General features: G+C 41.4%; 5 protein-coding genes, 1 non-coding gene and 3 pseudogenes across 11 annotated transcripts; 5 read left to right on the forward strand and 4 right to left on the reverse strand.

Annotated features, from left to right (window-relative positions):
• Nucleotides 1-69,038: 69,038 nt before the first annotated feature.
• NEPRO (nucleolus and neural progenitor protein) lies at nucleotides 69,039-87,716 on the forward strand. Of its 6 annotated transcripts, none has more exons than XM_008146600.3 (9): nucleotides 69,039-69,149; nucleotides 72,430-72,584; nucleotides 75,737-75,816; nucleotides 76,253-76,384; nucleotides 76,829-76,906; nucleotides 78,861-79,222; nucleotides 79,533-79,594; nucleotides 84,341-84,600; nucleotides 87,091-87,716. In XM_008146600.3, the coding sequence occupies exons 1-9, from the start codon at nucleotides 69,047-69,049 to the stop codon at nucleotides 87,551-87,553; spliced, it is 1,695 nt and encodes a 564-aa protein (XP_008144822.2). In that variant the 5' UTR covers nucleotides 69,039-69,046; the 3' UTR covers nucleotides 87,554-87,716. The 6 variants fall into 6 exon arrangements, with proteins under 6 accessions (XP_008144822.2, XP_054569951.1, XP_054569949.1 ...); XM_054713974.1 differs by lacking the exon at nucleotides 69,039-69,149 and adding an exon at nucleotides 71,147-71,220; XM_054713976.1 differs by lacking the exons at nucleotides 72,430-72,584; nucleotides 75,737-75,816.
• On the reverse strand, nucleotides 81,473-82,315 carry LOC103290752 (myelin protein zero-like protein 1). The gene has a single exon (XM_054713978.1). The coding sequence runs from the start codon at nucleotides 82,313-82,315 to the stop codon at nucleotides 81,752-81,754; it is 564 nt and encodes a 187-aa protein (XP_054569953.1). The 3' UTR covers nucleotides 81,473-81,751.
• A 3,408-nt stretch (nucleotides 87,717-91,124) lies between the features above and the next one.
• GTPBP8 (GTP binding protein 8 (putative)) lies at nucleotides 91,125-117,657 on the reverse strand. The gene is made up of 6 exons (XM_054713977.1): nucleotides 117,319-117,657; nucleotides 112,274-112,372; nucleotides 105,259-105,389; nucleotides 104,288-104,387; nucleotides 98,971-99,089; nucleotides 91,125-93,377 (listed from the first exon to the last, which is right to left on the reverse strand). The coding sequence occupies exons 1-6, from the start codon at nucleotides 117,655-117,657 to the stop codon at nucleotides 93,302-93,304; spliced, it is 864 nt and encodes a 287-aa protein (XP_054569952.1). The 3' UTR covers nucleotides 91,125-93,301.
• An 11,640-nt stretch (nucleotides 117,658-129,297) lies between these two features.
• LOC103290786 (non-histone chromosomal protein HMG-17-like) lies at nucleotides 129,298-129,599 on the reverse strand (annotated as a pseudogene).
• A 13,897-nt stretch (nucleotides 129,600-143,496) lies between these two features.
• On the forward strand, nucleotides 143,497-194,178 carry CD200R1 (CD200 receptor 1; the record flags this gene model as incomplete). Its single annotated transcript, XM_054709712.1, has 7 exons — nucleotides 143,497-143,608; nucleotides 173,629-173,946; nucleotides 174,067-174,315; nucleotides 177,921-178,023; nucleotides 178,552-178,597; nucleotides 180,133-180,213; nucleotides 194,137-194,178. Coding segments are annotated over exons 1-7 (951 nt in total), but the record flags the coding sequence as incomplete, so codon positions are not given.
• A 9,149-nt stretch (nucleotides 194,179-203,327) lies between these two features.
• LOC103290682 (hypoxia-inducible lipid droplet-associated protein-like) lies at nucleotides 203,328-203,518 on the forward strand (annotated as a pseudogene).
• A 28,907-nt stretch (nucleotides 203,519-232,425) lies between these two features.
• On the reverse strand, nucleotides 232,426-232,554 carry LOC114233419 (small nucleolar RNA SNORA3/SNORA45 family). Its single transcript, XR_003619563.2, has one exon. It is a non-coding gene; the product is annotated as a small nucleolar RNA SNORA3/SNORA45 family (small nucleolar RNA).
• A 21,501-nt stretch (nucleotides 232,555-254,055) lies between these two features.
• On the forward strand, nucleotides 254,056-273,847 carry LOC103304933 (cell surface glycoprotein CD200 receptor 2-like). Its single transcript, XM_054709721.1, has 6 exons — nucleotides 254,056-254,122; nucleotides 254,932-254,985; nucleotides 258,316-258,633; nucleotides 258,754-259,002; nucleotides 271,959-272,082; nucleotides 273,808-273,847. Exons 1-6 carry the CDS (start codon nucleotides 254,056-254,058, stop codon nucleotides 273,845-273,847), a joined length of 852 nt encoding a protein of 283 aa, XP_054565696.1.
• LOC129147029 (nuclear transcription factor Y subunit beta-like) lies at nucleotides 262,384-262,992 on the forward strand (annotated as a pseudogene).
• Nucleotides 273,848-288,358: the final 14,511 nt, after the last annotated feature.

Genomic DNA, 288,358 nt, shown 5'->3' on the forward strand with positions numbered 1-288,358 from the left:
AAAATGCATCCTCATGTCAGAGATTAAAATGTGGAATCCAATTATGCAAATAAAAATAAACACATAGAGTAATATTTATCGCAAGAATATATTCAAATACGTATTAAACACGTTGCTTATGGGGGTGTAGAGGTGACATGGGAGTGGCTGCTAGGGCAATAAACTAACTCTCTGTCCCCCTCCCCCCTCCCCTCCCCCAGTTCAAGCAAAGCCTCTGAATGAATCAAGATTTTAATGTTTGCTTTAGTTCAAAATTACGTTTGAATAAGTAGCATTTCAGTGTTACACATTTTTTCTCTGCTCAGAATGGGATACTGTAGAAGGAACTTGAAATATAAGATAGCCTGTTTTTTCCAGTTCTATTTGGACCAAACCTTACAGTGGGATGCAGACACGTATGGACTCATCCCCTTTCTATTTTATAGGGATAGAGCAGACACCAGCCCCAAACCTGAAATCCTGTTTGTCTAAGGCAGTGGTCGGCAAACTGCGGCTTGCGAACCACATGCAGCTCCTTAGCCCCTTGAGTGTGGCTCTTCCACAAAATACCACAGCCTGGGCGCGTCTATTTTGAAGAAGTGGAGCTAGAAGAAGTTTAAGTTTTAAAAATTTGGCTCTCAAAAGAAATTTCAATCGTTGTACTGTTGATATTTGGCTCTGTTGACTAATGAGTTTGACGACCACCGGTCTAAGGAGTCTGCTACTGATGTATTGAATGGTGCTTGAGATTTAGGAGTTTCCTTTGCCAATTTAGCAACTGAAATAGGCTCCACATGAAATGCTCTGAAAATAGTGCTGTGCATAAGCTAACCACCATCTCACAAAACGGACGTGCCCACAGGAAACAGCATTTCCCAATACTTGCAAGGTGTCTGGTGTAGACAGGTATCTGAGTGGGTAGGGGGCTTTAAAGGGCAGGTGAATCTGTTGCTAAATCTCGTCCTTCTTCATCCCACCTGGAAAATCAATGATGTTCATGTGAACATCTTTGCCTGCCAGGAAGAGTAGGTAATACTGCCACTGACTCGCTAGAATGTCTTCGCTCAGTAGCTGGGACCGCGTGAAGAAGTTCCCTTTAGGATGTTTGAGCGTGAAAAGTTTACACAGTTCAAGAGAAAACCGAGCCCCTCTTATTTAGCCCCCTCATTTCTATGAGCTCTAACCATCCTTGGTCTCACTTAGATCACAAGAGGACTTAAAAATCCAAGAAGAACTTGAAAGAGATTTTTTTAAGGCCATTATTTTGTCCTTAGGTTCTGAGAAGGAGCAAGGAGGTGGGAAGAGGACCCACCGTTGAGAGTAAATTGGAAGAGAAATGCTAGTCATGACTCTTTGCTTCTCCAAGGCTATAGCTTATGCTTTTTTATTTATGTATTGAGCTATAATTCACATGCCATAAAATTCACCGTTTTCAAGTGTACAATTCAGTGGGGTTTAGTACATTCACAAGGTTGTACCACCATCGCCACTGTCTAATTCCAGAGCATGTCACTCCTCCCCTGAAGAAAATCTGCAGCAATGAGCAGTCTTGTTGGCTTGCTTGTATGTAGGCCTGCCTCCGGTATACCACAATACTCATTCATTCATTCAATCATTCATTCAACAAACACTTATCAAGCACGTACCAAGCTCCAGGCATGGGTCAATTTAGCCCTGCCCTTTGCCACAGAGGTAGGTACCCAGCCACAAAATGTGGAACATTACCTTAGGGAGCCCAGTGTCTTTTAGGGTCACAGTAAAGTCTGCAGCTGTGGGCCTGTGGCAGCGAGGGGGCTCATTTATCAGTGGCTGGTGAGGGCTGTGAGGGAGGACTTGTGATTGACAGCAAGTATACAGAGGGGTTATCCGTTCTGCAGGAAGGTTTGCTGAGGTTCCTCTTCAACGCTCTACCTCCCTAAGGAGCAGCTGGCCAGCGAACCACACCTGCACATTCCCAGACACCTAGGCCTCTGGCCGCTAGTCTGCATTTCCGGCTCAGTCCCTGTCTGGCTGCAAAACTTCTCTCCTTCTTCGACAATTCCCATTTTCTTTCACTTAGTTCTCTTTTGCATGCCTTTTCCCAATTATTCCCCCATATAAATCCCTTTTACTTTTATCGTTTTTCTTTCACTTTTCTTCCTTTTTACAAGTCTTTCCCCTCACATCCAAGGTGGGTTAGAGGTAAGACTGTCTCCTCTCCACACACACTCACACTCAGAGGACGTGTGAGCGTGGCGGGCTCCCCTTTCCTGCCATGCCTTCGTTTATCATTGCATCCATGTAAAACAGTATCACAATGGGCTCTTACTGTGAACCAGACACTGCACGAAACTCTTGTTTACTCCTTTATCTTATCTACTCCCCACAGCACTCCAATAAGGTCTGGGCTGCTAGGATCCCTGTCTAGTTTACTAATTGGAACCCCGGCCTTCGAGTCTGTGACGAGATTTGTTTAGTATCATAGGCGAGGAAATGGCAGAAAGTCACCCAGAGCCTGCTCTGTTTGAGGAGCCTGAGGTGTGAGTTTGTAATTCCCCGCTTACTTTCTGGGTTTCTATCTTTCCTCCGACCCACCTCCCACCGAAGGCAGCTCCCTCTGGCTCCCTGAAGGGCGTCTGCAGTGGGGCTGGCCTCTTTCCAGCGTCAGAGCTGCAGGATGCCTGGCAGGGGCTCAGCCCCAGCTCCATGGGGCATTGTAACTGCTGGTACCAGGGCAATAAAATCTTAACGGTCTCCAGAAAAGACGCTGTAAATTCTTCTGAGTCCCACTTTGGGTGTAAAGGTTCACGCCTCCCCCCTCCTCTTTCTTCTCCACCCCCACCCCCGGGAGCTCCCCCGGGCTCCATGAAAGGGGCCATGCATGAAAGCAAGGCGCAGAAACCCCAGCAGCCTCCAGCTGCAGCCAGGGTTGTGTTTTGTGTAAGACACGTCCTTAAAAAAAAACCACCCAAAAACTTTGGAATCAACTTTGTTCCGTATCATAGACATGTAGCTAATGCTTTGGGAAGCAACATAGAGGGGGGAAAAAAAAAAAAAGAAGCGGCAGAGGAAAAGGCCCACAGAGGACAAGAGGAGACAAATGAAGAATAACCCTGAACATGTAAGGATGATCAGAAGAACATTTTATAAAAACGACCCCCAAGGGGTTCTGGGATTTTTTTTCCTCCCTTGGTTGTTTTAATATTTGTACCTGGACCCTGACACACCAGCTGTGGTCTTTCTGAAAAATTCATTGGGCTGTTTGGGACTGAGCTGGGATATAGGTAACAGCAGAGGCCTGAGCGGGAATGAAAGCTCATTTCTTCCTCAGGGAGCAAGAGAACAGATCTCGGGAGCGGCTGGGGGCTGAGGCACGCAGGGCAACAAAGGGTCCCTTTCAGAGTCTCCTTTCTGCCCCCGCCTAACACCTGACTGGCTCCCATCTAGGGAAGGTGTGGACGTGGGACAGTGACCTAGACAAGCGACCACTGGGACAGGCAGCGTGGTGCGGCCTAAACCCAGCATCACACCAGCAGAGTCGCTTTGACTCCTGTCCCCCAAGGAGTGGCAGTCCGAGGGGGGAGGGCTGGGGGCTGAGCTCAGACCCCGAATCCATATGCTTGATGTCAAGGACCGTGAAAGCCAGGGGCCTGGGCTTGATACGCACAGCAAAAGGGTTTTATGTGAATTGTGCGATAAAACCCAAAATGTATTTGTCCAAATCCTGCTTCCCCTGCAGTCTCTAAAGCCCTGTGCATTTCACAGGAAATTAAATCTGTGCTTGTCAGATTCCTGTACCCTGACTTCATTGAAGAGAAGCTAGGTTAGAGTTGGCTAATGTACCAGGCGCTGCAAGGATTTGTTTCTGTAATGAACTTCTAATGCTCTTCTCATTAAGACTGAAGTACGGTGGCAGGGCCGCAGAAGCGAGGCCTAACCTTCCCCGGCCAGGTGAAGAGTGTGCGTGCGTGTGTGCACACGCGTGTGCATGCACACACAGGGACGTGTGTGCCGGTAAAGGAGAGGTATTGGGGGTGGACAATTTGCATTACAACTGTGTGCTCAACCCCTCGTCTCAAATCTGAGCCAAATGTTGAAAGACACGTTGGGAGTTGACTTGTTCTCCTAATTTCAGATGTCATTTTGGGAGGAATGTGCGTTTCTTTAAAAATTTCAGGCTTCAGGCTTCTTTCCCAAGTCAGACGAGACTTCCTCTCCAAAAAGTCTGAGGCCTTAATGGAGATTAAATGTGTGCTTTCTCCTGCTTTACTTAGCCAGCAGCAAAGAGAAGTTTTTCTGCTTTCTCCTGTCTTTCCTCGAGGACGTAAGACGCATTTCTGTCTCTCAAAGTCTGAAGCACAGTGCCTGGCATCCAGCAGGTGCTCAACTGTTGTTTGTGGAAGGGAAGTCGAAATCTTTAGGGAGCACTTTAGCCACCCCTTGTGCCTCCTCTCAATATCTTCTCTCCAGAGCCCCAGACGTCTCTGTTTTCTTTTTCCTGGGACTTTTGTAAAATTACCTTTATGCAGATGGCTTCCAAACTCCTTTGTTCTCGCCCCTCCAGCCGGACTCCCTCCATCTCGACCTTCTGGCTCTTTGGGGACCTTTTTGTGGGAGGAAAGTGCGAGGGAGAAGATTCCCTACTGGTATGTCAAACAGGACGGCCGAGACTGCTCTTCTGTGGCCCTCTCCTGGCAGGGCTTCCCTCTTTGCACACGTCTAGAGCAGGAGCCTCGGGCTTCTCTCGTCTGGTGACGGAGTGGGGCCGTGCCGTCTGCTCAAGTCCCAGGGGAAATGGGGCTGGGGGCACCCCTGGGCACTGGGACCTGGGGAGGGGCTGGGCATGGAGGAGAGAAGGCATCTGAGGTGGTAAGGTCTGGGACGCTGTCTGGGGCAGCACTTTGCAAACAGTGCTGCTGTACACGGCGTTTTGGTTACTGGTGAGAGTCCCACGGTCTGGTTGGACACTCCAGGCCCCTAAGTGCCTTTTCTCCCAATCCCACACTCACAACAGCGTCAGACATATTTGTCTCGGTTCCTGTATAGAGAGCTGAGTCCAACCTCTTTCTTGACCACAAACTGCTTGACCCTAAGAAGCTTCTTGCTTGCCAAGCCTCCAGCCTCCGGCCCCTAACCTCCCCCGGTGGTTCTCTAACTCAGCACTTCAGCCAGTTCAGAATCACCAGGAGGCTTGTCAAAACATAGGGTGCTGAGTCCCACCCCCAGAGTTTCTGTGCTGTAGTCCTGGGGTGAGGCCTGAGATTTTGCATTTCTAACAAGCTCTCAGGTGATCTGACGCTGGGCATGGGGGGTGAGAGGTGGGGGTGGGGGTGCAAATCAGAGCAACAGGTCCACTGGCCCATTCTTTAGAAACCACTCACCCATGGTCTCTCTCCAAGTGCGTAAGGGCTGCCATTGATTGAACGTGATTTCTGCTTAGCTTTGTAGGTGCTTTATCTCATTCAGTCCTCACAACAGCCCTGTGAAGCCGCTCCTGTTAATATTCCCAATTTTGAAGAGGAAGAGACTGAGGCACAGAGAGGGTACCAGCTCCCCGATGGAAAGGGGAGGCTGTTTCAGAGCTGGCGGTGCTGATTCTGCCGCTGGCGCATTTAATCACCCTGCCGCGCTGCCGAAGGGCCCAAGAATTTCCCCCACGCGGATGTCTTCTACCTTAGAAGCAGGGGGCTTTGCAAACAAGGTGCCCTTTCATTCTAAACCCCCGCCTCGATTGCTCTTTGCTGCTGGCTAAGTGCGGCAGGAGAAAACACACATTTAATCTCCATTAAGGCCTTCAGACTTTTTGGAGAGGAAGTCTAGTCCGACTTGGGAAAGGAGCCTGAAGCACTGACATTTTTTAAAAAGAAAGGCAGTTTTATTGCCTCCAATAGCATATGGCAATGCAAATGCGTGACTAACAGAGCATTTCCAAGAATTCCTCTTGGCCTTTTAAAATAAATAAATATGTCTCATTTGCATAAAACAACCGTATTCAAGAGCAGGGCCTGGTTACTTGAGCTCTGGTTAAAAATACATTCCGATGTTGCGGCTGATTTTTTAGAGGCTTGATATGGATTAATAACCCATGTTTTGAAACATGCAGCCTTTAAGACCATCCCACCAAAAGGTTGCTTTCCATTTGCTTCTAGATTCAGGTTTCGGTGTCTCAGGAGAGCTCTCCGGCAAACCCCACAAGCATGTAACTGTTATGTGAAGGCAAAATATGACGCATTCTGGGCAGGGCTAGGATTCGACTGTAAATAAAAATAGCTCAAACATCTTGGTGCACTGCCTCAGCAGGGGTTCTGACACTTACTGGGGGCTTGTGGAAGGTACAGATTTTTCCAGAGATCCTGCTATATGGTGTGTCAGGAGGGAGTCTGGGAATCTGCAACATAGCTAATCTCGAATTGTATTTTGTTCTTTTTTTTTTTTTTAACCCATTTTTTCCCCCGCCTTTGCAATTCTAATGCACCACCCTCGGAGAAGCACTGCCAGGCTGTGGGAGGAAATGCGGGCCTGGGAGGTTCTCAGACACTCCTGTGGTTCCAACCTGCTCATTAGACGCACTTGCAGCTCTCTTCAAAACACCAACTCCCCGGGCTCCACGCAAGACCAATTAAGGCAAAAATTTTAGGACTGGATAGTGACATGAACAAACAAACAAACAAACAAAACAAAACAAAACACTCCCTGGGTGATTCTAACGTGTGTGTGTGTGTGTGAGAGGGGGGGGGCGGGCAGTGTTGAAAACCACTGAGATACTCTGATTTGGAGCAACACTATTAAGGGTGCATTTGGCTGAGGGTCAAATGGAAACGTGGAGGACAGGATGGAGGGATGTGTATCTTTTCCAGATTGGAATGAACTCCTGTAATGAAAGACCCTAACTTAGGAAACAGGTGCTGCCCAGGTAGAAAGCCTCCGCGGGTCCTTCCTGTGCCTCCATGCCCCCCCCCCCTCTCCCTGTGGTGCGGGGCCCGGCCCAGGGCCGCCCCCGGGCCTGCCTCGGGTGCCGGTTGCCGCGGGCAGGGCCTGCTGCCCTGTGGCTAGGCCCTGCCCGCACTTGGCCCTCAGGCCTGGGCTGCTCTCAGGCTGCTCCAGTCTGGCAGCCACACAAACCCCGGCAGCCGCTGGTTTCTGAATATATCCCTTCAGCTTCAGCCCAGGGGCTCTGGCTTTTCTGTTTGTTTTCCTTTTTCTTTCTTATTTAAGAAGCCCGAGAGAACTTAAAAGCAGACCCTTGAAAGCTAAGCATTTCTAATCACATAAGGTGTCTCCGCAGGGCCCGGCCTGAAGAGGGCCTGTTTGGGGCTTTCATCTTTCTGGGTATCCCCTTCCTTCTTCAAACAATCCTTCCGGGCTCTTATCCACCCCGCTTCCTAGCTGGATGCCCACCCCCATCAAGCCCGTGTTGGGGGCCCAGAGGGAGAGGGAGCAGAGGGGGCTGGCCCGGGGCCTGCGGGGGAAGGGAGGAAGCGGTGGCCCCATGCTGGGCCCGAGGAGCCGGTGTGAGAAAGCCCCTCTCCATCTGCAGCCCTGCCCGGTGGGAGTCAATTAATTCTGAATAACCTAAACCGACAGAGGTATTTGCATTCACAACCTGACTGATGACCGTATAAAATTGATTTATGAATTAAAGTGCTTCCCCTCCCTTTATCCTGATTCAGGCTGTAATTGATTATACGTGCTGCAGCGAAATTAAATAAAAGAAAATTAAAAAGAAAAGAGAGGCCCTTGCTTGGCGGCCCAGCATTCTCAGGGCTCCCCAGGATTAGCCCTTCTATTCATCACTTATCATTTTTTATTTAAAAAGTTACTTCCCCCTTTGTCTTCATCCCCCCGCCTGCCACCCCCACCCGCCCTGCTATCGCCAGTATTCTCCTCTCCAACCTTCCCCCCACTTGCTGATCCTTTGGGATGTAAGGGGCCAGTTACCATTGTGTTCCCTGGACAGGGTGGAAGAGAAGCAAAGAGGGGCTTCTAGGTGGCACTGACTGTTACCCACAAACATTGGAAGAGCTAAGGTGTGTTTTTTTCATTGCCCCCACTACACATGCACACAATCAAAAGTTCCTCAAAGGAAGTTCTCTCATAAATATGTTCTCAGTAAGGAAAACATTAATGACAAACTTTAAAAAAAAATCCTGGGAGAGGAACCAAGATGGCGGCATAGTTAAACAACTAATCTGCTGCCTCACACAACAATTTCAAAAATACAACTAAAAGACAAGAACGTCTACCACCCAGAACCACGGGAAAGCTGGCTGAGTGGAAGATTTACAACTAAGAAGAGAAAGAGGCACAATCGCTGAAAAGCTGAGGTACGGAGGCACGCGAATCGGGCCGGCGGCGGGCGGCTGGGTGCGCGGCTTTTCTTCAACCCGCAGGGAGACAAGCTCCCGATCACTCTGAAATCCAGTTTCTGGGGACACTCGGGGGACCCAGGCACCTACGGGGAGAAGCTGGACTCTCAGCCATCGGGTCGGAAAGTGAGAGTGACTTTTTTGCAGTGGTGCGCCCAGCAATCATTGTTTACTGCGCTGGAGCGCGGGGCGCAGGGACTTGGAAACGTGGAAAGGCAGAGACGGCTGACGGCAGCCATCGTCGTTGGCCACGCCCCAGCCTAGTGACGCCCTGAGACCCCGCCCAGCCCTGAGGCCCCACCCCGCAAATTCTACAAACCCACCCGGCTCCACACAGCGGCTTTTGCATATAAATGGCCTGTTCTGAAGCAGCTTAACCAACTGCAGCTCCAGTCAGACTGCTCCAAAACCGCCCAAGCAAAGGAGGAGAAAACTAGCCCTTGCTGTAGCTCCTGCTGGGGGACACACAGTACACAAGGGTACACCAAGAGTGTCCACCTCAAGTAACTGGGAGGCTGACCCGTTGAACCAATAGGACACCTAGTACACAAAACTACCCTACCAACTTAGGGAAGCAGAGAATATGAGAAGGCAAGGAAACAGATCACAAACCAAAGAAATGGAGGAGAACAAGCGACTGGACATAGAGTTCAAAACCACGGTTATAAGGTTTTTCAAGAATTTCATGGAAAAGGCCGATAAATTCAATGAGGACCAACTAGAAATTAAACATACACTGACTGAGATAAAAAATATTATACAGAGACCCAAAAGCAGACTAGAGGATTGCAAGAATCAACTCAAAGATTTGGAATACAAGGAGGCCAAGGACACTCTTCCTGAAAAGGCCGATAAATTCCATGAGGACCAACTAGAAATTAAACATACACTGACTGAGATAAAAAATGTTATACAGAGACCCAAAAGCAGACTAGAGGATTGCAAGAATCAACTCAAAGATTTGGAATACAAAGAGGCCAAGGACACTCCTCCAGAGAAGCATGAAGAGAAGAGAATTCAGAAAGTTGAAGATAGTGTAAGAAGCCTCTGGGACAACTTCAAGCGAACCAACATCAGAATTATGGGGGTACCAGAAGAAGAGAGAGAGCAAGATGCTGAAAACCTATTTGAAGAAATAATGAACGAAAACTTCCCCCACCTGATGAAAGAAATAGACTTACAAGTCCAGGAAGCGCACAGAACCCCAAACAAAAGGAATCCAAAGAGGACCACACCAAGACACATCATAATTAAAATGCCAAGAGCATTTTGGATTAGTGTCCTACATTCGATTTGCATCTTTCCCTTACAATCGCTTTACCCTATCTCAAAGCTAAAATTATGCCATCACTCTCCTCCTAACCTTTCCCCTTTTGGTCCCCAGTTTATCTTAACCCTTTCTGCCTTTAGATTTTCCCTACTTTTTCAGTTTACTCCCTGCTAAAACTTCACCCTACTTATATATCTAATTCCCAACCCCCTGCTCCAAATCCATACAAACCTCTCTCTACGCTACCTTTAAAAAATTATTTTTCTCTCGGGCCTTTTGTTGTTGTTTGCTTGAATGTTGATTAGATTGAATTTTTATGCTTTTTTATGAGATTGTTTTGATTATTCTTTTTGTTGGTTTGGTTGGTTCTTTTGTTTGCTTTGTTTTTGTTTGTTTTTTACTTTTGTTTTCCCTTGCCTCACTTGATATTAGCTGCTGTTGCAGTTTGTATTAATCTCCAGGCTCGTGTTGCTGGAATTTGCTGGGAATAGTGGTTGTTCTAGTGGAGTTTACTCCCCATATATATAGTTTGTTCCCCTTTTCTCTCTTAGTATCATTCTTGTCTCTCTTACTTTTTTTTTTCTTTTCTGTTTTTTCTTTTCTTTCTTTCTGCTCTTTTCCCAAGTTCAGATTCACACTCTTTGTTGTTGTTTTTTTTTTTTTTTTTTTCTTCGTTGTTGTTCTTTCTTTTTACTCTCCCTCTTCCACTCCTATTCCCTAATTTGTCTTTCTCTGGTGGTTACCTTTATTGGAGGTTATTAATATCGTGAATACAATTCTGTTCAGTGCCTTGTCTGTTGTGCCTGGTTGTGTTGTATTTTATACCTTTAAATCAACGCCAGAGAGAGAAATCTATATAACCAGACATCCGGAGAAGAGAGACCATGGGGAGACAAAGAAACAGCCCAAACAGGAAAGAGAAGCAGGCATCACCAGAAAAGGAAGTAAACGATTTAGAGGCAAACAACCTATCAGAGAAAGAATTCAGAGAAATGGTCATAAAGTGGCTGAAAAGGATGGAAGACAAATTCGACAATATGAGTAAGAACCAAGAAGAAATGAAGAAGAACCAAGAAGAAATGAAAAATGACATCGCTGCTGTAAAGAACTCAATAGAAAGCATCAAGAGTAGACTAGATGAAGCAGAGGACCGCATAAGTGAGCTAGAAGACAAGATGGAAAAAAATACCCAATTACAACAGCTTCTAGAAACAAAAATTAGAAAGATGGAGGAGAGCGTAAGGGAACTTCAGGACAATACAAAACAAAACAACATCAGGATAATAGGGGTGCCAGAAGGAAAGGAATCTGAGCAAGGAATAGAAAACCTGTTTGAAGAAATAATAACAGAAAACTTCCCTGATATAGGGAAGAAAAAACCCACACAAATCCAAGAAGCTCACAGAGTTCCAAGCAAAATGAACCCCAAAAGACCGACGCCAAGGCACATTATAGTTAAGTTGGCAAACACCAACGACAAAGTAAGAATCTTACAAGCGGCCAGAGAGAGACAGACAGTTACATACAAAGGAACCCCCATCAGACTAGCAACTGATTTCTCAACAGAAACTCATCAGGCCAGAAGGGAATGGAATGAAATATACCAAGTCATGCAAAGGAAGGGTCTAAATCCAAGAATACTGTACCCAGCAAGGCTATCAATCAAAATTGAAGGTGAAATCAGGAGCTTCACAGACAAAAAAGGACTAAGGGAGTTTATCACCACCAAACCAGCAATGAAAGAAATGCTAAAGGGTCTGCTGTAAAAAAAAAAAAAGAAAGAAAGAAATAGGAAGCAAAGAAGGTACACAGGGGTATAGAATAAAAATGGCGTCAAATAAGTACCTATCAATAATAACTTTAAATGTAAATGGATTGAATGCCCCAATCAAAAGACACAGGGTAACAGACTGGATAAGAAAACAAAACCCAGATATCTGCTGTCTACAGGAAACCCACCTCAAAAAAAAGGATGCATACAGACTGAGAGTAAAGGGATGGAAAAAGGTTTTCCAGGCAAATGGAAATGAAAAAAAAGCTGGGGTTGCAATACTTATATCTGACAAATTAGATCTCAAAGTGAAGGACATAACAAGAGATAATGAAGGCCACTTCATAATACTAAAGGGAGAAATCCAACAAGAAGAAATAACTCTGGTAAACATATATGCACCCAATACAGGAGCACCAAGATACATTAAAAAACTCCTGGAAGATATCAAAGGAGAGATTGACAGTAATACAATCATAGTAGGAGACTTCAATACCCCACTATCACCATTGGACAAATCCTCTAATCAAAAAATCAGCAAAGAAACATCAATCCTAAATGACTCACTAGAACAGATGGAATTAATCGACATCTTCAGAACATTTCACCCCAAAGCCACAGAATATACATTCTTCTCAAGTGCACATGGGTCATTTTCAAAGATAGACCATATGTTAGGACATAGGCAAAGTCTCTCCAAATTCAAGAAGATAGAAATCATATCAAGTATCTTCTCAGATCACAGTGGCATAAAACTGGAAATCAACTACAATAAAAACAACCCAAAGAAATCAAACACTTGGAGACTAAACAGCATGTTATTAAACCATGACTGGGTTACCAAAGACATCAAGGAAGAAATAAAAAACATCATGGCAACAAACGACAATGAAAACACAACAATCCAAAATCTATGGGACACAATGAAAGCAGTCCTGAGAGGGAAGTTCATAGCTCTACAAGCCTACTTCAAAAAACAAGAAACAATGGTAATAAATTACCTAACCCAACAACTCAAAGAGTTAGAGAGAGAGCAACAAGATAAGCCCAGTGTAAGCAGAAGGAAAGAAATAATAAAGATCAGAGCGGAGATAAACGACATAGAGACCAAAGAAACAATACAAAAGATCAACAAAACCAAGAGCTGGTTCTTTGAAAGGATAAACAAGATTGATGGACCTCTAGCCAGGCTCACCAAGAAGCAAAGAGAGAAGACCCAAATAAACAAAATCAGAAATGAAAGAGGTGAAATAACAACAGACCCCGACGAAATACAAAGGATTGTTACAAAATACTACGAACAACTCTATTCCAACAAACTGGACAACCTAGAGGAAATCGACATATTCCTAGAAAAATACAACCTTCCAAAACTCAATCAGGAAGATTCTAAACAGCTCAACATGCCAGTAACTATGGAAGAAATTGAAGCAGTCATCAAAAAGCTTCCGGCAAACAAAAGCCCGGGGCCAGATGGCTTCACAGGAGAGTTTTATCAAACTTTCAAGGAAGAACTAAAACCTATCCTCCTCAGACTATTCCAAAAAATTCAAGAGGAAGGAACACTTCCAGGCTCCTTCTATGAAGCCAGCATCACCCTAATACCAAAACCAGATAAAGACAACTCAATGAAAGAGAATTACAGGCCAATATCCCTCATGAACATTGATGCCAAAATCCTCAACAAAATTCTAGCAAATCGGCTCCAGCAGTACATCAGAAAGATCATACACCATGACCAAGTAGGATTTATTCCAGGAATGCAAGGATGGTACAATATCCGCAAATCAATAAACGTGATACATCACATAAACAAATTGAGAGATAAAAATCACATAGTCATATCAATAGATGCAGAAAAAGCATTTGACAAAATCCAACACCCTTTCTTGATAAAAACTCTCAACAAGGTGGGAATAGAAGGCTCATACCTCAACATAATAAAAGCTATTTATGATAAACCCACAGCAAACATCATACTCAATGGGCAAAAACTAAAACCATTTCCCCTAAGAACAGGAACAAGACAGGGATGCCCACTCTCACCACTCCTGTTTGACATAGTACTGGAAGTATTAGCTATCGCAATTAGGCAAGAAGAAGAAATAAGAGGCATCCAAATTGGAAAAGAAGAAGTGAAGCTGTCCTTATTTGCAGATGACATGATATTGTACATAAAAAACCCAAAAGATTCCATCAAAAAACTAATAGACTTAATAAATGAATTCGGCAATGTAGCGGGATACAAAATTAACGCCAAGAAATCTATGGCTTTTCTATACACCAATAATGAACTTACAGAAAGAGAGACTAAAAAAGCAATCCCATTTACCATCGCACCAAAAAAATTAAGATACCTAGGAATAAACTTAACTAAGGAGGTAAAAGACCTATACGCAGAAAACTACAGGACACTGAAAAAAGAGATAGAGGAAGAAGTAAACAGATGGAAGAACATACCATGTTCCTGGATTGGTAGAATCAACATCATTAAAATGTCCATACTACCCAAAGCAATCTACAGATTCAATGCACTCCCCATCAAAATACCAACAGCATATTTCACAGACCTAGAAAGAACTCTCCAAAAATTCATCTGGAATAAAAAAAGACCCCGACTAGCCTCAGCAATCCTCAGAAAGAAGAATAAAGTAGGTGGGATCTCAATACCAGATTTCAAGCTGTATTACAAAGCCACTGTTCTCAAAACAGCCTGGTACTGGCACAAGAACAGACATATTGATCAATGGAACAGAATAGAGAACCCAGATATCGACCCAAACCACTATGCTCAATTAATATTTGACAAAGGAGGCATGAACATACAATGGAGTCAAGACAGTCTCTTCAATAAATGGTGTTGGGAAAACTGGACAGATACATGCAAAAAAATGAAACTAGATCACCAACTTACACCATACACAAAAATAAACTCAAAATGGATACAGGACTTAAACATAAGACGGGAAACCATAAAAATACTAGAGGAATCCACAGGCAACAAAATCTCAGACATATGCCACAAGAACTTCTTCACTGACACTGCCCCTAGGGCAATGGAAGCTAAAGAGAAAATTAACAAATGGGACTACATCAAAATAAAAAGCTTTTTTACAGCAAAAGAAACCATCAACAAAACAACAAGAAAGCCCACTGCATGGGAGAACATATTTGCAAATGCTATCACTGATAAAGGTTTAATCTCCAACATCTACAGGCAGCTTATGCAACTCAATAAGAGGAAGATAAATGATCCAATAAAAAAATGGGCAACAGACCTAAACAGAATATTTTCAAAAGAAGACAGAAGGAAGGCCAAGAGACACATGAAAACATGTTCAAAGTCACTTATTATCCGAGAGATGCAAATCAAAACAACAATGAGGTACCATCTCACACCTGTCAGAATGGCTATCATCAACAAATCAACAAACAACAAGTGTTGGCGAGGATGCGGAGAAAAAGGAACCCTCGTGCACTGCTGGTGGGAATGCAGACTGGTGCAGCCACTGTGGAGAACAGTATGGAGTTTCCTCAAAAAACTGAAAATGGAACTCCCATTTGACCCAGTAATCCCACTCCTGGGAATATATCCGAAGAAACTAGAAACACCAATCAGAAAGGATATATGCACCACTATGTTCATAGCAGCACAATTTACAATAGCTAAGATTTGGAAACAGCCTAGGTGCCCATCAGCAGATGACTGGATCGGAAAACTGTGGTACATCTACACAATGGAATACTATGCTGCCATAAAAAAGAAGGAATTCTCATCATTTGCAGCAACCTGGATGGAAATGGAGAACATTGTGCTAAGTGAAATAAGCCAGTCAATGAAAGAAAAATACCACATGATCTCACTCATTTAGGGATAGTAAAGAACATTATAAAGTGGTGAACAAAAAGATAGATACAGAGACAGTAAAGCATCAAACAGACTTTCAAAGTACAGGGGGAAAGTTTGGGAAAGGTGGGGGAGTTATGAAATCAAACGAAGGACTTGTATGCATGCATATAAGCATAAACAATGGACGCAAAACTCTGGGGGGGGAGGGCATGTGTGGGTGTGGGGTGGGGGGGGGTAATAGTAAGATATGTACACATATAATACCTCAATAAAAATATAAAAAAAAAAAATAAAAAATAAAAAAAAAAAAATAAAAAAAAAAAAATAAAATAAAATGCCAAGAGCAAAAGACAAAGAGAGAATCTTACAAGCAGCAAGAGAAAAACAGTTAGTTACCTACAAGGGAGCTCCCATACGATTATCAGCTAATTTCTCAACAGAAACCATGCAGGCCAGACGGGAGTGGCAAGAAATATTCAAAGTGATGAATAGCAGGAACCTACAACCAAGACTACTCTACCCAGCAAAGTTGTCATTCAGAATTGAAGGGCAGATAAAGAGCTTCACAGATAAGAAAAAGCTAAAGGAGTTCATCACCACCAAACCAGCATTATATGAAATGCTGAAAGGTATTCTTTAAAAAGAGGAAAAAGAAGAAGAAAGATAAAAATTATGAACAACAAATACATATCTATCAACAAGTGAATCTAAAAGTCAAGTGAATTAAAAATCTGAGGAACAGAATAAACTGGTGAACTTAATAGAATCAGGCATAGAATGGGAGTGGATTGATAATTCTCAGGGGGAAAGGGGTGTCTGTGTGGGGAGTATGGGAAGAGACTGGACAAAAATCATACACCTATTGATAAGGACAGCGGGGGAGGGGGAGGTAAGGGAAGAGGGGGGGTAGGAACTGGGTGGTGGGGAGATATGTGGGGAAAAAGGAGAAACAATTGTAATCTGAACAATAAAGATTCATTAAAAAAATAAATAAATAAATAAAAAATAAAAAATAAAAAAAAAAAAAAAAGAAAAAAAAATCCTCACCCAAGGATATTGATTTTAGAGAGGAATGGAGAGAGAGAGAGAGAGAAAGAGAGAGAGAGAGAGAGAGAGAGAGAGAGAGAGAGAGAGAGAGAGAGAGAGACATCAAATGGTTGGCTTCTTTACACACTGACTGGGAATCAAACCCACAACCTAGGTATGAGCCACCTGGCCAGGGCAATGATAAACTTTTTAATGGCTCATTCCTCTCAGCAGAAATTCACCAAAGAATAAAGTCTTTAGAAAAGGGAATAAATCTCTAATTGTGAAATCCCAAACTCTTACTTAGGGGACAATTGTTTTCTTAGGGGAAGGAGGGTCTTAAATAGGGGAGTAGGGGAGCTGAATTCAAATAATCTACACAGCATGAGAACAGGCTTTGGAAACAGTTAAATCAAGACTCTTGACAATTATTAGTTAAGTGTCCTTGTGCAAGTCACTTAACCTTTCTTGCTTTCCTTGATTTCTATCCTATATAATAAAAGGCTAATATGCAAATTGACCGAATGGCAGAATGACCGGTCTCTATGATGTGCACTGACCACCGGGGGGCAGACGCCCAATGCAGGAGCTGCCCACTGGTGGTCAGTGTGCTCCCACAGTGGGAGCGCCCTCAGCCAGAAGCCGGGCTCACAGGCTGGCGAGCACAGCGGCAATGGCAGGAGCCTCTCCTGCCTCCATGGCAGTGCTAAGGATGTCCGACTGACAGCTTAGGCCCGCTCCATCAGTCAGATATCCTCTGAGGGTTCCCAGACTGCAAGAGGGTGCAGGCTGGGCTGAGGAGCCCCTCCCCCCCCCCCAGTGCATGAATTTTGTGCACTGGGCCTCTAGTTTTAGAAATAACTAACTAGACTGAGCAATGTATGCCAATCCCCTTGAAGTATGGCAGATACTGTGCAAACTCTCATGCCTACTTCCTTGCTTATGCTGCTTATGAGACAAGGCAGCACTGACTCAAGAGTTTTCTGATAATAAGATAATCCATAGCTTTCTCCCAACGCAAACCCAGTGTTACTATTTGAACGACAAACAGAGAACTGGTTTTCACCGCCAACTAGATCTTGAGAGCAGGCTACCTTCTTTACCTCTGTTTCCTCGAGATCCTGGCTCATACAACACATCGTAATTAAACCATCGCACTCAATTCACCCTCACTGCTTCTTCACCTTCCCCCCTCCCCACAGGACTGCCAAGACTCCATCCCACTTCCTGCTACTTCTTTTCCTGCCTCAATTGCTGTCTCAAAAAACCCACTTCCCACTGTCCTGCTTTTATTGTTCTGAGGGGTACAGTAGCAACTCCTCTCTAACACGTTAATGTACAGTTTTAGGGGTAATCCCGTATTAAGTGCTGTTGGCCGCGTCTCACAGACAATTAAACAAAGTGGGGAGAGGTGGCTTGGGCCCATCAGGAAAGAGCCACTCTGAGGACACCCAGGATGATGCCCGCATTCCCCAATGGAGGAGCTCTCCCGGGCGTAGAGTCTGAACTCCCAAAGAATCACCACAAAACATATAAACACCTCCCCACCCTCCGAAAGCTGAACCCTCTTCAGGGAATTTCAAGAGGTAAGTTATGTGATGAAGAAATTTCTAATACACAACCTGGAAAGGAAGCTTTTAAGGAGTTTGGAACCTTCCTTCTCACCACCTCATGAGCCAAAGGGCCGCCACCTTGAGGTGGGACCGGGTGTCAGAGCTTCTGAGTGTACTGATCCCAGCAATCCCTTTGGAAATGCAATGAGGAGGGGGAAATGCTTGCACTGTTTTAGCCCTTTACTGCCTGGGAGGATGGGTGACCAGCAAGCCTGAGAGCAGGTGGTGGGAGGGTCGGCTGGTGAGTACAGAAGAACCAAGGCGTATGGGGAGAGGAAGTGGCTGAGGGGAGCCTGCAGTGTCAGACCACCTCGGCAACTCTGCTAGCAGAAGCCCCACGTCCACAGGGGACCCCCTCCCCCCCCCGCCCAGATACACTTTAAATGTTTATGGACGTCAAGACAGTGATAGTCAATTAACATAGAGAAGGAACTAATGGAAGAAATCTAAAGTGGATAGTGCTAATTCCTAAGAACCTCTTTTTTTTTTTTTAACTGAAATAAAGAACTCAGTGGCTGTTTCGTTGAGGTTGAAGCAGAATTTAAAAACACAGGTGGATCAGTGGTAAGAGAGGGGTGTTAACATTGGTATCTAGCTAGCTGGGGATTGGCTTTGGAAGATGAAAGCAGTCTGCCTGTGGCATGTGGCTGGAAATGGCATCTCCAAGTGACTTCTAGGAGAGCGGTCCAAGTTCCAAGGCTGGAGGATGGAGCCCCCAGCTGAGACTGCATCTCCTTCACCATGGAGATAACTTAGAGCCCATCTTGCCCTGGCCTAGGATCAGCTGTCAAGCAATTTGGAGACAACTGGGAGCTTAACCTCTGCCATGTTAAGCTTGGAGGAAGACCAAAAGCAGTAGTGAGGCATCAGTCACCAGAGCCTTGGAGCCAGCTAGTCAACAAGCCAGACGGGGAAGTGGGGGAGAGAGAATTCTAGGCTTGCTTCTGCTGCTCAGCTTCACAATGAGAAAAACCTGCACACCAATGTTCATGGCGGCTTTATTCAAACCGGCTAAAACTTGGAAGCAACCAAGATGTCCGTCAGTAGGTGAATGGATAAACTGTGGTGCATCCAGACCACAGAAAATTATTCAGTGATAAAAAGAAATGAGCTATCAAGACACAAAAAGACATGGGTGAACTGTAAATGAAGTGAAAGAAGGCACTGTGACGACACTACATTCTGCACAATTCCAGCTACATGACATTCAGGAAAAGGCAAAGCTATCGATAGAGTGAAAATAACAGTGATCGCCCCGTGTGGAGGGGAGGAGGGATGGAAGAAGGGATGAATAGATGGAGCACAGGGATTTTCCAGAAGAGTGAAACTATTCTGTTTGAGACTTTCGTTGTGGATGACTTTCATTATTCAGTTGTCAAAACCCACAGGATATATAACTGAAAGAGTGGACCCTGATATACGTTACGGACTTTCGTTCATAAGTATGTATAAATATTGGCTCATTGCCCAAGTGGCCCTGGGTCTGGGAGAGGCCAAGCATCCCTGGGTCCGGGTGAGACCATGTGTCCCTGGATCCGGATGAGGCCTCGTGCACCTAGGCCCGGGTGAGCCCAAGTGGCCCTGGGTCTGGGAGAGGCCAAGCATCCCTGGGTCCGGGTGAGACCATGTGTCCCAGGATCCGGGTGAGGCCTCGTGCACCTAGGCCCGGGTGAGCCCAAGTGGCCCTGGGTCTGGGAGAGGCCAAGCATCCCTGGGTCCGGGTGAGACCATGCGTCCCTGGATCCGGGTGAGGCCTCGTGCACCTAGGCCCGGGTGAGCCCAAGTGGCCCTGGGTCGGGGAGAGGCCAAGCGTCCCTGGGTCCGGGTGAGACCATGTGTCCCTGGATCCGGGTGAGGCCTCGTGCACCTAGGCCCGGGTGAGCCCAAGTGGCCCTGGGTCTGGGAGAGGCCAAGCATCCCTGGGTCCGGGTGAGACCATGTGTCCCAGGATCCGGGTGAGGCCTCGTGCACCTAGGCCCGGGTGAGCCCAAGTGGCCCTGGGTCTGGGAGAGGCCAAGCATCCCTGGGTCCGGGTGAGACCATGTGTCCCAGGATCCGGGTGAGGCCTCGTGCACCTAGGCCCGGGTGAGCCCAAGTGGCCCTGGGTCTGGGAGAGGCCAAGCGTCCCTGGGTCCGGGTGAGACCATGCGTCCCTGGATCCGGATGAGGCCTCGTGCACCTAGGCCCGGGTGAGCCCAAGTGGCCCTGGGTCTGGGAGAGGCCAAGCGTCCCTGGATCCGGGTGAGACCATGCGTCCCTGGATCTGGGTGAGGCCTCGTGCACCTAGGCCCGGGTGAGCCCAAGTGGCCCTGGGTCTGGGAGTGGCCAAACGTTCCTGGTATCCATCCGAGTGAGGCCTCGTGCACCTAGGCCCGGGTGAGGCCACGTGCCCCTGGGTCTGGGAGAGGCCAAGCGTCCCTGGGTCCGGGTGAGACCATGCGTCCCTGGATCCGGATGAGGCCTCGTGCACCTAGGCCCGGGTGAGCCCAAGTGGCCCTGAGTCTGGGAGAGGCCAAGCGTCCCTGGGTCCGGGAGAGACCATGTGTCCCTGGATCCAGGTGAAGCCTTGTGCAACTAAGCCCGGGTGAGGCCACGTGCCCCTGTGTCTGGGAGAGGCCAAGCGTCCCTGGGTACGGGTGAAGCCAGATCCTGGGTCTGGGTGAGGCCGTGCACCCCTGGATCCATCCGGGTGAGGCTGGGTCCCAGGCCCGGGTGAGACCACGCGCCCCTTGGGTATGGGTGAGGCCACGTGCCCCTTAGTCCAGGTGACGCCGTGCCCCTGGGTTCGGCCGAGACCAAACCAGAGGGAGTCGGACCTCCATTACCACCATTTGTCCACCATCCAGAGCTGAGGGGTCAGTGCTGACATGTACACATAAGGAACTACTGGACATCGAAATTGGGTCTCAAAAGAACTGTTGGTCCAGGGGGAAGCTCGCTACAGATTGATTCATTTGCCGGTCAGCATAACTATTATTGCTCGTCTCACATTCAATTCTTATTAGTATATATCTAGTGACATTTGATCTCGTTCATCTAGAGGAAATGATGAACAACATAGACTGAGGAACAAGAACAGAACCAGAAGCAAGGAGGCATCGATCGGACTATCGGGCCTCAGAGGGAGGATAGGGGAGGGTAGGGGGAGGGTGGGGGAGGGGGAGAGTTCAACCAAAGGACCTGTATGCATGCATATAAGCCTATCCAACGGTTAAGTTCAACAGGGGATTGGGGCATGCGTGGGGAGAGGGGTGGGATGGGAATGGGGGGATGAGGACAAATATGTGACACCTTAATCAATAAAGAAATTAAAAAAAAATAAATATTGGCTCATTGTTTGTAAGAAATGCACACACCAATACAAAATGTTAACGATAGGAAAAACTGTGGGGGAAGGAGGAGAGGAAATTGGGGAGGTTATGGGAACTCTGTGCTTTCCATTCATGTTTTGTCATTTTTTACCTTTAGCTGCTTGTTATAAAGAACCCACATAAATGCCTATTGATTTTATCAATCTTAATGGCAGGCAGAAATGACTTCTGAAGATTAAAGTAGCTTGCTAATAAACAGAAAAAGATGCAGCCTGAAACAGTAATACTGTGGGGCCGAGTGGTTCATTGCAAAGGGGCCAAGGCAAGCTCAGGACTGTCCCCTGGGAGGGACTCTACTCTCACCAGCAGAATCTGACCCTCCTTACACAGTGACTTCCTCAGAGCTTTCCAAGACAAAGAGAATGAAAGGTCAAAACTCATGCTGGTGGTAAGGAGGGGACTCTGCAGAGCATGGGTGGAGAGTTGTTGAAACCACAAAAATGAGATCCTGGAGTCTGTTTCGTCATAATAGCCCAATCAAACATTACCGGCCAGTCCCTCAACCGCATCAATGCTTTCCTTTGAACATTTTCACTTCTGCTGTTGCATGGGTTTGCGTTCAGTTCCCAGAGCAGATGTTTCTCCTGGATTCTTCTCTACAGAAATTACAGAGACTGCCTCTTCTCTGGTTGAGAGAAAACCCAGTCTTACTGCTGGTCTGTAACGTCAGCATCTTCCAAAATCCTAGGCAATCCTCCCCTTATGGTCCCACCTCTATACAGGGGCTCACACTAGACTCCAGCTCTCTTCCCTGCTGCCATCTAGGTGCCTGTCCTCACCTAAGATTGTCTTTCTACGTCCAGAATCTGGTTTAGTCCAGACCAGCTTTCCTTCTGTTCTTGCTGTGACACTTTGTCTACTTGGCCCAGTATCCCAGTCATTTTAGTGCTCTTGTATGCAGCCACCATCATTCAGAAAAATACGCTGTTTATATATTATAACACTCTCCCTAATTTTGCTCGACAAATGTGTCTGATCTACAAAATAAGACTGCAGAATTTGCAAAGAAAAAGAATAACTCTTTGCCTTGGAACCTTGTTCTGAAGCTAAGATGTGTGTCAGTTACAAGAAGAGAAGAGTTCCAAGCCAAGATAATAAACAAGAGATTGGCGGTGAGGTACTGTCTATATATGTAGGTGCCAAGAGAATTCAAAGAAAGTAATAGATATCTGTGGGAAAGGCTTGTCAGTGAAAACTTTTGGGAAAAACTAATGTGTCAGATCTAACTGAAAGATTGCTTGGTCTAATGTATGCACTTTCCTTGATTTAGCAAGGTGATGAAAAACAATCATGGCTTGAATCTTCAGGAAAAGATAGGATCAAATAGGAAAACCAACCCAGAGAAAAACAACACAAGGAAAAATTAAAGAAAGTAATAGCAAAAAACAAAACAAAAAAATCATCAACCATCTATTTTTTTAACTGAGTTATTCAGTGTACTTTCTCCACTTTATCTGATCACGAAACGTAAACCAGGTGATTTCAGAACATATTCCTATGTTATCCTTTCCTTTTCCTTTGATCTTGCCTTCAGATCTGGTGCTGTTGGAATAGAAAATGAATAGGATAAAAGGTAAAAACAGGATGACCTGAAGGGGAACTGCCAAACAAATATGAGAGTCTCAAAATGAAAAAAATTGTAAATAGTGTAGAGTTCAGGGCAGACTTGAAGAAGTTAGGGGGAAGAAGAGAGAAGAAGGACCATACAAGGTTAAAGATAAGTCACTTTCAGCTATGCAAATGCACAGACCATCACTGAACCGGATGGTTGGCCAATGATCTCTGAGAAACAACCATGTACTCAGAACACTGTTCATGTCATTAGTAGTCTCTCTTTGGAAAGGAGGACAATACTTCATAGAATATTGTGATGATTGGGTAATTGATGCATAGAAAACATTTGGAATACTGCCTGGTATATGGTCAGTAATTATTCATATGTGACAAATACACACAAAAAGTAAAAAAAAGCAAACAAAGACCCAGTCACTCTTAATAGTCGGTTATTATATATTTTTAAGTAACCAGTTATTTGTTCTTTCCAAAGTAAATGATATCTAGGATGGAAATGAGACAGGTTAAATGAGTGTTAGTCTGGGTTTAATAGAATATTCATGTTTCAGTTCATATGAGGAAATAAACCTTACTATTACATTAAAATGATCTTTGCATAATATTAAGACATCCAAAGCAGGCAAATGTTCAGCCTATTTAAAAATACTATAGTTTTCTCTGATTAAAGAATAGGTTAACGGGATAAACCAACATCACTAAAAATAAGGGTTTGTGCCAGTACAAGGACCATCTTCCAGACTTGGAATCCATCTTCCAAACCTTCTGGAAGAGTTGGCTGACCAGTTCCCTGGGTTCTCTGGTGGCCCCCACTCGTCCTTGAGCCACACCAAGGCCTCTCTGCTCAGTTTGGATGGATGTCTGCACCAGATAACGGGCCCTTCTGGCTTAGCCACGTGCTGGTAGACACAGGGAGAAACAAGGCTTCCCCCATGCGCTCCTCCAAGGCTGTGCATTCGGTGGAGGAAAGAGCGGCAGTTGGAGAACTCTGCCATCCTGACCATTTGGAGGGAAGAAACGTGCCTGGGATTGACTCTCTAAAGTAGTGATGGGCAACCTTTTGAGCTTGGTGTGTCAAACTTCGCCAAAAAACTGAGCATAACTCAGGTAGTGTGTCACTTTGAGGAAAAAACTAACTCCAAGACTCTAGTCGCAAATGTTTCATCCTCAGGAGCAGCAAATGTTTCATCCTCGGCGTGCGGCCGCGTGTCATCAGAAATGGCTACGCGTGTCATAGGTTCGCCATCACTGCAAGTCTGCTCATTTAGTTCTGTGAAACTGAAAAGTAGGGACACACATCCATCTCTTAGCAGCCTGAATGACGTCTCTTCTTATCCCTGCCAGCTCTCAACACTCAGACAGACTGTGTTTCTGAGGATACCCCTCTAGTCCTCAGTTCCCCGTGGTCACCTGAGAGAGGGAGGTCCTTATCATATTTAACTCAAAATCTTCTTATAAAAAGGCACATTTCACTTCTCCAAAATGTTTTTTTCTCAAAGTCCAGGAACTTTGCTTATCTGATTTCCTAAGGTATTTCCCCCAGAGTCTGGAGGCAAATCCTCTGTAAAACGGAACTGGACAACAGAGCAGCAAACGGGAAAGTAGGGAGAGAACGCGTCTTACTGCAGGGAGAACACGCGTCTCTGCAGAAGGTCACAAGGATTTGAGGTGAAATGCGATGTTTTGGCAAAGTAGTCTGCTAAATCAAACAGACTGTCAAATTACAGGGGGAAGGTTAGGGAGAGGTGTGGGAGATAAGAGATCAATCAAAGGACTTGTATGCATGCATATAAGCATAACCGATGGATGCAAAACTCTGGGGGGTGAGGGCAGATATGGGAGTGGGGTGGGGGGGGGCAATGGTAAGATATGTACACATATAATACCTTAATAAAAAAATTGGGGGGAAAAAAAAGTAGTCTGCTAAGAAAAATGTGCTAAAAACAGATTCCTATGATCAAAAGGCCAAAATTAATTTTGAAAGCTGTTTTGTGTGTGGAAAGCTGAATGCTTATGCAAATAATATATTTGAAATGAAGAACAAATGCAGAAAGGCAAGGCCAATAATACAAGACAAGAAAAATAAAAGTCAAAACCATAAGTTTGTAGGTATGTGATAAGCAATTCTGGTTTTAAAAAACAACTTGGAATTTTTTAAAGTCATTTCAACAGTTACAACTTCATGCGATAGTCACAGAGAGCTAACTGCTTTATTTTTATTTTGAATTTCTTTACTATTAAAGATTGCATTCTAGAAAGGTAAGAATGTTTAGAATATAAAGATCCTTGGAAGATCATTTACCAGGGGTCTGTGGTGAATCATTGTTGAAGGTGTGATAATGGTGAATCTTTTCCAATTTTCTATTTGGCTTAAACAGTTTTAGCACATAAACATCATCATTAACAGAAGGGGGAAAAATAAATGTCCCCTATTAAAAGAACGTGAGACTGCTCAATAAGTAAGATTTTGTCATAAAATTTAAAATTTGATTTCAACTTGAGGATGACATTATTAAAAAGTTGGCCACTTTTGATTCTGAAGTGGGTCTTTGTAGCTGTTTTTTGAACTCCAGGAATAAAGAGGGTTGATTTGTGATGGAATCTCTGGAGCCTGCGGTCATATATTACAATATGTTGTAAATCCAGAGAGTACAATATAGATTTCACAGGGGGCCCTGGGGTTAATTGAAATTCCATCTGCTTCTTCTCTGCAGCAAACTTAGTATCCTAGGATATTAGCTCAGGATAAGATATGAGATTTACAATATTTTTTTAGGCTAAAGTAGAAGTTTGCCTAAATCTGCTCCTTCCTACTTTCTACCTCCTACCTTCAGTTTGAAAAAAGTTTACAAGACGGCCTTTATTTTCCCCAAGAGCCCCCCTTCTTTCCAGTGCATGCCGGGCAATGCCACGTATTCTTAGGCTCCCAATGGCCCCCATTACTGTCAATTAGTTACGGAATGCTACAGGGATTCATGCCTGACAGCTCGGTAAAGGCAGGAGAAATGGGCTCAGTAGGGAGTGAGGGGCCTGATTCTTTTTTGTGCACAAGAAATACCTTTCTCAGCAAGGCTTTTAATGGCCGTCCCCTCTTTCTTTCCCTCTGCCCAAGCGCTATGCCCCCATGATCCCAAAACACATCATATACACATGTTCACACACTGAGGTGTTTGTGTGAATATTGCACAGGACTGTGAGAACTCTCAGAGCTGGGGGCTCTGACATGTCCTTAGAACCTCTGAAAATTACAGAGCTTTTACATTCCAACATATATCTTTGCTATAATCCGAGTCCTAACTCCCTCTCTTCAGAAGGTTTCTTGTTCCCAGGTGCCTCGTTGCCTCTGTGTTTTCCTTCTGCAGCTCTCCCTCCAAAGATCAAATGCACCCTCTTGGGCCACCGACCTGGGAGGAGCCCGCTGCACTGTACTGGCGGTGGCCGAGGCAGTGGATTGTGGTTCCCATCCCGGACCACTCCTGTGTCCTCCTGACTTCTTTCGCTGCTCCTTGCCTTGCTCTTCTCTACTTTCCCACAGCGCTCCCTCTTCCTTCTTCTATCCCTGCCTAGACCATTCCACTTACTCTGGAGACTTGAGGCCAGGGATTTTGTTTTACTAATTTTTGTTCTTTCTCTCCCCTTCCTTCCTACCCCAAATATTTCTCATAATAGGACAAAGAGGCTTTGTTTGGTTCACCAACATGTCGGCACTTCATAGACCAACAGCTGGCACAAGTAGGAGCTCACTAATACTTTCTGAGAATGGATGCACGAGTAAAGAAACATGTAAGGTCACTGGTGGTTTTTAGGGGTAAGGAGACCTCAGCATCACACCAAAATGGTTTGCCTGTTCCTGGTCGGCTGTCTTTGCTCTTTTATATGAGTACCAGTCTTTTCCCTTTTTCTTTTACCATTCAAAATGAAGATATACTGAGGAAAAACCCAATAGAAAAATAGCAGATGCCCATAGCTATACCAAACACAATGCTTAAAGTGATTACATTTCTCCTGATTGGGTTTGAGAAAGATGACACAGTCAAGACAAAAGAAGATGGTCCTCAAGAGGGAGACAGCCTCTGGAGCAATTCATGCCCGGGTCACACAGTTCCCTGCAGCCTGGATCACAGAGTTCCGGTCCCTCCCTCCCCTGCAGCCTGGGTCTCAGAGTTCTCGGGAGCCTGGGCTACCGAGCTCTGGTCCTGGAGCCTGGCCTTGGGACATATTGAGAGGAGTCACAACGGAAGTAGCAGGAAGACACTCCAGCCTGTCAAATCCAGAAATCTGTAGACAGGCCAAGAGAGAAGGTCCAGGAAGAGGGCAATGTGACCGTAACAAGTGAGGGCTACAGGATGGATGTAAACCTCGGAGCAATTTCCCAGTAAGTCTCCAGGCATCTCTTTCAGAGATCTTACACTCAGGCATTACTGGGCAGATACTGCCCAGAGCAGGGCTCTGGTCTACAAAGGCAGGTAGGTACCTTCTATTGTCAACCCATCACCACTCACCTATTGCTTTAAGATTGTTGCAGATTCAACAAGCTTCACATTCAAGCCACTTGAGGTGAATTTGCATTGATGTCTGCTCACCAAATCTGCTTTACTTCAGTGCTTGTCAGACTTTAATGTGAGAGTGAATTAACTGGCAAGATCATGAAAATGCGACGGAAATGACTGAGAGGAGTGTCCTGAGATTTTGCATTTCTAACAAGCTGCCAGGTGATGCCCTGTTGCTGGTCCACGGACACTGAGACACAAGGCAGTAGTTCACCAACAAGAAATGGAGAGCTTTGTAAAGATGGATTGACGCTAAGCTGAACTAAAGAAGCAAAGTCTCAGGAATAAAGATTTTGATTTCTCAGACAAGGAAAAAAGAAGTATTTGTATCTATGATTCTTCTATCTTTCCCTTTTGGCAAATGAGTGTAGAAGGTGATCAGAAATAATGGATTAACTCATGATTGAGATATACTAAAGCTGTCTGTCCAGTGTAAACTTCAACTAGCACTTGAATCAGAATTTGTGTGTGTGTGTGTGTGTGTGTGTGTGTGTGTGTGTGCTTTTAACAGTGGAGTTACTTCATCATGAAGAAAGAAATTAGCCTGGGTATTCAGGCCATTGTATGATAAATGGGGTTACTTGGAATACAACTAGCTGCCTACCTTGCTTCTTTCCTACCTGCTAAAGAAAAGGCAAAATAAAGGAGGAGGTAAGGTATATATAGTTCCATTGGAAGCCAATAAATTAGGTTTTGTTTGGAAGGAATTACAACAAAATATCCACACTTGAACATAGGTAATCGTACTCAAGGTGTCTGCTCTCATAAACCACAGGCTTGGGACTCAATTTGAACTTATATTTATAAATGCATAGAAAAGTCCAAATCTAAAAATTAAGCAATAACATACATAAAAATTGAGCAATAATTTAAAATATATACTGTAATTTTACATAGGAGATTTACAATATTTTATATTTAGGCTAAAGTAGAAGTTTGCCACAGGTTTATGGAAGTTAAAGGGAGTTTATGAAAAGAAGAGATTAATTTAGCTTGAGATGGTTGAGGAATGGTTTTCTAAAAGGTAGAACTTACATTGGAATTTGAAGGAAGGTTAGAAGAGGTGAGAGCAAGAAGGATGAGTGCATCAGAAAAGACAAATCAATTGTGTGTTGATCCAAGAGAACGAAGTGTTTGGGATCTTATGAGCAGAAGAGTTTGCTGGAGTGATTTATTTCTTTAAGAAAAATATGGTAGAGGGAGAATCAGAGGGGACAACAAAATTGGAATCGAATTAAGAAAGGTCTTGAATGTTAGACTTTATTCTGTAAATTAGTAATCATAATAATTTATAATAATGGGGAACCATTAAATGTTTTTAATAGAAGAGTACATTTAACAAAAGTATTTGAATAGATTATTTTCAATAATCCCCATGTAAGAAATAAAAGCCAGAATTAGGATGGTGGCCAAGGAACTGAATATATGGAATAGAGGGTTGATCTAAAGGAACCAGAGACTTTAATGACTGATGGGGCATTATAGTTAACTAGAGGCCTGGTGCGGTGGGGTCCCTTGGCGTAGCCTGCGGGGATCGGGCAGAAACCGGCAGTCCAATGCTACCTGCCGCTCCTGCTTATTCCGAGCCCATTGTGCCTGCCACTGCTGCTGCCCAGTAGGCTCGCTGCCACTCTGCTGTAGCCTCCGGGCTGCGGGGGCCAGCCTTGAGCCCTGCGTTTGGTGTCTGGCACTCATCGGTCAGCTGAGCGGCACTCTAGCTGTGGGAGCACACTGACCACCAGGGGGCAGCTCCTGCATTGATCGTCTGCCCCCTGGTGGTCAGTGTGCGTTATAGCGACCGGTCAACCAGTCATTCAGTTGTTTGGGCCTTTGGTCACTTAGGCTTTTATATATAGAGATGATGGGCAGTGATCTTGAGGTTTGAAGTTAGTAGAATAGGAAATAAACAGTTTGGGGCAGGGGAATAAATTCAATTTGACATATTTTCAGTTTTAAGTAACAGTAGGACAAGTGGAAAAATCCAATAAACAATTGGAAGTGGGACAGATGACCCTGCTGAGAGATGGTCATAGCTGAAGCCTTGAGGGTGAAGACATCTCCAAGGAAGAACATGCAGAGACTGAATCCTGAGAAATGCTCATATGTGCACTCTGGATGGAGAAATAGCAATAGGAGAAGAGACAGTGGCACACAGTACTAAAGAAGTGAGAGGAAAAGGGAGTGTCAGGACAGAGGCAGTGGCCAGAGCACGAAACACTGTAGAGGAACTAAGAGATTAGATTAAGAGAAGGCTCCAAGGCCATGGTGCCTTTCCCAGAGGGACAATACAGAGGGGAAGGGTAGAAAGGGGTTGAGAAGAGACTAAGGAGTGAGCAAGTCATAGCAAAGTTAGAATTTATGGTGGACTTCCCCTTAGATAAAATAAAAATGAGATGAAAACTGGAGGGAAAAGTACGAACAAGTGTGTTTGTTGTTTTTTGACTTACTAAAGCAATGGCATAGATTTCTTTGTTTATTGGTTAAGGGGAAGAGAAAAGGGGGAGAGAAAAGTTGATGGTATCTAAATATTGCAGAAGGATAGAAATTTTAGGTAGTAAAATCTCGAAGAATATAGGCCCTCCGATAAAGGGATGAGTCTTATAAATGGCAAATGAAACCTCCAGACAACCTTGCCTCCACATATCTGGAGGAAGAGGGAGGCAGAGATGGAATATTCAGGCTCCTGCAGGTCCCATCACCTCAATAAACCAGCATCTGAGATTGTTTTCAAACTCTGGGTCAGGAGGTAAAGTGAAAGAATGGAGAATGTTTGAACTGACCAACTGTGTTAGGAAATTGACCAAGGTGAATCAAAGCATTGCTAAACAACAGCTGCGATGAGCATGATTTACCAAGTAAGCACAAACACACACTTCAAGTCCAGACAGTGGGCATGACTTGGGAAATTGGAAGCAACACAACAGAGTGGGGGAAACGAAGCACCAGAATGCAAGGTGTTGAAGGCAGCGCAGAAGCGGCTGGCCATCAAGTCCATGTGGGGTTGATACACCTCAATTGGCATGATCCAGAAACTATAGCAAGAGGAAGGTGATTAAGAATGATGAACAAGAGCAACCAAGAAACTAGTTAAAAGCCGCTGGTTGGGAATCACGCAAAGGAAAGGACCTTACAGAGCACCATACCCTCCGCACTGGGCATGGGTGTATTGAGGACACAGTAGGCAGTGCTGCCCTCGAGGAGCTATAGAGCACTTAGAGAGGAGACAAGCACATGAACCCGGAGCACATCCACACAGTGCCGTAGAGCTAGGCTTTGGAAAACCATGAAGAAGAGTTGGTGGGAGCAGAGCCAGCTGAGAAAGAAGCATCTAGGGTGGCAAAATGAGAGTCATTCCCTCACCTACCTTCATCACATCCTCCTAATATTCACAGCCAAGCCTTTAAGAAAGCTATACTCATCTTCCTTCTATGCCCAGTGTAGGGTACTTTGCTTAGCAGAGTATGCTTTATTAAGAGGAAGAAATGAGACTTGAGAGGTGAAGAGAAGTCTGAAGAACTTTTTTAAAAAATTACTTACTTATTTATTTCCCCCCAGTGTTATTGAGATACAATTGGCATGAGTCAACATAAGAAATACCCAAACCTATAGAAAATTTTTATAAGCTTATTTGAGCCAAGTTGGCCACAATTGCTGGGAAGCAAAATCTCAACAGATGGAGAAAATGCTCCGGAAAATCGCAGTTTTACCACTTATTTTATACATCAGAATCAAAGGGGAAGAAGTAAGGGGGTTAAATGACATCCATTGGTGGTAGATTAGGAAGGCAGGGAAACCTCTGGGGTTGGATAAAAAGTAAAGCACACACACACTTCTTTTGCATTGGTGGGTGCAGAACAGTTAACACTGAACATTTACAGCACATAGAGATGGTATGTGGGAGAACAAGATAACAATGAGTCATTCTGTGGTCTCTGCTCTGGTGGGAGATTGTACCCTGATGGGTCTGGAAAATAGGGGATTACTCTGAAGTTCCAAAGATATGTTATCTTAGATGCAAAAAGTCAATAGACAAGCTCAGTTAAAGATTGACCTTTGTCAAGGAAAATACTGGCCTAGGACATGACTACCAGCCATGACTCGCTCTTAGTCAGGAAGTTTTCATTTCAAACCATCCTGTGTGGTTACTTTTTGTCTCTGAGTTTGTAAACCTGCCATGCAGGCCTCTCCTGAGCTCGTCAGGTTTAGTATGTGGCCCCTTTTTCACCCACACATGTAACACTGTATTAGTTCAAGGTGCACAACATAATGATTTGATATATGTATATGTTGCAAAATGATTAACACAATAAGATTAGTTAACATCCATCACCTCACATAGTTGTAATTTTTTCCTTGTAATGAGAACTTTTAAGATCTACTCTCCTAGCAACTTTAAAATATACCCTACAGCACTGTTGACCATAGTCATCATGGAATGGTCGATGAGGAGGCAGCAGCCGGGAGCACATGAACCCTGGGGGCACATCCACACAGTGCGGTAGAGATAGGCCTTTGAAAACCACGGAGAAGAGTTGGTGGGAGCAGAGCCAGCTGAGAAGAAACAGCTTAGCCCAGTGATGGCGAACCTATGACACGCATGTCAGCACTGACACGCGTAGCCATTTCTGATGACACGCGACCGCATGCCGAGGATGAAACATTTGCTGCTCTTGAGGATGAAACATTTGCGACTAGAGTCTTGGAGTTAGTTTTTTCCTCAAAGTGACACACTACCCGAGTTATGCTCAGTTTTTTTGCAAAGTTTGACACACCAAGCTCAAAAGGTTGCCCATCACTGGCTTAGCCATTGACTGCATGAGCAGACTTGAGGAGCATTCCTAGGGGCTGCGTCTCCAGGGCCCCCTCACTCCTATGCACATTCCTGGGGTCTCCCCGACTTCAGAGAATGCTGCTCAGGTCATTGAAGACTGAAGAGAAATTCTGGCTCTGCTACTTGCCAGCTGTGTGACCTTGGGCAAGGTGCTTAAGACAACTGAGTCTCATTTCCCTCTCCAATGGGGTAATAATTCTTGTAAGAAAAATGCATGGCACTAAGCAATGGCTTGATGTTATAGTCATTTTCAATTACTGTCTCATTTCTTAGTAATGAAAAGGATAATTTCCTCCTTCCCATTTCTTTCATTCAGCCATACTGAATAGCGGAGAGCCTTCCCCTGGTCAGATGGATTTGGCTCAAGTCATCATTTTCCCGGCACTGGACTGTTATTGCCTAACTAGAGGCCCAGGGCACAAAATCATGCAGGTAGGGTTTCTAGGGCCTAGCCTCCTGAGATCAGGGCCATCTTCTGCCCATTCGCCAGTCCCCAGGCCAAACACCGCCTCCACCGCCAGGCTGTCAGGCTGTTGGGATCACCAGCTCATCCCCGGCTGCTTGGGGGCTCAGGCCTGCGGGAAAGCAGGCACCAGCGACTTCACCTCCATGCGTGTGCGCTGGGCCGACCACTGATGGAACGCGCTCCCCTCTTGCCGCTGACGCTGCCACTGCTTCTGAGGCTTGAGGCACTGACAGAAGCTGCAGGGCGCACTTGTGACCTACCCGCCCCAGTGTGAGTGACCCTGAGCAGACAGCGCATTCCATCAGCAGCCTGCCCGGCGCACCTGCATGGAGGTGTAGTCGCTAGCGCCTGCTTTCCTACAGGCCTGAGCCCCGGAGCAGCCGGGGATGAGCTGGTGATCCCAATGGCCTGACAGCCAGCCGGTCTTCCTGCCACCCACTCCTAATTCCCCTATTCACCATCGCTGATCCATTGGAGCCTGCGGGCTGGGGGGCAGGGACCAAGAGGTCAGCCATTCAGCCTGCTCACCAGTCCCCAGACCTGCCTCGCCCCTTTCACAGGCAGACAGGGGAGGGACCGAGAGGTGCTCAATGCACCTCATGGTGACCAGTCGTTTGGTCGTCACAGACACTGGTTTTATATATATATATATATAGACTAGAGGCCCAGTGCATGAAATTTGTGCCCAGGGTGGGGGGGTGTCCCTCAGCCCAGCCTGGACCCTCTCCAATCTGGGACCCCTCGAGGCCTAAACGGGCAGTCAGACATCCCTATCACAATCTGGGACTGCTGGCTCCCAACCTCTCGCCTGCCTGCCTTCCTGATTGCCCCTAACTGCTTCTGCCTGCCAGCCTGATCACCCCCTAACCACTCCCCTGCCATCCTGATTGATGCCTAACTGCTCCCCTGCTGGCCCAATTGCCCCTAACTGAGCTCCCCTGCTGGCCTGGTCACCCCCAACTGCCCTCCCCTGTAGGCCTGGTTGCCCCCAACTGCCCTCCCTTGCAGGCGTAGTCCCTCCCAACTGCCCTCCCCTGCTGGCCATCTTGTGGTGGTCATCTTGTGTCCACCTGGGGACGGCCATGTTGTATGTTGGAGTGATGGTCAATTTGCATATTACCTCTTTATTATATAGGATGCCTCTCTTGTCCAACACACACACACACACACACACACACACACACACACACACACAACCATAAGCCCCATTAAGCACTACTGAATCTGAATCTTGGAGAGATGAGGACTGGAATCTATATTTTTAAAAGCTTCCACCCCTCATTAAGAACGTTGTACCTATTCAGACTCATGTCTCCTATGAGAATACATAACAATATTGTTTGAAAATAGATGAATTATTTTCTATCAGGCTGTCTTCAGAGAATGCAGCTACCTCAGTGACAGCATAGGAACACATCTGAAAGGAATTTGTCCAGTTGGGGACTGGACATTGCACAGTAGCCCACCGTCAAAAACAATACTCTTGTTGGTTGTTTGCTATACAGTGAAACAGTCTAGAGTCAGGCTTGGATTTGCTCCAATTATTTTTCTTTTTGGGGTTGAAAATAACCAAGGATCTCCCTCCACTTTACCTGTCACATGTGATTCATGTCTTTCTAAAGAGTGAAGAATGGAGGCCTGCACTGAGGAGGAGAGGAGGGATGCCTAGGCGGGGAAGGAGGATTAGAGGCTGAGAGGGTGCTGGGAGAAGAGAGGCAGAGAGCAGGGGCGGGGACTGGCTGTGAGCTGAATGCTCCATATGTTCAGTTCCGGCACAGTGGCGTAAAATTCAGCAAATCGGCTCTGAGGAAATAATTTTGAGACATTTCTAATGTCTTGCTCAGTGTCCCGCACTTTGTGTGTGTGTGTGTGTGTGTGTGTGTGTGTGTGTGTGTGTGTGTCTGTGTGTGATGGGGGTGGGGTGGTTGTATAGTCAGAGTTGAAAATAAAAAAGCTCCCTCTATTGACTCCTGAATGGCTGAGATAAAGAGAACCACATGGGACTCATTGTCAGAAGTGAGAGCTCAGAAGCTGGCCTCCTTTCCCCCCTTTATTGTGCTATTCTCCTCCTTCCCCCACCCCTCCTGCCTCAAAACGTCCCCCCAGCCCCCACCCAACCCCATCTTTCCACCCCCTCCCCCACCACCCCAATAGTCCAAAGACCCTCTTTTCAAGCTCCTACTGCCTAGGCCTCCTCGGTTGGGCCCAAGACCTCCATTCAGAGTCACTGGTTTGGGTAAAATCCCTTATTCACCTCCTACACACACCCCTGCCCCATCAGCTGAGCCTCAGTTCAGACCTCACAAAGCAGAACAAAACCAGCCCATAGAATTGATGGTTGCTGCTGGAGCAGCTCCCTCCTCCTTCCCCCAGGGGCTCCTGCCCAGGCAGCTTCTATTCTCCTGGGATCCCTCCCTCCCTGCCCCCAACCCCTGCTCGATTGCGGTAGTTAACAACGGCACACGGTCATTATTGTGCCCCCTATCATATTTATTCCCTTCCAGAGCTGATATGCACTTTTGTTGGAGGCGGCCGGCGCATCTTCTGACATTTTAGCCCTTCTGTCTGCTGGGCAGCGAGGGCAGTGGTGGCAGCAGGGGCAGCCTAGGCTTCCAAGATGCAGCAAACAACACAGAAATGAGGAAGGAGAGAACAAAACCCCCAAACAAGGGGACCGGAGAGGAGAGAGAAAACATTGTAACTTGTCAGTGACCCAATGCCAAAGAGGCAAGGGGAGGGGGACGCTAATGAGCTTGGTGACAGTTGTATTTCGGAGAGCGGTATTTCCCCGCAGGGCTGCAAGGTGGCTAACTTTGTTACCTGACAGCACTCAGCTGAACTTTCATTTTCACAAGTTACCTACATTTTGGGGGAATCAGAGAGAATGAGAAAGTGTGAAACCCAGGGAGACTCAAAAAGGGGTATGAACACAAGGAGAGAGGAAAACAGGGAGAAAGAAATGAACCCATTTTTGATGTTCTTAATGTAACACGATGGAAAGCACCCGATAGACTTGGCAAAGGTCTCTTGTGCCTCTTTGAAATGTAGAGCTTAGGAAATGCGATGTGAGTCCTAAACACTGTGGTGATTAGTCAACTTACCAGATTCCTGCACATCCATTTCCATTAGGAGTTTTGTGGCCATGAGTGAGAAGTGATGTCTGAAAGTATTGTTCCAATTAATGACTGTAGAGAGTGCTGGAATATCAATGGAGAGGAACTTGAGGAAAACACAGGTAATTAATCTTCACTTGACCCCTCCTCCCCAGAGAGTGGAATTTTTATACCAATTGTACTTATGAGGAAAGGAAGATGGACAGCACGGTGATCCGCACAAAGCCCAAGGTAGAGCAAGGGATCAAGAACATCTGACGGCCGGGCCCTGGGCAGCAGCTGGGAAAACCGCAGCCTTCATCTTCACTATCTGGTCTCTAGGGAAGAATGCATGTGATGAGGAAATCTGAGCACAAAATTCCAACATACCCCTTTAGGAGGAGAGCCAGTCCAGCGCACATGAGGGGAGAGATTAGCTTGTGGGATTAGTCATCTCCAGACTTGGTTTTCTTCCCTTATAAGACAAAAAGAGGAAATCTCGTGAAAAGGCTACGTAGGGGGCGATGCTCCAAGTCTCCTCTGACAGTGCTCTTCCACTTTTCTAAATAATGTGCTGTGTTCTTGACATCATCCCTTCAAATTGCTTAAAGCATTTGAAGTTGTAGGCGGCATACATTATACCCTCGGCTTTCAGAAGGAGAAACAGGCTGAGAGAAATTGAATCTCTAGTGCAAGGTTCCTCAGAACCCCCGTGGTAGGAGGAGGCCTAGATTGCAGCATTCCTAGGCTGAAATCCAGCCACCTGCCTGTAAGATCAATGTGATCCAACATGTCCCTCAACAAAATTTCCAACAGCTTATTCTTATTTTTATACCCAAGCTTTCCCATCTCCCTCTTGTGCAAACGTAAAAAGGTGCCCATGACATCTTTCATGGTCTCTCCTGAGAGAGTGAATCTAACATTCTCACAGGTTTTACTTCAGAATAAACCCTTCCACCTTTACTTTATTCTCCCATCTTACAATTTCTCCTCACACTGGGCTTGACTCACTTCTATCTGCAGGCATACTTGCCCCAAGCTCCCTTTCTCAGGATTACAGGTACCCCCACGGGTATTAGCACAAAAAATACTGCTCCGTGGTATTTGTATAGTGCTTCATAGTATGTAAAAAGGTTCTATACAGCCTTTCAGTTGGATTTCACTACAGCCCCAAGAGTTCTACAGGTAAAGAAACTGAGTCAGGCTTAAAGAGGTTATGTGTCCAAGGGGGGTGAGGGCATGAGTGTGGGGGGATAGGGGGTTATGGGGGAATAAGGACACATATGTAACACCTTAATCAATAAATAATTTTTTTAAAAGCAAAAAAAAAAGGGGGGGGTATGTGTCCAAAGTCACAAAGCTACAGGTGTGTGTGTGTGTGTGTGTGTGTGTGTGTGTGTGTGTGTGTGTGTGTTGGGGGCAGGGAAGTGTGGAGTTGGTGGGGAGAATATGGGAACCAGGTCTTCTAGGATTCAGGTGCAGAAAGTTTTAAGCTAGTGCTGGAGAGAGTGATTGGAGAATGAATGTTCTCCGTTATACTAATGAAGTTAGCATTGGCAATACAGTCTCTGGGAATAATTCAGCCTCAAGAAAATCTGTAGGTATTTCTCAAGTCTTATTAAGGAACCTAGGACCACTACTTAAAAGTCATAAAGCCTGCAAAGTATAAGGTAAACTGTAATCTATTTTGATGCATGGACTTGAGATTTGGGTGACATTGAAATGTTCTGCCACTTTGTGGGCATAATCTATTCAGCGAACATGTATAAGGGTAGGGGTCGGAAATATCACCCATTGTTAGAAAAGAGTGTGTCTTCTGTAGGTAGATGTTAGGCGAAGTGTCTGAAATATTAACCAGGTCAGGTGGCCAATAGCATTGTTCACATCATCTATATCTTTACTAATTTTTTTGTCTAGGTCTATCAATGGCTGAGAAAAGAGTATTAAAACCTCCACCGTGACTTTAGATCTCTCTTTAATTCTGTCCATTTTTGTTTTGTGTATTTTGAAGCTCTGTTATAAGGTGCATACTCACTTATTATTTTATGTCTTCCTGGTGAATAGACTCATTTATCTTTATGAAATGTCCTTCTTTATCTGGAAATACTCTTTGTCTTTAAGTCTATTTTACCTGATATTAATATAGCCATTCCACAATTCTTATGCTTACTGCTTGATGGGTTATCTTTTCTACCCAGTTACTTTCAACTTACATTATCCACTCAGAATCAAATGCAACTAAACTCCTGTTTACTTAAGAGCCTTTTGTGGATTTTAATAGTTTGACTAAAATATTAAAAGTATGACCATCTCTGGATGAATCAATAAGAAGAAATTTCTGAACTAAAAAGTTAAAATCAGGTGCAGATGGCCTAGTTGACAGAAGTGGCCAGTTCCCTTGACCCATGTTAAAACTTCATCATCTGAACTCTCCATTTCTTTTCCTCCCTCTTCTCATTCACACTTCCTCCTACTCTTCTCACACTTCTGGTGGCCAACTTTTTCTCTTCCTCTCCAGAAATTAAATATTAGCCATGATCTTCATTCATGGTCATTAAGTTTTCTTCAGTTGGACATCTCTGTCTCTCCTCTCCAACCAAAAGACTCAAGCAGGAACTCTCATTGAGTTCTTTCTTCTCTTGGGACTCTCTCTTCAATCCTCCTTTGGTTTCCCTTTAAACCCCTTGGTTTGGTAACCTTTCTTGTATGCCTCTTGAAATAGCTCACATTTTTCATGCTCCTTTTTTCTTTGTCAAATCCCTCCATAAAACTACTTCTTTTTCTTGTTCTTCTAGTTTTTTCCTTCTTTCCAGTCACATCAGCTCAACTAGATGTCTCACTGTTTATTCAGTTTTTTGTTTATGTCTAAATCAGACAGTCAACGCCTTGAGGCTGGGGATTCATTCTTAGAGTTCCATGCTTTGCAAAATGCCATCTGCACTTACCACACTCTATAAATAATAAATAATCAGACCAAAGAATCAGTAAACTAGTGCCAGATCACTGATTAGCATAAGTACTCAACACATCGAGAGAGTTGCTGCTGCTGCTGTCGCTGACACAAAACCTTTTTCTCCAAGGAAAACAGCAATGAAAAAAAAAGCTTGGAAAAAATACTTGGTCACAATTCAATTTGGACGAAGTAGAGGACAAACTAACTGTGAGGGGAAGGCTCCCAGGGCTCTTCTCACCCTCTCTCTCCTTAAGTGAATTTCCATGTGGACCGAGAGCTCTTTAGGTTCCCAGCCCTTGGCACAGTGCCTGACACTGAGTAGGCACTGAATAGACATATTCTTGAATTGTTGATCTGAATCTAAAGAATTAGGAGAACATTTAGCTCATTCCAGTGTCTAGCTATGGATTTCTTCTTGAGACAGAGCCTCACTCTTAACTAATTTTTAGATATATCCAATTGCTATAGGATCTGGATTAACCTTTTGCACTCGGATGTCGAGTGTGACTCAACAGGGTTAGCATTACAATAAAGGAATCAAGAAAAAAGCAAGCGAGTGCAAAGGATTAATATATTTAGCCATATTTGATATTCATAATTTGATGTTCAGAACATAGAGAATTATATGTAATATGCTTTAGTTAAGAAGGCAGATGGGATACACACACACACACACACACACACACACACACACACACACACAGAGTCATGAACCACATAACAATGTTTCAGTCAAGGACTGACTGTGTATACAATGGTGGTCTCATAAGATTATAGTGGAGCTCAGTGACAACACAGCCACAGTAATATCATAGTGCAACACATTACTCATGTGTTTGTGGCAATGCTGTTGTAAAAAATACTACTGCACTGCCAGTTATATGAAAGTATAGCATATACAATTACAGTACAGTAGTAGTCTATACCAATTAGGTTTGTGTAAGTGCATGCTGTGATGTTTACGCAACAACGAAATCACCTAATGACACATTTCTCAGAATGCATCTCTGTCATTGTGGCACATGATATGTGTGTAATTTTCATTTGATATATATATATCAAATGAAAAAATATATAACACATATGAAAATGAATATAGTTCCATGAAGAGATTTGATCCTTCAAGAGATATATCCTCCGCTACATAGAAAACACATTACAGAGGGCTTGTACTGAGGGTCCCAGTGGGTGGGTGTGGCTGAGTTTTCAGTTTGCTGACATGATAGACTTCAGCTGTATACCTAGGCATTGGCCTTCCTAGCCTGCTCTAGAAACACATATGCTATACATTCTCATATAAGGAATGGAGTTGGAGCTCTCCAACCACTAAGACGTCATGTTTAGGTGCTCTGGGCATTGATCTCCTCAACACTCACATCCAACGAGGCTGGGAATGGACATTCAGTGCACATTCCCTGAGCTCCTTCTATAAAGCAGATTCTTTGTAAGTAAGATGTGGCCCCGGCCCTTTAGGAAGACTACAGCAGGGCCCTCAAGTCCTGCATAACTTGGAAGGTTCTTATAATGTAGCATTGCTTTGGGTAAAGTAGCTTTATCTTGGGAGATGAGGTTGAGGCTGGCATAGTTAAACTACATTGTGCCCCTGGGTTTGCATTAAAGTAACATATTCCACATTGATCAAGGGCAGCATAAGAAGTCAGCTGCTTACAGAATCCAAGCTGAGGAACCAGAATAAAGATTCCTCTCTCCAGAATTCACTTGACCACACTAGGTGCTTCTAAAGTACCCCTGGCATTTCAGCTCATGGTCTGTGTGTACACGCGTGTGCTAGAGAGCGAGAGAGAATTTGAGTTGTGTGGAACCAGCAGTGTGCTACTCTCTGTGAGAAGAAAAAGGCCCTGGTTTGTGTGTTTGCTGATTTCTGTGGTGTAAGTACTTCCACCATGGCTGATTTGAAGCTACCAGTGACTTAACAACCTGCTCAGGCAGTTTCAGAATATTTTAAAAGTGACTATCATCACCAGTGTAAGCTGACTCCAGCATTCAGCTGCCTGGAACCTCCCTTTGCCTACCTTTGTTTCTTTCTCACTTACTATTTGTCTCTTCTCATAACTCCTCAGCCAGAAAGAGTAGGCTTTCTTTTCATCCCAATGTATCACATTCTTATTCTATTATGGAGTGGTAGGACTCTTGGCTAGAGGCATCATATAATTTATTATCCAAAACAGAACTTTTTTGAGAGTAAAAAGGAGCACTCCCAATTATTCATCAGGACAACAATAATAAACCAGGACTGTCCAAAGAACTGAAATGTATGATTACCACAGGCATGGCCTAGTCTTCATCATCAGAAATTGTATCTTCTATAAAATATGGGAGATACTCTATGACCTGACTTTTCCATGCTTACTTCTCAAAGAAATTTAGGTAATCTTTCCCATCCATGCCTGGTTCTTAACCCTGTTTTCTTGTTAAAATGGCCTCCAATATGGAGGACTACAAGGAAACATCAATTTTTTAGTATTTTCTTACCTTTATCCTATCTAATAAAGAGGGAATATGCTAATTGACTGTCATGCCCTCACAAAGATGGCGGTGCCCACAGCCAATAAGGAGGGAATATGCTAATGACTGCCAAGCCCTCAAATATGGCGGCACCCACAGCCACAAGATGGTGGTGCCCAGTCCCCTCAGCCCCCCAGCCACCCAGGGATGGCCCGAGGCACAGGCACGCATCGGATGGCAGCTGCCCAGCTGCCCAGGGCTGGCCCAAGGCGCAGGCAAGCCTCAGATTGCAGCTGCCCAGCTGACGCCCGAGGAGCAGGCAAACCTCAGATGGTGGCTGCCCAGCCGCTCAGGGCTGTCAGGTAACTAGGGCTGGCCAAGGCTTGTGCTGCCGGCAGTGGCAGCAGCAGAGGTGTGATGGGGGCGTCGCCTTCCCCTGATCGCCGGTTCGCCTCCCGCCCCTGAGGGCTCCCGAACTGTGAGAGGGGGCAGGCCGGGCTGAGGGGACCCCCCCCCCTTCATGCACCAGGCCTCTAGTCTATTAATAAATATCCTTACAGGCCATTGAAAGGAGAGGCCCGTCTTTGAAGTCAGATTGGGATACACATTCAGGTCTGGAGTGTCAGTTTTGGAGTCAGTGGATTGGGGGACAGGCAGTACTGGACTTTAATGGGGTTACCAGCTCTTCCTGGTTCACCTGAAACTATCCTGATTTTAAACCTAAAATTCTGCATCCCAGGAACTCTCATGGTTCTGGGAAAACTGAGATGGTTGGTCAGCTTACAACCCAGCTGAACTGTGAAGAAGATCACACGTCACGTAACAGTGCATTTCATCTGGATGGAGCCGCTGTCCTCAGGGCAGGGTGAGTGTGCGTGTTAGAGGACAAATACCTCGCAATGTTTTCAGTTTTGCTTTGCTCTGTGTCTCCACTGTTCTACCTCATTTCCAACTATGCAGAGTCACCATCTGTTCAGTAGACACATCTGGATGACGAGTTGGTCTTTTAAGTCGTCTCAGTAATGGAATTAATTACGGGGCACAACATAAGAATTGTGACGATCGATCTGATATAATCCTTCTTCTCCCACATGAGCCCCCAACAAGATTCTTTAAAGAAAACCTCTGTAATCCCCTCACCAAGGAAAGCCCACGATGCCAAAGGTGGACTTGACTTTCCTGTGACTTCACTTGGAATGTTCACTGCAATCAGAGGCAGAGGATCGAGCAAGCTGTGCACTCCATCCACCTCCCAGGGACCAGCACAAAACTGTTCTCTCGCAAAGGCTTTATTTACACTGGCTTAATAAGAACCTCATTCCATAAAACATAGTGTGAGTTTAATGCCGATGACAGGGGGGGTGGATGGCAAGGGCAGACCCATACCTTCTACTCCCTGAGACGGTTCAGCTGGTGTCCTCGCAGCACAGGTTTCTCTCTGCAGCCTGAGCGTGCAACCCTGACAGGTAGGAAACAGCTCTAGAGGGGCCTGCTTGGTCTCAGGGACTCATTCCAACTCTGACACCTCTGCCACAGCTGCCCCATTATGCCAGGCGGAATAAATGACTCTTGCAGAGCCAGGCTTGAGATGACATCAACCTTTTTCCATCTGGAAAAAAATTGAAATCACCATCGTTTGGGTAGTTTTATAAGGAGTAAAGGTTGTGACTTAAGAAGTTATGACTTGGAACTCAATTTAGGACAAAATATGCCTTTTTCCAATTGCACCAGATGGTACATACACAACACCTTCATTATTAGCTCTTCAACCACACACCTCTTTTCTAAGTTGGCAGGCCCTTCAAATTCTTCTTGAAACAATACATATTCAATGTGCTGGGTGGGAGGGAGGGATTAATGAGCTTCAGTTCTTCCTTGAACTCCACCCTGCCTCTCCCTACTCATGAGTGAGTCATACTGGACACAGCAGTAGGCAGAACAAGGATTGGGAGCCATCACAATACCTGGCACATAGTAGGGATAGTGACTAAGACCTGGTTTTCTGGCCCTGGCTGTGCTGTTAACTAGCTGTGCGACCTCAGTGTCATTTTACCTCTTTGGCTCTGTTTCCACAACCCCCAGAAGCCCCTGCATCTCTAAGAACCAATGCATCGTGCACTTTGGCAGCTTTTCTGCCTTCTCCTGGTTTCTTTGTGTTGTTCCTCTCTGTCTCTCACTAGGAACTGAGTAGGCTGATGGGTAGGCTGATGGGATGGCCCTGGCTGGGGATGAGTCGAAGATGGTGATTAAGACTGGCTAGGAAAAACCACAGGTGTTTCCTTCCTCCCCTTTACTCAAGTCCTATTTTCAACAGAAGCCGCCCCAAGACACTAGAGGACTTTGCCTTCTTCTGGATACTGACTTCACGGGAGCCTCCCAGTCCTTTTTCATGTCAGATTCTTCCTAACTCCCAGCCTATCATCTCCAACTTTGAGAGATGGCAGCTGACAGTGATGTCCTGGTAAATTGGGTCTCTACAAACAAAGTCCGAATTGGTAACATTCATCTATTTTCAGGGCAATTATGACTTTCGTGGCTGATTTCAATCTAACAGTGGTTTAACAACCTGCTTGAGAATTTCCTGAATAATTAACAATCTGTTCTCATGGGCTGGTATGAACCAATGCCAGCACACCACTGGCCTAACCTATATAATAAAGATGTAATATGCAAATTGACCATCACACCCTTGCACAAGATGGCTGCCCCCATGTGGTCACAAGATGGCTGCCACAAGATGGCCATCAGGGGAGGTTAGTTGGGGGTGACCAGGCCTGCAGGGGAGATCAGTTGGGGGCAACAAGGGCTGCAGGGGAGGGAGGACAGTTGGGGGCAACCAGGCTTGCAGGGGAGGGCAGTTAGGGCCAACTGGGCTGGCAGAGGAGGGCAGTTGAGGGGGACCAGGCCTGCAAGGAAGGGCAATTGGGGGTGACCAGGCCTGTAGGGGAGGGCAGTTGGGGGCAACCAGGCCTGCAGGGAAGGGCAGTTGGGGGCGACCAGGCCTGCAGGGAAGGGCAGTTGGGGGCGACCAGGCCTGCAGGGGAGGGCAGTTGGGGGGCAACCAGGCCTGCAGGGGAGGGCAGTTAGGGGTTGACCAGGGTTGGAGCGACCAAGCCTGCAGGGGAGGGCAGTTGGGGGGGACCAGGCCTGCAGCAGAGGGCAATTAGGGGTGACCAGGCTGGCAGTGGAGGGCAGTTAGGGGTGACCAGGGTTGGGGCGACCAGGCCTGCAGGGGAGGGCAGTTGGGTGCAACCAGGCCAGCAGGGGAGCAGTTAGGCATTGATTAGGCTGGCAGGGGAGTGGTTAGGAGGTGATCAGGCTGGCAGGCAGAAGCGATTAGGGGCAATCAGGCAGGCAGGCAGGCAGGCAGGCAGGCAGGCAAGCAGTTGGGAGCCAGCAGTCCCAGATTGTGAGAGGGATGTCAGACTGCCGGTTTAGGCCCGATCCCTGTTTGATATCTCTTGAGGGGTCCCAGATTGGAGAGGGTACAGGCTGGGCTGAGTGACCCTTCCCCCCTCCCCCAGTGCACAAATTTCATGTACTGGGCCTTTAGTATAGACTATAAGTGGGAATCATACCTATTTCTTTCATTGGTCATGGTATCAACATAGTGCAGTGCACACAGTAGGAACGTAAGTGAAACCCTTGATTGACTGAGCCTCTTCATGTCTTGATTCCTTACCTTCTACTATAGACTGAAGGTTTGTATCCTTCCAAAATTCATATATTGAAGCCTAATCCCCAGTGTGATAGTATTTGTGGGTGGGGCATTAGGAAGGTGATTAGGCCATAAAGGTGGAGTCCTCGTGATTGGATTAGTGCCCTTTTAAAAGAGACCCCAGAAAGCTTTCTCACCCCTTTCTTCCCTGTGAGGACACAGTAAGAAGGTAGCCATTTGTGAACCAGCAAGGGGGCCCTGGCCAGACACCAAACCTGCTGGCACCTTGATTGATCTCCAGTCCTCCAGAGCTGTGAGAAATAAATTTATATTGTTTATAAGTCTATGGTATTCTGTTATAGCAGCCCGAACAGACTAAGACCAAGTCTTTATAATCTTTCTTGTGGAAAATAATTGTAATAATTTACCAACCTGGTCTTGGCCCCTGGCCCTAATTCAAGTTCATTCAATTTATTGTGATATATATATCCTATCTAATAATAGACAAATATGCAAATTGACCATACCTCCGACACACCAATAAGCCATGCCCACAAGCCACGCCCACCATCCAATCAGAGCGAGCATGCAAATTAACTCAAACCAAGATGGCTACAGCCACAAAGAGCAAGGTTTCCTAGGTAACAGAGGAAGCCAAGCTTTCTGCCAGCCGTTGCAGGCCTAAGCCTCCACTCAAGCTACAAAGTTTCAATTATAAAAGGTAAATAAATTCAAACAAATGGCGGCAGAATGGAGCTTGAGAGAGCAGGCCAGGGTTGCTGCTGGCAACAGGGGAAGCAAAGCTTTCTGCAAACCCTGGCTGGGCCCACCCGCTTAAGGCAACAAAGTTTCAATTATAACCCCAACACAAATGGCTGCGGGCTTCGGAGGGAGCCCCAGGCTTGGCTCTGCTCCAGGCTACAAAGTTTCAATTGTAGAAGGAAAATAAATTCCAGATACCAGGGCCTCCACTTGCATTGCCAGGGGGTGTGGCCCACCTGCAAACCACCACAGGCCCCTCACTCTGGCTGCCCCACGCCCCAAGGGAACCCCACCCTGATCCGGGACACCCTTCAGGGCAAACCAGCTGGCCCCCACCCTTGTACCAGGCCTCTATCCTATCTAATAAAAGAGTACTATGCAGATTGATCATCACTGCAACACACAATATAGCTGTCCCCATGTGGTCAAAGATCCTGCACCCATGTGGACACAAGATGGCCACCACAAGATGGCCAGCAGGAGAGGGCAGTTGGGAGGCACCCGGCCTGCAAGGGAGGGCAGTTGAGAAGGACCAGGCCTGCAAGGGAGGGCAGTTGGAGGTGATCAACCCTGCAGGAGAGGGCAGTTAGGGGTAACCAGGCCGGCAGAGGAGGGAAGTTGGGGGCAAACAGGCTGGCAGCAGAGTGGTTAGGGGGTGATCAGGCTGGCAGGCAGAAACGGTTAGGGGCAATCATGAAGGCAGGCAGGCAAGCAGTTGGGAGCCAGCAGTCCTGGATTGTGAGAGGGATCCCAGATTGGAGAGGGTACAGGCTGGGCTGAGGGACAACCCCCCTCCATGCACGAGTTTCGTGCACCGGGCCTCTAGTATATATATATGATAAAAATTAGTCCAGTTTTGTTGTTATTGTTGTTCCTTCCTTCTCCTGGTACTTTGATTGTTAATGCATACATATACACCCATGAAAAAAAAATGGATGCTTTCCCAGTTTGTATCTTAGAAAAGGAAAGGTTCTCCTAGAGCTAAATTTAAGCAGCCTGAACTCCACCTCACATGGGAGTCTTCTTGAGGGGGCCATGTCAGGTTGTGATTTACTCAAGGATTCCTTCTTGAAATGCCATCTCTGGAACTGACCATTAGGTCAAAAGAAAATTTTAGAGACCAACCTATGGCCAGCAAATCAGATATTGGTTGCAGAAAGCTTTAATAAATTAAAGACCCTCCGCTATTGGACTCTTGTTTTAGTTCATTTTGTTTAACTTTTGCTCTCACTTTGTTGTGCAAGCTCTCATTGAAGGGCTATGTCCAGTTGTGGCTCTTGGACAAAGTGTTCCTTTTTCCTGCAGAGATGTTTCATCGGGAGCCAGCCCTCACTTTTCTTTCAGCCAATATGTAAGCATGAAAATACTATGAAAATGAACAACAAAAATAAGGTTTTATGACTTTCTCCAGCAATGTAGAAAGCCAGGAAAGGCAATAACAGAATCCAATCATTCCTCTTCCTTTCCTATTGACTTGATTTCAATTTTTCTTCCAGAAAAAATATTTGACAAATTTCTTCATTAGAGTTGGAGAAAGTGCAATAACTTTGGCTCAGGTGGGTTCACACTGCTCTACTCTGGCAGTTCTAACCCATGGAGTTTAGTGTTGGGTTTATGATTCATACCAGGCTCTATAGCAAAGACTTAATGAAGAAGGCAATGAGGTTGCTGAGTGGGGGTCCAAGGTTGCAACAGCCAAAAGCAGACATCATAGGTCAAGGCTGAGGTGTGCTGGCAAAGTTGGGCAAGGACAAAAACTGTATCCACTAACTATACTCATTCCCAGAAATACAATCCATTCTCCAAAGTGGAAAAATACAAGAAGGCCACTACAAACAGAGTGAGCTGTCAACGAATTAAAAGCAGTCACGATATTCACAGACTTCTGGGGTTCAAGTGCTAGGTGGTTATTACAAATCAGCTTAGGGAGCAGTGGTGCATTTACACATTCCAAAGAGGACACAGGAGATAATTCTGAGAAGACAGAGTCAGGGCCAGCCTGAAGCAAAAGTATGTGATTTATCTTGGCTTCCCCTACTTCTGTTATTCTACCATCTATCTTGCTTCTCAAGTCTTATGACTCCCCACCCTTTCCAGGAGCTTTCTAACTCCACTCATTCACTGAGGCACTGAATTCTCATTAAAAATGCTTCCAGGAGAATGTTATATGGTGAGTTGGATCATTAGGGACTCAGATTTAGATGTAAATACTGCCTTCCTATTGCTTTCTAGTCCAATAACATGCAAACCTGCCTGCATATTTAGAACCACGTGGGAAGCCTTTTAAAATATCAGTCCAGCCCGGCAGAGTGGCTCAGTTGGTTGAGCATCAGCCTGTGCACTGAAAGATTGCTGGTTCCATTCAGGGCACGTACCAGGGTTGTAGGTTCGATCTCTGGCCGGGACACATATGGAAAGCAGCAGATCTCTCTCTCTCTCTCTCTCTCTCTCTCTCTCTCTCTCTCTCTCTCTCTTCTCTCTCTCTCTCTCTCTCTCTCTCTCTCTCTCTCTCTCCCTCTCTCTCTCCCCCCCCCCCCCATGTTCTCTGGTGAGGATTACAAAATAAAATAGTAAAATCGCCTGGCTAACATGGCTCAGTGGTTGAGCGTTGACCTATGAACCAAGAGGCCATGGTTCAATTTCCTGCTCAGGGTACATGCCCAAGTTGTGGGCTCAATCTCCCATAGGGGGCATGCAGGAGGCAGCTTGATCCATGATTCTCTCTCATCATTGATGTTTCTATCTCTCCCTCCCTTTACCTTCCTCTCTGAAATCAATAAAAATATTTTTTAAAAACTAAAAAAATAAAATTTTAATCCATTCCCCTCCTTCTTCACCATCCTCCAAGGAATCAGGGCAGTGAGGGGAAGGAGTGTTTTGATAATGTGGTGGTAGGAGGCAGCCTGATGGCTGAGGAATAAAGTGAGGAAGATGCAGAGGTGTAAGGTGAAGGAGGCAGGTTTGGGATGGGTTAGGGTTAGGATCCACATTTTTCACCCTCTGAGACAAGATTTTCAAACATAAAAATAGGGAGGCTCGAAAGATCCTGATGTGTTGGATTGAAATTAGAAGTATTGGTATGAACTTATAAATTTTAAATACATGTACATCGATACAGAAGTAGTTATAGATATATGTAGCAATAAGCACAATAAGTGCACAGATCTTGGCTTTTAAATACCTCCTCCATTAAAAGGAGCCACGTCTTCTTAGAGGAATGGCTAGTTGTAGGGCTAGGGCAAGGAAAGAACAAGATGACCCCAAATCATCTTGTTGTAACAGAAAATAAATACTCAAAGGATGATAGGGACATGTCAATAAGACACACAAATCAGCTTGAAGGAGCTCTTACTGGCCAAGTCCAGGAAAACTTAAGAATCAAAATATTAATTTAAAAAATTGGATGGGAACTCAATGAATATAATAAGAATCCATGAGTTCACACTGATATAAATAAATGTATAAATAAACAAATGAAGGAGAAGAAAGCATTCTTTACAAGAGGATGACAACTAAATGTGGAGGTTTGAGGAAGGATAGTACATTGGTTTAATATTAGAATATCTCCCCACAAAATACTAATCAAATTACTAGAATTAGCCTAAGTATATAGAGCCCTAGGGGAGTAATCCAAGAAATAAAATAATAACTTCTAATTCTCCCCAACGTGTCATTATTTGGATCAAACACACACAGAGACATCAGGGACCCATTCTTCTCCCTCAGAGTCCCCTAAATACCCCTCTTTAGTTGTCATGTTAAAATGACCCTACACTATCGTTCATTTATACTGATATGTTAAAGATCCTTCAAAGCCACAAGTAGCATTCATCCACCCAGCAAGTGTTTAATGAGCACCTACTAGGCGCCAGGCCCTGTTCAGGCTCTTGGGTCACATCAGTGAACAAGAGGAAAGATCCCCTGCCCAGTGTTGCTTCTACGTCAGGGTGATGATTTATGTGCATCATCTGTGACATCCACCTAAGTTGTGACCACGTCACAGCAGTGTTGATATATATATTTTTTCTGACTCAAAAAAAGGAAACTGTTCATATTGTGCCTGCAGGCAGAACCTTTCCACAACACCAGGAACCTGGAGAGGCTCTTTAATGACAACCAAGTCTCCTTCATGGTCTGCATGTGCTGTAATTCTTCTCCTTTGGGCTATGGGGGACACATGTGGCCTTCAAAACAGTCAAACCCGTCTGACGGAGCAGAGCCACATGCTCTGGTGTGTCTGGTCTGGAAGTCCTAATACGACGTCTTCATTGTTGCAGCTTCTAAGTATGAGGGCACGAAGGAGGTGCACACAGACCCTTACACATGCTCGGTAACTGCTGTCTTTACCTGAGTGTGACTCTGACAGGCCCTGCTGATGGGGCTTAACATGCCATCGATTTAGGAGCAGCGGGACAGCGACACCGTGGCAGTGCCGAAACGCTCCCTCTTCTCTGGGTCAGCTTAGGTAGGACCCCCAGCCTTGGCCTTGCGCCTGGCCTACCCCTGGTTGCCCTGGCCTGACCCCAGCCTGACCCTGGCTGAGCCAGCCTCTCCCATAGAAGAAATGCATGTTAGGGTGGTTGGGGCAGGGAAGAGGGGCAGGTTAGGTGAGCGACTGAGCTAAAGGTTTCTTTTACCACAGTGTAGACATTGTGGTTTTGTTGGAATCACATTCAGGTTTGTGTGCATTGGTTTTTATGAAAAACCCAGGGCCATTTGCTCAGGAGTGAAATGAGTTGACCCAGCTCAGCCACAAATGATATTTTGGCTAGAGATAAACTCCTGTAGGGAAGGGGGAGCCCCTCCCTCCTCTAACTTTATTTTTGTTTATTTATTTATTTTCTAATTGATTCTTAGAGAGGAAGGGAGAGGATGCAGGAGAGAGACACATCATTGTGAGACATTGATCGGCACACCTCCTACCGGGGATTGAGCCCAAACCTGGGCATGTGCCCCAACTGGGAATCAAACAGGTGAGCTTCTGAGGCACAAGACGAAGCCCAACCAACTGAGCCACACTGGCCAGGGCTTTTTATTTTTTTTAAATATATTTTATTGATTTTTTTACAGAGAGGAAGGGAGAGTTAGAAGAGGGATAGAGAGTTAGAAACATCTATCAGCTGCCTCCTGCACGCCCCCTACTGGGGATGTGCCCACAACCAAGGTACGTGCCCCTGACGGGAATCGAACCTGGGACCTTTCAGTCCACAGGCTGACGCTCTATCCACTGAGCCAAACCAGTTTCGGCAGGCCAGGGCTTTTCTCACGTTAAATGGTGTGATAAGGGAGGAAGAACACTGGAGAGCTGGGTTCTGCTGCAGCTCTGCCAGTTAGCTGTGTGCCCAAAGCTCTGTGTCTGATTCCTCATCTCCAAATGGGTGGGCTGGAGCAGATGAGCTCTCCAAGTCCTCCAACATTCTGCAGTTCCGTGCAAGCCTGTCTACATAATTTGTGGGGTTGGGTAGGAACGAAAATGCAGGGCCCCTTGTTAAAAATTCTTAAGAATTTCAAGACAGCCATAGCCGGACATGAAACCAAGCATAGGGTCCTCTATGCACGAGCCCTACGCACCTTCCCAGGTCGTGTGCCCGTGAAGCCAGCCTCAACTCTACGAATGTCCCATCACCACCCTTTGCTCATTACACCCGAGGGAGAATCTGTGAACGCAGTGGGAAGACACGGGCTTGCAGTCAGAAAGACTTGCTCTTTCATCTTAGTCCCGTGCCCTGGTGTGTGATCTTGGGTCACTCGCTTACGGCTCCTTGCCTCGGTTTCCTTGAGTGTGTGAAACAGGGACAATCACACCCACATGGCTGAGCCCCTGGTGGGACTGAGAAAACAGCCTCACCTGCGTGGCAAGGTCCCACAGCGTCACCTTAAGCTGCGTTCCTTCTGAAAGCGGGCTGCTCGGGGCCGCTGCTTTTTAAGGCAATGCTGTGCGCTGCTGGAGAGATGGACTCAAAACAGACTTTCATTTTGCCAAAAAATGTCACGAGTGGTTTTTTACGGTAACGGCATCTGCGGTGCCCTGCTCTCTGGACCACACACTCTACGGTTTAGGAAGTCATTCCATTCCCAACTGTAAATTATCTCCTGGGCCTGTTACTTTTTTCACTCCATTCCCTGTCCTCCCACCCTTTCCCCTGCTATTCGGGACTGCATATGGGTTTGGAGAAAAACCATTTGAGTTTCACATTTATTTCACGGCTATCTTTGGCCTTGTTTACTTTTAGTTCACGTGTATCCACATGTGCAGCTTTCCCTGCTCTTGTGCAGCCAGAGAGGACCTGCCTCTTCTTGGGTCTCTCTCTCTCTCTCTCTCTCTCTCTCTCTCTCTCTCTCTTTGGGCTCTAGTAAATACGCTGGGGGAAGTCAGTCATTCCTATACAGAGTGGGGCAAAAGTCGGTGTACAGTTGTTCATGTAATACAGTAATTAATAGATAATAATACAAATAACATATTTTTTGTATTCACAACTGTACACCAACTTTTGTCCCACCCTGTATTCCCTCCTTCCTTCATTTACTCATTGTTTTTTGAGCACTTACTATGTGCCGGCCATGTTGCCAGGCACTGGGAATATAGAGATGAATCATGACCTTTGAGAGGTTCAAGATCAAGTGGGAGAGACAAATGAGTGGACTTAAAGCTTGAAATACAACCTGGTAAATATTTTTTTAATGACTGTGGGGTGTGGGGTGTGGGGTGTGGGGAAAGTGACTCCCATGAGTTCAGTTTCCACCTGGGTGAGCCAGAGAAGGGAACATTTGAGCTGGGTCTTGAAGGGTGAGTAGGAGTTTTCACGAAAAGGCATGTCCACCTGAAGGGAATCCTGGAACCTCACTGCTGCTGTGCCATCCTTTATATTGTTTCTTGTCACTTCCCTGAAACATGTGTCTCAGAACCACCCTCATGTATCACCAGCTTCACAAACTGGGCAGGCCGCCGCACACCATCTGCCCCTTGTTCTAGCAGATGAGAATGTCTGCAGGTGAGGTCCCTTCACGCTCCTCTGGGCCTGAGTTAGGTGATTCTTCACTCCTCCCCCTTTCCTTTCTTCTCTGTCAGAGGAGCAGGTCCTTTCTCTGTCCGAAGCCATCCCACCTCCTCTAAGACTTGCTTATGTAGTTTTGTCTCTCACAGCTTCAAAATCTACTTTCCAGTTCCTTTCCCTCTGTCAACAAACAAGATCCAGTCTCTCCCAGCCTAAAGCAAACAAAACGTCTGTGAACCCTGCTCTGCCCTGGAGCTGTGGGTGCTGACCATCTTCCTGGGCACTGGCACAGGTGCTGAGGAAATGGGCTTCCAGGCATGACGTGTTCACTGCTCCTTCACTGCTAACCTTCCAGCAGTCAACCCCCTTTCCCCCCTCCCCACCATATTAAATCTTATCTCTCAAAAGTCAACAGACCTGCAAATGAAGGAATCCACAGGCCCACCTCCAGCCCTCATGCTCACCCACTTCGGCATCATTAACATCCTTGGCATGTCATTCTCTCTGGGCATTGTGCTTCCCACCCCTCCCCTCATTCCCTGGCTGCCTCCTTGCCTCCCCTCCCAGCCCTTCTTCTCTTCCCTTGTCCCAGATCCCACCCCTCAGGATCTATACTGGCCCCCTGGCATCAGCTTATAACCAACTCCCACACCCCGTGTTTGGGTTCTTCTGCTTCTCTAAGCTTCATTCATACTTTCCAATGGTCTCTGTGATGTTTTTATCACGTGGTTTGCTGACACCTCAGCTGCTGAGCTCATTACCTTCTTCCCCACTTGTTGATGGTTTGGTGGGTGATACTGTCACCATCCCAGGACCCAGGATCAGGATCTGAGTGACATTATTTATTCCTACTCCTCTCTGTCCCTCACCCCATTTCCAGTCAGTACCAAGTCCTGTATGGTGTCTTTGCTGTTATCAGAGCAATGGTTTCACCTTGCTGTTGAGCTATTGTGGTTGCCTGATAATGCAGCTCCATTCTTTTCCAACCTAGAAAGGTTAATCTTCCTAAAGCTTCACTCTGATGGTGTCACAACCCCCTTCCTTCCTGAATATAAATTCCCATTTGTCTCTGGATATTTACTGTGTGTTTTAAAATCAACCTCTGATTTTTCTATTCAATTCAACAAATTCTTGTTTGATGTCTAGTATGTGCCAGCCACTTGATGGGGAGCTGCTGAAGTAAAAAGACAGAGCATTTACCTTTAGGGAGTGGAATCCAACTTGAAGAGAAGACCATTGGGATAAGACAGACAACGAGGAGAGCTAGAAGGCAGAAAAAAGCAATGGCAATTACAGAAGGAAGAAATCACAGCGTGTGTGTGTGCGCGTTCACGTGTGTGCATGTATGTGTGTGTGTGTGTGTGTGTGTGTGTGTGTGTGTGTCTAAGGTTGTGAACTTAGAGGTGGTGTTTGTGAAGGATTTTGACAGGGAGAAATGAGAAATGAATTTTCCAAGTGAAGACAACAATTTCAGCAACCGTGTAAAGATGGGAAAACCCTCTGCACATTTGGGAAATAGTGAGTAAGCCGGTTTGCTAAAGCATAGACGTCTAGTGGGGCCTAGCCTGGTTTACTCTGCCTGCTAAGCACGAAAATCCACATCTTCCTTCAGGAGATAGATATTAATTGACATAACCTAGCGCTTTGGCTTATTCTTCAATAAAAACAGTTATTTGAGTGCTGTGTATGCTTGTTGGGACACACACACACACACACACACACACACACACACTCACACACGCTCACACATGAAACCATGCTGAGTGGGCGAGTGTGGATACACGGGCCTTGCTCTGAGGAGCTCAGTCTGTTGGGAGTAGGGAATAGCTGCATCTTCATGTGGCGGACACTGTTAGTACAAGTGAAGATGTGTCAGTGCCTCTGGCAGCCCGGGGAGGGAGAGGAAATTAAGTTGGCAGGCATTGTAAGGAGAACTACATAGATAGGTAGCATTGGATTTAGGCTTTTAAGAACAAGTATGAGTCTGAAAATGAACAGGGGGAAAGTAGGGTGTTTCAGGTAAAGGAAACAGGGAGAAAGGTGTGTGTGTGTGTGTGTGTGTGTGTGTGTGTGTGTGTATAGCCCGGTGCATGAATTCGTGCATGGGTGGGGTCCGGCCAGCCTGGCCACGGGGAGGGGACATGGGCGGTTGGCCAGCCTGCCTGCTGGTCGAACTCCTGGTCGAGGAGACAATTTGCATATTAGCCTTTTATTATATAGGTTTTATTATATAGGATATACACTGCGTGGCCAGATTATTATGCATTCAGAGATCATAATAATCTGGCCACTCAGTGTATATGCCAAAGATCAGGATTGCTAGATAAAATACAGGATGCCTGGTTAATTTCTAATTTCAGATAAATAATGAATTCTTTAGAATAGAAGTATGTCCTGTGCTAAATTCATTTATTTGAAATTCAAATTTAACTGATCACCTGTATTTTTTAATATATTATATTTTTAAATTTATTTCAGAAAGCAAGGGAGAGGAAGAGAGAGATAGAAACATCAATGATGAGAAAGAATCATTGATTGGCTGCCTCCTGCATGTCCCACACTGGGGATTGAGCCTGCAACCTGGGCATGTGCCTCAACGGGAATCGAACAGTGACCTCCTGGTTCATAGGTCTATGCTCAACCACTGAGCTCACTCACAGGCTGAGTGAGCACCTGTATTTTTATTTCCTAAATCTGGCAGGCCTACCCCGAGAGAGTGTGAGGTGGGAATCTTCCGTTTACTCAGTCAGTATCTGTCCCCCTGCTCATCAGGGGTGAGTAGCTTGCCTCTCTGGACATGACTGTTATTGAGGATGCATCCAACATGGCCCTCTGCCCAAGACAACTACTCCAGCTAGCGCTCAGCTGAAGAAATCGTGATCTGCTTTAGTGCTGGAGGGGGGAAGAGATGGTCTGAAGTGGACTTACTAATAGATAATGGTCTCTGATGTGGTACATTTCTTAAGTATTTTCTCCATTTGATACATATTCCCCGAACCTCTGAACTGTTCTAGGCACTTAGGATAGAATGAGGAACAAAATAGTTTCTTGTTAGGACAAGGAACTAAACATTCCTTTTCTCGGGGTGCCTCGGTGCTCATGGGGGTAGCTTGTGAACGCCAATGGGATTGACTTGAGTTAGATGTGACTCCATGTGTTGGCTTTGCCGCACTTGAGTACCTCGTAGCTATTTGAATACATCTGCTTACTGCCCTGATCGTGTTTTCTTATCCACTCCTGAGGCAAAATTATTGCTATGCCAGCATCTGCCTTAGCAGATTTTATGAGAACAGACAGCAATAAATACTGGTGTGAAAAAGAAAGCTTTTAGGAGCCCGATTCTCGGGAGAACGTTTTGTTTTTTTGGCATGTGCCCATGTATGTTTTTGTGAGCGGCTCTGGGGGCACAGATGATGAGTCTCTTGAAAATGTTGGATGAACAGAGACCACCTCCTTTCTGAGTGAACCCTAATTTTTCTTAAAAAATATTTTTTTCTTGACCAGTTTAGTTGCAAAATCAAACACTTAAAAGATTCTAGTAACAACTTTTTTGGGCAGAAAAGATGGCCGCTGCTCGGAGCCTGGTTCAGCAGCAGACACTGAAATGTGGCTTGGCTCCATCCCTTGGCATAGCACTAGGGTGTTATGTTCCACTAGAGGCCTTGGTACCTTTCAGAAACTCGCCAAATCAGGCACAGACTTGCTGGCAGCCACAGTAGAGGGATCTTACTGATCCATGCCCAGCTCTCAGGAGGTAACTGGCAAGAGCAAAGAAAGCAAAACAAGCAACCAAATCCCTATACACCTTATAAATTTGACTTGGAAATTTTGCCTCAAGGCTGTCAAAGAGTAGAAATAACTATTCAATTTTCTCCAAGGCCAGTTTTCTACATTTGGTCTCTAACGTAGAAAAAATACTGTACATCCGATTATCTAAGTAGCATCTTTATTTTATTTTATTTTAAGTCTAGCCATTCCCAGGGTCAGGTGACTCTGCTCCTTGAAGATAAACTCGGGTTACGCCACTCCTGGCCAAAGTTAGGCCTTCTTAGGTCCTGTGACCTGCTTCCACTTCAGGGCCAAGCCTTGAAATCATGAGCATCCACTGTGCCTGTGAGACATCTGTTTATCTGAATCTCCTCTTCCTGGGATAAGTGGATTGTCTCCATTCTGTCTGAGGCTGTGGCGCGGGGATTCCACTAGCGGGCTGGAATGCAGATTAGGTTCCTCTGCCTGGTTTGTAACTAAAGCCAGAATGAGCCATTTAGAGAGTAATCTAGGTATAGCCCTTTGCCGCCCTCTGGTGGAAAAGGCGGGCATTGAACAAGCCATAATGAAGACTGTATTTCCTGAGCAAACGCTGTTGAGGTGTAGATGATAAGGTCAACAGGGAATAATTTCACTTAGGGTTATTTAGTTACACTAAGATGTGAATCTAAATGTTACAATAGAAAGATGTCAAATGAGTAAAGTTTGAAATGTTGCTGATGAGAATCGGATTTCTCAGGCACAGGGAGCTTTAATTCCACCCCCTTGGTTTGCTGGGAACTCGTTTCTCATTTTTCTCTCTAAACTCTTCCTTTTCTTTAACCATAATTTTATGTAGCCTAAGATAATTATGATATTCTTTCAAGGGGTTATCTCTAAATGTTTCTAAAAAGTGAAAATCAGCCAGAAATTTTTAACTTTAATATCCTTCAGATCTTAAATTGGGATTTATACCTCCACATTCAGATCAAAATCCAAACCAAAATTCACTTCAGGAATTCAAATAATACATGTTAGTCTTATATCTTTTTTTTTAAGCCCTAAAAATGTCAAAAGTCTCAAAAAGTATTGTCATGTCCAAGAATGCATTTTTAATTAAAATCTATGACGGAATACTTTTTAGAATCAAGGAAATTTTTGGAGATTGTGCATGGATTATTCCCACATTATGCATATAAGTTTGACTGACCTTTCAACTGTGTCCCAGTGACTTCCAGAGCTATCATGTTTCTTGAATTAAGAAATTCTTAATGCCGGCCTAGTACCTGGTTCTTATCAGGCTTTTTTATTGGTGAATTAATTCATTCAGCATTTACTCAAGAAGCACTAACTGAGCACCTGTGTGCCAGCAGGAGCAAGGAGGGCATTCCCTGCATGGCGGTGCATGCAGACTGAGCATAAGTATTTCAGGAACAAGGCAAACTAGCCAGTATCATGAAAGAGCTAGAGATAAAGTGATATGGGAGTTCAGAGATGGAAGAGGTTAGTTTCAGCTTTGGGGGGAGGTGAAATGAGAGGCATCTGAAATAAGAATTAGATGACGAATGTGATTTGGACATAACAATTATTCTACATTGCAGAAATCTAGAAATTTCTTCTAAAGGAATAATTTTTCTTAGGAAAATAAGTTGTAGACAGATAGTAAATGTCAGAGAAATGACTTTCACCCTTTCAGGGGACTTGTGAAAGTGAGAATAACTGTTCAGATACTGTCAATTCTTGATTGACCTCTGCCCTCATGTATGGAACGATCTCTGCTCTTCTCCTCGAAACACTCTTCTTTCTCCTGACCAAAAGCAGTAAACAAAGGAGGAGGAATAACCACGTTATTCCTTCTCTCTGTCCCTAACTTTTCCTTCAGTCCAATACTACTCATTTGATAAATATCTATCGTGCCCTTATTATATTACTGATACTCTGCTAGATATTGGAATACATGTGATAACAAACACATGTGATCCTTTTTCTGAAAAAGCTTTTACTGAATGGAGATAGTCAATTAAGCAATAGAATAAAAACTCTTAATCCTATATAATAAAAGCGTAATATGCAAATCGACCGAACAGCAGAAGGACCAGTTGACGGGAGAGGGAGGGCGGGTGAGCAGGCGGCATCAGGCCAGCCAAGGCGCGTGCCAGCAGGCAGAGGGAGGGAATGGCGATTGGGGAGGTGGGGGCTGGCACCGTCCCTGATTGGCCCGTCCGGTGGCCATCCGGATGTCCTAAGCCATAGTAGGACATCCTCTGAGGACTCCTGGTCTGTGAGAGGGCATAGGCCGGGCTGAGGGACCCCTACCCCCTAGTGCACAAATTCTTGTGCATAGGGCCTCTAGTGTGTAATAAGAAAAACAATACACAGAGGTTATTGACCTCTGGTATAAGGTAGTCTGGATTCAGATTTGGGCTCCATTGAATACTTGTCATGTAACCTCTTTGCACTTCAATTTTTGATAGAAAAAATTCCAAGCTCACCTAATGGTCCAAGTAGGTGTTCATGGTGCAAAACAGCTTTCCTCTAGGCCAGTGGTTCTCAACCTTTCTAATGCCGCGACCCTTTAATGCAGTTCCTCATGTTGTGGTGACCCCCAACCATAAAATTATTTTTGTTGCTACTTCATAACTGTAATTTTGCTATTGTTATGAATCGTAATGTAAATATCTGTGTTTTCCGATGGTCTTAGGCGATCCTGCTAGCGGTTCTCAACAGGTTGAGAACTGCTGCTGTAGAGCCTAAGACCATCGGAAAACACAGATATTTACATTATGATTCATAACAATAGCAAAATTACAGTTATGAAGTAGCAACAAAAATAATTTTATGGTGAGCTTTTCCCTGTGCTATTACATATCTGTAAAACATGACTGTGGCAGAATCTTCTAGCTGTTCACCAAAGTCCAGTTGCTCCTTCTTGGGGATGCACTAGACTACATTTCCAGGCTCCCTTGCAATTGGGTGTAGCCAATGGATTATATGAGTGAATGTGAGCCACTGCTTTTAAGAGGCAGGTGTGTTTCCTTTATGTTATCTGTTCTCCCTTCTTCTAGCAAGATGCAGATGATGACAAGACCCTAGGGAAATTCAAAGTCATAGAATGGAAGGGCCTAAAATTTTCAATAATCATGAACTTATTGAATATAATGTGGGTGAGAATAAACATCTATTGTGTTTGAACCATTATATATTTTTGAGTCTGCTTACTATCGCAGTTTCCCCTACACTATTGTTCATTCTTGGATGTACCATAATTTTTTAAAGGCCAAATGATAGCAATTAAGGATGAGAAACAAGATTGGTGAATTTACTATAATAGTAGGGACCAATGTTATTATACCACTAGAGGCCCAATGCACAAAGATTCGTGCAAAAATAGGCCTTCCTTCCCCTGGCTGCTGGCACCACCTTCGCTCCCACCTGGACCCGCCTTCTGCCTCTCGCCTTGTTGCATCAATTTGCATATTCCCATCTTATTGGCTGTGGGCGCCGCCATCTTTGTCACGGAGTTATGGTCAATTTGCATATTCTGTCTTTATTAGATAGGATAGCAGGTTGTTAAAAATGGACCCCAATGAATGAATTATGTCTTCCTGTGTCCATGCCTCTTTGGAATATGTCTTTACTGCTTTTTCCAACAAGATCTAGAGTCTGTTCCCCCATTCCTTAAATCTGGGCTACCCTTATGATTTCTTTAGGCTAACAGAATGTTATGGAAGTGCATTCAGGGGCTTCTGAGCCCAGACTGTAAGAGGCCTCATAAAATCTGCCTTTGCTTAGGGTGGATCCCAGCTGCCATGTAAAAAAGTCCAGGTTATTCTATTGATCAGAGTGTCTATATGGGGAGATAGGTCCTAGAGGAAGAAATAACATGTGGAGAGAGAAGCCATATAAATCAGAACCAAGGCCTCAGACATATGTGTGAGCCCAGCTAATGCCATGAAAAGAGGGAGACGCAGCCATCCCAGCTCACCCGCAGTCATTTAAGTCATCCCAGAGGGACTGCCAGACTGGTGAATGAGGCTATTGTCGGTCCACTAGACCCAGTCAAGCCCCCAGCCAACATCATATGGAGGAGAAACAAGCCATCCCTGCAGAGCCCTGCCTGAACTCCTGACTCACACAACTGGAACAATAAAATTATTGCTACTTTAAGTCACTAATTTGTTGATGGTAACCAGCAATAGGTAACTGATACATGGATATTTATATGTTCCCCAAATTTTGTTATCACAGATGACTGTGATGAGCATCTTTCACATCAATTAAAGAAGTCTGTGTTGTTTAGGTCTAGAAATTAAGAATTCATGTCTATTCATTTTGGTGCTCAAATTAAGTTTCTGGCCCCTGCTATATAGATGAAGTAGTATTTTAACAGTCTGCAATCTATTCAAGTCCTGCAGACACTGTGATCAATTAGCCACTACTAAGGAGCCATGCAAGTTAAAATAATTGGTTAACATTTTGCCCATTATAGTAAACTCACCAATCTTGTTTCTCATCATTAATTGCTGTCACTTAGCCTTTGTCATTCTGGAATTAGTGAGCCAATTTCAATAGTCAGTTTTTTCTACCATCGCCCTACCCTACAGAAGATAGCTACCAAAGAGCTTTGTGAGGATACAGGAGGCCTCTCGTTAATGTATTTCTCAGTGCCTCAGTGGAGAGAGTGACCTCTCAGAGGATATAGTTGAGGGTAGGTAGGTGGATGAATGTGCAGATTGCAGGTTATATATTCTCTCCATCATTCCAACCTCCCTGAACCTTTGGATTCTTCCTTCTACATTATGCAAGAAAAAATGGTAGCATCTTAATTTTATTGAACATAGGCTATAGCTGAGTTCAAGTGTCAATCAACAAAGAAAACTGTTAAACACACTTCTAACTCCAAGAATCTCTAGTAATTCATATGATGACCCATTATAAATAGATTTCATGTAATCCAAGTGTGTGTGTGTGTGTGTGTGTGTGTGTGTGTGTGTGTGTGTAATATTCTGTCCTCTTTAGTCTAATAACCTTAAGATCCATCATCCCTTTAGTTTCTGGAGCAAACTGAGATCTGATTTGAGTTACAGCTCTAAAGGTAATGAGCAGTGGTTGGGGTGGGTCTTGAGATTATTATGGGTTCTTCATACAAGTCTCTTCAGGCACAAGAAGGCTGGCTGCTCCAAGATTTTCAACTTTTCCCAAGCCAAACTAGATAATTCCTATTCCAAGTCTCTGAGTTCTCCTTACCAACCCATGCCCTAACTTTCACATTCATGGATTCATTTTAGGTTGGAATTCTGCAACTCACAGAATTAAATTTTGGGTCAAGGTCAGCCCTGTAGCTATCCTATATAATAAAAGCCTAATATGCTAAGTGTCCGGTCGACCGGTTGGCCATTCAACCAATCAAAGCGTAATCAGATCTAATAAAAGAGTAATATGCAAATTGATCATCACTCCAACACACAGTATGGCCACCCCCATGTGGTCAAAGATGACTGCCCCTATGTGGACACAAGATGGCCACCACAAGATGGCTGGCAGGGGAGGGCATTTGTGGGCGATCAGGCCAGCAGGCGAGGGCAGTTGGGAGGTACCAGGCCTGCAGGGGAGGGCAGTTGGGGGTGATCAGGCCAACTTGGGAGGGCAGTTGGGAGGTACCAGGCATGCAAGGGAGGGCAGTTGGGGGGAACCAGGCCTGCAGGGGAGGGCAGTTAGGAGTGACCAGGCCTGCAGGGGAGGGCAGTTGGGGGGGACCCAGGCCTGCAGGGGAGGGCAGTTGGGGGTGACCAGGCCAGTAGGGGAGGGCAGTTAGGCATCGATCAGGCTGGCAGGGGAGTGGTTAGGGGATGATCAGACTGGCAGGCAGAAGTGGTTAGGGGCAATCAGGCAGGCAGGCAGGCCAGTGGTCGGGAGCCAGAAGTCCTGGATTGTGAGAGAGATGTCCCAGATTGGGGAGGGTGCAGGCTGGGCTGAGGGACACACACATACACCCTGTGCACGAATTTCATGTAGGGCCTCTAGTATGCTAATGATATGCCAAGGCCACTCAACCACTCGCTATGATGTGCACTGACCACCAGGGGGCAGGTGCTCCAACTGGTAGGTTAGCTTGCTGCTGGGGTCCGGCCAATTGGGACTGAGCGAGACACGGGGGCCGGACATGCCCTGGAGCCCTCCTGCTGTCTCTTCACAGCTGGCCAACCTCCTGTGTCCCTCCCCGGCCCCGATTATGCACCGGTGGGGTCCCTCGGCCTGGCCTGCACCCTCTCACAACCTGAGACCCCTTGGGGGATGTCAGAGAGCCGTTTTCGGCCTGATCCCACAGGCCAGGCCGAGGGACCCCACTGGTGCACAAATTCGTGCACCAGGCCTCTAGTAAGATATAAGTAATTATTTTAGAAGCTCTCTGATTCCCTATGCCTTGAGCTAGGTGTTAAAGATCTGAGCTTGTCACTTTCGGGAGGCTCTCTAGTGCACTCAGAAGCACCACTGCTACTTCTGGTAGCATAGTAGTCATCTGGTCTCTTTAGGGCTTCAAGCAGCATTTCATCACAGTCAACCTCAGGTAAAGCATGATGTCACAGCATAGCATGGCTTCTCATGTCCCATTTCCCATTAGAAAGGAGATCACTATTGTGTTCAAAGCTAACGACATGGCCAATCCAACTTCAGAATCCCATTTTGAGGGGCTGTTTCCTAGGACTACTTCTGGCTCCAAGTATCATATCAGTCAGAGTCCATTAGTAAAACACAATCATATTAAGTATCTCACCAGAGGAAAGCTAATATGAGGAACTGGTTAAACATATAGACGTTTAAGAACCAAAAAGGTAACACAAATGCAACACTGAAGGTAACACAGAGATAACTGCTGGAAACAGTTCCATGCAACCCCTGGCGCTGGGGAAACGAGGGATAGGGTTTGGGGTCATGAGAATTTAGACTTTTTTGGAGGAAGGCATCTGCAGAATTGGGACCCAGATCTTTGAGGGCAGAACACCATCCCGTTGCTGCTAGTACCTGTGAGCGATCAATTCCGTCTGCGAGTGTGTCAACGAGTTAGGGACTAGAGCCAGCTGCCATTACCTGAGATGAAGAGCTGTGGCATGGCAACACTGTCCTAATAAGGGAGCAAATGAGAAGGAACAAGTCCCTTCTCTCCTCTCCTGCCTTCCAACCTCCCTCTAGTGGTACATATTGGTACAACTACCAGCTAGCAAAGACCATGTGGTAGTACAGCCTGCCAGCCACAAAATCACACGGTAAAGAAGGGTGGGACTGAAGCGCAGAGGCCATAGCTGGACGGGCCAAAAGTATTTGTCTCTGAATATATTGGTGCACACACACACACACACACACACACACACACACACACACACACTCCTAAGACTTTGGTACACACTATTTGGCCAAGGCCAAATATTTTTTTCTCATTACCCTAGCAATACGTATTTATTTATTTCCTTTACATAGAACATACAAATAAGCTCATAGAAGAAAAAAGATTCATCCTACTGCTGGAAAGATAATCATTGTTAATATTTTCACTTAGATCCTTCCAGATCTTTTTCTCAATGTACAGATATGTATTTTTTCATTATCCAAACAGTTTTCTAAACTGCTTTAAAAAATGTTTTATTATATCACCAAAAATTGCGCATATCAATACATATTTACTTAATACCACAATGTGTTCAAAACTGATCTTAGAATGTGTCTTACGAGCCTCCTCCGGGGGTCTAGGTAGGGGGCCTCAGAGGGAGGGCCCTGTGTTCTACCATACACTCCTACCCACTGCAATTCTGCTTTTACTTGTTTTTTCATGGGTTTTATTTCTATGTAAGATTTTGTGAGGAAAAAGAATTTACTGCCAAAATATTAGAAAATAACGGATTCACTGTGTGAATATATCATTTTCCATTTTCATGATGATAACAACAAAGGATCACTTTGTATGTAAAATTGTGTCTAAAGTCTAGTAACATGGTACAACATACTTTTCACTCTTTGTCTATTTGACAGTAGCTCAAAATTATTTTAACATATATTTCTTGAATTACTGATGAGATAGGCAAGGTTTTGTATATTTAATAGTCATTTGTGTCTGTGGCAATCTTTCTTTCCAGACCAGAAAATTTTAAAGGGTGGCCCTAAAACCTTACTTTCTCTTTAATGTATATAGCCCATGCCTCTTCCACATCCCCAGTTCAAGAAAGCTCTGATTTCAAAGATCCACTGCTCACCAGGAACCCCATCTCCCTGCTCTCCACTCTTGGTACTGATCACAAATTCTCCTTCACTGACAACACAGAAACTCCCTCACCTACCCCAGCATATCCACATCTAAAGCTATCTTTATTTTTCTTCCTGGCTCAGAGAAGAAAGGCTTTTCAAAATTTAAGTCAACCCCTCTACCTAAGCACTTGATCCCCTCCCTGCTTGTCTCCTCTGGGACACGAATGGTGCCTGGCAAACAGCTGGTGCTCAAATAGTCTGTTGAAGAAATAATGGGTCTTGCTCCACCTATTCCTCCCCCTTTATCTCTTTAGTATGTCCATCTCCGCTCACTCTCTTGGCTCTTTTCCCTTAGCCTACATGTGATCAAATAATTTCCTGTCTGTGATGGCTAGGCTATAGTACCCAGTTATTTGGTTCAATTGACATCTAGGTGTTGCAGTAAAGGTATTCTGTAGTTGTGCTTATCAGCTACAACCAGTTGACTTTACCTAAAGCAGATTATCAGGGTGACTTGGGTGAGCCTGATCTAATCAATTTGAAAGGCCTGAAAGGAAGAACCAAAAGAACCGAGGTTTCCCTGAAGTCAGGGAGAAGGAGGAAAAAAATCCCACCTGTGGACGGCAGCTTCAGCTCCTGCCTGAGTTTCCAGCCTGCCCTTCCTCATGGGCTGCCCTATAGATTTCAGACTTGACTACCCAGCCCCAACAATCATACAAGCCCGTTTCTTTCAATAAGTCCCTTAAAATTTATATATATATATATTATATATACACTGAGTGGCCAGATTATTATGATCTCTAAACACATAATAATCTGGCCACTCAGTGTATATCCTATATAATAAAAGGCTAATATGCAAATTGTCCTCTCGACCAGGAGTTCAACCAGCAGGCAGGCTGGCCCACCGCCCATGTCCCCTCCCCCTGGCCAGGCTGGCTGGACCACACCCATGCACGCATTCATGCACCGGGCCTCTAATACACACACACACACACACACACACACACACTTTGAGTGGCCAGATTATTATGCGTTCAGAGATCATAATAATCTGGCCACTCAGTGTGTGTGTGTGTATGTATGTGTGTGTGTGTGTGTATACATATATATATGTATATATATATACATATATACATATATATATATATATATATATATATATATATATATATATAAATTATAGATCTATCTATCTCCTACTGGTACTGTTTGGTGGAACTCTGACTGATACACACTCCTTAAAATTAGAACAAAACAATACCCTGCTTGATCCTGCATCTCGCTGTTACCATATAAACTGTCTTCCCTTCTCACCTAAGCTTTTGCAATCACACTCCGAGCTATAGTCTCATTTATTCATCTGGTGAATCGGACATATTCTTGTGGACATCCCATGAGCAACCTCAAACTCAGTATATCAAGAGTTATCTCATTATCCCTGCCTAAATCCACTCGTTTGAATGCTATCTCTCAAACTCAAGGTGAAAATCTGGAAGCCAAACTAGATACCCAAATATCTAAATACTAGTAGCCTGTTTGCACGAAGATTCGTGCAATAGACCTTCATTCACCTGGCTGCCTGCACCAGTTTTCTGCCTGCACCAGTTTTCTGCCGGCACCAGGGACCCAGGCCTTGGCTGTGGCCACCGCCTTCTGCCTTCTTTCAGGGTCTGGGCTTGGCCCTGGGTGGTGGCCTTGGGCTCGGCTGCACCCAGCGTCCCTGCTACCAATCGCAGGAGCCGACCCCCAGTGGTCTCCTGCGATTGGCGCAGGCACCCCGCTGGCGCCCAAGGTCGGGAAAGCCTCGGGCGGCTTTCCCGGCCTTGGGCTCGGCTGCACCCAGCGTCCCTGCAACGGTTTCCTGGTGGGCGTGGTTGATGGGCGTGGCTTGGTTTGTGGGCGTGGGTTGGGCGTAGCGAAGATGCGGTCAATTTGCATATTTGTCTATTATAAGGTAAGATTAGACATCTAAATAAGTAATACTGTCTATCTTCCATGCCAATGTTTGAATTCAGGTCCTCATGATGTCTTGCCTCAGTTTTTGTAATAGACTACCTCACCTCCAGCCCCATCTTCTTTAAATCTGTTCTCCAGTACGCTCTTCCTCTGATGCAAGGTGATTGAAATTGCCCTGCCTAAGACTTGGTGACTCCTTTATCACCTACGGCAAGGGTTCCCCAACCCGGACCACCATCACAAGGCGCTTTAAAAAACACAGGTTAGAATTCTACTCAGACCTAATGAATACAAATTTTCAAAGTGGGAGCTGAATTTTAAAAGCTATCCAAGTAATTCTGATCAGCCAGGTTCAGGAGTCACCAGTCTTCAGGGTAAAATCAAATATCTGCCCATGATCTGACACCCCATTCCCAACTTCACCCCTCAGCACACATCATGCTCCAGCAGCAATGCTAGGAGTCTTCCAACCTATGTTGGTGAACCCCTCTCTGCCAGGAATGTCCTTCTTCCCTTATCTGCATGGGAAAACCCTATTCATCCTTCAAACACTTTATTCAAACATCATCAAGCCTCTTATTCAACCAGTGACTATTGACAAACTTGTGAAACTGTACACATTAAATATATATGGTTCTTTGTATATCCATTATACCTCCATAAAGCTGCTAAAATTTACTGAGTTCCTACTACATGCCAAGCTCTGAGCAAAGCATTGATACATAAAGATCAGTAAGCTATATTGATAGTACTGCCTTCAGTAAACTCTTATGCTATTAGAGAAGGAGACATACAAATATACAAATTAATACAATAGGTAAATTTTGTGAGTATCTGTGGTAGCTGCATAATGCCCTTCCCTAAATAATGTCCACATCCTAATCCCCAGAATTGATGTTACTTAAAAAATTTTTTTAAAATTGATTTTTAGGTGGAGGGGAAGAGAGAGGGAGAGAGCAGAAACTATGAATATATTATATTGCAAAGCAGATTTTGTAGATATTAAATTTAAGATTCTGAGATGGGAGATTATCCCATTATTTTGGTGGCTCAATGTAATCGCTGGGGTCCTTTTAAGAGGGAGATAGGCCTAGCCTCCATAGCGTGAGCGAGAGAATGGAGGGAGACTAGAAGATGCTATGCTACTGCTTTTGAAAATGGGGTATGGGGACATGAACCAAGACATGCAGGTGGTCTCCAGAAGCTGGACAAAGCAAGAAGTGAATGCTCCACTAGAGACCCCAGAAGGAACCAGCCCTGCTGATTTCAGTCCAGTGAGATTAATTTTGCACTTCTGACCTTCAGAAATGTAATATGATTGTATTATTGTTTTAAGTGACTAGTTCGTAGTAATTTGTTACAGCAGCAACAGGAAGCTAATACAGAGGCCAACTGTAGTAGTACATAAAGGGGTTATGGAGTGGGGAAGGAATGTTCAGGAAGAATTACTCGGAGGTGATGACACAAGAGCTGAGGGAGACTATATTTCAGGAAGGTCCAGGTAGAGAAGTTAGTGAGTGCAAGGCACACAGGGAGCATGGGAAGTGTTTCAACAAGGCAATGCTACGTATATTAAACATTAGAAGTAATATCAACAATATTAATTCTGATAAATGTTTATTTGTATGCCAGGCACTGTTCTAAAGCATTTATAACTCTGTGAGGTAGAGACTATTATTATCTTCATTTTACTATAGGGATATTAACGTTTGGCGGAATTAAGTAATTTTCCTGACATCACAGGGCCAGCAAACCGGCAGAGCTTTAATTAGAACCTTGGCAGTGTGTCTCCAAAACCCACCAACTGCCTCTCTAATACAAAACTGTGGGAACCTTAACTGCTTAAGTAAGGTGGCATCAGTGTGGTTGAAGATAAATGAACTATTAGAAAGATAATAATGAGGTGGGAATCAGCAGAGCTTGGAATATTGTCTAGTCTTATATTGAGGATGAAATTGATAGTCAGCCAACGTTCAAGTTTCTTTGATGTGATTCCGGTTTTGCTATCGCTCAAGATAGAGGGAGTCCTGACTATCTCAAAGTAAATCACTCCGGAGTTACAACTTCTACTTTGCATAATCCTCTTTATTTCGTTGCTTTCTTTCCCCCTAATGTCTGAGGCGGAGTGCACACGCCAACTCAACTCTGGGCCTCAGTTTCCACATCTGTAAATTGCCTTGAAGTACTGTAGTTCCAAACTTGGTTGTGCCTTAAAATCCCCTGTGGGTAAGAGCATAAACCAAAGGCAGATTCCTCGCCCCATCTCCGAGATTCTGACTAATTCCGGGACTGGGCTTTCCCCCAAACTCTCCAGAGTGATGCTGATGAGCGTCCAGGTTTCCGTGACTACCTGGGTCTTTTCCAACTCAGGGTTTGGTCCACGATTCCGTGAAGGCCCCGCCCCTCCATCAGCCCCGCCCCCGCCTCTCGCAGCCCCGCCCTCAGTCCCGCCCCCTCTCGCGGCCCCGCCCCTAAGCCCCGCCCCCGGCTCTCGCGGCCCCGCCTCCCGCAGTCCCGTCCCCGTCTCGCAAGATGGCTGCGGTGCTGCGCCGCCTGGAGCCTTGGAACCGCGTGACAATCCCAAAGGCGGGGAGCCGCAGCGCGGTGACGATACAGGACCCCGGCGCGGCCCTGGGTGAGTGAGGCGCCCCGAGTGGAGACCAGTCCGCAGGCAGCGGGCCCGCGGCCACGTGCGCGGGGGCGGGACTTCCTGAGCCAGCGGGGCGCGGGGAAGCGGCGCGGGACCGGCCCGGGGAAGCCTGGGCTCCGAGTTTCCCAAGGGCTCCGGGAGGGCCTGTGGCTTCCCAGCCCTCCTTGAACCCACGCGCCGCCGGAGCCCCAGCGCCCACGCCGCGCCGAGGCGGCGGAGAGGGCGGGCGCGCCTGGGAACCTGTTTACCTTCAGTCAGTTTCCTGCCTCCGCCGGGAGCCGCGGGGGGAGTCCCGCAGGCGCCCGGCGCCCGCCGCGCTCTCCTGGGCCTCCGCTTACTCATTTGTAAAGTGGGGTTAGTCCTCCCTGCCCGTCACCGCTTGTTGGGAGCCTCTAATGATGCTGTTTTTTATTTTTATTTTGTAATATCCAACAAGTAACGGTGTATAGTTACAGCAGTTCATCTAGATTTTCCGAGGCAGTTTCAGTTTTAAATGTTCTGCTCTGTTATCACCCTGTGCGACTATAGTCATCACTATATACCCAGAAACTAGTACAGCGCCTGGCATACAGTACGCATCAAGCAACGCATGCAAAATGAATAACTGCATAATACTGACCTATTAGGTTTAAACTTATGGTCATCGACTATATTTAGAACAGTACATAAACAAGCTTTTTTTTTTTTTTTTTTTTTACTACACATAAGTTTAAAATTCAATCTGTCTTTAAACCGCAGTATTTATTTATACTAGTAGTTAAAGACAAACTTGGAAAAAATACTTGGCAGAATATATAATAGACGATTAGTTTTAAAATGTCTTTTATTTTTCAATTACAGTTGACATACAATATTGTATTAGTTTCTGGTGTGCCACATAGTGATTAGACCTTTGTGTAACTTTGGAGGTGATCACTTCTTAAGTCTAGTATTGGGGTCCAGCCAGCCTGGCTCAGTGGTTGAGCATCGACCTGTGAACCAGGAGATCATGGTTCAATTCTGATGAGGCTGTGGGCTCCATCCCCAGTGTGAGTGTCTGATCGATGAGTCTCTCTCATCATTGATGTTTCTCTTCCTCTCCGGAATCAATAAAAATATATACATTTAGAAAAAGAAAAAATATAAGTCTAGTATTGGGAAAGTGCTCTTAAATTAGAGTGTATTGCCAATGTATGATGGGATCGCCATTTTTAGGCAGTAGGGCCTAGTAGTTAGGAGCTTGGCTCAAGAGCCGGATTGCCAAAGTTTGAGTTCTGGGCTTCCCTTTGCTGGGAATTGTCTTGTCTAACCCAGCGATTTTCAACCCTTTTCATCTCATGGCACACATAAACTAATTACTAAAATTTTGCAGCACACCAAAAAATGTTTTTTGCCAATCTGACCAAAAAAAAAAAAAAAGTGTAATTTTGATTCATTCACACCAGATAGCTATTGTTGTGTTGGCTATTGTCATTTTTTTTTTTTTTAATTTGAGACTCTAAGGGAAGAGGTCAGTGCCCCTGATTAAATAGTCAGGTATTGAATGTTTTAAAAATTCTTGCAGCATACGGGAAAGTCTCCAGTCTAACCTTTCTGCACTTGGACACATTTTCTAACAGGGATAGAAATAGTACCTGCCTCTTAGGGATATTTTGAGGAAGGAAAGAGTTAATGTCATAGGTAAAGCATTTGGAACAGTGCCTGATACAGTAAATAAACAATTAAATGATATCTGTTGTTATGAAATGTTTTTAACCCATCTAATCATCACATCCTCTTGCACATCCATCTGTCCTACGCAGTTTGTAGATCATCTTCCTCCTTCCTCTATTCATAAATTCCTTAACAGGATTCCTTAACTGGAAATATACCAGCTCACTCCCCATCCCCAGGGCAACCCATTCTGGCTTCAGGTAGTTGGGACAAAAGCAGGTTCTCCATGTTGTGTAAAAACCTGCCTTTGTGTTATCCCCATACAGGGTGCTAGTGCTATCCTGTGAACCATACAGAACACACAGCGCTTTTGACTTGGGAACGATTCTCCAGCTGAACCCGTGTTCAGTCAGGCATTCACCAAGTAATTTCCAGTTGCCATGCGAGTTTCTCTTTTCTTAATATATTCTTATCTTAAAGTGGTACTGAAATGCAGTATCTTTGTCTTTTAGTGCATGAATTTATCTAGTCTGTCTTGCTTTTTGTGCGTAACAAAATGGGGGATTCAGAGAAGTATACAATACAACATGTGCCCCACCTTCAAGGTACTAAAGGTGTAAGTGTGCACCAAATGACTGCAAAGTACTCCTGTGAAAGATTATTAAAATCATGATAAAATGTGATGCAGGTATACACACTTGTTTAACAGACATTCTCTTGATTTTTAGACTATATAATCTGTCACTGTTTTCCAACTTCTTACATATTTAATTATTAATTACATCCTTAGAGTTAAGGCTAATTATATATTTGTTTTTGGTTCCTTTAAAACAGCGATTTTCAATCCGTATGCCACAAGAATTTTTTGTTGTTAATTCTCACCGCGGATATATTTCCATTGATTTTTAGGGAGAGTGGAAGAGAGAGGGAAAGACAGAGAGAAACACATCGATTGGTTGCCTCCTGCATGAGCCCCGCCCAGGGCTGGGCAGAAGCCTGCAACCAAGGTATGTGCCCTTGACCGGAATCGAACCAGGGACCCTTGGGTCTGCAGGGCGACACTGTCTACTGAGCCAAACTGGCGAGGGCCACAAGAATTTTTTAAACATGTAATACTTGACTGTTTATGGGCACTGACCTCTTTTCCCTTAGATTGTTAAATTTAAAAAAATGACAACAAGTAACCCAACAATAGCTGCCTGGTGTGAATGAATCAAAATCATACCTATTTATTTGGTCAGTTCAGCAAAAAATATATTTTGGTGTGCCACAGTAATTAGCTTATGTGTGCCATGAGATGAAAAAGATTGAAAAATGCTGATTTAAAACTGATAAGGAGCCCTGGCCACCAAACAAAACATTCTGTTTTTCTATTTATTTTCTACTCTGTTGGTTAGAGCATCATCCCAATACCCGAAGGTTGCGGTCAGGGCACATACAAGAATCAACCCATGAATGCATGAATAAGTGGAACAGCAAATCAGTATTTCTCCCTCTCCCCCCGCCTTTCTATCTCTCTATAAAATCAATAAATAAAATATCTTAAAAAATTAGGAGAGATGCTTCCTTCCTTTTATATAATACACTTAATGCAGAAATACATAGTAAGTCTTATTAAAATTCTCTGCTTTAGACCTTTGTATTGCAGCTGTACTTAAAGAATGCTGGCTTGTTACCCTGTCACTGAAGAGCCAGACCTTAGATGCAGAAACAGATGTGCTATGTGCAGTCCTTTACAGCAATCACAACAGAATGGGCCGCCACAAGCCCCATTTGGCCCTCAAACAGGTAAGGAGGAAGCCTTGTGTTTGAGACTCAGCATGTTTACTTGATGAAGATGGAGATCACACTGCTACTTCATACTTTGTTATTTACGGAAACTGAGTCTAAACTTACAGGTTCATGCTCTCTGGTTAATTTTCTACTCCCATTACTTAAGATAAAAAAGATGACTATTTCTTCATCAAAGAACTGGGATCATGGCCTTTCCCTAAGTTTTTATGTCTGGGCAGCTTTATCTCCTTCTGAGTCTTTAATTCCAAAACCAAATTTATCTCGGATTGAACAGATTTCATCTCTTGGATTCCAAGTTGTGAATAATAACCTAGTCAGAAAAATTTGGTGTTCCATTTTCTCTGCTGCTTCCTTTTATGTAGCTGTGCCATCTAATTGAATCAGTCAAAACTGCCTCTGCTTCTGGTCCCTTTTAGTTCTGGCTGCATTTTTTTTTAGCCATGTCAACTTTTAGTTGTCTTGCTATCCTACTAATCTTTCCTCCACTCTGATATATTCTATAAAGCAAAGTAGATTAATCACCTAAAACACAGCTTTGATTTTTAATGTTCCTCCATTGTCTCCTGACTAAAGACCAAACCTCATAGGTTGGCTTTTAGGATCCTCCATGATCTGTCCTATTCAGTTTTCCTAGCTCAGGCTTCTCTCTTGCCTTCATCTATTTTACATCCCAGGCAACCTGAATTCTTCATGAGTCCTCGCCATGTTTGTGCCCTCACCCGAGTTTTCCTTACCTGCTCCTGTATGTTTGGAAGGCCTAGTCCCCTCCATCTCGGCCTATTAAAAGCTTTCTCATCCTCTAAGTTCCATTTCAAGTCTTCTCGCAGTAATCAGTTCTTCCCAAGGGGTACCATGATGTTTATTATGGTAATCTCATTTTAAGTTGCATCTTTCTGATTAGTGAAGTTGAACTCCTTCTCTTTTTGTGATTCTTGGCTATTAGGGCTTCTCTTATGGCATTTGGCATGGTCTGTGTTGCAGTACAGGCATTTGTGTACATGTTTCATGTCCCTGCCATCTCTTAGAGTAGGGAGCATGTCTCATGATGCTGCTACAATTAGTATTACTCTTACTACTACTGCCTTATATATCTGCTTAACATATCAGTTTACAAAGAACTTTCATCTACTTTAAGATTTATTTTTTTCTACCTTCAAAAGCTAGCTACTGGAATTACCTTCACTCTAATGTTCCCCAAAGGAGAATAGAAAATAGTCTTGATTCCTCTTCTGTGTGACAGTACTTTGAGTATATAAAGACTGTCTGCCCTGGCCAGTTGGGCTCAGTGGATAGAGTGTCAGCCTGCAGACTGAGGGATCCCAGGTTTGATTCCGATCAAGGGCACATACCTTGGTAGCAGGCTCAATCCCTGTCCCTAGTCAGGTGGATACAGGAGGCAACCAATTGATGTCTCTCTCTCATCACTGATGCTTCTCTCTCTCCTTCCTTCCTCCCTAAAATCAATTAAAATATATATATATATATACACACACACACACACACACACACACACACATCTAATCTAATAATAGACAAATATGCAAATTGACCGCACCTTCGCTACACCTAAGCCATGCCCACCAGCCAAGCCACGCCCACCAACCAATCAGGACGAGTATGCAAATTACCCCAACAAATATGGCGGCTAATTTGCATATCAAGACAGCGGCCAAAGAAGCCAAGAGCTGCAGAAGGGAGTAAAGCTTCCAAGAAACAAGCAAGCCGAGGGGGGGGGAGGAGAAGGGCGAGGTGGAGGCGGGGCCGGGGGCGAAGGAAAATGTGGGCGGGCTGGAGGAGAAGGTGAGCTGGGTGACAAGGGCGGGGCGGAGGCGGGGCCGGGGGAGAAGGGAAATGCGGGCGGGCTGGAGGAGAAGGTGAGGCGGGGGACAAGGGAGGAACGGAGGCGGAGTAGAGTGCAGCAGGAAATCCTATTGCAGGATTTTTCCTGCAACGGGAAAGCTAGTAGTATATATAAAACTGTTCTTACGTTTCTCCATGTTCTCTCTTCCTTGCTAAACTTCTCAAGCCCCCTCCCCGCCTTTGTGTAAACCATAGCTCACTTACTATGTTCCCCAGGTGCTTTACCATCTTGGTTTGTCAGTGCTTCTCTCAAAGGATGGTGTCCATAATTAAAAGGTGAAAAAGAGCTGACCCCAGAGAATGTAGGGATTGTTGCTGCCATTGTTCTGAAAACCATTCTGTTAAGAGAGAATCCATAACTTTGATTGGATTTTTAGTAGCATATATGTAGCTCTAGCAAGATACTATCTTTGCCAGTATCAGTGACCATCCAGATCTTGACATCCTTCAGTCTGGATGCAGTCCCATGCATGCCCTTTGTGTGGTATTTCCTGAGGACCACAGAATTCTTGACACATTTTATATAATGGATGGCTACCATTTTTTCCTTTTTTTGATTACAAAATGCGATTGAATGCCTACTCAATGCTCAGTACTGAGTACAGTGGTGGGTAAAATAAAATATATTGTTCTCATGGAACTTAGAGTTGAGAGGAGAAAGGCAGTTAATCAAATGTCAGATGGTGATAATTGCTATGGAGAAAAAGAAAGTGCTGAGGGGATTGCAATTTTAAATAAGGCATATCTATTTTAATTTCAACATTTAAATATAATATATATATATATATATATATATATATATATATATATATACACACACACACACACACACACACACACAAATTTACTAGTAAATTTTTAGTAACTAGAAATTGGTTAGTGCTTATTTCCCAGCATGCCTTGCACACAGTAGGTATTCAATATACATTTGTAAAATGAATAGACTGATCACTTTCCTAACTGAACTTTCTGAAATTGAGCTTCAGAAAAATTATAATCTTGAGAATAATCTTATACTTACTTTGGTGTACTTTATAGCATCACACATAATAAATTCTCAGTTATAATCTGATTTGAGAAATTTGTTTCGCTGGATAAATTTTAGATTTTTAGCCAGAAGCAATTGCTTTGAGTTACAGATTTCTTTACCCTTAAAAAAAGGGTATTCTGTGGTGTTCACTATATTTCCATACTTTGAAATTTTCGTTTTCTTTGCTTTGCTGGTCCCATCAGTGGCCTTGTCTATATTATATACATATGAATTTGAGCTGCTCTTCCCCTTTCAGGTTGAACAGTGTTTAAAACGTTTGAAAAACATGAATTTGGAGAGTTCAATTCAGGATCTGTCTGAGTTGTTTTCTTCCAAGTAAGTGGTCAGTTGCTTTGTGGTGAAAACTCTGTCTTGCTGTGATCTCCCTTTGGATTTTTTTACTGCTTGGTGTTGGAATATAACCAATTATACCTCAGTTATACAAGTGTTGTTTTAATAAGGGGCGCTGGTATTTGTGGTAATCTCCGTTTGTTGGCTTGTGGGAGGGACTGGTGTCACTTGAAATCTGGGACATGATAAGATTATATTGAAACATCATTGTCCATGAAATTCAGTGAGTCCTATTTGAGCATAATTAGCTCAAATTGAGCTTAAAGGAACTCTGTACTTGAGTACTTTATATTTCCAATCTAGTTCTTTTATAAATGTAACTTACAAAATCCAAATTACTTTGGTTCTCTTTTCCAACTTTGTATATAAAAGTAGTTTAAATTTAATAATGAAAGTAATGTACTTTTCTGTTTTTGTCAAGTGAAAATCGGCCTGTAGCTACCAAAGCGTGTGTCATCCCCAGCCAACCAGTGGTGGAATTTGTGTTGATGAAGATTTTGGGAGCCTGCAAATTGTTACTTCGCTTGTTAGACTGTTGCTGCAAGACATTTCTGTATCCTTGAAGCAACTGAAATACCTTTTTCTCAGTTGGAATTGTTTGGATAAGTTTAGTAGTATTTCTGTTTGAAAGCTAGGGGGTCTGTAGGAGTTATAACCTATGGAATTCTTATAAATCTGCTTCTTGGCCTCCTTTCCCCAGGAATTGCTTCATACAACCATTGCCAGAGACTGCCTATCTCTCACATGTATTATCCTGAGGACATTGACAGAAATTCTTAATCTTAGAAACTAAACCTTGGGAACTTAGTTTAATAATGAGAGCTCTAGCAGAGCATATACAACTGTATTTTTAAGTTTCCATGAGTTAAATAGAACATATTTTAAGGCTTTAATTCCTCAAAAAAATTCTATTTCCAATCTAGTTCCTTCAAAAACGTAACTTACAGAAATCCAAATTACTTTGGTTCTGTTTTCCAACTTTAACTTAATTCTTCAGCTTGACTGTGAAACACCTAGGTTTGCAAGAATTCATTATTTTAAACCTTGTGATGGTTGGGCTGGTGAGCAGGTTATGGTATGTATGTACACGCCTTTAAAATCATTCACTTCTTTTTCATCTCTTTAACTCAGCCTAGGTTTCTGACTGGTTTTCATATTTATTTTCCCAGGGGATGCTGAACTTGTGGGATGTGGGGTGGATTTGGAAGCTAAGTGTTTTATGTCAAAAGATTAGGCTTTAAATCTGAAGGCAAGAGACCACCTCAACACTAAACAATTAAGCAAATGAAATCCTAGGATTAGCCATTAGAATAATAAAAAAAATCATTGCTGTAATCATACAGCAATTGGCCCATTTAAAGTGAAGGTCTTTCTGGGCAGGCTGTATCAATCAATTCTTTTTGCCTCTAGATTTATAATTTTTAATGGCATGACCTTCCTTATGAGCTCCAGATTCTTTTTCTCCACCTGAAACACCACTGCTTTTTGAAATACAGTTAGTTGATATAAGAACACTGGAAGTAGCTGCAAGGTAAAGAGACCTTCTCTTGCATCTCTATATATTACTAGAGGCCCAGTGCACAAAATTCGTGTACTTGGGAAGTGGCGGGTCCCTCAGCCCGGCCTGCACCCTCTCCCAGTCCGGGAGCCCTCAGGGGATGTCCCACTGATGGCTTAGTAGGGAGTGGGCCTAAGCTGGCAGTCAGACATCCTTAGGGCTGCTGCAGAGGTGGGAAGAGGCTCTGTGAGCCTGGCTTCTGGCTGAGCGGCGCACCCCCTTGTGGGAGCGCACTGACCACCAGGGGGCAGCTCCTGAGTTGAGTGTCTGTCCCCTGGTGATCAGTGCATGTCATAGTGACTGGTCGTTCTGCTGTTCGGTCGATTTGCATATTAGCATTTTATTATATAGGATGAAGCTTACTTGATGGATAATTGGACTCGGAACCTGCTCATATTTGTAAAGAGACCAGATTTGGGCCGTTTTAGACAATTGGGATGGTTATCTCTAATTTAAATTAAAACTAAAAAAAAATACAAAAATTGTCTTTGGAGATTAAAAACCTTGCTTTGCTATCTTAACCTGGATATCTTAACAACTGTTTCCAGTCATTCTGTTTTTCTACTTATTCTTAGAGGTAACTGTTAAAATTACTAATAATATTATTTTAAATGTCAAACAATCATTCTTGTCTATAATGAAAATAACTAAGCTCTTGTGATTACAACAATAAAACATGCTTATTTCAAGAAATTTTAAAATGCAGGAAAAAATGTAAAGAACCTGAAATTTACCTAAAATCTCACCACCTAGATAAAACCAAACTTAGGATTTTGGTGCATATCCTTTGAGACAGCTTTTTCATTTAGTTTTGCTTTTTTAAAAAAACATATATTTTATTGATTTTTTACAGAGAGGAAGGGAGAGGGATAGAGAGTTACAAACATCGATGAGAGAGAACATTGATCAGCTGCCTCCTGCACATCCCCACAACCAAGGTACATGCCCTTGACCAGAATCGAACCTGGGACCCTTCAGTCCGCAGGCCGATGCTCTATCCCCTGAGCCAAACTGGTTAGGGCTTCATTTAGTTTTAAGTAACATTTGTTGTGTGTGTGTGTGTGTGTGTGTTTTAAATCATTGATTTTTAAAATATATTTTTATTGATTTCAGAGAGGGAGAGATAGAACATCAATGATGAGAGAGAATCATGGATTGGCTGCCCCCTGCACACTCCCTACTGGGGATCAAGCCTGCCACCTGGGCATGTGCCCCTGACTGGAATCGAACCTGGTACCCTTCAGTCTGCAGGCCAACTCTCTATCCACTGAGCCAAACCAGCTAGGGCTTAAGTAACATTTTGTACTTGGGTTTTTCTATTAAGGCTAGATTAATCTATTTGCAAATATGTGCGATAGGGTTTTTTTTTCTTTAGTGGTAAGTTGATAGGCATTTATTTTCAGCTTTGAATTGTAGTTATAATCTGAAAATTGTAGTTACTGGTTAATTCATGATCTATTTCTTTCTCTAGGGTTCTCTATAAAGGTGTTTTAAAAAGGCTGATTTCTTTATATGAACCATTGTTTGGATTGCTTCAAGAGGTCTCAAGGATTCAACCATTGCCTTACTTCAAAGATTTTACCTTTCCTTCTGATATTGTTGAATTTTTAGGACAGCCCTATTTAGAGGTCTTTAAGAAAAAAATGCCTACAGCTTTTGCAGCTAAGGGAGTAACTAAATTGCTAAATAAACTGTTCTCAACAAAAGAACAATCACTGAGGTGCAGTGAAGAACCGTCACATAGGATTTCCAAAAACGCTAATCAAATGAAGATCAATGTACAGAATAATGTGGATCTTGGACAGCCAGTAAAGAATAAGAAAATCTTCAAAGGTAATATGCTTTGATATAGCACATACTTTAAAAAAAGTTGAAATTACAAATATATTCATGGGTTGTGTAGAAGAAATCCCATACCTTTTAATTTTAACACGCATTGATTGTCTTCAAAGAGGTATGGTAATACCTGTGTTTTCTAAGTTTGAACACTTAAAGTTGTTTGTTCCTGTTGTTTCATAGTTCTTTGCTTGCTTCCTCTACTTTTTTTAGTAATTTGGCAAGAAATATCGTCATGCACTTAAGAATTTGTTGATTTGAAAATGGTATGCCTAAGTTTTTGTATTTGATCTTTCCATCTCCACAGCAAAGTCATCAGAATTTGATGTGAGGGCGTTCTGCGAACAGCTGAAACACAGAGCTATTCAGGTTTGGGTTATTTTAATATAGCTTGATTTCTGCTAATGTATACAGTAGATGCCACTTACCAAGGACATAGATTGAATCTTGCTTCTGTTTTTTATCCCTAGCTCTAAGCTTAGTGCCATCTTAGTTCTCAGTCTGCTTCTGAGTGGAGGCACTCCAAGGGATTTTAGTGCATCGAGTTAATTCAGTTAATAAAGTGCCTTCAGAAACATTGAGTTTTGCTAAAACTGTAAAGTGACCCTAGGATCCTTCGTAGGTGTAAATTATACTGTAGCTTAAGAGAATTGGCCTTGCAGTCATTGAGAAATGGTTTTGAGTCCTTTAGTTTGTACTAGCTGCGTGACCTTATGTAAGTTTCTTGACTTGTTCATATCTCTATTTTCTAATAGTTTGTACCTCATGGGGTTGTGCCATTTAATGCAAGTAAAGTTCCAACATAGAGTCAGGAGTACGGTAGATACTTAATTGGTGTTAGATGTGATTAGCAACTTTCAGTGTCATTATCATCCTCCTCATCATGAGGCTTCCATTTCTTCCTGTCCAGGTTTAAACTTCAACACGACTCCGTAGTCAGTGTCTGTAAATTCTTTTTGTTCTGGACCTAACAATATGTATGTCAGTGTCACCCTCTTTCATCTGGTAACTACTTGACTTCTGTTACCCTTTGTCTTCCCAAAATTGTTTTTTTCTGGTTTGCTTCATGGGTTATTTCTTACATTCTATTTAAGAATTCTGTCATTTCTAATGTTAGAGTACTTTCTTGAACATTTACAAGGCTTCAAGCTTGCATTTACATTTTGTCCAATTCATAAGTTCAGAGGGAGGAATAATAATGATAATAATAATGGCTAATACATACTTACATTGCATTTACTCTTTGTCAGGCATTGTCCAAAATATATATATATTTTGTTCAAAAGTGTTTATTTATAAATTAAACAGTGCACTAGACATGTACTATATATAAGAACGCTTAAAACAGGGATCATTTGGGGGTCTGGAGTGGATTAGTTCAGTTTACATGATTTCTAATGGGAAAAGATGATTCCGTATTCGAACAGTCTTCTGGGACGAGTTAAGTGCGGGAATGGAGGTTCCATGTACCCCACCTGGATGAAAGTGAACTCCTCCCCTGCAGCTGCCGCTGGTTTCCAGCAGCAAAGAAAGTAACTGACACCTGCGCTCTCCTCCCCAGGCCGCCAGCTCCTCCTCAGGCCGCGGCTCCTATTTCAGTTCCATGTACAGGGCTCTGGTCAGAGAGACCAAGGAAGACTGGCCCGGCAGCTATCCCTGCTGATCTTGCTGTGATGAACAAGCTGACAGGAAAGGGTGTAACCTTAAAGTCCCTGTGACAACTTAGGAAGCAAAAATGCCCTTTGCTTTAGATCAGGGGTGGGGAACCTTTGACCCAAGGGCCGTATAAGGTTTTCAAAAGGCATCAGGGTGAGTTAATTAAATGTTTGACCAAATACAGCAGACTAATTTTTAAGTTGATAATTTTGTCTGGCTCGAGAATGATACTATAAATATCCAAGTGGGCACTTGACAGAAAAAAGGTTCCCCACCCCTGCTTTAGAGAGGAAAAAACATCGACAATTTCTCAAATTGTCTCCAAGTGGCATAGCTAACGGGTGTTTCCTAAAAACTACAACCAAACAGTCGGAACAGACAGTGGGGGACAGGCCACCCTGGCTGTGTCTCCCGCACAGTATCTTCATTCTCCAACTACAATAAATGCTAAGACTGTTAAGCCCTTAGACAAAAAGGCCAAGTCTGTTGGGATACTAAGAGATCGCTACATCATCATTAAGGCACACCATATCCCAATGATGTGACAGGAATGTTGCTGAATTTCCCCAACTGTAAATGACCCTGGATGCAAAAAAAGAAAAAAACAAACAGCGAGACAATTTACATATTTTAGAATCCTATCATTTCATCATGCACCACTGCTCCTCCCATCCGAAGATTAAATAGGAGATTTATACGTATCCTTTACATCTCTCCGTGCCTGTCCGTGCCCGGGCCACACGTGCTGTGGGCCACACTGCTGCACAAGAGTCCCGTTTGAGTTTGTTTCTCGCTTAGGATATGGTCTGGGTCTTCTCTTCATTTTCCGGATGTCCGCGTACACCACAGACTGACTTGTGTGTAACCCGGCTACCAGCTTTTCCTGCTGTAGAGGACAGCCAGGATCATGCTGACGAGGAGGGTGAGAACCACAACCACAGCGGTCACTGTCCCCACCACCGCCCAAACCGGGAACCTGGGCGACACCTCTTTGTCTACCACATAGAGGCGAATGTACCCCGGGTAGCCGACGATGTCGGGAGGGTTTTTGACATCACAGATGTAGGTGCCGTTGTGGACAAACTGCATATTTTCTATGTTGATCGATGCGTCTTCCTTGTGGAGGTCTCCAGCCCAGGTGACCCTGTCCTTGAGTGGCGGGTAATCCCCGATGTACACTTGCCCTTCGGAGTAGTGGAAAAACGACACGGTGGTGAGGGATCCCTCCGGCTGGAAGCTCCAGGAGGCTGTGGTCAGCCTGCTGGTGGTGGTCGCAGACTTGAACGTGCACGGCAGCTTCCCTCGTGTCCCATTGGCCACGTAGATTTCTTTTGGCGTGTGTACCTCCAAGGCTGATACGCCCGCCGTCAACAGCCCGAGCGCCGCCAGCACCGGCCACAGACAGCGCCGGCGGCCCAGGGTCGCGGACTCCATCGTCGGCCGCTGCAGCCCCGCCCCGCGGCCGCACCGGCCCGGCCGTTCGCTCCGCGCAGGACCGCCGCCTCGCCACCACCTCGCCCAGGGGCACCTCCGCGCCGCGCTGTCCAAAATATTTTAACTCCTGTAATCCTCACACAAGTCCTGTGAGATAGGGGTCATCATTACTTTCCATATTTCAGGTGAGAAAATCGAGGTACATAGAGATCAAGAAACTTGCTTAGGCTACGTGGCAAATATGGGGCAGAGCTGGGATTGGCGTGCAGGCAGTTTGGTTTCATAATCTGTTCTTCACCATTTACACCAGTCTCCAAAGTAGTTTTTTCAACCCTGTTTTAAGAACTGTGGCTCTCTCTGACCCTGAAACTTCTGTAGTCCGTCCACCTGTTCCTAGGATTTGAAGTTGGTTGGTCAGCATCCCTCTTATTCATGACTGACTACCACATTTTTTAGCAATTAGCACTAATATGCTTAGTTTGCTTTCAGATGACTTCTTTAACCAATCACCAACACAGAGCATTGGCAGGTTTCTACTTTTATATTTTCTACTGGTTTTTATATTCTTGAGGATAAGAAATTTGGAAGAAGGTACGCTTTGATTGAAGGATGGAAGCAGACATATTAATGTGGCATAATTTCATAAGTAGTAAGGTTGATAAAATTCAAACTTGACTTAATACAGAAAGGTGGATTGAAGAGACAAAGGTGCAACATCAAAAGATGGTTAAATTGGAAACCATGCAGGCCAGACGGGAGTGGCAAGAAATATACAAAGTGATGAATAGCAGAAACCTATAACCAAGACTACTCTACCCAGCAAAGTTATCATTCAGAATTGAAGGGCAGATAAAGAGCTTCACAGATAAGAAAAAGCTAAAGGAGTTCATCACCACCAAACCAGTATTATATGAAATGCTGAAAGGTATTCTTTAAAAAGAGGAAAAAGAAGAAAGATAAAAATTATGAACAACAAATACATATCTATCAACAAGTGAATCTAAAAGTCAAGTGAATTGAAAATCTGAGGAACAGAATAAACTGGTGAACTTAATAGAATCAGAGGCATAGAATGGGAGTGGATTGATAATTCTCAGGGGGAAAGGGGTGTCTGTGTGGGGAGTATGGGAAGAGACTGGACAAAAATCATACACCTATGGATAAGGACAGCGGGGGGGGGGGGAGGTAAGGGCAGAGGGGGGGTGGGAACTGGGTGGTGGGGAGATATGTGGGGGAAAAAGGAGAAACAATTGTAATCTGAACAATATTCATTTAAAAAAAAAAAGATGGTTAAATTGAAATTGAAAATGGTACTTAGTTAAGCATTTTAACATATGTTCAGCAATCATCCCTGACTTCATGTGTCTTTAGTAACATTTATAACCCATCATTGAGGAAGGTGACTCGGGGTTCAGAAGGAAGTGAAGAACAAGTTGTGGGAGTCCAGGAGAGGAAAGAGGCTCTTCAGTGATTCTTTTCCCCCACCAGATAGGCTTTGACCAATATTTAATCATGTGGAGTTTTATTATGTGTAGGTGAAAGAGATATGTGTTAGAATACTTATATTGTTTTCTGTGTGCAATTGAATTCAACTGTAGATGGGATCTATTGTAGCACAGAGGGGGACAAATTTTGTGTTAGGAGCAGTGAATAAAAAATTAAGTTTTTTACGACAAAAGGAAAGTACAGTGAACAAAAAAGGTTTTTCTTTTTTAAAAAAGACCAATTTTCAGCCTGCCCAGCATGGCTTAGTTGGTTGAGCATCAATCTATGAACTAGAAGGTTTGATTCCCGGTCAGGGTACATGCCCAGTTGCAGCTCAATTCCCAGTGTCGGGCATGCAGGAGGCAGCCAATCAATGATTCTCTCTCATCATTGATATTTCTCTCTTCCTCTCCCTTCCTCTCTGAATTTAATAAAAATATATTTTAAAAGACGGATTTTCAAATTTTGATAGTCTGAGTCAACTTTTCTCTATTGTTATATATTTACAGTTCAGTAACAAATCACCTTTCCATATTTCAGAAGGCCGGCTTTGAATTTAAATGTCCTCAATCCCAACTAAAGGCAACGAAACATTCTCCTCAGAAAGTGATAGGAACTCCCAGTGCCACCGCTTTTGTGCAAAGATTCCAAGAGGCTGAGACTTTCATACAACTTTCTGAAGAAATCCAAATGGCAATTCTGTGGTGCAGGAGCAAAAAACTCAAGGCTCAGGCTTCCTTTCTGGGCAATAAACTTCTTAAAAGTAACCGCCTTAAACATGTGGAAGCTCAAGGTTATAGGTAGGTATCTTACAAAAATTATGTTCCTTTTTTTGTTGTTATTTAGGGAATAGTATATATAAGTCAGCTTTCTTTAAAATGGGAAAGGGGGCTAAATGGAATCTACTCCATCTGCAATTTTACTTGCTGCTTTTGTTGGGCAAAATTGTATCACTGGGAGGAGTAAACTTGATTAACACGTTAAGTGCCAGCCTGTTTTGTGTTTTGTCACCAGTGACTGGGCGCTTAACGTGTTAATTGGATTTATTCATTTATACTCTTCACCATTCTATCCATTTATTCAGAAGCATTAGGAATGTCTGGGGATACAACTATATGTGAAACAAACTTAATCCTCACAGGATGCTAGCTTTAGTAGAAATGATGGCCAGTCTGCCCACAGCTTCAGAGCAGCAGGATGAGTGAGTGAGAGCAGACGAAGAAGGTGCCTGCCTTCTACAAGGGCACACACCATACTCCGAGGTCAGGGTCAGGTGATGTTCGTTCACAGGAGCTAGACTCTCCGTGTACTGCTTTCTTACTTGCATAGAACTGCCTAAGGATAGTCATCTTTGATTGTGAGCCAGTAAGTACTGCTTGAAATAATACATGAAATTAGACACTTTAGGGCTTTATTTTTATTGAAAAAAATAATAGATGCTCACAGTAACAATGTCAGCCACAAATGGCAATAAAGATCCTTATTCCCCCTTCACAGAGGCAGTCCTTCTGACCAGGTTTTAATGTATCCTTCAAGCAATATTCTGTGCATCCACTATAATTTCTTATCTATAGTTAGACATATATCTATTCAGGACTTTATAATGGTTCCCATTTTGTCTAAAATTATTATTTTTTTAATTTATGGAAAAAATATTCTCATTTTAGTAAAAAATTTAATATAGTAAGGGTTTTGTAACAAGTTTTGATTAAAGGATATGGGAGAAATTAAGTATTCCTCAGGAATGAATTTCTGGAAGGGTTTTCACATTGGGATCCCCACAAAGCCTTTCCATCTAAAAGGGATCTTCAGGGTGGGAACAGCCGGAGATGGAGAGAATTAGAATTGTCTTGCTCAAGATTGGGTTTAATGTCAGGGGTAAATGAAGCAGAGATGAAAATCATTAAAAGTTCATGAAAAGGATAACAAACTAGTGTTTATTTGGTTAAACCATTATTTTGTATTTCACAAATACATAGTGCTGTTTTGCTGTTTAAGATGTAGGATATTTTAAATCTACTTCGTGTCCACAGTAATTGTAATTGTAGGGTAGGCAGTATTATCCCCATTGAATAGGTGAGGAAATGAAGGGTTTTGCTCAGGGTGTTGGAGATATACAAGTCAATTCAGATCCTCTGTTTTCATCCTTTCTATTTCCACTTTTTAAAAATATAATTTTATTGATTTCAGAGAGGAGAAGGAGAGAGAGATAGAAATATCAATGATGAGAGAGAATCATTGATCGACTACCTCCTGCACACCCCCTACTGGGGATTGAGCCCACAACTCAGGCATGTTCCCTGACCAGGAATCGAACTCTGACCTCCTGGTTCATGGGTCGATGCTCAACCACTGAGCCACACTGGCTGGGCTGTATTTCTATTTCAACTGGGAAATATATCTAGCCTCTCCCCACTTAAAAATCTCTGCTTATATTAAGACAAGAAAAACAGTTTGGAGACAGAGATCAGTAATTAATAACATTATAATGGGTTTCCACAAAGTTCTATATGTTTAAAGAGGAAGAGGGGAGGATGGTTGGGCAGGAAGTACAGGCGTATGCTAATCTTTCTGAAATCTGACTATGGCAAACAGTGAGGCAGTTAGCAAGGTACCAGTGCACCTTGTGGCAGTGCACCCTACTCAGAAGCAAAACACCTAAATCAATCAGCTATTTGAGTTCTGAATTCCCAAACTTGAAGATGATACAGATGAATCACAAATTGGGTAGCTCAAGGCTGTCTGTCTTGTGTGCTAGAAGCCCTGTCTTCTCATTCTTTATATAAACTCATTCACTTTTATTCCTTTTTTCTTATTCAGTTCCTGCTACAACAGGAAGTTGTTTATACAGAAATGGATGAATGCACCCTCACAGACTTTTTCTATTTGAGATACATCCTTTCCCCAGTTCCACTTCAATTAATTACATTATGAACAGATTAGCAATTATCAGGAAAAAGCTCTGGCACTAAGTATGGAGGTATCTCACCACTAAGCTACCTTGCTGGGCAGTTGTAGGAGCTACTTTACTTTGGGAATATAATGGGGACACATTTGCCTACAACCTGAATGAGGGAAGTTGTGCTCTGAAAACAGATTTGAGTTGAAGCTCCTATTTCCTTATTTTTCATCATGATTCATCATTTCATCAGGGGTTGTACACAAGAATGGGACTTAGATAAATTGTGTATTTTCTGTTGGAAGTTGATGAAAAGGAGACAAAGTTTTTGAGAATGTTTTCTCGGCCATTTAACAATCTCAGATTTTTTCTTTCTCTCTGTCCTTTAAAGTTTGCCCAAGAAACTAGAGTGCATAAAAACATCGATTTGCAACTGCCTTCTTCGTGGCTCAGATAGCAAAACTTCAAAGCATCATTTGAGGCTAAGAAGATCACAGAATAAGTTTTTACTGAGACAGAGAAAACCACAGAGAAAGTTGCAGCCGACGCTTTTAAAGGAAATTCAGCAGCCCCCTCAAGGGACTCAGAGTTCTACAGATATCAGTAAACGGAGACTCTCACACCGAGCAGTTCATAAAACTAATCTCTACGCTAACAGTAAGCAACTCTTGAGTAGCAGAGCTTCAAATCCTGTCATACAAACTAAGGAGAAACAAAATCATGAAAATCTTACAGGAAGCAATGAAAATGAAAGGGATTCATGGACAATGATGCAAATAACTAAACATAATACATCAAGAAACATTAAGGAGACAGATGACATTGATGATATTTTTGCTTTAATGGGAGTTTAGATACTCATCTGTGAGACTTTTAAGTGATCAGCAAACTCGTCCAGTGTTCTACTGTTTTAAGTGGAACTCCTGAGATCTGGAAAGATCTGAAAGCACCACTTGGATTCAAGATTTACTGCAACATTGATAGCAGTTCATTTCAGTTCAATAAACATTTATAGTAGCTTTGTGTCATTTAATTGGCAGTTGTTAGACTATTAAATAGTCCAATTTGCCAGGTGTTAAGATGAAAAATATATATCCTGCCCTTGAAAAGCAGATATCCTGACTGAATCTGGTAGGTCCCTGAAAAATAGTAATTTTATAACTTACCTGGGAATAAAGACCTGATTACTTAGGTTTGCAAAAACCTACTCCGAGCCTTATAAAAAATGGGGAGAGGAGATGGGGAGTAGCAAGGAAGCACCTAAAAGGCCACTTTGGCCTTACTGGCTCCATTATAAATAAGTCCACTTCTGAAATCAAGGTTTATAGCTTCTATGGTAGTGCTGTCTTGTTGATACATTAAAGTTGATCATTAAAGGAACCAGGGACAGGCACAAACATTTCACTTTATTTGTTCACCTTACCTCATAGAATAGGATGTTAAAATGCTTTTGGATTTTTCCAGGTTTGTGGGATTTTTGTTTGTTTGTTTTATTTATAGGGTATGTGAGTCTGATTCTGGAAAGGATATACTGTAATGTGACCAAGGGTTATACATGAAATATAACAGGATAAAACAAAGTGGAAGTAGGTGAGAAAGGTAAATGAAAAAATAGAATTAGGAGACACAAAATATACCCGGATATGTGGCTAACCATCCTATATAATAAAGAGGTAATATGCAAATTAACCCTCACAAGATGACTGCCTATGACCAGGCCGGCAGGGGGGTTAGTGAGGGACCACCAAATGACTGAACAAGCAGGCTGTGTGGGGTGACCAGGCCAGCAGGGGGGTTACTGAGGGACAACCAAACAACAGCAGGCTGCGTGGGGAAACCAGGCTGGTGGGGGGGCCATGAGGGGTGACCAGGTCAGCAGGGGGTGTATTTGGGGGTGACCAGACTGGCAGGAAGGGTAGTTAGGGGTGACCAGGCCAGCACGGGGGGCAGTAAGAGGCAACCAGTCCGGTGGGGGAGGGGGGCAGTAAGAGGCAACCAGTCCGGTGGGGGAGGGGGGCAGTTAGGGGCGATCCAGCTGGCAGGGGGGGCAGATGGGGGCAATTAGGCTGGTGGAGGGGGGCAGTTAGGGGCGATCAGGCCGGCACACAGAGGCAGTGAGGGGTGATCAGGCCAGTGGCGGGAGGGGAACAATTAGGGGCGACTAGGCAGGCAGGCAGGTGAACGATTAGGAGCCAGCAGTCCAAGATTGTGAAAGGGATGTCCAACTGGCGGTTTAGGCCCAATCTCCGGGATAGGGCCTAAACCAGCAGTTGGACATCCCCTGAGGGGTCCCGGATTGGAGAGGGTGCAGGCTGGGCTGAGGGAATCCCCTCTCCCCCGTGCACAAATTTCATGCACTGGGCTTCTAGTAAATTTATAATTTGGGACTGATGCTGTCATCCGACATTTGTATGTTGCTTGTTCAATTGTTCCAAGAGGGTAAATCTTACGTATTTTCAAACAATGGTGTGAAGACTGAGGTAATTTTGCAAATGTTCTAGCTTACTAGAAAGGTTAATAAGCTTCTCTTTGTTAAGTAGGTTGTAGCTTTAAGTTTTATGTTATACAGGCTTATAAAAAATGAAACAGTGCTTTCATATATACTGCATCCTTTTCCTTAGCCATCCTATCATTTTCTTCTATTTCCTTTCCCTTCTATATCTGGCCTTGCTCGTTCCCTTTGTGCTTCTGCACATTTCCCCTTATCTACCAATGGTTTTCAAACTTTAGGCTGTTTGAGAATCACCTAGTGGGTGGTTTACAAGCACTGATTCCTAGTCCCTTCTGAAGAGATAAACACAGTCACAAAATAAAGCCACAAATTTGCAATTTTAATAAGGAGCCCAGGTGATTTTGATGCAAGTAGCCCGAAATGCAGTCAGATGAATACTGGTTTAGCTTCCTTTCCCAAAAGTTGAACACTCTGATTTAATGCACAGTTCTTAATCAATCTTGAGTGACTTTTCAGTTTCTATTTCTCCTAGCTTCCTACTAAGCGGTAATAGCTACTAACCACCTTAAAACATGGACAATAGCAGGATCTCATTCATGACAAGTCTAGAAATAGCCATCAGCTTCTAAGATTCTAAGACTTACGGTCCAGTCTTGCTTCTGCTTTTATTTGCTCATGACCACTGAGCTAGTCAGTTTCTTTGGGCTTAGGTTTCTTCATCTGAAGTAGCATTATTGTTCAAGAATCATACACTTTTACAGTTGAAAGAGGCAAGATTATCCCTCATTGGAAAAACGCGAGTCAGTGAGTTATCTAAGAAGGTAAAACTATAAAGGCCAGAATGGACTATGAACCTAGCCCTCTTTTCCATATTATTAATGTTTCTTGGAGTAAGTTTCTTCATCTCCTTTTCTTATCTTGTGCCCTTACAATTCTCAGAAAAATAGTAAAAAGCTTCATATGATGTAAGGTTCAAGTCTACAAAATGATAATTTATATACATTTATAAGGAATGTAGTATTCTATATCAGTTAATTTTCCAAGCAACTTAAATTCAAATATTTAAAATTATTAAAAGTAAAATCTAAAATAAAACCATAATTTACTAGTAAATTAGGTTAGAAAATACTGTAGTGTAATAGTGAATACCAATTTAACTACTTCTGGTGGCATTAGAACAGTCAAGTCATTTATAAGAGAAGTGTGGTGAGACTTCCCCTGTGCCTTCAAATGCTCTTGACCTTCTTTAGCTGCTGCCATAATAAACAATTTGGAGTAGAACTAGACAACTGTACCTTGCCTCCTACTCCAGGGACCTCTCACTTCTTGCCTCTTGGCTTCTGACAAGCTGCAGAAACTGCTTGGCCATTGGTGTACAACTCGGAAGAGGTGTGGGTCATCCTCCCCCTTTAAAGACAATTCAGAGGCATCTACACTAATAAAAGAGTAATATGCAAATTGACCATACCTTTGCGACGCCCAGCCAATAAGTATGCAAATTAACCCAACAAAGATGGGTTAATTTGCATACACTGGTGCTGAGTGGCCGGGGGCAGGGCAGGACGCTTGTGTCATCACCATGGCAATGAAGCAGGCATTCTGCCCCACCCCTGGCCATTCTGGACCTCTGGGCAGCATGGGAAGGCAGAAAGGCTTCTCCGGGCCAGAGTGAAAAGGCAGCTCCGGCCGGAGTGAAGGCGGTGCTGGCAGCCAGGGGAAGGAAGGCCCAGTCTTGCATGAATCTTCGTGCATCGGGCCTCTAGTATTTCATAAGGCTCCTCAGAAAGTCAAGATCAAGCACTAGTGCTTATGTGGTATCCAACTCAATCCATCCTTGGTTAGCTTTCCTTCCTTCTGTTTCACTTCTCCATCACCCCTCTTCCCTGGGATCACTTCCTAAAGAAACTGCATGCAAATCTTGGGCTACGCTTTGAGGAGAACCAAAGCTACGACAAGCAGTAAAGTAACACGCAGATAGAAAGATGGTTCTATTGTCACATAATTTACTTTGCAATGCCTGTGTAACAAGCCCTTCTTTCCCTCCCCTTTTTAACCTTTTGCACTCAGATGTCAAGTGCAAATTACTCTTTGAATGTATCAATAATTTGAAATATAAAAATATCCAAATAAATAAGTTTGTATGAAAAGAAACTCCAGTTTTTTAATCTACTGTCGTGCTTTGTAAAATCTGGGGTATTTAAAAAATTAAATCCCGAGTAGAATAAAGGAATAAAAAAAAAAGCGAGTGCAAAGGGTTAATAAAACTCTGCTGGTTAGGACAGACCAGTGCTATCAACTATAAAACTGAAAATACATTCAGAATTGAATTTTCTAAAAAAGCCACAAAATTGTTTTACAGCCTTAATTTTTTATCCCATGCTATTGCTATAACCTCCTAATATTCAGCCTCACTTTGAAAAGCTAAGCCACTTACATGAATAGGTGAGTAGTATCTTAATAAAAATCTTTTCCATTAACTTTAGTTCAAAGGCTTTATTTTTCCATTCTGAATCTTAAATATACTGTTTCTAAACAGTCCTATCGACTTTGTTCTCACCCTTTGCAAATCAGTTTTCTCAGTTAAATGTCTGTTTTTTTTTGTCTTTGACTAGAGTGTTACTTCCTCCATGAGAAGATATTATCTGTGATAAATAGACCTGTACACTTTGCTGTATTCTTGGGTTGGTTTCCCTTTACAAACATGCAGAATATGCAGACGTCCTTTTCCCATATAATAAATGCCACTTTAATCTTCATAGCTCGTGAGGTTCAAGTTACAAATGAAGCTCAGAGAAATGAAGTAATTAGCGTTAAGGTCCAACATGTAAAAAATAACAGAACTAGAACTTGAATTCTAGTCTTCTGATTCTGAATCCCATGTTCACCTGAAGGTGACTGATCCCAGCCTCTTTATTGGTTGTTTCTACCATGGACCCACTGAAATTTTATCAATAGTTGTTTTTTTTCAATATTCAAATAAGGACTCAGAAAAAGATAAATTATAGGCATACATAGGAGCATTTATCTTTACCCTGCCTATCAGGGCTTGCTTAACAGAAAAGAACTCCTTTTTTTACCTACTCTATTTTAATATTTAAAAAATATATATATAAAACCCTAATATGCAAATAGACCAAACGGTGGAACAACTGGTCGCTATGATGTGCGCCAGCCACCAGGGGTGTGCGTGGAACATGGTGGGCGTTGGCTGCGGCGGGATGGTGGAGCAGGTGAGTGGGGGCGCCAAACCAAGGCGGGGCACTGGTTGCTGTCATCGGGGTGAGCCTCTGGTGGTTACTGAAAATTCTTTGCTGCCACGCGCCGCGGTCCTGCCTGGCGCTTGCACTCACTGCTGGTGCTGGCCCCAATAGCTCCACATTGTCAGCGGGTGCGAGCAGGGCCAGCATCATCAGTGCATGGGAGTGGCAGTGACAGGAGCAGGGCTGCCAGCAGACAGAGGACTGGGGGCCACGGTGGGAGGGGCCGGGCAGAGGCACAGAGGATGGGCTGAGACTTGATCTGTGCCTACTGGAGCTTCGCAGCCCACAGTTCCTTTCAAGGTGCATGAATTCGTGCACTGGGCCCCTAGCATATACATAATAGACATTCTTTAAAAGACAAAGCCCAATAAATAACATGGCAAACCTTTCTCTACACCAGGCGTCCTCAAACTACGGCGCACGGGCCACATGCGGGTGTTTTTGCCGTTTTGTTTTTTTTACTTCAAAATAAGATATGTGCATGTGCATAGGAATTTGTTCATAATTTTTTTTAAACTATAGTCCGGCCCTCCAATGGTCTGAGGGACAGTGAACTGGCCCCCTGTTTAAAAAGTTTGAGGACCCCTGCTCTACACAGTAGTAAATAGGTTTTCATATTATGGACTTCTATATGTTGCTCTTGTTTGTCAGTTTGTTAAAATAGGAAAAACTGCTATTATCTGTTCTAATGAACTGCCTAATTCAATCATTTATAAACCCTTCTTCCCCCAGGCACAAATTCATTCTTGCTTTGAGAAGATATAGGTTTTAAAGGTGAACTGATCCTCTGCAAATTACAGATATGCAACATTTAAAAACAATGTTGAAATGCTTGTGTATAACTCCAGTTGGCATAAAAAATGTTGAGTCTTCAGCAAAGTTAGATGCCATTAATTCGTCTTAAGATTTCCTGTTATAGTTGCTATAAAGCATCTCAACAGATGGATTCCAGAATAGGTCATAGCACTGTGAAAAAAAAAGAAAAATCATTTTCTTCCTTACTTCAGAGGTAGTAACAGATCTGAATTCATCTAACTTAAAAAAACTGTTTACAAACTGAGTTTCATGTATGAAAAAGAACATCTTAAATTGGCCTTTACTCTTCCTGAGTCTCTAAATCTAGTGTTTCACACTATCTGATCTATTACCTTCATGATTCTAAAAATGTCACCATTATCTACTATTTTGTTTTTTATTTGCCAGACTAAAAGTTGTTTCTATTTTTCTATATGGAAGACAATTGACATATAACATTATATTAGTTTCAGATGTATAACATAAAGATTTAGTATTGTATATACTACAAAATGATCACAATAAGTCTAGTTAACATCCATCACTATACATAATTACAAAATTTATTTATTTTATTTTTTTAAAATAGATTTTATTGATTTTTTACAGAGAGGAAGGGAGAGGGAGAGAGAGTTAGAAACATTGATGAGAGAAACATCAATCAGCTGCCTCCTGCACCCCCCCCCCCCCCCCACCCACACACACACACACACACACTCGGGATGTGCCCGCAACCAAGGTACATGCCCTTGGCCGGAATCAAACTTGGGACCCTTGAGTCCGCAGGCCGATGCTCTATCCCCTGAGCCAAACCGGTTAGGGCAAAATTTATTTTCTTGTGATGAGGACTTTTAAGATCGATCTGCTCTCAGTAACTTTGAAATATGCAATACAGTATTATTTATAGTCACCATGCTGTATATTACATCTAGGACTTATTTTACAACTGGAAGCTTGTACCTTTTGACCCCCTTCATTCATTTCTCTCACCACCCATCCCCCACCTCTGGCAACCACTAATCTCTTCACTGTTATCTAGGAGCTTGGTTTTTGTTGTTTAAATTCCACATATAAAGGACATCATATGGTGTTTGTCTCACTATTTCACTTAGCATGCCTTCAAGGTTCATCCATGTTGTCACAAACGGGCAAGATTTCATTCTTTTTTCTGGCCAAAAAGTATTCCACTGTGTATTAAACCACTTCATCTTTATTCATCCACTGACACTTAGGTTGCTTCCATATCCTGGCTGTTGAAAAAATGTTGTAGTGAACATGGGGGTACATATATCTTTTCGAATATGTTTTCATGTTCACTGGATAAATATCCAGAAGTGGAATTGCTAGAACAAATGGTGGTTCTATTTTTAATTTTTTGAGGAACCCCCACACTGTTTTCCATAATGGCAGTACAAATTTCCATTCCCACCAACAGTGCACAAGAGTTCCCTTTTCTACTTGATAACAGCCATTCTAACAGGCAGGAGGTGGTATCTCATTGTGGTTTTGATTTGCATTTCCCTGGTGAATAGTGATGTTCAGCATATTTTCATGTATTTGTTAGCTGTCTGTACATCTTTGGAAAAATGTCTCTTCAGATCCTCTGCCCATTTTTAAATTGTATTTTTTATTTATTTATTTTTGCTATTGAGTTGTATGAGTTCTTTGTGCATTTTGGGATATTAATCCCTTATCAGATATATGATTTATAAATATTTTCTCCCAGTTAGGTAGCCTTTTCATTTTGTTGATGATTTCCTTTGCTTTGTAGAAGCTTTTTAGTTTGATGTAGTCCTACTAGTTTATTTTTGTTTTTGGAATCAGATCCAACAAATTATCACCAAGACCAATGTTAAGGAACTTACTGCCTATATTTTCTCCTAAGAGTTTATGGTTTCAGATATTACATTCAAGTCTTCAATCTATTTTGAGTTAATTTTTGTGTATAGTATATAGTAGTTTAATTTCATTCTTTTGCATGTGGCTGTTCAGTTTTCTAACACCATTTATTGAAGAGACTGTCATTTCCCCATTGTATATTCCTGGTTCTTTTGTTGTAAATTGATTGACCATTATGCATGGTCTGATTTCTAGACTCCCTATTCTGTTCTGTTGATCTTTGTGTTTGCTTTTATGCCAATACCATACTGTTTTGATTACTACAGCTTTGTAACAGAGTGTGAAGTCAGGGAGTATTATTGCCTCCAGCTTTTTATTTTCTTTTTCAAGATTGCTTTGGCTATTCAGGGTCTTTTGTGATTCTGTACAAATTTTAGAGTTGTTTGTTCTATTTCAGTGAAAAATGCCACTGGAATATCTACCATTTTGCTTCTTATTTCCCACACTAAACTGTTTGATCTTTTAGTTTATTCTTTTTATGACAAGATGCAATCACCCTGATAATTTAGACCTTTTCTCATGATTTTTAAAAAACTATCATAACCATTATTGTATCTGTTATTTATCTGTCTTAGTATATCCATCCATATCCATTCATCCATGTGTCAGCATTAAAGTGACTATTTGGTTCCTCAGGATATGTGGACATTTATGGATACATTATGACTTTTATGGATATAGGTATGGTGTATACCTGTATATAAAATAGGTAAACTCTTTTCTCTTGCATTGCTAATTCCCTTCTTGATAAAGTACAGCATTTTGGACTTTTTGACCAAACTTGCCTGCTTGAGAATGGTCCATAATGATTCTTGGATTATAAATGGAGTTATACATATATAGTTTAAAGGAGAAATACAAGTTAGATAGTCCACACACTAACTATGACACCATGAAATCATTTGCAACGTTTCTGTCAACTCATAGGATTTTCTTTGTCATTACAATCAGTTCTCATTTACTTGGAATTTAACTACACAGAAAACCACAGAAGCGATCACACTGTGCCTATTTACATATTCCTTCTATACCATTTATAACAATAGACTGACCCTAGCATCAATCTTTAGGAGCCTTTCACCATTTATACTTCTCCACTCAGCTGGGGCAGAGTTCAGACATGAAGGTTAGAACTTAACTTTGGACTTGAGGCTTAAAGGCCAAACCTCTCTGGATTATATGTCTACTCACATTTCCACCTTTCTCCTATCAAGGTCATACAGGAAGAGAAAGAAATAAAATCTAACTTATTTTATAATAATTATTCTGTGATGAGGCCAATATCCATCTGGAGGGATGAACTGGGATTTGGTCATCCTAGTAAAAGCAAGGATTATATTTAACTCTGCTTTCTAAATTGGGTTTAGAAAACGATGGAGTACAGCCTGACAATTCCCTTTATGTGGTCGCTGTGGTATAGTGAACACGGACGTACCTGAAAGTCAGTGGGCTCCTGTATCTCAGTGCTTGGACTTTAAGTGCTGGTGGCTTCTATAGTGTCTTGGTCACGCACGGTGAGTAGCACAGGGGCAGCAGTCATCCCAGGGTTATGCAGCAGTGAATGCTGGCATATCTAAAGAAGAGAACTTCTGCCCTGGCTGGTATGGCTCAGTTGGTTGGAATGTCATCCCAATACACCAAGAGGTAGCAGGTTCGATTCCCAGTCAGGGCACATTACGAGATGTGGGTTCAATCCCAGGTCGGGGCACATATGGGAGCCAACCGATCCATGTTTCTCTCTCACATCAATGTTTCTCTCTTCTTCCCTTCCTCTCTCTAAAATCAAATTAAAAAAAAAAAACAAAACAAAACACCAAGAAGGGAATTCCCTTAAAAAGTACTAGGGAATCTGATATTTTGGGTTGTTGACCTGACCCTGCCATTTGCTGACTAACCTTTGGCAAGGAAGGAAACTAACATTTATTATATTTTGTGTACTAGGTCACAATACATTTTGATACTTTTAACCACATTATTACTAGTGAAAAAAGACTCAAAATGAAATAAATTGCTTTAAAATCTATAGCATAGAAATATAGGAACCATGCAAACCTATGGTCTCACTCTAAGGCTTATGTTTGTTCTATTATAGCCAATACCTCTCTGCACTCACTTCACTTCTCTGACTTGTGAAATAGGAATGTTTACTGTGAGGATCAATTAAGTGTTTTGAATGATCTAGTGTTATATAACCTCCCCAAGACCATCAGTTTTCAGACAGTGCTAATTGTTCTTAAGTAGAGCCACAATCTTATTTGATTAGTCTGGTGGCATAGAGCTCATGGCAGTGTGGGATTACTGCTTGATCATTCCCTTGTTTTAAACAGTATGATCCTGTTAATGTAGTGAAAAAACAAAAAAACAAAAAACCGTCAGTTTTTACCTAGCCCCATTATGTTAATTCAAACTCAGCTTCCAGTCAACTAATTTTTTTTTTAAATGCTGCTATTAAGCATAATTTGCTCATTTTATGTTTATGTTGCCATTTTAGCTGAAGTATCACTTCCTTATTATTAAACTAGAGGCCGGATGCATGAAATTCATACAAGAGTAGGCCTTCTTTCCCCCTGACTGCCGGCACCGGCTTCCCTCTGGCACCCAGGACCGGGGCTTCCCTCGCAGCCCCGGCTTCATCCAGAAGGTCGTCCGATCTAATTAGCATATTATGCTTTTATTATTATTGATAGTTACTATTTTTCTATGATAATGCTCAGGGCCCTAAGAAAAATTAGGATTTCATACAGTTTCATTGTATGTATGGAACATAGAGACAAATGAACTAGATAAATACTCAAAATTAAGTAAAGGGAGAAGAGCATTTTGTCGGAATGAATGAAGAAGGATTTTGACAGGCATGTTCATAATTACAAACAATTTAAATGTGATTTGCATTGGTAGGCAGTAGAATGACTGCTTAAAGGACAGATCCACATGTAACTGTTACTTGGTTTCATTATTTTCTTAAAGCAACTCTCACAGTGTCTTTCACAAAGAAGAGTATGATTTTCTTACTCATAGGGGAGGGGACTGTGTCTCTGCAACAGTACAGGTTACTGTGCCCACGGTAAACACTGAAACTACAAACTCATGTTTCATTGCTAAACCACATCTAATATCTCAAAAACTGCCAGCTCAGGAAATAACCACTCCTTCTGCTACCAATACTTAATTCTAACTTATATGAAGCATTTCTTCTTTATATATAGTCCTTTTAAAGGAATATTTTTATCCCTCATAGCCTAAATGAGTTTTCTACCATAAAGATAAGTTGTTTTTCTTTAGAATTAAGAAAGGGATGGTAGTATCTTTATTATAATGGTTGTTTAGCTGATTCTAAAAAGGAAAAAGTTTTGCTGTAGCTAGTTTGGCTCAGTGGATAGAACGTCGGCCCGCAGACTGAAGGGTCCCAGGTTCAATTCCAGTCAATTCCCGCAACACATGCCCGGGTTGCGGGCTCAGTCCCCAGAAGGGGGTGTGCAGGAGGCAGCCAATCAATGATTCTCTTTCATCATTGATGTTTCTATCTCTCCCTTCCTCTCTGAAATAAAAAAATATATATTAAAAAAATAATAATTTTTTAAAAAATAAAAGTTTTCACTTCTGCTGTGGTACAGGGTTGAGCTAGGCTGAGGAAGAAAGAGAATGAAAATGCCTACAAGGAATATACAGCAAAACTTGCTGAAGGAAGAAATAGAGGGAAGGAAAAAATAAAAGCACTGATGGGTTGTACCAATAAATCTTGGCTAAGTACATAGTCTTCCAAACTTTCCTAATTTTAGTCAAAAGGCTGAGAAATGACAAGCAACACTGATTTAATAGTAAAAGTTGACAGTCTATAAAGCTATAAAAACAATTCAACTCTTACCTTACAGGAAACAACTGAGGAAAACATCCTTTCGTTTTAGTGTCAACAAATTTCTGGATCTCAAGTACTTGTTTTAAAAGAAGTCCCGTGGAAGATTTGTCAATTTTTGTTAAAACCATCTGCAAAAACAAACGACTAAATGAGTTAATGTTGCAACCTATAAAGCATACACTATGTGCTTGCTGTTTAGTGGTGCTTTAACTACACAGGACTATACTACTTGAATTCAAAACCAGTGAAAAGGACCCTGAAGCCATATTTGCAACTACCATAAACCAAATGTTTCATATCATCACTCTGTATCTGTGATCAAAGATATATGTTAGTATTATTGGGTTGGGTTGATTCATATAAAATTGGCAACTTATAATCATTTTTTTTGACATACAAAATGGTTCCATCTCACATGTAACCTAAAGGAAAAATTAGAAATCCAGCTATTTGTAGGTTGTATCCACTATTCCAAGTTTTATATAATTACATTCCAGGTAAGCCTAGAACTTACTAGGCTTACTAGTAAGTAATAACATTGAATAATTTACTTATTCAAAGACAATTACATACTAGAGGTAAGGCCAAGGCATGGCGGATTATAAAATCAATTAAAAAGTAAAACCTTGATCTATCAGATTTTCTCGGGGAATTTCTATAACATTAAATTTCCTGACTCATCATTCATACTTTTCAGTTATAAAATGTAAATTGGCAGACGGAGTGAGAAGCAAAAAGTGTGTGGTTTCTAATGACCTGTGAAATCCGCCAAATGGGAGTCTTTCCTTATAAAGGCAAATACTGATATTTATTTATTTATTTTTATTTAATCTTTTATTTTATTATTATTTTTTAAATCTTTGTTCAGATTATTACAGTTGTTCCTCTTTTTTCCCTCCATAGCTCCCATCCACCCGGTTCCCACCCCACCCCATGCCCTTACCCCACCCCCCCCACCCCCCACTGTCCTCATCTATAGGTGTATGATTTTTGTCCAGTCTCTTCCCGCACCCCCCCACACCCCTTTCCCCCTGAGGACTGTCAGTCCACTCCCTTTTATGCCCCTGATTCTATTATATTCACCAGATTATTCTGTTCATCAGATTTTTTATTCACTTGATTTTTAGATTCACTTGTTGATAGATTTGTATTTGTTGTTCATAATTTTTATCTTTACCTTTTTCTTCTTCTTCCTCTTCTTAAAGAATACCGTGCAGCATTTCATATAATACTGGTTTGACGGTGATGAACTCCTTTAGCTTTTTCTTATCTGTGAAGCTCTTTATCTGACCTTCAATTCTGAATGATAGCTTTGCTGGGTAGAGTAATCTTCGTTGTAGGTTCTTGCTATTCATCACTTTGAATATTTCTTGCCACTCCCGTCTGGCCTGCATAGTTTCTGTTGAGAAATCAGCTGACAATTGTATGGGTGCTCCCTTGTAGGTAACTAACTGTTTTGCTCTTGCTGCTTTTAATATTCTTTGTCTTTTGCTCTTGGCATTTTAATTATGATGTGTCTTGGTGTGGTCCTCTTTGGATTCCTTTTGTTTGGGGTTCTCTGTGCTTCCTGAACATGTAAGTCTATTTCTTTCACCAGGTGGGGGAAGTTTTCTGTCATTATTTATTCAAATAGGTTTTCAGTATCTTGCTCTCTCTCTTCTTCTGGCACCCCCATAATTTGGATGTTGGTACGCTTGAAGTTGTCCCAGAGGCTCCTTACACTATCTTCAGATTTTTGGATTCTTTTTTCTTTTCCGGTTGGGTATTTTTTGCTTCTTTGTATTTCAAATATTTGACTTGATTCTTGTGTTCCTCTAGTCTGCTGTTGGATCTCTGTATATTATTCTTTACTTCAGTCAGTGTATGCTTATTTTCTAGTTGGTCCTTTTTCATATCCTCGAGGGTCTCACTAAATTTATTGGCCTTTTCTAGAAAATTCTTGAAAAACCTATAACCGTGGTTTTGAACTCTATATCCAGTAGTTTGCTTTCCTCTATTTCTTTCATTTGTGACCTGTTTGTCTCCGCATTTTGGCTGCTTCTCTGAGTTGATAGAGTGGCTTTGTGTGCTAGGTGTCCTATAGGGCCCAGTGGCTCAGCCTCTCCAGTTACCTGAGGTTGACACTCTTGGTGTGCCCCTTTGTGGGCTGTGTGCACAGTATTGTTGTAGTTAAGCCTTGATTGTTGTTGGTATCACTGGTGGGGAATTGACTTCCAGGCCAATTGGATGTGAGGATCAGCTGTGTCTATGATGGGAGAACTTCTGTGCTGGAGACACCCTTATGAGGCAAGACTTGGTTCAGGGGGGCTTGGGTGCTCACTGAGTCTGCCCCCTGAGTGTGTCCCTTATGGATCTGAGGAGTTGTAATCTGGATGGTCCCACTCTGACCCCTTGGTACACTGGCTCTTGGATCTCCAAGGAGGTGCTAATTTAGCTTCTGCCTGAGGACATCCAGCAGGAGCTACGGAGAGATCTGCAGATTCCTCTTCTTTGTTTGGGTTTTGGAGGTGCCCAGATGAGGCCCAGCTGTGAAGCAATGTAAGCTGCTGTGGGGCCTTGGGCCTTGGGCCTTCTTTTGGATGTTCTGGGTCTCACTGACTCAGCTGCAGTTTGTTAGGTAAGTTTAGATTTCAAAGGACCAAGCCATTCACATGCAAAAGCCTCTGCGCACAGCTTGGATGGGGCAGAGTCTCAGGGCAGAGCCAACAGCAATGGCTTCCCGTCAGCCCTGCCCAAAGAGGCCCTCGGGTCTCAGTGTCCCTTGGTAATCACTGCAATGACCTCTGAGAGAAAGCCACCCTGGAGTTTCGCACGCTGCCAGACAGTCCACTTTCTCCCTGTATGAGTCTGGGTCCCCAGAGTCTCACCCAGAACTGGAGTTCAGAGCAGTCGGGAGCTTGTGTCTCCCTCCGGATTGAAAAAGCCAGCCACATACTCAGTTGCCAGCCCTCTCTGTGTGCTTGCACCTCCATACCTCTGCACTTTACTTCTGCAGCTCCTCTGAGTCTCAGTGTGCTTTTCTCTTCCCTTCTAGCTATAGAATTTCCACTTAGCCAGCCTTCCTGTGGTTCTGGATGATGTCTGTTTTGTCTTTTAGTTGTAGTTTTAAAGTGGTTGTGCAAGGCAGCAAGTTCAGGTGTTTACCTATGCCGCCATCTTGGTTTATTTTTTTTCCAAATGCTGATATTTAAAAGGAAACATAATTCCTCTAGTACAAACTCTTTTTCAAAAAGGAAAGTTATATTTCCTTAAAGTTAAAACTGAATAAAATATATGATTTCATAAACTGATACCTATGATACCAAATCAGGAATATTACCACTTAAAAAACCCCAGTTTGGCATTACTTAGGCATTTTTACTTTGTAGACTAAGTTTATCAATCCTTTGGCTCCTCAAGTACTTTGGCTCCTTTGTTTCAAAGGGTTTTGCAAACCCGAAGAATTCCATATCTATAACAATACAAAAAAGTTGCTGACTACTAACGGTTTGTCTTGCATTAAACTCCACTGACAAATTTTAGTAGTTTTCACTGAAACCGGTTTGGCTCGGTGGGGAGAGCATCGGCCTGTGGACTGAAAGGTCCCAGGTTCGATTCTGGTCAAGGGCATGAACCTGGGTGCGGGCACATCCCCGGTGGGGGTGTGCAGGAGGCAGCTGGTCGATGTTTCCCTCTCATCAATGTTTCTAGTTCTCTATCCCTTTCCCTTCCTCTCTGTAAAAAATCAATAAAATATATTTTAAAAATTTTTTTAATAGTTTTCTCATTATTTTTTAAAACCAAATTTTAGCCAATGGGTTCTTCACTTTTCCTTAGGAAATTTAAGAGTGCTACTTTATTTGTAAATCTCACAAAGCAAAATGAATGTGTATACCAACCTACTAATCAGTACTTTATTATAAAACAAAGTAGGAGCCCGTTGCAGGAAGATTCCTGCAAGTACGGGGTTTCTAAGGGGCTGGCGGGGCAGGCGGCGGCCCCACCCACCCTGCTCTGCTCCGCCTGCCGCACCTGCTGCCTCAGAGGCTGCCAAGGCCGCGCGTGCCTCAGCCGCCACTATGCGCCCCGTCCACCGCCTCTGCCGCTGCCGCTGTGGTGCATGGCGCCCGCTGCGGCCCCACCCCGCCTGCTGCCACCGAGGCCACCAAGGCCACGCGCGCCTCAGCCGCTGCTGTGAGCCCTGCCCACTGCCGCTGCCACCTCTGCCGCGGTTGCCACGGCCCCGCACGCAGCCGCTGCTGTGCACACTGCCCGGCCCGCCCCGCCCATCCCGCCCTCCGCCTCCGCCACTGCCCACTGCTGCAGCCACCCGCCCCATAAGCCCGTCCGCCCCGCCAGCCGCTGCCGCCAACCGCCCTGCCTGCGCAGCTGCCTTGCTTTCAGCTTTATTCACTCCTCCCTCCCTCAGCGTATGCAAATTAACCGCCATCTTGGTTGGGTTGATTTGCATAGTCGCCCTGATTGGCTGGTGGGCATGGCTTGAGCATAGCAAAGGTGCGGTCAATTTGCATATTACTCTTTTATTAGGTAGGATAATAGACAGAACACTGGTAAGATTTTCCCAGAAGAAATTCTGTTTTCTTTAAGAATCTTTATATATATATATATATATATATATATATATATATATATATATATATAAGCCAAGCAACCAGAACAACAGAATGAGTGGAACAACCAGAACAACCAGTTGCTATGACGTGTACTGCAGCGGAAAAATGGACCGATTGGGTCCCCAGTTGCCCCCGCCCCTGCTGGCTTGGCCCAATCAGCCCCCATCAGGTCAGGCCGGCCAGATGCCACCAGTGCACGAATTCATGCACCGGGCCTCTAGTAAGGTATAAAAATCCTACTTGTGTGTGCTGGAGCCTGCTATGTTCTTGTAATGGTTCTTAAATTCCAAATTAGTTTAACAAATTTTCAGTTGCAGTTTTATTTACATACTGTTAAGTACTATCTGCCAAGATGCTGTTAAAGAGCTGCTAACATTTTGGACAAATATTCACATTGCCATTAAAATACAAAACAAAAACAGTATCATAAAGAAAAACACCTAGGAGCACTAAATAAACAGTTTTAAAAAACTACTTTGACTATACTTTTGAAAACTTAAAGCTGAGAAAAGGAAAAGAGAATAAAAGTAGTACAGAATTTATTTTATTAATGGCTAACAATGGTAAAGATTATACAAAAGGTACTCCTTTATCTCTTGAAGAGGCAAGACTTACTTATTCATTAAAAAGACAGACGGACAGACACACACACACATACACACACAACCGGTATGTATTTCTAATTGCAACCATGATTCAAAAGAAATACTTACTACATAAGGTAATGCAAACTCTTCACACATTTCTATGGCAATATTGTCTTCTTTCTGAATTCCAGCAACACTATCCACTAACAAAAATGTTCTCAGCAAACTGTAAGAATGCAGAAATAAAGATTAATGGCAATATAAAATTCATTCCTTCCTCCCTCCCCGCCCCTCAAGCTATACTAATAAATTTTCATTTGATTGATTTTCAATATAAATTTAAAAACTTTTTTAGGCAAAAGGAATCCTCAGTTCACCAGGTCCATCCTACAGTCCAGTAGTCAACTAAATTCACTAAATATTAATTTATTTCAGTAGCATGTATTGCACATGACTCTATACTTGGAATTGGATACAAAGGTGAGTAAGCCCCTTCCTCTAAAAGCCTGAACTCCAGTGGGAGAAAGAGACATGTATTAATACCTTGTATAAATATCTCATATTAATTTCTGTGTAAAGCCACAACAAGAAAGATACTTAACACTTCTTTATACTTCAAAAGTTTAACATAAATTTTCCTATATATGTGCAAAGCTTGAAACACTTGCCTACCTAGGAAGACCATAAAAGGTAACATTTACAAAGGAGTACTTTAAGAACAATTAGAATTTATAAAATTTGTTTATATTTAGTAAATACCACATTAACCAACAATTTTCATTTTCAAAATTAGCCATCTAAGAGTTTGGTATAAAAACATTAATAAACTCTGCTGAAGTACTATTTGTAGTCTCAATTTAGAAAAACACTTGAATTTCAGATTAAGCTAACTTACAGGAAAAAAACAAAGCAAATATGCAGTAAATATCTTGGTTGTAAATGTTGTGTTGCAGTATATTATGAGAATAAAATAGACTTTCTAAAAGTCATTTGATAAAACTGATACCTGAAGTGGTCATCATGTGTAGAATGCTCTATTACCAAAAATATGCTTTTGGTTTAAATGTATAACTATTATAAAGCATTTTTCCCCTTACTTCTTTCGTTCTTTTAGATAGGTCTCTACCATTTCAACAAAATCTTCAGGTGCTCGATAGCCATAACCTGGCATGTCCACCAATATAAAATATTTTCCAACTTTGAAAAAATTCATTTTCTTTGTGTGACCCTGATAAAATAAATAGAAAAAAGTGAAAACTTGCTTAAAATATGTTCAGTATATATTTTATAACTCAAAATATTTTCTATTCAATCATATTTATTAACATGTATAAATATTCTGTAAATAATCCCAGCTACGCTTATAATTAAACAGGAAAAGAAGATAAAGCCCTGGCTGGTTAGAGCAGTGGTCAGCAAACTGCGGCTCTGTTGACTAATGAATTTGCTGGCCACTGCTAGACTAAATGTTACCGTGTAGTTGGAAGCTGTGAGGATTAGGCAATTGTGGCATATTGTGTGCAAAGAGGTAAAGGATAGTATATGACAGTGGTCGGCAAACTCATTAGTCAACAGAGCGGCAAACCGCGGCTTGCAAGCTGCTTGTGGCTCACGAGCCACAGTTTGCCGACCACTGGGTTAGAGCATCAGCCTACCCACTGGAGGGTCACAGGTTCAATTCCTGGGTCAAGAGTACATACCTATGTTGCAGGTCTGATCCCCATGCAACCAATCGATGTGTCTCTCTCACACTGATGTTTCTCTCTCTCTCTCTCACTCTCCCCTCCCTTCCACTCTCTCTGGGATCGATGGAAAAAATATCCTCACTTCTTGGGTAAGGATTAAAAAAAATAAAACTAAAAAGATAGAAGTGGCTAGAGATATGCTTAGATATCCCTCCTCTCCAATTCATAATTTTAAGATAATATATATGACTGAAGAAGAACTTTAGATTCCATATTAGAAATATGTAGGCAAAATATTTTGGAGTCTTTCCTATTTCATTAGTTCTCAGTAAAAAAAGTTAACCTAGTGTGACTCTACTAGTCAATATTCTCTGATGAGTAATGTATCTCTGATAAGAAATGAATTTGGCATAGGTTAAATTAAATACTGTTAGTCATACAACCATAAAACCTAGATGTAAAACCTGATAGTTTATTATACCTGGACTAGAGGCCTGGTGCTCTAAGTTTATGGACTCAGAGGGGTCCCTAGCCCAGGCTACGCCCTCTCACAGTCCGGGAGCCCTCAGGGATGTCCAACTGCCGGCTTAAGCTCGCTCCCTGGGGAGCAGGCCTAAGCTGTCAGTCGGACATCCTTAGCGCTGCCGCGGAGGTGGAAGGGGCTCCCACCTCCATGGCTGTGCTCGCCATTCGTGAGCTGGGCTTCTGGCTGAGCGGTGCTCCCCCTGTGGGAGTGCACTAACCACCAGGGAGGAGCTCCTGCAATTGAGCGCCTGCCCCCTGGTGGTCAGTGCACGTCATAGTGACCTGTCATTTTTCTGTTCAGTCAATTTGCCTGTTAGCCTTTTAATATATATGATGGTCTTTGGTTGATCACCTCCCACCCACCCACCCATGATCGGGGCCAGGGAGGGACGTGAGAGGTTGGCCAGCCGGGGAAGGACTGTGGGAGGGCTCCAGGGCATGTCTGGCCTGTCACACTCAGTCCCGATCTGCTGGACCCCAGCAGCAAGTTAACCTACTAGTCAGATCATCTGCCCTCTGGTGGTCAGTGCACATCATAGCGACTGGTCGACCGGTCGACTCTCTGCCTCCTGTTGGTCAGTGCATGTCATGGTGAGCGGTTGAGCAACCTTAGCATATCATTAGCATATCACACTTTGATTGGTTGAACAGCTGACCTGCCAGCCAGACACTTAGCATATTAGTCTTTTATTATATAGGATTAATGCTTCCTTAAAATCAACATGTTTTGCATGTTTCATTGGATGGGTTTAAGTGCTTTCATTAAACCATTTTTTAACAAGCATGTACAACACTATCAAAATCTGTGCAACTAAAATTGATGTCATGATAAGTAGATTATTCAAGATTTTATCTCTATGGACACTTATTAATCAGAAAAGGAAAGATTAAGATAAATAAACAGTCAATTGTTCGGAACTTAGAACAAATATTTTCAGACGAAAGGTGTTATAAATGGTGCTTAGGTTCCCAGTCAACTATACTATATAATAAAGAGATAATATGCAAATTGACCCTCACACCCTCATACAAGATGGCTACCCCCATGTGGTCAAAGATGACCGCCATAGATGGCCGGCAGGGGAGGGTAGTTGGGGGCGACCAGGCCTGCAGGGGAGGGCAGTTGGGGGGGACTGGGTCTACAAAGGCGGGCAGTTGGGGGCAACCGGGCCAACAGGGGAGGGCAGTTCGGGGCGATCGGCCGGCAGGGGAGGGTAATTGGGGGCAATTGGGCCGGCAGGGGAGCAGTTAGGTGTCGATCAGGCTGGCAGGGGAGTGGTTAGGGGGTGATCAGGCTGGTAGGCAGGCGAGTGGTTGGGAGCCAGCAGTCCTGGATTGTGAGTGGGATGTCCGACTGCCGGTTTAGGCCTGATTCCCTATGGGATTGGGCCTAAACGGGCAGTCAGACATCCCCTGAGGGGTCCTAGATTAGAGAGGGTGTAGGCTGGGCTGAGGGACACCCTCCCCCGTGCATGTATTTCGGGCACCGGGCCTTTAGTGTATCAATAAGAAAATGATTTTAGAAGAGGAATGTCAGAAATACATTTCTTGCATTGTCCTCTCATAGCATGAACCAAACACCCTGCCTGTAAGTGAGTGAGAGTTTAGCTTGGTTATCTGGTGAGGCAGGGCAGGAGGAAGGGCAGGAGAATTAACGAATGACAACAATCATCAGTGACAGAGCCAGAGAATCAACTTTATGAAGAAATCAGAAGCAAGAGAGGACTAGTGAAGTCTCTTGGAAGAGTTCCAATGCAAAGAAAGAGGGCAGTAAGCACTGGGTTGGTGGGAATGTTTTGCCATGGATAGATAGTAAGGTGAGAGGAACTTGGGGAAGTACTGAAGTGCTTAGCTATTGGTAGAGTCTGCATCATTGAGAAGGAAATTAGAAAATCACAGAAAGCATGTAGGACACTACAGCAGACTGGCTGGGATAATAAGCACATAATTTGGCCCAGAGTAGACTGGGATTTGTCTGATTGGTGTATATGTATGAGTTAGCAAAGTATAAAAGATTACAGGAGGGGGAAAAAAAAACTACTTTACAACTGTTTCCTCTGAAATCAATGCAGAACTAAGATGATCATTCTTTAAAGCAAATCTGTATATATACTAGTAAAAGCCTAAGCAACTGTTTGACTGGTTGACCAGTTGCTATGACGTGCACTGATCAGCAGGGGGCAGATGCTCAATGCAGGAGCACTCCCACAGTGCACTCCCACAGTGAAAGCGCCACTTAGCTGACCAACGGGTGCCAGATGCCAGATTCACAGCTGGAAAGCACAGCGGTGGCGGCGCAAGCCTCTCCTGTGGACACTCCCCCTGCATGCCCCTCCCCCATCTGGACCGGGACTAGGATGGGGACCAGCATTGGGACTGACTGGGCGCGAGCCCGCGGCCGCTTTTCAGTCGTGGGCGCACTGGTATTGCCCTAGGACGGGCGCGCAGAGACCACAGTGGAGCAGCAGCAAGTCTACTGAGCGGCAGTGGCAGGTGCAGCGTGGGTGGGATGAGCGGGAACAGCACGGCACCCGGCCCAGACTTGGGCTCTTCCCCGGCTGCCTGCCCCTTCGCGCACTACTACATCTCTTGGGGGATGTTGGACTGCCGGTTTTGGCCCGATTTCCGCAGGCCACACCAAGGACCTCACCGGTGCATGAATCTGTGCCCTGGGCCTCTAGTTCTATATAATAAAAGGGTATTATGCAAATAGACCGAATGGCAGAACAACCAAACAACCAATGAAAGAGTAATCCTATCTAATAATAGACAAATATGCAAACTGACCATACCTCCGACACACCCACAAGCCACACCCACCATCCAATCAGAGCGAGTATGCAAATTAACCCAAACCAAGATGGCTACAACCACAGAGAGCAAGGTTTCCTAGGTAACAGAGGAAGCCAAGCTTTCCGCCTGCCCTTGCCAGGCCTAAGCCTCCACTCAAGCTACAAAGTTTCAATTATAGAAAGTAAACAAATTCAAACAAATGGCGGCAGAATGGAGCTTGAGAGAGCAGGCCAGGGTTGCCGCCGGCAACAGGGGAAGCAAAGCTTTCTGCACACCCTGGCCGGGCCCACCTGCTTAAGGCAACAAAGTTTCAATTATAACCCCAACACAAATGGCTTTGGGCCTCGGAGGGAGCCCCAGGCTTGGCACCGCTCCAGGCTACAAAGTTTCAATTGTAGAAGGAAAATAAATTCCAGATACCAGGGCCTCCGCTTGGGTTGCCAGGGGGCGTGGCTGGCCTGCAAACCACCACAGGCCCCTCGCTCAGGCCGCCCCACACCCCAAGGGAAACCCCACCTGATCCGGGACGCCCTTCAGGGCAAACCAGCTGGCCCCCACCCCTGTACCAGACCTCTATCCTATCTAATAAAAGAGTACTATGCAGATTGATCATCACTGCAACACACAATATAGCTGCCCCATGTGGTCAAAGATCCTGCCCCCATGTGGACACAAGATGGCCACCACAAGATGGCCAGCAGGAGAGGGCAGTTGGGAGGCACCCGGCCTGCAAAGGAGGGCAGTTGAGAGGGACCAAGCCTGCAAGGGAGGGCAGTTGGAGGTGATCAACCCTGCAGGAGAGGGCAGTTAGGGGTGACCAGGCCGGTAGAGGAGGGAAGTTGGGGGCAAACAGGGTGGCAGCAGAGTGGTTAGGGGGTGATCAGGCTGGCAGGCAGAAGTGGTTAGGGGCAATCAGGAAGGCAGGCAAGCAAGCAGTTGGGAGCCAGCAGTCCTGGATTGTGAGAGGGATGTCCAACTGCCCGTTTAGGCCCGATCCCACTGGGATCAAGCCTAAATGGGCAGTCGGACATCCCTTGAGGGGTCCCATATTGGCGAGGGTACAGGCTGGGCTGAGGGACAAACCCCTCCGTGCACGAATTTCGTGCACTGGGCCTCTAGTATGCTAATTATATGCTAAGGATGCTCAACTGCTTGCTATGACATGCACTGACTACCAGGGGACAGTGCTCTGACCAGTAGGTTAGCTTGCTGCTGGGGTCTGGCTGATTGGAACTGAGTGAGATGGGCTGGACACACTCTGGAGCCCTCCCTTGGTCCCTTCCCAGCTAGATCGTGCACCCGTGGGTTCCCTCAGCCTGGCCTGTGCCCTCTCGTAATCTGGGACCCTTTGGCGGATGTAGGAGAGCTGGTTTCAGCCCGATCCCATAGGCCACTCCCCTTGGGAGGGCGCCAGACCCAGGGCTCATGTCTGGCGAGCACTGCTGTGGCAGCATGAGCCTTTGCCTATTGGGACTGATTGGGCGTGGGCCCACGGCAGGCACAGTGGGGCTGGGATCAGCAGGAGCAGCAGGTGGCGTTGGACTATGGGTTTAGGCCCAATCCCTGCAGGCTACCCATAGGGACCTCACCCATGCACGAATTTGTGCACCAGGCCTCTAGTATCCTATATAATAGACAAATATGCAAATTGACCATACCTCCGACACACTCAGAAGCCATGCCCACAAGCCACGCCCACCATCCGATCAGAGCGAGTATGCAAATTAACCCAAACCAAGATGGCTACAGCCACAGAGAGTAAGGTTCCCTAGGTAACAGAAGAAGCCAAGCTTTCTGCCAGCCGTTGCAGGCCTAAGCCTCCACTCAAGCTACAAAGTTTCAATTATAGAAGGTAAACAAATTCAAACAAATGGCAGCAGAATGGAGCTTGAGAGAGCAGGCCAGGGTTGCCGCTGGCAACAGGGGAAGCAAAGCTTTCTGCACACCCTGGCCGGGCCCACCCGCTTAAGGCAACAAAGTTTCAATTATAACCCCAACACAAATGGATTCGGGCCTCGGAGGGAGCCCCAGGCTTGGCTCTGCTCCAGGTTACAAAGTTTCAGTTGTAGAAGGAAAATAAATTCCAGATACCAGGGTCTCCGCTTGCGTCCCAGGGGGCGTGGCCCACCTGCAAACCACCACAGGCCCCTCACTCAGGCCGCCCCATGCCCCAAGGGAACCCCACCTTGATCAGGGACACCCTTCCGGGCAAACCAGCTGGTCCCCACCCCTGTACCAGGCCTCTATCCTATCTAATAAAAGAGAACTATGCAGATTGATCATCACTGCAACACACAATATAGCTGCCCCCATGTGGTCAAAGATCCTGCCCCCATGTGGACACAAGATGGCCACCACAAGATGGCCAGCAGGAGAGCGCAGTTGGGAGGCACCCGGCCTGCAAGGGAGGGCAGTTGGGAGGCACCCTGCCTGCAAGGAAGGGCAGTTGAGAGGGACCAGGCTTGCAAGGGAGGGCAGTTGAGAGGGATCAGGCCTGCAAGGAAGGGCAGTTGGAGGTGATCAACCCTGCAGGAGAGGGCAGTTAGGGGTGACCAGGCCAGCAGAGGAGGGAAGTTGGGGGCAAACAGGCTGGCATGGGAGTGGTTAGGGGGTGATCAGGCCAGCAGGCAGAAGCAGTTAGGGGCAATCAGGAAGGCAGGCAGGCAAGCAGTTGGGAGCCAGCAGTCCTGGATTATGAGAGGGATGTCCAACTGCCCGTTTAGGCCCGATCCCAGGGATCGGGCCTAAACGGGAAGTCGGACATCCTTTGAGGGGTCCGAGATTGGAGAGGGTACAGGCTGGGCTGAGGGACAACCCCCCTCCGTGCACGAATTTCGTGCACCAGGCCTCTAGTATAGAATAATGAAAAGATTTTGACCAAGGAAGATTTCCTCAAGATACTGGCAAGACTACTAAAATAAATCAAGACATATTTCTTTTCCTTCAAAGAAATACAAAGGCATTGATGAAATCTCTTACTTTACTACTTGTTTGAAAGAAATTACTTTTCTAGGAACTTGGCTATTATCATTTCTTGTATCCTCCAACATTACTTATTCATGTTCATCAATTGAGAGATAGTTCCGACAGATATGACATTTCAACATACCGGGGTTTTGGAGACTCTGACTTCAACCTCTGGAGCCAATGAAAACAAAGCCTTTATTAGAGAGGATTTTCCAACATTGCTTCTGCCTATAAAACACACCTTGTACAAGAAAAGAGAAGGGAAGCTGGGTGAAAAAGGTGAAGGAATTAAGCAAAAGAAAAAAACCAAAACAACAAACTCATAGACACAGACAATAATGTGGTGATTACCAGAGGGAAAGGGGAATGGGGGTAGTTAGAAGAGGGTAAAGGATAAATGGTGATGGAAGGAGACTGGACTTTGGGTAGTGAACAGACAATACAATATACAGATTATCTATCTATCTATCTATCTATCTATAAAAAAGCCTAAGTGACCATTACGACCGAACAACCGGTTGACCAGTTGCTATGATGTGCACTCAGATGCTCAATGCAGGAGCTGCCCCCTGGTAGTCAGTGCGCTCCCACAGCCAACGTCCCGCAGCCGGCCAACCTCCCGCGGTTCCTCCCCCTGGCCGGCAGGTCCCAATTGGGACTGGGTGAGATGGCCCTGATTGGCCCTGATTGCCGGCCAGGCCTGTGCACAAATTCATGCACCGGGCCTCTAATATTATAGAATTGTACACCTGAAACCTGTATAATTTTATTAACCAACTAGAGGCCCGGTGCATGAAAATTCGTGCACGTAGGGGTGTCCCTCAGCCTGGCCTGTGCCCTCTCGCAGAACAGAGCACTCAGGGGATGTCCAACTGATGGCTTAGGCCTGCTCCCCCCACATTCTGGCCTCCCTCTGCAGGAGGTGACCCATGGGCCAATCAGGGGACAGCACTGGCCAGTGAGCAGCCAGCCCTGTTCCCCATCGCCCTGCCACCACCGGTGGCTACCCTCCTTTCTGCCGTTCGGTTGATTTGCATATTAGGCTTTTATAATATAGGATGTCACCCCAATAAATTCAATAAAAATTTTTTTAAAGAAGAAAAAGAAAATTGAGTATTAGCTTAATATATAAATTTATTATGATGTAAAAACCTGTAAAAACCTGTCAAGCTATTTCACTCCTGCCTCACCATAATACAGATGATAAAATGAGGCAGAAAGAGGTTAAATAACTGGCCCAAAATTTACAGCTAGAAAGTGAGAGTTGAAATTTGAATTCAAGACATCTATATCCAGAACCTGTGCTTTTAATTACACTATGCTACTCAAGAATATCTGCAACATTTATTAAGCAACCTATATTTACAAAGCTTTTTGAAGACAGAACCACATTTCCCCACAAACTTTTAGAGCACAATGTAATTAAGAGGTTATTCATTTCTCTTGAAATCTCTTCTTTTAATTAAGCTTTTCTCCTTTAGTGCTCTATACTATAGTCAGCTCAGGGCACACATAAAGTAATTACTAAAATTCTGTGACACACCAAAAAATATATATTATTTTTTGCTAATCAGACCCCCCAAAAAAGTATAATTTTGATTCATTCACTCCAGATGGCTATTGTGTTGGCTGTTGTCATTTTTTAATTTGAGAATCTAAGGGAAAAGAGGTCAGTGCTCCTGACTAGTCAGGTATTATATGTTTTAAAAATTCTTATAGTTCAATGGTTGAAAATCACTGCTCTATAGTGTAGAAAGCAACAAAATATTCCTGATAGTAACCATTAATCCACATGGCTCTGCTTTCTAACATGGTACAATACTAAATCAGTGGTTCTAAATGAGGGCGTGTTTTGGAAATTTGTGAGGAAATTTTTGATTATCAATATGATCAGATGGCATTTAGTAGACAGGGGTCAGGGATGCTATATATTGTGCAAAACTGCAGTCAGTCCTTCAAAATGAATCAATCTGAATCCTGCTTAAATTTTAAATGCTCTGCCAGATTAAATCCAATGATAATCTACAGATAATAAAACTGAATTTTAATAAAACTGAATTTTAAAAAACAAATACTCTGAAAGTCCAATAATTTAAAAGCAATGCTATCTCAAAATCATTAAATGATCCTATATAATAAAAGGCTAATATGCAAGTTGACCAAACAGCAAAACAACTGGTTGCTATGACACTCACTGACCACCAGGGGGCAGATGCTCAATGCAGGAAGTGCCCCCTGGTGGTCAGTGTGCTTTCACAGGGAAAGCGCTGCTCAGCCAGAAGCCAGGCTCATGGCTGGCAAGTGCAGTGGTGGTGGCAGAAGCCTCTCCCCGAGGGCTTCCAGACTGCGAGAGGGTGCAGGCTGGGCTGAGGGACCCCCAGAGTGCACGAATTTTGTGCACCAGGCCTCTAGTATATATATGTTCTTAAATTACAGCAGTTCTAAATATATTCAAAGAACATTTTCAATGAAGTTGTGCAGTTACTACAAATACAGCAGGTCCCTGAATAACATCCATTCCTTCATGGTCGTTTTGTTATAAAATTGATGAGAGAAAAAAAATCACTTCACTCACTGTGGAGTTTGCACGTTTTCCCCATGTTTGTGTGGGATTTCTCCGGGTACTCGCACATCCGTAAGATGTGCACATTAGTGAGTCTACAGTGTGCCACACTGAGTGAGGGTGTGTGTGAGTGAGCCCTGCATGGCATCCTGTCCAGGGCTGGTTCCTGCCTTGCACCCTGAGCTGCCAGGAGAAGCTCTGGCAGTTACCCTGAACTGGAATAAACAGGTTGGAAAATAATTACCTTACCTGTTTTCAGTAATCATTCTTAAATGTATGTATAGTTCACTTTTATTTCAATGTTTAATATTAGAAGTGGTTTGGGTCTTTATTTAGATATTAGGTGATGTTTTGGGGACCAGAAATATGCCATAGAAACTTAGCACTTGTTTGTATTAATTAGCCTTTGGTAAAATTGATTTCGTTATTGTTAGGTCCAGGCAGGGAGGAAGTCCAGAGCTGATGCAAGCATCTGCAAGGTAGATGGTGATAAAGATAACTGGCACCTTCCCAGACCCTTGCCCGGGGCAGGAATTCCACACTCTCATGCCCTCCACCCTCCCCTCACTAAACAGCTGTATAAAGGAAGTACCTAAGCCCCCTTTTTGGCGAGAACTTCCCTGGCCCACTCTCGGACCGGTGAGTTTCACCTGGGAGCGCAAGATTAAAACCTCCCCCCCTTTTCATTGCCTGACTCTGTGTCTTGTTTCCTGCGTCGCAAACCTTTCAGTTATAGTTATGTTGCTTAAAGTCTTAGTTTCCAAGACACTATCACTGTGTGAGTGAAGACTTACTGTATGTAAAGAGATCTGAGCTTTCTTTTACCAGACTTAGAACAAAATATTATTAAGCTGCAGTATATGCGTAAAATGCACAATCATGGAATGTCACTAAATTGTTTTTTAAAAAAATCTGCATTATTGCCACCAGCTGGCATGGCTCAGTGGTTGAGCATTGACCTATGAACCCGAAGATAACAGTTCGAGTCCTAGTCGGGCCCGTGTGCCCCCAGTTACAGGCCTGATCCCCAGTGTGGAGCATGCAGGAGGCAGCTTTAGTGCTATTCAATGATTCTCTCTCATCATTTTTTTTTCCTCTCTCATCATTGATGTTTGTATTTCTCTCTCTCCCTTCCTCTCTGAAATCAATTAAAAATATTTTTTAAATTGACATTATTACCACCTATGTATCATTTTTTTACACATAGGACATTTAGATTGAGTGAAAATTAGATATTGACAATGATCACAACATTTGTGAAAGTTATACTTTTCATATTCTTCACTTTGTTTTCTAACTTCAATGTGTGGCCCCAGCTGGTCTGGCTCAGTGGATAGAGCGTTGGTCTTGGGACAGAAGGGTCAAGGGCACATGACCCAGTTGTGGGCTCCATCCCCAGAAGAGGGCATGCAGGAGGCGGCCAATCAATGATTCTCTGTCATCATTGATGTTTCTATCTCTCTCTCTCCCTCTCCTTTCCTCTCTGAAATCAAAATTTAAAAATTATTAAAAAAGAATAGTAAATAACTTCAATTTGTGGATGAAAAAGGGCCATATGCTAACGTGACTCGCTCAGAGAAGGCCTGCCTGGCGGTCTTGCAAACCCAGAGACCTAAAGTAACCACAGAGGATGGTCTGAAATTAAACTTGAACTAAGTTGAAAGCAGTTTTTGGAGGATAGTCTTGTCCTAACCCGGTGTCATCCCTGACAAAGATCAATTTAGACCTTAACTGAGTCTATTGTCTTTTTGCATCTAAGATAACATACCTTTGGAACATCAGGGTTAACTTGTAACTTCCCTTTTTTCCTGCCTCCTCAGGGCACAACCAATGCGCCAGGAAGGAGATACAAATTCCCTGGTTGTTATTGTGTGTTAATTGTTGACTGTTAGCTATCCTGTACCCACCTAAGTAAAAGAAGCATGTGTCTATCGCTTTACTTTTCATCCAATCACAGAGGTTTCTCTGCTTTGCTTTCTCCCACCTCCCTAATCTATCACCAGTGGACTTCAGGTAACCCATGTAAGTCTCCTCCTTAGACTGTAATGTATAAAACAGGCGTCCTCAAACTACGGCCCGCGGGCCACATGCGGGTGTTTTTGCCGTTTTGTTTTTTTACTTCAAAATAAGATATGTGCAGTGTGCATAGGAATTTGTTCATAGTTTTTTTAAAACTATAGTCCGGCCCTCCAACGGTCTGAGGGACAGTGAACTGGCCCCTGTTTAAAAAGTTTGAGGACCCCTGGTATAAAACAAGGTGGAAAACTGCCTTTCTCTGGAGCATTATCCCAATACATGGGTATTCTGCTTTCTGGCGATTTTCCACAGTTTGGCTTATATAAACGCACAGAAACTCTTTACAGGTTTGAATGTTTCTGACGTTAACAAATTAAATAGGAAAACATTAAAAGGATAATTTTTTGAACACTTAAATTTTGATTTTTAAACCTGTTAAAGTCTTCAATATTCATTACCGAAATAATTAAAACTAGACTTGCTTATTTAACTAAAATAGTTATATGCGTCCACAAAGTTAGGAAACTTCTCACGTTTTGTGACAAGAAATAGGTGACAACAAAACCCCTTCCCGAGCCTGCACCACTGGCAGGCAGCGGCGCTCTCACCTCCGGGCGGGGGAGGTCGGGGGCGTGGTCCAGGCGCACAGCCGAGCTGACGTACTCGATGCGGTTCCGAGGGGTGGCCGTGAAGAAGCTCTCCGCCCTCCCGATGTCCTCCAGGCACGGGTCAAAGATCCTCAGTTGAAGAAGGTCGGGCCTGGCGTCAGGGTGGAGATGCCGCTGGAGTTCCTGTAACGGGAACACGAGCTTCGTCAGTTCCATTTTTGGCAGCTGTAGGACCTCCCTGAAGGCGTGGGACTTGCTGTAAGCTCGGCTCCAGCGCCCCTGCGCTGCGGGGATCTCAATGAGCCTGCCCATGCCTGGCAGCAGCCTGGGCGCAGCCATGTTTCTCTCCCAGAAGCCCCGCAGCAGGACCTCGTGCCTAGCGTTTGGGCTGCGCGTGCGTGACCCGTCCCTCTACGCCTGCTGGGAATTGTAGTCTGCTTTGGTCTCTGCTTCCCGTCCTGAGGTCTGCCTGTACTGAGCTGGGGGCAGGCGGTGTCCGGTGGGGGAACCGTACGCCAGGTGCAAGTCACACCTTGATGACGTGCCTTTGACTTGTTTGCCGCGGTGGGGAGACTGTTCACTGGTTTCCAGTGGTCAAAAGACACGCCTGGCTGTGTGGCCCTTAAGTCTCAAAGGAAGAAGAAAACGTGTGAAGTTGTAGATTTCAGGCCCGCTTACTCATCACGGTTTGTGGTTGTCTCACGGATCTTTGACTTGGACGTACACTTCACTAGGAAAAACAGTTTTGCAGAAAAAAAGGGCTGGTGACAAAAGTGGTTGAAACGGCATCTGGTTTACAGGGAAGAGACAGTTTATATTTTCGCCCTCTCTGTAGCTGCAGGAAATGTCACTACATTTTCGAGATTTCTTACAGAATAAAAGCAAAAACAGTTTTGCACAGGTGTTACAGAGTTGTTTCATGGAAGTTACATAAGGACAACTTATTTAAAAAGTTTATTCTCAAAGCAATTCAAACTCATCAGCGCGGAAATGGGAGATACATGTATCATGATGAATAACAAAAGTATTCCTGCTTAAAAGACTATATTCTCTAGAAACATCAGCACCAAACAGCAGAGCAATCTTAACGCAAGCCTCTTGAGCGATTCCCCAGGTTGTTAAGTGACTAATCAGGGCAATTCTTGAATGAATGTCATACAAAAATTAATGAACAAGACCAATGACTACAGTAGTCTGACCTGCTGCTGGCTGCCTTATTTTTAATCTTTACATTAGGCTTTTAGGCTTCCCTCCTTCTCCTAGCATCCCCATGATAAAACACTTTATTGTAAACACCCAGATATTTTGGATACATTTATTTCGTGTGTGTATGTGTATTTTAACTCAAATACTGTTCCAAATCCTCCCCCTGACTTTCAACAGTATATTTAGAAGTCTTTCTATATCAGTACTAGTACATCCTGACCTACATGATTGTTTTTAATGGAGGCATATAGTTTTATTTCCCCATAGTCTGATTGATCACTATTAGTTTTTGTTATTAAAAACAATGCTATAGTGAACACTCATAAATAAATTATCTTTGCACAATTGTGAGAGTGGACTAAATTCCTTGAAGAGGACTTGATGGTATTGAATATGTGCACTTATATTTTTAATATCTCTATTGAAAAATATCCTCTGAAGGAATTGTTCCAAATTACCCCCTAATAATAAATGACCGGTGTGGCTCAGTTGGTTGACATCATCCCATGCACCAAAAAGTTGCCGGTTCAATTCCTGGCACATAGCGGGGTTTCAGGCTCAGTCCAAAGTTTGAGGAGTCAAACAGATAATACATTGGAAATAAATATAACAAGGAAAACCACTTAATTTATTTAATCATCCCCTTTTTCTCCTTCACTCTATTTTTTCAAGTATCTATGTAAATAAGGCATTGGGAGTCAGGATGTTGCCTTCTGGGTGTTAGGGCTGAGACTCAGAATAGGATTGAAGTCCTGGTGGGGAAAGGGAGTGTGGACTAGACATCCAAGCAGCTACTCGGTCCTGCAGATTATGCAAACATAACGATGGGGTTAGCACTCCTCCCGGAGCACTGCGGAAAACCCTCCCTTGGTCCAGTGCCTCAGCAGGGAGGCCAGGATGTACTTTGCTAAAATGGTGGCCAGGGGAGATCAATACGTCTAATATATGACTTGAGAAGATACTTTGCACGCATTCTTCAGAATCAGAATCAACTTTTAATGCTAAAATCTGTCTGACCTAAATGCCATCGTTACACTCTGTCATGTTCATCTAATGAGAATAGAAGGAACAGCCGAAACCGGTTTGGCTCAGTGGATAGAGCGTCAGCCTGCGGACTCAAGGGTCCCGGGTTCGATTCCGGTCAAGGGCATGTACCTTGGTTGCGGGCACATCCCCAGTAGGAGGTGTGCAAGAGGCAGCTGATCGATGTTTCTCTCTCATTGATGTTTCTAACTCTCTATCCCTCTCTCTTCCTCTCTGTAAAAAATCAATAAATATATATAAAAAAAAAAAAGAATAGAAGGAACAGCGGTAGAACACTGGTGGGGTCTTACCATTAGGACATGATCATCTCAGTTGTTCCTTCAGTAATGCCTGCCTCCGTAATGAATGGTCACTGGGTCCAGAGTTATCTAAGTCCTATAAGTATCAAGTGTATGGAATCCGTGTACGACATGAAAGCAAATGTAGGCCTAGGGAGGTAAGCAGGATCAGGGACATCAGAGAGTCAGCAAGCATAGGATGACCAGATTAACTCTCATACTATGCTAGAAATGCTCTGACAGAAACAAGATTCTAGGAAAAGTTACTTCTAGATGCAGAGAGGTAATGGATTAGATCTCAGTAGTTTACACAGGACCCTCTCCTATCATATTTTTCTGCTTCTTTTAACAGCAGTTATTAACATTTATTGAATGCCAGCTATGCCAGAATTAATCTGGGTGCCAGGAATAAAATATGAGAAAATTATGGTCACAATCTAATTGGGACCTCAAACTCTTGTATTGGGAAAAAAATATTGGGAGAAAGAAAGGAGGGAGAGGCATTTTATGAATGAGAATAACATGGAAAAACTTCCCACATATAACTTAAATTGCTTGAATCTTAATAACTACTGTCAGGATGAATGCTTTAAATTTAAAATACATTTAATTCTGTTTTTTTCTTTTAAAGGATTTACATTAGATATCACCTAACATGTTGACACAAATTTATGGAACACACATGCAACATGATATATGACTTGCCCATGTAATTTCTAATTAGGATATAAATTGTTATTATTAAAATTTATTATTTTACCATCATTCAAGAAACAACAGAGATATATGTTCTTTTTAATTTTTATTTATTGACTTTTTCTTTTTCCAATTTTTTTATTAAGGTATTATATGTGTACATATCTTACCATTGCCTATTTATTGACTTTTAAATTCATTTTTAATCCTCACCTGAGGATATGTTGTTTTTTTAAAAATATATATTTCTTTATTGGTTTCAGAGAGGAAGGGAGAGGGAGAGAAAGATAGAAACATCAATGATAAGAGAGAATCATCGATCGATTGCCTCCTGCACACTTCCCATTGGGGATCAAGCCTGCAACCCGGGCATGTGCCCTTGGCTGGAATCGAACCCAGGACCCTTCAGTCCGCAGGCCAATGCTCTATCCACTGAGCCAAACCAGCTAGGGCTGAGGATATGTTTTTATTGATTTAGAGAGAGATATGATAGGAGAGGGTCCTGTGTAAACTAAGAGATAGTTTACATAGGTCCTGTGTAAACTAAGAGATAGTAAAATATGATAGGAGAGGGTCCTGTGTAAACTAAGAGATAGAGAGAGAGAGAGAGAAAGAGAGAGAGAGAGAGAGAGAGAGAAATGTCGATTGGTTGCCTCCCATATGCTGCCCCTCCCACTATCCGGGATCAAACCCACAACCTGGATATAAGCCCTGACCAGGATTCAAACTCTCAACCCTTAGGTGCATAGGACAATGTTCAACCAACTGATCTACACTTGCAAAGGCTATTTATTGATTTTTGAGAGAGAGAGAGAGAGAACCATCAATTTGTTGTTCCACTTCATTGGTTGATTCTTGTATGTGCCCTGATAGGGGATCAAACCCACAATGTTGGTGTATCAGGACAATGTTCTAAGCAACTGAGCTATCCAGCCAGGGCCAGAGATATATTTTCTGTGATCCTCTTCTTTGGCAGCTTATTAAGTAATTTAGTTTTACTATCCTATCTAATAATAGAGTAACATGTAAATTACCATCACTCTGCTACGCCCACGATTGGGCGGTGGGAGGCTGGGGGGCGGGACTTGGGGTGGCCTATCCGGCCATTGAGAGGCACTCCCACCCCCTGTGCCTCTCAACGGCCAGATCCGCGGCCGCTGAGGGGGCCTGCTGCGGACACCCAGCTGCGCCTCTCAATGGCAGGGTAGCCAGGTGTCCGCGGCAGCCCCCCTAGGCGGCCATTGACACCTACCCTGCTGTCCCTCTCAACAGCAGGGTAGCCCCCCTCAGCGGCCGCGGACCATCAAAAGTGGGGGAGCTGGGTGCCTGTCTGCTCCGGCACCAGGCCTTTCAGAAGCCTCCGCCGAGCCGGAGGCTTCTGAAAGGCCTGGTGCACCAGCGGACAGGCACCCAGCTCCACCTAGAAAAGTGAAAGCGTGTAGGGGACCCTACACGTGCATGATTCAATCATGCACTGGGCCTCTAGTATATTATATTAATGTACCTTTAGAAAATATTTCTAGCCCTGGCCAGATGGCTCAGTTGGTTGGAGTGTCGTCTCATACACCAAAAGGTTGCAAGTTTGATTCCCCATCAAAGCACATAACTAGGTTTCGAGTTCAAACCCTGGTTGTGGTGCGTAGGGGAGGCAAACAACTGATGTTTCTCTCTCTTCCTTCCTCTCTCTCTAAAATCAATAAAAAAAATATCCTCAGGTGAGGATTAAAAAAAAAGAAGAAGAAAAATCGTTAACTTCAGAGAGGTTTTTTTTGAAGCTTTCTTTTAAGGTTGAGCCTGATGTACTAACAGATTTCTCTAACGAGATCTGGAGATTAAATATCAGACAGTGCTCATGTGTAGGAGGTGAGTTCTTAGAATGATTTGGGTTTGGAGGAGGAGGAGTGTAGTGCTTCATTTCCCTCAAGGTTATTTTTCTCACTAGAGAGAAAAACAATTGTTTTATGTAGCCATGTTTTATCATTTGTAATTGTGTACTTAATCTTTCTGCCATACTAATCTATTAAAATATGTTAGAACACTTTTCAACCTGTATTTTTATTCAGGGTTTGTTTGTTTTTTCGTAGAAAAAAATGCATGGATTTTGCTGTTCTCACTGATAACATTTTTTAACATTTTAATTATTATTACCCATTATGCAAGGTTATTTATTTATTTATTTATTTTTGTCAATCCTCACCTGAGGATGTTTTTCCAATGATTTTTAGAAAGAGTGGAAAGGGGGGGGGAGAGACAGAGAGAGGGACACATTGATGTGAGAGGGACACATCGATTGGTTGCCTCCCACATGCGCCTGCAACTGAGGTACATGCCCTTGACCAGAATCGAACCCACTGCCCTTCAATCTACAGGCCGACGCTCTATTCATTGTGTCAAACTGGCTAGGGCTAGGCCAAGTTATTTTGATGGGCAAGTTTACTTTGTAGTATGCCTCTAATTTATATCTTTACTAGAGGCCCAGTGCACGAATTTGTGCATGGATGGGGTCCCTCGGCTTGGCTGGCGATTGGGGCTGATCGGGGCCACGGGAAGTTGGCCGGCTGCAGAAGGTTGGCTGTGGGAGTGCACTGACCACCAGGGGGCAGCTCCTGCATTGAGTGTTTGCCCCCTGATGGTCAGTGTGGGGCATAGTGACTGGTTGACCAATTGTTTGGTCGTTTGGTTGCTTAGGCTTTTATATATATGGACTAGAGGCCCAGTGCATGATTAAATCGTGGGGGTAGGGTCCCTAGGCCTAGCCTCCTGTGATCAGGGCCATCTTCTGCCTGTTCGCCAGTCCCCAGGCCCAATGCTGCCTCCACCACCGCCACTGAGCTGCCAGGCTGTTGGGATCACCAGCTCATCCCCAGCCGCTGCCGCTGCTGCTGGGGCTTGAGGCGCTGACGAAGGGGAGCATGGCAGGGGAGCTGGGTGCACGCGCGTGCACCAGGCCGAAAGCCTCCGGCAGAGGCTTTTGGCCTGGAACCAGCGCAGACAACCGGCTCCCCGCCTCCGATGGCAGGGGAGCCGGGTGTCCGGGGTATCCGAGGCAGCCCCCCTCAGGGGCCGCCAATCCGGCTGTTGAGAAGCACCGGGGGGGGGGGGGGCGGGAGTCCCGCCCCCCGCGCCTCTCAATGGCCGGATATGCCACCCTGAGTCCCGCCCCCCAGCCTCCCGCCGCCCAATCGTGGGCGTAGCAGAGTGATGGTTATTTGCATATTACCTTTTTATTAGGTAGGATTGCCTTATGGGCAGTGAATGGTGTGCTTTCTGGGTATACCGAGTGATGAGATGGCATTCCAGAGGCAGAGGTGTTGAGACTGCTTAATTTTCTCACAGGCAGATTGTGTCAGGGGTTCCCAAGACAACTCCCCAAATTTGGTAATTCACTAGGAGAACTCACAGGTCTCGGCATATGATCATACTCATGGCCATTTATCACAGTGAAAGGATATATACAAAGCAAAATTGGTAAAGGGAAAGGCACTCAAGGTGAAGTGTGGAGAAAACCAGCCCCAACCTTCTATGAGCCTTCTCCCAGGGGAGGTGCACAGGATGCACTTTATTCTGCCAGCAACGAGCTACAACAGGTGAGAAATGTCTACCAGGAACTCTGGCCTGAGCCTAGGCCTCTAGGGTTTTGACTGTGGGCTGCCATGTAAGCACACAGTGCCTGTGTGATGGGCTCTAGTCACTGAAATTCCAGACTCTCAGAAGGAGAGCAGGTGTTCAGCATAAACCACATTGCTTGTGCAAACAGAATAGATACGGTGAGCTGCTGTCGTCATTTAGGGCAAGTTTTCTAATCAAGGTCTCAGATGCCGGCCATTGGCCACTCTTATAAGCAAGCCTTTCTAAGTACATCAGTTGCAGGCCTGCTAGGTTAACTCTTTTCTGCATATAAGTAAAATATTTTTTTAAATGAAAAGGTTCTCATCTGTATTTATTATGAGATTGTATACTTGCAGGAAAGTTATATTCCAGGTTCTGCTCTAATTACAAATGATTTCTGTGGAGATTTTTGAGGAAAGTGGGATAAACCTGGTTTAGTCATGTTAATGGAAAATGGCAAAACTAGAATTCTTTATAAATTAAATTTTTGGGGGTTAATAAAACTATTTAGTTTTCAAGTGTACAATTCTATGATACATTATCTGTATATTGCATTATGTGTTTACCACCCAAAGTCAAACCTCCTTCTGTCACCATATATTTGAACCCTTTATCTATGTTATCCCCTTATACCATGTCCCTCTGGTAACCACCATACTGTTGTCTGTGTCTATGAATTTCAGTTTTACATCCTACATATGGGTGAAATCATATGGTTCTTAGCTTTTTCTGACTTATTTAGTTTAGCATAATATTCTCAGGGTCCACCCTGTTGTCCCAAAAGGCAGTAATTCATCTTTTTATGGCTGAGTAGTATTCCATTGCATATACGTACCACATCTTCTTTATCCAGCCCTCTATCTCAGGACACGTTGGTTTATGTTCAAGAGGGTTATAATAAAAGCTGCTGCATCAGCTCCCTATAATGGAGTGCAGGGTCTCTAGAGGGCAATTCAATAAATGTTAGTGATTGAATGGGTAGGAACAGCAGATCCTCGGTTGACTAGGTGAGCCCTGGCATATTTAGCTGGAGTTGAGTGGAGCTAAGTACTGGAATATTCCCACCAACCTCTTTACTCACCGTCCTCCATAGGCTGGACAATAAATTACAAAATATATTTTTTTGTGGTTATTTTTAGAAAGGAGTAATGCCTGAGGTAGAGCACTTGGTAGTTTATCTGATAGGCAGGATCTCATGGGTGGAGGGCATAGAAGGAGTAGTTGGACCCAGAGTGTAATGCCAGATGGTCTTCATGCTGTGATGTACCCTTCTACTTCCTTAACCAATACAAGCTAGGGCCTACACTTTCACTCTTCTCCCTGCTATCCATTATTTGCCAAGGTAACTAATTGATTTTACCATGATAATAGGAGCTCACAAGTGCTCATTATAAATACAGAAGCATTAAAAAAAAGATAAAAACAAACAAAAAATCATGAGTAATCAGAGTGAATGGATGTAGTGGACAAAGAATCCTATGTAATAAAATGGTAATATGCAAATTGACCCTAACAGCAGAACGACTGAGAATGACTGTTTGCTATGACGTGCACTAACCACCAGGGGGCAGACACTCAATGCAGGAGCTGCACCCTGGTGGTCAGTGCACTCCCATAGGCAGAGCTCCACTCAGCCACAAACCGGGCTGATGGCTGTGAGCGCAGTGGCAGTGGCAGGAGCCTTTCCCACCTCCTTGGCAGCGCTAAGGATGTTTGACTGACTGCTTCCTAAGCTGGCAGGTGCACATCCCCTGAGGGCTCCCGGACTACAAGAGGGCACAGGCCACACTGAGGAACCGCCCCCCCCCCCATGTGCAGAAATTTTCATGCACCGGGCCTCTAGTTTAAAATAAAAACAATAAATATCCTCAGAAACATAAGGGAGAATATGGGAAATATGAAACAAGAAACCCAAAGAAGATTTGGAGATATTAAATCTAATCTAATAATAGACAAATATGCAAATTGACGCACCTTCGCTACACCCAAGCCACGCCCACCAGCCAAGCCACGCCCACCAACCAATCAGGACGAGTATGCAAATTACCCCAGCAAAGATGGCGGCTAATTTGCATATCAAGATAGTGTCGAAAGAAGCCAAGAGCTGCAAAAGGGAGTAAAGCTTCGAAGAAGCAAGCAAGCCAGGGGGGCGGGGGGAGGAGAAGGGCGGAGCGAAGTCAGGGCCATGGGCGAAGGGAAATGAAGGCGGGATGGAGGAGAAGGCGGGGCCGGCGGCAAGGGCGGAGCGGAGGCGGGGCCGGGGGCGAAGGGAAACTCGGGCGGGCTGGAGGAGAAGGCCAGGCGGGCGGCAAGGGAGGAATGGAGGTGGGGTAGAGTGCAGCAGGAAATCCTATTGCAGGATTTTTCCTGCAACGGGAAAGCTAGTATCAATATAATATTGTTGAAGTAAAGATAACAATGAACAGATTTAATAATTGAATAGCAGAATAAATATATGTTGCCAAAGAACAAAACAGTGAGCTGGATAATCAGGTCAGGAATCTTCTAAGAAAGCATTAGGCAAAGGTAATAAGAAAAAAAAAAAACATGTTAAGAGCTATGGGGGATAGAGGAGGGAATGTTAATATCATATTATTGGAATAACTAAAATAGATAAAGGAAAGTTAGATTTCAAAATATAATTATTGAAAATTTCCAGAATGAAGGATGTGAGACCTTAGTTTGGAAGGAATCATACAACCGAATAGATGAGAGAAACTATACCTAGACATATTAAATTAACATTTTAGAGCACTAAGTTCAGAAAGCAAATGCTAAAAGTTTCCAGAGGGTAAGTGTAAGTCAACTACCAAGCAATAAAAGTCAGACTAAATTTTCTGAGTAACAGCACTGGATGAATGAAAAGAATGAAGTAGCATTTTTAAACCGTTGAAGAAACATTAAGCTTAGTAACATTCACTGTTGACTAAATAAGCAATGACATACAAAAGCATATTCTAACAATCTAGAACTAAAACTCCAGACCACTGCTAGTCAAAGTGCGAGTCCAAGAATAGTTTATCTATCCAGGTGAGATAAAGAGCTTGTGCAAGAATACAAATCAATACACTGCTTCTTTTATTGAGAAAATCTTGCTAAGAAAAAAGAGTCAGCGGGACTAAACGGTGTGCTTACTAATTCAGTAGATTCACACTAGGACAAGCTGTCATCTCTCTCTCTCTCTCTCTCTCTCTCTCTCTCTCTCTCTCTCTCTCTTCACACACACACACACACACACACACACCAGTTTGTAGACCAAATTTTGAGTAGCACTGCTCCAGATGGTATCATTATTGGTTGGGTGTGGGGTTGAGGTGCACCAGACCATAGGGACATGGCAGTGAATGTCGGTATCTGTCTCAGTTTTGTGGTGGAGAGAAGACTTAGATATAATAAATTTTAAAACTTTATGGTGAAAAGTAAGCATAAATGTGAATCTTATTAAACTGGGCTATCCACCATAGGAATAAAAATAGTATGTATATCTTTTAAAATAGAATAAGAACATTGAATTCTTGGATAGCCAGGTTGATGAAGACTCGCCATGGTGCCCACCTGCCAGCGCTGTGGGGGGAGAGCTCAGAAAAGGAACAGCGGCCTCTGCCAGCACTTCTGTCCTGGAGAAAGCTGCCCCTCCAGCTCTCACCCTGATGACAGACAATGCGATTCCTCCCTGTGTGTCCCTGGTGCCGTTCGAGCTGCTGTGCCAGTGCTGGAGCTCAGAGCGAGTGAGTCCGAGTCATGGGAACATTTGCTCCAATACTCAAGACCCGTGAGAGTCCAGCTTTGAGACTGACACCTCCCTCAGGAGAGGTAAAGGGTCCAGGGTTCAGATTGAGCAGTAAGAGGACCACGGCTAGGCTTTCCCTAGAGTGAGGGGACAGGAGACCCTTTACTATGTATGCTTCCTGGCATCTAAGAAGTACCTGTGAGTCCCAACAGAATCAAAGAAGAGAGCAGGTCGGCCACGGCCCAGATGGAATCCAACAAAATGTGGGCGAGTGGAACAGGATCCTGGGATAGGTGTGGACCTGGCTGCAGGGCAGGGAGCTTCGTGCCCAGGTCCTACACAGGCCCTGGGACCGCCCCAGCTTTATTTAAGACACTTTCCATAAACCGTCATGGTATTTCAGGCAGGGCATGGGCAGACAATCATTAACAGTATACAACTTTCAAACTTCTTTCTTCAATGGACTGCCAAAATCAGAAAGCCATCATCAAATCCAATGAAGTCTTCATCTGATGTCTGAACAGGGCAAGTTTAGAGTGAGGGCTGACATTTCACATTAAGCGTGTTGTTTAACAACTTTACACAAGCCAATCTTGACTTTCAGGAAATGAGATGAAGATGCCAGGATTATCAATCTGTAGATCCACACTCTAAAAAGGAACTGCTGCTCTTTTGAGGGATGCCATCGCCATGGTGACATTGGGAAGTCCAGATTACACATCATACTAGTAACCGATTTTTTTTTTTTTTTGGTGGGGGGAGGTGGTGGTGGTCAGGCCCAATAGATCTCCGGGCTTAAGGGAGTCAAGTCTATTCTAAAGTGGAGAGGGAGAAAAGGATATAGTTTTTTTCACACCACAAAGTGTTTGTGCCAAGGTGGCTAATGTGTGTCAACATCATCAAGGGATCCCTCCTACCAGGAACCAAGAGGAAGTCTCTCAAAACTAGAAGGGAAAGGTGTTTTTTTCCCCATGCCAATTCAGCTTTGGAAACATTCTATTAGTGATATATGTCCTTCTCCAAAAAAAAACAAAAAAAAAAACAACCACACAAAACACACAGTAAAATGTTCTCTGCGCTAAGAACATAGCTTACAAAAAATAAAACAAAATTCTGCATTTTTTATAAAACTTGATAAAAATGGTATTTCAAGCTGTACAGTCACCAGAACACAGTTATCAAAAATGCACACACTGCCTAAACCGGTTTGGCTCAGTGGATAGAGCGTCGGCCTGCGGACTGAAGGGTCCCAGGTTCGATTCCGGTCAAGGGCATGTACCTTGGTTGCGGGCACATCTCCAGTAGGGGGTGTGCAGGAGGCAGCTGATCGATGTTTCTCTCTCATCGATGTTTCTGGCTCTCTATCCCTCTACCTTCCTCTCTGTAAAAAAATCAATAAAAAAATATATTAAAAAAAATGCACACACTTCACTCGGCATCTCCAGCACCTTCAGCTTTCTGTGCCTGGTCTGTTTGGGCATCTCCGTTTTCTGCAGGGTTATTCCCACCTTTGCCAGCATCAGCTTTCCCTTTTCCCCTTTGGGTACCTTCTCTCCCTTCTTTGCAGGAGCCTTTTTAGGCTTGGGCTCTGGCTTTGGAGGAGCAGGTTTAGCAGATAACCTGGCAGATTTTCTCTGTGGTTCCTCCTTCACCTTAGCTTTATCTCCTTTAGCATCCCCTTCAGCCTTTCTCCTGGGCAGGAGGAGGAAGGTCACCATGGCGGGCCACAGGTGCTGGACGCAGGGATGCAGAGGCGCAAGGGCTGTGCTCATCCTGGGATTGTTCTTGCCTCTTGTTCACTCTGTTCCCGGTGATTGATATTTTAATGGGTCTCAATAGACTGCATAATAGTGTTTTCTAAAATTACATTCCATAATTACCTTGCTATTCTGCAGAAAACTGTACAGAGATAAATACATTAAAATAACTTCAATGGACATTTAAAATAAAAAATTATTTCCATTGCAGTAAAAGAAAGATGTAGGTGGCATGAACATTTCAGCAAAAGGAGCTTATCTGTGGTTATTCAATTTGTCAGTCTTAGGTTATTCAATTTGTCAGTCTTAAGTTATTTTTTTTTTTTTACCCTTAAACAACTTCTTCCTTCTGATGATAAAAAACATGCACATTTAATGTCTGTGCTAATGACTAAGTCTGTCGTCATGGATTTTGTGAGCAATTATGTTTAAGACATACCTATTTAGACTTTGTGGTCAATATGGTGAGCATGGATGCCAAAATTATCTTTGAATTAGGTTCTTCATTTTGTTTAAAATGTTAATTACATGTACGACAAGCCAAAGCAGCCTTGTGGAAGGTGCTGCTGCTAACTGTAAAATAACTGGCTCCAAGGCAGGCTTCTTTTCTTTTCAATGATTGGCTTTTCCTGGAAGAAAGTATCAAAATGACAGGATTTATAAACTAGAATTGAGTTGTCAAGCTTTTCTTTTGACAATGGAAATAAAGGAAACATGGTCACTACTGAATTTACTGTACTATTCTAAACTTAAGATTCATTTCTTAATGCTTGGGATTTTGATGTCTCAAAACCAAACCAATGGAAGTGCTGTATTTGCATTAGAAAAGCTAAGAATACTTAACCTGCACTTTATGGTATAAGTTTTACTCTGCCTAAATTCATAAACAGCCCGAACCATATTTTATTTATACAATCCTATTGAAGAATATAATGTTTTTTTACAAGTCTGTATCTTTCATCTCCATCGAAGCTGTATAAATCTTTTTAGAGTGCAATTTTCCCAAACAAAACACCATTTTCAATGGTGGTGAATATTGTTACCTGTGTAGTTATGTATTCCCTATATCTAAATACTTATTGATGCCCTAACCAGTTTGGCTCAGTGGATAGAGCATCAGCCTAGGGACTGAAGGGTCCCAGGTTCGATTCCAGGTCAAGGGCATGTATCTTGGTTGTGGGCACATCCCCAATGGGGGGTGTGTAGGAGGCAGCTGATTGATGTTTCTAACTCTCTATCCCTCTCCCTTCCTCTCTATAAAAAAATCAATAAAATATATATTAAAAAAATACTTGCCAAAACCGGTTTGGCTCAGTGGATAGAGCGTCGGCCTGCGGACTGAAAGGTCCCAGGTTTGATTCCGGTCAAGGGCATGTACCTTGGTTGCGGGCACATCCCCAGTAGGGGGTGTGCAGGAGGCAGCTGATCGATGTTTCTCTCTCATCAATGTTTCTAGCTTTCTATCCCTCTCCCTTCCTCTCTGTAAAAAATCAATAAAATATATTAAAAAAATACTTATTGATCACACACACACACACAGACACACACAATAGAACTCATGTTCAAATGAAGTCTGTTCTTCTTGATTAAAAAAAAAAAATGGCCTTGAACTTTCCTAGAGGAACAGCAAAGGAGAATATAATGGAGAGTCAAGATAATGAGCCAAGACAGGCCATTTATATGGAAAATCCACTGGAAATAGCTTGGGTGAGGCAGAAAGTTGGGAGGTGGGGTCGGGGGGACAGGGCTTCAGGGAAATACCAAGGCTAACAGTGTGAGCTAGGTTGTTGGAGTCTCAGATATGGCACCCACATGCTGCCTTAGTTGTAGGAATGCTTATCAAAGGACCAATGGACTCTGCCAGCACTTCTGTCTGGGAAAAAGCTGCCCCCCAGCTCTTGACCTGATGCTACCCAATTCAGTTCCTCCCCATATGTCTCTATTCCCTTTCAAGCTGCTATCCCAGCACTGGAGCTCAGAGGGAGGGAGTGAAAGTAAGTCCTTAAGTGGACCCTTACGAGGATCTGCCTGGGTCTCCAGACACCCTCCATCTACCTCAGCCTCAAACCCTGCTGGTTTTTGCAGCAAGATATTACGGGGACTTCTTTTCCTGGCACTGAAACCCTGGGCTGGAGGACCTGGTGTGTGGCTGGGAGCCCTCGCTCCTCAGGGGGACCTCTGCAGCTGAGATATTCCTTCCAATTTTTATCTGCCACATGTGGGTGTGGGACCAGCCTGTTTTCCTACCAGTCCCTATGTGTCTTCTTCTTTATATCCTTAGTTATAGGACTTCCATTCAGTCAGATTACAGGCAGTTCTGAATGATGGTTGTCCTGTAGTTTAGTTGTAATTTTGATGTGGTTGTGGAAGGAGGTGAGTACTGCGTTTACCTACACTGTCATCTTGACCAGGAGTTCCTGAATACTTGTAATGACGGTAATAGACAAGGATAAGTAAACAAACTTATAAAGTATGGTAAATAGATAACTGGAAATAAGATGGCTAAAATAAAGCCTACTATCATAGAACACAATAAGTGTAAATAATTTAAACCAACAAATAACAGGTTTCTTATATTGGTAAAAAGCAAAACCAAATGAAACAACGAAGGGGCAGGGTTCAAATCCAGCAGATAATTCTATATGCTGTCTTTGAGACAAAGTTTAAAATAAAAATATGTAGCCCTAACCAGTTTGGCTCAGTGGATAGAGCGTCGGCCTGCGGACTGAAGGGTCCCAGGTTCGATTCCGGTCAAGGGCATGTACCTTGGTTGAGGGCACATCCCCAGTAGGGGAGTGTGCAGGAGGCAGCTGATCGATGTTTCTCTCTCATCGATGTTTCTAGCTCTCTATCCCTCTCCCTTCCTCTCTGTAAAAAATCAATAAAATATATTTTAAAAAAATAAATAAAAATATGTAACTCTTTAACTTCTTACAAACTACTTAATGGAAGCAAGAGGCAGCTGAGGGAATAAATATCCAGAATGTAAGGAACTTTCATATATTACCTAAAAATATAATTAACCCAAGTAGAAAGAGAAAAGGCTAGGCAAAGTATATGAATAGTCAATCTACTGAGGGAGAAATGGAATTTTGTAGAAAAAAAGAAAAGGACTTATGGTATAAGTATATAATCACTTATGAATTACATATGACTCTTCCAAACCAGATGCACCATCAAGAGAACACCCACAATTATGTAATAGTAATTACATTTGGCCACCTTTAATATTTTGCCAACATTTGATCTTATACAATCCTAGATTTGCATCAAAAGTCTTTTTTTTTTTGTTTGTTTCGAAGTTATATTTGTTAAGGTAGGAGGATAGAAGGTATTTTACTTTGTTGTCTTGTTAACTTTAACATAGGTATAATCCATCTACACTCTCACCTTGGCCCCACAAATATTAAAGGACATCCTGATAAAGGTGGAAGAAGAATAAAAGAATATCACAGCAGGCCTTTGTACATATTTGGAAGACTCTACAAGTACAGCAATGGTTAAATGGTATATTAATTTCCTATTGCTGTTGTAACTTCGTGGCTTTATAGCAACACAAATTTACTATCTTAGAGTTCCGGAGGTCAGAAGTCCAAAATAGCTTTAACTGGGCTAAAATATCAAGGTGTTGGCAAAGCTGTGTTCCTGCTGAAGTTGTAGAGGAGAAACATCTTCCTGGCCTTTTCCAGTGTCTAGAGGCAGCCTGCATCCCTTGGTTCATGGCCCCTTCCTTCATCTTCAAAGCCAGAGGTGCAGCACCTTTCAGCTCTCTCTCTGACTCTGACTCTCTTCCCTCCCTCTTTCCTTTATGAGGAACCTTGTGATTATATTGGGCGCACTCAGATACTCCAAAATCATCTCCCCATTTCAAGCTCACTGACTTAGTCACATTTGTCAGTCCCTTTTGCCATGTAAAGTAACATAGTCACATGTTCTAAGGATTAGGATAGGGACATCTTTGGTGGGGGACATTATTTTGTCTATCACAAATGGAGTGTGGGAGGGGAAAGGCAGGTAGAAAGCAGAGCACTTAGAAAAATATTTTCACTGTTAAAGTACTTTTTACTGTTGTTGCTAATCCTCACTCAAGGATATTTTTTTCCATTCATTTTTAGAGAGAGGGAAGGAGGAGGGTGAGAAAGAAAGGAAGGGAGAGAGAGAGACACATCAATTGGTTGCCTCCTGTATGCCCCCTGATCTGGGCAGGGGATGGAATCTACAACCTAGATACATGCCCTTGACTGGGAATTGAATCCACAACCAACTCTAACCACTTAGCCACACCAGACAGGGCAATCTTAAAGTACTTTTGACTTTTTTTTTTTTTTTTTTAGGGATTGGGCACATGTTAATATTATTCTCGTTGTATATTTATTTGGTTTAGCAGTTTTTAAGGCACCGTGACAACTGAAAAATAAATTGCTAGTTTTTGAAATTACTGTTTGATATCCCATTTTTAGAGAAGGAAACTGAGGCACAGGAACTTTTCATATAGAGGGCTGAACTACAGATGAACATGGTAAATATATTTTAACTGATGGGTATTTCAACTTCTTGTTTGATTTTATTTTTTTTTGTTTGATGTTGGTTAATTTGATCTCCACTTTCCCCTTTTCCTTTCACCATAAAACAAATAAATGACAACAAATTTAAACAGATAAACCCATTCTTTGGTATAGGACTATAGACAACTTGCAATTTAGAGATTTTTAATACACTTAAAAATGAGCTCTAAGTTTTAAATTTCAGATGTTTTTGCATAGAATTTACATCTGAAGTTTTCAGTTCATATATTACCGTCAACACCACCAAATTGCTTAAGCTTCTTAAACTCGGTTTTCTGATTTGCAGAAAAGTGATAATAAATGTTACCCTTCTTGTCTACCTTGTGAGGGTTAAATGAGTTGATGTGTGCGGGATTTCTTTAAGATAGTAAAGCCCTATACTAAGTTGATAACATATTGCTATTACTGCTCTAATTAAAGAAGGACTAGATAATAGAAGCCTCAGTCAAAGCAAAGCACAGAGACACATTTAAAAAACACGGAAACTCATAGCATTTCTTAGTTGGCTGCTTCTTACTGGTGATAGGTTCTCTGGAGATGACTTGATATGTTTGTCCAGTTTCTTATAGTTTTGGTTTAAAAACCCGTAATAATAATAATGCGTATGAGCCTAAAATTAGTGTTTTCTTTAGATTACCCTTCATTCATAAATTCATTTTGACAGTGATATCTGTTAAAATAGAAGGTGATAAATTGAAAATAACAGAATATAAAGAAGTAAATTGTATATACCTTTTAAATTTTTTAAACTAATTTTTTAAAAATTTATCTTTATTGTTGAAAGTATTACAGATGTTCCCTCCCCCGCTCATTGATCCCCTCTGACCCTATACCTGCCCCTCCCAAGGTATCATTTTGTGCTACCGTTTAAACTGTTTTTGCCAAGAAGATATTACTTTTATAACAGCTATTTACAAATATTTTTTGATCCCTCAGTCATTTTTAAATTTATTTTTTTGGAAGGCAAATTTTACATCATGCATCTCTTTGCCTTGTAGAAGTATTATTTTGATAGCCTTTTAAAGTCATTTGTTTAAATAATCCCATTTAATAGAGATTAAAAATAGGTATATGTAGAGCATAATTGTGTTACCGAATATTTGTGCTTGAGTAAAGGGAAATCTTTTGGAAGTATAACAGTGGAATAAAAGAATGCAAATAAGGCAAAACAAAATAAAACAAAACAAATAAAACAAAAACAAACAAACAAACAAGACTTGGGAAGTATTTCATCCTGTCTCTTCCAAAAAGCTAGTTCCAATCTGGGCCTTGAATCTTATTAATACTGATATCCCAGGGGCCAAGGAGTTAAGTTGTTATTTGCTTCCTAATAACAAATATTAGGACCTAAGACAGATATTAAGTTAAATACCTGATGAAATATTCCTAGGAGAACTTAACTCTATTGGCCAGTAGTAATAGTTGATTTTACTCCTTTTAAAAGAGGATCTCTTTTCCTGATCCTCTTGTATCAGCAAAACAAATTTTAGCAGTCATAAAATACATCACTTTTTAAAAAATTTCTTTATTGACTAAGGTGTTACATATGTGTGCTTATTCCCCCATTACTCCCCACCCTATCCTCCCCGACTCATGCCCTCACCCCCCTGTTGTCTGTGTGCATGCATACAAGTCCTTTGGTTGATCTCTCCCTCTTACCCCCACCCTCCCCTACCTTCCCTCTGAGGTTTGATGGTCTGATAGATGTTTCTCTGTCTCTGGATCTGTTTTTGTTCATCAGTTTAGCAGTACAATTCACCATAGCTAAGATTTGGAAACAGCCTAAGTGCCCATCAGCAGATGAGTGGATTAAAAAACTGTGGTACTTCTATGCAATGGAATACTGCTCTGCGGTAAAAAAGAAGGATTTCTTACCATTTGCAACAGCATGGATGGAACTGGAGAGCATTATGCTAAGCTAAATAAGCCAGTCAGAGAAAGATAAAATGCATCACTTTAAAACAGAAATTATTTAATACATATCCAATGGACAAAGATAAAAGCAGCCTACTCTGCACATAGCAGCCCACATCCCTGCTCCCAGAAGTAGCTCCCCAAAATTCTAATGGTCTGGGTGTCCTCCCTTTGGGTGGAGGTGCCCTTATAGTGATTTACCTTTTGTTTGTTTGAGGATTTCTTTCTTATTTATTTATTTAGATCTTTATTTTTTAAAAAATATATATTTTATTTATTTTTTTACAGAGAGGAAGAGAGAGGGATAGAGAGTTAGAAACATCGATGAGAGAGAAACTTCGATCAGCTGCCTCTTGCACACTCCCCCACTGGGGATGTGCCCGCAACCAAGGTACATGCCCTTGACCGGAATTGAACCTGGGACCCTTGAGTCCGCAGGCCGACGCTCTATCCATTGAGCCAAACCGGTTTCGGCTAGATCTTTATTTTTGAAAGTATTACATATGTCCCTTTTTCCCCCCATTGACCTCTCCCACTTGCCCTCTGCCCCCCACCTCTGGCTTTCACCACCCTATTTTCTGTGTCTATGGCTTATGCTAGTGATCCCACTTCTAGGAGCATATTCCAAGAAATCAGAAACACTCATTAGAAAGAATATATGTGCTCCTATGTTCATAGAAGTGCAATTTACAATAGCTGAGATTTGGAAACAGCCTAATTGCCCATCAACAGACGAGTGGATTAAGAAACTGTGGCATAGCTATACAATGGAATACTACTTGGCTGTAAACAAGAAAGAACTCTTACCATTTGCAACAGCATGGATGGACGTGGAGAGCACTATGCTAAGCGAGATAAGACAGTCAGAGAAAGGTAAGAATCACGTGATCTCACTCATATATGGAATCTAATGAAAAAAAAACAGACCAGAGACACAGAAGCATTGAACAGACTGGTAGTGATTTACTGTTGAAGATAGAGGCACGGCTGCTCGTGTTCCCACCGCCGTTGGTTCTGGGGTTCTCCCACTGAAGAATTGGGGTTTACAGATCAACTTGTGGTGCAAGCCCATTTCTGGTTCTTGCTTACCTTGATTGCTGCATTGCCGGCAGGAACTCAGTCATAACTGTTTTTTCCTTCTTTAGGACACATTTGCTAGAAGCAGGACACCACTTCTTATAGGTTTGATTGCTTTATCATATTCAGCCAAGTAAAATACAGAAACACTAAATCAAGAAAAAGAGATCTTATCTACTTCCTTTTCTCGATACAGAGCATTGATCATGTAAACATTTTCAACAGTCTTATAACCCTTTTTCTTTTCCAAAGGTGAAATAATCATAACAGTATTCTTTAAAAAATTCCCCTAGACACACTTTCAAATTATATAAAACCACTCCAAAATCATTAGTAGCATATTGAAAAAAGTAAGCAGAATTAAAGCATATAAGGAAGAAAGATCGCTAATAGGAAAATAGTCACAGAAACATACTTTAGATAGATATTAATGCAGCATGAACTAGCTTAAGGAAAACTATATTAATGTAAGACTTCTGACTTTTAAAGTTCTTATATTTAATGTATAGAATATCTGAGCTTTTATGTGGCATTAACATAATCAGAGTTATAAGTGACCAAAATAAACAGAGATTTCAATAGAACAGATGGAAGAAAGTTGTTACAAAAGGGAGCAGCTACCAAATGCAAGGTTTCTTCAGCTTCTAGTATCTGTTTATCTTTTTGCTGGTGCCCACAAATTAAATGACATAATGCTTTATTTTAAACCCATGCTTTGAAATAATAACTTTTATTTTTTTCCTAACCCAATGCAATGGAGTTTACTGAAATGATCAAGTTTAGGAAGTATTTTAAAGGAGGAACCAAAAAGATTTGTTGATGGATTGTGAGTGAAGAGGAAAAAAGTAAAGAATCAAAGGATGGGCTTCTATATCAGATAGACATTTAGAACAACTCTCCCAGACAAGTAGAAAAGCTAAAATAAATAAATAAATAAATAAATAAATAAACAAATAAATAAATAAATAAATAAAATAAAAGCCTAAGTGAACTTTATAGTGGAATGACCAGAACGACCAGTCGCTATGATGCACATTGACCACCAGGGGACAGACGCTCAATGCAAGAGCTGCCCCCTGGTGGTCAGTGCGCTCCCACAGGGGGAGCACTCCTCAGCCAGAAGTTGGGCTTACGGCTGGCGAGAGCAGCGAGCCGAAGGGTAAGGAGCAGCAAGCAGGAGGGTGGTAAGGAGCGAGGGGTCCTGGACTGCAAGAAGGTGCAGGCTGGGTTGAGGGACCTGCCCCAGGACCCGTTCTCCCCTCTCTCCCCCTTCCCCCCCCCCCCAGTGCACAATTTCCATGCACCCGACCTCTAGTAAATAAATAAAATCTGCTGGAAGGTATCTGGAAATTCTCAAGATAATGAAGAATTACCTGGTCTCAAATTATTTCTATTATTTGAAAAAACAAAACACAATGCCTGGGACAAGAGAAAAGCAGACTTCACAGAAAGAACTAATGGAAACAATAGATAATATTTACCCACAGCCACCTTAAATATTAGAATTAGAGACTTTATTTATTTATTTTTAAATTCTTTATTGTTGAAAATATTACATATGTCTCCTTTTGGAATTAGAGACTTTAAAGTGTTCTTTTTATGTTAAAGAAGACAAAAGACAAAGGGAAATGTTTTGATGGAAGAATAGAAATTATAAAAATGACATCAGATTTGAAAAAAGAATCAAATAGATATTTTAGAACACACACAAGATATACAGTAACCAAAAATAGGTGGCAGAACTGAAATTTGAACCCAGGAAGTTCAACTTTAGGGGCCATAGCATTAATAGTTACTTTCAAAACTAGGAAAAAATTATAATATTCTTAAACTTCCAAATTTAACTAGAGTTGAACCAATGTAAACTACTGTCTAGTTATTCATTAAAAACATAATCATCTTATAAAAGACACCATGGTCAAATATAGAATTTGGGAACAAAATTTTTAAGCAACTGATATAATAAAACCATAATAAAATGTCCACTGAATATTGAACGAAATTGTAGACAGATAATTTCTATGACTGACATAATTTTCATGCTTCATATTCTTTTACTAGAAAGTTGCACAAAAACCATTTTATTAGTTTAATACTGTCTGAAACATTTAAGGTGATTCCATTTGGATTTTTTTTTTAAAATTTCCTTCTTGACTCTAGTAATTAGGGCATTTTGGAGATCAGATGATACCTGTCTCTTTTCAGAATACTTTGCCTGAATGTTAGTTTCTAGCCAAGGTACATGACTTGGCTTTTTATTCTTTTCAATTCATTTCTGTATTTTTTTGGACTTCCCCTTTCCAGTTGTCACTCAGAGATGAAAATAATATAACTGCCTCTAAAGCTTTTTTTCTTCTGTGTGTGTGTGTGTGTGTGTGTGTGTGTGTGTGTGTGTGAGAGAGAGAGAGAGAGAGAGAGAGAGAGAGAGAGAGAATTGCCATTTATTACTGAAGTTGCCAAATCACTACCAAAGATTCATGGGTTTGGGGGGTGTCTATAAAAGTAATGAAGAGAGCCGAAACCGGTTTGGCTTAGTGGATAGAGCGTTGTCCTGCGGACTGAAAGGTCTCAGGTTCGATTCTGGTCAAGGGCATGTACCTTGGTTGCGTGCACATCCCCAGTAGGGGTTGTGCAAGAGGCAGCTGATCGATGTTTCTCTATCATCGACGTTTCTAACTCTCTATCCCTCTCTCTTCCTCTCTGTGAAAAATCAATAAAATATATTAAAAAAAAGATATTGCTATGACATATGTCTGATATTTAAAAAAAAAAATAATAAAAAAATAAAAGTTATGAAGAGGCCCAAACTTAAGTTTGGAGGAAGAGGAAATGGAGAAATGGGTGGTGGGACTCCCAGTTGCTCTTCCCTTTCTTCTTCTTCTTTTTTTTTCCCTCACCTGAGGTCATGTTTATAGAGAGGATGAGAGAGATAGAGAGAGAATGAGAGAGAGAGAGAGAGAGAGAGAGAGAGAGAGAGAGAGAGAGAGAGACATGAGAGAGAAACATCAATCAGTTGCCTTATATATGTGCCTCAACCGAGGATTGAATTTGCAACCCAGGAATCAAACTTGTAACCTTTCAGTACACAGGACAATGCTCAACCAACTGAGCCACTCTGGCCAGGCTGTCCTTCCCCTTTCTAATGCTACAGGAAGAAGGTTCTTCTCTGGCCAGCATGCCTCCCCCTCTCCCATGTCCAGTTTCTCTTTGGTGGGGTAGGAGGATGTTGGAAGAGGATGTAGCGTGAGTGGGCCCCAGGAGGGGGATGGGTGCTGGAGTGGAAGCGAAGGTTCCCAGGTTCTCATGCATCTCAATGCAGAGCTCCTCCAAAGTTAAATTTTCAACAAGATTTCTATTTATTAATTTGGTCTTGGCAATGAAAGGTAATTGGTTGACTGGGATACCACTGTACCGGTACTCGAGACCAGAATTAGAGTGGCTCATTTTCCAATGTTTATCCATATTGTGAGGTACCACCTGACTCCCTTCAAGAAGGACTTTGTTCCAGTGCTGATAGTATTGCTGGCAGTTCAGAAAGACTTCTATGGATTGCCTCACCCAAGGTCATGCTCCTTCCCTGAGCTATATCTAATAACTGATAGATTCAGGAGTATTAAGATATGGCCATTTCAGCTCAACAGAGGACATCTCTAAAGAGTAGTTCAAACTCCAGATCTCCCCAAGGGTTAGCTGAGCCTGTCGTGGACCTCCCTTATAGTTTGACTTCTCCCTCTGCCCACTCTAGTATATGTCTCTTTAGTTCTATAAGAAACGATCTAAGATTACTCCTTAATAACCACCCTTCATACTAAACTCCATTTCAGGGTTTGCTTCACAGGGTACACAACTTATGACAATCTACTTCAAATTTATCTGAAATGAGGCGTTGAATCTATTGTCCATTCATTAATATACCCATTTATCCACCCACCTGTCTATCTCTTTATTATTTTTATTAAACCATCCTGGCATTTCAGAAGATTCATTATTCTTCTTATTCAGTAATATTTCTTCAAGTTATAATATCCACACTATTTATCAGGTAGCCAGGTGTTTAACTAGTTTCCAAAAGATATAAATAAATGTGCAATGTTTAGCATGTTAGCATACTTGGTGATCAAATTCTCAAAGTGCAGCTGTTATTGAATTTACTAAATGAGTTTATGAAAACATTAGTTTTGGTTTCACCAAATTATCTGCAGGGGGCAGCAGAGAATGCTCCTAAGGCAAATATAAGGAGAGAAATGCAGTTTCTTTATCTTTTTATCTCTGTCTCTTTGTCTTTAAAACAAACTATGGAGTTGTAAGAGTGCTCAACTAGAAGAAAGAGTGAGTGAATAGATGAACAGATTTAGGAGGGGTGAGGAGTGTGAAACATGCATCGGAGACAAGACAGTTAAAAAAATACTTAGTAATTAGCCACATAACTAAGATACAAACTTCGGAGTGATATTTCTTGGGCTTGAATCCTGTTTCCATCACTTATTAGCTATATGATTGGACACTTTATTTAACCTCTCTAGCTTTAGTTTCTTCAAGTTTAAATTTTTAAAAACATATTTTTATTGATTTCAGAGAGGAAGGGAGAAAGAGAGAGATAGAAACATTAATGATGAGAGAGAATCATTGATTGACTGCCTCCTGCACACCATCCTCGTGGGAATGGAGCCCACAACCCAGGCATGTGCCCTGACCGAGAGTCGAATCGTGACTTGCTCGTTCAGAGGTCGATGCTCAACCAGTGAGGCACACTGGTCAGGTGGTTTCTTCAACTTTAAAATGGGGACAACAGTTATGTTTACTTCATAAATTTGTGGAGGGGATTAAATGAGGCCATATTTATAAAGTGCTTAGAACAGGGCCTGGGTGTTAAGCTAAGGGCTTGATTATTTAATATGGATATGACCACTGAGGTCCTAAATTGATATTAGGTAAAATATAAACTGTGGTTAATAATTTCTTTTCCCCGATTTTACTTTTTATTTGTTATTGCACACATTTTTATTTTTAAGCACCTATTTCTAATTTGTTCTTTTTATACAATCTGTGAATTCATACTGAAAAATATGATTAAGCTTCATCTGATATATATTTTGTCTAACTTTCAAAGGAGAGTTATGGAGGTGATATGGCATCAACTGTATATTGAAAGTGAAAAATTTCAAGGTAAATATCAATGATATAGTAGAATATAAAAATAGAGATATACATTTTTGTGAGGCTTGTGTAAGTTACTCATTAGTACATTTAGTGATTGTGTAGGAGATCCAGGATTTCAGATATGTCTTCGGAGCGTGGGTCTATGAAGATTGTAGAGAAGTGAATTGGAGAACAGGAAACTAGGACCTGGCCAGGAGAGCAGCCATTTTATGCAGTCATTGAATTATATGCCTCCGCGGCAAATCATTAGTTTCATATCTCTAATCGTTGTGCTACGAGGGCAGGGAGGGAAGCAAAATAAAGAGTGAAGTGTTGTCAAGTGTGAGCTCCTTGAAATTCTTCACATTGTTAGGCATTGATCTTTCACCTCTTTGAAAATGTTCCATTAGGACTTGGGCAGCTTAAGGACAGGGTAGATTGAGGGACTTGGGACAAGTGTGCAGTAGTGTATGTGGACATACATGTGTGTGCATGCTATGGGAGGCTAAGTCAGGTCACACACCTAAGAAAGTTCACAACAAGTAAAAATGACAAGGCAAGTAGGTATTGCCCCATTTTTTGCAAAGGCATACACTCAGAAAATTTAGCTAAGGTATCAGAGGCAGGCAAGTACTTGAGTTCTAGGCAGTCAAGACTCAAATTCAGGAGGTGAAAGAGCAGGCAATGGAGAACAAGAGGCCAGGAATAAATGGTTATTAGTGTCTGAGCAGTAAGGATTCAAGATCCATGCAAAGCTTCTACATAAAGGGAAGTATACCAATGGCAAGATACCAATGTATTTTTTTTTTTACAATTTTTAAATATTTTATTTTTTATTTTATTGTTTAAAATATTACAAATAGTAGTACATATGTCTCCTTTTTTCCCCATTGACCTCCCCCCAGCCTCCCCTACCCCCCGGCACATGCCCTCCCCCCTCCCCCCACCAGTGTCTTGTGTCCATTGGTTATGCTTATATGCATGCATACAAGTCCTTCGGTTGATCTCTTTTGTGGAATATAAAGAACATTATAAATTGATGAACAAAAATAGATACAGAGGCAAAGAAGCATCGAACAGACTGTCAAACTACAGCGGGAAGGCAGGGGAGGGTTGTGTGGGTAAGAGATCAACCGAGGGACTTGTATGCATGCATATAAGCAATGTCTTCTAACTGGTTTAAGGTTGAGGCTAAGTCTGAACCTGACATTGAAGACAAAGAAACACATCTGACTGGGAAAAATTTACTTCAAAAGCTTTTAAACCAGCTTGTGAGTAAGTCAAATGTGCAAAATTGGGGGCATTATGCTTTAAAGCAGCTCTAAATTACTAAAGCTTACCAAGCCTTTTTGTTTTGGCCACCACAACATTAACCAGCAATAACATTATTTCTTTATTCTTTTCTATGCCCTGACTCATAATTGGTAGGATGGAAGAGGAGTTAGAAGATTGGTGGAGCAAAAATTTTCGATTTCTGGTTTGAGGTGCACCTTTCTTTTGGTCTTGTCTTGCTCTTCTGCTCTGCATTTTGGGCCCCAGGGGCACATCTAAGGAGAACCTGGGCCCTTTAGATTTTTCATAGACATGCATTAACTAGACAAGCACTTTTTTCTCTTATTATATTGACTCTCATGGTATATCTTTGGTGGATGGTTATGCTAGCAAACACTTGGTCCCTTCACTGTTTTTCCAAACACCTGCTCTCCTTAAGAGGTAAAGGTGGGGGTTAAGAATTGGGGTGAAGGGGATAAAGGGTGGGGGGAGGAAGTCTCATCCTGCCAAATCTACTTCTAGAATTCTATAGTGTTTGACACCATTCATTTGATTCTTAAACTGCTGATGGTAGATTGTGGTCTGACCTGAGATAAGTGCATGGGAGAATGTCTGTGAAAATTGTTGCCTGAAATTTCAAACCAGAGGAGTTGAGTGGGAAAAACACAAAGCTGGCAAACGTGCAACGTGAGTTTTACTCCTAGCTGTGTCACCAAGTCATTTGGAGACATTAAGCAGGCCACGTAGCCCTTCTGTGTTTTAGTTTTGGCTGACATTGAACAGGCATTAAAATAAATGGTCACCAAGAAGTCCTGATGGCATAAGAAAGCACTCATGTAAGTTTAATATAAATGGAAAAAAACAGGCTACTGATTTGATTAAGAAACTTGCCCAGTATCATCCGACTAGTACTTGTCCAGCAGAGGCTCAATGCTAGGTCTATCTGATATCAAAACTCATGGTCATAACTACTATGAACTTTAACATCAGTGTGGTGGAAACAAGAATGCTATATTTGAACTGACATTTCATCACTGATTTTCTGACACATGGTACAATTTTAGACAACAGGAAGCTGTTTTTGCTGTAGTCCACCATTGTCACATAGTCCATATCTTCAAGTATTCCATGCCCTCAAGCACCCGATCTCACTGTGTATTATTGGCTCACTGAAAGGAAAGCTGGAGAAGAGGAAGGGGGAGAATATATATAGTTTACTGTTTGGCAAGAGGAAAGATGAAACTGCTAACTTACAGGAAAAAAAATTGCATGTTGTTTAGTCTTTTTCCTGTTTGCAGTGTTTTCTTCCTCTTCCTGAAGAGTTTTGCCTTGGAGTAGGAAATTCTTAGCGCATAGAGAATTTCTTTCCCCCAAACAATCCAAATACACAGGAACTAGCACTTTAAGGCAGAGGTTTTTTCTTGTTGGTTTTGTTTTTTTGTAATTCTCAATTACAGCTCTGTGACAACTAAAGATGAGTGCTTATTTGTAATTTGGTTCAAATGATCAGTCTAGTTCTTCAAAAGTTAAAATGAATGGAAATAAGTATGAAATTGTGATAGAGTAATGCACTCCTCCCCACCCCACCCCCCCAAAAAAATCTGTGACCTAAATTCTGAAACTTGTAAATAGGTTAATTTACATGTGAAAAGGGAATTTGCAGATATGATTAAGTTAAGGATTTTGAGATAGGGAGATTATTCTGGATTATCTGGGTGGTCCAATGTAATCACAAGGGTTTTTATAAGAGGCAAGTAGGAGGGTTATAGTAAGAGAATGTGACATTGGAACAGAGGCTGGGAATAGTGCAGCTACAAGCCAAGAAATGCTGGTGGCCTCTAGACGCTGAAAAAGTCAATGAACAGATTCTCTCCACGTGTCCAGAAAGAACACGGCCCTTCCAACTCTTTGATTTTAGCCCCATAAGATCCATTGTGAACTAGATTCATTCCTGTTATTTTAAGTCACTCAGTTTGTGGTAATTTGTTACAGTAATGATAGGCAAGTAATACACTTATGATGCATCTCGAGTTGTAAATATTGTAGACAGCAATTTTATGCAAAATTTTTCAAGGGAAATGTTTTATTACAAACTTTATTACTGAGGCTGTCCATCCCTTCAATTTGGAGAGAGCTTCTGAAAGTTATCATGATTGGGAAGTTTAATGGGATGGGCCAAAAATAGATAAATATTCTGTTTTGCTTTTTAATCCAAGTTCAGACAAGTCCGTTGATCTTGGTCAATGCCCTACTGTAAGGTTTATCTCTGTACAGCAGAAGTGAGAGGAGAACCAATGAGCTGAAAGATAACTCAATCAATCTGCTTCCTCCGTCTTTGCTTCAGTGCTTCATACAGGAAATCTATTGCTGTGTCAAGTTCCAGAGAAGAGTTTCTTCTGTTCCAAGTTACTAATCAGTCAAAAACACATAGAGTTGAAGGAAGGGGCCAGGAGGAAAGGAGTGCCCGGCTGCTGATGGCCTAAGAGGATTCAGCTCGGAGAAGTCGGCCAGAGAGAGCCTCACCATGCCCACAGCTCCTTTTGCACCTGTGTGGAGGAGAAGGGCTGAGTGAAGTGCGGAAAAGAAGAGAACAGCAATGCCCTGCTCTTGGAGAACTTCTGACCTACAGTTACTACTGATGTTGACTGTCTTCTTAGCGGCTGGTAAGTTTGAATTGTCTTTGGAAGAGTGACAAGAGAATGACTGGTGAGAAACCTGGTCTCAGATTTTCCGGTGCTTTCTTTGCCTTTCTTATGGAGCAATACAAGATAAATATAGTCACAGATATGGTGGGTAGGGTTGCTCCCAGATTTATTTCACTTTATTATCCTTATTTTCTTCGTTGTTGTACTTATTTTACTTCGTATCCGACTACAGTGTACTCATTTCTATGATTTGCCTCATTGCCCATTTTCTTATTTTCCCCTCCCTTTTTTTTGAATGAAGCTGAATACATTAAATACTTTCTAGTAGCAATCCACGTCATCTGGGTCCTCTTTATCTTCTTCTCTTTAAAAAAAAAATAATAATTTCAACCTATTTAGGTCCATATTGTTAATATAAATTAGGAAATTTTATTGCTTTCTAGCACTTTCTATGACCAGGTGCTTTTTAAAATATAATATACTCAGAGTTTGGTGGTGCATCTGCAATGTATGTCTGTGTTTAGTTTTAAGAGGTGCAGGCTGTAAAAGACACTTTCTGTGCTAGAGGACACACTTCATGCCTAGGTTGCTGTGGGTGTTGTAGAGGACTTGGGACTATTGTGGGGGTGTCCTGGTTTCACCGTAGAGGGTTGGTAGGAGTTGATGTGGGAGGGAGCTTTTAGGTTTCGCTTTTAGTAAAGGGAGCAGTGGCAAGGAAACAGTGTAGTTGGTTTTAAATTTTGTAATTTGGTAATTGAAAGAAGAAAAGGTATTTTTTTTCCTCATATGAGTGACTTCAAAGTATTGCTTATCTTCCAGCAAAAAATCGTTTTGCACATGATAATCTTACTGGTGAGCACACACAAAATAACCATACTGTACTACTACTGTACCTTTCTGTGCAGAATTTTCACATACTTTTTCTCCTTTGATCTGCAAAGCAACTCAGCGAAATAGGCACAAAAAACATTTCTCCATTTTACAAAGATAGAAACTGAAGCTTAGAGAGGTGACATGATTTGCCCAACACTAATAGTGTATGGCAGAGTCACACCATATATATTGGTGGGTACAACTATAAGCATCAATAAACATTTGAATAGGCAATTTCCCTCAATATTTAGTCATTATACTTTTCACATTATTAAGAGCACCACTGAAGAAAAGTTAAGTGCAGAACCCAACTTGTCAGAGAAGCCATTTGCATGATGACAGATGGTTACTACATTTAGTATAGCAAACACATTATAAGATACATACATGCCAAGTACACCTGAAACTAATATGATATTGTATGTCAACTATACATTAAGTAATAAACATTTCATTCCCCTTAAAAGATTAAAACATAATTGATAATTTTGAATTTTAATGGTTTAAAGTTTTGAGTTTTAAAACTATTTCTAAGCACAACTAGGGATACTACATAAATAAAATACCTGAAGTCTGTGCTTCAATAATTGCAAACTTATCAAAATGTTTAGAATCAAGTTATGGAAAGCAAATTCTATGCAGTGATTTGGCATAATAGATTCACCATGAAATAATTTAGAATAATGAGAAGCAAACCACCTGGAGCATGAATTTGCCTTTATTACTGGTACTACTTTAATAGCTTTGTATGTTTTAACAAAACTCACATAAGGGTCATAATCAGTTAATCATTTCCAGGAAGAAACCATATTGTTCACTCATGAACATTGCGCAAACAGATTTGAAGTTTTTTTTAGATAGAGTTTATATGCCTTCTCTGTTCAAAAAACATAGAAATACTGCCAAACATAAATAACTCACATTAATATACAACATAAATTCAGCGAATGTCTTCAATGTAAAACATAGCATTTAAAAAAAACTATTTACTTTCATCTTTACTAAGTTGCTTATAAATTCAAGCAATGTGGCTGTTGGTAGACTAAGTTTATTCAGAAAATACCTGAGGGGAAAGATTAAAACATCGTAAATGGTCCAAACCTGCAACTTTGTCTGGTCTCCTTTCTTTGTATTCCATTCACCCCACACCACTTCTTCCTCCTTATTTTTGCAAGTTACCTTCTAGTTTTTTCTTGTGTTCAAATTATATTTTGCTATTCCAATTAATACAATTCTACCTTTTATAAAAGTCTCTGATGCTGAGATTATGTGTGAATTCCTGAAAATAAATTCTCCCTTTTTTCCTTCCTTGGGCTAATTTTGACCAGTTATCATTATGTTCCACTAGGGGGCAGGCAGTAACAAGAAGAAGACTTATAATCAAGACAGGACTGATAGCTTCAGCAGGTTTGCAAAAGATGGAACAGGGATTAAAAGCAATTGCGAAATCATATGGTACTTAAAAAAAACTTGCGAAAAAGAAGGGGTTTGTCCTCATTAATTTCAGTTCTATCTTCCTTTCTTGGTTTGTGATAGTTGCAAATTTACATATTACAATAATTTTAGGTGTGTTTTCTCTAAACATCCATGCTTAAGCAATTAATAAATGAATCAAAAGCCATTGTTAAGAACACTGAGTGTGTATGGAGGGTATGTATTATCTGTGAATAGTGCCTAAAAGTTATTAGCAGAATAAATTAGGGAAATCAAGCTAAGATGACATTTTCAGAGAACTTTTAAGAAAAATCTTTATTGTTGAGAGTATTACAGATGTCCCCCTTCCTCTCCCCCCCCCCCATTGCCTGCCTCCACCACCCTATTTTCTGTGTCCACAGGTAAAGCATAGATGCATATATGTTCTTTGGTTAATCTCTTCTTGTTCCCTTTTCTGCCTTCTGTTTTATTGTTTTTATTATTTCTTAAATTTTATTGATTTCTAGAAAGAGACTGACAAAAGGAGAGGGAGAAATATTAATTTGTTGTTCCATTTATTTATGCATTCATTGGTTGATTCTTGTATGTGCCCTGATTGGGGCTCAAACCCACAACCTTGGCAATAAAGGGATGCTGTTATAACGAACTGAGTTACCCGGGCAGGGCAAGAAATTGTCTATGAATCTAATAAAACTTGAGAGAAATTACAGTGGGATGGAGTTGTCAAAGATTTTGTGGAAGAGATGGGTCTTGAGCTGGATCTTGAATGATGGGTTTGGGTCGATGTGGAAAGGTAGAAATAGAAATAAGGAGGAGCAGATGTGCTGTATGAACAAAAAAGCAAGTTGTTTTGGGAAGAGAAAGAACTGTTGCCTGATGGAATGGAGATTGTGTGTGGAATGATCATTGACATAAGGCTGAATTTCAGGAGTCCTTGATAACTAAACAGAGGAACTTGGATACTGTGCAGTAAGCATTGAGGAGCCATCTGTTGTGTTGTGAACAGGAAAATAATATACCAAAGCGATATTTTTAGAGAATAATGTGGCAGCAGTGTCCCTTTCAGTTGGAGTGGCATTTGGTAAAAGTCTAATTTTGCAGAAGGAGTCGAGAGCTCCTACCCTTGGGTTTTATTTTAGAAAGTCCTATGTTTCTGCTGTGAGACATTGGTGGCTGAGAAGAGAAGTTTCTTTGCAGAGGAAGATGTTAAATTCAATGCAGGGAGGGAGGAGAACTAGGAGGAAAATTCCTATACGTACCTGGAAATATAACACAATCTAGGATTTGTGAATCATTCATGGAGTGGAGGATCCCACAAAGGGAGTCTTCACAGAGATAAAAAAAAAATGGTGAATAGGCACTATATACTTTTGTATTTGGGTCCTAGGAGCAAATAATTATTTCTTTCCTTTCAATAACAGAGAGCAAGATCTGAGAAGAGAAGACAAGGCAATTTTTAACCTTAAATAAGAAGAGGAAACTTTTTTTAAAAAAAAATCCTCACCTGAGGATATTTTCCCATTGATTTTAGGGACAGTGGAAGAGAGAGGGAAAGACAGAGAGAAATATGGATGTGAGAAAAACACATCGACTGGTTGTCTCCTGCATGCGTCCTGACCAGGGCCTGGGCTGGAATAGAACCCAGGACCCTTCAGTCCGCAGTCTAGCACTCTATCCACTGAGCCAAACCAGGTAGGGCAGAAAACTCTTTTGAAATTGAGGAGTAAGATGAGAAGTTAAATACAGAGATTCTAATAAGTGGAGAATAGAAATAAGTAGATGAAGACAGTTGCACAGTTTCACAGTAGATAAATTGCCTCCCAATAAGTCATGAGTATTTCAGTTAATGTTGCTAATTAATAAAATAACTCAGTTGTCATTTGGTTTTATGACTTATCTAAACAATCAGACTGCACAGTGACTAAAATTCAGTAATCATTGATACACTTTTCCTCCTTGTTATCAGTGACACACTGGTAACTTCTGATTAGGATTAGGGAGATCTATGGTTATGAAACAGCTTTGTATGTTCTAACAAAACTCACCTAAGGGTCACAATCAGTTAATTGTTTGCAGGAAGAAACAACATTGTTCATTCATGCACATTGAGCCAACAATTTTGAATTTTTTTTTTTCATAGCTAGAGTTTATATACCTTGTCGGTTCAAAAATCCTTGAAACAACTTGAACAACATAATCCTATGTGTGTTTATGGAAAGCAGTATAGAAAAGTACTAGAAACTAAACTGAAAGGTTTTAGAGGTAGATCATTTTCTTTAAAAATATCTGCTCCTTCGAGTTGTTGATGCTGTTGCAGGCTCTCTAAGAAGCAAACTCTGAGATAGAGTTTTGAGTAGAGAATGTTATTGGAGAGGACAGTTGGAAGAAACATCTGGAAGGGTGAGTTTGCAGAGGGAGAAGTCTATTTGCAATCTCAATCCTTGTCACCTTATCTGATCCCCACCCATGGGAAGCTGTTGAGTTAGAATAGTCTTAGAGAGGCCCTCCATTTTATCAATGTGGCTGGGCCTTTATACCTTCATCTCAGTCAGTCATTAAATGTGGGATACCCTAAGAAGGGTCTGACTTGGGCAAAGTAATTGAGTTGGTCTCGGAAGATGCTGATAACTGAAGGCTGTCTGCCGAAAGTGCTCTTAGCAGTAACAGCAAAGCGTCCATCATTCCTTCAAGGAGATTCTGAGTGCATACACTATGTCCACCAGAGCTGCTATTTCCATGCTCTTCATTGCTTCCTGAATTTCTGAGTTTGTCTGGTATTATTCCCCTTCAGCCTAAGTAATTTATTTTATCATTATTAGTAGTGTAGGCCTGCTGGTGAAGAATTCTTTTAGTTTCCTTTTGTCTAAATATGCCTCATTCTTGAAGCATATTTTTGCTGGATATAGAACTCTGGCTTGACTTTCATTTTCCAGCATCTTAAAAATGTTCTTTCACTATTTCTGATGAGAAGTCAGCAGGCATTCAAATTATTGTTTCCCTGGCTATAATGTCATTTTTCTTTGGCTGCTTTCAAGATTTTCTCTTTATTGTTGTTTTTAGTACATGTTATATGTCTATGTATGGTTATTTTCATATTTATCCTGCTTGAAGATTACTGAGCTATTTGAATCTGTATATTTATGCTTTTCAGCAAATTTTGCAAAATTTTCTATTTCTATTGTTTCAAATAATTTTTCTGCCAACTTTGTCTTTCTTATTCTTCTAGAACTCAAATTGCACATATGTTCAAAGAATTTTTGCTATTTCATCACTGGTCTCTGTGGCTATTATGTTTTTAAATCTCTTTTTCTCTCATTCAGATTGGATAATTTTTATTGATATATTTAAAGTTTGCCAACAATTTTATGTCTCATCTCCATTCATCTGTTAGGCACATTCATGGAATATTTTATTTTAGATATTGTATTTTCAATTTTAGAATTTCCATTTATTTTTTAACTAGCTTATTTTTCTCTGTTGTGATTTTTCTGTGTTTTCATTCACTGTGAATATTTTCCTTTACATCACTGAGCATAGTTTAATATCTGATTTAAGGTCCTTGTTTGATAATCCCAATATCTGGATCATCTTAAGTTTGGTTTTCCTTTAATGTGTTTTTTTTTTTTTCTCCCAAGAAAGAATGAGCCACATTTCCCTAGTTCTCTGTATATTGAGCAATTTTATTTGGATATTGACTATTGCATCATAGAGACTCTGGATTTTGTCATATTGCTTTGTTGACCCCACCCCCTCCTCCAGAAAACATTTAACTTGGTTTGACTCAATGGCTAAGTCTTCCTCTTGAACAGTGCTTTTACATTTAGCTAGTTGGCTTCAGGTGTTTCCTGCCACGTATGGCTTAGAGTCAGTGAGAGAGATGTTGGTAGAGTCAGTGAGAAAGAGTTTGGAACTCTTTCACACAGAATTTGGAACTCTTTCTTTCTCTCTCTGCTTCTCTCAATTTCCAGAGACCAAGGTTTCCCCAAAATTTGTTCTCTCCTTCAGAAAACTGTGGGTTTTCTATTAGAGCTTTAAAAAGTTCAATGTGGTTCCAATTGTAGCCTTTCTTGAGACTAAAAGTGGTAAAAATGGGAAAAAAATGGGAACCCACACCCTCAACCCTGAACCACTTCCTTCTTCCAATAATTGACATTCTTCAAGAATCTTCTTGCTTTTTCCACTCTACAGTGGCTTCAGATAGTTGTTTTTATATTTTTACAGAACTTATAGTTGTTATATGTGAGAGCTTATTTTGCTATAAAAGAAGTAGAACTTTCTTCAAATTCATGTATTTTTAAAATCATTGTGCTTTTTTAAAATATATATTTTTTTATCGATTTCAGAGAGGAAGGGAGAATGAGAGATATAGAAACATCAATGATGAGAGAGAATCATTGATCAGTTGCCTTCTGCACATCCCTGACTGGGGATCAAGCTCACAACACAAGCATGTGCCCTTGACCTGGAATCAAACCTGGGACCCTTCAGTCTGCAGGCCAACACTCTATCCACTAAGCCAAAGCAGCTAAGGATAATATCATTGTGCTTTAATCAACTGATATTGATTTGTCTGGTTATACTGTTTTTAGACATTGAGATCAAATGTGTTATTTTACTAAATGCCTTTTTGCTTTCTAAATTTCATTCATGCATTGAATATCTTGGTATTTTTCACTTCCTCAACAAAATCTCACTCCTCTTTCTCCCAATTTCTAGATTTGTATGTTTTTGTTGGCTTTAAAAGTATGTCATGAGATATAATTGTGTCATCTTTAACAAATTGCTTACTCTCTGTAGACAGTAATATCCTCATTTGTGAAGTGAAGGAAATGTGTGAAACTATTGAGAAGTATAGAGCTTTCATAAAAGAAGTTTAGAAACCTTCAAATTAATCCTTTCATTTTATACATAGACAAATAAAGCCCGGGAGTGTTCAAGGAATTATTAAAGATATTACCAAACTTTTAATGGATGAGTTGAGCTTGACACTCCTTAATAGCACCAAAAAATAGCAAGGAAAAGAGACGTGGCAAGTGCATGTGGGGAAATCTATGACTTTTAGATCTGATGCACCGAAAATGGCAGAAGGCATTGGAATAGAAAGAAAGGACAGCTACAGAGACAAGATTCCAGTTTAGGAAAAACAAGTCAAAGTTAAATGTGGGTCAGTTGTTCTGTGAGTCAGTAAGTAAGGGAGTGTCTGTCATGTGTCAGACACGGTGCTTCATGCGAGGATACTTGAGCAAGACAGACACGGATCCTGCTCTCATGGAGCTTAGAATCTTCTAGGAACGATACATAACAAATCATTGCAAATAATTAAATTATACATACTGTGCAAAGAGAAGTAGAGGGTGACATAGAAATACATAATTGGTATATCTAATCTGCTGGGAGGGCTAAAGAAGACTTACCTGTGGAAGTGTTGTTTAAGATGAAGATGAACAGAAACAGCTAGCAAGAAGAGTTGGGGAGATGAACCTTCCAGACAGGTTAAACAGCCTGTATGAAGAATAGAGGGAGTTAAATTGTGATTAAAGTGGTAAAACAAGGAGAAATCAACTGTGTAGAGGCCCAGGTGAAGTTCTGGGGGTGGGTAGGATAAAAGAAGAAAGAATAACGAGCAAGAAGAGCAGGTGAGACTTTGGGGGAATACTACACTAAGATGCCCGAGGAAACAGGCAGGCTCGCAGAGAAGGAGGCAAACAGGAAAAAGCATAGGGTAGTGGTGGTCATGCAGGAAGGGGTTTTAGGTGAGGAAAGTGGTTAATAGCATCTGAATGTGCTAAGGAATCCAGGAGCACAAGCACTGAAGAAAGACTGAACGTGTGACGATACCCCTTCAAAGTTGTGGTTTGAATTGGAAGGGTGTGGGAGCCACAAGATTGCTGGTCTCAAGGAGAGAGGGGGTGGGGAGGAAATCGAGGCAGTGGGCACAGACCACTTGTTCTAGAAGTCTGGCAGCAAAGAATGGATTAAGGATAGCTAGAAGGAGAAAGCAGCATCTAATTCCTCCCTCCTCCCTGCCCCCCATCAACATAGGAGAAACCTGAGTGTGTTCAGAGTATCATTTGAAAACATTCAGTGATTCGGTAAAAGTATTTTTCCAAACTGGGTGTGTACATATGTAGCTTTAAGTTGCTTAGTGATTTCTTTTTGTCCTTGCCATTTTGTTAATTTACCATGAAATACTATGTTTTCCCAAAGCTTTACCTATTACATAATATAAGAATATCTAATTATATGATGCATTTTGTAGTACTGACAAATTTTTGAAAAGATATCCAAGTAGTAAAACTTGATAGATTCAAAATAATGAAATCTAGCTATTTTTATTCTCCAGAAAAATAATTCTATCTTATTCTCTATTAATTCCCTCGCCAAAGGTTGTTTTAAACCAGTAATTTAAAGCAGGTTGACAGACAGAGTTGCCTGTAGAGCCTAAAATATTATACTGTGGTGCCTGCTCAAGTCTATTTAATTGGACTTTTCAGAGTATAGAGTCTGGGCATCTTTGCAGATGATTCTAATGGGAGCCAGGATTAAGAACACTGTCCTAGGTCTTTCTTTATCACCCAAACTGTCACTGTTGTTCCTTATACTCAGCACATGGCTGCTCACCTTCTGATTTATCCATCGTCCAGTGTAGGCATCTCTAACTCCCCCAGAGGATAAGATTTCTTAGGGCAGAGACCTTGCCTACCATTCCCAAAGCTCTGCACAGCTACCTGATGCTGAGTAGGTATACTCAGAAAATGTCTGTCAACCTAAACTTCTTCAAAATGTCTGTTGTGTCCCTAACCACTGTTTCCTTTTCTGCTCCTCTCTCAGAGACCGAGTATCAGTCTTTTCAAAAGCTAACATCCATTTTGCTCCCAGCACCTCTAGGATCCTGCTTTACCATTTAGCCTCCTTCATTCTTGTAACGCAGCTCACCCTCTTTCAATCTCCTGTGTTCTCTATTCTCAGATAACCCTCTCAGTCTTCATAGTTCCAGCTTTGTCCCATCTCTTTCCGGTTTGACATGAAAGGAAACAACAACAACATTGCCTCATTCTCCAATACTTTCTAGGTCAAAATTCCTGAAAGAGTAAGTCTACATTTGTTGAAAATTGCTTCTGCTTGGGTCCTTACAGTCTGTTTCTGCTCCTCTCTCTGTACTAACACCACTCTTTTTCAGCTCTGAAAGGTCTCTGACCACCTTCTTGTTAGCAAATCATAAAGCCCCTAGGCCTTATTTTAAGACTTTTCTTACAAAATAATTCCTGTCCTAAAATTTCCTCTTTCCCTGGTGTAAGGAATTGCATTTACTTTCTATGTTTTTCATCACTTTTGCTAACTTCATTTCCTCCAAAAGATTCCTAATTTTAAGTGTTTTCAAGACTGGCTTTGTTTTTCCCCTCTAATTTCCACATCAGAGAGTGCAATTTGGCAGCCCCTGAGCTAGATCTGGCTTGCTGACACTTTTAGTTGGCTCATGTAATATTTTTAAAAATTTGAACTCATTTCTAATTTTTTTAAATTGGGAGATTTTACCCCAAAGCCTTGATTTAATGTCTAGAGTTGCTATGAGGATTGGGTTAAATGATGTATATAAAACACTTAGCACTGTGTTTTAATTTTACAAACATTCAAAAAATGGTACCTTAATGACCATTTTGTGGTTTTCAAAGCACTTGCATAGATATTATTTCATAATATTTAATTAGCCCCTACAGATTGACTTTTTGGTTGTTTACATTTTTTGGAATGAAAAACTATGCTGGAATTAATATCCTGTGCATATATCTTTGCATATTTGATATGCATATATATTCACCATATATTCATTAAACACCTTGATCCTTGTTACCACTAGTATATATTTGTACAAAAAAAATCTCTCTCCAACAATTAGTTTTGGGCTATGTGATAGCAATTCCCCAAGGATATCCTTCAAAAAACAACAAAAGAAAATGCCAACAGAAAACAAAAAACACAAAAAAATCTAGCCCAACAATATGGCTTTTATTAGCTCTGTGTCCTAACAAACTGATACAGACTTTGTGATTATCCTCAGGAAAAAAAAAATTAGGCCCAGCAATATGGTTTTTATTAGCACCGTGTTCTAACCAACTGATACAGATTCTGTGATTATATTGCTTTGGAAAAGATCGAATTTGTTACTTATCTTAATTCTTTTTGTTTTCAAAATTTTATCTATTCATTGATCATTATTGAATGCTTGTGTTTTAGAACTTATTACTTTTCTTAAACATTTCTCCTTTTCATAAACTTGATGGGTGTTTTATTTCTCTATGTTGTATCTGAAGAGTATAATTATAGATACTAGCTAAGTCACACTTCAACATATATATAAAATCTTTTGTCAGCCTTCCATATCTTTGGCCAATATTTTCAATTAGGTTGTCCTTCTCTTTTTAAAAAAATTCATTTATATGTTTTCTGTATATTTTTTGGAGTAAAGCAGTCTTTTGTTTATCATAACTGTTGTGAATATTCCACAAAGCTTTGCTTGTCAACATTATTTTATGCATGTTTTTGCCTACAAAAGTTTGAAATTCTTTGTACAGTTAAATTTCTCAATATTTTTCTTTATAGTTTCTATGTTTGTGCCAGGGTTGCAAAGGTTTCTTCACTTAAGATGACAACTGTCCCATTTTTCCTGGGGCTTTCCTGCTTCTATGTCTTAAGAAACCCCTCAGTCCCAGACAAACCGGAATTCTATCACCTTACCTAGTGTTTAACATAAAAAAAACACACCTATATTTCTTCCAGTAATTGTTTACTTATTTATTTATATTAAAATCTTTGATTTATTTGTTATATTTTTATGTGAAAAATTAGACAGAAATTTGGTTTTATTTTCTCTTATTTTTTCAAATGGTTAGCTAGTTCCCCCTAATATCTCCTATCAATGATATAATCATCCTTCCTTTCCCTTACAAATTTGAATGACCACTTTGATCAGATACTAAATTTCAACATGTGTAGATGAAGCAACTGAGGTTCAGAGAGTAATCTATGCAAGATTATAGAGGTAATAAATGGAAGAACCAAAAGGTCGATTTTCTTACTCTAAATATTTTGGTGTTTTTTTGTTTACTGAACACCTAACTAGGTGTTGTCTTCTACTAAATGAATGTCTTTCAAAATGTAAATCACTTTCATAAATTAAAGTGTTCCAACATGAAATATATGCTGTGATACCAGGATCAATTGTTGACACTGTTTAAAAAATAGGTGTTAATTGTACTTTTTGTGTTTCTTGGCATTTATCATTTTAAGTTTTTTTATATTAACATAAATAACATATTGCAGAGTGTATGATATTCATACATTTCAAAGAATGATTACACAGTGAATATCTGTGTAAATTAAAAAATAAACTATTGACAGTTCTTCCCCAATTATACCCTCATTATTAATTTACACAGATATTCACTGTGTAATTATAATGATTACACAGTGAATATCTGTGTAAATTAAAAAATAAACTATTGACAGTTCTTCCCCAATTATACCCTCAACCTTTGGTCTAAAGGTAGCCATTATCTTATGAGACAATCATTCTCTTTGAGAGATAATTAATTCCTGTTTTTCTTTACATTTTACCATGTATGCAATAATAACATTTGTTTTGACCTTTTTGTATTGTACATAAATGAAATCATAGTGTGTATATTACTTTATAACTGCTTTTATTTACTCAGTATTATGTTTGAGATTTATCCATGTTTAAGTTTGTAGTTGTAGTTCATTAATATAAATAACTTTTATCCTAGAATTTTAGATGTTTGCAAAACAGTGTTTTTTCCCTGGGGAAAGAACAAACATGATTTAAAATTCTCGAAAACATGTGATAGATCTTTTACTCAAGTGCCATATGAATGAAAAGTACTAGTTGGGAGACTGATCATCATCTAAGGCAGAAAGCAAAACATTTTCTTTACTTCCAATATTTGTCATTAAATTAATGCAGTAATCTTCAAGTAGCTTTTGTAGAGAAAAATATCCTGTGTTTTATTCCAATTGAAATTCCTATTTGCTATTTAGAAAATAACAGAATTGGAGAAAAATTGGTGATGCTTTCAGTTATTCATTCCCACAGGATACTGCTTTTTACTTATATAGGAGAAATAAAATGATAAATTAGGCCCACTTTCCCCAAAGTTACAAAGTTTATGGATATTCTGGCTATCATAGATTTCTACTAATTTCCACATCACTATGTGAAAACCACTACATTAGAGGCAGACATATAGTTAGCCTATCTAGATTACAATTCATCTTATTTTCAGAACCTCTGAAAAAAGTAGACAATTTATTTCCACAACTTTAACTGGGAAATAATACTTTTATGTTACCCTACATCTACAATATGCAGTTTTAGAAAATGCAGTACAAATATTCAGTAATAAAATGCTAAGGCTGATATTTTTAGCTTTCTGGAGCCAGAAATTTAAAGTTCTCTGCACTGTATTGGCTTTTACCACACCGGTGATTAGAAAAAGTCATGTGCTCAGTGTAACTAAATAAAAGTTGTTTTGGCAATGTAGTTTGAATTTCTGGGTCTTTGCGTGATTAAGATCTCAGCCACAAAGTTCTATTCATTTTTTAAAAAAATATATTTTATTGATTTTTTACAGAGAGGAAGGGAGAGGGATAGAGAGTTAGAAACATCGATGAAAGAGAAACATCGATCAGCTGCCTCCTGCACACCCCCTACTGGGGATGTGCCTGCAACCAAGGTACATGCCCTTGACCGGAATCGAACCTGGGACACTTCAGTCCGCAGGCTGACGCTCTATCCATTGAGCCAAACTGGTCAGGGGAAGTTCTATTCATTTTTAAGTAAAACCTTGAATCTTTAGGAGAAATGTACTGCTTCATTTTTACTGGGTTTAAAACCTCAATTTGTAATGTTTTGAATACCTTTCACGAGTTATTCCTTAATTGTTAAGTGAGAATGATAGTCTGAGTTTTGTAAAGGGCAGAACTGGACCATGTAAATTCGTTTGGTTACCTAAAATGATTTCGTAAAGAAGCAGCAGAACAAGAAGTAAAACTCATATTCCTCATATTTTCCTGCTATTACTTAATCCATAATGGTCCAGCTCTGTATTTTTTATTACAACTTACACACTTTTGAAGTTTGAAAGCTTATAACACCAAATGAAGAGTGAAATAATTCTATTGTGTGGTTTTCGTTATGTAAAATATCAAGGTATTTCCACAGATTTCAATGTGTTGAAATGTATTTTAATGTAGTCTGTGTTGTGTTTTAAAGTAATGAGTTCATTAAAAGTTAAATAGCAATAAAGATGACAAATAAGGATGTGAAGACCATAATAAGCAATAAGAATGAGTTCTAATTAGTCCAATACTAGCTCAGAGGCCTCGAGTCCAGGAGAGAAACACGTTAAAAAGAATGTTCTACATTATTGTCTTTCACAGCTATATGGTCACCTTATTAGAGCACAGTCAAATACTTTATGCTACAGTTTGGTCCCAATTTAATGGTTATTTTACCTTAGAATTCATACTCTTGACTGCTTTGTTTTCTCTCCCCCATACATGAATGAAAGGGCAGGAAATTAAAAAAAATTTTCTTACCCATCTCTATGCATTAGAAATAATAAATAAATCTAAGCAGGCATATTAACTTTAAAAGTATGGCATAATCTATGTTCTATTTTAGTTAAACACAGTTACTGAATCAGGTATTATTATTGGGAATGGTAAAATAGCAGAAATGCTTATCTCTAACTATTTTAGTCAGTAAAGCACAGCACAGCACAGCACAGCACAGGATTTTACAATAGATAAAAACTGTTTAACATCACAAGAAAAGCATGTGCTGTTTTCGAGAGCCTTTTCCCCTCTTACTGGAGGAAGCCTGGGGAGTATGGGTTGCACAGTCATCCTAGACCATGTCTGTTGCGTGGGTGGTATATGCTTGTTCAGGCATAAGACAGTGATGACTTGGGAAAGGAAACTTCTGGTGCTCAGAGTGAGTAAGAGGTTTCATTAGTAGTAAGATCACAAAACATCCTTACTTCTGATGATGATTTTGACTTGGATGGGAAAAGTTTTTTTTTTTTTTCCCCCAGAGTTAAGCGTTCTTGGGTTTGTACTTTGTTTTGTGTTTATCTGTGTGAATGCATGTTCACCAGCTCTTTCAATTTCTGTTGATTTGGATAGTGTGTTTATTCTAGTGTATTTCTTAGGATCCATACCTTGGTCTCTACTCACTGCAGTGAGACCTACTTGCGTAAGAATAATTGGGCAATTTGGCCTTGGCCAAATTGTTTCATCACTGAGTCTACATTTCTTTATCTGTAAAATGAAGATAATAATACCTGTAGGATGGAGAGACTCAAATAAAAAACATATGAAATTATAAAAAAATCTGTTTCTAGTATAAGTGCTCAAAAATTATTATTTTAAAAGAATGTTTTATTAAAGAAAATGGCAACCAGGGACCTGGAGAGTATTATGCTAAACAAAATAAGCCAGTCAGAGAAAGACAAGTATCACATGATCTTACTCATATGTGGAAACTAATGAACCAAAGAAACTGAGAAATAGATACAGAGACATAGAAGCATGGAACAGTCTGATGACTCTCAGAGGTGGGAGGTGGGACAGAGGGAAGAGGGGGTGAGATTAATCAAAGAATTTATATGCATTTATTCATACACCCAATGGATACAGACAACAGTGCGGTGAAGGCCTGCAGGGGTAGTGGGGATTTGGGGGTGGAGGGGGAATGGAGGAGTTCAATGGGGGAATAAAAAGGGGACAGCTGTAATACTTTCAACAATAAAGATAAATTAAAAAATAAAGTCCTATCTAATAAAAGAGCAATATGCAAATTGACCGTCACTCCAACACACAAGATGGCCTCCCCATGTGGTCAAAGATGGCTGCTGCCATGTGGACAAAAGATGGCTGCCACAAGATGGCCGGCAGAGGAGGGAAGTTGGGGGGGACCAGGCCTGCAGGGGAGGGCAGTTGGGGGGAACCAGGCCTGCAGAGGAGGGCAGTTGGGGGGGACCAGGCCTGCAGGGGAGGGCAGTTGGGGATGACCAGGGCGGCAGGGGAAAGCAGTTAGGGGCAACCAGGCCTACAGGGGAGGACAGTTAGGGGCAATCAGGCTGGCTGGGGAGCAGTTAGGCATCAATCAGGCTGGCAGGGGAGTGGTTAGGGGATGATCAGGCTGGCAGGCAGAAGTGGTTAGGGGCAATCAGGCAGGCAGGCAGGTGAGCGGTTGGAAGCCAGCAGTCCTGGATTGTGAGAGGGATGTCTGACTGCCCGTTTAGGCCCAATCCCACCAGGATAGGGCCTAAAAATGCAGTTGGACATCTCTTGAGGGGTTCCTGATTAGAGTGGGTGAAGGCTGGGCTGAGGGACACACCCCCTCCATGCATGAATTTTGTGCACCAGGCCTCTAGTAAATCTATAAACAAACAAACAAACAAACAAACAAAAGAAACAGCAACCAAGAGGGCCACTGTATACAAAATCTATCCATAAAAACACTGTACATTAAATTTTACCCTAAAATATTTTCCATTGCTGGTCAGAAACACTCACTGTAGATGCCCTAGAAGTGTGTCACTTCATTGTGAACATTTTCTAGGAGTTTTCAGAGTTAGAGCCTTCCACATACAGCCTGAACTTGAATCCCACATCCAAGTTTCCTCACTTTATGGCAATAATGAACTGTTTGTAGTTCTTATAAGTCTCATGTGACTTTATGTATCCTTGTAAATGCTATTCTTTCTGTGTGCAATTTTCTTTTCCCTTCTCTCTTCCTGGAAAACTACCCATTTAAGATCCAGCTCCAATATTATCTATTATAGGGGGTCTTACCTAATCTTTCACCCTTGCTCTCTTAGATGAAACCTCTCTTTTTAACTTCTAAACATTATGCATACTTCTATCATTACACTGAAAACTTTACATTATAATTTTTTCTTTTTTTTAAAATATATTTTATTGATTTTTTTACAGAGAGGAAGGGAGAGGGCATAGAGAGTTAGAAACATCGATAAGAGAGAAACATCGATCAGCTGCCTCCTGCACACCCCCTACTGGGGATGTGCTTGCAACCAAGGTATATGCCCTTGACCAGAATCGAACCTGGGACCCTTGAGTCTGCAGGCTGGTGCTCTATCCACTGAGCCAAACCAGTCAGGGCTTAATATTTTTCTTTTTTTAAAAAAATATACTTCATTGAATTTTTACAGAGAGAAAGGGAGAGGGATAGGGAGTTAGAAACATCGATGGGAGAGAAACATCAATTAGCTGCCTCCTGCACACCTCCCATTGGGGATGTGCATGCTACCAAGGTATATGCCCTTGAGTGGAATTGAACCCAGGACCTTTCAGTCTGCAGGCCAACGCTCTATCCGCTGAGCCAAACCAGTTAGGGCTACATTATAATTTTTTACATAGCAGTTTTCATGCCTGGACCTTAAGCTCTTGGGGAGAAGAGGTATTGTTTACTAGGGTGTTTTTATGTCTAGCAAGTACTTTGCCAGTAGTTGCTGCTCAAAATATGTTAATAGCAATCCCCACTTAGAGTTTGCTTTAAAAAATTTGAAGCTGATAGAAAGTTGTTCACATAATGTGATTTTAACAAGATTTAGGAAAATCCTTTTTTGTTCCATACCAGCATCTAGTCAATATAGCCCTTCTAAACTTTTTCTGCCTAGTCACTGGTTCCTAATGAGTCTGTAATAGATAGTAAAGCCCTTTCTTCTACAGAGATAGACTAAATGCATATAAGCCTGGGAGAAGACATACTCTGATTTGAATATTAAGACAGGATGTAGTGATAGGCATTCTGGGCCTAAAATAGGAGTATAACAAACAGGCAGGAAGATCTGGTCAAAAGTTCATACTGGAGTAAATTTTTGAGACTTTTGTTTGCCTGTCATAATTTGTGCTTTCATTGGCAACTGCAATCCAAAGATGGCTTCAAGAATGTGGGAAAAAAATATGGTTTTAAATAGGAGTCAGAAATGCTAATATATATATTTCTCTCTTCACCCCATTTTAGAGCGCATAAGTGCATCAAGCAACTCAACACAGCAAACAGGTAAGAACAATTGCAGTTTGGGCAATGCTCATTTTTTAATGATAATTTTAATAGGAGAGTATTTGATACTTGCATAGATTTTACATTTTAGGAATTTGAATTGCTGTATACGCATTTATAGACTGTATTGTCTAAAAAAAAAAAAGACTGCTTTTTTGCCCTGGCTGGATAGTTCAGTTGGTTGGAGCATCATTCTGTATACCAAAGGTTTTGGGTTTGATTCTAGTCAGGGCACATATCTAGGTTGCAGTTCAATCCCTAGTCGGGATGTGTACAGGAGGCAATTGATGTTTCTCCCTTGCACTGATCTATTTCTCTCTCCCTCCATCCCTCTCTCTCTAAAAAAGTCAATAAAAACATATCCTCAGGTAAGGATTAAAAAAAATACTGCATATGTTTAAGAGAGTTGGTAAATTTTTCATTCTGAAATTTATTTCTGTGCTTATTTACTACTATTTCAAGAACTAGAGGCCTGCTGCAGGAATATTCCTGCAAGAAGAGGGCTTCCTGTGGCTGGATTGAAGCAGAGAAGGGAGCTGCCTTGTTCCCTCCCTTCTCTGCTGCCTCGCTCCCTTCTCCGCTGCCTCGCTCCCTTCTGCAGCACTTGGCTTCCTTCTATGCTGTCTTCAGTCTTCGCTTCCTGCCTGTGTATGCAAATTAACTACCATATTTGTTGGGTTAATTTGCATACTCACTCCTGATTGGCTAGTGGGCGTAGCAGAGGGATGGTCAATTTGCATGTTTCTTTTTTATTAGTGTAGATATGATCACTAAACAAAACAATTTCCAAAATATTTGTCATTTAATTTTTAAGACATAAGAAACTTTAAAAAATAGGTCTTAGTAAATGCTATTAATTTATTTTCTGTACCCCCTACCCAGCCCTACAGTCTCCAAAACTTTTGTTTGCCATTATAGTTAACCTTTTCCTTGTATGTATTTTGAAAGGTTACTTTTGTGATATGTTGCATTAAACATTTCATGGAAAAATAATTCCAATTATTTCAAAATACATTCTTGGGTTCAATAAATATCTTCATAAATTATACTCAATTATTCACTATTTAGAAAAATTACAGAATAAACTATATTTATAATCAACTACAGAATAAAATAAATAAAAATTACATAACTATAAATTTCAGGGGTGGGGATAATGCATGAATGTAGTGGGTTAAATGGTGCCCCTCCACAAAGATATATCTATCTGAAACTTGTGAATGTCACTGCATTTGGAAAAATAATTTTTGATGAAGTAATTAGGTTAAGGCTCTTGAATTAGAGTGGGCCCTAAATCCAATGGCTAGTGTCCTTTGAAGAGAAGACACAGGGAAGAAGGTTATCAAGATGGAGGTAGAAGCTGAAATAATCCATCTACAAGCCAAGAACCAAAGGTTTTTAGCAGTGATCAAAACCTGAAAGAAGCAAGGAAGGATTCCTTGATATTAGACTTCTGGCTTCCAGAAATATGAGAGAATACATTTCTGTTGTTTTAAGTGATCAAATTTGCAGCTATATATATTAACCTTTTGCATTAGGATGTAGAGTGTGACTCGACACAGTTAGCATTAGAATAAAGGAATCAAGAAAAAAGCAAGTGAGTGCAAAGGGTTAAGGCAACCAAAGAAATGAATATAATGAGTAATTAAGTTACCTTTCTACTATAAATGTGTTTTATTATTGTTATTTTAAAAATTTATCTTTTACTGTTGAAAGTATTATGGATATCTTTTTGTTTTTTCCCCCATTGACACCCTCCACCCTGCACCTGCCCCTCCCAAGCCTTCACCATATTATCTGTGTCCATGGACTATGCATATCTATAATAATAAAATCATAATATGCTAATTAGACCAGAGATTTTTCTGGGTGTCCTTCCAGATGACCTTCTGGAGGAAGCCAGGGCTGCGAGGGAATCCCAGGTTCCGGATGCCTGCCAGAGGCTAGAGGGAAGCTTGGGTCCTTGGTGCCTGCTGGTAGCTGGAAGGAAGCCTGGGTCCTTGGTGCCAGAGGGAAGTCAGTGCCAGCAGCTGGAAGAAGGAAGGCCTACTATTGCATGAATTTCATGCATCGAGCCTCTAGTATGCATATAAATTCCCCGGTTAATATCTCCCCACTCACCCACCCCCTATAAATATGTTTTAAAAAACACAATTTACACTGTTTCAGTCTATATACAGGTACAGGGTGAAAGAGTTCATTAGACTTCTGATGTTAATAATATAAAACTACTAGAGGCCTGGTGCATGAAATTTGTGCACATGGGGGGGAGTCCTTCAGCCTGGCCTGTGCCCTCTTGCAGTCCATAGGGAGTGGGCCTAAGCTGTCAGTCGGACATCCTTAGCGCTGCCGTGGAGGCGGGAGAGGCTCCCGCCACCGCCACTGCACTTGCCAGTCAGTAGCCCGACTTCTGGCACTGACCACCAGGGGGAAGATCCTGTGTTGAGCGTCTGCCCCCTTGTGGTCATTGCTCATCATAGCAACTGGTTGTCCTGCCCTTTGGTCAATTTGCATATTAGCCTTTTATTATATAGGGGTAATCTTTCTAAATTTAAAAGAAAATTTAGTTTCATATAAAGAAATGAAAGAAAGAACACAGGAGCACTAATCAGAAACTTTGAATGTTTGTTATACTACTTTGGTACTGTACACAAAGCTTCAAATAAGAAGGATACTTTCTATTTTCAATGAAGTCATGATACTTGATATGAAATTGGTATCTATAGCAACTAGCTGGCAAATGAGACCACAAAACTAAAGGACTCATGTATTAACAACTAATGAAGCTTAAAAAGCATATCCACTATTATAAAAATAATCAGAGGAACATTTGTGAAAATAAGCATGATTATTTTTTCTCTTCTAAAAATAACCATTTTTGCCCACTTAAGAGTACATTTTAACTTGTGAGTTTTCCCTCTGGTATGAGAAGTTGCAAGGATAATTTATTGATTTTCCTTCTCAGGGTATTCTTTGGAAGGATGTGGATCTTGCTTGATTGTAGGAGGATTTGGTATCTGATTTGAGAGGCAAATTTCTCCATGGATCTCTATTCACTGGAAAAACTTTATTAAACAGAAGATGTTGTTCACATTCCAGCCCCCTGGGAGATCATTGAGACACAAAATGCTTGAAGACTTCAAGACTTCAAGACAATTTTGAAGACACCACTTAATGCAGGACCAGGCTCTTCTAACACTCCTGTTAGTTTCTGGACACTTATTTAGTTACAACTTCTAAGAACTAACGTGGCCAAATTGCTAATATTCCCAGACAAGTTTGCCAAAATGAGAATCTACTTAAGTGCCAACAACTTAACAGTTTAGAGCATGGAAAATATTTGCTTTGTCACTAAAACAGTAATTTCTGTGGGGCACATGAAGTAAAATCCAAAGGATAGAAGAAAAGCTTTAATTATGCTTTTAAAGATATTAATCAAGGCTGAGTTTTTAAACTTTCCATTGACAAGAGCCTATGTCTTTAAAACAGAGAGCAGGTCTCAGGGCTTCCTAGTCCAAATGTCACAAGAGAAAGCCCTCATCTACTACAGTAACCTTTGTCTATCCTGGCTGCCATCTCTTGGTGACCAGACAGCTACCTTAGCTGGGAATGGAGCAGGGCACATGGTAGATTTCTTTTTATGAGAATCCTATTGGGTGCTCTCGGTACTTGGCACACTTCACTTAGGGTAAGGGAATGAAGGCAGGAAGGGAGGGTGGAAGGAAGGAAAGAGGGAGGGAGGGAGAGAGAAAGGGAGTGAGGGAGGGAGGGAAGAAAGGAAGGAAGGAAGGAAGGAAGGAAGGAAGGAAGGAAGGAAGGAAGGAAGGAAGGAAGGAAGGAAGGAAATTTGCTGGTTATGGTAAAGACAGAATAAGAAATTTATTTAATTTGAGGGAGAACTTGCAGTTGTTAGTAGAGTTTAGTTTACTTTTAAAAAACAAAGTAAGCAGAAGAAAATAGAATACTCAATAGATGCTTATTGTTTTAAATTGTGGTAAATGCAAGAAATTAGAACAAACAAAACACCATACTTGAAATCAAGAGTCAGCAAACTATGGCCTATGGGCAAAATCCAACCAGTCACAAAGGGTGGGGGAAAGGGACACACTTGTAATTATGTCAACATTAAATATTTTAAATTAAAAAATAAGCATTTATTACCAATAAAACATATAAATACAACTTTATTGGAAGAAGGCCACATACATTTAAGTATTATATGTGGCTGCTTTCTTGAGGCAACAGCAGAGATGAATACTTACAGCAGAGACCATATGAACCACAAAGCCTCATATATCTACTTCTTGCCCTTTATGGAAATGTCTGCAGATACTGATTTTACCCCACCTTACTTACACCCCTTATTCCCAATAAAACTTTAAATTTTCCTCTTGATGCTTCCAAATGGCAACTCCAACAATACCATAATCAAAAGTATCTACATCCTAAATTTTCTTCCATTACAAACACACAGTCTTGGTTGGTGGTGAATTTGACAATGGAAGAAAATGATAGACTCCAGAACCCTTGGAAGCTGGATGTGGTAGGATGGGAGATGTCTGGAAGGCTAAGCTATATTTCATGCTATGAATTTTAGAGCTCTAGAATTTAGAATATCTAAGTCATAGCTTGATTTGGATAAGCTCTCTGAGGTCAGCTCTGACTTCTTATCTGTTTCTGGAGTAGATTCTTCAGCCTAATATAAACTAAATATAATAGAATCTCAATAATACCCTGCCTTCATCCCAATTACAGCTGCCTACAAAAGCCAAATTATTACAGATGCCTGTTTGCTGCTCATTTCTAAGATATTTACTGCATTTCTTTGTTTATTTTAAAATATGGTAGATCTGGGTACAAAATTAGAATGGGGAGCAAGGGTATCTTATATAATAAAACCCTAATATGCAAATCAACCGAACAGCAGAACGACTGGTCACTATGATGTGCACTGACCACCAGGAGGCAGACGCTCAATGCAGGAGCTGCCCCCTGTGCACTCCCACAGAGGGAGCACTGCTCAGCCAGAAGCTGGACTCATGGCTGGTGAGCGAAGCAGCAGTGGCGGGAGCCTCTCCCGCCTCTGCTACAGGTGGTCCATAAGGAGCGAGGGGTCCCAGACTGCAAGAGCCCTGGACTGCAAGAGGGTGCAGGCCAGGCTGAGGAGCCCCCACCCTCCCAGTGCATGAATGTCATGCACCAGGACTCTAGTATTTTTATAAGCAGAGGACAGATAAATGCTTATTGAGTGGTTAGTCGCAGAAAGAACTTTTTTAGGCCCTTAAATCACAAGAAATATTTTAAAAATCTTTTTTTCCCCAATTCATTGCATTTTATTATTGTGGTAAAATGTACATAACATAAAATTTACCATTTTAACTATTTTAAAATATACAATTCAGTTGCATTAAGTAAATACTACAAAATAGAAGTTTTTCAGAAATCAAACTTGAAGTAAATTAGGACTACTTTAATTGTCAGAAACTGTAAAACCAAGGAAAGAAGTGCATGGGGATCTTGGAACTATGGAATTAGAAGATTGAGCTAGGTGAAGACTCTCTCTCTCTCTCTCTCTCTCTCTCCCTTCTTCCTTCTTTTCCTCCCCCCCCCCCCCCCCCCCAATTTGGCTTCTATTTTCTTCTTTCCAAGGTAGATGTATTGGTCAGGGTTTCTCAGAGAAACAGAACAATAGGATTGCGCGTGTGTGTGTGTGTGTGTGTGTGTGTGTGTGTTTATGTGTGTGTGTGTTTGATGTGTATGAGGGCATGTGGAAAGAGATAGAGAAAGAAAGATTTATTTTAAGAAATTGGCTCACATAATTATAGAAGCTTGCCAAGTCCAAAATCTGCAGGGTGGTCCAGCAGCCTGGATACCCAGGAAACAGTTGCAGTTCAAGTCTGAAGGCAGTCTGCTGGCCTAATTCCCTTTCCCAGGAGGTCAGTCATATATATATATATATATATATATATATATATACACACACACATACATATATGTATATATATATGTGTGTGTGTATTATATATATACATACATATATATATGTATGTATATATATAATTGATTTTTACAGAGAGGAAGGGAGGAGGGATAGAGAGTTAGAAACATCGATGAGAGAGAAACACCGATCAGCTGCCTCCTGCACACCTGCTACTGGGGATGTGCCTGCAACCAAGGTACATGCCCTTGACCGGATTCGAACCTGGGACCCTTGAGTCCGCAGGCCGACGCTCTATCCACTGAGCCAAACCGGTTAGGCAGGTTAGTATTTTTTTTATTAAGGCCTTTCTTCAACTGATTGGATGAGGCCCATGAACATTATAAAGACTAATTTGTTTTACTCAGTGTCTACTAACTTAAATGTCAATCTCAACTAAAAATGTCTTCACAGAAACATCTAGAACAAGCATATCAAACTCTTGGTCCGCGGGCCGCATGCCTCATTTATTTGGCCTGTGTAAGCCTTCGAGTTTGACATGCTTGATCTAGAATAATGTTTGACTCAATATCTTGGAACTGTGGCCTAGCCAATTTGACCACCAGAGTAGGAAAAATGGGAAAGGAAGAATAATGAAATATTCCTCTCAGTTCTGGTTCCATAAATCAAGAAAGTACTCTGATTTGTCCAACTGGGTGAGGTACCTACTACTGGACCAAACAACTTTAGTCAGGGGTGGCATCTGGGGAAAGGATTGTAATCATCCCAGCTCATGGGTAATGCCCATGCTGGGCCAATCCATTCTGGCCAAGGAGGGGGTAGAGGCAGGGTTACCTCATATAAAATACTAATCAAGTACAAAAGAAGCTGTCCCATAAATGGGAAATCATTCATTAAGAGCTTACAAATGTAACTTTCAAATGTTAACATATTTTCCCATATAATGATGAAATAACTCTAATTTTTTTACAAGGCTTTCAATGTAATTTACTTATGGTTAACTGATTGTTTACAGTCATGTTGTATATAAGATTTTGTGGAGAATAATGGCTCCCACTTGATTTAAGTATCTAAAATGGATTTCTTTTTTCTAAATATTTTTCTAGTTTCATTGGTGGACAGAAAGCAGAACCATTTAAAACCTCCTGCAGAAGGTAATATACTTCTTTTTTCTCTAGAGGCCAGCACTGAAGGAATGGAGTGTTGAACTTCCTTAGAAACATAGCTGATGGTCTGGTCTGAGGGCCAGCCTTATGGCTAGCTGAAGAATATGGTGATCTGAATGCTGTTGGGGTGAGGGACCCTGAATGACCCTGCCCCAATGCCTCCAAAGCAATTGAATTCCATTTGAAAATTGTGGAGAGAAAGCTCCACAATTTTCAAATGGAAAATTGAAATCCCTCTAGGCTTCACAGGGAACACAAAGATGAGCAAGATGAGTAAGACTATGAGAGAGCCCCCAGGGAGCTCAGTTTTATGGGATCACACGACATGGGCTCAGCTGTCATACCAAGTGTGCCAGGAGTCTGGAGGAGGGAGCTGTGAGCACCAAGGCTCAGAGAAGTCTTCACAGGGGATGTATCACGGGAGCTGGGTCTTAAAGGAAGAGGAGTATTAGAATAAAAAAGTCAAAAGATTTACACATTCTGAAGAGAAACACTAGAGTAAGGAGTATTATAATAGACAAAGAACGTTGTGTAGGGCACGCCAGACCACAGGAACATGTGAGGAAAGACACAGAAATGCAATTGTGCTTGGTGTTTTCTTTCTGAAGTGGGGGAGCAATGTAGGGAGTGATTGATTGGAAGGTGAGTCATTTTGAAAAAGAGGGCTTTCAAAGTCACACAAAGGCATTTAAATATTTTCTTCAGGCAGTGAGAGATCTCTGAAGGGTCTCAGAGTTGAGTGAGTCAGATCTGTGTTATAGAATTATGTACCTGGTTGTAATGTAAGGTATGAATTGAAGACAGGAGAGTTTTGAGACAGAGATAGAATTAGGAGGCTTTTGCAGTATCTGGATGAATGGTGATGGAGACTTAAACTAGGGGATGGTCGCTGGGTGAGATTGGGAGATATTTATAGACAAAGGATTCAGAAAAGATGAGATATGACAGCTGGTTCTGGGATAAATATGGGAATCTACCCTCTCTCTCCTCAATGAAGTAGGAGGTGAAATCACCCTAGCTGATTACAGGAGTGAATGGAGAAAAATAGTGGTAGTCAGGTGCCAAACCCACTGAGTTAGAACTATCATTATAAAGGAGAGGGTGATTGATTGAGAGTTATGTAATGGAGGAAGGTGAAAGAACATAGAATACTAATCATGCTTAGATTCCTTGCCATTGGAGTTAATACTTTGGATACTTGGCCCTGTTAAAATTCATATGTTTATATGATTACCTAGTACTTTCTTGGAAAAAATAGAGTCAGATCTTGAGGATAAATATTAGGCAAAAATATTAAGCCTATAGTATTTACAAACTAAAGTTCAAACTCCTGAGAGCCTTCAAACTTGCCTCCTCACCAGTCTCTTTTCTTTCTATTTTTATCTTCAGCATCTTTCCCTTGTGCACATGTAGCTTACCCACATCTAACTCTAGTGGTTCCCAACAAGCCAAGTGTTAGGTAAGAAACATTATACATTGTGGTCTTTCAGATAACCAGACTTGGGACTGAAATAAATATATTTTTAAATTCCATATTTAACTGCCTCTCAGATCTGCTTTAAAATCCCCCCCTTTTCCTAATCTAGTTAAGTGATCTTTATTTGGCTGTGAAATTCAAAGGCTTGAGTACTTCACAGAAGAGGCAGGTGACACTAACAGAGGAGAGAGATTAATGCAGAGTTTAGCGAAGCAAGCTTCACTCATAAAAATTTTGCCCCACCATACAGCTCATGTTAAAGTGATGAAATTCCTGACACTTCTGTTACAGGTGAGCTGTAACAGGTACACCTAGTCACCTCTCAGCAAACGCCTACTAGTCATGGACACATTATGTCAATTTATGGGAAAAACGTGAGCTTCCATGTTGGAAAATACTTGTAGGTTGCAGGACTTTTTACTTAAAAAAATGAACAAAAGGAGTCAATTTCTATATATAATCCCCATAATTAGAGTGATTATATGGCAACAAAATCTGTGAAAAAATTTATAGTTGATCTCTTTGGGAGTGTGTGCAATTAGAAGGAAGGGAAGAAGGAAGGAAGGAAGGGAAGGAAGGAAGGAAGGAAGGAAGGAAGGAAGGAAGGAAGGAAGGAAGGAAGAAAAGAAGGGAGGAAGGAAGGAAGGGAGGAAAGAAGGAAGGAAAGGAGGAAGGCAGGAAGGAAGGAAGGCAGGCAGAAAGGCAGGCAGGCAGGAAGGAAGGGTTTGTTGAATTTGCTGACTTTCTGATTCTCAAAAAAAAAAAAAGAACTTTAAAAATTTCTAGCTTGCTCAACTCGAATGCCATCTTAGTTATTTTTTATAACACTTACTTTTCATATTTATTTTTGTCTGAAGTGTCACCCTTGGAGATAGGCATTTAGATTTGATATTACTGATTTATTATCTCCTATAAAACTTAGAAGAATACAACCACATCACTAATTATTCCATTTTCTACCCCAAGGAGCATGAGGTACGAAATAAATATTATAGTCTCTGACCAAAAGATTCATTGTCTTTCTCTTTTAGTTGAGAATTGCATTTTCTTGTTTTTTCATAGATATTGAAACTTCTGAATTAATCTCAAAATACTTAAAAATTTTCTCACACATGTAATATACACTGTTTACCTAATAACATAATATAGGAGAAAATGAGTTAATCTTTGAATTAGGTTTAACATGTTATATACATCTTGTGAATGTTTAATTCTTTAAGTCTCGAATTTTTGGAATAAAACCACCAGCCAAGTAATGGGTTAATACAACTTTATGTAATGTGTTGTGGAAAATATAACACATGAAGTTCTTACCAAGCTTTTCTTTTTTATTCTTCGTGTGTGTGTGTGTGTGTGTGTGTGTGTGTGTGTGTGTGTGTAGCTAATATTTCCTTGCCTGTACTGGTGGATACAAAGGCTGTGCTCTCTTGCCCTCCTATCCTGTTGACAAATGTGCTTTTAACAACATGGGAAATAACCCTCGGAGACAAGCCTCTCTGCATCAGAACCCACAGGAGAGATAAAGATGAGACCACAGAAACAAACTGCACTGACAAGAGAATGACCTGGCCCGACAGACCTGACCAGATTCCTGCCCTTCAGATTGACCCAGTGGCCATCACTCATGAAGGGTATTACAGGTGTATAGTGGTAACACCTGATGGGAATTTCCAGTATAACTATCACCTCAGAGTTTTAGGTAAGGAACATTATACATTGGGGTGTTTCAGAAAACCAGATTTGGGACTGAAATAAATGTATCTCTAAATTCCATGTCTAATGTGTTAGGACTAAAGCATTTACTTCTTCATCTCTGCAGTGGCCCCTGAGGTGACTCTGTTTCCAAGTGAGAATAGAACTGCGGTGTGCAAGGCAGCTGCAGGGAGGCCGGCTGCCCGGATCTCCTGGACCCCAGAGGGAGATTGTGTCTCTGAGCACAAAGATTGGGGCAATGGCACAGTGACTGTCCAGAGTACATGCCTCTGGGCGGATGGCAATGTGTCTATTGTGTCCTGCTCTGTCTCCCATGAGACTGGCAACTGGAGTCGGTCCATAGAGCTGAATCAAGGTAAGTAATTCTAGTTTTGTGCTTGATTTTCCATTCTTTCAGAGGAGCTGTGGTAAGAAGGAAAAAGGAGTATGCAGAGAATTTCTCTCAAGGATGTTCTCTCCACCTCTGTGTTATCTCCTTCTCTTACACCAAGTAAGCGGGATATCTAGGAGAATAATACAGAAATTTCTTGTAAGAAGCCATATTTTAAAAGAATGAGGTATATTCTTTAATAATTAAAATAAAAAAGAATTTAAATTCACTTCTATCTAGTAGTAAATTGGCTTGAGTAGTGTACTTTTAAATGAATATCTATGTTTATAGTAGAGGGGTAAATTATAATCTTAAACAAAAAGCTTATACTTTTACTAGAAAGATAAAGTCACCCATAACTTTTCTTCACAAAATTTTAGTGTGGTAGAATTTTCTTCTCTAGGCTCTTTCTAAAACGTCTTACTTATATTATTGCAACATCTATGACTCTCCACCTTTATGTCTCCATCCTCACTCAGTTACGTAGAAGCAAGTACATTGAAATCTTTAGGTGTTTTGCTTTGTTTTTGTGGTAATTAACTTCATTTTTCTAAGTAATGTGCCCCTACTGATATTTCTTAAAATATCAAATTTAGACATTATGTGACCACTTTCTTTTATGAGGATTTCACTTTACCTTCCTTCCCTCGTCTTTTATAGCATGAATATATTGCAATTTTGGTTAAATTAAATAGCCATAGTTTACATTATTTTGAATATGTAACTTTGTTAAGTGCTAAGTCAAGAAATAAGCTCATACTTTCTTTTTTTGATTTGTTAGGTAGTCCAACAGCCCGTTTTTTCTTGAGGCATCCCTTCTCGAGGCTTTACACGCTCTTGTTCTAATTTGGCCCGATTGGCCGCTGGACCTGCTGCACAGCTATTGTCCTGCACGTTCTCTCTCCCTGGATCCTCTGCTGGATCCGTGTCTGTTTAACCTGAGTTCCTCCTCCCTTCCAGACATTTGCTAGTTTTACTCTCTTTCTTTCACACGTGAGGCATTCCTTAACTCTGGTAATCCTTCACTGTCCATTCATTTCAAAGCGTGCATTCAAAAGTGAGCTGATTGGAAGCTCTGTTCTCTGTGGCTGAGCTTGTCAAATAGTTTATTTCATTAGGGTGAAAGGTGGTAAGTAAATTTAAAAAAATATATTTTATTGATTTTTTTACAGAGAGGAAGGAAGAGGGATAGAGAGTTAGAAACATCGATGAGAGAGAAACATCGATCAGCTGCCTCCAGCACACCTCCTACTGGGGATCGAGCCTGCATGTGCCCTTGAGCAGAATTGTACCTGGGATCCTTCAGTCCACAGGCCAACGCTCTATCCACTGAGCAAAACTGGCTAGGGCTAATTTTTTTTTTTTTTTAATTGGGGATTCCTTAGTTAGCTGAAGGTCTTTTTTCTGAGGCTGCTCAGATTCTGCAGAAAATAACTCCAGTCTCTTGTTTTAGAGAGATAACCCTGACTGCTATCAGTGTTTGGGGAGCAGAGAAGAAGAGGTGTGTGTGTGTGTGTGTGTGTGTGTGTGTGTGTGTGTGTGTGTGTGAGAGAGACTTCCCTTTAATACCTCTCTGCAGTCTGGCACCTCATCTCCACCCTCCATTATGTCTGGATCCTTGACTTTGGAGTCTCACCAGTTCATCTTCTCTGGGTAAAACTTCTGTTCTTTGCTGATAGGGGAAGGTGTAGTAACCTGCTGCACAGGGTGGGGGGAGACTTGGTAGCTACCTGTTCTCAATGCAGACTTTCAAAGAAGCCTCCAACTTTTAGGCCACACTTGCCCAACCCTTTCCTCTATATTTAGTCCTTCCTATTTTAGAATTTTCCTGAAGTTCTATGGGCACTTATTTTACTCTGAATTATTTGCCATTCTTCTGTTTACTTTTTAAAAATCTAAAAAAAATTTGAAATCTGTCATCTGCTCTATACTTCATCCATGTTTTTCTTTGTCTTTGCAATGTATACTTTTAAAAATTTATTTACTGATATTTTAATAAGTTTTTAGAAGGGAGAAGTGACAAACCCATGTGTTTGAACTGCCACTTATCAATATCCATTCTTAAAGTGCGATTTGTTTTTTATTTTAAGGAGTTTAGCAGTATTTACTGAGAAGAGTAATTGCACCCTGTTTATGAATGATGTACAACCATCCACTAGTACAATATGATGTCGCATTTATAAAGTCTCAGAATTGAAGGGGCCGGCTAGGCCACTCCCACACTGTACGGGGATATCCTGTGTCTTCCCTGCTGGGGGACCTTCAGCCTCTCCTGGTACACTTCCAGTGAAAGAGAGCGCAGTGAAAAGAGAGGGTTTCAAAACAATGTTATTTTAAACTGTAAAACCAAATGTTTCTTTTTCTAATGAAATACTGAGAAATCCAGTGTTTAAAAACAAGCATCTTGTAACATAGAAATCCACACATGAAACCTATATGTTTATGCTGACCAATGTCACCCCAATCAATTTAATAAATAAAACAACCCCCCCCCCAACAAACAGTTAAAAGAAGTTAGAGGGACTGGACGCCAGCCTGCTCAGCCCTCACTTCAGCTCCCTCTGCTGCCCCCAGCCCATTCACCCAACGCCAGGAGCACAGTCTTAAAACCACTGCCTGGCAATTCCTTTGTTGACTTGTCCTCTGTCAGATTGAGCAGTGCTTTGCTGCCAACAGTTAATACACAACTTAAAGTTGCTGCCCTACATTCATTTTAGTTTCAATGCCCTAGTAGAAAGGTGGCTTCAAAATTAGGGTTATTTTTCCAACTACCTCCGTTACAACTTCCTGTTTATTTCTGAATCTTGGAGATGAGAAACACTGCTATTATAATAACACAGAGATCAACATTTTACATTTCTGCTATAGCAATTCACCATTCACAAATCCTGACATAAGATGATGTCTTACTAGAAACCCTAAAGTATTAATTGATAAAACAACTTTATTTTAACAATTATTAATGATTAATGGGTCAGAAGTGTTTAAAATAAAAACACAGAAATGAATTTTATGTACAGTGCAACATCCTTGAAACATATTGTATAGGAACTTTATTTTAATAGATTTTTATTTTTTAGAGTAGTTTTAGGTTCATAGCAAAATTGAGTGGAAAGTACTGAGTTCCTATATACTTCCTGCCCCAACACATGCACACGTGCCCCCTGCAATGGTATATTTGTTATAAAAGATGAAGCTACAGTCACACATCATTGTCATCCAAAGTCTGTAGTTTATATTAAGGTTTAGTCTAGGTGTATATTTGATGATTTTAACAAACGTATGAATGACATGTATTCACCATTGTAGTACCATACAGAGCAGTTTCACTGCCCTAACAATCCTCTATGCTCCACCTACTCAGTTCCCTCTTCACCCTAACCTCTAGCAACCCCTGATCTTTTTACAGTCTCCATAGTTTTGCCTTTTCCAGATATGGTTGGAATCATATCAGAGTGGCCTTTTCAGGTTGGCTTCTTGCACTTAGTAATATGCTGTTAAGATTCCTTCGTGCCTTTTCATGCCTTAATAGCTCATTTTTTAAATGCTGAATAATATTATAGCATGTACTTTTGTGTCTATATGTACAGGTGCCAAAACATCAAACACCCTAGTTATTCTATGTAGCACCCTTCCTATTATTATCTTGGTCATCGTGGGATTCATTTGGCTTTTGAAAATCATTGCCTGCAGGTATTGACTGATGTTTTTTTCTTCTTCAGCTTTATTGGGCTAGGAGGGGGTCAGGAAGAGGATAAAATTAAGATGTTAACATCATTTATCCCATATTCTGAATGTGTTAGACTTGGACTATTCTGAATGATGAGAGGGATTTGCTGGTTTACCTAGGCATGCAAGCATAGTGAATTAGGCCTGTTGGGGCAGGACTTTGGGATAGATTGTGCATGCTAATTTACTACTTGGGAAAAGAATTACCATAATTCATTTCAGGTACCAAAGAGGAGGTGTCACATTTATTCTATTACAGCAAACTGCTGTTGCATAATTTTATTCCCTTTTCCCAAATCCAGAATTATCTTGTTCAGGTATATTTACTACAAGCAGCATTCTCCACTCATTTCTGTATGTTCATTTCTGATTTAGTATTGCTTCTATCAAAATGAACCATAATTGTCAATAGTATACTATTTTGTGTTTTCATTTTCAATCTAAATGATAACATATATTGTAATTTACTCCAACTTATATTTATTTTTACAGAATATATAAATTGAAAAAAACAGAACCTACTCCAGGTGTTGAGGAGGTAAGATAAGATTTAATAGAATATTTGCAAATTTTAATCCTTATAGTTTGGAAATCTATCCACATAATTTGTAATTTGCATCAATATTAGTGTTTTAGTTGAAGAGCAAAAATTCTGATTTTATAATGCTAATAGTGAAGTGTACTTATTTTATTAACTACTAGAGGCCTGGTGCACAAAATTCGTGTATGAGGGTGTGTGTGCCCAGCCTGCACGCTCTCCAATCCAGGACTGCTGGCTCCCAACCATTTGCCTGCCTGCCTGCCTGACTGCCCCTAACCTCTTCTGCCTGCCAGCCTGATCACCCCCTAACCACTCCCCTGCCAACGTGACTGATGCCTAACAGCTACCCTGCTGGCCCTATTGCCCCTAACTTCCCTATCCATGCTGGCCTGGTCACCCCTAACTTCCCTCCCTTGCCAGCCTGGTCACCCCTAACTGTCCTCTCCTGCCAGCCTGATTGCCCCTAACTGTCCTCCCCTGCTGGCCCAATTGCCCCCTAACTGTCCTCCCCTGCAGGCCTGGTCACCCCCAACTGCCCTCCCCTGCAGGCCTGGTTGCCCTCAACTGTCCTCCCCTGCAGGCCTGGTCACCCCCAACTGCCTTCCTCTGCCTGCCCAGTTATCCCTAACTGCCCTCCCCTGCTGGCCATCTTGTGGCAGCCATCTTTGACCACATGGGGGTGGCCATCTTGTGTGTTGGAGTGATAGTCAATTTGTATATTACCTCTTTATTATATAGGATTTACCAAGTACTATGTATATATCACCCTAAATCCATATTTTCATTTCATGAACTGAATCTTACAAAACACATAATGTTTGCTTCGTTCTTTGGACTGTAATCTGTGGAGAAACTGAATTGGCATTTTCTCCCAGTGAAAACATCTCTCTAATTCTTGTCTTCCCTTTTTTAATACCACCAGCATTTCCCTCTAGCCCAAGCTTAAAACCTCTCCTACTCCTTAATCTCTTCTTGTTTGTTTGTTTTTTAATCCTCACCTGAGGATATTTTTCATTGATTTTTTTAGGGAGAGGGAAAGACAGAGAGAAACAAATATGTGAGAGAAACACATCGATTGGTTGCCTCCTGCGAGTGCCCGACCAGGGCCCGGGGCTAGGTGGAGCCTACACAAGGTATAAGCCCTTGATTGGGTTCAAACCTGGGATCCTTTGGTCCACAGGCCGATGCTCTATCCATTGAGCAAAACTGGCTAGGGTTCCTTAATCTCTTACAACCAGTAGTTTACTAAGTCTTTGATGCTCTCCTATGAAATACTTCTCATATCACTTCCTTCTTCTCCATTCCTACCTTCACCCAACCTTTATCATCTGACACCAAGATTTATGTAATAAATAAATATTTTAATAAAATATTTTAAAAAGTCTTGATCTATGTTCATATAAGCCCAGAGACACAAATATAAACCCTATTGGTAGATACTAAAGCTATGGGCACCTATTACAAAAACATAGGTTGTTTCTGTAATGACTTTGGCTTTTTTGAATTGATTTTGATTTTAATATTTTTCTTAGGATGAAATGCAGCCCTATGCCAGCTATACAGAGAAGAGCAATCCACTCTATGATACTACAAACAGGGTGAAGACATCTCAGGTGTTACAAAGTGAAGTTGATGGGATGAATCTCCATACTTTATAAGTTACTGGAATCTAGGACCAGGAGAAATGAATCTAGATACAATGCAATCACTGTTTTGATTTTCTTAGAGTTGTAGAAAGGAAGACTTGTTTTGAAATTAGATTTTCAAATATTCTTAGAAGATAGAGATGTTCTAAAGGATTTGCATTCATATCCTTATACAATTAAAATTTTAGAATCTTAGCTGCTAATAGCTAGTTCTCTGAAGAACTGATATTATGACAAAGAAAGCACATGCTCATGATTAAATATTCAAATTGTTCAGTACAGTAGGTAATGAAAACTGGTTCCCTCAATAAATAATTCTGCAGAAGGAACATTCATTAACAGGTTTTATGCATTCTTTCAGAAAATTTCTGTGTGCCTATGATATATTTATATACCCATGGTATATTTGAATATTATATGTCTATTTACATACTAGTATAATACATATATACTTGATGATGCACAAATGAGAAAATGCTACAATGCTGTTCTGTACTTATAGAAAGCTAATAATATAACATGTCTTGTAAATCTTTTATCTTTTATCCACACAAGCAGAGCTACCTCATTCTTCTTAATTGTTAGATAATATTTCATTGTATGGTTGTGTTGTAATTTAACTAACCACAACTCTTGTGATGGACAGTTAAATTGTTTTAAGTTTTGTTTGTTTGTTTTCCTATGGTAAACAATACCATACAGAATGTTTCTTTTGGATACATCTTTGTAGTTGTTTGAGTATATTTATAGAATAATGTCCCTGAGTGGAATTTTTAGGTCAAAGGGTTTGTGTATTTTTATTATTGATTGATTTGTCAAATTATGTCTATTTACATTCCCTCCAACTGTATTTGAATGTGCCTGTCCCCATACTATTATTTTAATGTCCACAAATTCCCACTTTTTATTGTTAATCAACCAGTTAGCTAATCTGATGCAAAATTATAAGAATTATATTATTTAATAAACCAGATTTATATCTATCATGTTTATGATAGACAGAGAGAGAGAACGAGAACATGTATGAAGATTTTGGCTCATTGTATCTCTATAGAGGTATTGATGTCTAATATCTAATGCTTAAGAGTTTGCAGAGAAATTAGAAATGTGTACTTTATAACATACTAGAGGCCCTGTGCACGAAATTTGTGCATGGGAGTGTGTGTCCCTCAGCCCAGCTTGCACTCTCTCCAATCTGGGACCCCTTAAGGGATGTTGGACTGCCATTTAGGCCCGATCCCTGGGATCGGGCCTAAACCAGCAGTCCGACATCCCTCTCACTATCCAGGACTGCTGGCTCCAACCACTCACCTGCCTGCCTCCCTGATTGCCCTTAACCACTTCTGCCCGCCAGCCTGATCACCCCCTAACCACTCCCCTACCAGCTTGATCCATGCCTAACTGCTCCCTTGCCGGCCCAATTGCCCCTAACTGCCCTCTCCTGCTCACCTGGTCACCCCTAACTGTCCTCCCCTGCAGGCCTGGTCTCCCCCAGCTGCCATCCCCTGCTGGCTGGGTCACCCCCAACTGCTTTCTTCTGCAGGCCTGGCTGCCCTCAACTGCTTTCCCCTGCAGGCTTGGTCCCCCCCAACTGCCCTCCCCTGCATGCCTGGTTCCTCCTAACTGCACTCCCCTGCAGGGCTGGTCCCCAACTCCTTTTTTTCAGGCTTGGTCCCTCCCAACTGCCCTTCCCTGCTGCCCTGATCACCCACAATTGCCCTCCCCTGCCGGCCATTTTGAGGTGGCCATCTTGTGTCCACATGGGGTGGTTATCTTTGACCACATGGGGGAAGCCATCTTGTGTGTTGGAGTGATGATCAATTTGCATATTATGTCTTTATTAGGTAGGATATTCTATTGTGATGTATTTATCAAATAATAAATGTTTATAGACTATTTAAATGGAAATATATGGCATTTAAATGGCATTATGGAGCACTTGGAAATCTATAAAATAGGTTCTATGTGCTAAGAGAATGGCCCTGGAGTGACATGACCCTCCCCTCTATTTTCTGTGGAATAAAATGTATATTAATCATTTTTAATATTATTAAAATATATATTATTTATGAAAAACTAAGTCTGTTTCTCCACAGCAAGAAAAACCTTAAAAATTTTCAGCATGGTAGAAATGAAAACAAAATCCACTCATTCTTCAATTATGCATTTGAAACATTCAAGACAGTTATTTTGTCTTATTAACATGCTTTCCTCCCTCCAGACATTTTGGTTCCTTTAGGCTTTATCTTTAAAATAAATTTTAATCTATTTGGATGAAAAACTTAAATAATAACACTTGGCACATGATATTTGACCAAGCCATTTTGATACCATTTTGAGATGGCCCCAAACCCTAATTCATTAAGTTTCCCATATAAATATTACCAAGCAGTGTAAAAAATAGATATCATAACCTGGTCTTGACTTTTTCTTAATTATTCAATCTTCTCTAGTTGGAATGAGGCTCACAGTTAGTTAGGTTCAAAAATTTCTGTTTAAATATTACTGAAAAACAAAACAAAATAAAACTGTGTTTACATTTCACCTTATAATGTCAAAACAGTCATGTCAAATAACACTATAGAAAAGATTTCAAGATGGTTTTTAAAAGCTAAATTATATAGTACAGGAAAAAATGTATTAAAATCTTCCACTATAGGATGCTAAGTGTAGTTGAACATCAGAATCATGTGGGGGGAAAAATTATAGTAGTCCTTTTTATCTATGGGGGATATGTCCTAAGACTCCCAATAGATCCCTGGAACTGCAGATAGTACTGAATCCCAGATATACTCTGTTTTTTCCTCTTTGCACATACATTTTCATGTAAAAGATGCACTTTATGGCTTCTCTTTGGCATATCTCAATTTGGAGCATTACTACTCTTGTGTTTTGGGCCCATTATTCAGTAAATTAAGGGTTATTTGAACAAAAGCACTGTGATACATAGGCAGTTGATCTGAAAACCGATATAGCTACTAAGTGACTAACAGGCTGGGAGCCTATACAGCCTGGATCCACTGGAAAAAGGGATGTCTCAGGAGCGATGGAGCAGTACAGTTCGAAATTTCATCACTACTCAGAATAATGTGCAATTTAAAACTTATGAATTGTTAATTTCTGGACTTCTCTATTTAATATTTTCGAACCACAATTGACCATGAGTAACCGAAGTCGAGGAAAGCAAAACCTTGGATAAGGGGGACTACTGTATAAAGATTCCCCAAATCCACTTTAGACCCACTGAATCAGAAAATTTTACAGATTGGTCCAGGGGTATTCAGTGATGGGCAACCTTTTGAGCTTGGTGTGTCAAACTTCGCCAAAAAACTGAGCATAATTCGGGTAGTGTGTCGCTTTGAGGAAATAACATTATTTCGCAAATGTTTCATCCTCAGGAGCAGCAAATGTTTCATCCTCGGCATGCAGCCGCCTCAGAATTGAACCTGGGACTTTTCAGTGCTGACACGCGTGTCATAGGTTCGCCATCACTGAGTTAGATCCTCAGTCAGCAGAGGCTAAATTGAGTTAGGAGTGATAAATATTAAATGTGGGAGACAGGTTACACTTGTTAGAGATTAAAGGGGCAGAAGGTAGGATATGGGTGGGAAAGCCTTTAGACCATGAAGCTGATCTGAATGACACCTCTAAAAAGAAAGAGAGGAGGAAGCAAGATAAAAGAAGGAGAGCCTAAGATCACTATATAGAACTGTCAAAGTCTTGGCCAAACCAATGACAAACCCTGAAGCAAAGATTGCTTCTAAGAAGAGTCTTTCATGAGCAGAAATGGCCAAATCCTGAAACATCATCAAGCTTAGTCATTGGCTGGGAAGAGTTTGACCTCAACTCAAAAGCTGAAATGTATCCTAAAGGTTACATTTGTGACCATCAGCTAATTACACTCCTTGCAGCTATATGGTTAGTATTTTTTTTTCTCACCACCTTGACTGCCAGCCCATCCTTTCACTGGTTAGTATTTGCCTAGTATGTCTTTATCTGTCTCTTTATTTTCAACTTTTCTGTGACATTTTATTTCAGGCACACCTTTACTATACCTTTTATAAATATAGACAGGAAATTTTTTTTTTTTTAGCTATTTGAGAATTTTAACTTTTAATAAAATAATTTAAGCCATGAACATTTGTTGTGATTACTTACATAATTTAGTTATGTTTCTACAATCTTATTTTATATGTCTCATTTACTATGTTTTTTACCCCCACAATGTTTCATTTATTTATTTTTACTCTGTTTTGCTGGAATGGTTAATTTCTTTTCTTTCTTTCACCTCCAGTAGTTTACAAATTACCCACTGTAACACACATATATTAATGGCTATGCCTTACTTATGAACACCTAAAAATAGCTTTGTTGTGGCATAATTGGTACATTTAAGATACACAACTTGTTAAATTTTGCAAAAGTTTAAAGTGTACAATTTGTTATTTGACATAGTTTTATACCCATAAAGCATCAGCTCAGGCAAGATAATGAACTTAGTCATCACCCCAAAAAGTTTTTTTATGTTTCTTTGTAATCCTACCCCCAAATGCTGGCAGGATGTGAACGTGTGAGGGTGAATGCACAGGCAGGCCAGGCAGAGACACGTACAGAGGGGTGGCACTAGGTCGGAGGTGCCTGAGAAATGCCAGGCCAACATTTAGATCAGGAACAGCTAGCTTTTTTTTTTTTGGTTGCCTGGTCCTCTCCCCATCTGAGCAAAACAGAAGTCCAGGGCTTGTGCATTGGATGTACTTGATGGATTGAAGTAAAAATTTTCCTTTTCCTTTAATTCCTGCTTCTAGATTGGCCCCTAACCCCAGCCCAAGCCTACTTGGAAGGGGGTCATATGAGTGAAGAACTATTTGTATTATGATCTTTTTGAGTGCTGTACTCTTAAACACTTTCTATGTTGGTGTTTTCTGTATCACAATGCATACGTCTGGAGGGAGAGATCATGTTTGGCTTTTTTCATTAATCACACAACAAATTATCAAACAAATATACATAGACACACACACACATAAAATATAATGCAAGGGAAGTAAAACTACCCATGAAAAGATTTTGGTTTCTATCCTGGTTCTATAGCTCTGTCATTAACTGTCTTAGGATAAGGTACTTAACCTCTCTGACTCTCTACTTCATTATTTACAAAATTGAATGTAATTATACATGCCTCATAAGAATTGTTTTGACAGTGTCTGGGATATAGCTCAAAAGATTACATAGGCTCTGAATATGAGTCGAATGTGCATGCTTCTCTGGAGAGAAATAAATGTATAAAAGCATAAATCAGAAAGTTCAATCATTATCAATTCAACTCACCAAACAGGAAATGCTTCTTTTTATGTTGCTCATGACCAGTGCTGGAAGCTACCCATTGTCTACACTATCATGAAAGTGTAGTAGGGAACACAGAAGGGTGATGAACCTTAGGCTTTAGCAAGAGCTAAAAGCTACGCATTGATTGTTCTGTCAAGACAATGGTGGCTCAAGGCAATCCCCTAACCTGATAATCTTTTACTGTTTACCAAACTTTACCTTTGATATGCTATGGGTCTGGAGATTCAGGGAGCCACTCCACTAGAGTGTAAAGCCTCTGCCTGACTTCCTCCATGCCTTCTAAATTTATATTTCTTGTCTAGTATATCCATTTTTGCGCAGTCCCTTCACCAGATCCTGAATCCTTGCTGCAAAAGTTTGTGGCAACCAGAAGGAAATACAGTGTAGTAAGAGAGAAGGGGACGTCTCATCAGTGCTTATGGAGCAGAGTAGGAGAAGTAAAAGAACACAGCTAGGTATATAGGCTAGTGGAAGTAAAACACAGAGGTAAGGACAGAAAAATAAATGGAAGGGATGTCCCTTTGGAAGATGCCTTCACTCTTAAGATACATACTGTTCATATTTTTTTCTCCCTTTCATAGCAGGTAAATTTGCTGGGAAAAGTGGGGGGAAGAAGGTTGAAATGTGTTGAGATGAAGTAAAGGAAACCATGATGAGAAAGATGTTTTAGCTAGTTTTCAAACAGAATTTCCCATGTCTTTAAAATGCTTAATTTTATTCTTCTTTTCTAGTTCCACTGGCTAACAATTTTAGAAAAATCCTTGTATGGGGACCCAATGGTCTACATTTCTAACAAGCTTCCAGCTGTTTCTGGTCTGTAGATCACACTTTGGGTAGCAAGGATTTAGGAAGTCCTGTTCTTTAAGGAGAGAGACTTGTAACAATTCTTAGACTATAACTTTGAGTCATTTGCAAAAACAAACAAACAAACAAAAGAAACAATCTAAGGACAAATTCACACATAAATGTAAAGGTCCTTAAATGTGGGTTTAGGCTATTTAGACCACTTGAGAGGCATTTTTTTAAAGCACTCTGGAGGCAGAGTGATGTAGAAAAACATGGTCATGTGTCTTTGCTTTGTCCCTTCAGAGGCAGATTTTTTATCTGTAAAATGGGGATAGCCATTTCTCCCTCCTAGAACATTCATTATTCTTCAGTCTAGAAGTGCTTTGCACATAGATGTTCAATGAATATTAGTTTTCATACCTCTTCCCTATCTTATCTTTTGAAGAATCTGTTTATATATTTACAAACAATGACTATTTTTACATTCAAGTTAACTTAATTTTTTTCTGTTTATCACTACCTAATGCATTCTGACAATGTATTTTAATGATTAGTATTTAGTAGAAGTTTATACTTGATGGACTTTTCTACCCATCTTTCTCTAAGTCATTTGCTGCTAGTTGAACAATTTTAATGAAATAAAGATGCATTACAAAGAATTTGAAATGCCACAAGTTCAAATTTGCAACTACCCCGATTGCAGAACAAAGGGAATTTTAGTAAAAAAAAAAAGAAGAAGAAAAAAAAGGAAAACCAACATTCATTAAGAACCCCTCCTAATTTATTTTTGCTACTTCTCTTTCATCTCTCATCTCTTTGGGTCTTTGTCCTTCTGGTACTCCTTCACTTCTATTTCACAGAATACAGCCTCCTAGGGCACAGAGCAGGGTAGGAAAGGATAGAGAATAGATCTGGAGGGGCAAATGGAATACTCTAGCACAGGATGTACCTTACAATATATACCATGTCACAAGTAATTGGCAGAAACTTTTTGCCTCCTACTGTTTCATAATTCATGTGTTAAAATGAATTCATTCTTTCACTTGATGAAGCATAGTCACTTGTTTAAAATTAGGAATCAATTGTGGCAGAATGTGAACCCAGATAATTTGACTTTAGAGCCTATGCATTTTAAATAAAGATGACTATATATATAAAGACAGAGATTAATAAAATTTCTTGGAGAAAACGCTGTGTGGGGAGAGTGAGTGGTGACCAGAGCAGTTTATTAAGGAGCTTCAGGAGCCAGCTAACATAAATGAGTCCAAGTGGGCTTGATGGGGAACTGGGGTGAATATGAGCAACACTGCACTTAAATGGTGAGAGAATGTGCAAGACTAATCTAACTTTTCAGGTCCAGCTCATGATTTCCATTAGAAAATTAAGGCCCATTATTGTCAGATCTTTAAGTTTCTCAAAAGAGCTTGACATCAGGTTGTTATATAAAATCTTCTCATTAAAAAAAATACCGTATGAGCTCAAAACAAATATAAGGATCTGTAATTCAGACCTGGCCAAAGTTTCCAATCTCTGGATTAGATGCAGAGCTTGAAAAATAAACCAAGGCCCAATTGTAAAGAACTTTGTATGCCATTTTAAGGAATTTGTATTTTATGAAATAGGCAATAGAAAGACATTAAAGGATTTCGAATAAGGGAATGACATAATCTGGAAGAGATTTTATATGGTTTTCATGGACTAGGATTAAAACAAATTAGTGACAGGGAGATCAGTTTGGAGACTATTTTTTATAGTCTATAATAGAGATAAGGTATAGACTTTGACATAAATGTGAAATATATAGAAGATATTTAGTTGTGGGATCAACAGGATTTCTGTGTGAATTAAATATGGGAGTTAAGTAAGAGTTACTGTTAGTAATATGTATGATGATATTATTGATTTCAGAAGGAGTGCAAGGGAAAAAGTGGAGATGGTTTCTTTGAATTTAATCTGCTTTTGAGATGAGTTGGACAATAAAGGTTTAAAGCAAAGGAAGTGAGAATGGGATTCAGATTTGAGAGTCATAAGTAAGCCGATGGGAGAGAGTGCAATTTTTCAAGGCAGGGCATTACATTGGATAGAGAAGCAGGCAATGGATCAAATCTAGGGAACATCACATTCTTAAGGGTGTGCCAAAAAAAGAGAAACTGGTAAAAGAGATAATGTGATCAAGGTTGAAGAAAACTAATGAAAACTAATAGAACAGTTTGAGAAATGAAGCAGCAAAAGTTTTAAAAAAATCAGATAGAATAAGAACTTAAAATATCCTTTGAATTGATGATCAGTGGATCATTGAGGACTGTCACAAAAGCAATATTAGAGGAGTGGTGGAAACAGTAGAGGCACCATGTAGGAATGGGGAGGGCTAGATCTTCAGGTAGCTTTTCCTATTTTTTTCTTTTAAAAATATTATGACATGTACACATAAGGAACTGGTGGACATTGAAATTGGGTCTCAAAAGAACTGTTGGTCCAGAAAGAAACTCACTACAGACTGATTCATTTGCCTGTCAGCATAACTATTATTGCTCGTCTCACATTCAGTTCTCATAAGTATACATCTAGTGACATATGATCTCGCTCATCTAGGGGAAATGATGAACAACATAGACTGAGGAACAAGAACAGAACCAGAAGCAAGGAGGCATCGATCGGACTATCGGGCCTCAGAGGGAGGATAGGGGAGGGTGGGGGGAGGGGGAGAGATCAACCAAAGGACTTGTGTGCATGCATATGAGCCTATCCAACGGTTAAGTTCAACAGGGGGTTGGGGCATGCGTGGGGAGGGGGGTGGGATGGGAATGGGGGGATGAGGACAAATATGTGACACCTTAATCAATAAAGAAATTTGAAAAGAAAAAAAAAAAATAAAATAAAAATATTATGAATCATATGAGAAAACATTCTAAAACTAGAGGCCCAGTGCACAAAATTTGTGCATGGGGGGGGGGGGTCCCCTCAGCCCAGCCTGCACTCTCTCCAATCTGGGACATCCCTCTCACAATCCAGGACCACTGGCTCCTAACTGCTCACCTGCCTGCCTGCCTAATTGCCCCCAACTGCCCCCCCCCCGCCAGCCTAGTTGCCCCCAACTGCTCCCCCCAGCAGCCTGGTTACCCCTTACTGCCCTTCCTGCCAGCCTGGTCACCCCTTACTGCCCTCTCTGCCAGCCTGGTCACGCCTTCCTGCCCTCCCTGCCAGCCTGGTCACCCCTTTACTTCCCTCCCTGCCAGCCTGGTTGCCCCTTACTGCCCCCCATTCTGGCCTGTTCGGCCCAAACTTCCCCCCATGCCAGCCTGGTCACCCCTCATTGCCCCCCTGGCTGGCCTGGTCACCCCCAACTGTCTCTCCCCCCCCCCCCCATGGGCCTGGTTGCCCCATGCAGCCTGCTGTTTGGTCATTTGGTTGCCCCTCACTAACCCCCCTGCTGGCCTAGTTGCCCCACACAGCCTGTCGGTCATCCATTCGGTTGCAATGGTCACTTAGGCTTTTATATATATAGATACCTCACTGAGGTTATTTTATACAGGGGTGGGAAAAATTGGGTTTACAGTCATGAGTACATGAAACAGATTTGATAAAGCTATTATAATAATCTTAACCTGCATGTCTTTTTCCATATGAACAACTCTAAACCTACTTTTGCCCCACTTTGTATAATGTAATATTTATTTTCTAAGAATAAAACTCTTTAAAGAATTTTAAATGTCACTTTGGTCAAAAATTTTTTTGAGCAGAATGCTGACATTTGATGTTTTATGTACAGATAATTTTTTTAAGGAACTTTTTGTAGGCAATTTAGGCAAAATTTCACTAGAAATACCTTAATTTATTTAGAGAAAAGTGAAGCAACTAACTTTCTCCAGATTCCTTTGTTACTTTGAGCAAAAAGTATTATTAAATATCAACAATGCACCGTAGGTTAAACTGACTTGTCAGTCAGGCATGCACCTTTAAGGCATTACTTGGTTTTGTATTTAAAGGTCTTGAGCCCCCAGTTTATTCCATACCTTAGACCAGTGATGGGCAACCTTTTGAGCGTGGTGTGTCAAACTTCGCCAAAAAACTGAGCATAACTCGGGTAGTGTGTCACTTTGAGGAAAAAACATTATTTCGCAAATGTTTCATCCTCAGGAGCAGCAAATGTTCATCCTTGGCATGTGGCCGTGTGTCAGCACGGACACGCGTGTCATAGGTTTGCCATCACTGCCTTAGACTCTGTGCACAAGTCTCTCTTTCCCTCTGGGTGTTCGGACTGTTGTGAGATCCACCTCTTTCTGGAAATTTACTGCAGGCAAGTATTGGTCTGTTAATTAAAATGGATCGTGCACTCAAAGTATAAGTACTAAAGTGGGGGATTTGTAGGCAGCAAAGTTTATGGTCCTGCTGTGTTACCTCTAGTGTCCTCATATTCAATGCTTGTGGCAGACAGGTGGAAACAACTACTACAACAGTAGCAGCAGCAGCAACAAGCCACAAGCAGCAATAGGTGTCATTATTTGAATGTTTACTACTGTCTGGTGCTATACCATATGCCTCTAAAATCCTCATAGCTGCTCTTCCAGAAAAGACAAGGGCTTCGTGTAAGGCTGCGTACGTGATAACAGAAGAGCTGTGGTCTCTTTGATGCCGAAGTATGTCTTCTGTTCACTAGGCCACGCTCACTTTTTTTTTTTTTTTTTTTAAGGTTTATATTCTGCTCCTTTTCATGATGAGAGTTCTGACATAGCCAGAAGTTGGTAGGCTATAGGTAGTAGTGTTTTAGTTTATCTGTTAGGCTGTAAACATTGTCTTCTATATATCCTTCACTTTATCCTGTTACCTTTTATTAGAAAAGAGAAGAAGAAGACACAGTAGTATTTTAATGTAACATGAATTTCTCTTGGACATTGCATAGGGGAGATCAATTACTGGAATTGTCAGAAAGATTGTGAATAGCACTGAACTTTTTATATCAAAATCAAAGCTTCGGAGTTTAGTGATGGGTCTGGGCCTCCAGCCGGGGCCTCTCTGCGTCCTTGACAGATTCACTTGGATGTTTAACAGACAGCTCAGTTTCAGCATGTCCCAAACTGAACTCCCTTTCCAAACATACTTCACTTCTCTGTTGATGGCAACTCCATTCTTTCAGTTCCTCAGACTAAATCCCTTGGAATAATCTTTAAATCCTTTGTGTCACATTCCCTGTGCAATCCATCAACAACCCCTATTGTCTCTGCCTTCACAATACATCCAGATTCCTACCTCGTCTTAACCTCTCTACAACTACCATCCCGATTAAAGTCACCACCAGGCTTGGACGGGATTATTACAGGAGCCTCATAATTGGTTTGCCTCTTCTCACTCAGTCAGTTTCTTAACAGAGTAGCCTGAGTGATCATGTTAGGACATGGGTAGGTTATGTCGTCACTCCTCTTGTTTGAACATTCCCATGCCTCCTCATTTCACTCTGAGTAAAAGCTCCAGAACTTACAGTGTCCCCCAGGCCCTCTGTCATCTGCTTCCCACTTGAGTTATCCCTCTGATCTCACTTCACCTTCTCCTACTCTCCCCATGGCTCGCTCTGCTCTGGACACTGCCTTTCTCTCTCTCCTTCAAACCTACCAGCCCCCTTTTGTCCTAGGTTTTTGAATAACTGGCTCTTTTCCCAGATATCTATATGGTTAGCTTCCTCACCTCTTTCAAACTTTTGTTCAAATGTCACCTAACCTGACCATCCTATTTAAAATTGCTACAATTCCCACTGAAACACTCATCCCCAGGTTCCCCCTTACCATACTTATTTTTTTCCTAGCTTTGATACCACTTGACTATTTTCTTATTGTAGAATACAGCGCTATTTTTTTTTAGGGAAGTCAATTCCATTGTTGGATAACTTGTTTAAAAATTATTTCAAAGTGGCCTGGAAATATGCATCCTATAATCACCTCACACCTGTCAGAATGGCTATCGTCAAAAAATCAACAAACAACAAGTGTTAGTGAGGATGTGGGGAAAAGGGATCCCGTGCACACTGCTGGTGGGAATGCAGACTGGTGCAGCCACTGTGGAAAAGAGTATGGAGTTTCCTCAAAAAGTTAAAAATGGAACTGCCATTTGATTCAGTGATCCCACTTCTAGGAATATATCTTAAGGAACCTGAAACACCAATCAGAAAGAATATATGCACCCCGATGTTCATAGCAGTGCAACTTACAATAGCTAAGATCTGGAAACAGCCCAAGTGACCATCAGCAAATGAGTGGATAAAAAAAGCTGTGGTACATCTACACAATAGAATACTTCTCGGTGGTAAAAAAGAAGGAACTCTTTTTTTTTTTAAATATATTTTATTGATTTTTTACAGAGAGGAAGGGAGAGGGACAGAGAGGTAGAAACATCGATGAGAGAGAAACATCGATCAGCTGCCTCTTGCACATCCCCCACTGGGGATGTGCCCGCAACCAAGGTACATGCCCTTGACCGGAATCGAACCCGGGACCCTTCAGTCCGCAGGCTGACGCTCTATCCACTGAGCCAAACCGGTCAGGGCGGAACTCTTACTATTTGCAACAGCATGGATGGGCCTAGAGAGCATCATGCTAAGCAAAATAAGCCAGTCAGAGAAAGTAAGTATCACATGATCTCACTCATACGTGGAATCTAATGAACAAAAATAAACTGATGAACAAAATAGATCCAGAGACATAGAAGCATGGAATAGACTGATGAATTTCAGAGGGAAGGTGGGATGGATGGGGTTGGTGGTGAGTGAATAACGAGGAACTTACATGCATATATGTGGTGAAGGCTTGGGAGGGACGGGTGCCAGGTGGAGGGGGTCAATGGGAGAGCAAACAAAGGGGGCATCTGTAATCTTATCTAATAAAGAGGGAATATGCTAATTGACCCTCATGCCATCACCAAGATGAAGGTGCCCACAGCCAATAAGGAGGGAATATGCTAATTGACCGCCACACCCTCAAAGATGGCGACACCCACAGCCACAAGATGGCAGCACCCAGTCCCCTAAGCCCCGCTGGGGTGCCTGCCTCCGGAGTCCCCCAGTCCCCTCAGCCCCCCAGCTGCCCAGGGCTGGCCCGAGGTGCAGGCAAGCCTCTGATGGCAGCTGCCCAGCCACCCAGGGCTGCGTGAGGCTCAGGTAACCAGGGCCGCCAAGGCTTGCACTGCCAGCAGTGGCAGCAGCAGAGGTGTGATGGGGCGTTGCCTTCCCCTGATCTCTGGGTCACCTCCTGCCCCTGAGGGCTCCTGGACTGTGAGAGGGGACAGGCCAGGCTGAGAGACCACCCCCCCCCCCCCCCCGCTCCAGTGCATGAATTTTCATGCACTGGGCCTCTAGTACTTTCAATAATAAAGAAAAAATGGTAATGAAAACAAAAAGCATAATTGCGCTAACAATCATCACAATAATGAAAACCAGCCCACATCCCCTACACCCACCGCTGTGGTTTCTACAGTCAGCACCATCCCCTGGGTCAGGTATGTGCTAAGGGATTTAAAGTAGTATATTTGTTTTGTTGGTTTGTGAAAGGAAATCAGAATCATCTTTAATATTTCCATTGATGTGCAGTCCTTGGCTCCCAGGGGGCTGGCCTCCTTATTTCAACCTGAACTGCAAATATGCAAATTATCTCTCTGCAGCTCTATTTCCATGCTCTTTTGCATAGTTGATTACATTCAGTTAGAATTTTGCAGAGTAAAACAATTGCTTACTGGTATTTATATTTTTATCTTTTGACATCTCTATGGGCTCAGAATACTCTGGTCCATGTTGTATCTGTGCACTCTCCACCTCCACTTCCAATTACAGCATCAGCTGATGTCAGTAACAATAAGGCTCCTGACTGGAGGAAGTCTATTTGACAAGGTATGGGCAGCTACGCACCCCCATGGCTCCCTCCTCTGCTGACTTCTCTATATAAGATGCTCCTCGATTTTCAGTCTAATGAGTTTAGAAAAAAAAATAGCGTCTTATACATGGAAAAAACAGTAATCATAATCAAATAATACTGGGTTCACACCCTGGATTTCTCACAATATTGCCTTTCAACTGGCAACAACAAAAAAAAGAGATTTAATTCAAAAGAAATATTTTGAAGTGCAAGAAAAAAATTATTTCAACCTGAACTGCAAATATGCATCTTATAATCTCACTGTGTATGTTGGTTGCCATCTTTAAAAGTATGACACAAGAATGGTTTATGAATTCTTTGCTACTTTGTTTTCATTTTAATCTTTTTTATAGGACCTATAAAGTTAAAAAAATGGAAACCTATTTCAATTGGTAAATAATGAATATGCTTTGAGTGATTCACATTACATTATAATTAAGCAGTGTAAATTTCCATGTTTTATACTTTCATAGATATTGGATTCCATATCTATGTAACAAAAACAGGTTATAGATTTTTCATTTCTATGTGTGTAATTTAGTGATGTCAGTTTTGATCTCACAAGGTTCTATATTTGCATAACATATACATGGTGTGCAATGTCTCAAAGTTACTATGCAAAATGCATGAAATCCCACAAGTTTTCATTGTCTCTTCTAGGTGGGGCTAAGTTTGTTTGAGCTTCAGCTTTCTCTAAAAGCTTATGTATTCTAAATATGTTTTATGGGTGACTTCTGTATTGTGTGTGTGAATATAATACCTGCATTTATATAGACAGGAGTGGAAATGAGTAATGAGTAGCCTAATTTTTGTTTTATCCTTATCTTTTTCTTGGAGATTCTGACTTTGATTTATCTGGATTAGGAGCAAACAGATTTATATCTAATCAGATGAAAAATAAACCTCATTGGAGCACTCAGTAAAGCAAGAAGACTACAAGGATGCCAGTCTCTGTTCAGTGCCCTGAAGACCCTCTCTGCTAATCTTATCAGCTACATGTGGGAGTAAGAGGGAAACTAGACTTGGCAGGCCCTCATCCTGCCCTGCTTGGATTTGCATTGACCTTGGATTTGTTCATAAATTTGGAATAGCAGAGAACTATTTGGTGCCATTGCCCTCACTTACCTGCATGTCACCCTTGAGTGTCTTATCACAGCCATGAATATTATCTATTGAACAATATGGAAGAGGCACAGGAATCACAAGATGCAATCTATGTCCTTGAGGAGTGTGTATTCTCTTTAGTTAACTTGTTTTAAATCACCAAATTCTTATAGATTTCACTTAAGCTATTTTTTTCTTTAAAAAAATATATTTTTATTGATTTCAGAGAGGAAGGGAGAGGAAGATAGACATATTAATGATGAGAGAGAATCGTTGATCAGCTCTCTCCTGTATGCCCCCTACTGGGGATCAAGCCTGCAACCCCGGTATATTCCCTTGACTGGAATCGAACCTGGGACCCTTTAGTCCTAGGCTGACACTCTATCTGCTGAGCCAAACGAGCTAGGGTGAGGTTTTCTTTTTGTTTATTTTGTTTAATCCTTTCAGTTTTTTCACCAAGCCCCAGTGGTTAAGACTCAAACTTGTTCCTTAGCCATAGAGTTTGCTCTCTCTTTCTCTATTTTTGTCTTGTTTTATAAATAAAATGATTTCAGGACATTTTCTTTAAAATTAACACAAGCAGGACTTGGGTTTATTAACATAGCCTCCAACATTTACCTGCCTTCTAGACAAACACTGTGTTTAAGCCAACCAGTCTGAGGTGTTTCGTTCAGGCCGCACCAGCAGACTGGCACACCACGGGACTGGGTCTAACCGGCCTTACGTGTGGGTCATGTTTGATGTACTTACCCATTTGTGGCCTAAACAAACATTTGAAGTATTCCACTTATCTCTTATCTTCTGAAATAAAAATGTTTATTATATCTGTCTCTGTTTTTTTTTTTTAAGTCTCCCACTTTTTTTCAAGATACATTTCTAAGATTATTGTGCCAAACATTTTAAAAATCAGCATTAACATTTAAAGTGAGACAATTTATGAGTGGTCTCGTAGGTATATATTTTCTTTTTTGTTCTTAAAATTTTTAAGTAATGACATTTTATTTTGGTGAAATGAAACAGGCTTATTATAAGTTTCAAGCAATAGAGAAAGCCATAATTAATTGATTAAAATACCACTGCTCAGAAACACTGATATTAGCCGAACATTTTCCTATGAATATATGTCAAAATAAGGAAAGACAGAAATGTTACTTTCAATGAAAAATACTATTTTTTTACTTGATTTTAAACTAGAGAAACAAAAGCTGTGACTTTGAGATAAAAATGCCTCTACCATGTATAGCACCAAGAGTGAACCTTAATGTATACTATGGCGTCTGAGTGATAATGATGTGCCACTATTCGCTTATTTACTGTAACAAATGTACTGCTCTAGTGGAGATGTTGATAGTGGGGAAAGCAATGCATATGTGGAGGCAGGGAGTATATAGGAAGTCTTTGTTCTTTCTGCTCAATTTTGTTGTGAACTTTAAACTGCTCTAAAAAACAAAGCATATATTTAAAAGCATGAGCTCCTTTTCAGAAGCAGTATTTTCTGGTTTATCATAATGGGGCCAAAACTATGCAGCATTCAATAGACTGAAAACAAAACGAAGCAAAACCACAACATGCCAAGTAGAGAAAGCAAATCTGCATCCATGTGTATACCAGTGAGTCCGGACTGTTGCCCCTACATATTGAAAAAAATGTTTTTACCAGACAAAACACTAATTTCTGAAGGTGTTCTCCACCACCCTCCTACTTTCTGATTTGTTAGTAATATATTATTTTTACATTTTGAAAGTTTTAAACATTTGCATTCTATTCTTTAGCCATATTTTTCTCAAGTGTTTAGTCTTAATCATATATTTAAATGAATTTATTGTTCATCACCAATCACAACTTCTTATTTACATTTGTGTCTTGTTTGGTGAGACATCACTATCTGGTATTTTTGCTGTTTTATCATTGGAGAAATATGAGACTGAAGAGGAAGGATTTAACGAATGAGAGTTTGTATTTGTTTTTAAATTCTCTCCTGTCTTCTTTGGTACAGATCTGCAGGTAACATGAGATAAAACCCATTATAATTCACTCCAGTTCAAAATATCTCTCTCTCTGTGTGTCATGCTGCTCATTGAATATGAGGCAGAATCTGTTATCTGACAATGTAACCATGCAATTATTAACAGGGCTAGTTTTCATTCTAAGTGAGAAAAAAAGATTAAAAAACTCTCTCAGGGACAAAGCAAAACAAATTCTTACTCATAATCAAAACCATTTTGAGATTACCAATTAAATAATATAGTGCCAAAAGGTCAGAACAGATATAGAACCTGTTGCATCCAAAGTAACCAGCAAACTTGCCTGTGGCTCAGATGAGACATATGCAACGAACAGTTTATTCTAAGCCATGATGTTTATGATGACCACAGTTGACCACACTGTGAGAACCTAATATTGGTTTGTGTATATATGTTATATTTGCACCTGTATGGTTAATGTCATTAGATGCAATGCTTGTATTAGTGGTGGAAATGTCTGAGATAACAATCATCCCGAACAGGATGTGGGTAATAATTTCAGTATTAAATATGTACTTTAGAGAAGTGTGGAGGAGAAAGATGAGAAAGGCTGCTTTGAGAACCGGGGCTGGGGAAGGCATAGTGAGAAAAGCTGGCTGCGGAGGGTGAGGGAGTACATGGAGCACCAGATGTGTCCAAGCAGAAGCAGCTAAAGACATGTTTGATGAAAGGCTGCAAAATCCCTAAAAGTAACTTTGAAAATGAGCAGATTTGGGCATATAGGAAACAGCTTACCTCCAGTGCAAATAAAAAATGTCTGACCTTTGAGGGGAATAAAGTTAGAGGCTGTGGCATAAAAATGGTCTGAGACCATCTAAAAAACAAATATATTGAGTGACATCACCAAAAATGGCATAGTAGGAAGCTCCAAAACTCCTCCAACTAAAGCAACAATTGAGGTAACTAAAACTGTCAGAATTAAATTTTTAATAATTCTGGGATCTAATTAAGAAGTTATAAAGACCAGGGGAATACTTATCAAAGTAAGAAGCACTAAATTTCAGTATGAGAGTGAGTGGTATGACATTTTTGCGGCGGGGGCCAGATATGGCAGGGATCTCCCTTTTCCGCATTCAGCACGGAGAGATGAACCGGTTCTGAGTGGAGGCGGCTGGGGATTGAGAAATAAAAGAAAGAAAGAAAGCAAGATGCAGAAATAGAAACAAAGCTGGGACTGGGTGGGACTGCCGTCCTCTCTGATGGAGGGACAGGGACCCAGAGCCCAACCAGCGTGTTTATTTATATTCCCCAAATACCAGGAAGTATCACCAAAAGTTAGGATCAAAGGAGATTATTTGCATTCTTGAGTAGGCCTGAGCATTCCTGGTGCTTTACTGGATTTACATATCAAAGTCACACTCCCTGACACCTGGGCTGAAATGAAGGCCAAGCTGATAACACTCTTGCCTTTTTGGCAAAGCGTGTTCCCAGGGCGCAGCTCTGCCTATCGCCCTGAGTTCAGCTGACAATAATTAAAGAAATGCCCATGTGCCTTCCCAGGGGGCCCTCTACACATTTTACCTTACACGCCTCAACTGGGCAGTGGCTAAAGGACAGTAGCCCACTATTCTGCTGTGACTTGCTGATGCTAGAGGGGACAATACAGATATTGTTCTCTCAGAACTATGGTCCTGTTTTTTGACCTGTCTAGTGGCTCTCTGAAGAAATGGCTCAGAGGTTTGCCCGTTTCCCCTACCTTGGAAATATCTCAGGACTGGAGCAGTCTCCCTGGTGGCATTTGTTTAAACATTTTAAGACAAATAGATAGTGGTAGCTACTTAGAGGAAGGTATACAAGATTGGGCAAGCAGCAGACACACCAAAAAAGCCTGGGAAGGAAGAATCTGGATAAAGAGATACCTGGGAGACTAAGGACCTTGAAAAGCTCCCAGGTATACTGGGGAACCTGAAGGTCACCCACATGCCGAGGGCTAGACACATGCTCAGAGAAGGCCCTTAGCTCTCACCTCTGGCTGATATTCAGGCTCTGCACAAGCAGGAAGTGAGGGCTAGAGCAGAGTTGTAACCTGCCTGGTAAATGTTGAAGGTCTAGCCTAACACACACACAAAGTCCATCTGCAAAAACTAGATTAAAAAAAAAATCTATAAGTTTAAGAGAATTACTGTCACATCACTAGTTGACTGAAAAGCTAATAGAACAGAGACTTTAGAGGCCACTCACAACAAAGACTAAAGATGTTAAAAAAATTAGTTCAGAAAAGTCACTAACTAAACAAAAAGTACTATAATAAGCAGCAACAATAATCGGTGCAGAAAGAGAGAATCTTATTTCCAGAATTGTCATATTATAATGTTTAAAACCTTCAGTTTTCAACAAAAAAAATTTATGAGGCATACAAAAAAAAAAAAAAAAAATCAAGAAAGTACAGCCAGAACCTCTCACACATGTAGGGTCTTTGACTCTATTATCTATGCTGGGTTCCCATACATATGTATGTATCAAATACAGTTGTTTTATTAAAAAAAAAAGTACAGCCAATGCACACAAAAAAGTAGAATCTGTTGCTAAAGAAACACTTAAAAAAATATCAAAAGGCTTTAAATAAACTATTTTAAATATGCTCAAAAATCTAAAGAAAACTATGCACAAAGAATTTAGGGAAACCAGGAGAATATATCTCACCAGAGAATGTCAATAAAGAAATAAAATTATGAAAAGGAACCAAGTAGAAATCCAGGAGCTGTAAAATGCAATAACTGAAATGAAAAATTCTCTAGAGAGGCTTAACAGTAGATTTAAACACGTAGAAGAAAGGAACAGAATTTAAGATAGGTCAATTGAGATTATTCATTTGGAGCAGTGGTCAGCAAACTGCGGCTCGCGAGCCACATGCAGCTCTTTGGCTCTTTGAGTGTGGCTCTTCCACAAAATACCACGTGTGGGCATGCACGTACAGTGTGATTAAAACTTCGTGGCCCATGCGCAGAAGTCGGTTTTCAGCTCTCAAAAGAAATTTCAATCATTGTACTATTGATATTTGGCTCTGTTGACTAATGAGTTTGCCGACCACTGATTTGGAGGAACAGAAAGAAAAAAGAATGAAGGAAAATAAAAAAAAAACCTAAGAGGCCTGTGGCACATCATCATGTGTACCAAAAGATGCATAATGTATGTCCAAAAAGGAGAGGAGAGAGAGAAAAAAAAAAAATGGGGAGGAGAGGATAGAAAAAATATTTGAAGAAATAATGGTCAAAAGCTTTTCAAATCCTTACCTCCAAGAAGCTCAATAAATTTCAAGTGGAAAAACTCAGAGAGATCACACTGTCATGTATTGTAATTAAACCAAAGTCAAAGAGAATCTTGACATCAGCAAGAGAGAAATGATTAATCACATACAAGGTTAGCAACATCTTAACCTCAAAAAGCTCAACAGCAAACTATTCATTAGAAACTATGGAGGCCAGAAAGCAGCAGGATGACATATTTAAAGTCCTGAAAGAAAAAACAGGTAAACCAAAATACTATATAGGCCAAAACTGTCTTTCAAAAATAAAGAATAAATCATAACATTTCCAGTTAAACAAAAGGTGAAGGAGTTTATTCCCTGGAGATCTACTCTACAGGAATTGTTAAATGAATCCATCAGACTGAAATAAGAGAACACTGGATGGTAACTTGTAGCCATATAAAGAAATAAAGAACACCAGGAAGGACAACTACATAGATTAATATAAAAACGTGGATTATGTTTTTATTTTGCAACTTTTTCCCTATATGATTTAAGAGACAAATGCATAAAATAATTACACATCTATGTTAATGGGCACACATGTATAAAGCCATAATTTGTGATAGCAGTAACATAAAGTGGAAGGAATGAAGCTTTATGGAGCAGAGGTTTTGTTTGCTATTGAAGCTAACTTGGTATTAGTTCAAACTAGATAATTATAAATTTAAGATTTAATTATCAGGATAACCACAAAAATAACTTAAAACATACAAAAATAAAATGAGAAAGAAATCAAAATTACATTAGAAAAATACAATTTAATAAAATATGGCAGTTATGAGGAAATGAGGAACAAAAAATGTTTAAGACATAGAGAAAACATATACCAAAATGGAAGAAGTTCTTCTTTACCAGTAATTACATTAAATATAAGTGAATAAAAAGGCAGGGATAAGCAGAATTAGGAAAAAAGCCCATCTGATCCAACTATATGCTGTCTATAAGGGACTAACTATAGAGGCAAGAGTCAAATATGTTGAAAGTGAAAGGATGAAAAAAGAAACCTATGTAAATGTAACCAAAAGAAAGCTATGGTGGCTATACTAATATCTAAAAAAGTAAACTTCAAGTTAAAAATTGTTACAAAGGATAAAGAATTATACTACATATAGATAAAAGGGTCAATAGGTAGAGTATAGCATAATGATATAACATATACAGGATGTAATTATTATACACATATATGCAAGTTGACAGAATTGAAAGGAGAAATAGGCAATTCTATAATAACTAGAGGCCTGGCGCATGAAATTAATGCACAGGTATGGTCCCTAGGCCTGGCCTGCAATCAGGGCCATCTTCCCTGGCTGACGGCAGCTGGCCCTGCCCCCTGTCGCCATCCACCCCCAGTTCTCCGTTCCCCTTTACCCATCATGCGATCAGAGCCTGCCAGTTGTGGGGAGGGACCAAGAGGTTGGCCAGCAGGTCCCAATTGGGTGATCAGGGCTTGCGGGCTGGGAGAAGCTCCTGTATTGAGCGTCTGTCCCTGGTGATCAGTGTGCATCATAGCAACTGGTTGTTCCACTGTCCAGTTGATTTGCATATTACGCTTTTATATATATAGATAGCTGACTTCAAAAGCTGATTTTCAATAAAGAATGAAACAACTAGACAGATAATCTATACTAATAAAAGGGAAATATGCTAATTAGACCAGGAGACCTTCTGGATGTCCTTCGGACAAAGCCATGGTGGTGGAGCTGAGGCAGAGGTGGTTAGGGGCAAGCAGGCTGGCAGGGGAGGGCAGTTGGAGGTGAGAAGGCCAGCAGGGTGGGGAGTTGGGGGCGAGCAGGTTGGCAGGGTGGGGCAGTTAGGGGCAAGCAGACTGGCGGGGGAGGCAGTTGGAGGCGATCAGGTCAGCGGGGGGCAGCAGTTGGGGGCAATCAGGCTGACAGATAGAGTGGTTAGGGGCAATCAGGCAGGCAGGTAGGTGAAGCAGTTAGAAGCCATTGGTCCCAGATTGCAAGAGGGATGTCCAACTGCCGGTTTAGGCCCGATCCCGCTAAACCGGCAGTTGGACATCCCCCGAGGAGTCCCAGATTGAAGAGGGTGCAGGCCAGGCTGAGAAACACCTCCTCCCCGTGCACAAATTTTGTGCACTGGGCCACTAGTCTATATATATAAAAGCCTAATATGCTAATTGTCCCTCCGACCACTTGACCTTTTGACCAGTTGCTATGATGTGCATTGACCACCAGGGGGCAGATGCTCTGACTGGTAGGTTAGCTTGCTGCTGGGGTCCAGCCGATCAGGATTGGGCGAGATGGATTGGACACACCCTGGAGCTCTCCCAGGGTCCCTCTCCACCCCGGTGGTGCACCAGTGGGGTCTCTCAGCCTGGCCTGTACCCTTGTGCAATCTGGGACCCCTTGGGGGATGTTGGAGAGCCAGTTTCTGCCATATCTTCACAGGCCAGGCCGAGGGACCCCACGGGCACATGAATCCATGCACCCGGCCTCTAGTAAGAAATAAAAGACTTAGCAACTTGCTACTGACTGCGCTATGTCTTCCGAGGGTAGTCTGAGTTGCCACCTCACGCTCTCATTGGCTGACTTTTCTCCTGATTCCTGCACGACCTGCTGTTACAGTGAGCCAGCCCTTCTTCCTGTAGGAGCCATAGGTCTTCCAGAAACAGAAGGCAGCTCTACTCTACAAAGGAGTGGGATCCCTTCAGCTATGAAGCATATGTTGATCCTCTGTCTCTTAGGTGTGGTGCTGACCCTGCTTTCCATCTTTGTTAGACTGATGGAGTCACCGGGGAGCTTACTGGAGAACTTATTGCCCAGGAGCTCCTGGACCATCAGAGGTCAACTAGCCATCACAGAATTCCCAAGAGCCTTCCAGAATATCCATCCAGAGGGGTGTGAAAAGACCTCTCTCCACCAGCGATAACCTTGGAACATTGGCTTGAACCTGTCCAGCCCAGTGTCCCAGTTCCTGGGCAGGCAAGCTCAGCATCAATGTTAGCAGAGAGCTATTACTAGGCTCTGGAAGGGCCCCTCCATCTGGATGCTTCTTGCCCTGTTTAATAGGCAGGTGTGAGCGGGTTGCCTATGGTTGTGGAATGGAATGATTTCACCCTTCTCCCCAGAGTCTGCTGTGTGCTTTGTTGTCCTTTCTTAGATGAGGGCTTGTGCTGTAACTTCAGCTGTTGGGAGATGATGGTGTTTTCAGCCCTACTTCCTAAACATCTGTCAAGAGTTCCTTCGGACCTGGGTGGCTTATGGTCAGTTTCTTTGGTGTTCAGCTTCTCTTTCATGTGAGCTCCTCTGTATGTGGGTAACAGAGTGGTGTGAGTTGGATGTAGGGAGGGGAAGATAGAGTGTTCAGTTCTCATAGTTTTATATTTTTAAGTCTTTCTTCCAACTTAATGTGTACATGTGTGTATTGGTCTGAAGGGGACAGTGGGATAACAAAGTCTGCTCAGGACATGGGCATTATAGCCACCCTATGGCTTAAGTGAATTTTTATAATGAAATAAAATTGAATACATAAAAAATAAAAGAAATGAAAGACTTAAATAACGCTATAAATTAACAGAACCTAACAGATATATACAAAACACCTCGTGCCCAAACAGCAAAATACACAATTTTCTTGAGTGTACATGTTTTAGAGCCACAAAACAATCTCAAAAAATGTAATAAAAGTATTAAAATCATACTAAATATCTTCTCTGACCATCATGGAATAGAACTAGAAATCAATAACAGAAAGAAAACTGGGAAATTCAAAATATGGGGAAATTACATATCATTCTTTTTAAACAACTAGTGGGTCAAAGAAGAAATCACAAGGGAAATTATAAAATAAATAAAGATAAATGAAATAGGAAACACAACATACCTAAACTTATTAGATGCTGTGAAAGCAGTGCTCAGAGGGAAATGTATAGCTATAAATCCCTATAACTAGAAATAAGTAAGTCTCAAATCAATAACCTAACTGTAGACTTTAAGAAACTAGAATAGTAAATCAAAGCTAGTAGAAAAAAATAATAAAGATTAGAGTGGAGATTAACAAAATAAAAAAATAAGAAAACAATAGAGTTAATAAAATAGAAATTTGGTTGTTTTAAAAGATCAATAAAATTGTCCAGTTGAAGAGAGAGAGAAAGAGAAAGAGAGAGAGAGAGCCCTAGCCGGTTTGGCTCAGTGGATAGAGCGTCGGCCTGCGGACTGAAGGGTCCCAGGTTCGATTCCGGTCAAGGGCATGTATCTTAGTTGCAGGCACATCCCCAGTAGGGGGTGTGCAGGAGGCAGCTGATCAATGTTTCTCTCTCATCAATGTTTCTAACTCTCTATCCCTCTCTCTTCCTCTCTGTAAAGAGAGAGAGAGAGAGAGAGAGAGAGAGAGAGAGAGAGGGAACTCAAATTACTAAAAGTAGGAACATTACTATCAACCTTACAGAGATAAAAAGGATTATTATTCATAGGACACTATGAACAATTCCATGACAACAAATTGGATAACCTAGATTAAATTGACAAATGATTGGAAATACACAAATTACTAAAACTGATTTAAAAAGAAAGAAAATCTGAACAAACCTCTAACAAGTAAAGGGGTGGAATCAATATAAAACCTGTCAACAAAGAAGAGTCCATGACCAGATGGTTTCTCTGGTGAATCCTACTAAATATTTAAAGTAGAATTATTGCCAATTCTTCTCAAACTATTTCAATAAATGGAAGAGGAAAAAATACTTATCAACTCTTCTATGAGGTTAGTATTACCCTGATATAAAAGCCAGACATGGACAACAACAACAAAAAGCTACACACCAATATCCCTTATGAATATAGAAGGAAAAATTGTCAATAAAACACTAGCAAACTGAATACTGTAGTATCTTAAAAGAATTATAAACCATGGTCAAGTGGTATTTATCCCAGTAATGCAAGGTTTGTTTAATATATAAAAATCAATGTAATTCACAACTTTAATAGAATAAAGAAAAACACATAATCATCTCAAAGATGCAGAAAAAGCATTGACAAAATACAACACTCTTTCATGATAAGAATATTCAACAACCTAGGGATAGAACTTCTTCAGTGTGATAAAGGGAATTTTTTAAAAAACCCATAGCTAATGTCATACTCAGTAGTGAAAAACTGGAAGCTCTCCCCCTAAGATCAGGGACAAGACAAAAATATTCACTTTTGCTTCTTCTATTCTACATTATACCAGTACTTCTAGCTATGGCAATTAAGCAAAGCAAAGAAATAAAAGGTTTCCAAATTGATGAGTAAGTAAAATGATCTCTTTTTTCATATGATATAACCTTATACATAGAATATTCTAAACATAACACCAAAGAAATCCCACAAACCCAATTAGGGCCAATAAACACATTTAGCAAAGTTGCAGAACACAAAATCAACATTCAAAATGTGATACACTAGCAATTAACAACCTAAAATTAAATTAAGAAAAACAACCCCATTTAACAATAGCATCAAAAATAATAAAATATTGAGGAATTAACTTAACATTGCTAAGATAAATCAAGGAAGATCTAACTAAATGGAAAGATATCTCATGTTCATGGATTTGAGACGTAATATTGTTAAAATGGCAATGCTCCTCAAATATATGTACATATTCAATTCAATCCCCATCAAAATTCCAATAGCCTTTTATTTTATTTTTTAGCAGAAATGGAAAATCCTCAAATTCATATGAAATTTCCAAATAATCAAAGCAATATTGAGAAAGAAGAATAAAGTTGGTGAACTTACATTCCCAATTTTAAAATGTCCTACAAAGCTATTGTAATCAAAACAGTTTACTCCTGGCCAAAGGATAGACATATAGACCAATGGAATAGAATTGAGAGTCCGGAAATAAAATCATATTCCTATAGCCCATTGATTTGCAACAAAAGTGCCAAGATCATTCACTGGAGGTAAGAATAGTCTTGTCAACAAGTGGTGATGATACAACTTGATTGCCACACACAACTATCTATCTCATGTCACGAACAGCCCAGGGGAGGACAGTCAGAGAAGCTCTTAACATGTATGCACTTGCCAGGAACCATATTGATGATGGCAGGCAGTAGTGGGCCATCTTCCAGCTTTTTCCCAGAATGTGGAGATATTCTTTATCAAGGGGAAATTTCTTTTATTCTTATTTTATGTTGTGGACTGAATTGTCCCCCTCTCCCAAATCATATGTTGAAGCCCTAATCCTTAATGTGATGGTATTAGGGCATAGGGCCTTTAATGGGGTAATTAAGGTAAAATGAGAACATATGAGTGGGACCCCAGTCAGATGAAACTGTTGATCTTATTGAAAGAGGAAGTTACACCAGAGATATCTCTCACCCCTAGCACACACACAGAAGCAAGATATCTGAGACACAGAAGGCAGGTGTCTGCCGGCCAGGAAGAGAGACCTCACCAGAACCCTGCTGGGACCTTGATCTTGGAATTACATTCCCCAGAGCTATAACAAAATACATTTCAGTTGTTAAGTCATCTAGTCCCAGCAGACTAAGACAACTGGTGTTTAATTTTGTCAAATGATTTCTGTTTTGATAAATGCACTTTAGTTACTTGTAGATGTAAGAGGGAAAAAATAGAATCTTAAGGGAAACTTATAAATGATCCTATCTTACCTAATAACGGAGAAACATGTAAATTGACCATACCTCTGCTAAACCCACAGCCAATCAGAGTGAGTATGCAAATTAACCCAACAAAGATGGAAGTTAATTTGCATACATACATGGGTCCCTGGAACCTCCTCGACACCCAGGTCACTTCCAGCCGGCCACCGGAGGGGCTGAGCCTGTGATCAGAGGGGCGGGGGGGCGGTGGGGAGAAGGGGGCGCTTCCCAAGCCTAAAGCCTGGGGCTTGGGAAGGGGCCGAGCCTGCGACCAAACGCAGACTATCCGGAAGTCAGCGCTGAGTTGCCCAACTGCAGCCTGGCAACCCAACACTGACTGCCCAGGTGGCTGAGACCCAGAAAGTGAGTCAGGGTCTGATCTGCAGCCTCAGTGGAAGCTGTTGATCAGTGTACTTACCTCTCTCTTTCTCTCCCTCTTTCTTTCTGATCTATGCCAGCAGCCAGGCTTTTCTTTCTCTCCTGGTGGGGGGGGGGTGGGGTGAGGGTTGGGGGGCTTCTGTTAAGCCCTGCCTCTTTGATCAGGCCCAGAGATAGGCCTGGAGATGCTGACTGGCATAGGAACAAACCAATCAGAACCAAAGGTGGGTGCTGTGGGGAGCCAATGGCTGTCTAGGAGGTGGAGCTTTTGATGCTTACTGGCATAGGAACTGACCAATCAGAACCAAAGGTGGGTGCTGTGGGGAACCAATGGCTGCCTAGGAGGTGGAGCTTCTGATGCTGACTGGCATAGGAACCAACCAATGAGAACCAAATCTGGGTGCTGTGCAAAGCCAATGGCTGCCTAGGAGGTGGAGCTTTTGACACTGACTGGCATAGGAACCAACCAATGAGAACCAAATCTGGGTGCTGTGGGGAACCAATGGCTGCCTAGGAGGCGGAGCTTCTGACGCTGACTGGCATAGGAACTGACAAATGAGAACCAAATCTGGGTGCTGTGGGGAGCCAATGGCGAAGGTGAAGCTTTTAACTGGGGTGACATCAGGCCTGCAGGAGAGGGCAGTTAGGGGTGATCAGGCTGGCAGGCAGAAGCAGTTAGGGGCAATCAGGCAGGCAGGCAGGTGAGCAGTTAGGAGCCAGTGGTCCCAGATTGTGAGAGGGATGTCTGCTGGTTTAGGTCCAATCCCTGGGATCGGGCCTAAAATGGCAGTAAGAGATCCCGCAAGGGGTCCCCAATTGGAGAGGTTGCAGGCTGAGTTGAGGGAATCCCCCCTCCATGCACGAATTTCATGCACTGGGCCTCTACTATAATATAAAGGTAATATGCAAATTGACCTTAATGGCAGAACGACCAGAAGATCACTGGACCAATCACTATGAGGCGCACTGACCACCTCAGTCCCTTCCCCCCAGCCAGCAGGCTCCAATCACCAGAATGGGGAACTGGTGTGGGTGGCGGGGGACATGGGGGTGCCAGGCCAAGGCCCCTGCCCCGCCAGTTGTCCCATACACAGAGGACAACCCATGGAGGGTCAGGCCTCTCGGTCCCATTCCGCCGCGCCCCCCCCCCCCCCCCCCCCCCCGCTGCAGGCTCCCATATTCCATGGTGTACCAGTTTCCATTACTGGGAAAAAGATACAATAGAACAGCCTGGAAATGGCAAATCTTTTTCCGTATTATTTCTTTATTGCTGGGCTCTAGAGAAATAATGGCCAGGTCCCCTGCTGGGTTGCTGGAGCCCCGTCTCTCCTCCTCTGCTCAGCCCTGCTGATCATCAGATGTCCCAGAGCAGGAGGGAGAGAAAAGCTGGACTTAGCAATGCCACCCACCTGAGGGTCGGGGGTAGCAGAGGGACATGGTGACGATATACAGACTTTGGAGTCCACAGACTGCCAGTTAGAGCCGTGTAACCTCTCTGAGCCTCGCTTTCTTCATCTATAAAATGGGTATGATAATAGTACCAGCCTCATTGGAATGCTACAGGGTGTGCATAAGATTATGCACACAGGCTCTCAGCCCCGTGCTTGACAGGTACTAAGCCTCACTGTGGCCACTGTGATTATCTGCCCCCTGCCCTCACTGGGCTTACAACCCCAGTGCTTAACTGGCAAGGTAGGCAGGTGTGGAAATTGCCTGCTCCGTGTCCTGGGGGCCCCTGGGAGAACTCGGAATCCGGATTCCGGATTCTGGGCTCCTGGGCAAGATGGCTCTGCAATATGAAACCCCTGAGGATCAGGAGCCCAGTTGGGTCCCAGCATGTACTCTTTGGGTCTCCAGGGCAATACCCGCTGCCTTCCCCCTCTTCCCGGCACTGTCCTGTCCTGCCTCAGTTGTCACTCACGCCGGGAATCCCTGCGTCATCTGTGTGCACATCTGTTCCCCAGCAGCCCCCACTCTGTGTGCCTCCCAGCTCTGCCCTGCACTTGGGCAAATCGCATAACCACTCCCTGTCTTTGCTTTCTCATCTGAAAGCTGGAATAATAGTGCCGGCCTCCTGGGGTTGTGGATCAAACCAGGTCACCAGGTGGAGCACTCAGAAGAGTGCTGGGGCTGTTTTAAGTGGCCGTTCAGTGTCAGCTGTTCTGTTATTACTGTTGAAAGGAGAGTCTCCTAGGAGTAGGGGTTCTGCGAGGTGCCCCTGTCCTGTGAAAACCCTGACTGAGACTCTTCAGCCTCTTTCAGAAACCATGAGCTCATTAGCATAATAAACCACCTGTGGAGGACCTTTTGACTCCTATAAGCATTAACAACAAAGAGTAAAAAGCCTGAGGCCCGGTCCTGGATGTCTGTCCTGTATACCAATAGGTTGCTGGTTAGGTTCCCTGTCAGGGCACATGCCCCGATTGTGGGCTCAATGTTTCTCTCTTCCTCTCTTTCTTCCTCACTCTCTCAAATAAATGAAAACATATTTAAAAAATAAAGTTAGAAATGAAGCCATTATGGTCCCATGGCTGCAAACTCTAGAAGAAAACATAACTCAATAAAAATAAAAGACTCTTAAAAAAAGAAGTTATAGCAATAAAAATAACAGAATTCCAATGAGGAAGAAAACAGGCATCTAAAGGAATCCATGTGGCTACAGGAGAAATCGCTAATGAGCCTAGATTTTAAAAGTCAAACTGGGAAAAATGTATTTGCAGCAAATATTCAATAAATGCTTAGTATCTTGCCCTAACCGGTTTGGCTCAGTGAATAGAGCATTGGCCTGCCGACTCAAGGGTCTCAGGTTCAATTCTGGTCAAGGGCATGTACCTTGGTTGTGGGCACATCCCCAGTAGGGGGTGTGCAGGAGTAAGCTGATTGATGTTTCTCTCTCATTGATGTTTCTAACTCTCTCTCCCTCTCCCTTCCTCTCTGTAAAAAATCAATAAAATATATTGAAAAAATGCTTAGTATCTTTAACATATAAGGAGCTCATACAAATCCTATATAATAATAGACAAATATGCAAATTGACCGCACCTTCGCTACGCCCAAGCCACGCCCACCAACCAAGCCACGCTCACCAACCACGCCCACCAGGAAACCGTTGCAGGGAAGCACCTGCTCCGATCACAGGAGCCAGCCGAACCCGCTCCTGCGATCGGGTCGCAGGGACGCTGGGGTGCGGGCGGGGCCCAAGGCCCGGGAAGCCGCCCGGGGCTTTCCGGGCCTTGGGCGCCAGCCGGGTGCGTGCTCCGATCGCAGGAGCGAGCCAACCTGGGGGGACGGCTCGCTCCTGCGATCGGGTCGCAGGGACGCTGGGGTGCAGTTTTCACCTGCACCAGTTTTCTGCCGGCATCGGGACCCTGAAAGAAGGTAGAAGGCGGTGGCCACAGCCAAGGCCTGGGTCCCCGGTGCCGGCAGAAAACTGGTGCAGGCAGCCAGGTGAATGAAGGTCTATTGCACGAATCTTTGTGCAAACGGGCTACTAGTCCTATATAATAAAAGCCTAATATGCAAATTGACCAAACTACAGAACAGCAGGCAGAACGACTGGTTGCTATGATGTGCACTGACCACTAGGGGGAAAATGCTTAATGCAGGAGCTGTACCCTGGTGGTCAGTGTGCTCCTACAGGGGGAGTGCTGCTCAGCCAGAAGCCAGGCTCATGGCTGGCGAAAGCGGCGGTGTTGGCGGGAGCCTCTCTAGCCTCTGTGGCAGTGCTAAGGAGCAATGAGCAGGCAGGTGGTAAGGAGTGAGGGATCCTGGGCTGTGAGAGGGAGCAGGCCGGACTGAGGGATCCCCCCACCCCCAGTGCACAAATTTCGTGCACTGGGCTTCTAGTAGAGAATAAAATTTACTTATTTTATTTTTTTAGCTATGTTATCACTAAAGTCATGTAGAAACTCATTTAAATCCTATTGGAAAATTAAGTAAATAATTCCAGAAGAATTAAAAATTTATGTACATTTTAATTGCCGCATTATAGGTTGTATTTATACCATATATGTTGAAAAATATTGCCAAAAATAGAATTCCTTTTGGTAATATTCTCCAGGTCTGAGAAAGGACTAAACATATTTTTTCTTTAAAAAAATAATTTTATCAAAAATTTTAGAACATCATACTGACCATAAAAACAAATAATGCTCTGGCCCAGCTGGCATGGCTCAGTGGTTGAGTGTCGACCTATGAACCAGGAGGACATGTTCAAATCCAGGTTGGGGCACATGCCCAGGTTTTGGGATCGATACCCATTGTGGAACTTAGAGGAGGCAGCCGGACAATGATTCTTTCTCATCATTGATGTTTCTATCTCTCTCTTCCTCTCCCTTCTTCTCTGAAATCAATACAAATATATTTAAAAACAAACAAACAATAAAACCCCAAACAAACAATGCTCTGGAATAGTGGTGTCCAAAATGTTAGTCCCTTGCCACAACAGTTGTTGACCACTTAAAATGTGGCTAATCAGAGTTGAGGTGTGAGATGTGGCAAACCGTCATGGGAGATATGGTGAGGATGTGTTGTAACTGGTCTTCTGCAATGGTAGGAATGAAAAGTGGCACTACTAGTTTGGAAGTGTGTTCATTTTCTAAGACTGTCTTAATGAAGTAGCGCAAACTAAGTGGCTGAAACAACAAGAATTACTGTCTCACAGTGCTGGAGGCTAGAGTTCTAAGATCACAGTGTCAGCAGGGTTGGCTCTTTCTTTTCTTTTTTTTTGAGGGGGGGCGTTGGCTCTTTCTTGAAGGCTGTGTGATACCAGTTTTTTGTTTGTTTTTAATTTTTTAAAAATATATTTTATTGATTTTTTACAGAGAGGAAGGGAGAGGAAGGGAGAGGGATAGAGAGTTAGAAACATCTATGAGAGAGAAACATCGATCAGCTGCCTCTTGCACACCTCCCACTGGGGATGTGCCCGCAACCAAGATACATGCCCTTGACCGGAATCGAACCCTGGGACCTTTCAGTCTGCAGGCTGATGCTCTATCCACTGAGCCAAACCGGTTTCGGCTGTTTTTAATTTTTAAATTTTTTTTTTAATGTTTTCTTGATTTAGTTCTGAGGCCCTGGCTAGAGGCCAGTCAGTTCCTATTCTTGAGCCCCTGATTAAGTCCATGCTCCAAGCACTTCCTTATTTAGGCTCTCACACTCTAGGCCACCACCCTAATTGCCCCAGACAACTAGGAACAGCCCCTTTGCCCTGGAACCTGTGAAAATTTTCAAATTTGCCAATACAAACAAAAATCCGCCAAACCTAGCAAACCCCACTCCACTTGCCCTATATAAACTGTCCTCCTACAGTTCAACTTGCTGTTACCCTGTTCCCTTGGAGTTATGATTTATAGAAAGTTCTGCCTTTCACCTATTTGAGTGTCATTGTGCTGTGTCCTGCCATCAAAGAAATCTTTCAATCTCATAAAGCTTTTGGCACTGTGAGCATGGTAGCAGGGCTGTGACTCCTGACTCTTGCATAGCTTATTGGGGGCCTGCTCTTGGCTTACTAATTGGTTCTAAGCCACCAGGAGAGCAGCTTGGGAAGGAGCTTGTTGGTGAGCTTGTGCTTTAACCTTGTTGCTTAGTGCTGGTTCCCATGCCTCTCCTTACACAAATTTCCTCAGTGTCGAAATATTAAAAAGGAACAGTTCTAACTGGCTACACTCCATGGGCTAGGTTCTAGTCAGGTGAGGTCACCTTAGGCCAATGGGAATGATAAGCCACTTGAGCCACACTCTCTAGGGTCCAGCCTTCTGGTTGACTATAGACTGAATATTTGTACCTCCCCAATTAATATGTTGAGACCTAGTCCTCCAATGTGATAGGACTTGGAAGTGGGACATTTGAGAGGTGATTTGGTCATGAGGGTGAAGCCCTCATGAATAGGATTAGTGCCCTTATAAACAAGACCCCGAGAGCTGGCTTGTCCCGTCCACCGTGTGAGGACCAACGAAAGGCTCTGCCTGTGAACCAGAAAGCAGGCCCTCACCGGGCACCAAAGATGCTGGTGACTTGATCTTGGACTTCTCAGCCTTCAAAGCATGAGAAATAAAGTTCTTTTGTTTACAAGTCACCTCATCTGTGGTGTTTTGTTATAACAGCCTAAAAAGACTAAGATAGTGGACATAAACAGTCTGATACAATAAGTAATTAATTATAATTAAATTAAGTCTTTGGCACCTACAAATTGGCTTGACAAAATGGGACCCCTCAGTGAAAATAGTAAATATGTCCCAATGTAAGTTTAAACAGGTACTTCAGAGACTGAGACATTATATAAGATCAAATTAACAAATGGGTGACTATTGTGATGATCCCCACTGCTTCTCCATTTGACAGCTCAATTTTATCTATTCTTAAACTTAGAAAGAATGAATGGTGCCTCCTCATGTGTTATTGCAACCTTAAAGCTGTGGTCAAACCCACATTAAAGCTCCCATCTCCAATCCGATATTAAAATTAGCCACTCCATCTATGTTTACTCAGTGCCTACTTCAATAGCCTCTCTGGCTGCAGTTGCCTTCATTTCCAAAGGAATACAATATACCTTTACTAGGCTACCCACGAAGCACCTCACAGGCCTTGCCACCACACAGTCTTTGCAGGCAAGATTTTTAACTGCATCCACCTTTCTCCAGGAACACAAGTATGGCATTACATTAATGACATCTTCCTCTAAGAAGTTTTGTTTAACACACTCATTGAGGATATTTAAGTCCAACATCTTTTAATCCTTTTAGAATTCTAGGGACAGCATATTCCTCACTTACCAATTTTACTTAATCCACCTGATGCTACAAATGAGCTCACTTTAAATGGTACTTACCCCTAAGAAAAGGCTCTCAAATTTTTCCAAATTAAAATTAACAGGCTCTCAGAGACTTCTTTACTGTAGAGGCTTTAAGCAATCTCCTCTCATACTTTCTGGAATCACTGGACTACCTATGATGGCCATAAATTGCCCATGAGCTTCAGATGCAAAAAATTGTCCATCTTGACCCTGTGCTATCTACCTTTAGAGCAAAAATTACTGATCACATACTAGGTTTTCTTGGAAATAGAGGTTCTCACAGACTGAGCCTGTGAACCTCCATACGCAGCTGTTCATTATGCTTAGAATCATAAAAGCAGAATCTCACAGGCTTGTCATGGCTACTGAGACCTCCTTGATACAAGAAGGAGCCAAACCTGGGCCCCCTGCAGGAGGGGGTGGCCTGCATAGCCTTCAATCCCCTGTCAGATGCCATGGTGTTGTATGATGTCACTCTTCACCCAGATCCCTTGATTATCTAGGGAACTTCTTGGGTTGTCATGAAAAAACATAACTCACACATTAAAAATATATTTTTTATTGATTTCAGAGAGGAAGGAAGAGGGAGAGAAAGTTCAAAACATCAATGATGAGAGAGAATTATTGATTGGCTGCCTCCTGCATGCCTCCACTGGGGATCGAGCCCACAACCTGACCTCCTAATTCATAAATCAATGCTCAACCACTGAGTCATGCCAGCTGGGCCATAATTCACACTTTGAACATATTTTATAATTCAACCAGATATTGTACGAGATCCTGGAAGTTCCAGATCTGTTTTCTTAGCTAATGCCATTTTAGTATGGACTAACCCAGAAGAACTCCTTATACTTCTACTTGCTGTCCTCCATTTTACCCTCATAAGATGCTTTCTATGTGGTTTAGGGTAACTTTTGCTCTACTCCCTAAAAATATCCTGTACTCTTTGGGCTATTTAAATATCCCGAATAATCAACTCAAAATTGATGTGAAGATTAATGGGTCAATTGTAATGTGGTTTTTATATTTTTAATGATGTCTATACCCAATTTTGAGGCAATATAGTAAAAAGCTAAGAGAATTTTGGGGTAAGTGGAATGGTGAAACTAAACAAGGCAAACAGAGGAGGAACCAAGATGGCGGCATAGTTAAACAACTAATCTGCTGCCTCACACAACAATTTCAAAAATACAACTAAAAGACAAAAACGTCTACCACCCAGAACCACGGGAAAGCTGGCTGAGTGGAAGATTTACAACTAAGAAGAGAAAGGAGCACAATTGCTGAAAAGCTGAGGTACGGAGGCACGTGAATCAGGCCAGCGGCGGGCGGCTGGGTGCGAGGCTTTTCTTCAACCCGCAGGGAGACAAGCTCCCGATCACTCTGAAATCCAGTTTCTGGGGACACTCGGGGGACCCAGGCACCTACGGGGAGAAGCTGGACTCTCGGCCATCGGGTCGGAAAGTGAGAGTGACTTTTTTGCAGAGGTGCGCCCAGCAATCATTGTTTACTGCGCTGGAGCGCAGGGCGCAGGGACTTGGAAACGTGGAAAGGCAGAGACGGCTGACGCCAGCCATCGCCGTTGGCCATGCCCCAGCCTAGTGACGTCCTGAGACCCCACCCAGCCCTGAGGCCCCGCCCTGAGGCCCCGCCCCACACATTCTACAAACCTGCCCCGGCTCCACACAGCGGCTTTTGCATATAAATGGCCTGTTCTGGAGCAGCTTAACCAACTGCAGCTCCAGTCAGACTGCTCCAAAACCACCCAAGCAAAGGAGGAGAAAACTAGCCCTTGCTGTAGCTCCTGCTAGGGGACACACAGTACACAAGGGTACACCAAGAGTGTCCACCTCAAGTAACTGGGAGGCTGACCCGTTGAACCAATAGGACACCTAGTACACAAAACTACCCTACCAATTTAGGGAAGCAGAGAATATGAGAAGGCAAGGAAACAGATCACAAACCAAAGAAATGGAGGAGAACAAGCGACTGGACATAGAGTTCAAAGCCACAGTTATAAGGTTTTTCAAGAATTTCATGGAAAAGGCCAATAAATTCCATGAGGACCAACTAGAAATTAAACATACACTGACTGAGATGAAAAATATTATACAGAGACCCAAAAGCAGACTAGAGGATTGCAAGAATCAACTCAAAGATTTGGAATACAAAGAGGCCAAGGACACTCCTCCAGAGAAGCATGAAGAGAAGAGAATTCAGAAAGTTGAAGATAGTGTAAGAAGCCTCTGGGACAACTTCAAGCATACCAACATCAGAATTATGGGGGTACCAGAAGAAGAGAGAGAGCAAGATGCTGAAAACCTATTTGAAGAAATAATGAACGAAAACTTCCCCCACTTGATGAAAGAAATAGACTTACAAGTCCAGGAAGCGCACAGAACCCCAAACAAAAGGAATCCAAAGAGGACCACACCAAGACACATCATAATTAAAATGCCAAGAGCAAAAGACAAAGAGAGAATCTTACAAGCAGCAAGAGAAAAACAGTTAGTTACCTACAAGGGAGCTCCCATACGATTATCAGCTAATTTCTCAACAGAAACCATGCAGGCCAGACGGGAGTGGCAAGAAATATTCAAAGTGATGAATAGCAGGAACCTACAACCAAGACTACTCTACCCAGCAAAGTTATCATTCAGAATTGAAGGGCAGATAAAGAGCTTCACAGATAAGAAAAAGCTAAAGGAGTTCATCACCACCAAACCAGCATTATATGAAATGCTGAAAGGTATTCTTTAAAAAGAGGAAAAAGAAGAAAGATAAAAATTATGAACAACAAATACATATCTATCAACAAGTGAATCTAAAAGTCAAGTGAATTAAAAATCTGAGGAACAGAATAAACTGGTGAACTTAATAGAATCAGGCATAGAATGGGAGTGGATTGATAATTCTCAGGGGGAAAGGGGTGTCTGTGTGGGGAGTATGGGAAGAGACTAGACAAAAATCATACACCTATGGATAAGGACAGCGGGGGGGGGGGGGGAAAGGGAAGAGGGGGGGTAGGAACTGGGTGGTGGGGAGATATGTGGGGAAAAAGGAGAAACAATTGTAATCTGAACAATAAAGATTAATTAAAAATAAAAAAATAAAAAATAAACAAGGCAAACAATTTAAACACCTTGTAGACAGCTAGTGAATTACAAGACCTTATCATCCCTAACCAAGGACACTCGAGAAAGAATGGTTTATACCTCTCCTACCTAACCAAAGAATAAATAGCTTAAGTCACCCTGGTCAAGGAGATAGAGGACAGAGACTCAATTAGTGCCATTTGTGCCAGCCAAACCCAAGGATGGATGAAATTAGAGGAACAAATAACAAAAACCCAATTAGAGTCAGACAGACCCAAGATAAAAGTAAAACAGTGAAGCTGACCAAATAATAATCCCATACTCCCCTATACGCTCATTTTGATGCACCAGCATATTAAAAATGAACCTGGAAAGCTGATGAATATTCTGCTGAAACTCTCCCCTCAGACTTTTGCCTGAATAAGAAAGATGAAAACCCTCCAAACAAAGACCCAGCATAGGTTCTCTCTAGAGCACACCCATACCTGTTCTAGGACATGAACTTTTTACTTTCTTTCTCCTAAACTCTAAAAGTCCCCACAAAACCTGCAACTAGGGGAGCAGTGGGCAGCAGCAGCTCATCCCTAATCCTGCCTCCAAGGTCCCATTTTTCTCTGACTTCCCAGAGAGCTAAAAGCAGCCCCACCTTGGCTCACTTCTTTCCTATAACACTTCTTTCCTATAACATTCCTATAACCACTGAGGCTCTCTCCTATTGCATCTTTTATCCTAAGCTGTTCCCAGCATTAATAAATGTACTCTCAGAATCACCTGGACTGGTCTTGTGAAATCTTTCCTGCATGAAGTCAAGAACCCACACACTACAGGCTGGCCTCAGATAGATCTGCTTTGGGTCTGGTCCTCATCTGGTGACAATTTGAGCCACTCAAATACCCCAAATAATCATGCTTTCTACACCTAATTTTGACTCATTGACTGGAGGATGGTCAGTTCTCTTTTTTGTGCAGCTAAGCCCACACTCTAATTATTTCCCTTATTTGAGTTGTCATACTCCTGGCCACTATGCTTCCTCCCTCATTACCCTAAGGCCAAGCAAAACTTACTGACATTTCCTGTCAGTTGCTAATCAGCGAAAAGCATGTAGAATGGAGATGAAGATAAAGATAAAGATAAAGATAAAAAGATAGCAAAATGGTGAAGAAAAGTGACAACCAGTCCTGTTAAATTGAGAGTAAACAAAGGTGATCAAAAGGGAGAGATCCACTGAATCCATTGATTGATTTTCAGTGAATTTGCATTAAAGAAGAAAATCACTCCAAATGCATACTTTGGGGAGGACTTCAACTTTGCGATTACTGATCTCCATCATTATCACGGGGTCTGGTAAGTCTGATGCTGTGACATTTTCAGTAAAAAATAAATATGTCTTTCAGTAGTGATGAGGATGCTCTTGATCCATTCATAAAATGTTTATAAGGTGTTTAATGGAAACTACACTTTTGGGACTAAACAAGTGTAGTGTTTCCCCCAGTTGTTTGGTTTGTATTTTTATTGTCTCACTTGAATTCTTCTTTTTGGACCATATTGTTTACTGCTGTGTAATTATTTATTTTTCTTTTAATATTTCTAATATTTCTAGCTCTGAGCCTAAGAAGAAAACCCTAAATTTCTATCTGGGTTCTTGAAATTTAAAATAGGGGCAAAAAATTTATGGGTACAATTTGTTTCAGAAAATGAGTGTCAGGAAACATAACAGTCGATAAATGATAAATAATTAATTCAAATAAATGATTTTAAGATCTCACCAGAACTCTTTATACAAATGGACTCCTTTCCAAAAATATAAACAGGTAGAACATATGAGTGAATTTGCTCTAATTAGAGCAGGCTTGGGCAGCTAGAAACAAACTTTTGAATCCTTTCTGTCTTTCTTTGCAATGATCCCCAAGAAGTTCCACAACATTCTGAAAACCACTGCCTTCCACATTTCCATATTATGTCTAGTTAAAAAAGAAAAACAATTCTTAGAAGAAATAAATAGGGAATCTAGTGCCTAGGAAAGCTGAAAGATATTGGGAGGGAAGAACACTTGAAATTAACTCGAAAGCAGATTCTATAGAAAAATATTTAGATGTGGTAGGATTCTGGCAGGGAAGAGAAAACAACAAAAAAGGTGTAATTGAATAGAGTTTAATGAAAACATATGAATGTAATTGACTCCATTATTTGTTTAAAGGAGAACACTCTGAGATTGATACAGGTATTCAATGATTATAAAAAGGTGTTTTTTTTGTGTGTGTGCATATTTTAAGACAATTTTTAGAGCATATTTTTCAAATTTAATTTTATTGTTTAAAGTATTAAAAATAGTGGTACATATGTCTCCTTTTGTCCCCATTGATTTCCCTCCGGCCTCCCCTACCCCCCTGCACATCCCCTCACCCCCCCCATCCCCCGCCCCCAGTGTCTTGCATCCATTGGTTATGCTTATATGCATGCATACAAGTCCTTCGGTTGATCTCTTACCCACCCATCCCCAACCCTCCCTGCCTTCCCACTGGAGTTTGACAGCCTGTTCAATGCTTCTTTGCCTCTGTATCTTTTTTTTTTCCCCCATCAGTTTGTAATGTTCTTTATATTCCATAAGTGAGTGAGAGCTTGTGATATTTATCTTTCACTGACTGGCTTATTTCCCTTAACACAACGCTCTTTAGTCCCATCCATGCTGTTGCAAATGGTAAGAATTCCTTCTTTTTTACCGCAGTGTAGTATTCCATTGTGTAGATGTAACACAGTTTTTTAATCCACTCATCTGCTGATGGGCACTTAGGCTGTTTTCAAATCTTAGTTATTGTAAATTGTGCTGCTGTGAACATTGGGGTTCATATATCTTTTCTGATTGGTGTTTCTGTTTTTTTGAGATATATTCCTAGAAGTGTTATTACTGGGTCAAATGGCAATTCTGTTTTTTAAATTTTTGAGGGAACGCCATACTGTTTTCCACAGTGGCTGCACCAGTCTGCATACCCACCAGCAGTGAAGGAGTGTTCCTTTTTCTCTGCATCCTCTCCAGCACTTGTTGTTTGTTGATTTGTTGATGATAGCCATTCTGGCAGGTGTGAGATGGTACCTCATTGTTGTTTTGATTTGCATCTCTCAGATGATTAGTGACTTTGAGCATGTTTTCATATGTCTCTTGGCTTTCTGTATGTCCTCTTTTGAAAAGGGTCTATTTATGTCCTTTGCCCATTTTTGATTGGATTATTATCTTCCTTTTGTTAAGTTGTATGAGTTCCCTGTAAATTCTGGAGATTAAACCCTTATCGGAGATAACATTGGCAAATATGTTCTCCCATGCAGTGGGCTCTCTTGTTGTTTTGTTGATGGTTTCTTTTGCTGTGCAGAAACTTTTTATTTTGATGTAGTCCCATTTGTTTATTTTCTCCATAGTTCCCATTGCCCTAGGAGTAGTATCGGTAAAGATATTGCTATGACAAATGTCTGCTATTTTGCTGCCTATGGCTTCTTCTAAGATTTTTATGGTTTCCCATCTTACATTTAAGTCTTCTATCCATTTTGAGTTTATTTTTGTGTATGGTGTAAGTTGGTGGTCTAGTTTCGTTTTTTGCAAGCACCTATCTAATTTTCCCAGTACTATTTATTAAAGAGATTGCCTTGACTCCAGTGTATGCTCTTGCCTCCTTTGTCAAATAATAATTGAGCATAATGGCTTGTATCCATTTCTAGGTTCTCTGTTCTGTTCCACTGGTCTATATGTCTGTTCTTGTGCTAGTATCAGGCAGTTTTGAGAACAGTGGCTTTGTAGTATAGCTTGATATCTGGTATTGTGATCCCTGCAACATTGTTCTTTTTTCCTCAAGATTGCTGCAGCTATTCAGGGTCTTTTTTTTTATTTTTATTCCAGATGAATTTTTGGAGAGTTTGTTCTAGGTCTTTAAAGTATGCCGTTGGTATTTTAATGGGGATTGCATTGAATGTATAGATTGCTTTAGGTAGTATGGGCATTTTAATGATGTTGATTCTACCAATCCATGAACATGGTATCTTTATCTTCTTCCATTTGTTCATGTCTTCCTCTATCTCTTTTTTCAGTGTCCTGAAATAGGTCCTTTATCTCCTTGGTTAAATTTATCCCTAGGTATCTTAATTTTTTGTTGTTGCAATGGTAAATAGGATTGCTTTTTAAATTTCTGTTTCTGTGAATTCACTATTGGCATATAGAAAAGCCATAGAATTCTGGGTGTTAATTTTGTATCCTGCTACATTGCAGAATTCATTTATTAAGTCTAGTAGTTTTTTGATGGAGTCTTGGGGTTTTCTATGTACAATATCATGTCATCTGTGAATAAGGACAGTTTTACTTCTTTTCCAGTTTGGATGCCTTTTATTTCTTCTTCTTGTCTGATTGCAATGGCTGTAACTTCCAGTACTATGTCAAACAGGAGTGGTGAGAGTGAGAGTGGGCATTCTGTCTTTTTTTTTTTAAAATTTCTTTATTGATTAAGGTATCACATATTTGTCCTCATCCCCCCATTCCCAGCCCATACCCCTCCCGACACATGCCCCCACCCCCCTGTTGTCCTTAACCGCTGGTTAGGCTCATATGCTTGCATACAAGTCCTTTGGTTGATCTCTCCCCTTTACCCCCACTCTCCCCAACCCTCCCTCTGAGGCCCGACAGTCTGATCCATGCCTCCTTGTTTCTGGGTCTGTTCTTGTTTATCAGTCTATGTTGTTCATTATTTCCCCTAGATGAGTGAGATCATGTGCTATTAGAAATACACTTATAAGAACCGAAAATGAGACAAGCAATAATGGTTATGCTGACAGGGAAATGAATCAGTCTGTAGTGAGTTTCTTTCTGGGCCAACAGTTCTTTTGAGACCCAATTTCAATGTCACACAGTTTCTTATGTGTACATGTCAGCCATGACATTTCAGTTCTGGATGGTGGAGAAATGGTGGTAATGCTGGTCTGACCCTCTCTGGTTTGGTCCTGGGCAACCTGTCGTGATGCACAGCTGTTAACTGCTAGTATGGCAAGGCGACATCAGCGTCTTCCATCTCTGGACTGCTTCTCTTCTGTCTTGATGGCTGGAATAGTCCTGTCGATTCCTCTCTGTTCCTGGAATCCACATGGTCTCGGAGTTGTTTTCTGAAAATATACAAACATATTCTCGACCAAAAGTTAATAAAGGAATATTTTCTATAAATTTGACTTGGGATCCTATTTCATTTTTTTGCCCAAATGATTTTCCTCTGGCTTGTTTTGACACCTTGTGTGTTTTTCATGGGTGTTTTGCTTTTAGTCTTACAATTCATTTTCTAAAGTATTGATTTTCTAGGTGTAATTACTTACAGGATATTTTTCCTTACATGATATTCTTCTACTACTCCCCTTTTTGATTTAAATATTAGGATGCTTTTGAAAATTTTATAATGTAGTCTTGATGGCTTTTAAATTTTAATTTTTAGCACTATAATACTACTGTTTTAGGTTCATTACATGGTATGCATTTTTATCATGAGATGAATTACCAATAAAAATTTTAGTTAACACTTTAGGAACACCTTTTTGTCCAGTACAATTAATTTTTCTAGAATATTCGCTTGTTTCAACTAGCCAATTTAAATTTGCCTGAAAACTTGACTACTATTTTACTGTCAAATTTATTATTCTGACAACAATCTTATTTTACCCTGTAAATATTAGTGGAAAGGATTATTTGCCTTCTTGAGTAGGTCCTGAGCATTCCTGGTGGTAGGCTGGATTTAGATATCATAAACCCACTTCCCCAGACCATGGGTAAGATGACTCAAACAATTCTTGTTGGAGTGAGAGGGCATCTGCTGTCGACCAAGTCTCTGTTGGTCACCTGAGTCCTCATCTGGGCTGGGCATGGGAAGCACGAAGCAGCCATGGAGGCAGGAGACCTCCCTCAGAAGGGGCTAGGGTTCAGGCCCCTGCAATGTTGGGGGGGTGAGGGTCTGTGCCCCATCTCTGTTGATCCCCAAATTCTCTCCTGATGGCCCCTCTGCGACTGTGCCTGTCTTAGGTTGTTCCTCCCTTGAAGAATCTTACCCGTCTCTGGCTAATCAGCCATCCTCCGGGGCCAAGCAGGGTGATGTGAGATTCAGTTTTGTCTCCTTGGTAACTTATGCCCCCATGGCCTCCATTGGGCATCCCTGTCTTGTTCCTGTTCTTAGGGGAAATGGTTTCAGTTTTTGCCCATTGAGTATGATGTTGGCTGTGGGTTTGTCATATATGGCTTTTATTATGTTGAGGTGTGATCCTTCTATTCCCACCTTGTTGAGAGATTTTATCAAGAAAGGGTGTTGGATTTTGTCAAATGCTTTTCCTGCACCAATGGATATGATTATGTGGTTTTTATCTCTCAATTTGTTTATGTGATATATCACGTTGTACCATCCTTGCATCCCTGGAATAAATCTCACTTGGTCATGGTGTATAATCTTTCTGATGTACTGCTGGATTCAATTTGCTAGAATTTTGTTGAGAATTTTGGCATCTATGTTCATGAGGGATATTGGCCTGTAATTCTCTTTCTTTGTATTGTCTTTATCTGGTTTTGGGATTAGGGTAAAGCTGGCTTTGTAGAAAGAGCTTGAAAGTGTTCCTTCCTCTTGAATTTTTTAGAATAGTCTGAGGAAGATTGGTGTTAGTTCTTCTTTGAATGCTTGATAAAACTTCCCTGTGAAGCTGTCTGGTCCAGGGCTTTTGTTTGTTGGAAGTTTTTAGATTACTGCTTCAATTTCCTCCATATTTATTAGCTTATTCAGATTTTTCCCCCCTCCTGGTTGAGTTTTGAAAGATCTTATTTTTCTAGGAATATGTCCATTTCTTCTAGGTTGACCAGTTTGCTGGAATAGAGTTGCTCATAGTATTTATTTATGATTCTTTGTATTTCTGTGGGTTCTGTTGTTATTTAGCCTCTTTTGTTTCTGATTTTGTTTATTTGAGTCCTCTCTTTTGCTTCTTGGTGAGCCTGGCTAGAGGTTCATCAATCTTGTTTATCCTTTCAATAAATCAGCCCTTGGTTTTATTGATCTTTTGTATTGTTCTATGTCATTTATTTCTGCTCTGATCTTTATTATTTCCTTTCTTCTGCTCACTCTGGCCTTTTCTTGTTGTTCTCTTTCTAGTTCTTCAGGTTTCAGAGTTAGATGGTTTATTAGCAGTTTTTCTTATTTTTTTTAGGTAGGTCTGTAATGCTATGAACTTCCCTCTCAGGACTGCTTTCACTGTGTCCCATAGATTTTGGATTGTTGTGTTTTCATTGTCATTTGTTTCTAGGATTTTTTTTATGTCTTTGATCTATTTGATAACCCAATCATTGTTTAATAGTATGCTACTTAGCCTCCAAGTGTTTGAGTTTTTGTGATTGTATTTTTTGTAGTTGATTTCTAATTGTTTGCTATTGTGATCTGAGAAAATGTTAGATATGATTTTAATTTTCTTGAATTTGGAGAGACTTTGCCTGTGTCCCAATATGTGGTCTATCTTTGAAAATGTCCCATGTACACTTGAAAAGAATGTATATTCTTTAGTTTTGGGGTGGAATGTTCTAAAGATGTCGATTAAGTCCATTTGATCTAGTGAATCACTTAGGATTGCTGTTTCTTTGCTAATTTTTTACCTAGAGGATTTATCCAGGGAGGTTAATGGGGTATTAAAGTCTTCTACTATGATTGTTTTGCTGTCAATATTTCCCTTGATATCTTTCAAAAATTTTTTTTAAATGTATTTGGGAGCTCCTGCATTGGGTGCATATATGTTTACCAGAGTTATATCCTCTTGTTGTATGGATCCCTTTAGAATTATGAAGTGGTCTTCCTTGTCTCTTTTTATAGTCCTCTCTTTGAGGTTTATTTTGTCAGATATAAGTATTGCTACCCCAACTTTTTTTTAATTTCCATTTTCCTGATAGATATTTTTCCACTCCTTCACTTTCAGTCTGTGTGAGTCCCTTGTTCTGAGGTGGGTCTCTTGTAGACAGCACAAATATGGGTTACGTTTTCTTATCCATTCAGCCACTGGATGTCTTTTGATTGGAGCATTTAATCTATTTATGTTTAATGTTGTTATTGATAGGTATGTGTTTATAGCCATTTCTTTCTTTATATCTGTATCCCTTCTTCCCTTTCTATTTCTTCTTCTACAGCATTCCCTTTCACATTTCTTGCATTGCTGGATTGGTAGTGATAAACTCCCTTAGCCTTTTTTTTGGTCTGCAAAGCTCCTGATTTCCCCTTCAATTTTGATTGATAGTCTTGCTGGATAGAGTATTCTTGGATTCAGTCCTTTGCTTTGCATCACTTTGTATACTTCTTTCCATTCCCTTCTAGCTTGATGTGTTTCTGTTGAGAAATCATTTGATAATCTGATGGGGGATCCTTTGTAGGTAACTCTCTGTCTCTCTCTTGCAGCCTTTAAGATTCTCTCTTTGTCGTTAACATTTGCCATTGTAGTTATCACATGTCTTGGTGTGAATCTTTTGGGATTCTTCTTGTTTGGGACTCTCTGTACTTGTGTTATTTTTTTCTTCCCTAGATCAGGGAAGTTTTCTGTCATTTCTTCAGATAGATTCTCTAATCCTTGCTTCTCTTCTTGTCATTCTGGCACCCCTATTATATATATGTTACTTTGTTTCATGTTGTCCCAGAGCTCCCTTAGGCTCTCTTCCTGCTTTTTAATTTTTTTCTTCAGTTGATGTTCAGATTGGGCTTGTTTCTCTACCGTATCTCTAATTCACTAATTTGGTCCTCTGCTTCCTCTAATTTACTGTTGAAACCTTCCATGCACTTTTTATTGTAGCGTTTTTTTATTGTAGCTATATCACTTTGGATTTCTTCCTGATTTTTTCATAGGTTGTTGATTTTCTTGTCCATCTGGTTTATGAACTGTATGATCATTACTCTGAATTCTTTTTCTGTCATCTTGCATGCCTCTGTTTCACTTATTTCCTTTCTTGGCGACTCTTCTTTTTCTTTCCTTTAGGGACTGTTTTGTTGTCTCCCCATTCTAACTATCACCAGAAGCTCCAAACCCTGATTTGCGGAAGCCTGAGCTGTGTGCAGTGGGAGTGTCACACCACCTGAGTATCACTGAAGAGCTCCAACACCGAGATGTGTGGCTGCCGTAGGGTTGGTGGGAGCCACGTGTGCTGAGAATCAGAGTCACCGGTGTTCAGTGTGGCCTCATGCATGTACTTAGAATCAGGGACCCTGCATGCGCCATGCTGAAAAAAAGTCCCCACAGGTGTGTGCCAAAAATCAGAGTCCCCTAGCGCACACCAAGAGTCAGAGTCCCCGTGTGCATGCACTGAGAATTGAGTATCGGAGTGTCTTTCACTTGGTGCGGCCTCGTGTTGATAATCAGGGTCCTTGTGTGCGTGTGCATGGAGAATTGGAGTCACTGGTGCTCATTGTGCATGTACTGAGAGTCGGGGATCCGGTGCACGTGCTATGAGAAACAGAGTCCCTGCATGTGTGTCCCAAGAGTCAAATCACAGCCCACAGGTTGAGAACTGCTGGCTTAGATGATCATGTAATCTGTGAACAAACACATTTTTATTTCTTCCTTTCTAATCTGTATACCAATATTTCTTTTACTTTTCTTTTCTTTCTTTATTTCTTTTTTCTTTTGTATATTATTGCATCAGCTACGATTTCAAGTACTATGTTGAAAAAAGATGGTAAGAAGGGACATCCTTGTATTGTTTCTAGAGTAAACTTATAATTTCTTATCATTAAGCATGATTTTAACTGTAGTTTTTTTGTTGTTGTTTGTAGATATTCTTTATGAAGTTGAGGAACTACTCCTCTATTTCTAGTTTACTGAAGTTTTTTTTATTATTTTTTTACTCATGAATGGGTGTTGGTTTTGTTAAATGATTTTTCTGCATTTATTGATATAATCAGGTGATTTTTCTTCTTTAGCATGTTGATATGATGTATTGTATTAATTGATTTTTGAATGTTGAACCACTCATACTTGGAATAAAACCCACTTGGTCTTTATACATTGTAGGTTTGATTTGCTAATATTTTGTTGAGGATTTTTGCTTTTGTGTTCATGAGAGATATTGGTCTGTAGTTTTTTTCTATTGTAATGTCTTTCTTTAGTTTTAATATTAGGATAACGCTGGACTCATAGAATGAGTTTTCTTTGTTTCTATTTTCTGAAAGATATTATAGAGAACTGGCATAATTTATTTCTTAAATGTTTGCTAGAATTTACCAATAATCCCTTCTGGACCTGGTGTTCTTTTGGAAGATTAGTAATTATTGATTCAATTTTAAAAATAGATATAAACCTACTAGGATTATCTATCTCTTCTTGTGTGGGTTTTGGCAGACAGTGTCTTTCAAGGGATTTTTGTATCCAGGTTATCAAATTTGTGAGCATAGAGTTGCTAGCATTTCTTTGTTATTATTTTATTGTCCCTGGTATTTGTAGTGATGTCCCATCTTTCATTTCTGATATTAGTAATTCATGTCCTCTCTTTTATTAGCTAGTATGGATAGAAGTTCATCAATTTCATTAATCTTTTCAAAGAACCAGTTTTTCAATATCTGAACCATTTTTAATTCCTAGTAGCACTCTGTGAGAATTTCAATTTTTCCTTATTGTCTCCAACACTCATCATTTTCTAATAATCTATATCTCCTTTGTTATAATCTATATATATTAATCTATATCTAATAATCTATATCTCCTTTGTTTCTAATAATCTATTATCTCCAACACTCATTATTTTCTAATAATCTATATCTCCTTTGGCCAGTGATGTGGGCTGTGAAAGAATTCACAACTAAATGAAGAGATGCAGAGAGGAAGTTTATTTTACTTTTCAAATGAGGAAAGGGCCAGTGTATCCCTAGTTAATACAGGACAAGAAACAAAAGGTGACTTCCCTTTTTAAAGGGTAATGGCTGCTGTTGCTAGGTGACAAGGAAGAAAGAGAATTTTGGGCTAAAGTTGATCAGATGCCAGGGGCTGTCTTGAAGAGTTACAGTTTGTTTGCTTTCCAGGAGATAGTCTGGTAGCTGTCCTAGGTAGGAAGATATCTTATCAATATCTTCCCCAAGCCTGTAAAGCATGCTTAGAGCAAAAGTTATGAAGAGTTCAAAACTTGTTTGAAGGGGAGAGTGCAAGGGAACTTTCTACTAACTAGAGACTCCTTGATGTGAATTAGCCCTGAGTTGTGGAAACAGCAGGGATAAGGGAGAATGCAAGAATGTAGCCTTGAGAATAGCTTGCCTTGCAGTTTGAACAGTTGAATCAGTGTAAGTTTGGCATTTCTTTTCTGATTTTTTTTTCTATTTTATTTCAATGCTATTTTTAAAATTTTATTTTTGGATTGTTCATTGCAAGTGAATAGAAACATGATTTTTGTACATTAATCTTGCATCTTTTAAACTTAATAAACTCGTTTATACAAAAAATTTTAAATGAATTTTTTAGGATTTTCTATGTACAAGATCATGTCATCTTTTTTCTTTCCATTCAAGATTTCATTTTATTTCTTTTGCTTGTTTAATTGTCCTTTCTGGAACTTTAATTCAATCTTAAATAGAAGTGGTGAAAACACACATCCTTGTCTTTATTCTGATTTTAAAGGAAAGTATCCAGGCTTTGATTATTAAGAATGACGTTGGGGTGGGAATGAATAGGGTGTATGGGGAAGGTCAATTGGGGAAAAAGAAGACAAATGTAAAACTTTAGACAATAAAAAAAGAATGATGTTAGAGATGGATTTTTCATAAATATCTTATCAGATTGAGGAGTTCCCTTCCATTCTGAGTTTTTTTTGAATATTTTTATTATGAAAGATTGTATGAAAGACCTTTTCTGAATCACTTGAGATTAAGATATAATGTGGTTTTTGTCTTTTAGTCTATTGATGTAATGCATTACATTGATTGATTTTTATATGTTGAACCACCGTTGCATTCCTGGCATAAGTACCACTTGACCATGGTTTATAGTTTTTTTAATATGCTACTGGATTCAGTTTGCTGGTACTTTTGATGATTTTTGCATTTATTTTTATAAGAAATATTGATCTCTAATTTTGTTTCTTGTATCATCTTTTCTGGCTTTGGTATAAGTGTAATGCTGGCCTCATAGAATAAATTGATAAGTTTTCCCCCTCTTCTATCTTTTGGATGAGTGTGAAAAGGTTTATGGTTAAATGTTTGGTAGAACTCACCAGGGAAACCATCTGAGCCTGAGCTTTTCTCTGTGAGTAATTTCAAAATTACTAATTCAATGTCTTTGCTAAATCTGAATATAGGTCTATTTTCTTGAGTCAGTTTCAGTAGTTTGTGTGTTTCTTGGAATTTTTCAGTGTTATGTAGGTTATCTAACTTGTTATATAATTGTTCATAGTATTCCCTTATAATTCTTTTTAGTTAGCTAGTTAGATGTTTCTTCTTTGATCTTTTTGAATTTGTAACTTTAGTTTTTTACTACATTTGAAAAAAAATTAGCCATTATTTTATCAAGTATGTTTTTTCTGCTCTGTTTTCTCTTCCTTCTCTCTGTGGTAACCTAACCAACATGTTAACCTTTTCTTTTAATGTCCCACCCATTGCTGAGGCTCTGATTATTTTTAATCTTTTCTCTCCATTAGTGATTAGATTATTAATATTTATCTTTAAGCTAAATAGCTATTTTTCATTTTGATAAATTAAGTTCATTCAGTGAATTTTAATTTCCAATATTATAATTTTTTATTTCTAGAGTTTATATTTCTTTTTAAAAATAGTGTTTTATATATCTTCTGTGATATCCTAATGTTTTATTTAATACTATCACAGATTTTTTTTTAGCTACTTGATTATAATTTAAACCCTTTAAGATATTTGTTTGTTGATTCTCACATTTAGAGGATTTCAAGGACAGTCTTTATTGTCTTTCTCTTGAGGTTATGATTTTTAAATTTTTGAACATTGTGAATTACATATAGTAAAGGCTCTAGTTCTCTGTCATATTTCTCTAGTGAGTATTGATTAATTTATTATTTAACTATTTTTGGTAAACAGTTAACTTGGATTAACATAAACTAAAAACTCTTCATTGCATTGGGCAGCAACTAAAATTCCAGACCAGTTCTTTTAGTCTTAAATTTAGCTACTTGGATTCTGTCCTGAACATATTTAGGTCACAAGTCAACCAGAGTTCTTACACAAAATTTGGGGCTCCCTCCCTCACACTGTTTTTTAGTTTCCAGTGGTTTATATTTTCTCAAACTTTGTCTTCTGGTTCTTTAAGACCATTGGTTTTCTACTATAGTTTGTGTTTAACCTAGTGCAGAGTTGGGCCTGCCCTCAGGCCAGAAGTTTTAAAAATCAGAAATCCACTGTTTCATTTTCTTTATCCAGTTGTTGACTCCACTTCTCTATATACATGTCATGTATTGCTCTCAAGTACATTCAGATAGTTATTCATAGTTTGTCTAGAGATTACAGTTGGTATCTATAGTATAGTATTGGTCCTATAGAGTTACTTGAAGCAGAACCCTAGATAATAATTTAAATCTAAGAGTTTTAGTTGCTCTGTAATCATATTTTAACTGAAAATTTCTTAAGGATGTGGGGAAATATAGCCTTTGGAAAAATAATTTGCATATATAGTGCTATTTTAGAGAATGTGGTTACTCAAGTTAATAGGAAAGACTCAGAGTTGTGTTAACGTCTCACTCATTTTCATGTTTACCTGATATTTTATCATAATTTATTACCCCAAAGTGTTTTATGTATCTTAGAGCATTGTCAACAATCTATATTCTGAAATCCTCTCTTTCTCCCATTCTTTGCATTTGTATTTGCCACTATAAGATAAATAGAGGCCCTGGCCAGTTTGGCTCAGTGGATAGAGTGTTGGCCCTCAGACTAAAGGGGTCCTGTGTTTGATTCTGGTCAAGGGCATGTACTTTGGTTGCAGGCTCCATCCATGGCCATGGTTGGGGTGTGCGTGAGAGGCAACCAATCACTCTGTCTCTCTCACATTGATGTTTCTCTCTCTCTCTGTTTCTCCCCCCGCCTACCCCCCTCCCAATGTTTCTAAAAATCAATGGAAAAATATCCTCTGGTGAGGATTAATAAGATAAATAGAGAATCCATGGATAAATTGAACGCTATTATGTTCTTCTAATCTGCCTAGTTGTGGTTTTGTGCTGTTTTTTTTTTGAGACCATGCATTTTTAAAACTTTTCTCTTTTATTTCTTTAAACATCTTCAAAATTTTATTTTATAACCTACCTTCAATAATTTCAATATCTGAATATCAAAGAGTCTTATTTTTCTCTGTAGGTCTAAGAGAAGGCAGCCAATAAAGACTCCATTATCTCATTATGTAGTTGCTTATTTTATCCCATATTTTGCAACTTTGGAATGTGAGCTAATGATTATGTGGCTTTGAGTCTGAAAAGTGTTTTGAGTATAGAGATTTGATAAAGGATAATAATTTTCCAAAATAGCAACTGACCTGTCTTCATTCACTGCTATGACTGAATGTTTGTATTTCCCCTAATTTCATATGTTGCAATTCTAATCCCAATGTAATGATATTTGGAGTTGGAGCCTTTGGGAGGTTATTAGGTTTTAAGGGTGGGACCCTCATGATGGGATTAATACCCCCTTTTTAAAATTTAACTTTTCATTATGAGAGAATTGTAAATTGCAGTTGTAGGAAATGATGCAGAGCAATCACAGGTATCCTTTTCACAGTTTTCCCATGATAACATCTTCCAGAAGTATAGCAAAATATCACAACCAGATTTTTTTTCCTTTTTTTTTTATAACACACCATGGCAGGTACCAACTCCCTAATGGGTATGAGGAAAGGTGACAGACAACCCATTCCATCTAGGAGCTGGGAAGCCTATGTTTCTGATCTGGGCACTAACGGGGGCACTTGCTGCCCTCGTCAGTGAATCAAGACCAGCAGATTCTCTCCGAGAACTCTAGCACACCAGGACAATAGCTGTCAAGATGTGACTCTAGTCTCGGGCACAACCAGATTTTGACATAGTTATAATCCAATAATCTTATTCAGATTCCCCAGGTATTGTCTGTATGTATGTAGGTATGTATTTGGTTCTATGCAATTTTATTCATACACATGTTTGTTATCCATCACCACAGGAAATGATACAGAAGAAATTTATTATCACACTAGAGGCCCAATGCACAAAATTCGTGCAAGCGTAGGCCTTCCTTACACTGGCTGCTGGCACCGGCTTCCCTCCAGCTACCAGCACCTGGGGTTCCCTCTGGCTTCTGGCACCTGGGACCTGGGCTTCCCCAGCTGCTGGCAGCCGGCCCCACCCCCTTCCGGCACCTGCCTTGGCCTGGCACTGCCCAGGTCTGCCACCATCCCCTTCTTCCCCCTCGATTGATCACTCCGCTGGCCAGTGGCCTGGGCCTCCTTCTACAGGGCGATTGTGGGGTGATGGTGCCCGCCCCCAACCAATTGCATTGCACCCACCTTGGCTGGCCTGGCACCATTTCGTGTCATAGCATGGTTGTCCAGAAGGTCATCCAGATGGTCATTTTACTGTTCAGTCATTCAGTCGATTTGCATATTATGCTTTTATTATTATAGACTAGAGGCCCAGTCTACGAAATTCGTGTGTGTGTGTGTGTGTGTGTGTGTGTGTGTGTGTGTGTGTCCCTCAGCCCAGCCTGCACCCTCTCCAATCTGGGACCTCTCGGATTGTTTCCATTTTTGTTTTTTATTCTATTGTAAATTGGATTGTTTCCATTTTTGAAGTCGGACATCCCTCTCACAATCCAGAACTGCTGGCTCCCAACCACTTGCCTGCCTGCCTGACTGATTGCCCCTAACCGCTTCTGCCTGCCAGCCTGATCACCCCCTAACCACTCCCCTGCCAGCCTGACCGATGCCTAACTGCTCCCTGCAGACCAAATTGCCCCTAACTGTCCTCCCTTGCTGGCCTGATCACTCCCAACTGCCCTCTTCTGCTGGCCTGATCACCCCCAACTGCCCTCCCTTGCCAGCCTGGTCACTCCTAACTGCCCTCCCCTGCTGGTCTGATTGCCCCTAACTGCCCTCCCCTGCTGGCCTGGTTGCCCCCAACTGCCCTCCCTTGCCAGCCTGGTTGTCCCTAACTGCCCTCCCCTGCAGGCTTGATTGCCCCCACCTGCCCTCCCCTGCAGGCCTTGTCTCCCCAACTGCCCTCACCTGCAGGCCCGGTCACCCCTAATTGTCCTCCCCTGAAGGCCTGGTCACCCTCAACTGCCCTCCCCTGCAGGTCTTGTCCCCCCCAACTGCCCTCACCTGCAGGACCAGTCACCCCTAACTGCCTTCCCCTGTAGGCCTGGTCGCCCCCAACTGCCCTCCCTTTCAGGCCTGGTCCCTCCCAACTGCCGTCCCCTGCCGGCCATCTTGTGGAGGCCATCTTGTGTCCACATGGAGGCGGCCATCTTGTGTGTTGGAGTGATGGTCAATTTGCATATTACCTCTTTATTATATAGGATGTGGATACAGACAATGGGGTGGTGAGAGCCTGGGGAGAGGGTGACTAAAGTAGGTTGGAAGAGGTTCATGGGGGGAAAAAGGAGGACATATGTAATACCTTCAACAATAAAGATAAAATAAAAAAGAATTTATTCCTCTAGACCAGTGGTTCTCAACCTTCCTAATGCCGTGACCCTTTAATATAGTTCCTCATGTTGTGGTGACCCCCAACCATAAAATTATTTTCATTGCTACTTCATAACTGTAATTTTGCTACTGTTATGAATTGTAATGAAAATATATGATATGCAGGATGTCTTAGGCGACCCCTGTGAAAGGGTCATTCGATCCCCAAAAGGGTCACAACCCATAGGTTGAGAACTGCTGCTCTAGACCCATTCTTGGTACCAACAGGAAATGTGTGTGTGTGTGTGTGTGTGTGTGTGTGTGTGTGTGTGTGTGTATGTGTGTGTGTTTTCAAGAAATTGACTTATGCATTGGTGGAGGTTGATAAGTTTGAAAAATTTTTTTAGAGTAGACCAATAGGCTGGAAATTTTTGGGCAGGAACTGATGCTATAGTCTTGAGGTAGAATATCTCCCTCAGGGAAACCTCAGTTTTCCTCTTAGGTTCTTCAGTTGATTGAATGAGACTCACCAACTATATTAAGAATAATGTCTTTTATTAAAGTCAATTGATTATAGGTGCTAATGACATCCACAAAGTATCTTCACAAAATCACGTAGATTAGTGTTTGATTAAATGATTGGGTATTATAGCTTAGCCAAGTTGACACATAAAAATACTCATAGGAATTCTGGCCAGTGTGGCTCAGTGGTTGAGTGTCAACCTATGAACCAGGAGATCACAGTTTGATTCCAGGTCAGGGCACATGCCCAGGTTGCAGGCTCAATCCCCAGGAAGGAGTGTGCAGGAGGCAGCTGATCAGTGATTCTCTCTCATCATTGATGTTTCTGTTTCACTCTCCCCTCTCTCTCTGATATCAATAAAAATATATTTTTAAAAAACTATTATAGGAAGAAATACACTATTTAAAGGTGCACATGGTAGCCATTTTGTCAGGTGTGATGTGATATCTCATTGTGGTTTTAATTTGCATTTTTCTTATGAGTAGGTATGTTGAGCACCTTAATTAGATTGTTTTTTGGTGTCTCTTGTTTAATAAGTTCTTCATAAATTTTGGATGTTAAACCCTTATCAGATGTACCATTGGTAAATATGTTCTCCCATTCAGTGGGTTGTCTTTTCATTTTGTTGATGGTTTTATTTGCAAAATCTTTTTAGTTTGATGTAGTCCCATTTGTTTATTTTTTCTTTTGATTTCCTTGCCTGAGGTGATATATCAGAAAAAAATTTGCTACAAGAAATGTCTGAGATTTTACTGCCTATGTTTTCTTCTAGGATTTTTATGGTTTCTGAGTCTAATATTCAAGTTTATAATTCATTCTGAGCTTATTCTTGGGTGTGGTGTAAGAAGGTGGTCTATTTTCATTTTTTTGCACACACCTGTCAAATTTTCTCAAACATTTATTGTATAGACTATCTTTACTCCATTGTATGTTCTTGCCTGCTTTGTTGAATATTAATTGTCCATGAAAGCATGGGTTTGTTTCTGGGCTCTCTATTTTGTTCCATTGAACTGTATCTCTGTTTTCATGCCAGTACCACATTGTTTTGATTACTATGGCCTTGTAGTATAATTTGATATCAGGTAGTGTGATTTCTCCAACTTAGTTCTTCTTCCAAGATTGCTGTGGCTATTTGCGGTTCCATATAAATTTTTGGAATATTTGTTCTAGTTCCCCTGAAATACACCACTGGTATCTTGATATGAATTGCATTGAATCTATAGATTGCACAGTTTAATGATATTAAGCATATCCATGAACATGGTATATTCTTCCACTTATTTGTATCTTCTTCAATTTGTATATTTTTTATCATCTTATAATTTTTTTGAGTACATGTCTTTTACATCCATGGTTACATTTATTTCAAGGTTTTTTGTTTTGTTTTTTTATTCTATTGTAAATTGGATTGTTTCTATTTTTGATAGTGCATTATTAGTGAATAAAAATGCAACTTGCTTCTGGATATTTATTTTGTATTCTCACATGCCTCCTACATGCCAAGTATACTTAACTCTCCCCCGAGACACTTGCACATTTTATCTAATCACAGCATTAGTGTCAGCGTTAAGAACTTGGTGATTTTTTAGATCTAGAGAGCACTTATCTTGATTCAGCAACCAGAAAAATAAAAATAAAAAAATAAAAAGTTATCTGTCACATCACACACCCTACAATAAAATGGTGGAATAGGGATATAGGAAATAATATACACTACATAACAGCCATCAGTTGACAGCAATTCTGAAATTCCACTAGAGCTAGGCAAATGTTTGCAAGATTGCTTACCCTGTACATAAAGTTTGTCCTTTGATTAGTCCTTGTTCTGAATTTGGCTCCATAGTTCATTGTTGTTTATAGCCCTTGGTTCTGACCACTGGGAAATCCTTTCTTTTCCATTTTGTTGGAGTTCTTAAGAGAGCATTAAAAAATGTGCCTTGAGGCTAAGCAGCATTCTTAGCCTGTTTTTTGCCTTTATAAATTGGGAGCTAAGGAGCCTTTTTATTTTTATTTGGTCCAGGCTAGTGGTACCTTTGCCTATAAAGCTCTCTCTAAAACTTTGGGTGTTTTCTATATTTGATCATAGTCAGTTGCATGTGCCTAGAGCCATATTTGTGATTCTTTTCTGAGTCATACCTCTCTTTCTCTACATAATTATAGGTGCCACATCAATTCGGGCACTTCAGAGACTATGCTCTTAACTTTCTAGGAGGGCTTTGTCTAGCTGAAAATGTCTAGTGTTTTACACTTTATTTTTTCAGATAGCTAACCAAAGGATGTGACAGCATGCCCTTGATTTGCTTTATATTCCAAAGATGCATATTAATAGCTATATCCTTGATTTGATCTTTGTCCCCATACTGTATTTTAATTTGAGAATCTTCTACTACTAGGAGAAGGTAGAGAAGAAAATAGTTTTATTTCCCAACCCAGAACTTTAAATATTCCATCTCAATTCTGAGGTCATCTTTTGATTTGATCTCTTTCAATTTTATGCTCTGAATTCTCATTGTCCAAGACCATTTTCTATGTTCCAAGTTACCACAGACAAGAGTGATATGCCAGTGATATCTATCTATATAAGATGAGTTATTTTTTGATGAGAGAGAGAGAGAGAGAGAGAGAGAGAGAGAGAGAGAGAGAACATCGATAGGTTGCCTCCTATAGGTGCCCCAACCGGGGATTAAACCTGCAACCTGGTATGTGCCGAACCCACAACTTAAGGTATACAGGACAATGTTCTGACCAACGGAGCCATTTCACCAAGGAGAACTACCTTTTAAAAATCTTTTATAATGATTTCTTTGCCATTTGTCACCTGGTTCCAAATCCAGTGCCACATATCATGTTTTTATTACAACAATATTCAATATTTTAGGTACCAATATCTGTATTGATAACCTATTCTCCAACAATGATGCACAACAACTGCTTTCTTCCCTCTCCAGTTCGGTGTCTGACAATACTAAACATTTTTTCTTATGTTCCTAGGTCTGCAGTTTGGCTGAGGCAGCTCTGATTCAGGCTATAGGTCTGCAGATCAGTTGAGGTTCGGCTGATCTAGTCTGGAATTTGTTGAGGTTTAACTTCAGGCTAAGAGTTCAGGTCAGGCCTGTTCCATGTTTATTTATTCTTCTGGGACCTGGTAGGCTATCTAAGCCATGTCCTTCTCATGCAATAGTGATGCCTCTTAACATCAAAGCCAAAAACTCGCCCACACTATCACTTCTGCCTAAATTACATCGGATAAAGCAAATTACAGGGCTAAGCCCAGCGTCACTGGGATGGAGAAATATACTCTACTTCTAGTCGGGGGAAGACTAAGAGTCAGGAGGCAAAGGGTGTGCATACAGGAAGTGGTGAAGCATTAGCAATATTAAGGCAATAACCAAAAGGGATATGAAAAGTTGAATTACTCCTGGATAGGAAAAATAAAATGTAAAAGAATCATATATCATTTAGTAAAATCTAAACTCACACTCCAGTAGAAATTTAACTGGACAAAATCTATATTTAATACCAAAGAATAAAATGATAAAATATCTAAAAAAATTAGCAGAATAATTTATTTTATTCTTATACTAATACTGTCCTATTTTTCTAAGGGAATTTCTGTGTCACATGTAAAAGTATATTCTAACTTCAATGCTGGTACAAAGGGTTGTTGGACATAGAATAGGCAGTTCAGAAACCGACAATTTTATAGACAAATAGTATATATTAAAAGTGGCACTTAAGCCCAGCCCGGTGTAGCTCAGTGGTTGAGCGTTGACCCAGGAACCAAGAGGTCACTGGTTCAATTCCTGGTCAGGGCATATGCCCAGGTTGTGGGCTCGATCCCCAGTGGGGGGCGTGCAGGAGGTAGCCAATCAATGATTCTCTATCATCATTGATGTTTCTATCTCTCTATCCCTCTCCCTTCCTTTCTGAAATCAATAAAAATATGTTTAAAAAAAAGTGGCACTTAAAACTAATGGGGAAATTGTAGACTGCTTAGAAAATAGTATTAATTCATCTGGTTAATGAAATAAGAAATAATTTAGATGTCTAGAGCACACGTTTACTGAATTGGGTTCCATTCTGCTCCAGCCACACACATTTTCTTAATGTTCCTTGAACACACCAAAATGTGGGCCTTCCTTGCCAAAACCGGTTTGGTTCAGTGGATGGAGCCTGGGTCTGCGGACTGAAAGGTCCCAGGTTCGATTCCGGTCAAGGGCATGTATGTTGGTTGCGGGCACATCCCCAGTGGGGGGTGTGCAGGAGGCAGCTGGTTGATGTTTCTCTCTCATCAATGTTTCTGGCTCTCTATCCCTCTCCCTTCCTCTCTGTAAAAAAATCAATAAAATATATTTAAAAAAAAATGTGGGCCTTCCCAAGGCACTTTACATGTTTCTGGAACATTTTACCCCAGATATTTCTGTGGTTTTGCTCCTTCCTTTTTTCAGGTGTTTTCAAAAGCTACCCTATTTTTACAGAGCAACCTTCAATTCCTATGATAACCATCCTCTAAGATAGACCCTAATTATCCTCACTATGTATTCATACCATTGTATAGTCCAGTGATGGCGAACCTATGACACGCGTGTCAGCACTGACACGCGTAGCCGTTTCTGATGACACGCGGCCGTTAAGGCGGCCGCATGCCGAGGATGAAACATTTGCTACTCCTGAGGATGAAACATTTGCGAAATAATGTTTTTTCCTCAAAGTGACACACTACCTGAGTTATGCTCAGTTTTTTGGCGAAGTTTGACACACCAAGCTCAAAAGGTTGCCCATCACTGGTAGTCTCATCCCATATTGTATCATGTTGATCTGTGTGACCAATAATACACTCAGAAGGGATAGTATGTCACTTCTGAGATTAGGTTATTAAAGTCATTTCAGCTTCCATCTTCGTTTGTCTCTTTCTTGGATCAGTTTCTCTAGGGAAGCCAGCTGCTATGTCATAAGCAACCCCATGGAGAGGCCCACATGCTGAGGAACTGAGGAACTTGGGTCAATAACCAGGAGGAACGGAGGCCTCCTGCCAACAGTTACAGGAGTTAGGTTAGAAGCAGCCCCCTAGTTACACCTTCGGTTTGTTACTGGACAGCCTCTGGGGCCAAAGCTCGTCTGCCTCAGGCCAGCCAGTAGTGTGTGGGTTCTTGACTTTGTGCAGGGAAGATTCCACAACATGAGTTCAGGTGATTTTGAGAGTACATTTATCAAATCGGGGACAATTAAACAAAGAAAGGGCTTAAGGTAGAAAAAGCAATAGGAGAGAGCCTAGGCAGGCCTGCTTTGACTCCCTAGAAATGTTACAGAAAATATGTGAGCCAAGCTGGGCTGCTTTGGCTCACTGAGAAATAGAAGTTACAGTAAGAGAAGTGAGCCTGGGCAGGGCTGCTGTTAACTCACTGGAAAGTCAGATAAAAGGGGGCCTTGGAGACAGGCTGAGAGGGTATGCCTAGGAGGTGCTGCTGCTGCCTGCTGCTCCCCTAGTTGCAAGTCTAATGGGGGTTTGCAAGTCTTAGAGTTCAGGAGAAAGAGAGTAGAGATACAAGGTGCGGGCATGCTCTAGGGAGAGTGGACCATGGGTTTTTTGTCTTGAAGTTTTTTATCTTTCTTTGGATGCTAGGGGAGGTCTCAGGGGAGGGTCTTAACAGAATATGCATTAGCTTGCTAGGTGTTTCCTTCAATATGTTGACTCACCAAAATGTGCATCTAGAGGGATTAGGGGTAATTTTCTGGTTAGTTTTATTTTTAAAGAATGTCATTGAAGAGGGCCCCAGAACTGAGGCAATTCTGTCCCAGGACAGTCTGGAATGTGTAAACCATTTGCTCCTAAGAGTCCTTGGTTAAGGAAGCTAAAACCCTGTGATTCATTAGCTGGCTGTAAATTGTTCAAATCGTTTGACGTTTTGTAATTATTTTGTCTCAGGTTCCCTTATTCCACTTGCCAAGGAATGTCCCTAGCTTCTTACTATCCTGCCTCAAGAGGACTGCAGTCCTGGCTGAGATCTTGACTACAACCTCATAAGAGGGACCTTGTGCCAGAACCACTCAGCTAGCTTGTTCCTAGATTCTTGATCTCAGGAACTATGTGAGATGATAAATTGTTGCTTTAAGCTGCTATATTTTGGGGTGATATTTTTACATAGCAATAGATAATTAATACAGATTTTGGCAATGAGGAGTTGTCAAAACAAAAATATAAAATATGGTGGCAGTTGCCCTGGCCCATGTGGCTCAGTTTGGTGGACACAGACCTGTGTACTGAAAGGTTGTTGGTTCGATTCCCCGTCAGGGCACATGCCTGGGTTTCAGGCTTAATCCCTGGTAGGGGGCATGTAGGAGGCAGCTGATAGATGTTTTGCTCTCACATGATGTTTCTATTTTTCTGTCCTTCTCCCTTCTCCTCTCCTAAAAAATAAAATCACTAAAAATCTATCTTTTTATTCAATCCCAGAGGTTTCCCCACTTAAAAAAAAAATGATCTCACTCATATGTGGAATCTAATGAACAAAATAAACTGATGAGCAAAATAAACCCAGAGACATAGAAGCATGAAACAAACTAATGAATCTCAGAGGAAAGGTAGGGGTAAGGGGGTAGGGAGAGATTAACTAGGGAACTTGTATGCATATATGCATAGCCCATAGACATAGACAGAAGTGTGGTGAAGGCCTGGAGGGGTGGATATGGGGTGGAGGGATCAATGAGAAAAAAAAAAAAAAAAGGGGTGGGGAGACATCTACAATACTTTCACCAATAAAGGTAAATTAAAAACGAACAAACAAAAATACCCCCAAAATTACCATAACAATGTTAAAAATATGGCAGTGGCCTTATCTTTGGAACCAAGGAGCAGCTGGAATGACTTTAAGGACAGTGTGAGTGAAAGTGGAAATTGACTTGAATAGTATGTTAGAAATTTGGAGGTTAGGAAGTGGCTAGTGAGGACTTAAAGGAAAGTGGAAAATATCCCTGGAACCTGGAGGAAAGGGGATCCTTGTTATAGTGTGGAAGAAAACTAGCAACATTGCTGCTTGCTGTAATGTGGAAAGTAGAAAATGGACCTAATGAGCTAGGTGCTCTAGTAGGGAGATTTCTGACTCCAGTGTTGATGATTGGTCTTGCTTGCTGCTTATAATAAAATGCAAGAGAAGAGAGACATGTTAAAGAATAGACAGTTTAAAAAAAGAGGCAGACTTTGCCAGTTTTAAAGATTCCAGCCTGGCAAATTATGTTAAAAGTAAGAAATGGCTTTCCAACAAAGCTGAAACCCAGGGCACTCTCAGGAAAGCATGGCTTAAAGGAAAAGCCAAAGATGTAGGTATAAAATCCTTTGTTAGGACCTCAGAAAGATAAAAGGCATTTACTAACAATACCTTTCAGTCAGACAAATGGACTTTTACAGAAGAACACTGAAAAGCTTAAGGGCATTATCATCTCAGCAAAAGCCAAAGGTAGAGGAAGACTTATCCTTAAGAGATGAGTGGGTATGGCTATATTCTAATTGTGTAGACCCCAATAAAATTTACAGCAAACCCATTAAGTTTCTGAAAGAATTACATTAGCAGAAATGCCACAGATTTGTACTGAAAGTTACAAAGGGAATACAAAATAAAAACAGAACATTGGAGCCCTGTAATTCTACTGCTTCCAAAGCAGGTTAAGAAAAATATTTAGCTACAAACCTGTTACTTTTCATAAGGAAGGAAGGGATGACTCAAAATGCAGAAGTAAGAGTCCAGTGGAGGAGCTAATAGTCATGGAGAATAATTTTTGGGCAAGGGTGGGGCTTAGTCAAGGAGCTGTAAACATTACCGTGGCTGGATTTTAGAATTTCTATAGATTAGTGAATTCTGTGTGTTTCTTGTTCTCCTGTTGAGTATAATAAAACAACTTATTCTATGATTTCATAATTTCTAATGTTAAAAATATGACACCAGTATTTCCTAAGAACTTGAATTGTGTTGCAAATGCTAAATTACTGTAAATTTGGTTTCCTAGTACCAGATAATTATCTTCTCTTACTGGAGATAAAAAGATAGTGTATCATTGGGCATATTTCAAAAAACACACTCTAATGTTGTAAAAAACATTGAGAAACACTATCAGAGATAACAAAAAACACAAAGTAGTTTAGAAAATAATTTTCTGCTGGTTCTTAAATTGAACTAGCCTCCCAGTTATTGAGTGTGATGTGTTTATTCTCTTTGCAGAATTCTGAAATTAAGTCTTAATAAGAATTCTTGCTGTATTTTCTGGGTCCATATTTGGTCTAAATATCCAAAACTATTTGACAAAGTTGCCAAATAATTGCTGCCATTCCTGAAGATCTACTATTATAAGTAAGAAGAAACAAAGTAAAAGAGAAGCCACTTAGGTAAAATGATCCTTGGGATACAAATACCTTGGAAATATACTGCAATCAAAGTAATCACTCTTATGGATATAAAATAATTATTATTTCTAAAATGACATTTTATTTTAATTCTTTTTAAATAGTGATAAACCTTTAAAAGTTGACAGTGTCAGTGTTAAGTATCTACTTATTTATAAAAATTTGCTAAAAGTTTGTGAAATATCAGTTTATAATTAATTAGTTTGGTATGGAAGGCAATGAAGAACACTAATGTTTATTAAACACATATTTTGCAAAAGGCATTTCAGATATATTATTTCTTTTAATCCTTCCTGAGGTAAGCACTGCCATTCCCTTTTTATTAGATGAGGAGATATGTTAATTTTCACCTTGTTAGTATTTGAATCTTTTGAATTTATCTCTTAAGCACATACTTTTTCCTGGCATCCTATTAATGGTTAGGATCATATCTGGTATAAATTATAGGGGAGAGGAAAAATCAAAGCTACTAGTAATTCAGTTCCTCTGAAAATTAAAGAATGCTACTTAAGGCTGAAAATTGGAAGAAAACATCCCGGGAGTATTATCAAGATGGCAAGAAAGTCAGAGTTCAGAGAGAAGGGCAGGTTGGGTAAATATCTTCAAGGAATGATGTTCCATCCTTGGTAGTTTTTTGTTTTACTACAAATCCTACCTAATAAAATGGTAATATGTAAATTACCATCACTCTGATATGCCCACGATTGGGCCAGAGGGAGGCGCAGGGGGCGGGACTCGGGGTGGCTGATTGGGCTGGCAGGATGCTGAGCTCGCGCCGCCACTGGCTGTGCTGCGGAACAGAAGGGGCCTCTGGGGCAGTGAGCTCACGTCCTGCCACAGACCATCAAAAGCGGGGGAGCTGGGTGCCTGTCTGCTCCAGCACCAGGCCTTTTAGAAGCCTCTGCCGAGCCAGAGGCTTCTGAAAGGCCTGGTGCACCAGTGGACAGGCACCCAGCTCCACCGCGATTGAAAGCGAAAGCGTGTAAGGGACCCTACACGTGCATGATTCAATCATGCACTGGGCCTCTAGTATCTCCAGGAAATCTCATCTGCTGTCTGGCTTTAATAGATTCCTACTTCGTTATGACTCACAAATCTTAATTCCTTTCCTGACATCTTTCTGGAATTAAATACAGATGTCTGAATAGCTTATTGGACATCTCTTCCTATGTATGGGATAATAGGCATCTTCAATTTAACATAAGTAAACTGAATCCATAATCTTCACTATAAAATCTTGGTGTACTCCTGAATTTTCTATTTCAATTAAACATACAACCATTTACATACAAACTCTTCTCTCATCATCTATTTCAAATCTATCAAAAGATACTTGTAAATATAACTCCAAAGCATTTCAACAATTGTTCCCTCCTTTTTATTTCCACTGCTATTATTTTAGACTAGAGGCCTGTGCATGAAAACCTGCCCCCTCTCACAGTCCAGGAGCCCTCAGGGGTGGGAGGCCACCCAGTGATCAGGGGAAGGCGACACCCCCATCACACCTCTGTTGCTGTCACTGCCAGCAGCACAAGCCTCGGCTGGCCCTGGTTACCTGAGACTCAGGTGGCCCTGGGTGGCTGGGAAACCACAAACTGAGGCTTGCCTGCACCTTGGGCTGGCCCTGGGTGGCTGGGGGAATGAGGGGACTGGAGAACTCTGGAGGCAGGCATGCAGAGTGGCTGGGCCCACCTGGGAGCGGGCCTGGCCTTGTTGCGCACCTGCTGCCCTGGCGGGGCTGAGGGGACTGGGCGTTGCCATCTTGTGGCTGTGGGTGCCACCATCTTTGAGGCAGTGGCATTAAATTAGCATATTCCCTCCTTATTGGCTGTGGGTGCCATCATCATTGAGGGAGTGACAGTCAATTAGCATATTCCCTCCTTTATTGGCTGTGGATGCCACCATCTTTGCAATGGCATAAGGGTCAATTAGTATATTCCCTCTTTATTAGATAGGACTAGAGGCCCGGTGCACAGATTCGTGCACTGGTGAGGTCCCTCAGCCTGGCCTGTACTCTCTCGCAATCTGGGACCCCTTGGGGAATGTTGGACTGCCAGTTTTGGCCTGATCCCTGCAGGCCAGGCCGAGGGACCTCACCAGTGCATGAATCTGTGCACCGGGCCTCTAGTATGCACATAAGACCTTTGGTTAATCTCTTCCCACCCTCCCCCCTTCCCCTTTCCTCTGAGATTCATCAGTCTGTTCCATGTTTTCATGCCTGTGTGTTGAGAGTCTGCCCCCTGGTGGTCATTGCATGTCATATCTACTGGTCAAATGGTCGAATGGTCATTTAGGCTTTTATATATATAGATAGTCTTTTTATCATCACTTGTCTAAACATTTGTTATATTTGCATACTGGCTTTAGTTTCTGTTTCTGTAAGTAATCTTTCTAAATAAACATATTTAATCATCTCACTAACTTGCTTAAAATATCACTAAAATATTATTGGTTACATCAACAGTAACCGATAAGAAAATGTAATGGTATAAAAACCCCTATTGCCGAAACCAGTTTGGCTCAGTGGATAGAGCGTCGGCCTGCAAACTCAAGGATCCCAGGTTCGATTCTGGTCAAGGGCATGTACCTTGGTTGCGGGCACATCCCCAGTAGTGGGTGTGCAAGAGGCAGCTGATTGATGTTTCTCTCTCATCGATGTTTCTAACTCTCTATCCCTCTCTCTTCCTCTCTGTAAAAAATCAATAAAATATATTAAAAAATAAATAAATAAATAAAAAATAAAAAGCCCTATTTATAATAGCAACAAAAGACAAAATATTAAAACTACAAATAAACATAATAATGTTCCAGATGTCAGTGAAGAAAAATAAAATTTTCTTGAATTACATTAAGAAATGCCTATTTTCATGTACTGTCAGAAAACTAGTATGTTATTTCTCAACAATTTAATCTATATAATCAATAAAATCACAATATATCTATTGATGAAATATTTTTGTGAATATTGTCAAGATAATTCTAAAGATTATATGGAAACAAGTAAAAAACTACAAAAGTAGCCAAGAAAATTCTGGGGAATAAAAAAGAATGACAAAGAACAATGAAAGAGGACTTATATTATTAGAAATAAATGCAAAATAAAAGTTATATTAATGTGGTAAAGGCATATAAATAGACAAATAGATCAATAAAATAAAATATACGTATATGTGTATGGGTTTTTCAAAGATTAAAAACAAAAACCTGGAATGAATCAGAAAGAATGGGAATTGAATGAATGATATTTGGATTATTGACTATCCACAATAATAAAAAAATACATAGGAAGGAAGGAAGGAAGGAAAAGGAAGGAAGGAAGGAAGGAAGGAAAAAGGAAGGGTGAGAAAGAGCCTGTCATCTATAATAATCTATAATAATAAAAGCATAATATGCTAATTAGTCCAGACGTCCTTCTGGACATCCTTTCAGATGGCCTTCTGGATGATGCCGGGGTTGGGGCCAAGTCCCTTGCATGAATTTCATGCATAGGGCCTCTAGTAGTGTAATAAAAATAAATTCCAGATATGTTAAGTGGTAAAATATAAAAATGAAACTGTAGAAATGTTAGAAGAAGTATTGGGAGATATTTTATAATCTTAGTGTAAATGGATTTCCTTAGTAAATTACAACACCCAGAATTCTATAGAAAAAGGTAGAAAGATTTTATTAGTCAAAAAGCAAGCAAATTGTTATAGTAGAGGTAGCATAGAAATACACTGAGTGGCCAGATTATTATGATCTCTGAATGCATAATAATCTGGCCACTCAAAATATATATATATATATATATATAGATATATATAGATATATATGAGGCCCGGTGCATGAATTCGTGCATGGGTGGGGTCTGGCCAGCCTGGCCAGGGGGAGGGGACATGGGCGGTTGGCCAGCCTGCCTGCTGGTTGAACTCCTGGTTGAGGGGACAATTTGCATATTAGCCTTTTATTATATAGGACTAGAGGCCCGGTGCACAAAATTAGTGCATGGGGGTGTGTGTCCCTCAGCCTGGCCTGCACCCTCTCAAATCTGGGACCCTTTGAGGGATGTCCAACTGCCTGTTTAGGCCTGATCTTACCAGGATTGGGACTAAATGAGCAGTCGGACATCCCTCTTACAATCTAGGACTGCTGGCTCCCAACTGCTTTCCTGTCTGCCTTCCTGATTGCCCCTAACCACTTCTGCCTGCCAGCCTGATTATCCCCTAACCAATCCCTGCCAGCCTGATCACACCCTAACTGCCCTACTCTGCAGGCCCAGTCGCCCCCAACTTTCCTCCTCTGCTGGCCTGGTCACCCCTAACTGCCCTCCCCTGCAGGCTTGATCACCCCCAACGGCCCTCCCTTCCAAGCCTGGTCCCCCCCAACTGCCCTCCTCTGCTGGCCTTGTCCCCCCCAACTGCCCTCATCTGCCAGCCTGGTCACCCCTAACTGCCGTCTCCTGCAGGGTTGATCACCTCCAACTGCCCTCCCTTGCAGGCCTGGTCCTTCTCAACTGCCCTCCCTTGCAGGCCGGGTGCCTCCCAACTGCCTTCTCCTGCTGGCGATCTTGTTGTGGCCATCTTGTGTCCACATAGGGGCAGGATCTTTACCACATGGGGGCAGTTATATTGTGTGTTGCAGTGATGGTCAATCTGCATATTACTCTTTTATTAGATAGGATAGAGGCCTGGTACAGGGGTGGGGGCCAGCTGGTTTGCCCTGAAGGGTGTCCCTGATCAGGGTGGGGTTACCTTGGGGCGTGGGGTGGCCTGAGCGAGGGGCCTGTGGTGGTTTGCAGGCCGGCCACGCCCCCTGGCAACCCAAGCGGAGGCCCTGGTATCTGGAATTTATTTTCCTTCTACAATTGAAACTTTGTAGCCTGGAGCGAAGCCAAGCCTGGGGCTCCCTCCGAGGCTGGCAGCCATTTGTGTTGGGGTTATAATTGAAACTTTGTTGCCTTAAGCGGGTGGGCCCGGCCAGGGTGTGGGGAAAGCTTTGCTTCCCCTGTTGCCGGCGGCAACCCTGGCCTGCTCTCTCAAGCTCCATCCTGCCACCATTTGTTTGAATTTGTTTACTTTCTATAATTGAAACTTTGTAGCTTTGAGTGGAGGCTTAGGCCTGGCAAGGGCAGGCAGAAAGCTTGGCTTCCTCTGTTACCTAGGAAACTTGCTCTCTGTGGCTGTAGCCATCTTGGTTTGGGTTAATTTGCATACTCGCTCTGATTGGATGGTGGGCGTGGCTTGTGGGTGTGTCGGAGGTATGGTCAATTTGCATATTACTCTTTTATTAGGTAGGATATACACTGAGTGGCCAGATTATTATGCATTCAGAGATCATAATAATCTGGCCACTCAGTGTATGATCTTGTGCACTTGGTTTATTACTCTGAGAAGAGTGGAAGTGAAAGAAGCAAGATTGGACAAGGGAAGAAAGCTAAGGAAGAATGTGGATTCAGTTGGTGACTAGATTCAGGCTGCTCCCATTTGAAGCTTTGGAACATAAAATGCATTTCAGAGTGGGTTCCACCTTGAAGAAAGGGGTTATCTTTTTGTAGCTCTCTACCACTCAGGCATTGGCTGTCAGCTGTTGGGATGGTGAAGGGTGGGCCGTGTATATTTTCTCAGGTGAGGCAATTCCAACTCAGCTGAGGGCAATTTACCAGAGAAGGGGGGCAGTTGTGAGCTCTTAACAACCAACATTCTCAGCATGTGGGAGATGAGTGGTTGGGCTTGGTAAAAAGGATCTGGGTTGGGTACTCAACGTATACACTGCAATCTACTCTTTGCATCATTCATATCTGCTGTTTTTTTATTTGTTTGTTTTTACATTAAGTTGACTCTCTTCAGGCACAGCTTTTCCAGAATTCTTTTTGGTTACAATTTCTGAGAACACTTACAAAAGAAGGGTAGGTTACATACTATAGTCCCTTCTGCTATAGTTGGTTCCAAGGCCATAATTGATACCAATTCTTTTTTTTTTTATGGGAGCCTGCACAGCAAAGAAAGAAATCAATACAATAAAAAAGAAACCAACAACAGAAGGAGAAAATACTTATAAATCACATACAGTCATATAGCACTTAATGATGGACATACACTCTGAGAAATTTGTCACTAGGTGATTTTATACTTGTGCAAATATCATAGAGTATACTTATTTAAACCCACTGGTGTAGCCTTTCTAAAAACTTGCACTGTGTGGTATAGCCTATTGTTCCTAGGCTACAAACCTGCACAGCATGTTATTATATAAAGCAACATAAGATTAAATCAAGCACAAGAGAAAATGATGAAATCAAGAATCAGAGTAAACACGAAATATGTGAGGCTACTGCAGGTGTAACACTGTATACTTTTTATAGTAAACTGTATTTTTATAAGTAGGAAGAGTACATTCTAAAATAATGATAAAAAGTATAATATAGTAAATACACAAACCAATACCAGCTGTTTATTTTTATTTTCAAGTATTATGTATTGTACATAATTGTATGTGCTCTATTTTTATATAGCTGGCAGTACAGTAGGTTTGTATTCTCCAGAATCACCACAAATATACTCTAAAGCATTACAGCAATAACATCACTAGGTAATAGAATTTTCAATTTTGTTATGGGACTTCTGTTGCATATGCAGTTTGTTATTGACTCAAATGTTGCTATGTCATTCATGACTGTATTTTATAAGAGGTTAATATCCAAAATATATAGTGAAATCTTACAACTCAATAAAAAAATAACAAATAACTCAATTTTAAAAATGGACAAAGGACATAAATAAATATAACTCCAAAGAAGACATAGAAATGGTCAACAGGTATATGAAAAGGCACTACATACCACTAATCAGGCAAATACTAATCAAAACCACAATGAGGTATTGCCTCACACATTTTAGGATGGCTATTTTTAAGAAAACAAAATATAAGGGTTGGCGAGGTTGTGGAGTAAAGGGAACCCTGGTACACTGCTGGTGAAAAATGTAAATTGGTACAGCCTCTATGGAAACATTATGAAGACTTCTTTAAAAATTAAAAATAGATCTACCATGACATTTGGCAATCCCTCTACTGGGTATTTATCCAAAAGATTTGAAATTAGGATCTCAAAAAGACACTTGCACTCCCATATTCACTGCAGCATTATTCACAGTAGCCAAGGTATGGAATAACCTGAATGTCCACTGATGGATGAATGGATAAATAGAATGTAGTGTATACATAAAATGGAATGTTAGTCAACCTTTAAAGAGAAAGAAATCCTGTAATTTGCAACAACATAGATGGACCTGAAGGACTTTAAGCTAAATTAAATAAACCATTTATAGAAAAACAAATGCTGTATTATCTCACTTATATGTGGAATTTAAAATAGTCAAAGATACAGAAGCAGAGAGTAGAATGGTGATTACCAGGAGCTGGGTGGGGGGGGTGGAGAAGTGGCAGGTGATGGTCAAAGGGTATGAAATTTTACTTATGTAAGATAAATATCTCGTGGAGATTTACTATACAGCCTAGTGTCCATAGCTAACAGTAAATACTGCATACTTAAAATTTGTCAAGAGATTATATCTTACATTAAGTGTTTACCAATCACACACACACACACACACACACACACACACACACGAACACACACACACAATAATAATCCTATATAATAAAGAGATAATATGCAAATTAACCCTCACGCCCTCATAAGATGGCTGCCTATGACCAGGCCAGCAGGGGGGTTAGTGAGGGACAACCAAACGACTGAACAGTAGGCTGTGTGGGGCAACCTGGCCAGCAGGGGGATTAGTGAGGGATGAACAAACGACTGAACAAGCAGGCTGTGTGGGATGACCAGGCTGGCAGGAGGGGGCAGTTGAGGGCAACCAGGCCAGTAGGGGGGGCTGTTAAGGGTGACTAGGCCAGCAGGGGGGCAATAAGAGGCAACCAGGCTGGTGGGAGGGCAGTTGGGAATGACCAGGCTGGCAGAGAGGGGCGGTTGGGGGTGACCAGGATGACGGGCAGGGTGGGCGCAGTTAGGGGTGACCAAGCTGGCAGGGAGGGAAGTTAGGGTCGATCAGGCCAGCATGCAGAAGCAGTGAGGGGCGATCAGCCCAGCGGGGGGTGGGGAGTTGGAGTTAGGGGCAACCAGGCAGGTGAGCGATTAGGAACCAGCAGTCCAGGATTCTGAGAGGGAAGTCTGACTGGTGGTTTAGGCCTGACCCCAGGGATTGGAGAGGGTGCAGGCTGGGCTGAGAGAAACCCCCAACCCCGTGCAGAATTTTGTGCACTGGGCCTCTAGTAATAATAATAATAATGGAGATGGGAGGAAACTTCAGATTATGATAGATATGTCTTTGGCCTTGATGGTAGTGACGGTTTCATGGATGAATACTTATAGCTAAACTCATACAATTATATACATTGAATATATACTGTTTTTTGCATGTCAAGCAGACCTTAATAAAGTGGTTTAAACATTTTTAAAATTACTGATCCCTTAGTATGAATAAAGTCAGGAGCTCTGTATTAGTTTGCTAGGACTTCTGAAACAAAGTACCACAAACTGAGTGGTTTTGGCAACATAAATTTATTGCCTCAGTTCTGAGGGCTAGAAGTCTGAGATCCAGGTGTTGGGAGGGCCATGCACCCTCTGAAGGCACTCAGAAAGGATCTGTTTCATGCAAGTGCCCCACACTGGGCTGCAGGTGTGAGTATCCCCTTCATGTCCTGCGTGGTTCAGGGTTCAGGTTCAGGGTTCGGGTTCTGGAGGAGGCCGCACACAAATGAAAGAGACTAGACAAGAAAATATTAATTTGGGAATTGGGGGCCAGGCAGAAACCCAAGAGAGGACTATGTTTTGCTCTGCCCTTGCGATCCCTTGTATTCAGGTTTGGGATCCACCTATGGCCCTTAGGCAGGCAATTTTCAGTAACAGGCAAACTATCTTATCAGTAAGGATTTACATAAGACTGAAAGGTGGAGGTTGCTTCAGCTACCTTTGTCTCAACCAGACAATGGGTGTATGGCTCTGACCCTTGCCAGAGCCTCAAGGTTGACCAGCTTTCCAGGCTCCCTGTCCACCTCTTTCTGCTAGTGAAGGCAATGGGCAGCTTCCAACAGTTTCAGACCTTCTCCTAGCTTCTGTTATTCCTTGGCTTGTGGCATCATAACTCCAGTTTAACATGGTGTCCTCCCTGTGTGCATGTCTGTGTGCTAAATTTCTTCTTTTTATAAAGATACCAATTATATTGAATTAGGGACTCTCTTTAGTCCAGTGTGACCTCATCTTGACTAGTTACATCTGAAAATAACCTATTTTCAAATAAGATCAAATTTTGAGATAACAGGGGGAAGGACTGAATTTTTGGCAGACATAATTAAACCCATTACAAGCACCAAGCTGCACTGATAACCATTGTAGTCTTCACTTGAATACACATACACATGCACACACCCTTCTAATTACACTTAGAAATATTCCTGATGAATCAGTAAAAATGACCAATTTTATTACTTTTCCATGCTTGATACGTCATTTTTTTAATATTCTATGTATAAAACTGGAAATACATATAATGTAATATTGTTGCATAGCAAAGTGTGATTGTTGCCTTGAGGGAAAGCACATGTACAACTAAGTTGTAAGCTGAACTAACTTCACCCTTTTTTTTAGGTGCAGAATGGCTAGTATATTTATTAAAGAAAAATAAAAAGGTTTTATGCGGCTTTAAATAAGACCCTGTAGAAGGAACTGACACATAGAAATATTTATTGCCATGGCTGTGTGTCTAAGTTGATTGGAGCATTGTCCTCTACACCGAAAGGTTGTGGGTTTGATTCCTGGTCAGGACACATACCCAGGTTGAAGGTTTAATCCCTGGTTGGGGTGCATGAAGGAAGCAACCTATCAATGTTTCTCTCTCACATCAATACTTCTCTCTCTCCCCCTCTCACTTCATGTCTCTATATAATCAGTGGGAACATCCTTGGGTGAGAATTTAAAAAAAAAAAGAAATATTTACCATTTTCCTTTTCTTGTGTCCAGTTAACACTTCCAAGAGGACTCATAAATGTTTATGGAATTGTTAAATCCAGCAGAACTTTTTTAGGCCCTTAAATAATAAGAAATATTTTTAAAATTATTGTTGTTTTTAAAAAAACAATACTACAAAACAAAAGTTTTTCAGAAATCAAACAAAATAGATTATGGCTACTTTGTCAGAAACCCTGTAAAACCCAAAGGAAGAAACACATCAGGGTCTCAGGAACTACAATATTAGAAATTTGAGCTAGGTTAACTGTTCTCTTTCTCTCTCTCTCTTCTCTCTCTCTCTCTCTCTCTCTCTCTCTCACACACACACACACACACACACACACACACACACACACACACACACTGCTTTTGTTTCCTTCTTCCCAAGGTAGATGTGTTACCAAAGTCCTGTGTTCCAGAGGTGGCTTACCCCTCCTTGGCTCTTGTCAATCTTATGAGAAGGAATTCAGACAAGTGACAGAAATTAGTTTTGAAGCAAAGCAAGTAAATTTTTTTAAGGGAGCGAAGGAAGAATTTATTAATAATACACTTGGCATAAAGCATAAGTGGACAACCCAGCTAGTCTGAGTGCCTCTACTGGTGGGAGTTAAAGGGGTTTTATACCCTCCCCCCTATTGATTTCAAAGCTTCTCTGCCAAATATCTTGGATAGCTGACTAGGTTTCAAAGTCTCTTTCTTCATTGTTGTGGATTATCTTGGAATGTTTGCAAATATATTTGGCCATCTTATTTGGCAAGTCCTAAAACAGCTGACTTCTTTGTCCAGTGGGTGATATAAACTCCCTTTCCCAGCTTCCCTGCCCTAGTAGCTATCTATTCTGTCAAATAGATGTATGAGTCAGGGTTTCTCAGAGAAACAGAACAACAGGGTGTGTGTGTGTGTGTGTATGTGTGTGTGTGTGTGTGTGTGTGTGGAGTGAGAGAGAGAGAGAGAGAGAGAGAGAGAGAGATTGATTTTGGGAAAATGGCTCATATAATTATAGAAGCTTGGCAAATTCAAAACTCAAAACTCCAAGTTGGAGTTTCTCTCTGTAAGAGGATGTCACTTGGAGTGGGTGGGTCAGCAGCCTGGAGACCCAGGTAAAAGTTGCAGTTCAAGTCTGAAGGCAGTTTTCTGGCAGAATTACCTTTTATATGTCAGTCTTTAATTTTAAAGGCCTTTGACTGATTAGATAAGGCTCACCCACATTGTGGAGACTAATTTGCTTCACTCAATGTCTACTGATTTGAATGTCAATATCACCTAAAAATATCTTCACAGAAACATCTAGAATAATGTTTGACTCAATATCTGGGAACTGTGGCCTAACCAAGTTAACATAAATTTAACCATCATAATAGGAAAAATGGGGAAGAAGAATGAATTATTCTTCTAGGTTCTGGTTGCAAAATTCTCAAGAAAGTACCCTGATTTGTCCAGCTGGGTGAGGTCCCCACCATTGGACCAAACAACTTTAATCAGAGGTGGCATCTGGAGAAAGCACTGTAACCAGCCTAGTTCATATGAGGTGCCTACAATGAGCCAATCTACTGTGGCTAGGGGAGGGGTAGAGGCAGGGTTAACACTACAAAATGTAGTCAAGAATAAAACAAGGTGTCCCATAAAAGGGAAATCATTGATTAATACCTTATGAATGTAATTTTCTAATGTAAACATATTTATCCACTTAATGATGAAGTAACTAATTTGTTTTGCAAGTCTTTCAATGTAATTTACTTATGGTTAACTGATTGTTTACAGTCATGTTGTATATAAGATTTTGTGGAGATTAGTGTCTCCCACTTGATTTAAGTATCTAAAATTGATTTCTTTCTTTTTTTTTCTAAATATTTTTTCTAGTTTCATCTGTGGACAGAAAGCAGAACCATTTACTGGTAACACCTCCTACAGAAGGTAATATACTTTTTTTTTTTCCTCTAGAGGCCAGTACTGAAGAGATGGAGTGTTGAACTTCCTTAGAAACATGGCAGATGGTCTGGTCTGAGGGCCAGCCTTTTCCTAGCTGAAGAATATGGTGATCTCAGTGCTGTGGGGTGAGGGACCCTGAATGACCCTGCCCCTCCATCCCCAAAGCAATTGAATTCCATTTGAAAATTGTGGAGCTTTCTCTATCAGGCATTCGTCTAGGCCAGTGATGGCGAACCTATGACACGCGTGTCAGCACTGACACGCGAAGCCATTTCTGATGACATGCAGCCACTGAGGTGGCCGCATGCCGAGGATGAAACATTTGCTGCTCCTGAGGATGAAACATTTGCGAAATAATGTTTTTTCCTCAAAGTGACACACTACCCAAGTTATGCTCAGTTTTTTGGCTAAGTTTGACACACCAAGCTCAAAAGGTTGCCCATCACTGCTCTAGGCTTTACCGGGAACACAAAGATGAGCAAGATGAGTAAGACTATGAGAGAGCCCCCAGGGAGCTCAGTTTTATGGGATCACACGACATGGGCTCAGCTGTCATACCAAGTGTGCCAGGAGTCTGGAGGAGGGAGCTTTGAGCACCAAGGCTCAGAGAAGGCTTCACAGGGGATGTATCACGGGAGCTGGGTCTTAAAGGAAGAGGAGTATTAGAATAAAAAAGTCAAAAGATTTGCACATTCTGAAGAGAAACACTAGAGTAAGGAGTATTATAATAGACAAAGTACGTTGTGTAGGGCATACTAGACCACAGGTACATGTGAGGAAAGACACAGAAATGCAATTGTGCTTGGTGTTTTCTTTCTGAAGTGGGGGAGCAATGTAGGGAGTGATTGATTGGAAGGTGAGTCATTTTGAAAAAGAGGGCTTTCAAAGTCACACAAAGGCATTTAAATATTTTCTTCAGGCAGTGAGCGATGCCTGGAGGGTCTCAGAGTTGAGTGAATCACATCCATGTATTAGAATGAAGTACCTGGTTGCAATGTAAAGCATGAATTGAAGATAGGAGTTTGAGACAGAGACAGAATTTGGAGGTGTTTGCAGTATCTAGGTAAATGGTAATGGAGACTTAAACTCGGGAATGATAATGAGAAAAGAAAGGAAATGCCCAAAAGACAATTAGATTTTGTTTGTGTGTACAAGACTGGATGAGACTGAGAGATATTTATATAGACAAAGGATCCAGAAAAGATGGGATATGACTGATGGTTCTGGAGCAAAATATGAGAATCTACCCTTTATCTCTTCAGTGAAGTAGGAGGTGAAATAACCCTCAATGATCCCTGGAGTAAATGGAAAACAGTAGTGTTAGGTGCCAAACCCACTGAGTGTGGGGGCATGAACGGGCATTGTAACTTATCACTATAGGCATTAAAAAGGAAAAGAATGGTGAAGAAAGGGTGAAATAATAGCAGTTCCATAAGAACTATTATTAAAAAGGAAGGGTGATTGATTGAAAATTCTAGAATGGAGGAAAGTGAAAGAACATAGAATATCCACCGTGATTAGATTCCTTATCAGAGAGTTACTTCTTTGGATACTGTGGCTTTGTTAAAATGTATATGTTTATATGAGTAGCTAGTACTTTCTTTTTTAAAAAAATAATATAGTCTGATTTTGAGTGTAAACATTTTAATGGCAAAACCATTAAAGCCTTTTAGTGTGTACAAGCTAAAGTCCAAACTCTTAGGAACGTAAGAGAGCCTTCACAACTTGCTTCCCTACCAGTCTCTTTTCTTTTCTTTAATGTTTTTATTGATTTTTAGAGAGAAAGAAAGGGAGAGGAGTAGAGAGATAGAAAACTATGATCAGCTGCTTCCTGCATGGCATGTGCTCTGACTGGGAATCGAGCCAGTGATCTTTTGGTTCCTGGGCTGATGCTCAAACGCTTTGCCACACTGGCTGGGGCCCATCAATCTCTTTTCTTTCTGGTTTTATCTCCAGCATCTTTCCCTTGTGCACATGTAGCTTACCCACATCCAACTCTAGGGGTTCCCAACAAGCCATGTTCTTGCTTGCCTGTAAGCCTTTGCTGTGTTGGAATTTCCCTCTGTAAAGAGGATGCCACCTGGAGTGGTGGAAAAGCATGGTTTTAACTGCCTCTCAGATCTGCTTTAAAATCCTCCCTCTTCCTCCATGTAGTTAAGTGATCTTTATTTGCTGAGAAATTCAAAGGCTTGCGTAAGTCACGGAAGAGACAGGTGACACCAATAGAGGAGAGGAGATATATCAAATGCAGAGTTTAGCACAAATAAGCTTCATTCACATAAAGATTTTGCCCCATCACAGCTCATGTTGAAGTGATGAAATTAGTGACATTCACCTCTGTTGCACATTAAGTTGTAACATGTACACCTAGTCACCTCTCCGCAAACCCCTACCAGTCATGCACACATTATGTCAATTTGTGGGGAAAATGTGAGCTTCCATGTAGGAAAATACTTGTAGGTTGCAGGGCTTAGTTTTTACTTTAAAAGGTGAACAAAGGAGTCAACTTCTATATTTAATCCTTATAATTAGAGTGATTATATGGGAACAAAATCTGTGAGAAAAGTTTACAGTTGAACTGTTTGGGAGTGTGTGTAACTGAATAGGAAGGAAGGAAGGAAGGAAGGAAGGAAGGAAGGAAGGAAGGAAGGAAGGAAGGAAGGAAGGAAGGAAGACCTATTGATTTTGCTGACTTTCTGATTTTCCAAATAAATAAATAAAAATTTTAAAAATGTCCAGCTTGTTCATCCTGAATGCAATCTTAGTTATTTTAAATACCATTATGTTCCATACTTATTTTTGCCTGAAGTGCCACCCTTAGGGATAGGCCTTTATAATTGATATTACTGATTTATTATCTCTCATCAAAACTTAGGAGGACACAACCACATCACTAATTATTCCATTTTCTACCCCAAGGAGCATGAGGTATAAAATATATAAATAGTCACTGACCAAAAGACTCCTTGTCTTTGTCTTTAAGTTGAGAATTGTGTTTCCTTGTTATTTTTTTATAGATATTGAAATGCCTGAATTAATTTCAAATCACTTAATAACTCATACATGTAATACATACTGGTTACTTAATGACACCTAATGTGGGAGAAAATGAGTTAATCTTTGCATTAGGTTTAATATGTTATATATATTTGTGAATGTTTAATTTTTAATGTTAAGTCTAATATTTTTGGAATAAGATCATCAGCAAAGGAGTGTTCTCAACATATTACTTTATGTAATATGTTGTGGAAAATTTAATACATGAAGTTCTTACCAAGTTTTCTTTTATCATTCTGTGTGTGTGTGTGTGTCCAGTTGATATTTCCCTGCCTGTGCTGGTGGATACAAAGGCTGTTCTCTCTTGCCCTCCTATCCTGTTGACAAATGCACTTTTAACAACATGGGAAATAACCCTCGGAGACAAGCCTACCTGCTTCAGAGCCTACAGGAGAGACACAAATGAGACCAAAGAAACATACTGTACTGACAAGAGAATGACCTGGCCTGACAGACCTGACCAGATTCCTGCCCTTCAGATTGACCCAGTGGCCATCACTCATGAAGGGTATTACAGGTGTATAGTGGTAACACCTGATGCGAATTTCCATTATGGATATCACCTCCGAGTGCTAGGTAAGGAACATTATACATTGGGGTGTTTCAGAAAACCAGATTTGGGACTTAAAGGAATTCCTCTCTAAATTCCATGTCTAATGTGTTAGGACTAAAGCATTTACTTCTTCATCTCTGCAGTGGCCCCTGAGGTGACTCTGTTTCCAAGTGAGAATAGAACTGCGGTGTGCAAGGCAGCTGCAGGGAGGCCGGCTGCCCGGATCTCCTGGACCCCAGAGGGAGATTGTATCTCTGAGCACAAAGATTGGGGCAATGGCACAGTGACTGTCCAGAGTACGTGCCTCTGGGCGGATGGCAATGTGTCTATTGTGTCCTGCTCTGTCTCCCATGAGACTGGCAACTGGAGTCGGTCCATAGAGCTGAAGCAAGGTAAGCATCCAGTTTTTTGTTTTTTGTTTTTGTTTTGTTTTTTGAGTAGTAAACTTGATACTAAAAAACCACAAAAGATTTTGAACGAACCAAAAACAAGGTAAAGAAAGCTTGAATTCCTAATTTGTAGATATTTTATTTTTTTTATTTTATATTTTATTGATTTTCCACAGAAAGAAAGAGAGAGGGATAGAGAGCTAGAAACATCGATGAGAGAAAAACATCGACCAGCTGCCTCCTGCACATGCCCCACCGGGGGTGTGCTCGCAACCAATGTACATGCCCTTGACCAGAATCGAACCTGGGACCTTTCAGTCCTCAGACCGACGCTCTATCCACTGAGCCAAACCGGTTTCGGCATAGATATTTTCTAAAAATCTAGGAAATGCATTAATATGCTAGAGAAATTTTATGTCTTATACTTTTATCTAATAGAAGAAATTAATTTGATTGCTTACCAGTACATTCTCAAAATATATATTAGTGTGGCAGCTATGAAAATATTATTTGCTAAATTAGAGATCATTTCTTGTAGTGGTCACCATTTGTTACCCTGAGTAAGAGACAAATTTTCCTTCCCCCTCTTTTGTCGTCTGAAATCAGTTAATTAATTTGCCCACTAAATATGTGTTAAATGTCATTTATATGTTTAAAACTGGTAATAAAAAAATGAAAAGACAAAGTCCATATCCTCATATGGTTTCAGAGAGTGTAATCTAGTTACAGGCAAAGCCTTTGACCTAATATGGCTTCTCATTTATCAACAGTGTGACTTCGAAAAAAATTTAATTTCTCTGTCCCATAATCTCTTCATTTGTTAAATGAGGATGATGATACTGCCTCATAGAGTTATTGTGTTAATTCATTTAAATAATATATTTAACATAATTCTCAACACGTGATTGGCACTCAATAAATATGAGCTACTGTATTTATTACATTAACAATTATTAGTTATTAATATTAATAATTGTTAGCTCTAATATATTTATTATTATAATACACATTAGCTTTTATACTTTTTATTATAGTTATTAAAAATCATCATCTTTCTCGTGCCTGTTTGTTCTGGCTAGGATTTCCAGAACTGTGTTGAGTAAGAGTGGTGAGAGTGGGCATCCTGATAGAGGAAACACTTTCAGTTCTTCACCATTCAGTATTATATTGGCTGATGGTTTGTCATATATGGCCTTTATTATATTGAGGTACTTTCCTTCTATACCCATTTTATTGAGTGTTTTAATCACAAATGGATATTGTTTCTTATCAAATGCCTTTTCTGTATCTATTGATAAGATTATATTATCCTTTGTTTTGTTAATGTGGTGTATTACATTGATCGATTTGCATATGTTAACAGGTCTTTATGCCCCTGGAATGAACTCCACTTAGTCATGATGTATTATTATTTTAACTAGAGGCCCGGTGCACGAAATTCGTGCACAGAGGGGGGTTGTCCCTCAGCCCAGCCTGTACCCTCTCCAATATGGGACCCCTTGAGGGCAGTCGGACATTCCTCTCACAATCCAGGACTGCTGGCTCCCAACTGCTTGCCTGCCTGCCTTCCTGATTGCCCCTAACCGCTTCTGCCTGCCAGCCTGATCACCCCCTAACCACTCTGCTGCCAGCCTGTTTGCCCCCAACTTCCCTCCTCTGCCGGCCTGGTCACCCCTAACTGCCCTCTCCTGCAGGGTTGATCACCTCCAACTGCCCTCCCTTGCAGGCCTGGTCCCTCTCAACTGCCCTCCCTTGCAGGCTTGTTCCCTCTCAACTGCCCTCCCTTGCAGGCCAGGTGCCTCCCAACTGCCCTCTCCTGCTGGCTATCTTGTGGTGGCCATCTTGTGTCCACATGGGGGCAGGATCTTTGACCACATGGGGGTAGCTATATTGTGTGTTGCAGTGATGGTCAATCTGCATTTTACTCTTTTATTAGATAGGATAGAGGCCTGGTACAGGGGTGGGGGCCAGCTGGTTTGCCCTGAAGGGAGTCCCGGTTCATGTGGGGGTTCCCTTGGGGTGTGGGGCAGCCTGAGCGAGGGGCCTGTGGTGGTTTGCAGGCCAGCCATGCCCCCTGGCAACCCAAGCGAGGCCCTGGTATCTGGAATTTATTTTCCTTCTACAATTGAAACTTTGTAGCCTGGAGCGGAGTCAAGCCTGGGGCTCCCTTCGAGGCCTGAAGCCATTTGTGTTGGGGTTATAATTGAAACTTTGTTGCCTTAAGCAGGTGGGCCGGGCCAGGGTGTGCAGAAAGTTTTGCTTTCCCTGTTGCCGACGGCAACCCTGGCCTGCTCTCTCAAGCTCCATTCTGCCGCCATTTGTTTGAATTTGTTTACCTTCTATAATTGAAACTTTGTAGCTTGAGTGGAGGCTTAGGCCTGGCTAGGGCAGGCAGAAAGCTTGGCTTTCTCTGTTACCTAGGAAACCTTGCTCTCTGTGGCTGTAGCCATCTTGGTTTGGGTTAATTTGCATGCTCTCTCTGATTGGATGGTGGGCGTGGCTTGTGGGTGTGTCGGAGGTATGGTCAATTTGCATATTTGTCTATTATTAGATAGGATGCATTTTGAATTCGATTTGTTAGCATTTTGTTTAGGATTTTTGCACCTGCATTCATCATAGATATTGGTCTGTAGTTTTCTTTTTGTGTGTGTTATGCTTGTCAGGTTTTGGTATCAGGGTTATGTTAGCCTCATAAAATATGTTAGGAAGCATTGCCTCTTCTTTAATTTTTTAGAAGAATTTGAGAAGGATAGATACCAAATCTTCCTTGAATATTTGGTAGAATTCACAAATGAAGCCATCTGGTCCTGGACTTTTTATTTTTTGGGAACATTTTTTTTTTAAAAATATATTTTATTGATTTTTTACAGAGAGGAAGGGAGAGGGATAGAGAGTTAGAAACATTGATGAGAGAGAAACATCGATCAGCTGCCTCCTGCACACCCCCCACTGGGGACATGCCCGCAACCAAGGTACATGCCCTTGACCAGAATCGAACCCGGGACCTCTCAGTCCGCAGGCTGACGCTCTATCCACTGAGCCAAACTGGTTTCGGCTATTTTTTGGGAACTTTTAAAAAATATTTTTATTGATATCAGAGAGGAAGGGAGAGGGAGAGAGTGATAGAAACATCAATGATGGGAGAGAATCATTGATCAGCTGCCTCCTGCATGACCCCTACTGGGGATCAAACCTACAACCTGGGCATGTGCCCTTGACTAGAATTGAACCCAGGACCCTCAGTCTGCAGGCCAACTTTCTATCCAGCTAGAGATTTTTTGGGAGGTTTTTGATGGTTGTTTCAATTTCTTCACTGTTTATTGGTCTCTTTAGACATAATTCAATCTAGAAGGTTACATATTTCTAGAAATAGATACTTCTCAACTAGGAATTTTTGCAGACTATATTGAGGAAGTCATTATGTTATCTAGCCTCATGCAGCTACTGAGAACAGCATGAATGATCATGAAGACACAAATAGTTCAAAAGAAAGTTTCAGAGAACAAGATATATATCCTCCAATTGCAAATTGGCAAGTATAATGAAAAATACTATACCTCAAACAGAAAAGATTGCAAAAAATGCTAAAGAATGTGTTTAAGAATGGACACCTGAGTCCATCAGCTCTATAACATCTGAAGAAATTGAAGGGTGCCATCAAGAGAAATGGAAGCCAATCAATGGAGAAGATATTCTCTTTGCCATGTCTATCTTAGGCTTTGACAGTTATGCAGAACTTCTAAAATTATACCTTCAGAATTTCAGAGAGGCAATGGAAGGAGAGAAAGGAATTGGTAGAGCAGTCACAGCTACACATGAACTAAGTAAAGAGCCAATAGAGGATGCATTTACTAACTAGTTACCAGATGGCTTAATAATTGCAGATGGTCAACAACAAAATGTTATGGTTTACACAAATCATATCAACAGATTTCTAGTGTTCAACAAATTGAGTTTGCATTATTTGGAGAAATGATGGAGTGGGGAATATAGAGAGCAAGCAGAAACATTAGAAGGAAATTACTGGTGAAAGAATGTTTGTATATTAAATAGCTGTAATGTAGCTTCCTGATACTTGACTATTTGAGGTGTTAATTCTGACTTGAGAGTATTTTTTTATGAATGATTTTAAAGGAAAAATTGGATTTTAAAGGTATTAAAATACTTTATTTTGTACGAGAGTTTGTTGCTGTGTATGGTTCCTGTATGCATTGTGTACAGCAATTTATCACTGCCAGAGATTTGTAGACAGTTTCTTATTTTAATACTAGAGACCTGTTGCACAAAATTCGTGTATGGGTAGGGTCCTTAGGCCTGACTGGCGATCAGGGCTGATCTGTGGGGTGACTGGTGGGGTGATCAGTGCCCCTGCTCACACTCGCCTTGGCTGTCTTGGCACCAGCTGCTCACCAGCTCCGCCCCCTGCTGCCACCACTGGTTGGGGTCTACAGTCTGGGGGCAGCTCCAGCATTGAGCATCTGCCCCCTGGTGGTCAATGAGCATTATAGCGACCAGTCATTCCACCAGTTGTTCTGCCGTTTGGTCAATTTGCATCTTAGGGTTTTATATAGAAAGATTGAATCATTTTACTTTTGAAACTCAAGTAAGCAGTTTGGTCTTTTCATCATGTTTGGTCTTTTAATAAAATATAAGGGTAGACCCACAGAAATACAAAGGATTGTTAAAAAATTATCATGAACAACTCTATTCTAACAAACTAGACAACCTGGAGGAAATGGATACATTCCTAGAAAAATACAACCTTCCAAAAATCACTCAGGAAGATTCTAAAAATCTCAATAGGCTGATAACTATGGAAGAAATTGAAGCAGTCATCAAAAAGCTCCCAGCAAACAAAAGCCCGGGGCCAGATGGCTTCAGAGGGGAGTGTTACCAAGCATTCAAGGAAGAACTAAAACCTATCCTCCTCAGACTATTCCAGAAAATTCAACAGGAAGGAACACTTCCAAGCTCCTTCTATGTAGCCAGAATCACCCTAATACCAAAACCAGATAAAGATAACACAATGAAAGAGAATTACAGACCAATATCCCTAATGAACACAGATGCCAAAATCCTCAACAAAATTCTAGCAAATCGAATCCAGCAGTACATCAGAAAGATCATACACCATGACCAAGTAGGATTTATCTCGGGGATGCAAGGATGGTACAATATTCACAAATCAATAAATGTGATACAGAGGAGGAACCAAGATGGCGGCAAAGTTAAACAACTAAACTGCCGCCTAGCACAACAATTTCAAAAATACAACTAATAAACAAAACGTCTACCACCCAGAACCACAGGAAAGCTGGCTGAGTGGTAGATTTACAACTAAGAAGAGAAGGGAGCGCAAACGCTGGAGAGCTGAGGTACGGAGGCACGCACGAAGCGGGCTGGCGGTGGGTGACTGGGCGCGTGGCTTTTCTTCAAACCGAAGGGAGACAAACTCCCGATCACTCTGAACTCCAGTTTCTGGGGACACGCGGGGGACCCAGACGCCTACGGGGAGAAGCTGGACTCTCGGCCATGGGTCGGAGAGTGAGAGTGACTTTTCTGCAGAGGTGCGCCCAGCAACCAGGGTTTGCTGCGCTGGAGCATGGGACATGGGGACTTGGAAACACGGAAAGGCAGAGATGGCTGAAGGCAGCCATGGCCGTTGGCCACGTCCCAGCCTAGTGACGCCCTGAGACCCCGTCCCACCCTGAGACCCCACCCCGCACATTCTACAAACCTGCCCAGGCTCCACACAGTGGCTTTTACATATAAATGGCCTGTTCTGTGGCAGCTCAACCAAATTAACTGCAGCTCCAGTCAGACTGCTCCAAAACCGCCCAAGCAAAGAGGAGAAAACTGTAGCTCTTGCTGTAGCTCCTGCTGGGAGGCCTCAGACCTGCACCCCATTGGAGATCCAGACACTAGGGTATCTAGTGGTCAGTGTGGACGACACCAGATTTCAACCACTCTCATAAGGAACACATTCAAGAGGCAGACTCAGTGAGCACCAAAGCCCTATTGTGTTTCCAGCACAGCAATTCTTCCGTTATAGACACAGCAGGCCCTCACAGCCAATTGGCCTGGAGGTCAATTCCTCCCAGTGTACTAACAGCAATCAAGGATTTTAACTACACCAAGACTTTCCACTCAGCCCACAAAGGGGTGTACCAAGAGTGACCACCTAGAGTGATTGGGGAAGCTGAGCTACCAGCCCCTATAAGTCACTGACCACACAAAGCCTCTCCATCAACACAGGGAGGCAGCCAAAATGTGGAGACACCAAAGTATGTCACGAGTAGGAGAGATGGAGGAAAGAAAACTAATGGACGACACAGTGTTCAGAACCACATTTATAAGGTTATTCAAGAATCTTCTAAAAACTACTGAGAAACTTGAAGAGACCTTCAAGAACCTTAATGAGAATACCAAAAAAATGGAAAAGGATCAGTCAGAAATTATGCATACACTGTCTGAAATAAAGAATATACAGACACTCAACTGTAGACCACCGTACCCAAGAGTCAAACCAAAGATCTGGAATATGAGGAAGAAAAAAAACACCCAACCAGAGAGGCGAAAAGAAAGAAGAATCCAAAAGTGTGAGGATAGCGTAAGGAGCCTCTGGGATGGCTTTAAGCATACCAATATCCGAATTTTTGGGGTGCCAGAAGAAGAGAGAGAGCAAGATACTGAAAACCTATTTGAAGAAATAATGACAGAAAACTTCCCCCACCTGGTGAAAGAAATAGACTTACAAGTTCAGGAAGTGCACAGAACCCCAAACAAGAGGAATCCAAAGAGGACCACACCAAGACACATCATAATTAAAATGCCAAGGGCAAAAGACAAAGAGAGAATATTAAAAGCAGCAAGAGAAAAACAGTTACCTACCTACAAGGGAGCACCCATATGACTGTCAGCCGATTTCTCAACAGAAACTATGCAGGCCAGATGGGAATGGCAAGAAATATTCAAAGTGATGAATAGCAAGAACCTACAACCAAGACTACTCTACCCAGCAAATTTAACATTCAGAATTGAAGGGCAGATAAAGAGCTTCACAGATAAGAAAAAGCTAAAGGAGTTCATCACCACCAAACCAGTATTATATGAAATGCTGAAAGGTATTCTTTAAAAAGAGGAAAAAGAAGAAAAAAGTAAAGATAAAAATTATGAACAACAAATACATATCTATCAACAAGTGATCCTAAAAATCTGAGGAACAGAATAAACTGGTGAACATAATAGAATCAGAGGCATAGAATGGGAGTGGATTGATAATTCTCAGGGGGAAAGGGGTTACTGTGTGGGGGGTATGGGAAGAGACTGGACAAAAATCATACATCTATGGATAAAGACAATGTGGGGGAGGTAAGGGCAGAGGGGGGGTAGGAACTGGGTGGTGGGGAGATATGGGGGGAAAAAAGGAGAAACAATTGTAATAATCTGAACAATAAAGATTTATTAAAAAAGAACAAAACAAAACAAAAAAATAAATAAACGTGATACATCCCATAAACAAATTGAGAGATAAAAATCACATAGTCATATCAATTGATGCAGAAAAAGCATTTGACAAAATCCAGCACTCTTTCTTGACAAAAACTCTCAACAAGGTGGGAATAGAAGGATCATACCTCAACATAATAAAAGCCATATATGAAAAACCCACAGCCAATATCATACTCAATGGGCAAAAACTAAAACCATTTCCCCTAAGAACACGAACAAGACAGGGATGCCCACTCTCACCACTCCTGTTCAACATAGTGCTGGAAGTACTAGCCATTGCGATCAGACAAGAAGAAGAAATAAAAGGCATCAAAATTGGAAAAGAAGAAGTAAAGCTGTCCTTATTTGCAGATGACATGATACTGTACATAGAAAACCCTAAAGACTCCATAAAAAATTATTAGACTTAATAAATGAATTCAGCAATGTAGCAGGATACAAAATTAATGCCAAGAAATCTATGGCATTTCTATACACCAATAATGAACTTACAGAAAGAGAGACTAAAAAAGCAATCCCATTTACCATCACACCAAAAAAATTAAGATACCTAGGAATAAACTTAACTAAGGCAGTAAAAGACGTATACACAGATAACTACATGACACTGAAAAAAGAGAGGAAGACATAAACAGATGGAAAAACATACCATGTTCATGGATTGGTAGAATCAACATCATCCAAATATCCATACTACCCAAAGCAATCTATAGATTCAATCCACTTCCCATTAAAATACCAACGGCATATTTCACAGACTTAGAATGAACTTTTCAAAATTCATTTGGAATAAAAAAAGACCCCGAATAGCTACAGCAATCCTGAGAAAGAAGAACAAAGTAGGTGGGATCTCAACACCAGATATCAAGCTGTATTACAAAGCCATTGTTCTCAAAACTGCCTGGTACTGGCACAAGAACAGACATATAGATCAATGAAATAGAATAGAGAACCGAGAAATCAACCCAAACCACTATGCTCAATTAATATTTGACAAAGGAGGCATGAACATACAATGGAGTCAAGACAGTCTCTTCAATAAATGGTGTTGGGAAAATTGGACAGATACATGCAAAAAAATGAAACTAGACCACCAACTTACACCATACACAAAAATAAATTCAAAATGGATCAAGGACTTAAACATAAGATGGGAAACCAGAAAAATACAAGAGGAATCCATAGGCAGAGAAATCTCAGACATATGCCGAAGGAACTTCTTCACAGATACTGCCCCTAGGGCAATGGAAACTAAAGAGAAAATAAACAAATGGGACTACATTAAAATAAAAAGCTTTTGCACAGCAAAGAAAACCATCAATAAAACAACAAGAAAGCCCACTGCATGGGAGAACATATTTGCCAACGATATAAGCGATAAGGGTTTAATCTTCAACATTTACAGGGAACTCATACAACTTAACAAAAAGAATATAAACAACCCAATCAAAAAATGGGCAACTGATCTAAATAGACACTTTTCGAAAGAAGACAGAAGGAAGGCCAAGAGACATATGAAAACCTGTTCAAAGTCACTAATCATCAGAGAGATGCAAATCAAAACAACAATGCGGTACCATCTCACACCTGTCAGAATGGCTATCATCAACAAATCAACAAAGGACAAGTGCTGGTGAGGATGCAGAGAAAAAGGAACCCTCGTGCACTGCTGGTGCAGCCACTGTGAACAGTATGGAGTTTCCTCAAAAAACTAAAAATGGAACTCCCATTTGACCCAGTAATCCCACTTCTAGGAATATATCCCAAGAAACTAGATACATGAATCAGAAAGGATATATGCACCCCTATGTTCATAGCAGCACAATTCACCATAGCTAAGATTTGGAAACAGCCTAAGTGCCCAGCAGCAGATGAGTGGATTAAAACACTGTGGTACATCTACACAATGGAATACTACTCTGCGGTAAAAAAGAAGGAGTTCCTACCATTTGCAACGGCATGGATGGAGATGGAGAGCATTATGCTAAGTGAAATAAGCCAGTCAGAGAAAGATAAATATCACATGATCTCACTCATTTGTGGAATATAATGAACTACATAAACTGATGAACAAAAACAGATCCAGAGACAGAGAAACATCAATCAGAACGTCAAACCTCAAGGAAGGTAGCGGACGGTGAGGGTAAGATCAATCAAAGGACTTATATGCATGCATATAAGCCTAATCAATGGACACAGACAACAGGGGGGTGGGGGCATGAATGGGGGTAGGGAGGTTACGGGGGAATAAGGACACATATGTAATACCTCAATCAATAAAGAAATTTAAAAAATAATTAGAAGGAAAAAAATATAAGGGTAAAGTTCCAAAAATCATCATGTCCCATAACATCTCTCACATTTATTTGCTTTTTTTTTCAACAGCTTAATTGGTATCTAACTTACATACAATTCATCCATTTCAAGTGTACAATTCAATGGCTTTTGGTATATTCACTGGGTTTTGTAACCACCACCACATCAATTTTAGAGAATATTCATCATTCCAAAAAGGAACCTTGTACTCTTGCTATCACTCCCCATTCTCACCATCTCCTCCGTTTTTTAGGCAACAACTAATCTACTCTATTTTTATAGATTTCCCTATTTTGGACATTTCATATATGTGGAATCATGTAACATATGGCCTTTTGTGACTGGCTTATTTCATTTAGTATAATGTTTTCAAGAATTATTTATGTTGTTTCATGTACCAATATTCTCACATCTATTCTTTATTTTCCATTATCAATCTTCCATGAACTCTAAGCTTATTGTTTATTTCTTTTATCTAGACCTATGCATTTATCTCCTGTCCCACCTGACTTTCCCTCCTGTAGACCAAACATTCAACCTATACTCTAAGTCCTTTGTAATAAGTCCTTTCATGACCTCAGAGGCTTTGGTTCACTAATTATCACAGCTTTCTTTTTGTATAGTCTTTTTTGTTACACAAATCCTTCCACTAAGGCTGATTAGATAAAATGCTTGTTTTTCTCCCAAGTTAAAAACTAGATGCAATGACTTTCTCAAACTCTTAGCTCTTGCTTTCTACTCATATCCAAGATTTTTAAAAGAGGAGTCTATACTCATTGTCTCCTCCATCTACTCTTTGACTTACTTGCATCTTCTGAACAGAAAATACTCTGATAAAAAGCACTAAAGATCTCCCAGATGCTAAATATTATATAAAAATTTCAGTCTTTGTTAATAATTAGCTTCCTTATGATATTTCATATGGTCTCTTTGCCCTTCCCATGTGTCATCCTGCCATTTTTCAGTTGGTTATTTTTCTAACTTTAAGTCAACTACTTAGATGAGAACATAATCATTTCTCACCCAGATTATTGCAAGGTCCTTATGACAGGACTTCTTGCTTTCTAGTTTACCTCTTTCTAATTTATCCACTACATTGTCAGAGCAACCTTTCTAACATGCAACTCTCCTACTTAAATACCCCCAGTGGCTTCTCTTTGCCCCCTGGGAAGCTAAACTCAGGGCCGCCAATGTGCACCTGCTGCTAGCCTTAGCCTCATATCTTGTTATTGTCCAGCCTGCACCCCATGCATGTGGGCCTTGGGTTCCTCAAAACTGTTATGCTCTTTTATTCCGCTTTTTTCTCATTTATATGAATTTCTACCTCTTCATAATGCACTTTCCTTCCCACACTCTCCTCTTCCATTACATTTGATCAATTACTGGGATAATTTTCCCTTATCCTGCAGTTTGGTTAGCTGTTCTACTCTGTACTCACCAAATACCTCTTGTACACCTCTGTGGTCCTGTAATAGAACTCCCACTTCTCTGATTCCCAGTATAGTCTAAGCTCCTTGAGATTAGGAACCACCTCTTTCATTCTTAGATCCATAGGGTCTGGCTCAGTGCCTGACACATACAAATGACTGCAGAATTAGGTTCAGATAATCATATATTTCATTTCTATATATCTCACTCTATGCTCTAAGTATGAGTTAGCTCATCTTCAAATCTTTGCTTAAATTGTTTCTTTTTCTTGAGAAGTCCTTTATTTTTTTAACCTAGTTAATCCTGTTATCAATAAGGCCCAGTGCACATCCTGCTTCACCCTGACCTCCCATTTAGAATTGATTCACCTTTCTTGTTCCTTAGATAATTTGTAATGTGTAATGCTCCTTTAGCACTGTTTGCTGTCTTGTAACTTATCTTTTCATTTGTATGGATCTGACTTTTCCAATTGGATTGTGTGCTTTTTGAGGGCTGTGATGTGTCTTCATCTTCTTCCCTTACTGTGCCTAGGAGATTGTCTGACAGCATTCTAGTTTAGTATCTGAGCAGGTTATTTAATGGATGACCTGACCTCTTGGAGCCAAGAAGCAGACTTGAACTTAGAGTTCACACTCTCTTTGGCTCTCATTTTCATAAGAGAAAAAACTTCAGAATAATGGTCCTAATTAGCGCCATTTTGTCTTTTCAACAATTCCTGGGGGAATTTCACAGATGAATAAATGAAAGGAAGAAATAAAATGCCCCACTAAAGGGATTATAGCAACTCAGTGAAAATGTGAAAATGGGATGCAACTGGCCCCCTTTCTCATCCTCTTCCTCTTCTGCCCTCCGCCTCCTGCCCTCCCGTCCTCCCTCCACGCCCATCGACCCTCCCCTCTTGATTTGGCGAGATAGGGAGGAGGGAGATCTGATAATTTGGGTTACTGTGTAGGTGGCCTCTTTCATCTATTCAAAACAAAGCTGAGCCACCTGCTGCTGCTGCCACAGCTGCCACCATTGCCCCTTGGCTGGCCCGGGGCTTCCTAGGTGCACTAACTGTGCACCAAGCAAGTTCCCGCACGTGCCCGAGCCTACGGGGCAACTCCAAAACTAGAGTTTTGTTCACCAGAGCAGTGGGCAAGGGTGGGGTAGAGGGAGACGCCAGACACTGGGAGCTGCGACCTCAGGCACCAGAGGGTTGCCTCTGAGGTCGGGGGCTGGGCCACAGGGAGGCTGCAAGGATGGTTGACAGTGGTGGAGCCTGGCAGGGAGGCCCTGAGGAGGCGGGCTGCCCAGAGGCCAAGAATAGCCAGGGGGTGGGGTTGCCACCATCTTTGTCGGGTTAATTTGCATACTCCCTCCTGATTGACTCTAGGCATTTCGAAGTGACAGTCAATTTACATATTTCTCTTTTATTAGTAAGATTGGGAAGTAATAGAAATGCTTACTTGCACTTATTCATTCAGAAAATATTTATTGAAAATAACTATGTGTAAAACATAGGCATGATTCCTAAACTCTGTCATAAAAGAGTGATATATTAACAACATTCCAATTCCAATCTAGAGGTGTTTTGATTATGATAATCTGAACTTTTAGGAATATTTTAAAGGGCTCTTTTAAATTAGTGACTCTAATTTGTTTATTAAAGAAGTATCCTTGAAACGACTCCTTACCCCTGCCCATGTTGTCTCTGTTTAAAGGTGTGAGAACTGTGATATTTCCAGTGTCACAATTACTGATCATACTCTATCTGAAATCCTCTATTTTCTTGGTTATCCTGGTCATCGTGGGAATCATCTACTTCCAGAGGATAAATGGTTGCAGGTAGGAACTAAAGACTGAAAAATGTAAACTCATTAGAAAGAAGATAGATTAGCCAATGAACTTATATGCATACTTGAGGCCCAGCGCATAATTAAATCATGTGCATGTAGGGTCCCCTAGGCCTAGCCTGCCATCAGGGCCATGTCCGCCACCCTGTGACGTCTCACACACTCTGTGGATGCAGCCGGTGCCCCGGGAGGAGGTGGGGGGAGGCCCAAGAGGTGCTCCATGCACTGGTCATTTGGTCATTACGGTGTTATGGCCACTGGCCTTTTATAATATAGATGTGTATAGTTCATGGACAGACAACAGTGTGAAGGAGGCATGGAAAGGGGGCAGGGAGGGGATCAAGGGGAGGAAAAAGGGGACATCTGTAATACTTTCAATAATTCAGATGAATTAAAAACAAAATAAAACAAACAAAAAGAAGACATCATTGTGAAACTTTGAGTTTATAATATCCCGAGTAAAGCGTGGTACATTTTTTGGGCACATTTTGTTTATTCTCTCAGCTCCTGTTCTGAATAAAAGCTTTTTTAACAACTGAGAGCTGAGGCAAAGGTGGGCAGAGCTTTTGCTTTACTGTAGCTTTTCCCTAGGAGAGACCTATCCTAGACCATCCTTTGAGAATTCCATGGGGGACTTAAGTGTTTACTTCCAAGTTTCTCTACTTCGGAAGGCTTGTATTCATTCCTGCATAATTGTATGTTTTATGTTTTTTTCCTAGAGCACAAAAGTAAAAAAATCTGGAAGTCAGTTTAAATTTGATGAGATATCACAAAAATGCAGCCAGTTGAAATCAGCCTTCAAGTTCAACATCTAGCTCAACTGCTCCTGTTACTCTTTGATGCCTTTGTGTTTATGAGAACCAATGTGATAATTTGCAAGGTCTGTTTCAAACTCTTTATATATATGTGAAAAAGCTTGCTGCCTGCCATTATAAATGTCTGGGATGACTCATCTACTTTCATCTTTGCTCTGGTTAGTTTTATTGGAAAATGAGAAACTATCCTGCTTCTCACCCTAAAGAGGAAGATGACTCAGCAAAAGCCTACAACAATGCTGTGCAGTTTTCTGCACCCCTTGGGTTCTTTAGACAGCGTTTTCATCCTAGCACAGCGATTTTCCCGTGCGCAGCAAGAATTTTTAAAATATGCAATACTTGACTATTTAGTCAGGAGCACTGACCTCTTTCCCCTTAGACTGTCAAATAAAAAATTGACAACAGCCAACACAACAATAGCAGTCTGGAGTGAATTAATCAAAATTATACCTATTTTTTTTTTTTTTTGTCCAGATCAGTAAAAAATACATTTTTTGGTGTGCTTAAAAATTTTAGTAATTAGTTTATTTGTAATGAGATGAAAAGGGTTGAAAACTACTGTCCTAACTTCTTGTTTCTTTGGCCCACTTGAGATGCTAATCAATGTTTCAATGGCAGGAGCAGCTACAAACACTATCTTCAAGACAGCTCCTAGCTGACTTCCCATCCCTCTTCTTCATTTGCTGGCAGTTGGTGGGGCTGTTGCATTTCATGTTTAGACTGATCATTGAATAAATGGACAGGAGTTATTTCTAGCAATATGCACATTTTTGAAAAAAATTGTAAGTTGATCCCAAATAAAGAGTCATTAGAGTCATTGGAGGCAGAGCTGAGTATCACCTTACTGCTCAGAGTTCCAGTGTCTCAGGTCTCTTCTCAGCTCTCCTTTATCTTCACTCCAGGTTAGAATGGGTTACTGGTTCTAAGAACAATAGTGCTTAATGAAACCCTAGCATCTTCTAGGGCCACTGTAAACTAAAACCCTCTCTTCACTGATACATATAGCAATCCTTTAGTAAAAAGTGTTCTTTTTAAAAAATATGTTTTTATTGATTTTTAGAGAGACATGAAGGGAGAGGGATAGAGAGATAAAAACATTGATGAGAGAGAAACATCCAACAACTTCCTCCTGCTCCTGTACACTCCCCACAGAGGATCAAGCCCACAACTCAGGCAAGCGTCTTGATGGGGAATGGAACTGGTGACCTTTTGATTTATGGGTCGATGATCAACCACTGAGACACACTGCCTGGGCAAAAGTATTCTTTTATTTAAAGGAAAAACTTCTTAGGTAAATTGGCAGGTGATTTGGAATATTAATTTTACTTTTTAACAAAACTTTAAGGAAAGAAATGAATGCATACTATTTGGAGGATACTATATAAGTAGGGTAGTGGAATTGCTGGAAAATCTCAGTGTATTTATACTACAAAACATTAATTCTTACTAGTTTCATATTCTAGTGCAGGTTGCTGAGGCTAGGGCAGGGGGCAAGAGTGGCTCTCTAAGTTAGCATGTTATCCTATGGCTCTGCCTGCCTCGGAGTATTTCCATTCAGTGATTAATGGAGGTGAGGGAGGGAGGGAGAGAGAGAAATTTTATGGGGAAGGTTTTCATGAACAAGGCCTGGAGTAGTAATCACACTTCTCACATTCCATTGGCTGGGGCTTGTCCTATGGTCACACTAACTTCTATGGAAGTTGGAAACTGTAGAGTAGCGGTCTTGGATAAAATAGAGTCAACTTTTGGGTACATTTAGCCAGTTTCTGCCTATGGTAAGAATAGGCAAATGCTAAGATTAATACCTACTCTGTTAGTAATTGAACATGAGCCAAGAAATAATTAAATTAGTAAATAATGTCATATATGACTTGCATTAGCTCTTTTCTCTCTTTTCCTTTTATTATAATTTCCTCATTTTAAAAACAGAGCATAGGACAGAAAAATGTCTAGTAATACAATTCTGTAACAGACTAAAAGTGCTGTAGCACAGATTGCTAGTTGCCTGGTTCAGTGCTCATCTTCCCCTTTTTCCTTGTGGTGGATGATTATATTCATGACTCCAAATCTTCACCTCTCCTTCTATTCATGTACTTTTTCAGTGACTTTAAAGTTCTTTCCATAAAAAGGGTGCATATTTCCTCCCCCCTGCCCATGCAATGTACTTTGGCCATTCAAATATGGTATAAGTGGTAGTATACCAGTCTTGATCCAAATTCTTAGAGATCCTGCATATTTCTACATGATATTCCATGAGAACATGCCTGGGCTAGTCTTCTGGAAGATGAGAAACATGCAGAGCAGAGCTAACTTTACCCTGGTCCTCCCACCCTCTCACCGTTGAGGCCAGCCTAGACAATCCAATCATTAGCCACCTCCCGGGCAAGAGAAGAAGCTCAGTAGGATCACAAGAGCTGCCCATCTGACATTTGAGCACTGTGAACTCTGACTTACACTGGTTTCCCAAATATTTGAGCAATTCTTATCACAGAGGTTTTATGGTTGTTTGTTACACAGCACTACTGTGACATATGTCTCTGATGCATTGCTTAATAACATAACTCCAATTTTATTTAGTGTGGGGCCATACTTGGCTAAAAGACATTCCTCAGTTTCCCTTGCAGCTGAGTGTGACCACCCAAAAAACTTCCCAAATGAGATGTGAGCATAAATCATTTGCTTATTTTCGAAAAAGCTCTTTAAAGAAAAAGGAGAAGTCCTCTTTGGCTTTTCTTCCATAGCACCTGGACTTCAACATTGATGTGATGACTGGAGGTCCAGCAGCCAACTTGGGCCAAGGGGGACATTGAGGACAGAAGCCACTCACTAACATTGTGGAAAAGCAAGCTGGAAGAATCCTGGGCTCTGATGACCATGGAGTTGACAGTTCAAATTTTAAATCACCTACATGTAAATTTCTTTTGTGAGAAAGTGAATAAACTACCTTGTTCATGCCACTGTTATTTTAGTGAACTTAATAGCTTAACTTAATCCTGATAGATACAAATAACTAGTTTGCCAATCTCAAGGTTTGCTGTCAACATTGCAATAGCAGCTTATGCTCTATTCATGTGCATTTTTATTCTTCCTCTAGCAATAATGAAATACATAACTGCAGAAGATAGAAATCATAAACATGAGAACAATCTCCATGACAGCAAAATTGCTTGTTTTGTAAACTTAACGGATGCTGTGGTAGGAAAAGGCTTGAGATCTGGGGTGTGTGCAAAGATCATCTAATAATCAGCATGTCTGCATGGTAGGATTGGGAAGACAAATATACTCTTGTGGGCTCATAGGGAGGATGTGAAGATGTGAGTAGGAGAGACAGAGGAACTGAAATCTATGGTATTTTATTGTGTTAATCCTTTTTCCAGTGAAAGGACTCCATTCCTCCTGAAAACGATTTCTCTGAATTCATGCTCCTTCTCTGGTGCGTTCTCACTGTCCTGATTTTCTAGGTGATGTTAGGTTGGAGGACAGTAAAAAGCTGCAGCTACTCCCCCTCAACTTCCTACCCCTGCATAAAGATAAAAAAAACCCTATTTTATTTTCTGAACACATATGTACATATGCACAATAAATTAATTGTGGTCCTGAATTGAGAAAGATTGGGAACAACTTTAAACAAAACACAATTAAGAGCCACTAGATGGTGCTTCAACTTAATTCTTTTGACACTTTACAGCAAGCTAAAATTTGTTAACCTCAGACAGTAATTCTGCATTTTTTCTTTAATTTTTCTGCACAACCACCCCTCCTGTTACTAATTTTTAAGTTCTTCTTGGGTAGTTTTAGAACAATAGCAGAAGAAAGGAAAAATGTTTTAAATTATAATTGAAGGAAAAAAAATTTTTTTCCCAGTTCCCAAACTTGAATTGTACTATTCCTGCCACTTACTTTTAGTAGAAGAATTTTGTTTATTAAATGAGATAGGGGTGGGTATTAATAGTCTCATTATAGGGAAAGGGGAAATATGAGGATCTCTTAGTGGTTAAACCAAGGTTAGTACTCACATATTTCTTGAACTGAAGAGTTAAGATCACCAATCACTAAAAGGCTAATAGCAGCTTGTTATATTAATGGCAGCAGATGGTTGGAGCTACAAATATAATTAGCTAGCCTTCTCTACTTCCTGGGTTCAACCCCATATCTCCTCCCCCATCAACTTTTAGAGGCATGATGTGCTAAAACTGGAAGGAAACTACGGATAAACTAGGCCAACTTCCTCATTTTACAAAAGAGGAAACAGACTCTCTGAGTTAAATGACCATCGTGTGTTTTTAAGAAGCCAGCTGGAGTGTGAACTTGTTTGCTTGCTGATGAGAGCACTCACAAAGTGGACTTTATAGCTGTTGTTTTTTGGTGTGAGTCTTGGGGTTCAAGAGGAAATTTATGGGAGTCTTCATAAGTATCACAAGATGAAAAAGTAAAACAACACATAAAATGTTCATTAGATTATTACTTCAGGAAAGAATTGGTTATTATTGAGTGTCACCATATACTGAGGACATCGCATGTCTAACTTTGGCATGAGACATCACATCTAAACTTTGAGAATACAAATGCAATAAAGTAACTTTCAAAAGTGCTTGTTTGAACCTCATTTTAGTCCTTTCTACAATCTGGAAGCAAGAGAAGAAGGAGAAAAGAAAAAAATATATATGTTTAGGGAAATACATTCAAAGTTTAGATAGGAAAGTTAGGGTCCAAGTTGTAGAATGCAAGGGAATACTAAAACAAAGGGAACTAAGATAATCAGCATTAAAAAAAGTGTTCTCTCTGGGCTCCAGAGATAGGAGTTATCGGACTGTTGAGGAATCGGATAAAAGAAGAAATAGAGAGAGTTGGTTGGTCATAAATTCTCAATGATGGGGTAGCAGAGGAAGAAGGCACACACCACATTCTGGAGAAATCAGTACAAAGAGGGCAGCAGTTGGCAGAACTGGTGATGGGAAATCAAGGATGACAGGAATTGGTCTTGGAGTCAAAGTTCAGGATAAGAGAGGATAAGAAGGCAGCAAGGGAAGGCAAGTACTCCCTCAGGCATCTTCAAAATGCTGGGGAGGTTGATGAACTTCCCTAAATTGCACTGGCCACACTTCAGTTATTTTATTTAGACATTAAAGGAAAATATTTTCCTAGAAGGCTGGAACTCTTAGGGACTATTGGGAATTGCAAGGATCTTTAGAACAAGAAGCTCATAGTTTACCTATAGACTTATTATTTGAACTCTGAACGTTTGTTATATTTATATTATGCTCTGGTAGCAGGAAGAAGAACTCCACAATCTTTGAAGGTACCAGCCAGATCTAAAGTCTAACTTCTCTGTGGCTTATAGCTTGTGATTTTCTGGACTAGAAGAAAGAAACAAGGAGTCTAATAGGGATACTCAGAAATTATTAAATTCCCATAGAATTTTCTCCTCTTCTTTGGAATCTGCATCCTCTCTTCATTTCTAAATACCCACAATAGGCCAGAAAGATGGTTCAATAGATCTGCCCAATGACTGTGTAACCAGGCCTAGTGAGAGTCAGGGCCCACAGTGCTCAGATGGGAAGCAGCATCTTGTGTTATTTTGCTCTTGGGTGTGTGTCCAACGGCACTTCCTGGGAAGAAAGCTAAGCATTTTCTTGTCAGTACTAGTGTAAATGTCTACACTGAGAGCTGTACTTCTGTTCACCAGCTTCCCACAGGAACCTAGACAAAGTGTGAGACAGAAATGGTGTCAAAGGGCCAGAGAGCTCTCAATTTACATGTGGTGAGCAGAATGACAGTGTGTCTCTGAATTCCTGGAGGTTAGCATGGTGTCTGGCACTTTTGTGGATTGGAGAGATGAATGGACAGATGATGGATAAAACACAATCAGCCCTGGAAACAGGGTCCAAAGGGTTGGGTCTCAAGTGATTATTTAAATGTAAAGGTCACCTATGGCACCCACATTAATATGTACTAAGTAAATTCACTCATTAACTCATCAAATATTTGCTAACTAATTGGTATATGTCAGCCATAACACCAAACTCTGAAAATAAATGTAAAATAAAATGTTGGTCAAATCTCTCTATATGAAAACCTAAGTGACCCTTACAACCAGTTGACTGAATGACAGGTCTTCCGGTAGCTATGACGCACACAAACTACCAAGGGGTAGATGCTCAATGCAGGAGCTGCCCCTGGTGGTCAGTGTGCTCCCACAACCAAACTTCCATAGTCCCTCCCCCCCGGCCAGCCCCAATTGGCCCGATTGGGACTGGGTGAGACAGGGTCCCAATTGGCCCCCATCATTGGCCAGGCTGAGGGACCCCACCTGTGCATGAATTTGTGCACCGGGCCTCTAGTATTAAATAAAATACAATCCTTGAAGATTTCACAATGAGGAAGATAGATATATGTATAAGCAGATTGTTAAAATCCAATATTGGTGCTAATACACACACACACACACACACACACACACACACACAGTGCTAGAGCAATCTAAGGAAGGACTGTCCAATTCTGACTGGACATGTGGCTTGTAGTTCAGAAAAATCATTGGGTGAATGAGGAGGTTCTCAACTCCAAGAAACATAAAGCAGGGCTCTGACCTAATTAATAAGGATATTTATTATCTCACAGAAGAAGACATCCAGAAGTAGAGCCAATTTCAAGTCTGGTTGTGTCAATGGCTCTACAAAGCCTCGAGGGATCTGTATTTAATCCTTATCTTTGCTTTTGCCAGTGTTTGCTTCATCCTCAGGCTGGAGGTGAGAAGATGGCAGTCACCTCAAGGCCATACATCATGTCCAGAGGAAGAGAGTTGACTATCTCTTCTTCAAACTCCATTTTAGTAGTGAGGACAAAGAATCCCCCTATATGTGTCCTCTCTTTGTCTGATTAGCTGAGGTCACAGGATAATTCTTTACCCAATCTCCAGCAAAGGAACTGAGATTATACTTATGTTGATTAGACTTTTCATGGAGGTGGGCTAAAGTCAACACCTTCACCAACACACATCCTAGTGAGAGAAGAGTGGAGACCTGAAAAAAATTGGGGCTCTGTTAAGAAAACAGAACTGAAGAATGCATGTGAAGACTTGATGAAAGAGATGATAACAGTCCAACTGAGTTTTAAGAGATGCGGAGGAGAACTGCAGATGGACAAGGGCAGGGAAGAAAGGCATGCTAGGAAGAGAGGCACAGATAAAGGCAGGGAGCTGTGACAGGGTGTGTCTCTTTCAGGGTGATGGGGAAACTATTGGTATCATCTCACATTTTGTGAAGTCATCTGGGGACAGAAGACTGCTATTCTATTAAGAATGCCAGGAGAGTTGTGCAGATCCAGCAAATCCTGATGAATTTATGTTTTCTGAACAGAATGTCCACATTTTCTGACTGATTCACTCAATGCTGATTTAAAATCAAATAAGGAGCCAAGAACATTGGTTTGAACACAGTGAGGATGACAGAAAGGCCAGGGGAGTTTAGGCTGGAGAGGCAGTGGGTCTGCTGGATGATGGCACCCAGCTCTGGAGAGCAGGACTCTGTTTCTGAGCTGGATAAAACTGACAGAGGTGAGACACATCTTATTCTGGTTTCCCCTTATGAAATATGGAAATAATTCTTGCTCTTAGCCCAGTTGAAGAGAGGGTTTTGAATATAATCTTTATAGGTTTAGAAATGTCCTTGGGAAAGGTGCTACATAGAAACACAAAGTCTTGTTATTATTTCACCTGCATTCCAATGACCCTTATGCACATATTGGCATGTTGAGAAATTTGACAACCTGTTCTTCCTTAAAACTTCTCTTCTACCTAAGACACACAAAGGCACCACAAACAGATTCCCATTTCCAGTTGTGTCTTCTCTACTCTAAAACCCCCACACATTGAGAAGAGAGCTCCTCACAGGTATGGTAAGCACCAGAGAGGAAAGAAATGATCATCTCTGCACAGGTAGAGGGTGGTCATGGGACTAATAAAGAGAATTTGCAAATTTAACAAGAGGGAAAGAAAAAACATAAGCAGGCTCAAAATCAGAAAGAAAACTTAAATAAGGTAGACTAAGACAAGAATTGTAAAGTTCCACCAAGTTTTAAGACTCTGGGTAAAAAAAGGCAAAGGGATTGAGAAGTACAGATTAATAGTTAAAAATAATATTGGATGCAAACTGTAATAAAAACCTTTTTAAATTCAAAGAATAAGACTCTTGGGGGAAGAAAAATGACTTGCTTTCCAAATGGCTGCTGTGACTTGCCTGTTAATAAGAATGTGATCCTCTTGGGAAAACAGTGGTATATGATTATGAGATTAATAATTTAATCATGCTCCTTTACACGATGAAAATGCTTGAGTACATCACATCTTTTCAGTTTCTCTGGTATGTTATCTTTATGAAAATAGAGAGCAAGAGGCCTATTGAGCAAGGAGTTTGTGGCTAACCCAAGAGTTTTGCTATGTTTCTGAAGGGCATCTTGTCTACTATGCCACTTCCTGGGGTTGTATGGGGCCCATGGAACCTGGAAGCAGGTCTCCTCCTGGGTGGGTGCTGTTTGGAGAGGACATGGTACTGGAAGGACTAATGTTGTATGTTGCTGGTAATCCTTGGAATGCACATAAGCATTTTTGTATATTTGAGTGATACTCTGTGGCAGATGGGAGCCAGACCAGGTTATGTATTTTGTGTCTAACTACCAGAGCTTACAGTTTATTTACAATTTATACACTCCCAATTTAAGGCTTTTGGCCTGAGGATACCATTTGCGACATAACACCTTTTAAAAACTCTCCCACAGACTTCCCATACTCTGTGTAATGGAAAATCACAACACAACATCATTTACAAGACGTTGAAAACCAAGGAGTGGCCCAAGATGTCAGCTCCAAGAAACTACAGTAAATGTCTTGGGACTAGAAAGAATGATTAAACAACTAGCATTCCAGCAAGAAGCATCTGTCTTTTGTCATTCTCCCCAAAGCCACATAAAATGTGCAGAGGAAGGCGGCCATGTCGGTAGGGCTAAGAAGATCAGCTGTTTGTAACATTTTCCATCATTCCCTTACAACTAAAACCCCAATCCCATTATTTTCCAACTGCCTATCAGTTGGAGGGTGTTTGCTGATGCAGCTCAAGGAAGCCGAATCTCTATCCATAGTAACCCATGGCAGCCCTTGCGTCCTGGAGGCTGATTAAATGGCAGAGCTGGATGTGAAACCTCATCCCTATGCCAAACTCGCTCGGGTATTTAACATTTTTATTTTCACTTTTTTTTTTTTTTTTTTTTACGATTTCTATCCAAAACATGCTTTCCTTGGCCACCTCCCCAGAGGACTGTGAAGTCATAGTGCATAAACTATCCAACTCTTACCTCTGCAGGATGGTAAAACAGACTCGAGACTTGCAGATTGCAGCTGTTCTCGGGCAAGGGCTCTGGCCAGAGGAAACAGCTGGCGCACTGGCAGTGCACACACACACACTGGAGGGCTGTGCAACCATCCGTCTTCGGGCTGTCATCAAGCCTGAGGGCGAGGCTATCATAGGTTCATGCATCACTCCAAATCTCTACTTAACTCCTCATGGTCAGTAGTGCTCTCCTTTTCCTTGATGACTCCTTTTCAAGGAGACTGGGAGGTATTGAGTTTCTTGCTGCTGTATTTTGTACTTATGGGTAAAAGATTAGGATAGTTCCACCTTACCTTTTCATTTATTTATTTATTGAATTTATTGGGATGGCATTAGTTAATAAAATTATGTAGGTTTCAGATGTACAATTCCATAATACATCATCTGTTTATTGTATTGTATGCTCACCACCCCAAGTCAAATTTCCTTTCATGATATTTTTACGCCCCATTTACCCTTTTCTACTTCCTCCAACCCTCTATCTCTGTGGTAATCACCATACTGTTGTCCGTGTCATGAGGTTGTTTTGTGTGTATGTGTGTCTTTTTTTTTGCTTACTCTTTTCACCTTTCCCACCTAGCCCTCTAACCCTCCTTTCCTCTGATAGTTATCAGTCTGTTCCCTGTATCTATGAGTCTGTTTTTATTTTGTTTGTTAATTTATCTTGTTTCTTAGATTATACATATAAGCAAAATCATATGTTGCTTGTCTTATGAGGACCGGTTTATTTCACTTAGCATAATACTTTCCAGGTCCATTCATGTAATTGCAAAAGGTAAGATTTCCTTCTTTTTATGGCTGAGTAATATTCCATTGTGTAAATGTATCACATCTTTTTTTATTTGTTTGTTTGTCTTTAATCCACTCATCTATTGACAGACACTTGGGCTGTTTCCAAATTGTGGCTATTGTAAATAACACTACGATGAGCATAGGGGTGCTGTGATGAAGACCTGGACCATTGGCAGTAATAAAGAGAGGCTTTAGCTTGGTCTGTGATATTTGGATTTTGTACCAAGAACACATTAATAAAGTTTGTAATTAAAAGTAGGTAAGAGTTAAAGGATTTGCCCATGCTTAGGGGCAGAGTTTAGAGCTGACAGGCTATTAAGGAAGAATCCAATAAGGCTGGGGTAGAACTGGCTGAATTCAAACTGTAGGAAATGGTGATTCTGCATGTTTAATTGTTCTGCATATAGGTAATTCCTCTAGCCCCGTGGTCGGCAAACTGTGGCTCGCGAGCCACATGCGACTCTTTGGCCCCTTGAGTGTGGCTTTTCCACAAAATACCATGGCCTGGGTGAGTCTATTTTGAAGAAGTGGCATTAGAAGAAGTTTAAGTTTAAAAAATTTGGCTCTCAAAAGAAATTTCAATTGTTGTACTGTTGATATTTGGCTCTGTTGACTAATGAGTTTGCCGACCACTGCTCTAGCCTACAGATTTGTCTACCAGTTTGAAAATACCAGAATTCATGAGAATTTGTAACTCAAGAAGTAATCAAAGGCATATGAGGAGAAAGATGAAGCATTAAATCCAAGTCTGTCATGGATACGCCTTTTTAATTACATGGAAAAACAGTATAAAATATAATATTTATGAGTGTCTCATACTTTTATAGCTGCTTTTGATTCCAAGCACATTAAGTTGTGCATAAATTAAATTTCACTTTCTGGTGTGTCTTTGCTTTAACTTGTATGGCTTTAAAATTAATTTTTTTAAAATTTCTTAATGCCGTCTCTTTTGTGAAGTTATGAACACTTTGAAATAATTTTTACTAAATTAATAAACATGTAATTATAAGACTACTAAAGGATAAAAACTCAGGTGAAAAATGTTTCATTTATATATCATCAGTGTTTGAGAATCCCAAATTCCTGGTGTACTGATACATACCTATAATAGTTTATCTTAGAGACCCTGTGCTCTATAAGCTTTTCTTTCCATATCATGACTCAGTCTCTCCCTTCTAAATAAGTTGTGCCTTTAAAACAGATTCAGTCATCTAGAATAAGGTAATCCTATCGCTCAGGAAGTTCCTTTTGACTACAGCCTTTTGATGTATATGATGTCTTTGTAATTTCCACTACACCCACCATGATGCAATATGCATACAGTATATGATGATTTAAGCACACAATAAATTTATTAAGGAATATTGGGTAGCTCACAGAATTTCTGTGGCTGGATAACCAGTATTGGAAAATGAGCAGGAACAAACCAGTCCAACGAGGAAGGCCACTACCACCATAGTTGTGGGACCATAGTAGTCACCATAGCTTACAGTATCACCATTACTGTGAGCAAGTGCCCCTGACAAACCATGCCTGGGCACCTGTCCAGCGGCTGCCAGAGGAACTTGCGTTTTCTGGGCCTACAGTGGAAAAAATGCTCTGTCTGTCACTGAGACTCAGAAGAAGAGACTTCACAAGCATAGAAAGGAAGTTCAAAGGCTAATGAATTGTTAAAATCGAATACATGCTTATCACATGATTGAGTTGTCCTCCCTCCCTCCCTCCCTCCCTCCCTCCCTCCCTCCCTTCCTTCCTTCCTTCCTTCCTTCCTTCCTTCCTTCCTTCCTTCCTTCCTTCCTTCCTTCCTTTCCTTCCTTTTTCTTCCTTTCTGCATTTATGGGCCTGGAGAAACTGATAAACAATGGGTCTCTGAATACTGGGTTTCACATGCCTACCTGGGTGTATTTGTTTTCTATTTCTATATAACAATCACCCCAAAACGTAGCAGTTTAAAACAAAAAGCATTTATTATTTCATACAGTTTCTGTGAGTCAGGAATTCAGAGAAAGCTTAGCTGGCTTGGGATTTCTCATGATGTTGCAAGCAAGATGTCAGCTGGGGCTGCAGTCATCTGAAGGCTTGACCAGGACTGGAGGATCCACTTCCAAGGGGCTCACAGCTCACTTAAATGCTGACAGCTGATGTCTGGGGTTGGCAGAACTCTGTTCCTCCCCTATAAACCCCTCTAGAGGCTGTTTGAGCACTCTCATGATTGTTAGTGAGTCAGGAGAAAGCAAAGCAGAGCTTCAGCATCTTCTGTGACATTTCTGCACGATATTCTGTTGGTTATACAGGCCAGTCCTATTTAGTGTAGGAAAGGACTACACTAAATAGGCAAATGGAGGCATGAGCACTAGGAAGACAGGATCAATGGAGCTGGCTTATCACACTAAAAAAAAATTGCAAATTATCTACTTAATTTCATAATCAAAGTAGAAAGTCTAATAGATCCACTATCTGAGATATGTAGATACACATTTAGAATGAAGTTATCATAATTACTTTATTTAAAGACCAAAATCTTAGCTGAACCTACTGTTATAATGATTAAACAAACTCCAGAAATGGAAAGCATCCCACAAAATAGATTAAAGACTTTTTTTTTCTGAATGAAGCCAATTTGAAATTTTTCATCAAAAGGTACTTTCTCTTACTCTTCCAAAGTTGTCAGAAAAGCCCTGGCAGGTGTTTCTCAGTGGTTAGAGCATCAGCCTGCCCACCTAAGGGTCTCAGGTTTGATTCTTGGTCAAGGGCACATACCTGGGTTTCCAATTCACTCCCCACCCCCAGTCGTGTTGCCTGTGGGAGGCAACCAGTTGGTGTGTCCTTTAGGTGTGTCCTTGTCTTGTCGACATTTCTCTCTCTCCTTCCCTTCCACTCTCTCTGAAAAGCAAGAAAATTAAGGATATTTATTCTTCTTGATGCATTATTTGGCTGAAGTGCTATCTGATTGAAAAGTCCTTAAATTTTACTAAAACATTAAATTCTTTCACCCTAAAAATATGAGGAATCATGAAGTTTTGGATATTGGTAAAAGATAAGGACTGTTATTTTTTATGTTAGGATAACTCTGAGCCTTTTTCTTGTTTAACACTCATAAGCTTGACTCTCTTCTTATCCTACTGCTCTCCAAGTTGAGATATATAATTTTAATAAGTTTTCTCTCCTTTGTCCCTAAATGAAATTATTTGTATATACATCCCTTTTGGTTTAAATAAGTGTCACTGAATTTAAGATGCTAAAAAAGTAAAAGAAAACTAGACTTCTCAGGGAGATCACTTTGTAAGTTATATAAATGTCTAATTACCATGGTGTATACCTGTAACTAATATAACACTGTATGCCAACTATAATTAAAAGATAAAAGTATTAAAGAGAGAAATGCTTCCTGATAGCTAGCTTTTCAGGGGTAGAGAGAATGGCTTACCATCCTGAGGAGGTGAGTGGATTTATACTATAATCCTGGAAGGGCTTGGGAATTTACTTAGCACTAGATAATGTCAATCATTTCAGCACTGCAAATGGGCTTTAAACTAGAGGTGTCCATTAACTGGAAAAAGGACATAATAGAAAGTCCTACAAAGTTTCATGATGGCTACAGGATACAAGGAAACCCCCTTAAACAGGGAAGAAGCATTTGGCTGGAATCTATACCAGCCATGTGCTGAAGCCAGCTCTTACAACTTGTGAGAATGATTAGTAAATGATCAGGAAATTTATGCTCTGGTTGTTAAGCTATTGGTGCCTTGAAGTAGGACATAGTGGGACTATTGGCACCATTCTGTAAATCAGGGCTCCCTTGCCACAGAACCAGTTGTTATGGACTGAATTGTTGTCCTCAACATCCATATGTTAAAACCCTAACTCCTAGTACCTCAGAATGTGATTATTTAGAGACAGGTTTTTTTTTCAAGAGGATATTAAGTGAAAATGAGGGCCATCATGTTAGGCTCCAATCTGATCTGAATGGTGTCTTTATAAGAAAAGTGAATTGAACTTACAAAAAGACTCCAGAGGTGTGCATGCAGAAAGGAAAGACTATGTAAGGACACAGTGAGAAGATGGACATTTGCAAGGAAGGGAGAGGTCTCAGGAGAAACCAGACTTTCTGACACCTTAATATTGACTCTCTAGCCTCTAGAACTGTGAGAAAATTTATTTCTGTTGTGTAAGCCATGAAGTCTATGCTATTTTGTTAGGGCAGTCACAACTAATTCATCAGTTTACCAGGATGCGTAGGAGGCTCATAGTGGAGACAGCCTGAAAATGTGGTACAATGGGTAGTGGTGATGGTGGTGGAGGTGGTAAAAGTTGAGCTTCATCTGAAAGGGAAAGCTGTTTGGGCCAAGTAAAGACAATGCCCACAGGTCAAAGAGAACTAGTTCAGAAGTTATTTAGGGGCCAGAGCCACAGAGAGTTTTGTAAAAAGTAAAAAAGGTTACTGTCCAGTGGTTCTCAACCTTCCTAATGCCACGACCCTTTAATACAGTTCCTCATGTTGTGGTGACCCTCAACCATAACATTATTTTCATTGCTACTTCATAACTGTAATTTTGCTACTGTTGTGAATCATAATGTAAATATCTGTGTTTTCCGATGGTCTTAGGTGACCCTGTGAAAGGGTCGTTTGACCCCCAAAGGGGTCCCGACCCACAGGTTGAGAACCGCTGGCCTAGACCTTCTTTTAGAAAATTGGGAAAGGGGAAGGGAAGCATAAGGGTAATTGTTCCAGGACCAGACATCTCCAGAGGAGCAGGAAGCTGTCACTAGTTAGTTAAGAAATACATAAAATTCAAGGAAGGAATATCTAAGAGACGAAACCTGCCTCACCAAGAGAAGAATGTTGGCTGACCTGAGAAATTAGTTCGTATCTAAGTTTCTACTAGAGAGCCAGGAAATTGTGTGTGTGACTAAGAGAATTGCAGTCTGACAGGGGCCAAAGGAGCAGTTTCATAAATTAGACCTGAGCCATCACAGGTAATTTACAGGTCTACAGCCCTTATTGAAGGGCCCAGAGATAAAGTGCACCTGCCCCTCCCCCTTTAGTAGGCTTGAGACTTACTAAGGGGGGGGGCAAGCACACTCGCTTTCAACTTGACTTTACTCCCATTACCTTTTTTAAGCTCTAGTTCTTCAAACTGGTATTCTCTGTGCATGAAAAAGGGGCATAAAGAAATGAAACTTTTTCTTTTTTAATTTTTATTGAATTTATGGTGTGACATTAGTTAACAAAATTATATAGGTCTATAAGTGTTATATAAGTTATATAACAAAATTA

This window comes from Eptesicus fuscus, chromosome 3 (assembly GCF_027574615.1).
Source record: "Eptesicus fuscus isolate TK198812 chromosome 3, DD_ASM_mEF_20220401, whole genome shotgun sequence".
Classification (NCBI taxonomy): domain Eukaryota; kingdom Metazoa; phylum Chordata; class Mammalia; order Chiroptera; family Vespertilionidae; genus Eptesicus; species Eptesicus fuscus.

Bases quoted from the DNA above. Each gene is read 5' to 3' on its own strand.
- LOC103304933 (XM_054709721.1), top strand. From the start codon at position 254,056: ATGGCTCATATAATTATAGAAGCTTGGCAAATTCAAAACTCAAAACTC. The intron at 254,986-258,315 runs GTAATATACTTT...GTGTGTGTCCAG, and splicing joins GGTAACACCTCCTACAGAAG to TTGATATTTCCCTGCCTGTG. The intron at 259,003-271,958 runs GTAAGCATCCAG...CTCTGTTTAAAG, and splicing joins GTCCATAGAGCTGAAGCAAG to GTGTGAGAACTGTGATATTT.
- NEPRO (XM_008146600.3), top strand. From the start codon at position 69,047: ATGGCTGCGGTGCTGCGCCGCCTGGAGCCTTGGAACCGCGTGACAATC. The intron at 76,907-78,860 runs GTATGTATGTAC...TTCTTTCTCTAG, and splicing joins GGGCTGGTGAGCAGGTTATG to GGTTCTCTATAAAGGTGTTT. The intron at 84,601-87,090 runs GTAGGTATCTTA...TGTCCTTTAAAG, and splicing joins GTGGAAGCTCAAGGTTATAG to TTTGCCCAAGAAACTAGAGT.
- LOC103290752 (XM_054713978.1), bottom strand. From the start codon at position 82,315: ATGGAGTCCGCGACCCTGGGCCGCCGGCGCTGTCTGTGGCCGGTGCTG.
- GTPBP8 (XM_054713977.1), bottom strand. From the start codon at position 117,657: ATGGCTGCGCCCAGGCTGCTGCCAGGCATGGGCAGGCTCATTGAGATC. The intron at 112,373-117,318 runs GTGAGAGCGCCG...TTCTTGTACAAG, and splicing joins CCGACCTCCCCCGCCCGGAG to GTGTGTTTTATAGGCAGAAG. The intron at 104,388-105,258 runs GTAAGGGGAAAA...GCATTCTTACAG, and splicing joins TATCTAAAAGAACGAAAGAA to TTTGCTGAGAACATTTTTGT.